Below are 286,399 nucleotides of genomic sequence, written 5' to 3' on the forward strand. Positions count from 1 at the left end.
AAGCTCTATGTGCTTCAAAAGACTCATATGCATGGCACTTCTGGAGCCACATGGGAAAAGCAGTGACCTTCACAATAGAAATTACACCTTTTGTAAGTGTAATACATTATAGTTTGTGAGGAACTTTCATATACATTACTCCATTGGTCCTGAAAACAGCCCAGGAAGTGAGTAATAGATAGGCAATCAACATGTCTAGATTTAGTCAGTGGTGACTAGGTAGTCACAAGCAGCATTGAAAATATATCACATAGATTAAGTTTGAATTTTCAGTTATATATTTGAACTGTTTGTGCTATGGCAATCTAATGTGGCCAAGAAGTTCTTAAAAACTGAGTGAATTTAGGGGCAGCTGGGTGGCTTAGTCGGTTGAGCATCCAACTTGAGCTCAGGTCATGATCTCGTGGTTCGTGAGTTCAAGCCCCACATCAGTCTAGCTGCTGTCAGCCTGTCAGCGCAGACCCCACTTCAGGATCCTCTTTCCCCTCCCTCTGCCCCTCCCCTGCTTGCATTCTCTCAAAAATAAATAAACATTATAAAAAAACCCGAGTGAACAAGGCCAATTGCTCAACATCCATATCCTCATACAACTTGTCTACTTGATGCCCAAATGGGCTATTTTGATTTGAAAGGTAACTTAAATGTAATGATATGTGGGTGGAGTGGAGGATGGGGGCCAAAATTGGGAGAAAGAGATTATGAAGAGGTTTAAGAAAACTTTGTGGTAGGGGGCACCTGGGTGGCTTAGTCGGTTAAGCATCCAACTCTTGATTTCAGCTCAGGTCATGATCTAATGGTTCGTGGAACTGAGCCCCACTTCAGGGGCTTGAGAATCCCTGTTTGAGATTCTCTCTCTCCCTCCCCTTCTTGCTCTCCCTCTCTCTCAAAATAAATAAATACACATTTAAAAAAAAAGAAAACTTTGGGGGTAATAGATATGTTTATTATCTTGGCTGTAGTGCTATCAATGACTTCACAGGTATATACATATATCAAAACTTATCAAGTTATATTGTATGTTAATTAAATATTAGAAATATGTCTGTCAAACATTTTAGTGTTCCAATTTATTAAAATTTAAGAGGTAAAGATATGATAGAAAAATATTTCCAAATGAGATCATTTAAAAAGGCTCATGAGGTATCCTGCTCCAATGTCAAGGACTTGTACTCTTTTTTTTTTTCTCAAGTTTTTATTTAAATTCAAGTTAGTCAACATACAGTGTAATACTGGTTTCAGGAGTAGAATTTAGTGATTCCTCACTTACATATAACACCCAGTGTTCATCATAAGTGCCCTTTTAACACTCATCACCTATTTAGCCCATACTAAATCTACCTCCCTCCATCAACTTTCAGTTTGTTTTCTATAGTTAATAGCCTTTTATGGTTTTCCTCCCTTTCTTTTTTATTATTCCTTCCCCTATATTCATCTGTTTTGTTTCTTAAATTCCACATATGAGTGAAATCATATGGTATTTGTCTTTCTCTGACTTATTTCGCTTAGCATAATACACTCTAGTTGCAAAGGGCAAGATATCATATATATATATATATATATATATATATACATACATATATATACACACACACACACACATATACATATGTATATATATGCCACATTTTCTTTATCCATTCATCAGTTAATAGCCATAATTTGGCTATTGTTGGTAATGCCGCTATAAACCTCAGGGTGCAAGTGCCCCTTCGCATCAGTATTTTTGTATCCTTTGGGTAAATACCTAGTGATACTATTGCTGGGTTGTAGGCTAGTTCTACTTTTAACTTTTTGAGGAGCCTCCATACTATTTTCAGAATGGCTGCATCAATTTGCATTAGCAACAACAGTGTAATCCTCCCATCCTCTCCAACATCTGTTGTTTCCTGTCTTACTAAATTTTAGCCATTCTGACAGGTGTGAGGTGGTATCTCATTGTGGTTTTCATTTGTATTTCCTTGATGATGAGTGATGTTGAGTATCCTTTCATGTGTCTGTTAGCCATCTGTATGCCTTCTTTGGAAAAAATGTCTATTCGTGTACTATTTCTTTATGTAGGTGAGACCTGAGGATCCATGAGGTTAATGATTTGCCTGAAGGTGGGCATTAAGTAGTAAAGACAAAGCTTAATCTTGACTGATTTCTAAGGTCCTAGGTCACTGTTCTTTACACCACAGTAAACTACGTGTTGGACGTTGCTCTGACAATCCCAAAAGTCTGTTAGGAAGAACTAGACTGATTTGAAGCAAGGAGTAGCCCTAGGGAAAATTGTTGAGTAATTAAAAGTTGATTGTTAGGGCATGTAAAGTCTGTCCACACAACTCCTCATTGCTTTCACAGTGGTCTCTCTCTGACCTAAACAACCTCAGTGCAGCCAGGTGACTTCCCCAACCCTTCTGCTATGAGGCTATCCCTTGGTCAGCCCATGGTATCCTGCAAAAAGATTGTCAGGTTGTAGTGTTCTATTCCTTCATGATCTGTCTCTTCACTTTCCAGAACAATAATAAGAAATTGTCTGAGAAACTCATCTATCACCAAAGTCTAAATGGTGAAAATAGAGTTATCTGTTCTTCTAAAGACATTTACACTTGTAGAAAGATTCATGAGTAGTTCAGGACACTAGCTCGAGTATGTGGATTTTTTTTTACTAGTGGAAATTTTAGACCCTGGGTAAGTAATTATGGAAGAGTTGTGGCTTTTTCTGTCACCACCTATTCAATTTATGGGTAGATAATGCTAATCAATGTATAAATGTCCATCTTTTTCCAGTCCTGGGAAGCAATCCTCTAAGCCATTTTAAACCTACTAATGGTCCTCTCACTAACCATTGTCTAAAAGCCAGATCAAACTAAGGAAACAATACTTGATGGGTGCTCAATACATACCAGTTGAATTGAAAGATGGATTCTTTGGTGGGAGGGGGATAGGAAACCTGCCTTCCTGATGTCTCTTTCTCTCTATTTTGAGTTCTTGATCAATCTCAGCAGTATAATGCATGCTCAAGGAATAGAATGTCCTTCTGGTCTATCCTTTGTTTCACTGAGGCTTTGATAGGCACAGTATGCTGGAGAGGTCAAATCTGAGGTCACGAACACATTTTTGACTGGTAAATATTCTATTCTGTTGATTAGCTGACAGTTTCCATGCTTTTGATTTATTTAGAACAAATAAATAACAAAGGTGCAGACTCTACTTTATATATGTTGGCCTGCACCGTTGCTCTGGAAGAAGGAAATTCAGATGGTTTTCTAAGCAGTACAGAGCAGAATACAACCAGCAGCTCCACACTTTGTGAGCCAGACTGTTGAGACCCAGGTGACGGGTCTTACAGCCCAGAAGGGGTTCATGGTTCCCCAGTTCTTCGTCTAAGCACAAGATTATAGGAGCAGGAGTAAAGAGATTAAAGAATTTGCTCCCCAAAATATCCATTTTCATTCATTTTAACAAAAGAGTTTAAAAAATCTAAAGACTGAGGTGTGAGATATATAATGATACATTCAGCTTCAGAATTTTGCTAAAGACATTGCATCACAGAAGCCCACTAATATGACTTTACTAAGTCCCAAAAGTAAATGGAACTTGATAATCACATCTATTTTCTCTAGAGAGAATTAGAGTGGGTTTTTCTGATAACATCCAGTCCTCTGATATTACTAATATTCATAGTGTATGAATGTGTGTCTTATATTCATAGTTAAGCCCTCTGGAACACATCGTGGAGAGGTTCTGGTTTATCAGGTTTCCCTCCAAGATGGGTAGACAGCCAACACCCCATCCTCATCATGCTGTCCTCATCACTTTTCACCCTGGCTCTGTTTTCTTCTTAATTTTTTTCCTCTCTTATTTAGAGGCTATGGAGATTCCAAACTTGGAAATAAAGTTTAATGTGACAGACCTACAGGCAGAACATTTGGAGAGCTTTTTCATTTCACACTGTGATAAGTTAGGGAACTGTTCATCTATTTCAATAATCCACCGGGTCACAGCCAGGATGTTCGGTCCTGAAGAATGACATTTTTCCTGGTCTCCAAATTCTGACATGGTTGTATGTCATCTCTTCTCTCTCTCTCTCTCTCTCTCTCTCTCTCTCTCTCTCTCTCTCTCAGAGCTAGTTAAGAGTTTACCAGACATTTAGGGCACCTCGGTGGCTCAGTCAGTTAAGCATCTGATCTGCTCAGGTCATGATCTCGCAGTTTATGGGTTTGAGCCCCACGTCAGGCTCTGTGCTGACAGCTCAGAGCCTGGAGCCTGCTTCAGATTCTGTGTCTCCCTCTCTCTCTCTGCCCCTCCCCTGCTTGCGCTCTGTCTCTCAAAAATAAATTTTAAAAAAAAATTTAAGAAATAATTTACCAGACACATAATAAAGGAGATGAATTACTTGCTCATTTTAATCACTGATGCCCAGCTCTGGCTCAGCTTTTGAAAAACTATCTCCTTTCTTCCCCTTTGCCAAGAGCCACACCTGGCCAGCATTTGACTCATTTCAAACAAGTAGATGGTAAATTTCACTCCATAAACAAAAAACAAAAAACAAAAAACAAAAAAACAGAGGTGCCTGGGTAGCTCAGCCAATTAAGCATCTGACTGTGGCTCAGGTCCTGATCTCACGGTTCAGGAGTTCAAGCCCATTATTAGGTTCTGTGCTGACAGCTGGGAGCCTGGAGCCTGCTTTGGATTCTGTGTCTCCCTCTCTTTCTCTCTCTCTCTCTCAACAACAGATAAACACTAAAAAATATTTACAATAAACAAATAAATAACACACACACACAAAAAAAAAACAGTCACTTATTGTCCTTAGAGGTCTGGCTTTGCTATCTAAGAAATCCCATCACTATCTAGAATCCATTCACTTTCCCATTTTCCTAGATTATTCCAAACCTTTTCTTATCTACCAAAACCCACAACTCCACCATCCTACTCTCAACTCTTGACATTACCTTCCACTTCTTACACTCCACTCAGAAGTGACCTTCCACAGGCTCCCCCAGCTTATCTCCCACCATGCCAGCTGTTATTGGATAAGCTTCTCATGTTGCTATCTAAAATCACCCCCTCCACGTGGGTTCCAGATCCCACCCCTGCCATCAGTTCCAGGACTTCACTCCTGAATTCCTTCCCTTCTCTAGTCTCCATTTTTCACTCTCTGCCAAACCATTCCCATTAGCATGCTAACATGTAAGCCCCTCTCTCATTTTAAAAAAGGAAAGGCCAAGTAAAACCTCTTGACTCCACTTCCCCCACCAAGTCACACTTGATTCCTTTGCTCCCCCTCTGTAGTAGATATCCTTAGAAGATATCTGTGCTCTCCGTCTCTCATTCCTCTCTCCTCATTATCTCTGCAAGTCCCTCCAGCCAGCATCCACCACTACCCTGCTCCACAGAAACTGCTCTTACCAAAGGCACCAGTGACCTCCACGTGTTCATCCGGTGGTTCGTTCGTTCTCTATGCTTTTCTTGCTTCACCTATTGCGGTTTCTCACTGTTTCCTTCTTAAACCATTCTCTTCATTTGGCTGCCAGGATACTACACTTTCCATTTTTCTTCTAGGTCACCAGTGACTTCTCTGTGTCCTTTGCTGGACTTTGTTCTCCTAAACAAGCCCTTGATGTTGGAATACCCCAGGGTTCAGTCTTTGGCCCTTTTCTGTGTTCTATGTACCTTGACTAATTGGATGAGCTCATCGAGTCTCACAGCTATAAATATGGTCTACATTCTGATAGTTGTCAAATGCATATTATAAACTCAAAACTCCCTTGTAAACACCAGCCTCATATATCCAACTGCTTACTCAGCATGCACACTTGAATGCCTGCATTCGTATCAAACTCAGTGTGGCCAGACTGAACTTGATCTTTCCGATACCCCAATATCTGTTGTACCTACAACCTTCCTCATCTTTGTCCATGGTAACTCCATCCTACCAATTGCTCAGGTCCAAAACCTTGGAGTTATCTTTGCCTTTACACTTTCTTTCATGCCACACATCCAAGCTATGAGCAAATCCTTTGGTTCTAGCTTAACATATACCCAGAATTAGCCACTTTTCACCACCTCTATTCCTATCACGCAGGCACAAGTAATCATCATTTCTTGTCTGGAACATTGCAATAGTCTGCTAACCAGAGCCCTGCTTTCATGCTTTCATGCTTTCCTGACACTCTGCTTGTAACCCAGCATCCAGTGTATGCTTAGAGGTGAGTCAGTTCATGGCACTGTTCTGTTAAAACCCATGATGATGACTCCTGTTCCTTTGGAGTAAAAGGCATAATCCGTGCAAAGGGATACAAACTGCAACCTGATCTGACCACTCTGATTGCATCCCCTACTTCCTTCCTCTTCCTCATTCTGCTCCAGCCATTCTAGCCTCCTTGTTCTTCAAACATGCCAGGCTTCAGGCCTTTGCTTTAACTGCTCCATCTGCCCGAATGCTCTGCCCCCAGTTCCTTCTTAGCTAACTTCCTCTCTTCCTTCATGGCTTTGTGCATAGCTCACCTTCTTGTTGAGGCCCACCCTAATCACATGATGCAAACTGCTTCCCTTCAGCAACACTCTTAATCCCTTTACCCTCTACTATTTCCTTCTCCATTTCTTCCTTCCTTCCTTACCATAGTCTAACAAATGTTGTACTTATTATGCTTCTTAGTTAATGTCTACCTCTCTCAGCTAGAATGTAACCTCCATGAGAGCAGGGATCTTTGCCTTTTTTCCCCCACTGATGAATTCCAAAAGTCAAGAACAGTACCTGCACATAGGAGACATTCAGTGAATATTTGGTAAATGAATGAATGGAGGTAACGTAACCAAAAACCTTGTTATCACGTCATTACATGGGTCTTGTAACGCTGTCTATAGCCAATCAGTGATGGCTGCAGTCCCAAATAGAGCTAAACATAACGAAGGCCAGTAACCTAAGGGAGTCTGGCAGAAAATTATGCTTGCTAGAACCATTCTGGATTAGGAAGTGTCCAATCCAGCCAGTCTGGTTGTCTGAGTTCTGACTGGAACTCAGAATTCAAATCTTAGAGACAACAAAGAGGTATAGAAGAAAATGATAAGTATGTTGAGAAAAGGCAGTTAGTAGTCTTAAGTAAATAGAAGCCATGAGGCAGCAAGTCAATAATAGATTCAGACAAAGGCAGAGAGAAGGCACGACCCAAGAATGGCTGTCTAGAAATTGTTTCTTACACCGGAATTATTATGGTATCCTGAATAACTTTCCAGTTCTCCATGACACCTGATGTTGTCATTGGCAGAACTCTTTGCTTACTTCTCTATCCTTATAATAAGTCCCCATCAACTCAGGCAATATGAGTGTGTCTTTGTTTCTTATAGTCTAGAATTGCTAATCAGTACAAAAAAAGCATCAAGTCATTGTTGACCTTGTTATAACTGCCCCGCTCCATATAAGTTTCTGAAGCAACTCTCACCTCAGCACCAAGAAGAAGGGTAATAGGATGAATGAATGTGAGCTCTGGAGCTAGCTTGGCTGGGTTTGAGTCCCAGCTCTGCCACTATCTACTCATAGGAGCTTAGAAAATTTACTTAATCTAGCTATGCCTTCTTTTCTTTATTTGTAGAAATGGAGCTATGTTAGTATGTACCTTTAAATTTTGCTGTGAGGATAAAAATTAGAAATTACATGTGACATGCTTAGAACAGTGTCTGGAACACATTGGTGCCAATAAGTATTAGTTACTATTATTATCTAGAGCAGCGCTATCCAATGGAAATATGAGAGCTACATAGATAAAGTTTTTAGTAGTCATATTTTAAAACAGTAAATGGGATAGGTGAAGTTAACTTTAATAATATATTTTCCTTATCCCAATTTCTAGAATATTTCAACATACAACCAATATAAAAATTATTGAACAAGAGATTTTATATTCTTATCTTTGTACTTAGTCATCAAAATACAGTGAGTATTTTATACTTACAGTACATTTCAATACAGACTAGACATAGTATTAAATGCTCAAGAGCCCCTAGCGGCTATAACAGAGAAAATCTATGAGAAAATGCCCCTTTTTTGTCTTTCCAGAACCTAGATTCTAGGTTACAATGGCTTCTTAAAATGCATGCTATTTTCTTTAAATTTAAGGTAGAGGCCCCAAGATTCAATCCTCCCTCAGTGTCAGGACCAAGAAGTTGATGGGGAACTTGAGTTTATAAAATCCTATACCTAATCTCTTCAAGTGAACCAGGTTAACCATCCTTTCCCTAAGACATGATCCATTCTTCTTACAGTGGGCACATTGATGCTGGCACTCTGCCATCATTCATTCTCCCCAAACATTTCCTTCCGTTCATTTGATTCATGTTCTAATTCATATATTGATTTTGTACTTTCAGGCTGTTTCTCTTGCTTTTCTCATCATCATCATTTTCTGGAAATGAGACATGGAGTCAGATGACAGTGGGGTAGGGGAGAGGTCAGGCAGGAGAGCTAAAGGAATGGTTTTCCATGATACCTGAGTCGGGAGCTAGGTGAAATATTGGCATTGCCAGCTGATGTGTGGGGTGAAAGGAGGGATGTAAAACTCTTCTGCTTCTGTCCGTCTTCGCTGCCACTCCTTCAACTGGTCCTCACTCCTCTACACTGGACTACAGCCTCCTGAATAGAATGTTTGAAACACCAAGGCTAAATTTCTATCTCTTTGTTTAGCTCAGTATCTCCAGTAACTAGAATAATACTGACACATAGTAAGCACTTGTCAAATATTTAGAAAAGGAAGGGAAGGGAAGGGAAGGGAAGGGAAGGGAAGGGAAGGGAAGGGAAGGGAAGGGAGAGGGAGAGAGAAGTTTTTTCTTTGACTTTCCTTTAATCCATTCTCCATTTCCTTTTTGGAAATGTTCACACTAGATACTGCAGTCCACAAGACCATGCTTGATCTTGCCCTGTGTTTATATTGTCCATCTTATTGACTCACTCTTCCCACCTCACTACACTCTACCCAAACTGCCTCCTTTTTAATTCCTTGGGCCAGCTGAAATTACACTGCCTTGGAGCCATTGTTTTTGCTATTTTCTCTCTCTGTAATGCTCTTTGATGAAATCTCCTTATCCTCAAAATTTTGGTTAAATATTGCTGATTAAAACAGGCTTTCTCTGATCCCTACCCCATTATTCCTTATGACAGCTAGCTGTTTGTTTCCTTTTGTTAGATGTGCTCACTTTATAATTACCTATTTATGCATTTGTTTCCCTCCTTGTTAGCTTACACACCTGATTCCCACACCCACCCAATAGTGAGCTCCACAAGGGGCAGGCATCATGCCTACTTCATTCACCTCTTTATGCCCAACCCCACTATGGTGCCTGGTACATATTAAATTCTCAATTCATAAATGCTGAATATATTAAATAGCTCCTTGACATATGAATTGCTTCTCTGGACTAACTGACTTCATCGTTTCCTTTAACTTTCTACCTGAGCCATTCTGAAAACGGGAGGCATATGCTAAAAAGGTGGCACCTGGAATGTCCTATGTGCCTGGGAAAAACACCATCGTTGGAACACCTTTGCCAAGAGTGATGGTTCAGCAAAGCATAGTCCGACTCTGGTGTGATGTTTAGCTGGCTGTGGAGAAAATTTCCAGTGGCATGATTCAATCCCCAAAACAGGGCACCTTGAAGACCAAAGAGACATTGTTCTGAAATAATCGCATCTTTAAAGATAACAATGAATCTGCTTAAATGAGAAACCACCAAATATGAGAAAAAAGGCACCACACGGGTACTCTAACCAGGAAGTAATGAAGATAAGGGATAATACCACCCTCTTGTTCAGTTACTAAATATTTGTCTCTTAGGAACATGACAACAGTAGCACAATAATCCTCACTTTTCAAGAGGATTTATAATGTGCCAGTCACTCTGCTAAATCCTTTACATGCATAATCTCATTCAATGCTCATAACAACCCTACAGAGTTGGGATTATAATTGTATTCCTTTTACAGACAAAGAAAAAGGATGCATATTTGGTTTGATATCTTGTCCATGAATACTTAGCCTTTAAGTTGCAAGCTAATATTTGAATGCAAGTCTGATGATTCCAGCGTTGATGGCTCTGTGCCTTCTGCCAAGCACCCTGAAGTCTGTAATGACAGATGGAAGATGGCAGCTAGCTTTCTTACAGATGGTGAGAAAGCCTCCTTCAGCCACAGGACTCATGCTGATCTTGAGAGCAGTGATGTAACCACTCAGGTGGTACTTAATGGATGTTGAGAGCATGTAGTGGTCCCCCCTTAGAATGGGACAGATTTTCTACCAAAGAGCAACAGGATTTGGAGCAGCAGGAGCATGAGAAGCTAGAGAAGCACAGCTGAACAGCTCACAGGGGAACCCATGATCAAAAGGCCTAAGCTGTCGTTTCTGGCAGACCTCAGTCTCACAATTCTGACCCATGTTCTCCTCAGATTCTACAGCCGTTTTCAGAATGCCCTCTTTCTGTTAAGCTGTCTCTCTTTTCCACCCTAGTGATATTTCTACAGAGGACCTACTGGAAAGTCGAAATGTTACCAGAAAAGATCAGAAATCAGTCCTCTACAGTAAAGCATCAGAGAGCCCTTAAAATTGTCCAAGCATGGAAGCAAGAGACTCTGGCTTCTGGCCTGAATTAGTCTTCAATCTCATTTTTCTCTATTTTTTACTATAATGATGTTGTTGTTGATGATGATGATGATAATGATGAAGTAGTATTTTCTCATTATGTATAATTAAATAAATTGAATAATAAAATTGAAAGTGATCTCCCCTCATATACACACAATTCTACTCTTCAGAAGCAACCATGTTAACAGTTTGAGGAAAATCTCTTTATAACCATCATTTCTGTCTGTAACACTCATGAAAGGGCAGCTATAATTGTCCTTTTTTCAAGTGGAAGAATGGAGTCCTCAAGAAGGAACAAAATTCTCTCAAGAGGTCTCGTTATAGCTGAGAGGGGGAAACACTCCACATCTAATTCCAGGGTTGCCCTGAATAGCCGGGTGGGTGTGTGCAATATATATATATATATATATATATATATATATATACACATTTAACATCTGACTCTGGGCTAGACTATTGCATGGAGACATAGGGCCAAGCTTCCTTCTAGTAGATGTGGGGAGGACATCTATCTCCAACAGCTGAAATATTTAGTACTGGGCACTGGTTACACAGGGCGCCCTGCTAAGGCAAAGGATTTGATATATAAGCCAAATAGGGGTGAGTTCTTAAGAGAAAACGTTGCTTTAATTGGTGTGTGCCATGTGGGAAAGAGTGAGAGAAGTGTGACTACCATAGTGTTCAGTAAATAGAGCTCTAGCCTAGGAGATCCGAGGATAAGACTCAGAGGTATCTAGATGTGTGGGCATATGATTAACCTGGGAGAAGACTGTCTGAAGCTGGAAAGTCCCATTCTCCCTGCCAGCCATCCTATGACCCAGTTTTGGGAGAACAGTAATTCTAGATCTGTTGTTGAGAGGTGCTTGATCAGCACCAGAACTGGGGCAGAGTCGGTCTGTGTCTCAGAAGCACCTCAAAAGCCTAGGTGGTGAGCTTGGAGCACAAGGTCACGGGCAACCCAGGAGCCACTTGGAAATTCACCTAACAGGGTGGGCGTAAGAATCTTAAGTTCCCCCTATTTTGAGGTCAGAAGTAGTCCTAGAGACCAGCATAGGGCTGTTTTGGGGTCCTGTGCCCATAGCTTTAGAAAAGGAGAATTGGGGCACCTGACTGGTGCAGTTGGTTAAGTGTCCAACTCTTGATCTCGGCTCAGGTCATGATCTCACAGTTCATGAGTTTGAGCCCCACATTGGGCTCTGCATTGATAATGCAGAGCCTGCTTGGGATTCTCTCTCTCCTTCTCTCTGCCCCTCCCCTGTTTGTGCTCTCTCTCCCTCTCTAAATAAATAAATAAATAAATAAATAAATAAACTTTTTAAAACATTTAAAGAAAAAGAAAAGGAGGACTCGGGGGGTTGGAAAGCAGGCGATGTTAAATACCTCGAAGTTCCACAGTTATAAAATTAAGCATCTTAGGTCTTTTAAAAATGTTTACTGGTTAAAATTATGTATAGAAACTGAGTATTGAGGATACATCAATAATGTATCAGGGTTAATTTGAATGGATGTGACAGGGAAGGCTACAGTCTAAGAAGAGAAAACATTTTTATTCAGGATGCTAAAAATAACAGCTTTGTGTGCCATGTTGAACATTACTATTGAATACAGCCAAGCAATTATATATCCCAAATCTAGCATACATTTACCATACAAATATAGTAATACTAAAAAAGATTAAAGAAGTTAAGGCCCTGTTTAGCACACCCTTCCTTAAAAAATACTTTTAAATCACTACAAGTGGAATATGTTCAAAAAGCAAATTTCCCAGTAAAATGAAGAGCCCTTCTTATTTCTTTGATATAATTGCTTTGGAAACGTGATTTTTTATCATGGCATTTCCCCTTTTCCTACCTCCTCTCTTCAGGCAAACAATCCATTTTCTCTACATTGTCTATGGAGAAGCATGTGACAGGCAGAAATCACAAATGGCCTGACAGGCTGTGTCCTGTGTTCCCCAAGCCCCAAGCCCTTGAGGAATTTGGACTTGCTTATAGACGAGGCCTCAATGTCCACTCCCATTCCAGATAAGAAAAAGATTTCTCCAAAGCTAAGGAGGGGATAAGGCGGGGGCGGGGCGGGGGGTTGGTGGAGAGAAAGAGAGAGAGGGAAAGAAAGAGATGAAAAAAGACAGATGACAAGAGCCAAGAAATCAGTGTGCTCTTGGGAGAAGAATGTGCACATCTTTCCCCGGAAAAGGTCTGGGGAGGTGCACAGATGACAGAAAGAGAGAAAAAGGCTACATGATACTGGGTCTAAGGGTAACAGGGCCAGACAGATTCACAAAGACTCCTGGTTGTCCAGGGTAGCCCTGAGGCAGCATAAGACCTACCGGAGCTGTAGGGTCATGGAAACAAAAGATGTCTCAGCGGCCACCCACACAGAGCAGTGGTTACGGACCAGATGGGCTCCTAGGGGTCCATGTCTCAGTACTACATGAGGTGCCCTGTCCCAGTTGTAAATGGAGCCAATCTCTACTTGGCAGGAGGAAACTGAAGTCATCGAAGGCAATGCTTCCTTCTTTACATCATCATGGCTACTCACAAACAATGCTGATTATTGAGAGTAGCCTTCAAGGCCCAACTCTCCTGCTTAATTATTCTGCGTGATATAAGCATATGATTAATGCTTTCACTATACCTAAGTGGATTAAAAATAAGAAGGAATGAGGGAGGTTTTACCCCCAGACTGTAACTCTGTGACCACCTGAGAAACACTACTTTAACGTGGATGTGTTCACCAAATTCAAGACTTGATCTGAGTTCCATCTCTGACAAAAACAAACAGAATTTGTGAGTTTGATGGTCCTGAAGAGATCCCTGATGTATTGCTGACATGTAAAGAAGAAATCACAATATTCATCAGTATTTGGGCCCCCATAGAAGACTGGTCGTATGACCAATCATACGATGTCTGTTGTGGGTTGAATTGTGCCCCCTCAAAAGATGTAGTTATCCTAACCCACAATACCTGAGAATGTGACCTTATTTGGAAATCGGGTCTTTGCATATGATCAAGTTAAGGTGCAGTCATTAAGGTGGGCCCTAATCCAATATAATTGATGTCCTTATTTAAAAAATAAGCGGGAACTTTAGACACAGGCATGTGCACAGGGAGAACACCATGTGAAGATGACAGCAGAGATTGGGGCCACGGATCTACAAGACAAAGAATACCAGGACTGCCAGAAGCACTGGTAGAAACAAGAGAGGGACATGAAACAGATTTCTCCCCATGCCATGAAGGAACCAACACCGCCAACCCTTCGATCTTGGACTTCTCGCCTCCAGAGCTGTGAAACAATAAATTTCTGTTGTTTTATCCAGTCAGTTTATGGTAGTTTGTTACAGCACTCCTGACAAACCAATGCAACACCCAAATGTTTTGAGAAAGTGGTAATAAGAGACATAGAGCAAAATCTGGAAGAACAACAATAAAATCTGAAACAAGAAAAAGAAGCAAGAAAGCACCGGAGAGAAGGAAAACAATAAAGATGTGAACAAGAATAACCAAACAAACAAATAAAAGCCCACTCTATCTCTTTCTTCATTACAATAATCCCTCTCCAACAACAGATTCTCCTAGTGGGAAATTCTAGCGTGTGGGTATTTGCTTCTAAGTGTATTACTTAAAGTGTATATCGTTCTTATTAGGGATGAATAGAAAAATGAGGAATGAAGAGATGGGAATGAAAAAGAAAGGGAGAAAAAGCAGATGGCAGAAGAGCGAAAACATTGAAATTAAAACTTGACAAAATAAAGAAGATAGGAGAAAGCACATCCCAGATCTGGAAGCACATGCTGGTGACAACTGGGGGAAGGGATCTGAAATGGTCTTAAAAGGGGGCAGATGGAGGATGGGGAAGGAGGCAGGAATCAGCTTCTCAAAATATCAGTTCCTAAAGGCTTTGAATATTTGTTGATAACACTCAATACACAAAGCGGTACATATTTGCACGCAATCTAAGTACATGGCTCAAACAGGAGAGCCTGACAACTGCCCAGAGAACAAAGGGTGATCACAGCAAATTAACAGGGACATTGGCCTGTTAATAATTTAAGATGTGTGAAATATAATTATTTTTTTTAATTTAAACTCTCGGTAAATACCATGCAAATGGCAGCAATTCTCTCACCCTCAAAGGTGAGCTCTCTCTCGTGAATTTTGGGAAAGGTGGGCTTGTTTCATTTGTTCTCTAAGTTAGTTCTATGCTGCGGCTGCCTTTCCACAGTTCTCTGCTCTTTTATGGGTCTCCATGACGGAACGAGTGTTGACTTCTATTCACCGTCAGCGTCTGCTCACTGATGAGAGTTCCCAGCGTGCCGTCTCCTCGCGTGCACTGGCCGGTGATGAACGTGAACAGGCTATACTTCTTACAGCCTCCTTCTCCCACTCCCCACGATTCCACCGCACGGCTCACGGCTGTTGAGATTTTACGAAATTGACCGTGAACTGAAAAGGATTACAGCAGCCTCCCTTTATCCTTATCGGTTTTGCTTTCCACGGTTTCAGTCATCCTCGGTCAACCGAAGTCTAAGCAGATGACTCTCCTTCTGACAGATGGTCAGAAGGTCAATGGTAGCCCAAAGCCTGTCATTCACCTCACTTCATCTCATTGCATAGGCATTTCTATCACCTCACATCATCACAAGAAGAAGGGTGAGTGAAGGACCATAAAGTATTCTGAGAGAGAGAGAGACCACATTCACATACGTTTTATTATAGTATATTGTTGTAATCATTCGCTACTGTTGTTAATCTCTTACTGTGAGTAGTTTATAAATTAAATTTTGCCATATGTCTATATGTGTAGGAAAAAACAGTATACTAGTACTGGGACTATCCATAGTACTCTCCATGGTTTCAGGCATCCACTGGGGGTCTTGGAACATATTCCCCATGGATAAGAAGGGCCTACCATACTATACAAAAAGGAAGATGTTTCTAAACTGTGTGCTTTACAGAAAGAGCTTAAAAAAAGGAAAAAAAGGTAAAGCATTTGAGATGCAGTCTGCTTGAAGACACAATTCCTGGCTTCCCTGCCTATAAATGCACTCTCTTCTCACCAACTGTTTCCATTTTCAAAACATAACAACTAAAATCTCCTACAACAACACATAGTAAAGACAGAATATTGGTAAGCAGAGAGGTGCCATTCTCCTTTATTCTCCTGTGGCCTTCAGACTGTGTGGAATTTAAGAAAGACAAAGGCTGCCCATGTCAGTGTTATCTTTAGCATGCAAAAAATCAAAACTCAGTCCAAACCCACCTCTTTTTGAAAAATTTTATTTAAATCCAAGTTAGTTAACATGTTAGCGTAATAATGGTTTCAGGAGTAGAATTTAGTGATTTATCACTTACATATGACACCCAGTGCTCATCCCAACAAGTGCCCACCACCCATGTAGCCCATGCCCCCACCCAAAAACCCCTCCAGCAACCCTCAGTTTATTCTCTGTATTTAAGAGTCTCTTATGGCTTGCCTCCCCCTCTCTGTTTTTATCTTGTTTAACCTTCCTTTCCCCTATGTTCATCTGTTTCATTTCCTAAATTCCACATGAGTGAAATCCTATGATATTTATCTTTCTCTGTCTGACTTATTTCTCTTAACATAATACATTCTAGTTCCATCCACGTTGTTGCAAATGAGAAGATCTCATTCTTTTTGATTGCTGAGCGTTATTCCAATATATATATATATATATATATATCTCACATCTTCTTTATCCATTCGTCAGTCGATGGGCATTTGGGCTCTTTCCATAATTTGGCTATTATTGATAGTGCTGCTATAAACATCAGGGTGCATGTGCCCCTTCAGCATTTTTGTATCTTTTGGATAAATACCTACTAGTGCAATTGCTAGATCATAGGGTAGCACTTTTTAATTTTTTGAGGAACCTCCATACTGTTTTCCAGAGTGGCTGCACCAGTTTTCTTTCCCACCAGCAGTGCAAAAGTCAAACCTAATTCAATGTTTATTTTCAGAATTTATTTTCTCATAACACAGAATGCCCTAATATAAGGTTTGGGTAGGTCAGTTACTCAACAATGTCATCAGAGATTCGAGCTCTTTCCCTCTCTCTGCTCTGTTGAACAAAGCATTGGCTTTACCTTAGGGCTCATACCCTCAGAGTCAGCAACTATGACAGCAGTATACCCTTGTTCACACCCAATGGGAGAGGGACCCTGGCTTTTCTCTGCAGAAACCTCAAACAAGCCTCTTGTCCATCTTGCCTTATCTGCTCCTGTATTCTCAGCATTTTTAGAGTAGCCACGAAGACCTTCTACATGCCAGTTGAAAGGCATAGTACCATTTTCTGGACAAAGTGCTATTTTTCTCCATGTTCTTTTAGACAGCTTTTTAACAGTGAAGAGATTTAAAAACCAGTAACAGAGGTCACATCTAATGCGTAGAGCATTTGTAGCCACATTTTAGAAGTATTTGGCATGTAATGGAAACTCAGTAGATATTTGTTGAATGAATGAAGAATAAATAAATCATATTGGCCCAAATGTCTTGAAATCTGAACAACCACTGGTGAAGGAAAGGGAACACCATCATTAGTTTCTTATCCAAAGGGAAGCAACAATATTAACTACAATCTCATTATAGAGAAATCTGCCCTTCGAAAGCCATACCTTAGCTCCTCAAAGACCCTAGCCAAAGCTTTGAAGTTAAATTGTTTTTATTTTCTTTTATGTTCGCTTTCCTCAAAGGTCAGAGTTTAGGAGAGTGTACTCTCCTGTAATTTCTGAATATGGAAGGGAGACTGTAGGAGGATCCCTATTCCTTTTACACACACTATCCCCAAAGGGCAGGGTAGGAGGCAAGGCTTGACCATCCAGGAAAAGTTGGTTCATTCAGGCCTCAGATGCCCAACTTGGTGTTTTTGATATGTTCTTATGAGTAGAATTGTGTCCCTCCCCCCAAAGGTATGTTTATGCCCTAAGTCCCAGAACCTGTGAATGTGACCTTATTTGGAGGCAGGGTCTTTGTAGGTATCATCTGGTTAAGATGGGCCCTGATCCAGAGACAGGTGTCCTTATAAGAAGTGGAAAATTTGGGTGTTCCCGGGTGGCCCAATTGGTTGGGCATCCGACTTCAGCTCAGGTCACGATCTCACAGTTAGTGAGTTTGAGCCCCACATCGGGCTCACCGCTGTCAGTGCAGAGCTCGCTTTGTATCCTCTGTCCCCCTCTCTCTCTGCCCCTCGTCGCTTGTGCTCTCTCTCTCTCTCAAAAATAAAGAAACATCCCCCCAAAAAAGTGGGAAATCTGGGCACAGAAACACAGGCAAATGCCCTGTGACAACAGAGGCAGAGATTAAGTGAGGCATCTACAAGGCCAAAGAATGCCAAAGATTGCTGGTAACCTCGCTGGGAAGGAAAGAAGGATTCTCTCCCACAGCCTTCAGAGACACGAGCCTCATCTTCTTCTATACCACCTGCTTTTCTCTATCTTTAGCCTTCAGCTGTGAGGGTTCGTTCTACTAACATCTACATGGGTTTTTATATTCCAAATAAAGGTTTTCAAAATCTCTCCTGGCACCACAGACCGCCAAAACTAAGAAAGTTTGTAACAGTCTAGAGAGCTCATTTTCACCCAGATTGGTAGTTCCTTCACAGGTGAAAAACTTTAAGTTTCATTTTAGAATTTTTTTTCTGTCCAGAAAGCTGTTTTCACCCTTCCCCTTCATATTCCTGAAGTTTCATAAAGTTAGTAGTGTAGGAATGGTCATCTAACTCAACCTCCACCTGACAGGACGTTCATAATCTCCCATGGTCAGAGTCATCTGTGCTTCCAGCACCCGGGCAGTGAGACACGTGTGCCACCCTGTCTTCTTCGTATCTCACTATTTCTGTTGCTGCTACCTCATTCATTTATTCATTCATTCATTCGATTAGTATTTCCCGAGCACTTACTTTGTCAGGCACAATTGTGGACAGTGGGAATACAGCAGGAGGCAACGGACAATGAATGTCGTTGTGAGTGTAATTTCTAATAGATGGAGATCATAAATAAGCATTGATAAAGACCATAGAGGAAAACTAAGTAGGGATGTGGGCTAGAGAAAGAGGTCACGTGGGAGTGCAATGTAAAAGGGTAGTCAGGGAAAACTAGTTTCTGGTTATTATAGAAAAATGCAACTGACAAGAGTACTTTCTTGCAGAAAGTGTTCGCTGCTCTGAATGGTGATAGGTTTTTCTTCTTGATTTTCTAGGAAGTGTCATCTGCCAGTTGCCCACGATCCACACCTTTTCTCTCATATCTCTGGGACAGCTTCTGCTCCAACCTCAGCCCTTCCCCGGTCAGAATTTTCCCTTCTCTTTGGGCCTAACGGTTGCATGCGTTCTACTGGCTCTGCCCCAGCTGTACTCTCTCTCAACATGATGTCCAGACCTGATACCCTATGCCAGGTGGGCTCTGACAGACACAGAATAAAATGGAACCATCACGTCTCACACCCTCTGTTCTGTGTACTTTTTATCTGATGGGGCCAAGACAGCTGTGCCCACTTTTCTCTTTTTGTAACCATGTTGGACTGTTGATTCATACAGAACCTAATGTCAATAAGGTTGCTAAGAAATTGTTCCATCTTCAGCCCCAGGCTCTTTCCACTCTGTGGAGATTCCTCCCTCTTGATTTCATTACCTTTGGGAAAATTTTAACGAGTTAGAGCAGTAGCTGCGGCAGTCAAGATACACAGCATGTAATGACCTCCAGGTATCCTCCTTTGCTCCGTCTAACTCTGCCTACTTTATCCTAGCAATTTGACTAACACCGTCCCAATCTGCAAAGCTTTAAAGTGCTGAGTTATCATCTGCCTATTTTTCCCCCTCTAATGTTTAAAAAGAAATCAATTGATGGCAGCTTATGTTTCTGTCCTTTGCTTCCCTTGCCAGAGGTGAATCCCACTGTTTCAGAGCAAGAGCAGGCTGGGTACCTGCCCTGTAGCCTCTCCAGCTGAGGCTGGGATCACAGAGAAAACTCATATTCTCTTTTCACTGGCCTGTTCCCCCTTGTGAAAATTAAACCACGTGGTATGGAGGTTAAACCTCCCTTGGTCTTACAGCCAATCCCAAGGTGTTCTTTTTTATTCTTTACCTTCCAAAATCAACAGGGACAGATCATCATGAGGCTTTAAAACTACCAGTTGCTGGCTGTGGAGTCTTGGATTAGTTACTCAACTGCTACGTGACTCCCTTTCACTAGGTGAATAAAGTTAATAGTAACCATGTCCAAGGCACATAGTAGGCATTAAACCAGTTCATTTATGGAAAGCACTGAAAAAGTAGCTGGTGCACAGTGAACACCATTTAAGCGTTAGCTTCCACTTGGGGTTAAAATTAAATACATCAATTCATCGTTCACTCCTAATTATTTGGAGGCAGATTATCTGCTCTATGTTTCCCCCTGGAGAAACAGTATGGTATGTTCTGGAATCAGGCAAGGAATAGTGTCTGAGCTCAGCTGCATGACCTTGGGAACATTATTTATCCCAGGTAAGCCTCAATTTTCTCGCTGATAGATGGCGATAACAACCTCCTTCACAGAGCTACTGTGGGCTTCAGGTGAGTTAAGTGTTCATAGTGTTCTATAAAATACCTATCGATTTATGGCTTTGGATGCCCCAAATGCATTCTTGGTTGGAAAATATTGTTCTTTGAAGATAATTTCATCATCCTAATGCCACAAAGAAACTTTAGCTCCTGACTTGCCTTTTCCAACAAGAGGCTGTTTTTCTTGTCCTGGCTGTCCATTGTAACCTAAGCATGAAGGTACCATTGCCACAACTTTCCCTTCCAGCCCTGTGAGCTTCACCCAGGGCAATTCCCTTTGTCAACAGCCCACCCCATCATTCAAAACCCTTTTTCAAATCTGGCAGCCATGAACTATAAATTTCCCAGTAATGGTGGGCTTATGGCTTACCCTTTCTGATTTGTTAACATTATGGGCATTCTATGAACAAGACCAGATGAAGAGTACCAAGAGGGTGGGCACATCGGGTTCTGAGACAGGAATGGCAAGAGTGGAAGCATAGTATTTCACAGGCATCTCACTCAGTCACCAAAATAAGTTGTTGAGTATCCCATGTGACCAGCATATGCAGAATCTTTGACTGCATTAGAAAAAAAATAGCATTCGACAAGTACAAAATCATATTGCTGACTGCATCACATTTTCTCCAGGTAACTTGATGATCATAGTCCACAGCTATACTTACAAAATGACAGAGCTAGGAGTACCTTTGAGATCACTTGCTTTATTTGGGACACAAATAAACTTAGAAGTGAGATGACTTCTTCATGATCACAAAGGTAAGGAATGACAGTCAGGTCTAGAATTCTGGCCCCAACTTTTGGTCTATTATTCTTTCCACTGCATCACATAACCTCATATTTGTGCTGAATTTTGGGATTAAATATCTACACAACGGTGATGCAGATATTTTTCTCATTTCATGATTTCAGTTCTCTATGGTCCACTAAAAGAAAAGAATGTTTACAGAGAGGACCTCTGTGTCTAAAACCAAGGGCAAAATGCTTCAAATGGCTAACCAAGAAGCTAGTCTTGTCCAAGGAAAGCTTTCACTGTATTGTCATCCTTGAGTCACTCAAAGTGAGTATGTGCTCTTGTTCATCTAATTTTCCAACTAAATGTCATCAGTCACCTTGAAGCAGGTCATTTCCCGCTGATAAACAGCCCTTGACAAGGCTGTAAGCAGTCAGTTTTTACCACCTGGTCATTAATCCCTACAAATGCCCTAGACCCAAATTCCTAATTGCTTAAACAAATGGTTTCCATGGATGATGAAACATCCCCGCAAATCTACAGCACTTGCTGGTAGCAAAAGTAGTTCTCTGTGCCACCTACTCCTACACTTCTCCCCTCAGTCCCAGGAAATGCTAAATGAAAAATCAAGAGAGCTCTGATGGCTGCAAAGGGGAAGTCTGAAGGTAAGGGGGGCAGTATTGTCATTCATTGCCATTCCCTCCCCAGAGGTCATTCTGGGAGCAGGTGAGACTATGATGTATGGGATGTAAGAGAGAAAGGTCTAATGGGAGGAATACTTCAGTGTTGTCAGTGAGGATTTAGGTGAAGTCTCGTCACGATTAAACAAGGGTCTCTGTTGCTCCAAGTAGAGGGATATTCAAGCAGGACTGGGGGGCAGCCAGTTCTCAGAGAAATGGTCTCACAGTGGCCACGTCATGCCCAAACCTGCATTTAGGTCTGATGTGCTGCATTAAGGTTTCTGTGTTGGCCACATTGTTGGCCTGCCTGGTTCTTTGGTTTTTCTGGAGGCTGTGACCCCTGTTCCCTCACTCCCACCCACATGGTCATCATGCATACAGTTACCTCGGGAGCATCCCCTCTGTACTGTGTGACTCTAGCCCCATGACCCTAGCTGTGACCCTTGACCTGAGGTAAGCCAATAGGAACCCCTTCTACCGTTGTTGGCCTTGAAGCCAGAGCTTCAAGCTGGTACTTTTCCATCGCCTATGGCATATACTTTAAAGCTGTGTACTCCATGATTATGTTTCCACATGGTATTCAGGAGAAATGGAGGCAGCCAATTTGAAGAAAGAAAAAAATGAGAAAGAAATTGAGAGGAATAAGTGAAAAATGAAGACAGAGATGGTTGTGATGAGTTTTATTGTTAGTTCCAGTTGTTCCTGGAACCCACGTGCAATTCTGTTCTTGGATTCCACGAGACCGCTGGCATTTGAAGAAAAGTTCCCTATTTTCATTAAGCTAATTAGGAATCTGTCATGGCAACCAAAAAAATTCTAAGAACTATATTCCCTTCTTTCCTTTGACACTGACTTTATGGTGGATCATTTAAGTCCAGGTACATCTCCCATTTTTTCTTTAATGTATATGGTATTTATAGTGAGATAGAAATGAGGTCCCTGGTTTTCATGTAACCTTGGGTTTTCCTGATACCGTCTAATTGTTGGAGGTGGATTACTATCTTCGCTGCCAAATGTCAAGAACACTTGGATCTACTTGGAAGCAGAGCCAGTGCTGATAGGGCAGTGCCCTCTGCTCGGAGGGCAGGCTTGTTCATCCTGTATCTCCTGTCACCAGTCTACTACTTGTTGTGAGAAATGGGCCATTATGGGGATCAGAGAGGCTCTGTATAAATGAGTAACCCTTTGACCTGAGCTTAAAACATTGCTTTGCTACTCTATGAAGCTGGTGGCAATGGTGGGGTGAGGAGAGTATCCTAAGATTCTCTTTGCAAGACTAGTTTCTGTCTTTTCTACCTTGGTAGGCACAGACAGACCATAGCTACAAAGGGGAAGCAACTCCTCCCTGAGGTTACAGCTATGGTCAGCAAACGAAAATAATATAAAAAGTTCTAGCATATTTTAAAAACCCTCTTATTAAAGCAAAAGTTAGGCTTGTTTGTGAATGTGGGAGATGGGGACACAGATTGAAGTAGAACTTTCTCGCCCTGTGTCTGCTTCTCCCTGTGTCTTCCACCACTCCGTCCCCCTGTCTTGTGTTCCTGTCTTGAGGGACTCACTATAATCATTCGGTCTGATTCTCCAGCTGAGAGCAACTTTGGAGCAAATGTGCACAAGATGCACAAGTTGCACGAGATGTTCTCCCTCCTCCCATCATGCTGCCCCAGCACCCACGGCCCCAGACTGGAGTTCCTAGGTAGCGCCTTCATTTTCTCCCACAGGCCCCCGATGCTTGCAGCCTCACCTCTCCATTCTTGATCCTCACCTCAGTCACCTCCCTTGTATCCACGATGTCACTCTCTGTTGATTTCCCAGCGGTTACTTTACTCTCTTTGGGCAACGTATTTGTGAACAAATGTCTGATGAATAAAATGCTCATCCCAAAGAAATGCTTCTAATGATGGAATTCCTGCAAAGTGTCAGACGAGTTGGAGAGTTGGGACTTCCGATCCTCTGGGCATACATTACTCACTTGCCCATGCTTGGGAGCAGTCCCTGTGTCTCTGTGTCTTAGTATCCACATAAGAATTCCATAGCGCAGTAAAGTGCTTAGGCTTATTTTATTTCATGCTACTTTGTATCTATTGAAGATCCTTCCTCCTGAACTTTAAACTATGCCACAGTATACTTTTCATCTCAACCTTTTAAAAAAGGGAGGATTGAGTAAATTAGAGTCTTGGGCACTTTGAAGACCTCAAGCTAGAAACAGACGTTTATATAAACCCTATAATGTCTAACACATTACCTTGCACAAAATGAAAGGAGAACAAGAGGGAAGCAAGATTTTATACAGACATACATATATATACATATTGATATATACACACACATATACATTCATACATAGATTTATAATTATATAAAATATGTATTTCAGATAATGTATACACGCAGGTAACACTCAATTCTGACCTCCCTGACCCTGACACTGATTGAAGAATTTTCAGACTTACAGGCAGGCCCCTGAGGCATATATCATCCTTTAGAGCTTTAGAAGGTAAAGCCGCACCTGGCCTTGAGTTGGTGACCAGCATTGGGCACTGATTTCCCACATGATTTATCCAACAGAATTAGTAAGGAACTAATGCTCCAGACACTGTGATAGGCTGTACAGTTTCTTCCTGCTCAAGGCTTTGTGTTTTCCCACCCACTGCCTACAAAGACCTTATTAGGAAATGTTTTGGGAACCTGAAAACAGGGACTATGTCATATATATGTCATATATAGGGGTCATTAAACTTTTATTTGTTGGTGGATTGACTGATGCTTTGAGTACTAACACATGCGGAAGAGAGGCATTTCATGTACATTTCTGTGTCTTGTGGTAGAATTATACCCCTCCTTATACTAGAACTTCAGTATCTTCCCTTCTCAAAATGACTTAAGGGGAGGATATCATCCAAAGTTGAAATAAGATCACGATCAATGATAGATAATTCACAAATGATTTCCTAATAGCCTAAGAGAATTCATTTGCCTTTCAGTACTTGGCATGCTACATTTTATTTTATTTATTTATTATTTTTGTAATGTTTATTTTTGAGACAGAGACAGAGTGTGAGTAAGGAAGGGGCAGAGAGAGGGAGACACGGAATCTGAAGTGGGCTCCATGCTCTGAGCTGTCAGCACAGACCTGACGCGGAGCTCAAACTCATGAACCGTGAGATCATGGCCTGAGCTGAAGTTGGACGCTCAACTGACTGAGCCACCCACGCACCCCTTGGCATGCTACATTTTAATTTTTCAAATGTTTTTCTTCTGATACATTAGGTTCTACACTGCGTTTTTCCAAGTTAAACACTAGTTGCAATGGTTTATCTTCCAGTTATCTATTGCTGCAAATACAAAGCCCCAAAATGTGGTGGTTTAAAACAACAATTAATTATTACCTTTTGAACTTCTGGTGCTAACTGGACCAAGCTAAGCAATTCTCAGTTGAGATCTTTCATATCAGATGGGTATGTAGCCATCCGAAACTTGACTGGGCTAAAGACCAACACCGACCCACTCATGTGGCTGGCAGTTGATGCTGGCTATCTGCTGGAAGCTTACCTGGAACTTTAAGCCAGAGTGCCTACGCATGGCCTCCATAGGGCTTGGGCTTCCCATATCATGGCAGCTGGACTTCAAGAGGCAGAGGAAGACAACTAAGCATGACAAGAGGCTCAGGCAAAAGCTTCAAGGCTTCTAGCCTCAGAAAGTATACAGTATCACTTCTGCCACATTTTATTGACCAAGAATGAGTTACAGATCAACCTAGAGTCAAGGGTAGGGGGCTATATAAAGATGTAAACAAGATGCTTTTGTGTGTTAGGCATCAGCTGGAGCAGCTGGGCCTGGTGAACCACTTCCAAGGTGGCTTCTTCACTCACACACCTGGAGCCATGGTGCTACCTGGTCTCTCCCTGTCTCTCTCTCTCTCTCTCTCCCTACCTTTTGTTTCTATCTCCATCTCCATGGCATCTCAACCTCACCTTTAAGATATCTTCACAACACTATGGCATCTCACAACAGGGTAGCCGCAGGATTGCTGGACTTCTTCCCTGGTCACTGGATTTCTCCAAAGATGCTATTGAAAGTTCCAGAACATCTCTTTTGCAATATAACAGTATCAATCCAAGTCACTAAGATCATTCCAGATTAAAGGAGAGAGAAATAGACTCCACTTCTCAATGAGGAAATGCCATGCCTGTAAAGGAAGAAAGGAATTGATGATGGCCATTTAGGAGACAAGCTACAAGTCCCCCTTATTATCTACCAAAGACATGGGGATCTCCTAGGGAAATACATAGTTCTTCTTCTCTGCCATATCTTGCCCAAATGCCAATTTATAAAGGCAGCTTTCCTTGATTCCCCTATGTGATATTATAGTTCATAATGTAGGAATGACATCACCAAGACAATAGCATAGGTCATTCCTGACTTTGGCCCCCCTCACAGAGAACAGTTGACATCTATTCGAGAACAAGACAGCACTGGGAGAATTCTGTAACACAGAGGTGAGACCGAAGCACCCCCTTGCACCTGACAGACCAAGATACACTGCACAGAAGGGTAAGAAAAGCCACTACAGGTCGACCGTATTGCCCCTCCCCCAGGCCAGTACAGCATCATGGACAGGTCTGTCCTGAGCCTCTGGTTCTGCCAGTGGGAAAAGGGAACCCAGGAAGGACATCCAGCACCAGCCCAGCATTGTGGGTCACTTTGTGGAATCCCCTACTTGGATCTCTCATCATAGGATCACAGGGGAATCTGTGGGTTTGACCATTCAGAATCTGACTGTGACAAGAAGCAGGGAGGTGCTCACAACAACTAGCACAAGGATCTTGGTGGACCAAATTCTTACCTGCAGCACCCAAGTGGTAATCCCGTTGATAGGAAACTGTCAAGGGATGACATTAAAAAATTTTTTTTTAATATTGCAATACCATCTCACCACAATGAGGTATCGCTTCACACCTGTTAGAATCGCCATCGTCAAAAAGATAAGAGATAACAAATGCTGCCATGGATAGGATCTTGAAGGCTTTATCCTAGGTGAAATAAGTCAGATAGAGAAAGACAAATACTGTACGGTCTCATTTATATGTGAATCTAAAAAACAAAAGAAGACAAAACAAAAGAAACAAAAAACAAACCCATAGAAAAAAAGATCAGACTTGTGGTTACCAGAGCAGGAGGTGGTGGGGAGGGGAAATTGGAGGAACGCGGTCAAAAGGTCCAACCTCCAGTTGAAAGATAAATAAGTACTAGAGATGTAATGTACAACGTGGTGACCACAGCTAACACTGCTATAAGATATACAGGGAAGTTGTCATGAGAGTAAATCCTAACAGTTCACATCCAAGAAAAAAAGTTGTTTTCCTTGATTCTTTTCTTCTTCCTTTTCTTTTTTATTGTATCTATACGAGAAGATGAATGTTAGCTGAATCTATGTGGTGATGATTTCACAATACATATAAATCAAGGCATCATGCTAAACACCTTAAACATACACAGTGATGTATGTCCATATTTCTCAATAACACTGGGGAAAAAAAGAAATATATGTTTGGTCTTTGACCTGTTTCTGGCACAGAAATTCTTGGAATTTCCTGATGAGAGGGATAAAGTTGTCTTTTGTCACATTGATGACGTGACTTTTGGACCGTACCTAAAGATGGGTCTGGTTGCCACAGTAGCCAACTGTGTAATTAGAAGGTTGGGACTTTCAGTCCTGGCCCCTGAACTCTGGAGACAGGAGAGGAGCTGAAGGTTGAATCCATCACCAATGGCCAGTGATTTAGTCAATCATTCCTACATAATGAAGCCTCTGTAAAAACCCCAAAAGGACAGGTTTCAGAGGGCTTCCAGGTTGGTGAACACATAGAGGTGCTGGGAGAGTGGCAGCACCCAGGGAGGGCATGGGACCCCAGGCCCTTTGCCCATACTTTACCCTATGCATCTCTTCTATCTGACTGTTCCTAAATTATACCCTTTTATAATAAACCAGTAATCAAGTGAAATGATTGTCTGAGTCCCTTGAGCCACTCGAGCACATTTATCAAACCTGAGGAGGAGGTTTGGAACCCCCAATCTATAGCCAATCAGTCAGAAGCACAGGTGATAACCTGGGCCTGTGACTGGCATCTGAAAAAAAGGGGGACACTCTTACAGGACTGATGCTGCAGGATCTCCAGGTAGATAGTGTCAGAATTGAGTTGAGTTGTAGGACACCTAACTGGTGTCCAAGAATTGTTTGGTAGTGTGTGAGAAACCCCCCCCCCCCACCACCACCACATTGGAACTGGGCCCAGAACCCCCTTTAAACTTAGAACACATTAGGATCCCCTTCTGAATGCTCATTTTAAGTACACATATCACAGCAATTGCTGCTATATTTTACTAAGATTGCTTGTTTAACTATGTGTCTCCTTGAACCAGCTCCTGCTGAGAGCACCTGTCTTGTTCAGAGCTGCGTTCCCAATACCCAGCAGAGTAATATCACATATGGTGGACCCTCAATATTTAGCTGATCATGGAGGTTAATTGTATCTACAGCAAACTTTGCTAGAGGTATCCTTTTGCTTCAAGAGTCAGGACCAAATCCTTGCTCTTTGTCTCCCTCTTTTATTTTTCCCCCTCTAACTTTTTCCCAAATGTACGAGAGCATCATTTTCATGGTAATAACACCATCAGGACTTGTCCTGAGCCTTTTTTTTTTTTCTGCTGCAGCTCCTATGGGCTTGTGATTATCATGCATGAGACAGAGACGGAGCAGGGCGGCGGGGGGGGGGGGGTGGCACATAAGCTGCTCCTGAAAACGAATCTACCATGATGCACCAGCCAGGAGCCTAATAGGGAGCATGATCCGCAATTTGCTGAGTGTAGCTCTACAAGGAGCCCTGGGCTGGGCTTGTGACATTCCATTTCTCAGAGGATTTTAGCTCCTGCTGCTGCTACAGGGAAGGATTGATGACTGTGATAAGAGATTTGAACACAGTCCTCTTAAAAACAGAAGGGCTGGGGTCGTCAGGCTAATTGGGACTGCAGACACGTGTATGTGCATGTCATACATAATAATGTGTGTATGTTATGTACGTAGTATAAAAGGGTAGAATATTTGAGGATAAAGCAAAAGCCAAAAGGACAAAGGCAACAGGCAATCTAATCCACTTAATGGGTCAAGAAGCTCAGAGCTGAGCCGCAAATGCATCATTTGATAACGGTAATGAAAAAGACAGCAATCTATATCTACAAATAGCATTAAGGCAGATTTGGTTTAGAGGCCAAACTAAGTTGATGTGAAATTTACGAGACCGGCTGTCTCTCAGATGATGAGGGTGCATTCAGTTGCTTCTTTTCTCCTTTGGAGCTCGCTTAGGTCTTATTTCCAAGGTATGTTTTCCTGATATGTGAGGCTCAATTTTGTTTAAATGAGAATTAAGCATTTTGCCACCCAATCTTATCTTAATGCTGAGGATGCTGATTTTACAAGTGGGCGAAGCCTATTTAGCGGCCCTTTGGGTGTTACATTTCCTTGTCCAGTGTCTGCGGGCTTCCTGCTCACAAGGGAGTTCACACGCCCGTGCACACGCACACACACGCAGAGCGAAAAGTTGCTGGTGCCTTGAGATGGAATTTACAGTAAGGCATGTGTCTGAATCATGACTTAGCAGCTGGTCCTAGAAAATGCCTGAAATGTGTGTCCCGATGATTTGTTCAGTGTGCTTTGTGTCTGCAAATCCCGTTATAATATTCCTGTGCAAAATGCACAGGGGCTTCATTTTTTTTTTTTTTTTTTAGGGACTTCACTTTCAACCAAAGTTCTAATACATACTCCACAGTAATCACAGTACATTGCACTGCAAAATATGCAGGATCCATTAATTTTTTTCTCCTTATGATGCCTCAGTCAATATCAGGTAGCATTCACGAAGAGTAATGAAGTCTGCTTTCAACACAGCAATGTTCCTACAATTATGTGCTGATTGACCTTCACTTTGTGCTGTGCCTGCAAAGAAAGGGAATCCCCTGATATACTGTACTGAGCAGAGCACGTGCAAGTCAGATGCCTTGAAGTAAGAAAGGAACTCGTCCCTGCAGCATGTGATGTGAACTTTCACTCCAGATTTGCTCCTGCTTCAAAAGTTAAAGCAGACCAGATCAGAAGTTTGGGGGCAGATTGGGAGAAAACTGTTTGGTTTTTTTTTTTTTTAATGTTTTTTAGTGTTTATTTATCTTTGAGAGAGAGAGAGAGAGAGAGAGAGAGCACAAGTAGGGGAGGGGCAGAGAGAGAGGGAGACACAGAATCCCAAGCAGGCTCCAGGCTCTGAGCTGTCAGCACAGAGCCCAATGCAGGGCTCAAATTCACAAACCACGAGATCATGACCTAAGCCCAAGTCAGGCCCTTAACCGACTGAGCCACCCAGGTGCCCCCAAATTTTTTTTAAGTCACTCTGGGATTTAGGTCTTCACTTATTTTGTGGGAAATTTTATAATAAGTGAAGTCACATTATTGACTTATTCTACAAACCTAACCTAAGCGTATGCTCCCTTTGAAGGAAGTGTGAATTCCACATAAGACGCTACAGCATAAAGAAGTGCTCACCCCTCTTTAGTGCTTCATCGTGGCTTCCATGGGCCTCTGTGCTTTGGTCACGGTAGTAACTACTGTAAAAAGGAAACTCCAGAATATGTAATGACTCAAGTGCAAAGAGACATGTATTTCTTGCTCACCTGGCAGCCCGGGACAATTTCACGTCATCAGGGTTGGTGATGATAGGGAGGAATGTTCTTCCCTACATAGTCACTCAGAGAACCAGGCTGATAGAGGCTTTGTCAAATACATATGACGTCCCCAGTCTCCCTGGACGTCTTATCTGGGAGCGGAAAGGAGAATGAGAAAACCCACGTGAAATTTTGCATGGGTGATGGCCACAAGGATTCTGCTCGCATATACCTCTGGCTAGAAATCAGCCGCACCCAGCTGCAAGGGAGGCTGGGAGACGCCACCTAACGGGGCCCCCAGGAAGAAGAGGACATGGATTATGTGAGCAACCTCTGTCACACTCCTCTCCTTTATGTTCTTTGAGGGGTTGGCTTCCCAGTTTCACAGGGTCTGTGGCAGTGTGAATACGACATGCTCCCCCAGACGCTTTCCAGAGGCAAGGATCACCATCTGTGGGATTCTTTCGTGTCCAGCCACAACTCAACTCCTACATTCAAGAGAGGTATTCCAAAACCCTACCAAACATCTATCTGATTGTCAAATAAGCACCTCAAATGTGACAGCATGAAACCAAATGTAGCTTACCTCCTCCATAGAAATAGTATCTATTCGTAAGGTTATGACAAGGCTGAAATGTGTAAGCCACTCAGAAAAGTGTCGGTACACAGCAGATGCTTAATAAATGTTGGTTATTATTCTTTTCCCTCCCACCCTCCTCCCACACAAATCTGTTTCCCGTCCCATGATTCATAGCAGGATCACCTACCTTAACAGGTCGAGCTAGAAGTCACATGTGACTGCTCCTTCTCACACACCTCTTACTACTGTCCAGTGACCTTCAGATAACTCTGGGCTAGTGCTGATTTCCTCCTCATTGTCACGCTCTGTCTCAGACATTCATTGCTTCTGAACGGAGCTATTGCAAATCCTGCAAAATGCCTTCCTGTTTTCTCTGATCTCCTCGTCCTCTGCCTCTGCCTCTGTAACATTGCCAGAGTTCCATCATTAAAGCATCCTAACATGTGTTATCAAACACTCAGATGGCTTTTTATTGTCTGCAAGTATGAAGTGCATAATCCTTGATGTTGAAAAGGAGGGTGGAGCATGTTTGGAAGGCTTACTGGGGTATAAATATGGAACTGTTTTATTTTTACTCTAGTAACTACCTTCAACTAGGCCACCTTGATTCCTTCTTCCCCTCTGGGCAGTACCTCCCTTAACAACATGGAGCAGACTCTGAATTTTTAGTACCTGTGAGATACCAGAAAATCTCTCGATTTGGATCTAAAACACCCGTTCCTTTTTCTAGCCTGATGTTCCTCTAGTGTTGAGAAAAGGGAAGAGGGTTGGTGGAGGCAGTTGCCTGGTAAGGGACCCTCCCCAGACTCGGTCTGGTTCGGTCTGGTTGCACCCAGTGCTGGTGGCTTCTAAGTCAGCAGTGTGATGGTATTCTTAGAAAGAGATTGGCTTTAACCCAGCCCCTCCATTACTGAGGACTTCTCCACAGTATCTCCACCATCTGACCACCATCTCCAAGCACCAGAGCTGCGCCTCCGCGTACAACAGTGTATCGTGGGGTACAGCGGCTCCCTAGGCCAGCCTACAGCTGCCGCTTCTCAGTTAAACCTGGCGCTCTTCACATAGAGCCACCAGGACTCTGAAGTCTCCGGGATGTTGGAGTCCCCTCCTGTACCCTCTAAGGACTATGAAGGGCTGGGATGAGGCATAGCTTGTCCCGCCTTTCCCCCCAAACATTGGATACTACAATCTGTTCAAGCCTATGAGAGTAGCCCATTCTGGTGGGTCTTTCCTCCTCAGAAATCTCTAGATGTGAACCCTATTGGCTCAAGTATGTCTGCAAACCTCAGGGCACACGTGAGATTCTGGGACAGAAAAGGACAATGTAGGCCCGACCCTAGGACTTCGGCATACTCCTCCGATAACTCTTAAGACATTCTCTGTGTGCAGGAGCATCAGGGCGCTTCCAGAAGGTTGACAATTCAGCATTTACAGAGCCAAGGAATGAAATGTCAATCTCTATGTCTTGAAGTTACTTCCAGCCTTTACAAGAAATCCCCTTAGAACCCCACTCAGTTGGCTTCGGGGATGAAAGGCACTAGTCTCTCACCTGGAATCATGTGCCATTCACTCAGACTTCTCTACCTTCCCGTTCTCCTCTCCTGACAGGGGTAGGTGGAGGTAGGGCCAGCATAGCTCTGGCCCCTCCAAATAAACCCCAGGGAGACCAGAGCTGGCCTCTTTAGCTCAAGAGTTTCTTTGGAATGTGATGCACGTAGGGTCTTCATCCACATTTGGTCCTTGGCTCCAATTCTGGGGCAGAGAAAAACCCATTTGACACACGATGAAGTACTTCATATATATGTACACTTCTGTCAGCCTTATTACCGTTTTTATAGCACCTTTTGCTAAACGTACCTCTCCCTGCAGGCACCGGAAATCCTCTAAAGGCTGAATCTTCTTCCTTTTTGTTTCACCATTTCTCAGCACAGCGCTGAACACTTCGTGGATGCATAACAAGTGTCCAGGACGTTATTTCCTAATTCCCCCCACATTGAGGTCCCAGATCCATGAGATGCCAACCTCGTTTTTTGTTTGTTGTTTGTTGTTTTTGTTCTTCAGAAGACAAAACTCAGGTGCAGAGAGATGAGATCACTTATCTCGGGGCACACAGCTAGTTTGGGATTCCGTTTCATATACAAATTCATACACTTAATGGTGCAGCAGAAGCATAAGTAAGCCAAGCATTATTTGATGACTGGCCTTTGGAGAAAAGAGAGTGGGTAATGGAAAACACTGTACAAATTCCAAAAGTTGATTTTTGCAGATGAAGCACATTTTTCATTCTCGGTCTGGTAGGGTTTGCCTGTGTGTGCCGTGACTAATTCTTACTGGCCCAGCCTAGACTTCCTGTTTTCAGGGCAGCATGACAGATTTGTTGGTATAGTTTGGCTTTAATTCATTTCAAGCCGATCCTGGAAACCGGAGGCCCTGTCATGTCTTTATTGCAACATTAACTCCATTTTTTCTTTCCCTACTCCTTCTATTAGTAAGCAGAGGCCACTCACTAGGGCAATCTTAACTGCCCACTGAAAGTGACAGCCGAAAGTATAAATAACTCTTCTCACTTACCCTTTAATACTTTTCTGGGAAAAGTAGCAGTTTTGTTCTCTTATCTCTTACGTGGATGCAGAGCTGATAAACTCATTCAAGACAGCTTAACTCTTTCTTGGTGAATCGGAATTTCCAGGGCAGCCTGCCCCAGAAGGGCCAGCTCCTCCCGTGCCATCTTGCACACTCACAGTGATTTGGAATTGATACAAGATTTCCTCTGGGCCCCTAGTTGTGCCCACACTTAACTCCACCTATCAAAGTGTGGAGTGGATGGAACCTGAGAAATTATCCAGGGAGGTTTTTTTCCCTTGCTTTGTCTGTAGGCACAACAAAGCGGCTCACTTATTCAGGAATCTCAGAAGAGGGTGCAACGGGAGAGAGGTGGAAAGAAGCCTCCAGCCGTGGCCGTGGTCAGCCACACGTGGGTGGTTCCACAGGCGAATTCCGGACAGTTTGAGATGAGAGTGGTCTCTGGGCATGGATCCTTTGGAGGGGGCAATTCATGAGCCAACAGCCCCTCAGCACATGTACCTGTCTTGTTCCCTTACACACATCGGGTAAGGCCTGATCTAAAAATCTGCCCCCTTCCAAAGCCTTCCTTGGCAAAGAAAAGAAACCACAACCTTTTGTCTCTGGTGAGTCCTTTGTCCGAGCATGAACCAATTATCTTGGCCAGGGAGATTCGAGCACTGGCTGGCCATTCTGTATTGTGTATCCACATTCCAATCTGGGAAGAGAAAGAAAGTACCAGCTGGTAAGTGGCAGAGGGGCATCCAAGAAGACCTGGGGAGCAAAGCAGAGGGTCACCGCCCACCCCCACGCCGCCCCCGAAGAAAGGATGCTGTGCAGACATCTATATATCAATAAAAACCCTTTTACACTTTTTAAATTATACTCTTAAATTAGCTCATTAACATATTACTAAGATAATTTTGATATTATCTTAGCATAATATTAAAATATATTATGCTTCCCCGAAGACCATTAGGCTGTGCTCACAACACCCAGGAATTGTAGATGCTGACTGCCTTTTGTGCTTTTCAAGCAATGTACCGCATGTTAAATTTCTGTGTCAAGTGTCCCATTTTTCCTAGTCAATTCCTTTCCTTTCCCATCTCTAGGAATCACATTTAAAAAAATTAGAAATTACGAAGTATTTCACAATGGAAAAGATGGGGAAGAGGTATAGATGTGTTGCTATCACTCAGTCATATATATCTACGGGAAATTTTGAAACACAGGACATTTACAGGGCCTAAGAGTAGTTTGGGGGAGTAGGTTTTCAGAACGCAAAACAACAGTAGAACTTTCTTAAACAACATCTAATTCTCAGAAGATTTATTAAAAGAGAGGTGGTTATCTTCATGTAGGATCTGGAAGGCCAGAAATGTCTTCCCCTTAATATTTCTTGTTCTCATTCTGCTACTGGAACCATAACCATTACATCTATAACACAACTCCTTGACACAGCTAATTGTCCTGTTTGTCCTGTTCATCGCATGATGATTGTCCTGTTCATCGCATGATGTGACTTGGGGTCCCCAGGCTACAAGCCAACCTCCTCGTTTTCCCTTAACTCTTAAGTAAATGTGGGCGGCCAAGAAGTACGAGCGTTCATAATGAAGTGTTCTTATAAGATTTAATGTTTCTAGTCTGCCATCACTATAACACTAGGACTTTGGTATTTCTTATAAATGGGTCTTTCCTCTTCAAAGAACATTTTGTTGCTTTCTGTCCAAAGATTCACTTAAGCAAAAGCATGACCTAAGGGAGTATGAAAGAATAACAAACATTTCTACCTTATAAATCGCCTCACCAGCAAATACTTACCACTAAAGGGAAGAGAGGAAGAGGGCCTGGGGTTTAGTGATTGTAGGGAGCTCCTAGCCTAGAGAGAAGGGCATTGCTTTAAAGAAGGTGAGGAGGGAAGGGGACAATGAACTACAATTCTTTTATGGCTGCTTCATTCCAGGCTCTCTCCAATGCAAGGGATTGACAAGGATAAATATAAAAATTTCCATCCCTTGGAGTAATCACAAACCAGTAGGGAAGATAGACACGCACATTAACTAGAAGAGTGTCTCGTGCATCAAAGGTATCTATTAAATGCTCGTTGGACTGACGATTTACCTACAATGAAATTCAAGTTCGCACACTGTACATCAGATTCTGGCTCTACCACTAACAAGCTGTGTGGCGTTGTACAGGTTACTTAACATCTCTGTGTTACTGTGAACTGCTTGGCTTAGTTCCTGGCAAATAAAATGCTTGTAGCTAATATATTTTTTTAATTTTTTAATGTTTATTTTTGAGAGAGAAAGAGAGACAGAGAGACAGAGCATGAGTGGGGAAGGGGTATAGAGAAAGGGAGACACAGAATATGAAGCAGGCTCCAGACTCTGAGCTGTCAGCACAGAGCCTGACGCAGGGCTTGAAGCCACCAACTGTGAGATCATGACCTGAGCTGAAGTCAGATGCTTAACTAATGCTTGAGCCACCCAGGTGTCCCTGTAGTTAATATTAATATTACTGTTACCTATTCTCCCTCCATCTCCTACCATGCTCCCTCTTCCTCCTTTCCTTAAAACCTATGCTCCATTCATTCCACACCAGGGAATGCTTCCCAGACATGTTATGATATGCACATCTCTCAGTCTGTGATTTTCATTCTCTCTTGCCCATCTACAGTGGACTTCCCAGGCCAGTTATAAACCCTTTTGGAGAAGGCACTGTGGTTTTTCACATTTATAATTCCAGCAACTAGCATATTTCCAGGAACAGTTCAGACACTTCACAAATATTTGTTCAATTGAATTAACTGTATTAAACTAAATAGTGTGAATAAAACTGTACACATCCACATAGGGAGAGTGAGGAATTCTTCATAGGGAATGAATCACGGAAGGTTTCCCGTAGGAACAGACAGTTTAACTTGAAAGCTTTGAAGGATGGATTCATCAGGGGATCAAGGTTCGGTGTGTTTAAGCGTTGTAGTTGGGTTAAGAAAAATGAGTGTGGGCCCAAATGCAAGACATTGCATACAGCAAGAGCTCTGTAAGCAGGGAGCTGAATGAAGGAAAGAATGGAAGCACACATTTGTTCTCTAAGCAACAATTCTGTTGTCACACTAAGAGAAAGCACAACTTGAATTGCTTGCCTTCATTTTAGTTTCTCCCTTAATATTATTTTTGTAAACTTGTGAGTAATGAAGAAGGAAGGGGCCTTAACCACTTCTCAGACTTTCATAGGTAGGCCAAAAAATCACAAACAACTCTCACTACCATTATATCTCGTTTCCCAAGTCTTCTTGGCTCTTTATCTCCCAAAGGTAATGGTGGCCTCTTCTCCATTCTTTTCCACTTCAATCTTCAGGTCTGAGCTGGTGGAGAAGTGAACCTAGCAACCTGGTGTTCCAGAAGAAGGGACTTTTGCCCAGAGTCATACCTTTGTCAAATATACACAAGACAGGTCAGCTCTCTTCTGTTTACCAGTGGACCACAAAATAATCCATCAAAAGACAGATGTAGTATAAGATGGAAACCAAAGCTTATCACCACACCTCCAATCCAGTCTGCCTCCAGAAGTATAACTAGGACTTAAAGACCTTAGGAAAACAGTGGAGAAAGGGCCAGGACAGAAAGGTCAGCTAGTACGAAAACCTATGGCAAGAGATGTTTGGTGTATTTGGGAGACAGGAGAACAAGGGAAAGGCAAGAGACAGGAATGGCAGAAGATGGTGAAAGCAGAAAGATGAAGGACTGGTGGGGGAGATGGGGACCAGATTGTTCAGGATGTCGAAGGCCATGGCAGAGTGTTTGGATGAACGAGGCAGACATACTCCCTCCTTTATAGAGAAAAGTCTGCCGGAGAAAAGAGTCCTCTGAAAGAGTCGTCACAAACATGATAAGCATACAAAATGAAAATGCAAGTCTTAGAGGATCATATAATGAAGGACTTCGATGCATCTAGGAGGGGGGTTAGAATAGACTTCCTAAGTTCTTTAAAGAAAGTATCAGTTTGGCAATAGATGAGTTGGGGCAGGGGGTGCAGCATTTGGGGAAAGCAAGCAGAATGGGCCAATGCCCAAAATTGTGAGGGAGGAGAGGCCAAAAGGCCAATGGAGCTGAGGAGAGGCCAAAAGGCCAGTGGAGCTGAGTGTTGGGTCTAAGGAGAGGAGAAGGACTGAAGAGGGAGGGCAAAGTGAGTCAGGGCTGGATCCTAGGAGCCCTTACAAAACATGACAGAGACTCTGGTCTGTGTTCTAGGAGCAGGAGGAAGCCACTTTAAGGAGTGGAGTGATAGATACAGTCTGGCTGGAGCTTTAAGAAGGTCACACTGGCAGGTAAGTTAGTACGGCTGAAACACAGAGCGTGGAAGCGACGTAGCAACAGATAAACACCGACGAAGTTAGCTCGATCGGTTTATGTGGGAAAAGACCCAGAGAAGTTCCTTCCAGAATGAAAAAGAAAAACATTAGGCAATCCAACATGCACTAAGGCAAATATCAGACATCTCCCTCGGGAAGTGTCCCTCTCTTTCCCACTACCTGCATTCTCGTGACCGATGAGGCTGGATAGTATTTTTCCATCTTGTTCCTAGCCTCGTGGTAACCGTCAATATATGGGCCACTTATAAGCTGCTTCCATACTCCCCTGAATGTGCACAGAGATCCCCTGGCGACCTTATTAAAATGAATATTCTTATTCAAAAGGTCTTGGGCAGGCCTGAGAGTTTGTATTTCTAACATGCTCCCAGGTGATGCCTGTGATGCTGGTCCATGAACCAGACTTTGAATAGCAAGGCCATAGAGTTTCAGGCCTTCTGAACATACACGTAGCAGCAGACTTAAAAATATAAAACAAGCCAACAAACAGAACTAGAAGATTATACCTCTGTGACTGTGTTGCCTGTTTGCAGAGATTTTGGATGCGACTTTGTCTTTCCATAAAGAGACTTTAGGAGATACTGTGTAACTTCATTGGAGCTCAACCCTGGAGCCCTTCAGACTGTGACCCTACACCACAGTGACACCTGCTGGCAAATTCATGGATTACAATGGGGGCTTTGAGAATAATCCAGTCAAGTAGCAAACTTTTTTCATACACAGAAGTTTTCCTAAAGTACATCTTCTGGTTGTGAAAAGAATTTTAAAATAAGGTGTTTGAAGTCCCTTGGTGAAGAATTAGGGTCTGAACAGTGGCATAAGGATAAATGTTTAACAGCTGGCTCCCCAGGATAAAAAATAGATATGCATATATATATATGTGTGTGTGTGTGTATATGTGTGTACATGTGTGTACATATATATATGTGTGTGTATATATATGTGTGTGTGTGTGTGTATATATACATACATATATACACACACACACACACATATATATACACATATATATATATATTTTAGTGATATAAGGGATGTGCAGCACATGATTTATAAATAATAATAAAATTTATGATACTTTTATTGTAAATTCTACATGTAAGTTGATTCTCACAGAATCCTTTTGCTTATTTTTTTACCAAACTTGTATCAGTTGCTAACCTATAATTGCCATCCAACCATGTTTTGACAGAAACAGCCTATGAAAAAATGCTCGTTGAGTATGCAATTTACCAAAAAGCCACTCACATCATTGATGGCACGGATGTAGTTCTGATGTGAATGCCAGTGGATACTTTTGTTTACATTAATGAATAAAACAGCGAAACAACAGAAACATATGTTAGCACATGACTCACTCATCAGTGACATGAGGATCACTTCCTGGTGGATGATAGTTTTGAATACTAGAAGGTTTTTCTTCAATTTTTGGAATATTTATAATATAACCACTATAGACGTGAGTTTAATCTGCATTAATGACATTTCTCCATCATTTTCCTTTCTTTTAAGTGTATTTATTTTGAGAGAGAGAGACAGAAAGAATGCATGCACGGCCCTCGAGTGGGGGAGGGGCAGGAGAGGGAGAGAGAGAACCTCAAGCAGGCTCCACACTGTCAGCACAGAGCCCGATGAGGGGCTCGAACCCACAAACCAGGAGATCATGACCTGAGACAAAATCAAGAGTCGGATGCTTAACAGACTGAGCCACTAAGGCACCCCTCCATCAGTTTCTTAAGTTTACGTAGTCAACAAAACAATAAATCCAGCTCTGATTGTGGCATTTTCCAACTTCCATACTCTAAGTACTCCCACTATGGCCAGTTTCAAACCACCAGTGTGATATCACTGCCTGTGAGGTTGGGAGCACACCCTTCTATAGTATTTCTTCCATACAGGCAAAATAGATGTAAATAACATCACAAGTATAGGCAATGGAAAACTATAGTAAAACAATTAGGAAGTGACACATTCTGAGTGTTTGGGAATTTTTTTTAAGTTTATTTATTTATTTCAGAGGGAGTGGAGAGAGAGAGAGTCCCAAGCAGGCTCTGTCCGCATTGTCAGTGCAGAGCCCAACGTGGGGCTCGAACTCATAAACTATGAGATCATGACCTGAGCAGAAATCAAGAGTCAGACACTTAACCAACTGAGCCACCCAGGGCCCTTTGAAATTTATTTTTAAATAATTTCTTTAATCCTAAGTTAACATGGGGCACCAAGGTGGCTCAGTTGGTTAAGCTTCTGACTAGATTCTGGAATATACCTGAACAACCTCTGATGTGGGACAAGAACTAACAACGAGCTGTCCTACTCAACGGTGGACATTAGCAGGGACATCAAAGGGTCAAGGCAGGGGGCTGAGGCAATGACAAGGTTGCCTATGGGGAAAGGAGGGTGGAGAAGACAAATTCCTGGGTGCGGAGCTCTCTCCAGACCCTGGGTGCCGATAGGCCCCCATTTGACAATAGGGTAAGCAGAGTTTAGAAGGCCAGCGAAAATATTCAGCCCCCAGAGCAAGTTTACTAGCAGTGTGAGAGAGAAAGAAAACAGGAAAATTTAACCTTTGAACTCCACTCCAAAAGAAAAAGAAAACGAAAAAGAAAAGAAAAGCTTTTCCCATGAAAAACTTTTGGGGAAACCTAAAGTTTCTCTAAACACAGTAGAATGATGACGCCTCTGCCTTTGTTTTGATGCTAGCAGTGAGCCCTAATCTATTTACTCTCCACCTAAAGGGAACAGTGGCTCTGTTTGCTTACTTAGGATTTAGTTATTTCAAAATCAGAAAAGCCTATCCGAAAATCCACAGACTAGGGAGGGATTTTAGAGATCATCTAGTCCAGTCTTCACATTGCCTTCTGAAAAGTACAACTAAAAACCCTCTCACTATTTAAAAAAAAAAAATTTTTTTAAAGAATCTGCAAAACGGAGAGACGGTGATCTGCTAGGGAACTTGGTACCCAAGGAACAACACTGTGGAAAGTACCCTGGAGCACCTTTTTCTTTTCATATACCCCAGACATGGAGCTGAAAAAACAGGCAACTAGAAAATATCAAAGGGGCAGAAAAGGGATAGCCTAGCAAGACAGAATACTGTTAGACAATAACACTTCTACTCTAGCCAAAACCCACAGAAACTAAAATCAGAAATGGAAGAGGGGATATTATTATCAACTGTACAGAAATAAAAGGAGTAAAAGAGAGTACTATGAACAATTATATACCAACAAAGTGGGTAACCTAGATGAAATGGATGACTTCCCAGAAATATACAACCTACCAACATTGAATCACGATGAAATAGAAAATCTGAACAGACCCGCAGTTTGGTTCGCTAGGGCCTGCCATAACAAAATGCCATAGACCAGGTGGCTTAAACAGCAGACGTTTAGTTTCTCACAGTGTGGGTTTCATACGTGCTCTTTCCTTTGTGCATGAACGTATGTGACGTCTCTGTGTGTGTCCTAATCTCTTATTATATAGACAACAGTCGTATTGCTTACCCACAACCCCATTTTAACGACTACATTAAAACCTTGTCTCCGAATACAGTCACATTCTCAGGTCTTGGGTGTTAGGGCTTCAACATATGACTTCTGTAGGGATACAATTCAGCCTAGAGTAGTTTATAATTAATAAGATTGAATTAATAACCAAAACCTCTCAAGAAGAAAAGAAAAGCCCTAGACTAGATGGCTTCATTGGCTAATTCTACGAAATATTTAAAGAAAAATTAACACCAACCTTTCTCAAACTTTTCCAAAAATTGAAGAGAAGAGAACATTTCCAGATTCATTCTATAAGGCTAGCCTTACCCTGTTACCAAGCCAGACAAAGATACAACAAGAAAAAAAAAAAAAAAAACTAGGGGTGCCTGGGTGGCTCAGTCGGTTGAGCATCCGGCTTCGGCCCAGGTCATGATCTCGGGGTTCGTGAGTTTGAGCCCCGCATCAGGCTCTGTTCCGACAGCTCAGAGCCTGGAGCCTGCTTCAGATTTGGTGTCTCTCTCTCTCTCTACCCCTCCCCTGCTAAATCTCTCTCTCTCTCTCTCTCTAATAAATAAACATTAAAAAAAATTTTAATAAATAAAAAAGGAAAGAAAACTAAAAGCCAATAGCTCTGATGACTATTGATAAAAAATTCCCAAGAAAATACTAGCAAAAGGATTATATACCATGACCAAGTGTGATTTTTTCCTGGAATACAAAGATGGCTTATCATATGAATATCAATCAATATAATACACTACATTACCAGAATTATGGAGAGAAAAAAAACCTCACTTGATGCAGAAAAAGCATTTGACAAAATTCAACATCCTTTCATTATTAAAAACAACAACACTCAATAAGCTAGGAATGGGAGGAAATCACCTCAACATAATAAAAGCCACATATGAAAAACCCACAGCTAACATCAAACTCAAAGGTGAAGAGCTGAAAGAGTTTTCTCTAAGACCAGAAATGAGACAAGGGTGCCCATTTTTGTCACTTCTATTCAACATAACATTGGAAATTCTAGTTGTTGTTTTTTTTTTTTATTTATTTATTTTTTTTTTTTTTTAACGTTTTTATTTTTGGGACAGAGAGAGACAGAGCATGAACGGGGGAGGGGCAGAGAGAGAGGGAGACACAGAATCGGAAACAGGCTCCAGGCTCTGAGCCATCAGCCCAGAGCCCGACGCGGGGCTCGAACTCACGGACCGCGAGATCGTGACCTGGCTGAAGTCGGACGCTTAACCGACTGCGCCACCCAGGCGCCCCTAGTTGTTGTTTTTTTAGAGCAATTAGGCAAGACAAAGAAACAGGCATCCAAATGGAAAAGGGAAGAAGTAAAATTATCTCTGTTCAAAATAAGATGATCTTATTGTAGAAAACCCTAAATGTTTCACAAATAGAAAAACTGTTAGAATTCAGTAATAAACACATCTAGTAAAGTCACAAGATAAAAAATCAACATGCAAAAATCAGTTACATTTATAAACACTAATAATGAACACTGTAAGGAAGAAATTAAGAAAACAACTCCATTTGTAATAATATCAAAAATAATAAAATACTTAGGAAAAACTTAACCAAGGAGATAAAAGACTTATACACTGAAAGCCACAAAATAGTGCTGAAGGAAAGTAAAAACACAAATAAATAGAAATATATCCCCTGTTCATGGATTGGAAAACTTGATAATATTAAGATGTTAGTACTACCCAAAGCAAGCTACAGATTCTATACAATCCCTATAGGAAAAAAAAAAAAAAAAAAACCTAGGGAAATCTCAGTGATATTTTTTCAGAAATGGAAAAATCCATCCTAAAATTCATATGGAATCTCAAAGGACCCAAATAGCCTGAACAATCTTCAGAAAGAACAAAGTTGGAGTTCTCACACTACCTGCCTTCAAAACTTACTACAAAGCTGCAATAATCAAAACAACATTGTACTTGCATGAAAACAGACACATAGACCCATGGAACAGAAGTGAGAGCCTAGAAATAAGCCCATGCATATACTGTCAAATAATTTTCAACTAGGATGCCAAGATTATTCAAAATGGAGAAAGGATGGTCTTTTCAACAAATGGTGCTGGGAAAACTGGATGTCCACATGCAAAAGGATGAAGATGGATACTTACATTATATTTAACAATTAAAAACTCCAGGGGCACCTGGGTGCCTCAGTTAGTTAAGTTTCTGACTTTGGCTCAGGTTATGATCTCACGGTTTTGAGTTCAAACCCCACGTCGGGCTCTATGCTGACAGCTCAGAGCCTGGAGCCTGTTTTGGATTCTGTGACTCCTGCTCTCTCTGCCCCTCCCCCCCTCATGCTCTGTCTGTCTCTTTCTCTCTCTCAAAAATAAATAAACTTTAAATTAAAAAAAATTAACTCCAAATGGATTAAAGACTGAAATGTAAGAGCCAAACCTATAAAACTCCTAGAATAAAACATAGGTGGGAAAGCTTCATGACATTGGACTTGGCAACAACGTCTTCATTATGACACCAAGCACAAGCAAGAGGGACAACAAAATAGTTAAAGTGGACATCATCAAAGGACACTATTGACAGAGTGAAAGGGCAACCCACAGAATCAGAGAAGACACTTGCAAATCATATGTCTGATAAGGGATTAATATCCAGAATTAATTTAAAAGCTCCAACAACTTGACAATCAAAAATGAGCAACCCAGGGCGCCTGGGTGGCGCAGTCGGTTAAGCGTCCGGCTTCAGCCAGGTCACGATCTCACGGTCCGTGAGTTCGAGCCCCGCGTCAGGCTCTGGGCTGATGGCTCAGAGCCTGGAGCCTGTTTCCGATTCTGTGTCTCCCTCTCTCTCTGCCCCTACCCTGTTCATGCTCTGTCTCTCTCTCTGTCCCAAAAATAAATAAAAACGTTGAAAAAAAAATTAAAAAAAAAAAAATGAGCAACCCAACCTTAAGATTGGTAAAGGACTTAAATAGATATTTCTTCAAAGAAGATGTATAGATGACTGATAAGCACATGAAAAGCTGCTGAACATTACTAATCAATAGGGACATGTAAATCAAAACCACAATGAGATATAATTCCAAATTATATTTGGAAATTCTATTCTCCAGAACAAACAAGTGTCATTTAAGGGTGTGGAGAAATTGGGGTCCTCGAGCATTGCTGATAGGAATGTAAAATAGTACAGCTATTACCAAATGATATGATGGTTGCTCAAAAAATTAAACACAAAGTTACCATATGATCCAGCAATTCCACTTCTAGGTATATATCCAACATCCATTCTGTGGCCCATAGATCAAGGAGTAATTTCAACTTTCAAGTCTCACCATTTAAGAAATACTTTTTATAAGACGATAAGCTGCCATAGATAGCGATTCCTGTGATGAATCTGAGCAACATAAATGGAATACGTCTAGAAAGTGCTCCTCATTCTAGATGTCAATTAAGAACACGCATGATTCATGGGAAGAGGTCAAAACATCAGCATGAACAGGAGCTTGGGAGAAGTGGATTCCAACTCTGACAGATGACCTGGAGGAATCCAAGACTCCAGTGGAGGAAGTACCTGCAGATATGGTGGAAATAGCAAGGGAACTAGAGTTAGAGGTGGAGCCTGAGATAGGACTGAATTGCTGCAATCTCATGATAAAATGTTGACGGATGAGGAGTTGCATCTTATAGATGAGCAAAGAAAGTGGTTTCTTGAGATGGAACCTATTCCTGGTGAAGGTGCTGTGAAGATTATTGAACTGACAACAAAGGTTTCAGAATATGACATAAACTTAGTTGATACAGCAGTGGCAGGGTTTGAGAGGATTGCATCTAATTCTGAAAGTACTTTGGGTAAAATGTCATCAAACAACATCGCATGCTACAGAGAAATTGTTCATGAAGTGAACAGTTAATCAATGCAGCAAACTTCCTTGTTGTCCTACTTTAAGAAATTACCGTGGCCCCTCCAGTCTTCCGGAACCACCACCCCGATCAATCAACAGCCATCAACATCGAGGCAAAAAGGTTTTGACTCACTGCAAGCTCAGATGATGGTTGGCATTTTTTAACGGTAAAGTATTTCTTTACTTAGTTACTTATATTTTTTAATTTTTTAATGTTTATTTTTGAGAGAGAGAGACAGAGAGGCAGAGTGCGAGTGGGGGAGGGGCGGAGACAGAAGGTGACACAGAATCTGAAGCAGGCTCCAGGCTCCGAGCTGTCAGCACGGAGCCCTACGTGGGGCTTGAACTCGTGAACCACAAGATCATGACCTGAGCCGAAGTCAGATGCTTAAACAACTGAGCCACCCAGGCGCCCCAAGTATTTTTTTATTTTTTAATATTTATTTATTTTTGAGAGAACAAAGAGAGAGATTGTAATATTTATTTATTTTTGAGAGAGCAAGTATGAGCGTGGGAGGAGCAGAGAGAGGAGAAAAAGGATCTGAAGTAGGCTCTGTGCTTGACAGCAACAAGCCCGATGTGGGGCTCAAACTCATGAACCATGAGATCACGACCTGAGCTGAAGCAATAAAATATTTTTTTTAATGTTTGTGTATTTATTTTGAGAGAGACAAGTGGGGGAGGGGCAGAGAGACAGAGAGAAAGAGAGAGAGCGAATCCTGAGCAGACTCCATGCGGTCAGCCCAGAGCCTGACGTGGGGCTCAAACCCACGAACCATGAGATCATGACCTAAACTGAAACCAAGAGTCGACTGCTTAACCGACTGAGCCACTTAGGTATCCCAAGTATTTTTTAATTAAGGTATGTACATTGGGGTTTTTTTTAGACACAATGCTATGGCACACTTAATAGACTATAGTTTGGTGTAAATAAAACTTTCATATGCACTGGGAAACCAAAAAATTCATTTGACTCACCTTATTGTGATATTCACTTTATGGCAGTAGTCTGGAACCAAACCCACAATGTCTCTGGGGTTTGTCTATATGATAGCCAAGATATGGAAGCAACGTAAGTGTCTACTGATAGATGAATAGGTAAGAAATATATGGGAATATGGCTCAGCCATAAAAAATGAAATCTTGCCACTTGTGACAACAAGCATGGACCTACAGGGTATTATCTAAGTGAAATGAGTAAGACAGAAGTGAGAGAGAGAAAGACAATTCACTTATATGGGGAATCTAAAAAACCAAACGAACCAACAAAACAAAACAAAAACAGACTCACGAAGACAAAGAACAAACTGGTGGTTGCCCGAGGGGAGGGGTGGGGAAATGGGTGAAATAGGTGAAGGGGAGTAAGAGGTACAAACTTCCAGTTATTAAACAAATAAGTCACAAGGATGCAAAGTACCGCATAGGGAATACAACCAATAAAATTGTAATAGCTGTGCATTGTGACACATGGTAACTGGATTTACTGTGGTGCTTATTTTGTAACGTATATAAATGTAGAATCGCTGTATTGTACCCCTGAAATGAATATAAAATCGTCTGTCAACTATTCTTCAGTTTAAAAAGTTTAAATATTTTCCAAATAAATAAATAATTAAAGTCATAAAATGTTAAATTCAAAATCAAAAACTTTTGCTTTGGGGAAGTCCCTGTTAAAAGGATGAAAACAGGGGTGCCTGGGTGGCTCAGTTTGTTAAGCGTCTGACTCTTGGTTTCGGCTTAAGTCATGATCTCACAGTCTGTGCAGGAGCCTGCTTGGGATTCTCTCTCTTTCCCACTCTCTGCCCATCCTCCATGAGCACATATGCTCTTTCATTCTCTCTCTCTCTCTCTCTCTCTCTCTCTAAAATTAAAGAAAAAACCCCGCATGCTACAGAGTAGGAGAAAATGTTAGTAAACTACTTATCCAACAAAGAACTAGTATCTAGAATATGTAAAAAACAAAACAAAACAAAAAAACTCTTAAAACTCAGAAGTAAAAAAGGGAAAAATTCCAATTAGAATTTGGGCTAAAGACAGGCAGAGACATTTCATAGAAGATGTTATAAAGAAGGTAAAAAAGACCATGAAAATATCTTCACCATTATTAGCCATTAGGGAAATGAAAAATAAAATCACCATGAGTGGGGCGCCTGGGTGGCTCAGTCGATCAAGCGTCTGACTTCAGCTCCGGTCATAATCTCATGCTCCATGAGTTCTAGCCCCACGTCAGGCTCTGTGCTGACAGCTCAGAGCCTGGAGACTGTTTCAGATTCTGGGTCTCCCTCTCTCTCTGCCCCTCCTCCACTCGCACTCTCTCTCTCAAAAATAAATAAATAAATAAATAAACATTAAAAAATTTTTTAAAAGAACCACCATGAGATATCAGGATGGCTAAAATGTAAAATAGTGAGAACACTAAATGCTGGTGAAGACGCAGGAAAACTGGATCCCTCAAATGTATTTGGTGGGAATATTATAGCCACTCCAAAAATTCCTTGGAAAATGAAATCCGCAACTATCACAGGACCAGCAGTTGCACTTCTGGCACTTACGCCGAGAAATGAGAACTTATTTTCATGCAAAAGCTGTATCAAATTTAACTTTAAAATATTTAATTGACCTCTCAAGGGGTTACACAGAAGCATCAAATCAGACCCAAGATCAGATTCCTGTCCAGTCCTTTGTCTTGTCATTACATCGCTGTTCATTACATCCGGAATGGCACTTAAGTTTTTCATACGATGGATAGTGGTTGCTTGAAATTCTGTGCTGAGAAGGATTTTAAGGCCTTGGAATTCCAAGGTCAGCAGGAATAGTTTTCACAATTAATTAGAGGTGTATGCCGTTAATATAGCTGGCAAGAATGGCGATATACAAGCTCAATATTTGCCAATCCCAAACTGAGATACACCACCTCACCAATCATAGAACACTGAAACCAAAAGACGTGTTAGTAATTTCCCAGTATACAATTTCCCTTTCATTTTACAGATGAGGATACTGCAGAAGTAAAATAAGAGAGATCCAGACCCCAAGTGTGTTATCTGACTTCTCCATTTCGCCAAGCCCATCCTTGCCCTCAGAAGCAATTGACTAGATATTCCGAGTCCACGAGTTTTCTCTTTGTGGAAAGAATCTTCCTTGCATAGTTACTTCTCACAAACAGTTTTTCGGTGCTGGAGTTTTCCCAGGAAAAATGGGAGATCATTCTAGAAAAGAAAATACCCAACGCCTAAATTTAGAGCAGAATCCCTTTCATGTTCATCACCTTTATAGTCAGGCTAAACTTGTCAGAGAATATCTGGCCTTATTTTTAGAAGTACGTGTGTTCTCCGCTCATATTGCAAGAAGTGACAGAGAGACATAAAAATGGGGTGTTGGGACTTTTCAGGCCCTTTTGCCTGTGCAAATCATTGCCTCATTGTGCTGGGAATTTACAAGAGTCTCCTCAGACTTTCAGAAATAACAAGTTCCATTGTCTTGTTAGTTCCTTTGCCCTGTTCATTATCAAAGAGATCAGTAAAAATGAATGAAAGGAGTCTGATTAAAAGTTCCAGGATACCATTATGTTTACAAGAGGGAGGGCCACCTGGGTGGCTCAGTGGGTTGAGCATCAGACTCTTGATTTCGGCTCAGGTCATGATCTCACCCTACGTGGGTTTGAACCTCACATTGGGCTCTGCACTGACAGCGTGGAGCCCACTTGGGATATTCTCTCTCTCTCTCTTTCTCTCTCTCTCTCTCTCTTTCTCTCCCTCTGCCCCTCCCTGACTTGTACACTCACAATCTCTCTCCCAAAAATAAACAAATGAACTTTAAAATATATAAATACCTAATGAGGGGATGAAGATAGCTGCTTAAACCCTTTGCCCCTGAGAACAAGCTGTGCTAGAAATTTGATCCAATCGCTGGCTGCTTTGGTTCCGTTTGCCTTCAGCCCTTACAGTACCTGTGTGTGAAGGCTCGTGTAACCTTGCTGAGTAACCACATATCGATGGTTAATGAATATATATGAGGATTGGCGGATCAGGCTGGGGTGAGCAGGCCTGATACTTGATCTTTCCAGTGAAACTCATGATAACAACTCACTGTGTGCCCTCGGAAAGCTTTCTGCGGGCCTTGCTTCTGCCAGCCTCCCACCTTATCAGCAGGCCCCCAAAGCTTCAAATTACAGCAGCTAATTGGATGAAAGTGGAAATGCATCCTTCTAATGGAGTGAGAGATTCATGCCCTGATCTTTTTCCTTCACTTGCTGAGGCAAAACAAAAACACAGATGAAGGTTGTGAAGCAGAAAAGCAGATTAGCTCTGCTTTGGAGCCACGAGAGTGGATGTTCCAGCTAAAATCGAAAGAGTTTTAGAGAATATAGACACACATCCAAAGGACAGAAAACAACCCAAGATAGCAGTTACCAAATTATCCCAGAGACAATCTGCAAATCCCTTGCTCAGTAAAAGCTAATACAATCTACCTTCATCTATGAATAAGTTATTTCATACCTAAAGATAATTTCATTCGTGGCCTTATTTTATGACATTTTTATAACTGTGACACCCTATATGGGTCCGAGGCATGAATAAGCTGAATAAAAACCATCAAAATAAAGATTTAATGTGAAATTGTTTAATGCAATTGGGACTCATGAGTTGGCCGACAGGGACTATTTTTCATGAGCTTCCTGTTAGAGCTTTTCTGTTAGCTTTCTTATAGACTGATACAGTTTGTATTAAAAACACATCTGCAGTTAGTTCAGGAAAGAAGACTCTTCTGACATCAACCTATTTTATCCAAAGAGATGCAATTAAAAATGCATATGGGGTGATTCCATCTTTTTATTAAATTACCCTGAAGAAGGGAGCAGTGTTACCATATGGTGATGGAGACACTAAAATTCAAAGAAGCTTCAGAGTGAGATAAGTTGGATTTACATCATTCAAAGCACAGGTCTGAGATCAAGGTTCTGGGTGACTTTCTTCTGGCAATTAATTGCCATGTGTGGCATAGTTTAATGGGCTTTTACATTCCATTTTCGAGGGATGAAATTTGTGAGTGCCTGAAGGAAGTGTCATCAAGATGGCAGGAGGAACAGTGAAGAATGAAAAGAGAAAATATGATAGAATGAGCAATTACAGAACGCGGTATTTGTTGCATTTTAAAATAATAGCCCACCCCTCAGCGCAGGGGAAAGGAAAAGAGAAAACTCTGTGAGAGGCATTCACATTGCTTAATTGTGAGCTACATTTCCTTTCTGGTGAACTTACCTTACTGTTTTGACTAAACCTCCAGATCAACAGACGAGCATCATGGTCTCTCATATGAGCGTTGGGTTCACACTGTCAGCCCATGAACCCATCTCTATCAAGTACCAGTTCAAAGCAGAACCTTGGATTACACATTCCATGAATGACCAACATAGAATGGACATAATATTCAGATGATATGAAAAACACACTAATTCCATGAAAAAAAAAAAAGCTGTCTCTTTATTTTATTTTGTCGGCTAAAGGACATCTCAGTACTCTTTTCAGAATAATTCTGTGTCTTTAGGAAAGTATACTGAGGAATGATCATGAACTTTAATCTAAATCTGGACTCTGCCACTTGCTTGCTGTGTAAATTTGTATAAGTTACTTGACACTCTACATCTGTGTTTCCATCTGCAAAAATCAGAATGACAATATTTTCAGTTTACAAAATTGTTCTAAGACCCAAATCACATCATAGCCATATGTAAAAATGTTTAGAACATAGTAGATATATACTGAGCTAGAGAGAATGCAAAAAAAGGACGTGACCCCCTAGGACAAGATAATCTAGTAGGTGAAATACAATTTGGGAATATCCTACAGTATCATATAGTCATACGTCATATAAACATAGAGAATATTAGACAGCCCACATGAATGTTATAGTTACACAAAGCAAGCAAAGAGCCATCATGAGACAGGCTAGTCAGAGAAAATTTCCAAGAGATCTTAGCCTTTGGCTAGGGAGCATTCTCTCTCCAAATGATCACAAATTACCGTACGCTGTAGGCATTTTGAAGTATCCATATCTCCAAAAGACTTCTTGACTATTTTACCCAACTTTCTGACACTTAACCACACAACCTATTCTTCAACAGACATATATCAAAAGCCGCTGATTTCCAGATGTTTCTTCTCCTGGGCCTGTCACCTTCTGCACAGAAGAAACAAGAGAACCCATCCAGGCTCTTATACTCCCTGAGGAAAACAAACAACCCCACCTTGATCTCTGCAATCAGCACTCTGAGCTGACACTTAGCTTCCTCTCGAACATGCTAAAGAAAAAAGTGTATATTATTCAGTTGCATTTTCTCAGTTTATTTTCTTATCTTTTAACATACCGTAAGTTCTTCAAATACTGCTTGATCTTATATATCTACAAGTCTACCAACAGCAATAAGACTTGGCAAATTAAGTATCCAAACTAATTATGCAAGCTTGGCTTTAATTTCTACTTTAAAATATAATGCACTGAATTAGAGGTATCAGTATCAAAATATTGCCTATGCTTGTTGCTAATTTTAAATGGAAAGGTTTCCAATTCAAACAGTTCTAGGTATTCAAACACATTTTCATTTGCTCGTGAGAATTTTTTAAGGCAAAACATGCTACTTAACATAAAATCATTAGTCTTATAACAGAAATATAGGCGGGATCCAAGTTCATCATAAGATTCATTCATTCATTCATTATGCTGGTCACTAGAGGGGAAAAAAAAACCCCACTATCTGATCTCCAAGAAACTCAGTCTATAAGAGGCAAACATGTAAATAGATCATAAAAATTACAATATAGTAAGTCCTTTTATAAACATTACAGGAGAGGTGTTTCCTATCTAAATTTTCTCCTCATGATGTAGGAGCATACCAGACTAGGATAAAAGAAGATAATAGGAGACATGATATTTTAGCAAGACAATCTACAGAACATGCCTACGATATTGCAGATGCTAGATAGCCTAGAACATTGGGAAGGTCTCTTTCCCTCCACCTGGGGTGGCATTCAGCAGAGGACTTGATGGTGCTCAAGGATGTACACCTGCAGAGGAAGCAGGACCCCGAGTAGGGAATGGAAGACAATAAACATAGTGAGTTGCAGACCAGTGAACGAAACCGGAGAACCTATGAAATGTGGAGAAGAGTCACTCATAAAGCTACAACCCTTCATTAAAACTCTTACTGAGCTAGAAGGTAGAACTTGAACCAAAAGTCAAAGACTATCAAAGTATTCTTCCTCATTCTCTATCAGTGTGTGTGTATGTGCACACATGTGAGTATGTACACATGAGCTCAACCTAGCAACCTGTTAAGTCGACTCTGGGGAATGAGTTGTATTGCCCCCTCCTTTTCCACGTTGGAGTGTAATCTTGGTGATTATAAAGGAGAAATGTACATTGTGTAATGAAAGAAGAGAGAATAACTAACAGCCTTTGAGAGTATTCAAGAAAGCGTCACTGAGGAAATCATTTGAGCTGAGACTCGAACGATAAATAGGGATTCATCAAGCTGATATTCCAGGCAGAGGAAATAAAACACTCTATTCAAGATGTATAGGTATGAAGAAAACATGGAGTGTTCAGGCAACATATAGTTAGTGTGGTTTAGCAGAGCACAGGGCATGCTAATGAGGAAGTAAGAGGTGAACCTGAAAAGTCCGGTAAGGGTTATACCAGAGTCTATATCCCAAAGGGGATGAGTGGCTATTAAAGGATATTAAGCTAGGGAGTATTTGATTTACCAGAGAAAGATTTTATTGAAAGGCCCTGAAGTGAGTGGACTATAAAGTTTACACCATATAAATATATTGGAGAAAGGTTACACAAAGGTAATCTGAGCTAGGTGGTAGAGGGATGTGGGGCATGACCTTAGAAGAGATCCGTGGAGCTTCGGAACAAGACTAGACTGTGGTTAGTGATGGCTTAACCTGAAACAGTGACAGAAGGAAGGGATAGATGAGAATACACTAAGGGAGTGGATTCCTAAGTGGGAGGGATGAATACAGAGAGAGAAGGCAAGGAAGGAACATAGCTGATTCTCAGATGTACACTTTTGGTGATTAGATTTATGGGGAAAGATCTTGATTTCCATTTTATAAAGGTCAAGGGCCCTGTGATGCATCTAAATCATATTTCCCAGTGGGTAGCTGAACATGCATATCTGATCGCAATTAGAAGCATGGCTTTAAAGATGAAAACAAAACGTTTGGTGTCAGAAAGCAGATTAGCGATGTTGTAGGGCCAGGAATGGGGGAGGGTTGAATGCAAAAGAGAACTAGGGGATTCATTAGGCTGCCATCAATGTTCTATATCTTGATTGTGGTGGTGGATACATGGCTGTATATATATTCCAAATAACTCACTGAACTTGAAATGGGTGCATTGTATTTTATGTAACTATAATGGAGCATAAAAATGTTTAATGGTTTAAGTCACAAGTATATGAACGATAGTTGAAAACGTGAAGTGGACAGGATAGACGAGAGAGGCTATAGAATGTGACACGAAAAAGTCTGAGGCTAGAATTATACACGAGGGGTATGAGAAGAAAACTAGCAAAATCATTAGCCCCTGTTACCGTTTAGCCATGAAACAGAACAGGATCATTTAAAGGCTCTTTGGAGGCTTATATGTCACCTAATACTACTTCACCTTACGTATGAAGGAAGTGGAGGCCATAATGAGGTACTATGGTTTGTTCGAGATCACAAAGGTAGTTAATAGCAAAAGCAAAGTTAGACACAGCCAGGAGTCCTGAGCCTGGGGTACTTCTGTCTGGGGCTACTCAGTTGTAACAGGGGAACTTTCACTACTGTGAAAGGTCACCCTACACCACCAAAAGAAGTCTCTTTGGTGTCCCATTCAAGCCGGGCCCCATATTTCTTCCTCTTAGTTACCGCTTTCTTTGTTCCACACCCGTCGAAGAGCCACATGACCGTACAAACTCATAAAAAGCCTTAACAAGAAGACAAAACCACCTTCTGAGGAAGGACAGAGCTGTTCCTCGCTGCCACTGCCTGAGATTTTGTTAGTAGAGAGGAATAAAGTTAGACGTCGATATGAATATAGAGGAGGCATTTTTCATCACACAAACATATACCTACAGAGCAGGGGGGGTTATTTTGTTTTGTTTTCCTGGGATGGCCCGTCTCTGCACATTGCACCCACACCTTCTGGCAAGTCAAATAAATGAGCATGTCACACGCCAGTGGAAATTAAGAAGGAGGAAGTGTAGAGAAGGTGTTTAACAATACATCCAGTCAAGCATCACCTTTAAATTTTTTTCTTTTACTTTAAAAAAAAGGAACTCACCTAAGTACACTTCCACATATAATGAAAAAAGAGATGAAAAGTTGACTTCATTGGTGAATATCGAACAGATGGAGCCAAAAGCATCTAGGGGAGAGGAAATAGAGACAAATATGGTTGTCATGGTTTCTTTGAGATGCAGTAAACAAAGGACCCAAATGGACAATGAAATCCCCCGTTGGGAAAAAACCACATGTCGCTCCTTTCTTTCTTAGATAATTGCCAAGCTCACTTTGAATGTCTGGAGTCAGTGGGAGATGAGAGAACGGTGATGCTGTCACTCACCCCTGGCTATTCTCAAATTATATTTGCCCTGAGACCATCTCCAATCCTTCTATAGAACAGACATCAAACAATTAATGGCTGCCTTAGATTAATCAATTACCCCACTGGGCAGTGCCCCGAAGAAATATGTGACACATGTAAACACAGGAGAAGCCGTGCACAGCCTGACACCAAGTTCTCTGCCTAATTGGGAAGCCGCAAGCACACATGAGAACATTTTAAAAGATTTGTAAATCCTGGTGGACACATTCAGGTTCCCAGTCTCTAGTGTCACTCTAGTCAGGTCCAAATTAATCTAAATCCAATGCTACCATGTTCTAGGTGAGACGTGAGTCAGACAATAGCTCGATATATCTGCCATGTCCAATGTTCCCGCATAATTTGCAGGGTGTTGGAAAAGGAGGGAAGGGGGTGGGGAGGGATCCCTTCAGAACAGCCTTCCTGAGAGTCACACTGAATCCCAGTGCAGTGAAGACCATCCCCTGTATGATGGCAAACAGGCAAACGTCGGAAACATTCAAACGTTTGGCTGAACTCACGTATTTTGTCTGGAGGTTCTGATGGAGTTGACGCAAGGTCTTTTCCAAGGTCATTTCAGAGGCTGCCAGTGCTGAGATCAGACTGTTTAAACCCCAAATTCCACACCAGTCCCCCTCCTGTTCCCACCAAAACAGATTCTTTCTATGCCACACTGATCGGGAGTTGTTTTCTCCTTGTTTTCCAGGGCCTTCATGAATGACCCTTAGTTTGCTGAGGGATTGTGTGACTTGAGGGGAGGTCCGGTGTAGAGCTGAAGAATGCAGTTGTGTTTATGAAGACTGAGGGCACTTGAGCCAGCTGCACATGAGGGGTGGGAGGGGAGGAAGGGTGGCTTCACCTTGGCTCGGCTACATGTCCTCAGAAGCCAAGAAGTCACCGAGCAATTTTTAGGTTGTTGAAATTTATCACTCTCATGAGTCTGTCCCCAAAGCCTAAAGCTTGCAACATCTTATTTCCTGTTTCGGGATTTCCTGAAACTGAAGCTGAGACATTGGCCTCTGTAAAGAAACCCATAGCAAAAGCCTTTTCTCCAGAACAATGACTGTGTGCCATCAGCCTCACCATACAACTTGGCCTCCCCAACTTAGCGCCATTTTCACCTCCCCAACCTAGCGCCATTTTCACATCTCCTCAGAAAGTGCATTTGTCACTTCTTCTCTATCACCCATATCTCCCTGTCCCTTGTCATTGCCACCCTCTCCAACATTTTACTTCTTTTTTGAAAAATTATTTTGAGAGACAGAGAGAGAGAGCGAGTGAGCAGGGGGCAGGCAGAGAGAGAGGAAGAGAGAGAGAGAGAATCCCAAGCACGTTTCTCGCTATCAATTCAGAGCCCAATGCAGGGCTTGAACTCATGAACCACAAGATCATGACTTGAGCTGAAATCAAGAGTCGGATGCTGAACTGACTGAACCACCCAGTCACCCCTGCAAACCTCTTATTATAAAGTTTATTTGGAGTGTTGCTTCTTCACAAGACAGGGTTCTATATGAATTTTGGGAAGCTACACTATCTTCTATAGTTGCAAAACAAATGGAGGAAATTTTGCACAAGTATCAAGTTAGAAAGAATCCCAGACTATGAATAGGTAGGGTGGGGGTGGGGTAGGCATAATAGACAGGGCATAAGAAATGACACCATATGCTTTCTTCGTTGAAGGTTAACTCTGGTTTTCCATGACTGTGATCATGGTTTACTGCAGCATCACTGCCAGAATTCCAACATCATTCATTTCTGAGTTTTTGTTGTTTGCACAGATACATCATCTTTACTTCACAGTCCTTCCCGAGCTTTCATCTGCCAGCTCTCACAATGGGGAAGTCGAAGTACTTGTTGTGTGTACAGAATTACAAAGCACCTGCAAACAAATCTGGTGAGAGGCCAAACCTAGGCCTTCCCAAAGACGGGAGTATCCCTTAAGGCTAACACAGCTGCCGTGGGCTTTCCCAAGTGTTTAATACATTCCAACCAAATGTTATGTATATATGTATGTATGTATGTATGTATCTATTCATCCATCCATCCATCCATCCATCCATCTGTCTACCTATCTCAAGCGGGCTCCATGCTCAGAGCAAAGCCCAATATGTGGTTATACCATGGCCCTGGGATCACGACCTGAGCCAAAATCAAGAGTCAGACGCTCATGCAACTGAGCCACCCAGGCACCCCAAACCAAATTCTTCATAATTCCAATATCACATGAAAGTTTTCTGAAAGAAGAAATAGATTGACTTAGAAGCGTGGACACAGGCTCCATTTCACTCATACGGAATTTCATATTTATGAAAGGCTATAAGGGTAGAACTGGAGTTTTCCATACCAGTGGGAAAGACATTTTATTTTTCCACGGTACTGCAAAGAATCACAACAACCTATCAATCCCATGAGAGATTCTTTTGAGAGAAATGAACTATGGCAGAAAGAACAGGAGCAAACAAGACAATCCTGGGTCTGAAATTTGGTTCTGCCATTTACTAGTTATATGGCAACGGATAAGCTATGTATATAATGACATGTCCTGCTTCATTATCTTAGGTAATAAAAAAAAATCACGTTTTCAAAAATGTGAGCTTCCAACTTCCTATCTCCCTTTCTAATTATTCTAATAAATCATAGAACGTTAGGGGTCTATTAGCCCAAAGAGCTGTTCTGCTTTATAATTGCCTTAAAGAGAAAAAAGCTGGAAAAATTAATTTGTACACCATATGTCTCCATTCTCTACCACCATGACTGCTCTTTCTACTACATATTTTTCTCTTTAGAGACAACATGCCTCCCGGCTCCACCACTGCCACCGCCACCACCACCTCTGATGCGAGAGAAGAAATGTCTCTGGAAGTACCCCTCTCCAGCGCCGTCATTTTGAGCACCTTCCTGCAAAAGCATAGCCCAGAAATTCTCTTCCTGGCATGACCGATCTCATGGAGTTCCTATGTCCTGGGCCCTCCCCTAACAGCAACAAACCCGACGACGTGGCCATGTGGCAGCCTTCATCGGGGACAAGATGGAAGTCAGGTGGATGCTGTCCCACATCGGCGAGCTGCCCGGGCTGGCCAGGTACAGCCTGGCCTTCACCCACAAGCAGACAGGCCTGACAGATGCTTTTTTTTTTTTTTTTTTTTTTTTTTTTTTTTTTTTTTTATATGAAGTTTATTGACAAATTGGTTTCCATACAACACCCAGTGCTCATCCCAAAAGGTGCCCTCCTCAATACCCATCACCCACCCGCCCCTCCCTCCCACCCCCCATCAACCCTCAGTTTGTTCTCAGTTTTTAACAGTCTCTTATGCTTTGGCTCTCTCCCACTCTAACGTCCTTTTTTTTTTTTTTTTTTTCCTTCCCCTCCCCCATGGGTACCATATGGTTTCACTCTTATGTGGATCCTGAGAAACTTGACAGATGCTCTTAGAAGTTTCTCGGATGGTCTCACTAATCTCAGGGAGAACATAAGGATCTGGAGATTCCTGCCCCTATCAGGGACAGGGTAAAGAAGCCTTGTGATTTCATGACCTTGACTTACCCTCCTGCATGGGGTGATACTCCCTAGGGCATATCCTCTCTGAGTGCCACAGGCTCCACTACTCCCTATTGTCTTGTCATGCTTGCTTCCCCACTTTTCTGCTTGTGCCTGATCCCAGAGGCCTTTGGCTTTGAGACGCCTGGTTTACTGACTCCATGCTTGAATTCTTGAGCGTGTTTGCCTGCTTCGCCACCTGTGCTCATGCCTCTCCTTCTGCCAGGAGCGCCTTCGTCTGGCAGACATGGGTGCTTCCTCCCTCATCTACCCAGCAGGTGCCTCCTCCCCTGAGCACCTCTCCTGACCACTCTTCATTCCTCCCTCCGAGTCCCCAGGAGACGAGTCACAGCCTGGGTGGGCTGACTTCTCCTCCTCTGCCCTGTCCTCGGGGCCATTGCCCCGCCCCACCTGTGCCCCTCTTTCTGGTCAACTTGTTCCAGACCTCTTCAGTTAGGAGTGGGTGCTCCTGTGTTCTCCACCTTCCCTGACTCGTTCGGCCCACCCCACTCCCAGCCACTCAGGGCTCACCCCTGCGTCCACAGAGCGAGCATAGGAGGCATTGCAGAATGAGCACACCTGTTCAAGGCTGAAGTCCTCACCTCTCGCCACCTACCCCATCCCCTTGATCCCACAATTGTCCCCCAACCCAGGTCACCGGCTGGCGCTGTCCCTGCTGCTGCTGTTGCTGCTGCTAGGTTTGGGGCTCCACCTTCTCCAGTGACACCTGCTGCTGCTCAGTGTGGGGTGAGGGTGGGAGGGTGCAGGGCTGGCCTCTGCACCGCCCCCCCCCCCCCCCACCGGGAGGTGGCCTCATTGGTTTTGTTGTCTTTTTTAACTGTTTTCTGATGATCCCTTTTTAATATTTAAACTCTGAGTGCTGGAACACTACTGAGGTTTCATACTAGGTTTTTTTTTCTTTTTGTAGGAGAAATGAATTCATCATACCTCTGGTTGTTACTGGTTAACTGCCGGCACCAAGGCCTCGCTGGGCCTGCTCTCCTGGCCCCGCATCGTACATGCGGTGGCCCGTCCCGGGAAGGAGCCTTCCCCTCCCAGATGGGCCATAGGTGGGCATCGGGGGAGTGCTGGCCACACCCCCATGTCTGTGATGCCCATGGCAAAGAGAAAATCCGCTGGGATAGATTTCTGAGAGGTAGGAGAGCTCAATAAAATGTTGGTTTCAAAAACAAAAACAACAATACCAAAACACCTTGTTAGTTTTCTTTTCTTTCCCCTTCTCCACTTCCTCCTCTTTATTCTCTCAATCTGATATTCATCACACCCCCACCCCCTCCACACACACACACTACAAAAATAACTAACCATCCTCTAAACCTGGTTGTTAAGCCTGAGTCATTGCCTCAGATTCCCTTTTCTCATCTAGTGAATCTCTATGTGGAGAGGGAAGTGTTGGAGTCTTCTCTGGCAGGGGACTTGGCTAAAGTCTCCAGTACATCAGAGGTGATGTTGAACTTCAAAACAGAAGGGGTCCATGAATCTAATCATGAGAAAGCATTCAGATAAATCCAGATTATGGAATATTCTACAAGACAGATGGTCTTGACTCTTCAAAAATATCCGTGTCAACAAAAGACCAAAAGCAAACAAAACAAAGTAAAATAAGACAACTCTGCTAAATTAAAAGAGATTAAAGATATATAAGAAATAAAGGAAATATGAGATTCTCAGTTGGATTGAAAAAAAGAAACAGCTGTAATAACTCATCATTTGTAAAGCTGAGAAACTGTGAATATGGTGTGTGTATTAGATAATATTATTGTGTCAGCGTTTGATTCCTTGAGTGTGATCATGGATTTGTGGTTATTTAGAAGAATGTTCTTCATAGAAGATGGTGGGGAGGTGACATTTGCAACTTTTTTTAAATTCCAGTATAGTTAACATATAGTGTTATATTAGTTTCAGGCGTACAATAGTGATTCAACAATTCCATACATTACAAGTACACTCCTTAATCCCCATCACCTGTTTTACTCCCATGCCCCCCACCTCCCCTCTGGTAACCATAATTTGTTCTCAGTAGTTAAGAGTCTGTTTCTTGGCTTGTCTCTCTCTCTCTCTCACACACACTCTCTCTCTCTCTCTTTTTCCTTTGCTCATTTGTTTTGTTTCTTAAATTCCACATATGAGTGAAATCATATGGTACTTGTCTTTCTCTGACTTATTTCACTCTCAAGCTCCATTCATGTCATTATAAATGGCAAGACTTCATTTTTTATGGCTGAATAATATCCCATTGTGTATATAAACCAATTCTTTATCCATTCATCTGTTGATGGACATGGGCTGCTTCCATAGTTTGGCTATTGTAAATAATGTGGCTATAAACATAGGGGTGCATGTATCCCTCTGAATTAGTTTTTGTGTTTTGGGGGTAAATACCGTGTAGTGCAATTACTGGATTGTAGGGCACTTCAATTTTTAACTTTTAAAGAAAACTCCATACTGTTTTCCACAGTGGCTGCATCAGGTTTCATTCCCATCAATCAGGCAAGAAAGTCCTTTTTCTCTACATCCTCGCCAGCACCTGTTGTTTCCTGTATTTTGATTTTAGCCCTTTCTGACAGTGTGAGGTGATATCTCATCGTAGTTTTGATTCACATTTCCCTGATGATGAGTGATGCTGAGCATCTTTTCATGTGTCTGTTGGCCATCTGGGTGTCTTCTTGGAAGAAATGTCTGTTCGTGTCTTCTGCCCATTTTTTAAAAGTTTTTATTTATTTATTTTGAGAGAGAGAGAGAGAACAATCTGGAGAGGGGCAGAAAGAGGAGGAGACACAGGATCTGAAGCAGACTCTGTGCTGACAGCAGAAAGCCCGACATGGGACTTGAACTCATGAGCTGTGAGATAATGACCTGAGCCAAAGTTGGACACTTAGCCGACTGAGCCACCCAGGCACCCCTCTTCTGCCCATTTTTAATTGGATTACTTGTTTTTTGGGTGTAGAGTTTTACAAGTTTTTTTATATATTTTGGATACAAAGCCTTTGTCAGAAATATCTTCTCCCATTCTGTTGGGAAAATAGGTTTTAGTTTTGTTGATTTTTAGCTTTGTTGGTTGTTTCCTTCACTGTGCAGAAGCGTTTTATTTTGATGTAGTCCCTATATTTTATTTTTGCTTTTATTTCCCTTGCCTCAGGAGACTAATCTAGAAAAATGTTGTTATGGCCTATATCAGAGACCTTACTGACTGTGCTCTCTTCAAGAATTTGTATGGTTTCAGGTCTCACAGTTAGGTCTTGAATCGATTTCGAATTTACTTTTACATATGGTGTAAGAACATGGTCATTTCATTCTTTTGCATGTAGCTGTCCAGTTTTCCCAACACCTCTTGTTGAAGAGACTGACTTTTTACCATTGGATAGTCTTCCCTGCTTTATCAAAGATTAATTGGCCATATGTTTATGGGCTTATTTCTGGGTATTCTATTCTATTCCATTGATCTATGTGTCTATTTTTGTGCCAGTACCATACTGTTTTGTGCCTGTAGCATACTGTTTTGATTACTACACTTTGTAATGTAACTTGAAGTCTGGAATTGTGTTACCTCCAGCTTTGTTTTTCTTTTTCAAAATTGCTTTGGCTATTTTGTGGTCTTTTGTGGTTCCATATAAACTTTAGGATTTTTGGTGCTAGCTCTGTGAAAAATGCTATTGACATTTATCAAAATGGATAATTTTAACGCAAAAAGGATTGCATTAAATCTGTAGATTGCTTTGGGTAGGATAGACATTTTTACAATATTTGTTCTTCCAATCTATGAGCATGGAATGTCTTTCTATTTCTTTGTGTCGTCTTCAATTTCTTTCATTAATGCTTTGTAGTTTTCAGAGTACAGGTCTTTCACCTCTTTGGTTACAAGCTGCATTCCTAAGTATCTTATAATTTTTGGTGCAATTGTAAATGGGATTTTCTTAATTTCTCTTTCTGCTGCTTCATTATTAATGTATAGAAATGCAACAGATTTCTGCACATTGATTTTGTATCCTGTGACTTTACTCAATTATCAGTTCTAGTAGTATTTTGGTGGAGTCGTTAGGGTTTTTCTATATAGAATATCATGTCATCTGCAAATAGTGAAAGTTTTACTTCTTCCTTACCAACTTGGATGTCTTCTATTTCACAACTTACTTTTAAATGGCAAAATAAATAAATAAACAAACAAACAAATAAATAAATAAATAAATAAATAAATAAGATGTAAAGCAAATGTGGCAAAATGTTACAAACTGGTGAATCTAATTGAAGAGATATTGAGTGTTGCCACTTTTCTGCAGTTCTAAAACGTTGTCAAAAGATGCAGGGAAATAGGTTCTGGAAGGTGGGGAGAATAGATGCTCTGAGTCAGTGATTTTTGAGAGTCCACAACACGTATTCTACTCAAATTTCCACTTCTTCCCCTATAATTGGTTTTTGATTCATCCATAACTAAGGTATTTGAGAGAACCACCTTTTCTAAGCACAAAAAATTCCTCCCTTCCTCCAGAACAAAGGGGACCCAATCACCTGACCTTGCCACATGTAAACCAATTGATCAAAAGGTTCTTGCTGGAGTACAGATCACCTCTACCCAGGAGATGTAGAGATCTCTACCACTAAAAAAGCTATTGGCAAAGCTCAAACAATTGCTTCTGTCACTTCAAACTGTTTAAAACGTCACCCCGCCATGATTAAACTGAGTTTTATTGTGTTCTTTTATTTTTTTTAATTTTTAAAGTTTATTTATTTTGAGAGAAAGAGAGCAACCGAGAGGGGCAAAGAGTGTGAGAGAGAATCCCAAGCAAGTTCTGTGCTGTCAGCATAGAGCCCGCTGCGGGGCTCAAACTCATGAACCACGAGGTCATGACCTGAGCCGAAACCAAGATTCAGAAGCTTAACTGATTGAGCCACCGAGGTGCACCTACTGTGTTTTGTGTTATAAGCAGGGGAGAAAACTATCTACCTCAAATGGTTATTGCAACAACTAAGTGCCATTACACAGGACAGCATCCAATATGTATTAATCAATACTATAAACCTTTTCCTCATCTGAGCACCCCATGCTCAGAGACTGTTCTGGAACACAGTGGTGCCAAAACGTGACATTGCCTCCTACATTCCCTATGGCAAGGATGACCACGCATCCTAGTTTATGTCTATCGTCCTGGCTTAATTAATGGCTCCCCTTTCACTCAAGAGTGTCCCCGTTCGGAAAATAAATCATAAGGCCATCAACCTATTGTCACAGTCTTTCCGGAAAATACGTGCTGCTAAAAGGCACAGAGGGCGGCACCATCTTTCTGAATAAACATTACCAAAATGTATTTTTAATGGCATCCCCAGAGCTATAGCGAAAATCAAGAAACAAACATATAAGGAGGGGACATCACAGATTTCCTTTTTATTGTTCCTGCTCCATCACCTCCAGGCGGGAGCATTCGGAGGCTGGGATTTTAGGCCATGAAAACAGGAAATAGAAGACATCTGTGATCCTACTTCACTACTGGAAGATGCTCATCTAAGTGACCTGTGTTCTCTCAGACTCACAGATAATATTATTTCAGTGGTGAAATGAGTCTTCTTATTAATGGTGTGTGAACTATACACCGATGACTGAATACAGCTTGTAAGATAAAACTTTTCCAGGCACCATGACAAAGCAAATGCTGACCGGCCCCAGCCTCTATACTTACGGTGAACAGATGCAGTTTCGGCAGAGTGGACCTGCTTGCCCAGTGGGCCCGCCGTCTTCATTGCTAATCCCTAAGTCAGAGTTCTTATTCTTGCCAGAAATCACCCAAGGTTGACAGATGAAATGTCTCCTCTTCCGAGAAACAGGAATAAAACAACGGAGTAAACAGTGAAAAGATTAGAGACAGGATTTGCTTCTAGACTTGCCAACTCACTTCAAATTTGAATGCTTAGTAGTTTTCTTTTTAATTTTTTTTAAAAAATTTTATTTATTTATTTTGAGAGAGAGAGTAGGGGAAGGACAGAGGGCAAAGGAGAGAGAGGGAGAGAGACAGACGGAGACACAGAGAGAGGATCCCAGGCAGGCTTCAAGTTCAGTGTGGAGCCCAACACAGGGCTCGATCTCGTGAACTGTGAGATCATGACCTGAACTGAAATCAAGAGTCGGACGTTTAACTGTGCCCTCAGGCACCCCTGAACCCTTAGTAGTTTTAACATATCTTGTCAATATAGCATGTTTAATACACCCTATCAGTATAACCCATTTATATCACATCTCATGTTTCAAATGTGGTGGTAAGGAGTCAGGAGGTAAATTCCATCCCATGGGGCTCTGATAAAATAAAGCTTCCAGGCAGTGATTTCTATTTCGCTAAAGCATTTCCATTCTCATTCCCCTAAACAAATCAGAATGTCAGCTCTATAGTGGCAGGGGCTTGGTGGGTTCCATTCGCTGCTGGGTGCCCATGGCCCAGAATAATCCCTGGCACGTAGTAAGAGCTCAATAAAAATGTATTCAAGGGCGCCTGGGGGCTCAGCTGGGTAAGCGTCCAACTTCAGCTCAGGTCATGATCTCGTGGTTTGTGGGTTCGAGCCCCACTGTGCTGACAGCTCAGAGCCTGGAGCCTGCTTGGGATTCTGTGTCTCCCTCTCTCTCTGCCCCTCCCCTGCTCGTGCTCTGTCTCTGTCTCTGTCTCTCTCTCTCTCTCAGAAATAAATATTAAAAAAATGTATTCAATACATTAATAAATTCCAGGCAGACTGACACTGAGTCACCCAAGTAACGATATTTTTTTAAATTTATTTTTAAACTATTTTTCCTGTTCCTTAATACATTTTTTGTTGTCTCTGACTTAAATAACAAAGGCTTCTTTTCCCTCAATGAAACCTCTCATACTTTTTATCTTACCCCAATTTTCTTTCTTTCTTTTTTTAAGTTTATTTATTTATTTTGAGGGAGACAAAGCACAGACAGAGGAGGGGCGAAGAGATGGAGAGAGAGAGAGAATCCCAGGGAGGATCTGTGCTGTCAGCACAGAGCCTGATGCAGGGCTCGGTCCCACAAACAATGGGATCATGACCTGAGCTGAAATCAAGAGTAGGACCCTTAGCCAACTGAGCCACCCAGGCACCCCTATTTACCCCAATTTGCAAGTAAGTAATCAATAATTTAAAAACTCTCCCACTGGAAGTTCCATTTTCACTTACGGAAGTCTTGAACTAAAAAAAATTTTTTTAATTTTTAAAAAATTGTTCTCTCTCCAGTACCTGACACCATCTTTTCCTTTCTTAGAATTATAAAAACAAACTAATAAACTAAAAACACTCTGACACATCATCATCTCTGTTTTCAGGCAATGTCAAACGCAGCGTTTGTTAATATCACCACCAATCAAGCACATCCTAACTTGCGCTCAAAAGCTGAAATGTTATCATGGGCAACAACATCCATCAGCTTTCTTAAAGTGACAGGCTCACTTTGTGTTCATGCAGCTGACGCACAAAAACCCAAGCCCGGATAGCCGTAGGTTGCCAGATGCTCTTTTGAGTAGAGATGGAATTACAGGCAAAAGCTGTTAAATCAGTTCACACCTCGAACAAGCACACAAGTGCTTTCCCTTGCGATTCCCATTGCGCTCTGAGGTGCAGAAGTGATTTACGGATACCTCCCCATTTTGTCACACGGAATCTTAAAAAGACATGTACTCAAAGATCAAGGTTTAATAAAATTAATCATTTTTACTGCTTCATCAAGGACATTCTTAAATAAAACTGCCTTTTTCTGGGTGCGACTCACCAGATACGTGCCCACGGTCATGTTGAGCTGTATATAGAAGCAACTTACATTAGGCTGACTTCAAAGGCTCCTGGGATAAGATAATGGCCCTGCCTCGAAACCATTCATATCACCCCCTACCCACCCTGATGGTCTCTAAGTTTCTTCAATTACCCACTCGGCCCGTTTTTTGAAAATGAAGTTGTGTATGAAAGTAAAATTCCAAGTGTCCATAGTGGCCTATTCAGGCTGATCGTGTGACCTCCTCTGGTGAACGAGGTTGGATGATGTGGCCGTGGTTTGCATGAGAAATAAAATAGGGAATCAAGTTTTCACCTAATGTTCAAAACACCCTTGGAGGCATTTAGCAGTGTGTAGTTCTTGTTTACTTTATTTTTTATTCTAGGGAAAGGGAGAGAGTGAGCAGAGGAAAGGGGCAGAGGGAGAGAGAGAATCTCAAGCAGCCTCCATGCTCAGTGCAGAGCCCGACCACAGGGCACGACCCTGGGATCAAGACCTGAGCCGAAATCGAGAGTGGGATGCTCAGCCGACTGAGCCACCCAGGCGCCCCAATCGGTGTCCCCTTCTGATTCACTTCAGAGGTTTCAGAGACAACAGCTGAACTTCTCATGTCCGTGGTTCCAAGGGGACACAAAGGAGCAAGGGTAGCTATCTGGGAAGAAGCCTCAGGAAGATGAAAGGAGGTCCCCGTCCATCACGGCTGGTCACACCCCTTAGGGATGCAGCCACATCCCCAAATGACCACAGGCTTGGCTGTTAAGCCCAATGAGTTGAGATGACAAAAATCATGGAGAGGCGCTTCTGCTCCTCCCCACACCTCTCCCCCTTGCCCGTCTCCTTAATAATCCCACCACCACCATCAATGGGGTCATTAATTTAACGGGTTAGACCCAGGAGATTGATGGGCCAAATCTATTAGCAAGAGAGGTTCCTGTGACTAAACAGTGAGCTCCCGTGCTTTGCACTCATATTCTCGCATCAGTAACATACGACAAACAAAACAGGGCTTGTCTCTCAGAAGTCCTGAGCAGGTTCCTCCTCTTTCTTGTTTTTTGTTTTGTTTTTGTTTGTTTGTTTGTTTTTCAGTTAATAAGTAAGAGAGGCAGAACTTCCAGACCTGGTCACCTTTCCCTCCTCTCTTGGTATGGGCACATTGAACAGGCTCCCCTCAAGACTGAGAACTGCAAAATTGAAAGGCTTTTGCCAGACATCATTGCACTGGGTTTAAATATATTTTTTAATGTTTGTTTATTTTTGAGAGAGAGAGAGAGGGAGAGCACGAGCCGGAAGGGTCACAGACAAGGGAGACAGAGGATCTGAAGTAGGCTCTGCGTTGACAGCAGAGAGCCTGATGCAGGGCTCGAACTCACGAACCCGTGAGGTCATGACCTGAGCCGAAGTCAGACACTCAACCGACTGAGCCACCCAGGCGCCCCTGCACTGGGTTTCGTTGGGTTTGCACAGCTACCCTAAAGAGGTTGTTCGATTCCCATTATGCTATTAGGAGCGTTGTATAAAACTCCATCAGAAATCCCATGGAGGGGAGAGACAGTACAATTTGAGCATTCCTCTCGGTCCCTACCCAGACCCCTTCACACCGCTCTCCCGTGCCTAATTCACATCCGCTGAGGTGCCGAACACAATGCCTGTCTCCTAACAATCCATGTGTACCAAATAACTAAATGACAAACAGAAGGGTACCACTGCTGACACTATCATTACCAATGCCTTTGTTCTGCACGAATCTCAGTCAAGGTCTTCGCAAAGGCTGATGGCCACACATAGCTGTAACAACGACAGCGAGCATTTGTGCAGTGAAGATGAATTCTGGCTCACTTACCCTTCACAACAAGCTCACAGAGAAGCTGACCTGTAATAAGCTTTCCCAGTGAGCAAACTGAAGCTTAGAAGGCCAAATAACTTGGCCAAGGTAATACAGATGGGGTACTGGAGAGTGGGGACTAAAACCGGTTTTCTTATTCTAGAGTCACAGCTCGTAATTCTATATCCCAAGTTTTTCAGGCATTTTAATTTCTGTAATCAGAAGAAAATAAAGATATATGTTGATGTTAGAATTATGCAGTAAAGGCAGTATCACTAATGACAACAACAAAAGGGAAAACAAAAAAGGAAATTCCCTAAAGAAGGGTAAGAAAATTCTTCCTAGGATATTCAGGATTGCAAAGCCACTTGAAACATAAAGTAACCACCATTATTCTCAGCCTGTGAACTTCCACAACCTATATCTTGATGATTCCAAGAAAGACATATGTCATTTATGCAGAACTGTACCCATGTTGCTTTAGATAATCAACATCATTCACTGAAAATTAACTCTACATCAGATTCCCCTAATGCCTTGTCCTCTTTAGCAGGAATTATGAGCACACTAATGACTTTCTTAGATGCACAGTATTACACTGGGCATCTCAAGTTCAGGCCGGCACTGTGCTTGGATTCATGTAGTGTTCTGTAGATACTAGATTGTTCTACATGCAATATACAATGTGTGACTCAGAAGGAATGATGCTCATTTTTGCTTGTCTTTCACTTCTGAGTAGTGCCTAGAACACTGTGTGCGTTCAATCTGTTACTGATAACGGTAATAATCTCAACTGATGTTCTAGTCACCAGAATCTAGTCCTTAACAGCAACAAATAAGCCAGTCGGCGTTCGGGTTCTGAAATTTTATATTTGCTACATGATCAAAGATCAAAGATACCTTTCCACACGAAGATTCTGAAGACTACTGACTTGCATTGGTAAGCCTTCTTTTCAACGTTTCTGAAAAGGCTTCTATCCATCTTGTCATATCACTTTGAAAAACAGTCTTTGAGAACAAACCAAGCAAAACGTATTGATGCATTGAACAGAATGTTGCACTGCACAGAGTCCTTCACAGCAGCCCTGTGAGACAGGACTCTTTCTTAATCGTAGTTCAAAATGGAGACACTGAGGTAAAGAGAAGGGTGTGGTCTGATAGGATCAACAGATAGAATGGTACTGAGGGGGCCTGCATGGACCTCAAAAATGCACAGCTCCCCATTTGCAGATGAGAATCCTGCTACAGCGGGGACACGCCTCTCACTCCATGACAGCAATTATCACACACGACACATATGCTAAACAAACAACAACAATAAAGTCTCAAATCTATGGGTATTCAAAAAGTCCCAAAGAACTCCTAATTTAGTTTCTTCGAAACACACCTCACTTTCAATCCCATGGAGTTCCCTCTCCTTAGACCCCTTCCTCCGCAAAATGTTTAGACCATGCTAAATGGTCAATTATTCATTTCACTAAATTTGTTGAGGGCTACGTATTTCTGAAAAGTTTAGGGAGACTTTTATCTATGGAGTCTTGATGAAGAAACAAGATAGAACAAAACTACACGCAACGTTGAGCTTTAAAACATACGTGCAGCATATGAACACTGGGCATTAGTTGAAGGCATTTATGGAGAACTGAAGCTCTCTGGTAATAACTCCCCAGAGGCACCAATCACATCCTGGGCTTTCTTTGAAGAGTACAGCAACAACAAAACTCATTTAATATACAATTTAAAATCTGGTCCTTTAACAAACAATTGCCCTTTCCAAGACTTTCCCTTTGGATATTATCAGAAAAGATGGCAGAGATAAACTACTTTCTATCCCTAACACTACCCACAGAGGATGCTTCTTCCTCCAAAGAGCGTTCTTCCCTTTAAAACTATGCAGAGGCTCCAAATGGTTTGTTACTGCCTTAGTGAAAACATCTTCAAATCTAAATGCCTTCATTTTGATAAACAAAGAACGTGACACAGAAAAGAACTTCAGTGACCAGCCCAATCGCTTCTTTTCAGGGACAAAAACTAAGGCCCAAGGAGGGAAGAGATTTGTACCAAATCATATTCAGCTCATGGCCGCGCTGGGATGGAGAGGGACCCAGTCATAGACACCTTCTCCCAAATAGCAATGTGACCTTTCTTAGAATGTATTGGTTCAGGCCGCACTTAGAGCACTACATACGAAGAGCCTGGCTTGGGATAAAGGGGAGCTGGTACCACAGGAGCCACCCTAAGTTTTGCCCGTGTGCCACACTGGGGACATGAGTGTCAGGGACTCTTACTGTCCTCTGTGGCTTGGGCCTTTCCACAATAAAGAGCACCAAAGCCATGACACGTTGGGTGGCAACGGGCTATAGTATCCTCTAAAAGCCTCCCCACCATCACACGGGAAGAAAATGTGAGCCAGTGTTTTCTCCTGGTCTTTCACGGAGCTCTAGTGGATGATGCCGCCAGGAGAGCTGAACCTTCTCTGTGACGGGATCAGAAATGATAAGGGACATTTACAAACCAGTGGGGCTGCCCACTATTGTATCATCCTAAGAAAAAACAAATCACCTTCAACACAACTGGGGTTCCTGGGGGCATTCACTTCCACTCTCACGCTGATGGAAACGAACAGGGTGTACCGCCTGGATCATATGATTATTATTCTGCTCTGCAGAGTGAGAGACAATTGAGAACATCTCACCGTTCAAAATACACGAGGAGAAGGCAGGTCTTCCTAAGACATTCCAGTTAGGGAGGCGAGTGGGGAAGGACACAGGGCAAGGTGGAAAGAAGAAAAGAGAGGTAGTGAGAGTAAGGAGAAGGCAGGCATGCGTATGTTCTTCTGACTTGAGAGTAAACAGCCGATAAAATTCACACAGCTTTTATTACTCACTTACATCCCTGGAAACCAACAGATGGAATCTCTCATTGCCAAGTTCTAATGCATTTCATGTTCATGCTTAGCATCAGGACACCGGGCTTGCCAAATACTAATAAACCGCAGACAGTGAGGTGAGTGTCAAGAATCCACAGCTCCACCCTCCGCCTCGCTTGCGGCGAGGAAAGCACTCACTCCGCATTAGCTGGACGTCCACAAAAGGCAGCAGGTACATCCGTCCAGACGTGGAAACTGAAGGTGACCAGTGTCCATACGACATATTCACTTTTTTAGTATAAAAAATACAGAGGTGACCCCTAAGGGTAATTCATATCCGTTAGCTGAGAGGGCTCATTATGAGAACTACAGCAATTAATCCTTATCCTGAAGGACAGTCAACAAAGTAGCGACTGTATTCGAGTGTTAAGGCAACCTAGAAAATAAAGCTCAAGAGAACCCCCTAGTCCATAGCGCTGTGATACTGGTAGAAATTAGTCCTTGAACACGAGGGCCCAAAACTCTTGAGCTGAAAAATTTTTATTCCTATCAACCAGCCACCTTAGTGCCTGGGCTTCTTTCTTGGACTGTTCAAAGCTTGGTATCCACATCTCCCTCAGAGAGCTCCAACGTGGAGCCAGAGGTGAGAAAGCAAACACTGTGGGCTCCGGGCAGCTCAGGTGGGTAACTTCTGCCTTCCATCTTTTGGGTGGTAAGCCCTGCATTGGGAGAAAGAAAAAAAGAATTCAAAATAGATGATAAGGAAAAACAAGTCCGTTGTTCCTGCCTCACGACAACAGCACCTGACACGTACTTTTCCTTTGAAGGCAAATATCGTCACTCCCCAGCAAAACAAATAGTCTCTTGGCAAATATTTTTATGAAACCTCAGAACACAGAAAAGAAGGGAGAGATTCTGCCACCTCCCTGACTGGAAAAGTCTAATTCTGAGGATCAGGAGTTAGGATGGTTATAGATTTCTTGACAGGGACACTGGAGGTTAAAAAGCGATGGGGAGACTAACCGTTGAATGTTAACATTAGTGCGTAAACCTTTAGGGAAGAAAAAGAATACTTGCGTAGCCTCAAAATATCTCCCCTGAAATATTTATTCATTATTGTGGTGGTTTTAACTCATGCCTGCAAATGGTGTGATATTCCTCTCTCGAGGAGGTGAAGATCAATCCCCCTCCCTTCGAGCATGACCTGGACTTAGCAACCTGCTTAATGGAAAGGGAAAAACAGTAAGCTCACGGAGGAAACCTAGCAGGTATCGCCTTAAACCAACTGATCAAAGTTAACATCACTAGTAATAGGTCAGGTTGATGTCACACACCCCTCTGACAAGGTGCGATGAGAAGGGCCCTTTCACCGCTGCGATATTATTCCCCCAAATCCATAATCCAAGTTTTAACAGGAGAAAACATCAGACAAACCCATGGAGGGACAGTCTACAAAAATATTGGCCAGTACTCTTTAAAAGCATCAAAGTTATTAAAAATAAGGAACCTGAATGACTGTCACAGTTTGGAGAAGACCAAGGACACACGAGAGCTCATTTCAATCTGGTATCTTGGATTTAATCCTGGAACAAAGGATGTTGGTGGAAAAATGGGTGAAATACGACTAAAGTCTGCAGGTGAGTTAATCGCAGTGTGCCAACGTTAATTTCTTAAGCGCTGACACGTTATCATGTCATGATGTGCAATGTTAACAACAGGAGAGGCCAGGTGAAGGGCGTTCAGGACCTCTGTACCATCTTTGTAACTCTTCTGCCAATTTAAAATCATTTCAAAAGTAAAAGTTTTTTTTTTTTAAAGGCGATGCAAAATGCCTTCCACATTCTAAGGAAAACTGATAGTTTACACTCAGCGAAACTATGGCTTACATGTTGGAGTGAAATGAAGACATTTCAGACATCCTCACGTACCCCTTCTCGAGAAGCTGTCCAAGGGCAGGATCAATCAGAAGCGCAAACTCAGGAAAAGGGAGAAAGCATGCAAGAAATAGAGGTGTCCCCACAATAGAAAAAGATAAGAAAGGAAAATCCTCAAATGCTGGGCAGGAGAGCTCTCAGGGTCCCTTTTTTTAAACATCAAAAAATTAGTGTATCGGCATGTTAGTTAGAAACATTGGGCAAATACCAAATTAGCTAAGTGTGGTGGTAAGAGATTGCTCCTGGGGAGGGAGAAAAGGGGTAACTTAAAGGCTGCTCTTTTTTTTTTTTTAAACTAACTTTGCAGAACTATTTAATACTTTGAGCTATGTGCATGTGTATCTTTTTCCAAAAAAATTTTTTAATGTGAAGATAACAGGGTTTATAATGTATTGAGTTTGTAATAATTAGAATTCTCATCCAACACAAATTTAGAAAGCAGAGTAGAAAAACCAATTTGGAAATATAACAATTTGGGTGCCTACCTGTGGTTGAATCAACATATTCCCTTTTTTGTTAAACTTCCCATAGGAAGCACAGGAGAAGATACTAGGGTGTAGCCCGAAAAAAAAGATGACCTAGAATGCATATAAAGCTTCCTTTAAGCATCTGAAGGGACTCTAAGTTGAAGAATGCATTAACATGTTTGGAAGAGAGTGAAGGATATACCTCTCTACTCTTGAGGACCACTGACAAATGACCATGCAGTTTGGCTTAAAAGGGTCTGGAACTAGGGCAAGATTTCTTTACCAAGACAACACAGCACAGAGACCCAGAACACAAATCCAAACAGCAAACCATTAGGAAATGCTAAGACTTAAAAGCTGGGAAGTCTGAATAGCAATACATTTTTTTCCCCCAGAAAACTAGAGGTGGGCTCAAAATTGGGGTTACTTTAGTGAGGGATCATGGTTGGTCAGAGACTGTATTTGAAGCAAGAGCAGAACAGAATCAAGAAAGGAGGATGCAAACTTTTGAAAGGTCACCGCTCATATTTATTGACTAACATGTGGAGATGCGAGGCTACATCCCATTGAACTAAAGAGTCAGAAGCAGGTAACTAAGAATGGACTAGAGAAAGCAAAGTCCGGGTTCAAAGGAAAGAACCATATAACTGTCAAAACTAACAAAAGATAAAATGGGCTACCCTGAAAAATGATGCAATCGCCAGCACTGGAAATGTTCCAAGATAACCAGCAGACGGCTTGTTCGTGATGCTAGAACCAGTCAGCTGGTAGCCATACTGACCACATACCATTGGATGGCCTTCCCAACCCTGGTGCTGCGTCACTGTTTATATGAGAAAGCCAGTACTGATATCTGTTTGCGTGCCTGCCCACTCAAAAGTCCTTTCAGCAGTGTAGGATAAAGTTCCATCTGAGGGGATATCACAAAGAAAATAATCTTATGAAATGGACTCTTAACTCTAGTGTTCTTGTAGAAATAGTTCATAGTATGACCTGAAGGAAGTGTGTCTGATGAAATAGTTATGACATTTTGGAAGCGACTAAGTTTCAGCATCCCAAATTGCCTTTCCAGCTGGGGTCCTGGGCAGAAAAACAAGCTGTTTCTAAAGTATGATTAACAAATATTTTGCTTCCAAAGAGAACATGGTTCCTATTCTAACAATAAGGACAAAGTCAGGTAATCTAAATTCACAACTTTCCTTGAGGCCATCAGGGAACCGAAATCACACAGGAACCAGGTAAACCAAATTCCAGAGTGACAAGCCCCTCCAGGGAGAGATGGATACATGATTTGTTTAACCTTTGACAGAACACAGGAGAAAGTGGTGGTCGTCATACCAACAGGTAATAAGAAATCAGTTAACATTTTTTAAAAATGCTTACTTATTTATTTTGAGAGAGAGAGACAGAGAGAGAGAGAGAGAGAGAGAGAGGCAGAGAGAGAGGCAGAGAGAGAGGAGAGAGTGAATCCCAAGCAGGCTCTGTGCTGACAGGGATGCAGGGCTCGATCTCACCATCCGCGAGATCATGACCTGAGCCAAAATCAAGAGTTGGACACTTAACCGACTGAGCCACCCAAGTGCCCCGAGTTACATTTTTAAACAAATTCTTAAAGGTGAAGTATGGGTTTTCATGCCAGTTTGGAATACCTAGGAGTCCCAGACACAAAGGAAGAGTTCAAATCCACTCAAAAGCTCTTTTCCATGGACCTCCATCAGATGCTCAGGAAGGAGACTGGTAGCAGGGCAGAAGACTGAAAATATTTTAAGCTGAATTAACATTAACACAATAACCTAAATTTGTAGGAGGTAGCTCAGGCGGTGATTAGAGGAATTTTATAGCAGTAAACACGTATATTATGAAAGCATAAAGGTTTAAAATCAATGACCCAAGTTTCTACCTTAAATTTGAAAATGAGCAAATTAAGTCCAATTTAAGAAAAATTAACTTAACTGAAGACCATGGGGGAAGGGAAGAGGAAAAAAAGAGTTACAAACAGAGAGGGAGGCAAACCATAAGAGACTCTTAAATACAGAGAACAAATTGAGGGTTGATGGTGGGAGAGGGTGAATTGAGGAGAGCACTTGTTGGGATGAGCCCTGGGTGTTGTATGTAAGCGATGAACCACAGGAATCTACCCTCAAAACCAAAAGCACACTGTATACAGTGTATGTTAGCCAACATGGCAATAAATTATATTAAATAAATAAATAAAATTAAAAAAGAAAAATTAAAATAAGGAACAGAAATAATTAAGATATAAAACAAAAGAAAAAATAATGAAATCAAAAGCTAATTATTTGAATAGCTCAATAAAATGGATAAATCTCTGTGTAGATTAATCATGAAAAATAGACACAAATTAATATCAGACATGACAGAGGTGACATACAAATAGTACAGATATTGAAAGAATAAAGGAATGCTGACAATGGTATGCTAGTCAATTTGACAACTTGGAGAATATGAAAAAAAAATCCCTTAGAAGACACAATCTACCAAGGCTCACTCAAAAGGAGATGAATAACAGGAACAGCTTTATGTCTATTAAAACAATTCAATTTATACTTAAAAACCTTCCTACAAGGAAAAAACTTTGATGGCCTACTGGTAAATTCAACAAACAGTTAAGGAAAAAATAATACTAAATCTCCACAAACTCAGGAAACACGAGCAGAGGGAACATGAGAGCAGCATTACCACATATGAAAACTAGCCAAGGCACTGGGAGAAAAACATGGACCAGTCTACCTCATGAACATAGATGCAAAAATTCCTAACAAAAATTTTAACAATTCAAATCCAACAATAACTAAGAAGGATAATATAACCAAGTGAAGTTTATCTCAGGAAAGCAAGGTCATTTAGCCTTGAAAATTATCACTGTAATTCATCATTAAATAAAGAAGGAAAACCATGATTGTCTCAATGGAGACAGAAAATCATTTGACAAATTCTATATCCACTCATGATAAAAAATTCTCATCAAAGTAAGAACAGAAGGAAACTTTCTCAATTTGATAAAGGGCATCAACCAAAATCCTACAGCTAATATCATAAACGATGATGAAAAACAATGATGAGACAATGATGAAGAACAAGTCTCTCTATGATGGGGAACTATGGTCCCAACAGTACTCTTCAAAGTTATAATGAAGGTCTTAGTACAGTAAAGGAGAAAAGGGGAAGAAATAAAAAGCAAATAGATTGGAGATGGGGATAAAATCATCTTCTTTTATAAATGACATGATCATTTATGTAGAAAAATCCTAAGAAATCTTTTAAAAAGATACCAGAACTAATCAGTGTAATGAACACGGTTGCAGTCTATGAAGTCAACGTACAAAATCAATTTTTTTCTATATACCAGCAACAAATGATCAGAATATATAGTTTAAAAAAATATATCATTTATTATGGTATCAAAAAATGTGAACTACTTAGTGATAAATTTGAGTAAAGAGTTATAAAAAAACCTGTACACAAGAAATTACAAAATAATGTCTAGAGAAATTAAAGAAGACTTAAATGGATAGATATATCATTCTTATGGGTTAAATGTCTCAATATTGTTGTCAATTCTCCCAAAATTGATACTTACATTCAACACAATCACAATGAAAATGCTATCAAGCATTCTCATATAAATTGGCAAACTGACTCTAAAATTTATATATTAAAGCAAAATACCTAAAATGGTGAAAATAATTTTGAAAAAGAACAAGGTTGGAAGATTGACACTATCTCATTTTAACACTTATTATGAAGCTACAGTACTTAAATACAGACATATTGATCAGCCCAGAAATTAACATATATATATATATATATATATATATATATATATGGCCAATTGAGTTTAGAAAAAAACAACAAGGTAATTCAATCATGAAAAAATAATCTTTCCAGTAATGGTGCCGATCCTATTGGACATCCAAATATACAAACCTCAACTCTTACACCACGCTGCATTACAAAAATTAACTCTAAGTGGAAAACAGACCCAAGTGTAAAAGCTAAAACCACAACATTTCTAGAATAAAACAGAAGCACATCTTAGTGACCTTGGGTTACACAAATATTTTTATATAGGACACAAAACACACAAATATAAAAGAAAAAAATGTGCTGGACTTCATCAAAATTAAAACCTTTTACACCTTAAAAGACACTGTTATGAAAATGGAAAAACAACCCAAAGACTGGAAGAAAACATCTGTTATTTGTTCAAAATATATGAAGAACTGTCACCACTCAAGAGTAACAAGAATAACTCAATCTTTTTTAAATGAGCAAAGATTTGAAGAGACGTATCGCCGAAGATATTGATGGCAAATAAGCCATTTAAAAGATACTCAAAATCATTAGTTGCTGAGAAATGTAAATTAAATCACAGTGAGATACCACTACGCACCCAGCAAAATGGCAAAAACTATGACTGACCACACCGACTGTTAATGAATGCAACTCCCATGCAATGCTGCCACACCGACTGTTAATGAATGCAACTTCCATGCAATGCTGGTGGGGATGTACGACAGAGTAACTTTGGAAAACAATCTGGTAATTTCTCAAAATGTTTAACAGACATCTACCATATGACCTAGCCATTCCTCGCCTAGGTATTTATAGAAGACAAATGAAAACATACGTCCACGCAAAGACTTGTACGTGAATGTTCAAGGCAGCTTTATTTTGTAATAGCCAGAAACTGAAAACAACTCAAATGTCCATCAACAGCTGAATGGATAAGGCCATTTTGGCATGTGCGAACTTCAACAATGAAGAGAAAGGAACTGTTGATACGCAGTGTTGTGGATGACTGTCAACATTATCATGTGGATAGAAAGAAGCCAGACACAAAAGAGAATCATTACAGGATTCCATTTACATAAAATTCTAGAAAAGTGCCTTAGCTTCTTTGTCAGAAGTGGCAAAAAGCAGATGTGTGGCTGCCTGAGAAAGGGGGTGGAGAGAGGATAGATTAAAGAGGGACATGAGGAAACTCATGTCCTGGGGAGGAAAGAAATGTTTGTCATCTTGATTGGGGTGATGGTTTCACAGGTATAGGTCATAACTAATCAAACCACGCATTTTAAATATGTGCAGTTTATGGTATATCAATTATACCTCAAAGCTAATTTTTTAAAAGCTTATCCCCTGTGAAGTTAGATCTCTGACGATTATATGCTGTCTCCCCTATTATGGCCTTTTTGAGGACAGGATGGTGTATCGGTAAATGTTCTTTTACAGACTAAAGTCAAGTCAATACCGAAAGACTTCCCCCTACATGGGGTAAATAAAGCAAACGCCATAGAGAACAAGCCTACTCAGATTCAACAGGTGTGGTGGACAGACTCCAGATGGCCCCCGTGATTTCTGCCTCCTGGTATTCATGCCCTTGTATTCCTTTCCTCTTGAGCGTGCAAGGTATCTTCACTTGTTTCTAACCAATACAATATGGCAAAGGTGAGAGAATGTATGTGATTGTGTGTACATGATCATATATGCTGGTTGCAGCACTGATCTTGCTGAACTCTCTCACTCCCTTGCTGGCTTTGAGGAAGTAAGCAGCCATGCTGGGGAAGCCCGCATGGACGAGGAATGTAGTGGCCTCTCAGAGCCAAGGGCAGTCTCCGGCCTCCAGCCAACGAGCAACTTGAAGCCCTCAGTCCTATAGCCTCTAGGAACTGAATCTGCCAACAAGCATGCGAGTTTAGAAGCAGACTTGTCCCCAGTTGAGCCTCCGGGTGAACACCCGGCCCTGACTGATACTTTGATTGCAGGCTTCCGGGGGACCCACTTAAGCCATGAGCTAACCCACAAGAAACCGTGAGATGATAAATATGTGTGGTTTTTAAGCCACTAAGTCTGTGACATTATTATTCACACAGCAATAGATAACTCACTAGGTCTGTGTGGAGGGAGAGCAGGGGAGAAGCAGAGTAGAGAAAGGGGAGATACGTTTGATATTCTTACGGTAGTTTCTACATCCAAATACAATGATTAAATTATTGCCAGCCACAAGATGAAAAATAATCAGTCAGAGGAAATCAAATTATTTCTTTTGCTTTTCTTTGGCTGAAAGAGAAAAAGTGAAGAAACATATATAAGCAGCTTACTTTAAGGCATGGCATATGGAAGCTGTAACAAATCTTATAAAACAAATGAATAAATGCCAGTGTAAAGAACTAGTCTTAATACCCTTTTAATTTACTTTCACGGTACATTTTGTTCTGCTTTTCAATAATGAGCACATTAGCATTTGAGAACTGTAGCTCATCCATTGAAATGCAAGCAAAGCCTTTTAATCATCCTCACTGACCACTTCTCGGGGAGGAATAAGAACACGCCAAAGGACAGCCTACTCCATCTACTTTTCTTCAAAGACTCCAAAGAGAAGGACATGTAATTACATCACCTTCAGGCACTCGGAAATACCACAGTTAGCTGTTTTTTTTGGAAATGCAGGAATATACACATTCTCCTATAATTTTTACAAAGCTATCCACCAACGTCGTCATGCGCTCTCTTCCAGTCCCCAGCAATCATTCCAAAAGGGCGTCTGTGAGGTACGGACACAGTTAGGGCTTGTGGGGTTCTTTGCTTTTCTGTGACTGTCATGTCCAAGCCTGGCAAGGATCTTGATCGGCAGCCCCGGGCAAATCACCACCCTCAGAAGTTCTGTTTTCTGCTTTAACAGACTTTCAGAATAAATAATTAGGATGGCATGGGTAATTAATGTGGTCTCTACTTTTTCATGTTTTCTGCAGTATGCAGATTTTGGGTTTTGCTGTAACTTGGCCCTGTAACTTAGGTCAAAGAGGAAGTCGTTGCCAGTCAGGATGCATTCTCTGAGAAGGATGATGTAATACTGTTCGTGCAGCAACCAAGTCACTTGGCTTAACAGAAATGATTTTATGAATAAATCTTTGTTATATAAAACCAGACAAAACAATTTAAATTTTTATACTAGTTAAAATGAGGAAAATAATCTTTCAAATATTTTAAAATTTGTCTAAAAATACACACATTTCGCATATGAGAGCCTTATCTATACAATACACAAAAATAATTCAACAAACTGTTCAGGTTTATGTCTGACCTGAAATTAATACGCTGTCCAAAATAAACATTTCAGTATTTAACAAAAATTGTTTGCCTCCAGAGAACTTAGATGAAACATTACGTGTATATGGGAGTAGGACAAGGGACTGATGAGTGATGGCCAAGTAGTATAGTATAAGTGGGCCATCTCATTTCTTCTTTAATTTCCTTTTTTTTTTCAATTTTTTTAAACATTTATTTATTTGAGAGAGAGAGAGACAGACAGAGTGTGAGCAGGGGAGGAGCAGAGAGAGAGAGGGAGACACAGAATCCGAAGCAGGCTTCAGGCTCTGAGCTGTCAGCACAGAGCCCGACACGGGGCTCGAAACCATGAATCGCAAGGTCATGACCTGAGCCAAAGTTGGCTGACTTTTAGGGGTTGACTGAGCCACCTGGGCACCACTCTCTTTTAATTTCAAAGGTAAATTAAACTAATCTTTCTCTTTCTTTCAATAAGGTACCTTCTAACAAATTTAGTTATATATAAAGTGAGACCATTCCCAGTATAAATAAGTAAAGCAAGCAAATGTTAAGAGCATCAAGAAATCTGAAGACATTACTAAGAAATTTCTTTATAATAGTTTAAGAAAAAGAAATATTTTAAGGGTTATTCCATCATTATTTGAATATTTTCTCTATATTAATAAGCATGTGCCAGAAAGAGAAAGAGCAAGAATGAGAAAGAGAGAGAGAGAGAGAGAGAGGTGTTAGATTACACATGTGAAATGAAAATAAGTTTCCAAGCAGTAGCCTGTGAGGCAAACGTGTAAGGAGTCTGACAGAAATCAGACCACTGATGGAAAAGTTAAAGACCTGACAATGTGGATGAGATTTAGAACTTTCCCATATTTTATTTTCTTCCCTCTCCTGCAGCCTGCTTCTATCACTGCCCAGCACCTGCAGCATGGTGTCCTTCAGAAGAAACAATAAAGGGGAGTTTAAGGCCTTCGGGAAGAAGGACAGGACTAGTAAACTTCATGAGGAATGAAGTCCTGAAAGGAGAAGAATGAAATATTCACCTTCCTGCAGAGCCTGGTCTCTCTAATGGGAATGAAGAGGAGTACGAAGGGGCCGCTACAGAAGGATACAAAATGGCGGAGCGCCTGGGTGGCTCAGTCTGTTAAGCATCTGACTCTTGGGTTTGGCTCAGGTCACCATCTTGTGGTTTGTTGAGTTTGAGTGCCGTGTCGGGCTCTGTGCTGACAGTACAGAGCCTGCTTGGGATTCTCTTCTCTTTCCCTCTCTCTCTGCCCCTCCTGCTCTCTCTCAAAATAAATAAACTTTAAAACATAATAATAATAATAATAACTTTTTTTAAAAAAAGGATGCAAAATGTCAGAAGCCATCAAGATGGCTCTCCTAGAGCCTCTTCGCCAAACCTTGATTCTCTCACCTTCTCCTGAAGCCGGATATTATCCCACACCTTGCTGCACACCATGCACTCAAATGCATCGATGTAGTTGTCCTGGTGGACGTCTTGTACTCCCCACTTCCGTTCCTTGAGTGCTGTGAGAAGTCGCTGATTCGAGACCTCACCCTTCAGCTTCCATTCTATGTAGGCCTCGTACAGTCTGTCGTCGTGATCCAGTTGTCTGATGTAACTTGCCAGTTCTCTAGGGTGAGCAAATTCAGACACGAGAATAGCACTTCTATTACTTGGGAGCCAGTCAGCAATGCTGGGGGACCCATAATACACAGGGACCACCCCCAGTTTCAGAGGTCTCCAGAACTTCTCAGTGATGTAGTCGTCACACACCGCATTCTCGAAGGCAAGGATAAACTTATACTGTGCAATGATCCTATAAAAGCCATCAGCATCCATGGAAGCTGGATTTTTTAGCTGTGGAGGGAGATCCTTGTTTCGTAAACACTCACCGTAGGAATCCACCTCAACGTGAGTCATCAGTTCTCGAACATAGCTGTCCCTGTCTGATGGCGGGTCACAGTCTGACTGGACATACACCAGTGGAGCAAGTCTTCTTCGAAGGATGTTCTTGGACCGCAAAGGGACCAGGTATCTGAGTGACGTCAGGACTTCTACGCCCTCCAAGTACTGGGTGGTCAGTGGCAAGTGGGAATGTCGGCTGAACGTGGCAGTGTAGTTGAACAAGGTGATGACTGGCTTGTGAAAGAGCTTGTAATTATTTTTCGGAGACTCTTCGTGAAAAAGGGCCCAGTCGTGATGGGCCTTCCGAGGCAGAGGTAAGCTATCTATGTTAAAGTCAGTGCCTGGAAGAAGAAAAGAAAACGTTAGTATGTGCGCAAGAATTTTTTTTTCAACTTTTTTTTTTTTTTTTTTTTTTTTTTTTTTTTTTTTGGGACAGAGAGAGACAGAGCATGAACGGGGGAGGGGCAGAGAGAGAGGGAGACACAGAATGGGAAACAGGCTCCAGGCCCTGAGCCATCAGCCCAGAGCCCGACGCAGGGCTCGAACTCACGGACCGCGAGATCGTGACCTGGCTGAAGTCGGATGCTTAACCGACTGCGCCACCCAGGCGCCCCTGTGCGCAAGAATTTTAGTGCTCGTCTGGAGTCTACCTGGTGAGATTAGAATACAGAGGAGTTTGAGGCTATAACGAAGGACACTACAGCGCTTGCAAAGTGCCTCGCAGTCCGTCATGACGCTGTCACCCTAGAGACTGTTCAGGGGGAGGATCACCAAGCAGAGGGACCCTCTTCCTGATTTTATAAAAAGAGAAATGGGACTAGTGTGTAGCCTGGTTCTGAAGTCAGAATTTATTCTGCTGCCTCCGCCAATTGGCTTTTCTCCCCAGGGGTGTTGTCTCAGAGAGGGCGGGAGAAAGAAAGAGATAGACAGTTCTTAAAAAAGAAAAGAGCAAGAGAAAGGAAGCCAAAAAGGGGTAAGCAACCAGCTTGGCATTGATGGACTGAAAAAAAAGTGAAATCATGCAAAAGTAGCCAGAATGAATATATGGTATAGATTTTTTTTTTTATCTAAAATGATCGATTTCAACAAAGTACAGTGAATCAATCTTAGTCCAAATGGTAGAAAAGAGGCTTTTAAAGACAAAACAGCCAATAATAGCACCATGCTACAGACCGCTGCAGGATGGACGTTAATTAACAGGCACATCAAGAAATAAAGAAGGCATAACAGGATTATAATTATGAGTGATTCTAACTTCCACAGGATTAATTGGGAAACCTTTGAAACACGATCCTGTGCAGACAGAAGTGATGGATGTGGTAAGCAGTTGTTTCCTGACATTGTGGATGGAGACTCAATCAGGAAGAAGTTATTTCTATAACCGAGAAAGGATTTTTTAAAAAAAAAATTTTTTTTCAACGTTTATTTATTTGTGCGACAGAGAGAGACAGAGCATGAACGGGGGAGGGGCAGAGGGAGAGGGAGACACAGAATCGGAAACAGGCTCCAGGCTCCGAGCCGTCAGCCCAGAGCCTGACGCGGGGCTCGAACTCAGGACCGCAAGATCGTGACCTGGCTGAAGTCGGACGCTCAACCGACTGCGCCACACAGCCGCTCCTAACCGAGAAAGGATTAAGACAATACCACAATATGTAACAGAATTTCTAAAGTGTTGCTGACACTGATGATTTTGTGGCCCCTGATTTGAGTTTTTAAATGTAAGGAAATGGCACACACACACAAAAAAAATCTATCTGCAGGGAAAAAAAAAAAGCCCAAATAAATGCTTCCAGAGGAACAAAACATATTCTCTAGTAGAATTCATAAAAATTAATTGTTTAATGCTGGTACACACTCTCTCAAATAAGTATATACTCTTTGGTGCCAACACTACAGAAAGGAGAAGTCATTTAATCACGAAAGGCTTGTAAACAATTAAAGATCAAGTAAGATTGGGGCGCCTGGGTGGCTCAGTCGGTTAAGCGTCTGACTTCGGCTCAGGTCATGATCTCACAGTTAATGAGATCAAGACCCATGATGGGCTCTGTGCTGACAGCCGGAGAGCCTGCTTGAGACATTCTCACTTCCTCTCTCTCTCTGCCCCACCCCCACTTGTTCTCTCTCTCTCTCTCTCTCTCTCTCTCTCTCTCCCCCTCTCTCTCAAAATAAATAAATTAAAAAAAAAATGATTATGTATTTGTTTACTTGGCATTTGCCATATTTGACCTTTAGCATCAAAAACAATAGGGGCGCCTAGGTGGCTCAGCTGTTTAAACGTTTGACTCCTGATTTTGGCTCAGGTCATGAACTCAAAGTTGGTGCATTTGAGCTCCATGTCAGGCACAGACAGTGCACAGCCTGTTTGGAACTCTCTCTATCTCTCTCTCTGATCCTCCCCTACTTGTGCTCTCTCAAAATAAATAAATAAATAAACATAAAAAAAAAAAAAAAAGAATGAAGGAGTGCCTGGGTGGCTCAGTTGGTTAAGCGTCCCACTTAGGCTTAGGTCATGATCTCACGGTTTGTGGGTTCGAGCCCCACATCAGGCTCTGTGCTGACAGCTCAGAGCCTGGAGCCTGCTTCGGATTCTGTGTCTCCCTCTCTCTCTCTCTCTCTCTCTCTCTCTGCCCCTCCCCTCCCCTGTCACGCTCTGTCTCTCTGTCTCTCAAAATTAATAAATAAACATTAAAAAAACAAAAAAGAATGCTCACCTACATACACACCGGGAATTTAATGACACATAGAGTTAGGTGGTCAGCAAAAGTTAACAGATAAACTTGAAGATGTGAAAGAGTAGAAAAATTTGAGAAGAAAGGCCATTCGCACATGAAGTGGTTGCTGGTCAACAGGACCAGGAACCCAGGAACTTGCGTTAGAGCATTAAGTTTCCGCTGAAGGCATAACAGGAATCAAGGCTGTTTAACTGGGAGAGAAGAATTGGAGTCCAATCCACAGGAGTCAGAGACAGTGATCAAGATACAAGATTAAGATTGGTGGCGTACGATTAGAACAGAAGTGGGTCCACACTTAACTCAGGAGGGGGGCAGGCACAGGTGTCTTGAGTGAGTGGCTGGTGCCAGCAGTGGCTGGAGGCTGCTGCTATATGGCACGCAGGTGACCCTTTATTTGCCTCGCCCTGGCTGTGCCACGGCAAAGATCCAAAGGACAGGACAGCAGCAGGACACAACGCCTGCCTCCTGTGCTCCAGAGAATGGAGATGGCCTGAGCATCATCTCTGCTCGTTCACATCAGTTAAGGGTAACAGGCACCAAAAACAGCTCTGTCTAGATCTTTCTGTGGCCAGTTTCTAGGTCCACTCAGATTGTACTCGTAACATGAATGGGACTTGAGACTGGTAGCAATTATGAACCCTTCATTCACTGTAACTGGGAGGGCTTGCCATTCGTTCACTGCAACGAGGGCTTGCCGGCTCGGTAGCCAAGTTCTACTGGAACCCTGATAAAGGAAGGAAGGGGAGAAGAGCACGGGGTTCCGTGCATATGCAATCTTTAGTAGTAAAACAAGCCTGAGGAATCTAAGCAAGATACATCCATGTATGTTCATGCTCTAAAAAAGAACACGGCTTTTGAAAAACGAGAGTGTGAGGTTCTAGGACATCCATCTGAATTGTTTAGTTTGTAGGAGTGACGCCATCTTTAAAAGTGCGGGAATACCTTTTTAACAGAGAGGAAAGTTAAAGGGACCTAACTTTCCAGAAACATTTCCCATTATTTTTTTACCTTAAAAAGTATTTCCTAGCTACTTCCCTAAAACACATACACAACAGACACACACAAAATCATATTAAAGTAGGCTTTTAATCAGATTCTTCCACACTAAAATTCTCTGGGGAAGATTTTTAAAAAGATGGCATTTTGCCCAGTGAGCTCCTTCCCTAAACCTACAGCTTCAGATGGTCAACACTCAAGAAGACTGAAATAAGAACCATAAAAGCCCTAAACTACAGCTGATCCTGGAACAACACAGACCTGAACTTTGTGGGTCCACTTACCTGTGGATTTGTTTTCAACAAACACAGTATAATAGTGTGAATGTATTTTCTTTTATGTGTTTCTTAATACCATTTTCTTTTTTTCTGGCTAACTTTATTGTAAGAATACAGTATATGATACGTATAATATACAAAATATGTGTTAACTGACTGTTCATATTATCCTTCAGGCTTCCAGCGAACAGCAGACTATTAGTAGTAGTTAAGTTTTGGGGGTTCCAAAGTTAGACGCAGATTTTTCGACTGTGTGGGGTGTGGTGCCCCTAACACCTGCATTGTTCAAGGGTCCACCGTATTTCACTGAGGATATCATGGTCTAGAATATGAATGATGGGGCGCCTGGGTGGCTCAGTCGGTTGAGCATCCAACTTCGGCTCAGGTCATGATCTCACGGTTTGTGAGTTCAAGCCCTGCGTCGGGCTCTGTGCTGACAGCTCAAGAGCCTGGAGCCTGCTTCTGGTTCTGTGTCTCCCTCTCCCTCTGCCCCTCCCCCACTCATGCTCAGTCTCTGTCTCAGAAATAAATAAACATAAAAAAATATATAGAATATGAATGATGATACTGAACAATTTCTATAGGTGGCTCAGGAAACAACTGAGTTCCTTACTTCTCTCCAACTCTAGGGCAATACCCACTATAACAAGAGTTGGAACATTCCTTATTTTTTTAAGTTTATTTATTTATTTTGAGAGAGAGAGAGAGAGAGACAGAGTGTGTGAACAGAAGAGGGGCAGAGAGAGAGAGAGAGAGAGAGAGAGAGAGAATCCCAAGCAGGATCCACACTGTCAACACAGAGCCCTACTCAGGGCTTAAACCCACGAACTGTGAGATAGTGACCTGAGCAGAAATCAAGAGTCAGATGCTTAACCAACTGAGCCACCCAGGCGCCCCAAGAGTTGGAACGTTTAAAGAAATCAAAGTCAATTAAACTATGGCAAATCCATAAAAACATGACTAACTTGCCTGCCATTAGCTCACTAGTTTTACACAGTCCTCTTCACTGGCTCTCCCATTTAACAACTTCGGCTTCAAACTTTCATTTCTCTGGGTTATTTTGCGTTTACTGCATACTGAAAAATTTATTCGCTCCCTTAAATAACAGCTGACAAATAGATCTTAAGCACTAAAGTGCACTGTAAAGGGAATTGCAACTTGGAATACAAATGGAATCAAATTAATGCTGGCAAATGGTGCCAGATTGCTAACTGCAGAGGCTGAATTTGGAGTGGCAGACAAGCAGAAGACTGACTATACTTTATGATATGTTTATGTGCTCCTTTCCTTCTGCAAGCACACAAACTCTTTTTTTGTCATTCCTACCCAGACTGGTGAAAACAGAAGGCAACACGTATTATTAGCCGCACTCTACTAACGAAGTTTGAATCATTTATCTGGAGCTGAAACCTCTAGTGGGGAGCAGAATTTTCCGACTGGCTAATGCTAAAGGACCGGAAAGATCAGTGGCCCCACTACAACGCTTGATTCTTTTGAACGATTTGCTCGTGGTGCTCCCAGGTACCCCCACCAAAACATTACCTGGCTTAAACCTAGCCTGCTTGGGGAGAACACATACCTTATTTAGGAAAAGAAAAGTGCCCCCTCAAAATGTCCTCCAGAAGTAATCCCTGATTTTATTTTCTTTTAAAGTTTTTTTTATGTTTATTCATTTTTGAGAGACAGAGTGTGTGGAGGGGAGGGGCAGAGAGAGAGGGAGGGAGACACAGAATTCGAAGCAGACTCCAGACTCAGAGCTGTCAGCACAGAGCCTGAAGCGGGGCTCGAATTCACCAACCGTGAGATCATGACCTGAGCCAAAGTCGGACATTTAACCGACTGAGCCACCCAGGCACCCTAGTAATCCCTGTTTTTAAAGAGAACTCTAACATAAAACTGTGTGCCCCACAAAGAATACCTCAATATAGGAAAGCTCTTGGGGAAAAACAATTTAGGCCACATATTACCACCCAGAATTTGCGTAGTTTGTTGCTATTTTTAAAGCCGTTTCACGTGAACTTTCTTGACTTACCCACACAACCCCATCAGGTCATGTATTTTCTCTAAGGTTCTGAGGGCTAACTCCAAATGTGAAAGCGGGGCACCTGGGTGGCTCAGTTGGCTGAGCATCTAACTTGGGCTCAGGTCACGATCTCATGGCTCATGGGTTCCAGCCCCACGTCAGGCTCTGTGCTGACAGCTCAGAGCCTGGAGCCTGCTTCGGATTCTGTGTCTTCCTCTCTCTCTGCGCTACCCCCACCTTCCACCCGTGTTCGTGCTCTGTCTCTCTCTCAAAAATAAATAAACGGTAAAAAAAAAATTTTTAATGTGAAAGAATGGTGCTGGCACCTGGGAAAGACCCCGATCACCCCAGGCTAAATTCTAACTAAAGGCAGGAGGGGTGCCATACATGCACCTCTGCAGATGGCCTGGTTCCAGCCCAGTCGGGGTGTGTGGGCAGGCCACTGGACTCCAAGCACTCCCGCACTAGCTTCTAGACCCATCTTCTCCCCCTCTTCTCCACCACCTCTCTTCATGAGTCCTACCTGCCCCTTATCGATCCTATATCGTGTAGCCCTCTCTCAATCGCACATGTTCAATCAGGCATCTGTCCATCTGCCCCTGGGCCTGGAAACTTCTCACGCCCCCTAACTGGGCCTGTGCTCTAGGCCAGTCAGCAACTTTGCAGCCCCTTCCTGGCAGTGCAGAGCCTGAGGCAAGAGTAAAAACGGGGTCCGGAGTACCATATGCCTAAACATTCAGCACCTGTAAATCATTCTGAGTGTTGGATCTTTTATCCTTCCACCTTAACATATATACATTCCTGGATTTTCTTTTAAGATTTAAAAAGAAATTGTAATGTTTATTTTGGAGGAAGAGACAGAAAGAGAGTTGAGTGGAGGAGGGGCAGAGAGAGGGAGACACAAAATCCGAAGCAGGCTCCAGACTCAGAGCTGTCAGCACAGAGCCCGATGTGGGGCGCGAACCCATGAGCCATCAGATCGTGACCTGAGCCAAAGTCGGACGCTCAACCGACTGAGCCATCCAGGCGCCCCCATTCATGGATATATATATTTTTTAATGTGCAAAGTCACAGTTCACACCAAATGTGGAGAACATGTATTCAAAATCGACACCGTTTTCTACCATAGGCCGTGATTCTCACTGGGGCCTGGCACAGGGTGAAAAGAGAAGGGAAAGGTTCTCCCTGGCTCGCAGACAGCCTCACCTAACCCCTCAGGCTTTCCCTTCCACTCAGTCAGCACCACCCCAGGCGAGACGCCATTTTCCCTGCCTCTTTGGTGGGAGGTGGGGGGCTCCCTCGTGGCCTGTCCTGGGTCTTGCCCCTCCCCACCCCCACTGTCCAGGTGCCTCCAGAAGCTCCTGAGTTGCTCAGCTGAGAGTCCCCATCAGACAGTCTCTGCCCCATCCCTTCAGGCATCAGCCTTTTAGACTCTTGCAAAAGAATCATTGGCTGGGCAGTCAGGTTCAAACTGAGACCTCTCAGATTCCTCAGGGTTCCAAGCCGGAACGCCAGGGTGCCTGGCCCCTTTTCCTTCTGCCCCTGGCTCTGAGCCACACCATGAGGGACCCTGTGACACAGACATGGACACCTGAACCTGTAAGTCCAAGCTCTGTCCTGACAAAAACTCCCTCTCTGACCAAATTTAATCAGGCTCTTCTGAGCCCTCTTCTCACTATGTCACAACCTTGGCCGGCTGCCCTGCCCTCGGCCTCCAGAGCCCAGATTCGGCAAAGAATCCTGCCGTGTTGGTTTGGTGATAATCCCCTCCTCACCCTTGATGTTTAACCAAGTCCCTCATCCCCCACAACTGATGTCTAAGTCCTTGACCTGCCTCCAACATGAATCCTGAAGCCAGTTTAGCAAACATCTTCCTACCCCTGCTGTCCTCTTAGTAACCTTCCGCACACTGACTGCCTCACCCTGCTTGTTGGCTAGACATCCCCAACAGTCTTTGTTGTATTTAGAGTTGAGCTCAGTTCTTTTTTTTTTTTAATGTTTTTAAATTTTTTTGGGACAGAGAGAGACAGAGCATGAGCAGAGCAGGGGCAGAGAGAGAGGGAGACACAGAATCTGAAGCAGGCTCCAGGCCCTGAGCTGATAACACAGAGTCCAACACAGGGTGCAAACTCATGAACCATGAGATCATGACCTGAGTCACAGTCGGACATTTAATGGACTGAGCCACCCAGACGCCCCAGAATTGAGCTCAGTTCTATACTGAAGTCTCTCTCCTCTACTAGAGCAGTTCGGATAAAATCTAGCTTAACAAGTATCCAGTGTAAAACTTTTCTTTTACATTCCACACCTTTGTAGTCACCCCTTCACCAATCTTGAAGCCCAGGGGTGCATACCTGCAACAGAGAAGTGGCCACTGAGGGCTTTGGAAGTGAGCTCCACTTTGGCCATTGGGGCAGGGAATTCTGGGATCCTGGTACTTGGAGTGTGACCTCTAAGGGGGAGGCACGGGCTCTATGGCCACAGGTGAGAACGTGACCTTAGCCTATGGACTCCTCGTCCTGTATGAAGGGGCACAGCTGGAGAAAGCCAGAGTTGACCCCTCTGGGCCGAGTCCAAAAGCTCCATTGTCCAGATTTAAGTTGTCAATCATCGTCCCCCAGCACAGTTGCTTCCAGGTTAGAATTCATGCTCTGGTATAACAGGGGCCTGACGTACTGTGTGTGATTACTTAAACCAAGGACACAAATTCAGATTTTAAACCTCTGGACAATGACATCCAATATGGTTGGGCAGGAGGAGGAACGGGGGGATGACTATTTCCTTCTAGCACATTCTCCTATAATGAATCCTCTTCAATGATTTAGTCTAAACTATGCCAACATGTCTGTTTCCCAACCCTACTCAGGTTTTAACTAAACCTATTTACTGATAGATCCTACGTTTATACTCTATCCAGACTGCTCCCCTGAGCTCCAACCAGATTATCTAATAGCATGCTAGAAATATCCACTTGGAAAGCCCAGAGAAAATCACCAATGACCATGCCCTGACTAAACTAGCCATCTTCCCCTAAAGCCCAGTCCCTTTTCGTGTCTTGTCTCCATTACATCACCACCAAGGTTGGTTTGAGCCTCTTAGAGTAAGCTAGGTGCTCTACCTTTGAGTATAACCCTTCCTTTGCCTTTTCCCTTTTATTTATTTTTTTATTTGTTTATTTACTTGAGGAGGGGAGGCAGGGAGAGAGGGAGAGAGAATCCCAAGCAAGCTCTGTGCCGTCAGCGCACAGCCCAACTCGGGGCTCGATCTCATGAACTGCGAAACCATGACCTGAACTGAAATCAAGAGGTGGACACTTAACTGACTGAGCCACCGAGGCACCCCAGCTTTTTTCCTTTTAAAGTACATCTCAGGTGCACAGAATTGGGTGAATCGTAACCTTTGGTACATGGCACACTCACTCCAATGAGCCAAGCATAAACCTACAGAAAACTCCGAGTCACGGGCATTTGAAATCTTAACGCCAACACACAGCTCCAGCCTGTACAGAAGGGTTGTCAGCCCGAGCTTGCGGCCGAGAGATCCGCTCAATCCTCCGGCTTTCTCATGCCAGGCCGACGCTATATGTGACCAGATAAAGTTGCTTTTTATGTGCGCTTTTTTTTTTTTTTTTCCCGGAGTGACTTGAAATAATACCGATTACAAATTCCTATGGAGAACAGAACACGCACATGGAAGATTTTGCCCTTTTCTTTTATTTTGTAGACAATTTCCACCAAAATGGATCCAGGAGTCAATGCTTTATATAAATCCATCACGAAAGCAGAGAACCTAAAGTAGAGACCTTCTCTCTCCTGGAGACTACTTTCTTCCAGACACACCAATGTCCCCCAACAGAACACACATTCCTTCGAGAATTCAAATACTGGGCTTAGTATTACCATGGGTTTGGCCCAAGATTACAGCACTCTCGGCTGCAAGTGGGTTCACGGAGGGCACAGAGGGCCCGGAGCTCTTTTTTCTAAAAGGAGGTCGTGTTAGTCACCGGCTTGCTGGCTTCTCAGCTCCATTCCGATCTTTGTGTGTTGTGCTCCGCACTGAAGGGAGAGACCCTGCAGACTTCATTTCTCAGGACCCCCTGCCTACATTTAGGTCCCGCCAATGGGAGCGCTGTAGGGAGGCTGGGAAGTGGAAGGGCAAGAAGGAGCCTCTTCTACAGGCTTCTCCCCTAGCAGAGAGAGCAGCAGCACCTGGGATTGTGATCGTATCAGCTGCAGTGGAGACACCAGCCACCAAGACTGTGGTGACAGCCCCAGCGGCAGTGGCAATGACCTTTCAGTGCCAGCGCACAGGTTCCTGCTCACCTCCAACAGCAGAACCTTGGAGGCCAGCTGTCCTGCATTCTGGGTCAACCAATCTCCTCGCCGTGCTTCTCCAGCCCACGGATGGTAGCTGTTTCCCATTACTTGTTCCGCGTAACTTCCCTCACGTTCTTTTGCTCCACCAACCCTTCCAAGCCTTTGTAACCAACCAATTCCCATAATAAATCCCATTGTTTGAAACACCTAGAACACCTATCAGACAACGATTAATACAGAAGCCCATTTCAAAACCCTGAGACTTCCAAGGCACCTGGGTGGCTCAGTCGGTTGGGCGTCCGACTTTGGCTCAGGTCACGATCTCATGGTCGGTGAGTTCAAGCCCCGCGTCGGGCCCTGTGCTGACAGCTCAGAGCCTGGAGCCTGCTTCAGAGTCCATGTCTCCCTCTCTCTCTCTGCCCCTCATCTGCTCACGCTCTGTCCCTCTCTCTCTTTCACAAACAAATAAGTATTAAAAAATAAAAAACCTTGAGACCTCCATCTGACTGCAATTTATTATTCCAACTTCTGTTGCAGATTTTTTCTTACTCGCTTACTCCTTGATTTTCCTAAAAATACTATTTCTTCACAATTCTTATCCCCTTGTTATCACCATCCCAGGGTTTTATGTCCCCCTTTGTGTTTATGTCCCTCTTAGTCCATCTGGTGAGAGTGGGGAAGGAGAAAAAACACAAGCCTCCTATTTAAGGAGGGAAAACATAAAATCAGAGAATGAGGCCCCCCCCCCCCCCCCCCCGTACAAAAGGAACCATCCAACTGCTTGACACGGGGAAGCCCAGTCCTGGTGCAGGTACTGTGTTGTAAATGCCTCTCTGAGCTGCGAACACAAATACACAGAATGCTGATGACCCAGGTAGCTACGGAGAACAGAAGTTTTATCACAAACTACAAATCCTCTCCACTGTGTTTGGCTGTTCGTTTTTCCCCTTCAACTGTGTTTCTTGACATTTAACGTAAGAAAAAGATGAAGACTTTCTTGCCGCGAAAAATTTTACTATGGAACCTTTTACCCGTCGAAAGTGAACACCTCTGTGGCTACAAGATGTTAAGGCTTGTGAAACGACGGGCGAAACACAACCGCGGCAGACAGCCGTGGCTCATAAATCACCCTATTGCTAAACGACTCAGCGGCAGCGAAAGTCACAATGGCATCACTGAGTGTGTCGTCGTTTCCTGCCTGGGATTAAATCATTTGCTTCATGAAACTCAAACAACTTCCAGTGTTTGAGATAACTATTGCAGTTGCTACCTCCCTGCTACCGCTGTCTGCAATAAGCTTCACAAGCACATTAAGGTACCTCTGACAGCGTCTGAGCCTAATCTCGAAAGGGATTCCATTTCTTCCATGGTAACAATTAGAACGAATGAGAAGATGAAGAAGAAACCAGAGCAGGACTGACAGTTTGCAGGGCAGCTTAAGGCACTATCCACCCCCCTGCCCCCCAGGAGACAGGAGCTGAAATGTCGCCCAGGGCTTATTGGCAAAGCCACTTCAGAGAGTTCTAGAATGTTCTGCTAAACCCCTGCTTGCCACTTTCATGGCAAGGCTACATGACCCTGCATTAGGGTTTGCGATATCTCTCAAGGCACGCAAAGAATTTATTCTTCGTTATTAAAAAGCCACATGTGGAGGTTTCTACGTCTCACGTTCTGATTCTATTGCAGCCAACACACCTGGAGACAGGAGGCAGCGCCACTGACTCAGAGCAGCACCCCTAAAAAGCAAGGTTTTACTGAGTTCTACTATTTGGAAAGCATTAAACTGGGAACTCTGGGGCTTCACAGATGAACAAAATAAGCTCCAGGGATCTTATGATTATGAATGTAAATGTTAAGCCATTAGCTAAAGTTCAAACTAGAAGAACAGAAATGCAAACAGCCCTGGCAGGAGAAAGAATGGAATGATTATTTCTGACTGGTCAAAGAGTTTGGGGCTTAACTGCTTATAAGTACAGGAAAAAAAAAAAACAAAAAAACCAAAGCAATTTAAAAAAATAAATAAGACTCCATTATCAACTCAGGGCAAATAAGTAAACAGTGAACCAGCTGGTTCATCTATGAGTATCATTTGCATAGCCATAAAAATGTAGAGTGAATATTAATCTATCAAATACGATAATATAAGTGGAAGGTGTGGATACAAGAAGGGTGAGTTTTTGAGTAGGAAAGGATAAAAGAATCAACCCAAGATATAGCCAGTAGTTTCCAAGATACAGCCAGTAGATAAGGCCTAATACTGAAAAACCATTAAGTAACCTGAGAAGCTAACACAAACTTGCTATTTAAACTTGGAGTATGTATAGCTTTGATAAGGACTAAAATAAAATATTATATAGGAAAAGTGTCTCCCTCTCCCGTGTACCAGAAACCCAGGTCCCTTTCCTCTATTAACAGTTTCTTTTTATGTTCTGCATTTTTTAAAAAAATACATAGATGGAAGGAAAGAAGAAGGAAGGAAGGAAAGGAGGGAGGAAGGGAAAATAGCACATTTAACTGAATCTAGGAAAAATAAATTATAAGATGGACCATTAAGTTTTTATGTCACTGAGAAAAGTATTTGCAATTAAACTATGATCTAATGATTTCTTAGAATTTTTATTTATACTTAGTAGAAGAGCTCTTTTAGATTTGCTTACAGATTTTTGTCATTTATCACTCTTGTGAATACTTAGAAAAATAAAGTTGAATTGGTTAAAGCATCTAAAATGTCTTCAGATTCAGAGTCCAACTCTTTGAATCATTTTTGAATATGTGATGTCCTATGTTTTCTACCATGTTTTGCTCTGTGCCATTAAGGCTGTTAGTGATACAGCATTGCTTAAAAGCACACAGCACCATCATCTCTGGGGTTTCCTTCCAAACCACTGACTGACACAATCCCCAAGTTTTGGTGTCCATGCTTGCTTGGCATTACCAGGTGTCAGAGAACGTTTTCAGGCATTAACTTGACCTATATTCTTTCCTCAAATGGTCCTTGAATGGTTTGCTGAAACATCAAAGGGCTGCAGTTCCCTTCGTGCAGACTGGAAGGACGGGCCCATTCGTGGCCATGAGGGCCATCACAACTACCTCCCTGCTGTTGCCGACGGTGACTGGAGGGAGGCTAGCAACTATAAAATACATGGTGATATCGGGGATGCTAAAATTTGAACGGGAAAAATGCTTTTTAGAATTAAGTAAATTTTGGGGCGCCTTGGTGGCTCAGTCAGTTGAGCGTCCGACTTCAGCTCAGGTCGTGATCTCACAGCTCATGAGTTCGATCCCCACGGGTTCTGGGCTGACAGCTCGGAGCCTGGAGCCTGCTTCCGATTCTGTGTGTGTGTCTCTCTCTGCCCTTCCTCCGCTTGTGCTCTTTCTCAAAAATAAATAAACATTCAACAAAACTACAATGAAGTAAATTTTTTCACAGAAATGAAAACACGTGAGACACAGCACATGCACCTGCAGTTTCCACGAAACTACCATGTGGTTATTTCCAGGTCAGTGAAGGCGGAGTTGTTCCATTTAGCGCCCGATTCTTTTTGACGATCACGTAGGACTATTCCATTTAGTGTATGTATGTAGTCACTTCAGTGTTCTCCCGACTGTTCCACGTCGTGGGACAAAAACTAAACTCTGTAAAGTGGGTCGTGAAACAGCTATCTTCCCAAGTTGGCCGCACCGCTTCCTACAGAACTTGTTACCGCTGACGTCTTCACTAGCAACTAAAACTTCAGTGCGCGCTGCCCAGGAGTCTGTGCTTAGACTTTCTGCTGGAGGGACATTTTACAGAAGTCAATCCTCAAGACAGCAATCAATCTCCAAGCTAATTACATCCTCTGAAACCAACGATCCGGACAACTGAGTACTTTGACCAAACCACCTGGTAGATATGGGACTGCCAAATCATTTTATTCCACTTAGCCCTTGGGCCACATTTGACCTTAGTGGGAAGCTATGACCTAGAGAAATAAACTCTCCTTATTCTCAAAGTCTCCAGTGCCCCAGTCCATTTAATCATCTTAGAGTCTCTCTCTCTCTCTCTCTCTCCCCAAAGAGAGAAACAGTGAAGAAAGCTCTGCCCTCCAAAGTTCATCATGCATACGGGGCACCCAGCTTGATTTCCTAACGCACGTGTGTCATTGCAGAAACAACAAAACAGCCACAAACTCGGTCAAGAATTTTAGGTCCACGTGAGGAACCCTCATTAATACGATGTATAAATTATAGTTTATAGGCGCACGCTTAATACTTTGAACAGGTAAGATCCACCTCTCCTACGGCAGTCAACAAGAGTAAGACTGTAAGTGCACAAAGGACATAAACGTTTTCCTATCATTTTAATTTTAGTTGAATTTTTTATCAAAATTCTAGAAAACACTAGAAAACACATGCTCAATACAAGAAGTTCTACTGTGCAAAAATAAATAAATAAATAGATGGAGGGGAGATCAAAATAAATACATACATACATACATACATACAGATGAAGAAACATCAGCCATATTCCCAAAGAAAAGCAATGTTTAACATTAGGGGTCTTTGAGTTTATTAATGTGTATGAGTCTTAGTGCACGAACAATTCAAATAAGAACATACTTATTACAACACTTGAGTATAATCACTACTGATATAGTGGGAAAAATAAAAGAATTTATGGTGATATTAGGTTGTTGCTGTTGTCGTTGTTAAGTAGGCTTCACACCCTGCACAGAGCCCAATGTGGGGTTTGAACTCACAACCCTGAGGTCAAGACCTGAGCTGAGATCAAGAGTCAGACACAACCAACTGACCCTCCCAGGAGCTCCTACGTTGATATTACTTTATACTTGATTGTTCGTACTCAAAGAGAGATGAAATTGGTCCCTAAACACCCTATCCTGTAGAAACAATGGCTCAGAGAACAGAACGGGCCTCAAAATTGGAAATGAAAACTCCCTCAGAAACTCGGGCCCTGACAAGGGAAGCCCCGTAGACATGGCGCCTCGCTTCAGGGCTCAGTTACCGCTGCCCTCCAAGGCGGCAGTGCGTGTGAGCAGCCAGCCAGCCAGCGAGCAGGCCCAGGGGAACAAAGTACAAGATGAGGAGCGGCTCAGAGAGGGCTATCATCAAAGTCTGGGGGTTGCTGGACGTGCTCAGGTAGGTGAGGTCACAGAGCTTTAAGCTCCCACAGCCGTCCAATGACCATGTGGGAAAATGACGGCGTGGAAGCATGTCATCTGTGACACGCTGAACTACTGAACAAAACAGGCCTACCTACCCCGGATTCCCAGCTGATTTAGCAAATTAATGCCTTGACTGCTAAACCACTTTTGGCCAGGTTTTTTGATATTTACAGCCTAATGCATTTGAATAGCGTTGACATTAGTCTGTGACCCGACATTTGGGAAGTCTGTCTGCTATTGTATGGAGAAGCAGTTTTAGGAGACCTTTCCCCGTGGACTTCTAGGAGGTGAACTCTGTTGCAGGAAGGGCTTCCCAAGTTGCCTACCTCCTCGTGTTGGTTGTTCCCTATTCAGGTATCTTGTGGCTTTCGGTATGGACCTGAACCACAGCATTCAGTGTCCTCAACTGTGATTACGTGTGCACCCATCTAGCCTCTCAACAGGCAGGGACCCATGTCTTGTTAATCTTTGCCTGGAGAACCTAACACAATGCCTGTGACGTACTACGTACTCAAAGATATCTGGACAATAAATAAATGCATTTTCCGATCTTATTTTGCAGAAGTCAGGCCTTGGCTTACTTTGGCAATAAGAGGTAGAGAAAGAGCAGGAAGTAAACGTAGAAACTGGGTGCTAACAGCAAGTATGGTCAAAGGGATAGAGCTCAACTGTGGAACCACTGAGAATTCTAAAAAAGCGTTACAATTACATCAAAGCATCAAAAGCCCTTCATTTCGCACAAGTGTCGTCTGCAAATGTTATCAGTCCTATCGCAAAATAGGAATTGCCATTCACATTCCTAGCTGTTTGATTTCATGACTTGATCTGCACCCAATGAGGTCAATGGGTTTCTGTAAACATAAAAGGACACATCGAGTGGGGGAGAAGTGGGTAAAATGAAGTGATGGGAAAACCCCTACATTATCTTAGCAACACTCACCTGCCTCATGTGCTCTGACAAGTGCAGCAGTTTTATTTTAGAGACTTATGATAATACATCATGGTGGACCAGGGATACTATCACCTCATAAAAAAATAATGTGAAGTCTTAGCAACATTTTGCCATCGCGTTACTAATTCTTGTCAAAAAAAAAAAATTTCTTGACAGAGTCAATGATTTGAGAAGGGATTAGTGAGTTATAAAAATGGAAACGGAGATATTAAGGAAATGCTAAAGAACTAGGCTCTTAACCTAAGCTTCGGTATGGGTGAAGGTCATGTCTTGACCATCCCACGCCGGTCACGTCTTCCTTAGAGTTTGTGATGGAAACATCTTATCAGTCAGTCATGGAAAAACGTTAAAATTGATTCTAATCCTGAGCTCATGTAAAGTCCACAAGATTATAACTGGTCAATAAATCAATACCCAAGTGGCAAGTTTTTCTGAGAACTTTTATACAAGTCAAATGTGTAAGTAAGCAATAAATCAGATTTTATTAAAAGCAGAGTAAATTCCCAATTTGTTGTTTGAGCTTGCAAAATTTAACTATCCATTTCTACTTTGTTTCAAATTTTCACATGTAAAAAGAATTCAAACTTTGAGGAGTAATGGTACAGCTTTTTTGAGGCCAATCTGGCAGCATGTAGCAAAATTTTAATTTATCCATTGACACAGCAACTCCATTCTCAGATATTTAGAGAAATAATAGCACATATGAACAGAGGCATACAAGTAAGTTTATAGTAACATGACCAAAAAAACAGCAATAATTTAAATAGCCATGGACAGGGGGATGATTAAATACATTTAGGTGCCTTCATACTACTGAATCAACGTAGCTTTAAAAATAATGAAGTAAACTTGATATATTCTAACCCCCCCAAAATTTAAAACATATGTTTAAATGGAAAAACCAAAACCAATATATATCTATGGTATGCTTCGCTTTAAGAGAAAAAAAAAAACAAAAACATTCAAAACTACAGGCTGAATTCAATTATACATAAAAATTCTGGAAGGAAGGCCATTAATGTGACTGGGACAGGGATTGAGAAAGTAAAGGTGAGATTTCATTTTTTGCTTCTTTATTGTTTACAATTTGCCATTGTGAACATATTTATGCATTCCTTGTGTAATTTGTAAACATCAAAAAATTAAAGGAAAAAAACAACACACCTCTCTGAAAAGAAGCATAAAAAAAATCTTACAAACCTTGTATAATACGCAAAGGCTCACAAACATACTCCAAAATTGCCATGACATCTCCAGTGCTACTTAGAAAATACTGCCCTTAGGGGTGCCTGAATGGCTCAGTAGGTTAAGCATCCAATTTTAGCTCAGGTCATGATCTCATGGTTCGTGAGTTTGAGTCCCACATCGGGCACTCTGCTGTCAGCGCAGAGCCTGCTTTGATCCTCTGTACCCCTCTCTCTCTGCCCCTCTCCCCACCCCCCCCAACTTTCAAAAATAAATAACGTTTTTTTAAAAAAAGGGCAATACTGCCCTTGGAATCCTGCATGCTTATAAGAGTATCGTATTTCAGAATTCATGTGGAAAACTCTATGGCACAGTTAAATGCCAGGCATTTCATCCACCCCCAAAAAAGAAAGCTGGCAGATTGCAGTTTACTTGAACATCAACAGGTGAAGACATTTGCTCACATCCAGCTAATGAATTATTTCATATGTAAATGAGACATTAGCTCACGTCCTCAGAGAAGCCATGTTAGAGCAATGCCTTGCAATTCAGCTGGAAACTTGGTTGGATTTTTAAAATTAAGCACATCAAAATCATCAAGCTGGAGCCCATCACACCAGGCACCTTGAAACAATAATAATTACTAGTTAATCTTAGTGCTTTCAGATACATACTTGGTAATCTTGGTTACATTTAAACTTTTAAATGTCAGAGCTCTTAAAATAGTATACTGGAAAGCAGAATAGTAATAAAACATAATATGCCCTTAATAAAATACGAATCCGAAGTATTAAAAAAACAACAACAACAGGAGTTGACATCAACACAAGCCTCAGCCACCCCCGCAGCTGGACAGCTTCCAGAGGGACTCTCCCCAAGGTGGGTCCCATGTCACCGACAGCCTCAAGGTGAACAAACATGAAATGTCCATTTTCCTTGCCCTTCCTTTATTATTTAGAAGCTCATATCTCTGGTGCTTTAGAGTACCTACCAGAGGGAGCTGGGGTGACCAACTTGTCCCAATTTGCCTGGGACCTGTCCAGTTTTACCACTGAAATTCCTGTTATTTGAGGAACTCCCTGAATCCAGGGCAAATGCAGGACAGTCACCCCCGGGGCCAAACTCCTAACAAAGAAAACAAAGCCCAGGCCCTCAGTAGCCTCCACCTGGACAGAAAAGGCATGAATTAGGCTCAACCAAGTCTTATTCCTTGTCAAGTACAATGGGGGTTAAAATTCAGTTTCGTCCCTTCCTGATTGGGAAATAGAGGAATCTCAAAAATATGCTGTGTGACAGAAACCAGACAAAAGAGAGAGTGCTTGGTGTACAATTCAACATATAAAGTCTCTGAGCCAGCAAAACTAACCTACCGACAAAAATCCCATCAGTGGTATCCTGGGGGGGGTGGGGGTGGGAGTGGGGAGGTGGGGAGTAAGGGCAGGCTAACAGGGGCACCAGGGAACCTTCCGGAGTAAGTAAATGCTCTATATCTTGATTCTGACTTTTGTCAAAATTCACCAACTGCTGACTTAAAATGTGTGCACTTACTATATGTAAACCTCACCTTTCAAGAGCTGATTTTAAAAATAAGAGTGGGATCTTCCCTCACCCAAAAGATTCAGGACAGACTGAAACGTTTTTTTTTAGGGATGTGGTCAGAAGGGTTTCTGAGGCGTGGAGCAGATCAAAGGGCTGTGGTCACTTTCAGCTCTGCACTTGGAGGGTTCCAAGGGGACAGCACAGGACCTCGCTCCCTTATGTAAAATACATGCAAAATTCACAGAGAATTTGTGCAGTCATCCATCACAGGAAATTGCACGGATTCCTTCTCTGGAAATATTGAAAGAAAAGCATAGCTAACGTTCTCGCATTTTACGAGGTTTTTGTTGTTACAACTATAAACTCATCAAGTGACTAGAAGAACAGAGGCGCAGTAGGTGGGGGAGGAAGGTGGTGCAGATTTCAGCGCCTCTAAATAATGCAGCAGACCGGCCCAACACAAACAGCTTCTAGTACAGAGATAACCCCAGCAGTGGGAACCTAATCTAATAAAAACGTGTGACGTGCCTTTGGTTCAGGAGGTAGTCTCCGTTCTGACCTTGGTGTCTTATTTACTTACTTCAAGGAAATGCCTGAGAGCTGGCTAGCTACTAGGGAACAGAGGCACAGGCTTCCAGGACCAAAGTACCCGGGAGGGGATCAGAGGTCCCAGACAGATGTCCTTCAATGCATCATTCAGTGATCCTTCTAGAGGGAAATAGCCCTCGAATATTTTATTTTTGCAGTGTCATCTTGTCCTGATCCAAGGAAACGATCACTTTACAGTTCCCCGCCTCTTCTGCGATACCAGTACTGCCCAGAGGAGTGGTATGCCCTGCAAACAGTTGGCATCTGAGGCTGGAAGTGAAGGCATCGGCTTGGTAGCTAAGCAGGCCTGAGCCAGGCAGGTGGCACCCACAGGAGGGGAGGTGCTGCCCACTAGTGGTGACTGTCAGAGAAGAGAGCGGCCCAATCTTCAAAAGGCCTTGTAGGGAAGTGACCATGAACTTAACACTGGAAGCCTCTCACGTGAAAATCCAGAGTCTCCCACTGGGTGCATGTTTGGCAAGGGCTAAGACTCGTGAGCCTTGGGTGTATGTGGGCCTGTGCGTTTCCATTTGCCAAATGTCTGCCGGTTCCTGTTAGCCCAGTAAAGCAGCTGTTGCACTAGAGCCAAACGTCTTCCCAGAATTATTCCCCAACTGGGAACTGGAAAGTTATTGGGTTGACTCTCCCATCTGAGGGTATGTAATGAAGTCCAGTACGTAGCTGAGAACAGAGCCCCGAGAAACATCACAGCCAACCCTTTCTCCCGCAACTCGAAAGCTGAGCTGGCATGCAGGGGCGCCGACGCAGCGCCGTCTGCCCAAACCAGCCCGAACCAGATCCTGCGGGCAGCCGCCTGTTACTGATGACCACCCCTCACGGCCATTTCACTCTGGCTTCCTAGCCTACCGTCAAGCCCCCTGTCTCATAATGAGCGGGGGCTAGCCGCTGGGTGTTATGGGCCAGGCCATTCAGATGCCAAGGCTTGAAAATAAATCCTCCCACAGTAACTTGGAGCTAGCACTCAGGAAAAATAATGGCACCACAGAGATATCCTGGAGCTTGCATGAAAGGAATCAGATTAGAGACGGTGGATGACGTCATGAGAAAAATAGCACATTCACTGATCCAAGGTACGTAAGAAAATTAAGATAGAATAACACAGAATCAGGATGAAGGAGCGAGAGAGGGAAATGCCGAAGCAGTTTTCATCTACAGCACAGCTGGAATCGGGCCAAAATGAACCATGGGGGAATATTTTTATTTTCTATTCATCTGTTCCCTAGTAGACACGCGGACGACCGCGCGCTGGTTTCAGCTTTACTGAATGGCTCTCTCTCACAACGAAAGACTGCGGAGTACCATTAGTCAATACGAAAAGGAACCTCATTTTGGATTGAAAACAATCCGCCATGCAAAGAGAGAGTGATCTGGAACAACATTTTGGGACCGGCTCTGAGTCAAGCACGTGTGAACTTCCCTGGGCAGCAACCAGAGAGCTCGGAATCTCAAACACGCTTCATTGTACTCGCCAGGGCTTTCAACGTCTGAGCTCAGGACGGGTATTTGATGATTCCTGAGTCCTCACTCACTGGATGGACAACAACAGCCACGTCTGCCTTGTGCAGGCCACACCAGCCACACAAACCGCTTCCGTGGAGTTAACATTTGCGTGTCGGCTACATCACGATGCATCAGCTTTAAAGCCATCTTTACTTAATGTACATTTTCAAGATCTTTAGTCTAAAGAAGTGGGACAATACGATCCTCAATAATAGTGAAGCTTACAACCTCCGAAATCAAGGTTACCACATTACTGTTTTGAATAAGGTCTCAAAATGTCTTCAGAGGCATCCAGTGCAGGGCCAAAGCAAACAGAAAGTGAAGCGCTGGGAATAAACGGTAAGCCGGTACGAAAATTTTGAAAAGGCCTCAAAAACTGACCGTCAGCAATGATTAGACAAGCAGAGCTGCACTTTGATTCAGTCAACTCACTGTAACTACAGAGCCATGCAAGGCCAAGACTGAAAATCCCGTGCCCGATTCACAGGCATCAGCCCGGCCGCAGCGGCAGGTTTTGCTGAGCCGTTCGCACCTGGGCCACGATTTTTGCTCCCGAAGCCTGTCAGGCTAACCACTAGGAAGTACTCTGTATTTGCCCATATCACGCATCATGCCTCTACTCTGCCGTCCTAGGAAACCCTGGGCACAAAGGCACTGGAGTGAACGGTCCATGCACAAGGGAAAGCAGAAGCACAAAACGAGAGACGTTCCACTTCCTGGGTACACAAATCCCTGATAGCTTTGCTTATTCTATTTACTCATGTGTTCATTCATTTATATATATATATTTTTTTAAGTGCTGGCACTCATGCCTTGGAAAAGTATCAAACGTCTCTCTTCACCACCACGTCTATCCTTCTCTGCCCACTCGAACAAATGTACTACTTGCATCAAATAAGGCAGGGAGAATTGCAGTGAAGGAGGCCACGGTGATGCTGTACAAAGACGTAAGCACAGTCTGCCAGAACAGTGCCTCAGATAACGCGGGGTCTTGGGGCACGTGGGTGGCTCAGTCAGTGAAGCACCAGACTCCTGATTTGGGCCCAGGTCCTGATCACACGGTTTGTGGATTCAAGCCCACCAGCTGGACTCTGTCTGAGCAGACAGCATGGAGCCTGCTTAGGATTCTGTCTCTCCCTCTCTCTCTGCCCCTCCCCTGCTCCCATTCATGCATGTGCACTCTCTAAATAAATAAATAAATAAATAAACATTTAAAAATAAATAAAGCAGCTCCTTATACGTATATTTAATGTAATCAATCTAATACATGCCATCAATGTATATAACTAGATCACACCCTCCAGAATGAGCTAAATGGAATAACTTGACATATTTAGTAAGTATCTTTCCTTCAAGGGGCATAAGCTCTTTAGCTATTAACCCAAATCGAATAAAACAAGTCTTCCTTATTTTCGCTGTGTTCTCCCTTCTTTATTCCCAAATAATACCTTACCTTATTTCTTTCTCTGTTTACTTAAAAAACAATTCCCCCCAAGTTGACTTGGACACTGACCCAGTACTTCTTGACCAGACGCTAACCATCCTCGGCTGAGCTCTTTTTAAACTAGGCCCTGACCTCTGAGCTTCTGGGTGTGTCCCTGAGTTGCTCAGGGTCAGCAAGAATCTCATGTCAGTTCAGCCAGGGTCGTCCCTATCTATCACCCTTGAGGTCTGACCCTGTGTCTCATCCTCCACCCCCCCCCAGGGGGTCTGATCCTTTCCCCACCCCACCCCCGGCCAGCCCTCAGCAAAAATCCTGTTAGGTCAGCTGAACGAGAACCTCCCTCACCCTGCTGTTTCCTCCTGGCAATTTTCCAACCACTGACACCCCCACGTGCTGCCCAGCTGCAAATCCCCACCTGCCCACGCTGTATCTGGGGCTGAGGCCAGTCTCTCTCACCGCCAGACCCCAATGCCGCGGTCCCCACACCCTGAATAAAGTGCGTCCTCCCTCGAATCAAGTCCTCCTTACCACCTTTGGCAAAAGTGTCATGAATAATCTTTTTTTTAGCAACGCCTAAACGCCCGGGGTTAGCAAAGAAGAGCTGAGGACCTGGCTCATCATGATAAGCACTGACCTCCTGGCCAAACACAAGGCCACCTCTTCCCCATCCTCAAATCCCACTAAAATGACCAGACAAGGACAGAGAGACCAAAGACACAAACCTACAAGGACAAAGAACTGGAGAAGAGGCTGAGTCCGGGGAGGGATTTCAGTGTGGAGCAGGTGGGTCCTGGAGGAACGTACTGGGGCAGGCGGGGGAAGGGTAGGAGGAAGGGACGGGGACTGTGGAAGGTGAGGTGAGGGATGAGAAGACTGGAATTACTGAAAAATGTAATGATAGGGCAGCAGGAGCCCAGGCTCCCTCTCTCTCACACATGAGCTGGGACATGTGACGCATGTTGGCCTGTGACCAACACACCCCCAGTCAGGTCACTGCAAGACTCATTCTCTCTAGATTTCTGAAATGAGAGTATTCATACTTGGTCACACCGGGCACAGTACAGAGCAGAATGGCATCGGGAGCTAGAAATAGGAAGACTGGAGGAAAACGTGGGGTGAGGAGGGGAAACCCCAGGACCTCTCTCCACTAGCTCCCAGAACATGGACAGCCAGGTTATGTTACTCAAACACTTCCCTTCGGAAACCGAGCAGCTCCGGAGAAATGGCCCACGCTTACTGCACTAACAGTAGTTAGTTATGTTACGTTAGTGCCTCCGTAAAACAAAAACAGTACAAGAAAACTATTAAATTAAAAGCAACATAACAAAAGTTTTAAGTGCTATGGGACCGTTGGAAAATAAAACCGAAATCTCCTGAAAGCAGAACAGAATGACAAAGCGATCGAAAAGAGAAAAAAAATTAAAACGTACAAAATCTAGGAGACCCAATATCCACTGAACAGTGGTTTCACAAACAGAGATCAGGGAAGACGACTTGACTAACAGTATGAGATGCATCTTCAGAACTGAATGACATGAGCCGCCATGAGACACAAAGTCCCAAACCAAGTCACGTCATCAAAATTTACAGAAAACAGGTTATTTGCCAAGGAATGGGAAGCACAATGCTACCAGACACAAAGAGTAATAACCTGATAGAAAAATGAAGCCAACTCCAGACTCCACTGTTCTTCGGTTAGTATTGACGGAGGCTTTCCCTCAAAGACATAAAGCTCTGTGGTCACTAGCCCAAGTCAGCGATCCAATGTCCCTAAGTCAAACTGGCCTGTGTGACTGGTCACAGAATTCACTTACAAAGGAGAAGGAATCAGTATGACATCAGATTTGGGGCGTCTGGGTGGCTCAGTCGGTTAAGCGTCCGACTTCGGCTCAGGTCACGATCTCACGGTTCGTGAGTTCGAGCCCCACATCGCGCTCCCTGCTGTCAGCGTGGAACCCACCTCAGATCCTCTGTCTCCCTCTGTCTCTGCCCCTCCCCCACCCAAAAATAAATAAATATTAGAAAAAAAAAAAAAAGAATGACATCAGACTTCTAGAAGACAATGGAGCAAACCCTTCAAGATTCTGAGGGAAGAAAATGTTGGGCTTCAAACTCCAAAGCACCCTTGCACTCTCCTTAGGTAACAGAAAATGGTCTGCAGCCACTCAAGGGAGTACATCAAGAATGCTAAAAACAGACCTATGAAACAGGGAGTCCATCAGAAAACAGGAAAAAAAAAATTCCTGAGGATATTTGAAGCCGTAGGATGAGAACATTCACCAGGACTAGCAACCTACAAGTCCAGTTTAAATTTTTTTTTTAATGTTTATTTATTTTTGAGACAGAGCATGAGTGGGGGAGGGGCAGAGAGAGAGGGAGACACAGAACCTGAGGCAGGCTCCAGGCTCTGAGCTGTCGGAACAGAGCCTGAGGTGGGGCTCAAACTCACGAACCCCGAGATCGTGACCTGGGCCGAAGCCGGATGCTCAACCGACTGAGCCGCCCAGGCACCCCCCAACAAGTCCGGTTTAAAGCAGGAGGGGACAGCAGAACAAGGGTTCCCTGGGGGAGAAATAAAACCGGCAGATTACCTGACATGTTGGACCACTTATTTCAACTTTATTTATGTACCTAAAATGTATCTTATGCACATACGTGTAAAAATTCCACATCCATATACAGGATTGGATACAGCTGATGAAATACTGCTAAGATAAAATTAATGGCAAATAATTAATAAAAACTAGGCAATTTGGGGGGCACCTGGGTGGCTCAGTTGGTTAAGCATCTGACTCTTGATTCCAGCTCAGGTCATGATCCCACAGTTCATGAGTTCAAGTCCCACATCAGGCTCTGTGCTGACAGGGTGAAGCCTTGCTTGGGATTCTATCTCCCTCTCTCTCTCTCTCCCTCCCCTACTTGCTCTCCATCTCTCTCTCAAAATAAATAAAAATAAACTTAAAAATATATATATATATATATAAATACTAGGCAATTTTTTAAGATGGCTATTGGGGGCGCCTGGGTGGCGCAGTCGGTTGGGCGTCCGACTTCAGCCAGGTCACGATCTCGCGGTCCGTGAGTTCGAGCCCCGCGTCGGGCTCTGGGCTGATGGCTCAGAGCCTGGAGCCTGTTTCCGATTCTGTGTCTCCCTCTCTCTCTGCCCCTCCCCCGTTCATGCTCTGTCTCTCTCTGTCCCAAAAATAAATAAACGTTGAAAAAAAAAATTAAAAAAAAAAAAGATGGCTATTAGCTTGGGTAAATAAAGTATCAGAAAAGGAAATGTAATCACTGGCCCTATGTTGAGCAATATTTCATAGTCATGATAATGTAAACAATGCTGGGGAGATGATTGGATGTTTAAGAATCATTTCAAATAATTAGGTGAGGGAGGAGGAATGCAGAGATAATAAAACACAAATGAGACAAGACTGATGGTTGTGGAAGCTGGAGGAATGATAAAAAACCTGAAATTATAACAATCACATAATAAACAATGACTTCTGATGAAATAAAATTTTACTATGTTAGATAAATTGGGGGGTGGGGGGTGGAGAGTAAATATGAGTGTCTGAGGAAATTCATTAAAAATAAACCTCAGGGCGCCTGGGAGGCTCAGTCAGTTGAGCGTCCGACTCCTGATTTCGGCTCAGGTCATGATCCCAGGGTCCTGGGATCAAGCTTCAAGTCAGGCCAGTGCTGAGTGTGGAGCCTGCCTAGGATTTTCTCTCTCTCTCTCTCTCTCTCTCTCTCTCTCTCTCTCTCTCTCTGCCCCTCCCTTGCTCATGCTCTCTCTAAAATAAAAAAAATAACAGCATGGTATTGGCACAAAAACAGACACACAGACCAATGGAATAGAATAGAAACCCCAGAACTAGACCCACAAACGTATGGCCAACTCATCTTTGACAAAGCAGGAAAGAACATCCAATGGAAAAAAGACAGCCTCTTTAACAAATGGTGCTGGGAGAACTGGACAGCAACATCCAGAAGGTTGAAACTAGACCACTTTCTCACACCATTTACAAAAATAAACTCAAAATGGATAAAGGACCTAAATGTGAGACAGGAAACCATCAGAACCTTAGAGGAGAAAGCAGGAAAAGACCTCTCTGACCTCAGCCGTAGCAATCTCTTACTCGACACATCCCCAAAGGCAAGGGAATTAAAAGCAAAAGTGAATTACTGGGACCTTATGAAGATAAAAAGCTTCTGCACAGCAAAGGAAACAACCAACAAAACTAAAAGGCAACCAACGTAATGGGAAAAGATATTTGCAAATGACATATCGGACAAAGGGCTAGTATCTAAAATCTATAAAGAGCTCACCAAACTCCACACCCGAAAAACAAATAACCCAGTGAAGAAATGGGCAGAAAACATGAATAGACACTTCTCTAAAGAAGACATCCAGATGGCCAACAGGCACATGAAAAGATGTTCAGCTTCGCTCCTTATCAGGGAAATACAAATCAAAACCACACTCAGGTATCACCTCACGCCAGTCAGAGTGGCCAAAATGAACAAATCAGGAGACTATAGATGCTGGAGAGGATGTGGAGAAACGGGAACCCTCTTGCACTGTTGGTGGGAATGCAAATTGGTGCAGCCGCTCTGGAAAGCAGTGTGGAGGTTCCTCAGAAAATTAAAAATAGACCTACCCTATGACCCAGCAATAGCACTGCTAGGAATTTATCCAAGGGATACAGGAGTACTGATGCATAGGGGCACTTGTACCCCAATGTTCATAGTAGCACTCTCAACAATAGCCAAATTATGGAAAGAGCCTAAATGTCCATCAACTGATGAATGGATAAAGAAATTGTGGTATATATACACAATGGAATACTATGTGGCAATGAGAAAAAATGAAATATGGCCTTCTGTAGCAACGTGGATGGAACTGGAGAGTGTAATGCTAAGTGAAATAAGCCATACAGAGAAAGACAGATACCATATGGTTTCACTCTTATGTGGATCCTGAGAAACTTAACAGGAACCCATGGGGGAGGGGAAGGGAAAAAAAAAAAAAAGAGGTTAGAGTGGGAGAGAGCCAAAGCATAAGAGACTCTTAAAAACTGAGAACAAACTGAGGGTTGATGGGGGGTGGGAGGGAGGGAAGGGTGGGTGATGGGTATTGAGGAGGGCACCTTTTGGGATGAGCACTGGGTGTTGTATGGAAACCAATTTATCAATAAATTTCATATATATAAAAAAAATAATAATAAAATAAAATAAAATAAAATAAATAAAACAGAGGCTCAGTTAAGCATCTAACTCTTAATTTCGGCTGAAGTCAAGGGGATCAAGCCCCACATCAGGCTCTGTGCTGATAGCACAGAGCCTGCCTGAGATCCTCTCTCTCCCTCTCTCTCAGCTCCTCCCCTCACTGTTCATGTTCTCTCTCTCTCCTCAAATAAATAAAACTTTTTCAAAAATAAAATAATAAAATAAAGTAAAATAAAGTAAAATAAAATAAAATAAAATAAAATAAAATAAATCTCACAACGGTTTTTCTCCAGAAATACAAGTAAGCAAATATTATTTAGAAGCATGAACATAAATTCCAGAAGCAACAGGAAATAAAGGTACAGAAGACAGGGGAAGAGGAGTGGTTTTTTTTTTTTTTAATCCAAAGTAAAACAAAACAAAAGAAAACAAACAAACAAAAAACCCCTTTTAATACTACTTGATTTTTTAAGCTAAGTTTAACTATTACTTTGATTAAAAACTACATTCACAAAATTCTTCATTCTCTTAAGATTATTCTGTTATTATGGCATAGAATTTCATTGTCTTTTCCCTTTGTTGATGTAATGAAATGGACAGGATTAAGGAGTGATATTTGAACATTAAAAAAAAAAGCTGGAAATGGTAAGAGCCCAGTAGTAGGCTGTTCCATTACGAGATTTTACTGTACATACTGCCCTCTAGTGTCACCTCACGGGAAAGCATCTTAAATTTTGTAAACTAGAAATTCACTGAAGTCTGCAAATGTCACATTCTCTCTTCATCCCGAATCCTCTAGCCTCTCCAGGTGGTCAGCCTCCCAGTTCGAGGTCCAAGAATTCACACTTGGATTATTAATTGGATAGTATAGCTTCGTTTTTAATATTTTTTTTTAATGTTTATTTATTTTTGACAGAGACAGAGCATGAGTGGGCAAGGGGCAGAGAGAGGGAGATACAGAATCTGAAGCAGGCTCCAGGCTCTGAGCTGTCAGCACAGAGCCCAATGAGGGGCTCGAACTCACCGTGAGATCATGACCTGAACTGAAGTGGGACGCCCAACTGACTGAGCCACCCAGGCACCCCTGATAGTATGGCTTCATTATAGATTCAAAGGTTTTGATGGAAGGACTTTGGGACCTGGTCATGATTAAGGGGGGGGAGGAGGGGTGTGTGTTCTGAGTTGTAAACAACAGTTTATTCAGTTGGGAATAAGAACCCACTTGTGTGCCCTCTCCATGATTCCCTGAGAGAGGGTAAATGCCTACAGAATCTAACATCATGCTGGACAGAAGGTGGACACACAGACACTCGAAAAACATGGAGTCTGGCAAGTGACTGGTTTCAGAACTCATCTTGCTATTTGTGGGCAATCTGAGGTGAGAAAGCAGCACACAGGAAAGTGATCGTTGTTACTAATAACTATTCGAACCAAACTAACAAATACGGACATGGCAACACAGATGATAGAATCTAAGACGAAAGGTCCACCTTGATGTCTTCCATCCCCACCTGAAAGGAAACAAAAACAAAACCAAAAAACCCCAAAACACCCACTTTTCACCACACTCCTTTCTTTGCAATGAGAAGAATGCATGTTCTTCCTCAGCATTAGTTACTATTTGATAAAAATCACACATTCCTCTCTGCCAAAATGTTGACAAACATTCAGTTCCAAGATTTTCTTCCTCTGCTATGAGATAACAGGGAGAGAACCCTGGGGATCCCCTGACTTCAACCATTTCCACAGTCACTGCCCCCCTCCCACCCTGGGGCACACTTGCTTTGCTAATCACAAAGAGACAGGCTTGGATGGGGGTGCTTAAGTCATTCTAGCATCAATATCTACAAGAGTGCGGTCTGTGTTCCACTGAGAAGTGCGCTCTTAGAAGTTTCCACGTGAATTTTCCTCTTCTGGCAGTTATATTGAAGGTGAGAAAACAAATTTTTTGATGCCAGTTAATCAGTCTCGCCATAAACTGCTTTCTAAAAAAAATTTTTAAGTGTGTTTATTTATTTTTGAGAGAGAGGAGAAAGAGAATCCCAAGCAGACCCTGTGCTATTGGCACATAGCAGCCCCTGACGCAGGGCTCGATCTCATGAACCATGAGACCACGACAGGAGCTGAAACCGAATTGTCGAATGCTTAACCAACTGAGCCACCCAAACGCCCCCTAGGTGAGAAATTCTTTAACTAGCTCTAAGGGCATTTTAATTTGGGCTCATGGTGTGTGAGCAGGGTTCCTATTTCCCACATTAGTATTAGTCCCTTGTTTAATACTGTGACTAAGAAAACCTCACCATTAGTTTGTATCCTTCAATACAAAATCAGGATGTAATTTTTGATCCTTACAAATATGCCGTATGAAACCTGGACATTTCAAATTCTGAGTCTTTGCTTAGAAATTAGAGATTACAAATTGCCAACTGAAGATGCAATATTTTACACTTATGGTACATTTCATTTCCCCAGAGCCAACAAATCCATAAACAGGGGTAACAGTTTCTAGTGTTTTTTGGTTTTTTTGTTTTTAATGTTTATTTTTGAAAGGGAGAGAAACAGAGTGCGAGCAGGGGAGGAGCAGAGATAGAGGGAGACACAGAACCCGAAGCAGGCTCCAGGCTCTGAGCTGTCAGCACACAGCCCGACGCAGGGCTTGAACTCACAAACCATGAGATCATGACCTGAGTCGAAGTTGGATGCTTAACCGACGGAGCCACCCAGGCGCCCCTCTAGTGTAACTTTTGAATCTAACCAATAGGGCACATAATCGGAAAGGGTATTTTTCTGTTCAGAAACAGCAAGTAAAAACCAACCATTACCAAAATCTTTAATAAGGCACCAGAGTGTCTGAGAAAGAACATGGGTTTCTGAGGCAAGGGAGTTGGGACTAAAAACTTAGTTTAGCCTCACGATTATGACTTGGACCATGTTGTTGTAACTCTTCGAGCCACAGCACCCTCATCTCTCCAACGAGGAAAATACTCACCTGACAGGACCACTTTGTGCCTGTAGCACAGAGGATACTTGGGAAGTGTTAGTTTCCTCCCCTTCCCCCCAGTGCCCACGGCCCCACCTGCCGGTCCCACAGCCCATGCAAGGGATAGGACTGCCACCACCTGCAGAGCCACAAGCTGTGTCCCCAACAAGAAACTGACTCTTCCCTTCCTTTACTCCGGGTCTGCATCATTACAGCTTTCCGGTGTATTCGGGAGGGATTCTTTCCAGCCCTAGACAGGTCTCGGGAGAAGCAATCTGCCAAGCCACAGACTGCTGCCCGCGTCACATCAGAGATCCCTTTCCTGCCCCCTCCGCCTAAATCCAAGTTCCTCACTCTGGCTCCCTTTTTCTTCTGCAAAATCTGTTCTTTTGTTTCTCTGTTTCCACTTGGACGTGTTTCCCTCCCTGTCCCCACTCTTGATTAAACAACCTGACAACTGGATTTTCTAACCTCTCCTCTGGCGGCTCTCTGCTGCCCCCTCTTGTTACAAAACAGAACAGGTCATGTTCTGGCCACAAAAATCTCTCAAGTTTCATGATGGTCGGGCGTTTATTGAGGGCCTACTGTGTGGGGGCACTGTGGTAAGTATTGGTGATACAGTAGTGGGCAAAATCAGAAAATGGCCCTGCTCTCAGGGAGCTTACAGTTCAGTGGAAAAGGCAGGCATTAATCAATTAATCATAGAAGTAAATAAAGGTAATGTCGGGGCGCCTGGGTGGCTCAGGTGGTTGAGCGTCCGACTTCGGCTCAGGTCATGATCTCACGGTTTGTGAGTTCGAGCCCCGTGTCGGGCTCTGTGCTGACAGCTCGGAGCCTGAAGCCTGCTTCAGATTCTGTGTCTCCCTCTCTCTAACCCTCCCCAGCATGCGCTCCTCTGTCATTCACTCTGTCAAAAAAATAAAATAAAAACATTAAAAAAAATTGTTTTAAGAAAAATAAAATTAAAAAAAAAGAAGTGAAGGTAATGCCAGAACTCAAACATGTGTTATGAAATGCCTATAATAAGGGACTTGATCTTATCAGAGAGGTCAGGGAAGGCTTCTTGGAGGTAGTGACATGGCTGGGATTAAAGGCTGGCTGGAATAAACAGAATGAAGAAGGAGGAAGAACATTCCAGAAGGGAAGCAGCATGTGTTATAGTAGGAGGGTGCCCACTAACTACGAGCAACCACAGGAAATCAGTGTAGCCAGGGGAAGCAGCGAAGAAGTTGAGTGGGAGCGGCTGGGTGAGCCAGAGGCCACTGTGATGGTCCAAGTAAGAGGTTACGGCAGCTTAGAGTAAAGATGGTAAGTTAGAGCCTGGGAGAGTGGAGAGATCCCAAAACAACAGAAAATATTTCCAATATTTAGGAAATACAATCAAAAGAATTTTACGATGAGGGGTGCCTGGGGTGGCTCAGTTGGTTAAACGTCTGACTCTTGATTTCAGCTCAGGTCACGATCTCACGGTTCATGTGTTCGAGCCCTGCATCTGGCTCAACACTGACAGCACAGAGCCTGCTTCAGATTCTCTCTCTCCCTCTCTCTCTCTGCCCCTCCCCTGTTTGTGCACTCTCACTTTCTACACATAAATAAACTTAACAACAACAACAACAACAACAAAGAATTTTGTGAGTTGGATATCCATGGAGGGCACAGGGGAGGAAGTCTCCAAGCGTGACATCTAGTTTCCTGACCTGCTTAAACAGATGGACACTGCAACCATTACCTAAGTCCGGGGTGACTTTGGGATCCATAAAACGGATACCAAGCAGACAACGGGATGTTTCGATATGAAAACCAGGAGAGAGGTCCACAATAAAGATATAAGTGCAGGTATTACCTGCAAATGGGCTGCAGTGAAGGTCAAGGACGACCTTGCCTTCGGGCAGTGGTTCTCAACTACTGAGGAGGACCCCCAGCCGGATGTTTGGAATTTTCCGGGGTGGGGAGATGAGGACAGGTGTCTCACAGTGCCACTGCCACTCAATGGGAGGGGACCCCAAACGCTAGACACCTTGAAATGCACGGCAGAGTTCACAGAGAAGAAATGTCCCATGCCCCACATGTCATGAAAGTTAAAAACCTGTTTTTAATTATCTGAGCCTAGAATCTAACCTCATCTTCCACATAAACACCAAGGCTTGTATTTCTTGCCTAGTTTCAATTTACATCAAATTTTCCAGGAATGTAAGAACCATGTAAATTAAAGGAAAAGTGGACTGCTCTTTAGTATTTCTCCAGAGCTATTCACCATTGTGGAAAATCACATCCCTGCTTGTGGTCACTGAGTGCCAGGTCAACATTCCTCTGTCGGTCTATAATGTAGACTTTACATAAAGAATAACCACATTCACAGTCACTGATTCAACACAGAGGCACAAGCATTTGGTTACTTCATTATGCCTTCCGTATGACCAAGCACACACATAATGAAATGCCCGCCAAACAGAAATTATTTTCCCTTGTATTACAGATAGAGCAGTATACGATTTTTTTAAATGTTTATTTATTTTGAGAGAGAGAGAGAGAAATAGAGTGCGAGCAGGGGAGGGGCAGAGAGAGGGGGAGAGAGGATCTCAAGCAGGTGCCATGCTGTTAGCACAGAGTCCGAAATGGGGCTCAAACTCACACCGTGAGATCATGACCTGGACTGAAATCAAGAGTCAGACACTTAACCGACTGAGCCACCCAGGTGCCCCTATGTTGTCTTTTTTGTTTTGTTTTTGTTTTTTTGTTTTTTGTTTTTTTATCACATGTTGTTATAAAAAGGAGGCATTTAGACTGATGAGATTATAAACTGGCCCGGGGTAGAATGTAGAGTGAGAAACAGAGAAGGCATCAGATCCAGCTGAATTCCAACATTTAACGGACAGCTAGAGAAGGGTGTCCTTGCAAGGGTAGACAGAGGAGAAACCCAGCAGTGTTGACCTGGAGAAGCACCGACAAGAGGGCATATGGGGAAGGAAGACTTAGCAAAGTCAAATGTTGCTGAGAAGTCAAACAGAATGAGGGCTTGAATATGCCTTCATCTTACTTAGCAACAAGAAGGATTTGGCAGCTGGGATGTCGCTGATAATTTAGCAAGAGCTGTTTCAGGGGAGTGAGGGGGCCAGTGGGGAGCTGAGAAGCGAGGGAGCGGTGGAGTGAGAAGACAAAGATGGCCATGACATGGCTCTCGGAGGGTTTAGGTCGTAAGAGAGAATGACAGAAGGTGGAGAGAAGGTAAGTAAGGGGACTGTTTTCTGTTCACACAGATTCGCCAATATGACCGTTGTCTCTCCAGTGGAAAATGATGACGTGGGCCCCCCCACTCAGGGGCGCTTATGTTGACTGAAGTTGGTAAGAGTGAAAGGGGAGGAAAGTAGGACCGTGAGCAGCACCTGGATGTGGAGCCTGAGTTCAGACAGTTGTCCCCCTCTCACTGTATGAAACATTTCAGACACCCCATCAAATTCACCTTACTGGGGGCGCCTGGGTGGCTCAGTCGGCTAAGTGTCCAACGCTGGGTTTAGGCTCAGGTCATGATCTCACAGTTCGTGGGTTCGAGCCCCACATCAGGCTCTGAGCTGATCATGTGGAGCCTGCTTGGGATTCTTTCTCTCCCTCTCTCTTTACCCTTTCCCGGCTCAAGCTCGTGCTCTCTCTCTCAAAACAAAGAAATAAACTGAAAAAAAAAAATTTTTTTTTTAATTCACCTTACTGGATTTTATGAAATTAAATGCAACTCTGTGAGTTCTGAATTAATCCTAGTCACATTCTGGTTTCCTATAAGCAGATGAACAGGTCAGGGAGTGGCAGAGACTGCCCTAACCCACCTTGCTGTCCAAGGCAGAAGGAAGTCGTTAAGAAAAACCCTTCATAGAAATGTACTGATTCAGGGGAGCCTGGGTGGCTCAGTTGGTTAAGCATCTGACTCTTGATTTCAGCTCAGGTCATGATCTCAGTTTCATGAGTTCAAGCCCTGCATCAGGCTCTGTGCTGACCCTGCAAAGCTGGCTTAGGATTCTCTCTCTGCCTCTCTCTCTCTGTGCCTCCCCTGCTTGTGATCTCTCTCAAAATAGATAAACTTTAAAAAAATGTTAAAAAAAAGGAATTTATTGACCCATAAAACTAATCAATAGCCTTAAAACTATGGCTTAAAATTAGTGAAATTCACGAATATCATACCTCAATTTAAAAGTTTAAAGGGTGGGGCGCCTGGGTGGCGCAGTCGGTTAAGCGTCCGACTTCAGCCAGGTCACGATCTCGCGGTCCGTGAGTTCGAGCCCCGCGTCGGGCTCTGGGCTGATGGCTCGGAGCCTGGAGCCTGTTTCCGATTCTGTGTCTCCCTCTCTCTCTGCCCCTCCCCCGTTCATGCTCTGTCTCTCTCTGTCCCAAAAATAAATAAACGTTGAAAAAATTAAAAAAAAAAAAAAAAGTTTAAAGGAAACATGAATAGACAGTTCTCTAAAGAAGACATCCGGATGGCCAACAGGCACATGAAAAGATGCTCAACGTCGCTCCTCATCAGGGAAATACAAATCAAAACCACACTCAGATATCACCTCACGCCAGTCAGAGTGGCCAAAATGAACAAATCAGAAGACTATAGATGCTGGAGAGGATGTGGAGAAACGGGAACCCTCTTGCACTGTTGGTGGGAATGCAAATTGGTGCAGCCACTCTGGAAAACAGTGTGGAGGTTCCTCAAAAAACTAAAAATAGACCTACCCTATGACCCAGCAGTAGCACTGCTAGGAATTTACCCAAGGGATACAGGAATACTGATGCATAGGGGCACTTGTACCCCAATGTTTATAGCAGCACTCTCAACAATACACAAATTATGGAAAGAGCCTAAATGTCCATCCACTGATGAATGGATAAAGAAATTGTGGTTTATATACACAATGGAGTACTACATGGCAATGAGAAAGAATGAAATATGGCCCTTTGTAGCAACGTGGATGGAACTGGAGAGTGTTAACGCTAAGTGAAATAAGCCATACAGAGAAAGACAGATACCATATGGTTTCACTCTTATGTGGATCCTGAGAAACTTAACAGAAACCCATGGGGGAGGGGAAAGAAAAAAAACAAGAGGTTAGAGTGGAAGAGAGCCAAAGCGTAAGAGACTCTTAAAAACTGAGAACAAACTGAGGGTTGATGGGGGGTGGGGGGGGGTGATGTGTATTGAGGAGGGCACCTTTTGGGATGAGCACTGGGTGTTGTATGGAAACCAATTTGACAATAAACTTCATATATTGAAGAAAAAAAAAGTTTAAAGGAAAAAACACACGACCTCTAAGCATTTCCCAATTATAAACACTACAGTGTGTCCCTGAAGGTCACTTACAGGGACTGCAGATGTAAGGTGAACCCCAACCACACAGGAAGGACTGCCTACTTCTGTGGCCAGTACTGAATGAGCAGGAAAATGCGACACCATGAAAAAGGGGGGCTGTGTCTATTCCATTTTGGCGCTAATTACCTTTAGAAAAGTTTGGACCCCTAACTGTGAGGCTTACAGTGATCTTGTCTCAGCAGCTTGAGAGACCTTAGAAAAGAAAGCCCCACAAAGATGCAAAAAGCTGCAGAACAAGGCAATTAATTGTTCAATGACAGGGATGCAAAATTTGCTCACATAAGTGCAATTCAGACCTTTCATGGGAAATGAAATGTATCTTCTGTGTAACTAACTGATCCAGTATTTCTCATCAGTCTCCATCAACGGGGCACAAAGGGAAAACAATAGATTCAACCCAATCTGATGCAAAACCTCCAAACAGTCCTCCTAGATGCTATTCATTCTCTCTAGGTAAAAATGTCTGTGCAGTTTCCCTAAGCCTACCTCCCTCTCTACCTCTCTTCCATGACCATGTGTGACAGTGGGAAAGAGGTTCTGGAACTGTGCGGTGCCCTCTGACTTCTCTGATCTCGGGGGGGATATCCTGCGGCTTTTGCAGCTGAGGCTGACACCTGATGTCATGTGTGATCTGGTCCTCAAGGGGCCCTGCCAGGGCTGGGGGTGCTCTGTTGAAGGATCAGCCCCACTCACTGCTCACGGGAGTCCGCACACCTCTCTGAGGATGATCACATCACTCCCGGTACAACCAGGACACTTGTAAGAGTGGCAGAGGGCATTAACTGGAGAGGACACTGGCGCTGTGGGGCTGTCCTGGGCAAAGCAGAGTGCTCTGTTCACACCCTCTGCCAGAACCTGGACAGGGGCTCTCCTCTCCCCTTGGCCAGCAAATATTCCGCACCCTCTCACTAAGCAGACATCCAACACGAGAGCACACAGGCTTTGGAGAACAAACCAGAAGCCCCGTGCTGGGCCACACCAGTCTGACCACTTAACTATGCTGGACCCCACGTTTTTAGCTCAGGACACACCTGTCTTTGTATTTTCCTCAACTTATGGAGATATTTCTAAAGTCACCACTTCAAAATGTGACCCGAAGGCAGGATTTGGGATTGACAAGGGCAAATACAAAACACTGGCACCTACCTTCCTTTTCTTCTTCCTCCTTGTTCCTGCCCCACAACACCGAGGGCTAGAAAGTGCAAGGCTTCTTCCCCTTCCTTCTACCATCTGGAGAAGCAAGGCCTTTGACCATGCTGTCACAACTGGAAGGAGTCGCTTCTGGAGAGGAAGAAGAAGTCTACAAGCTAAGTATTCTAGTCTTAGTTTCCCTTACGTTAAAGTGGAAACCAAAGAAATGTAGAAAATCCCCTCCAGAGAACCATCTGACTTTAGAAAGCTGTTATTATCTTACAGGAAATATCCTATTATGAATGTCTTAAATACAAAGGTCAAGCTTTTCTTCTATAACAGTCCTACTCTCCCCCAAAGTAGATGGAGCCCTTGGACCAGTGAGGAAGACAGTAGCCTACTCAAAAAGGAAAGAAATCTCCTCTACCCAAAAACCATCTCTGTTAGTCTACTTTTAAGTCTATTTTAATCCTATTATCATTGCTCCTTAACTTTACATTAGCTCATTTGAATATAAACATAATAGCAATCCTGGGGCACCTGGGTGGCTCAGTCGGTTAAGCGTCCAACTGAAGCTCAGGTCATGATTTCACGGTTTGTGAGTTCGAGGCCTGCATCAGACTCTGTGCTGACAGCTCAGAGCCTGGAGCCTGCTTCGGATTCTGTGTCTCCCTCTATCTCTGGCCCTTGCTAGCCCATGCTCTATCTCTCTGTCTCTCAAAAATAAATAGACATTAAAAAAATTTTTTTAACTAAAAGCCAAAAAACAAAACAAAAACATGATAGCAATCCTAAACATGTAGGCACTTATCAAAAGACTGTCAAACTACACAAAGCAACAACTGACAGACCTGCTTGGAGGAGAGGATGAGTCCACTATTGTAGTTGGAGACTTCAACACACTTCTATTGGAAATGGACATATCTGGCCGGCAGAAAATGAGCAGACATACTTGAACTGAAAAAACACCATCTACCAACTGGATATCATTGACATCTGTGCCCTACTGCATCCAACACCAGCAGAATACACACTCTTCTTAAGCTCACAGGGAACATTCATCAAGATAGACCACACTCTGGCCATAAAACACACCCTAGCAAAAGATTAAAAAATAGAAATCATACAATACCTGCTCTAAGACCACAATGAAATTAAACTAGGAATCAAAAACAGAGAAAATCTCCAAATATGTGGAGGTTAACATCACACTTCTAAGTAACACATCAGTCAAAGAAAAACTTCAAGAGAAATTTTAAGTTTTCAACTGCATAAAAATGAAAACACAATGTATCAAAATTTGTGGGATACAGACAAAGCAGTGGTTAGAGGTAAATTTATAGCATTAAATGCATATATTCAAAAAGAAGAAAAATCTAAAATCATAACATTAGTCTCCACTTTAGGAAACTACAAAAAGACAAATTAAATCCATAATAAGCAGAAGCAAAGAAATAATAAAAACTAGAGCAGAAATCAATGAACTTGAAAACAGGAAGTTAATACAGAAAAATCAATGGAACAGAAGCTGGTTCTTTGAAAAGATCAGTAAAATCAATAAGCCTCTAGGTAGACTAAGAAAAAGAGAGAAGATACAAATTATTTGTCAGAAATGAAAAAGGGGACGTCACCACAGATCCTATGGACATTAAAAGGATAATAAAAGAATGTTAGAACATAATCATTATACTCTCAGGTTATATTAATAAGTGTCATTATTATTAAGCATTGACTATGCCTCAGGCTATGTTTTGCACTTTACATGAATTATCTTAAAACTTCATAAACACTCTACAGAAATTGGAATTATCCTCATACTACGAATGAGGAAAGAAACTTAATGAGGTTCAGAAACAGTGCTAATGTCACACATCTAACGAGTCAGCTCTGCTCTCACTGACCGCCTGCCTCCAGGGTTTTCCATTACACCATAGTTTCTCAAGCAATTTGGGAGTAGACAGTTTGGTTACGGTTGTGGCTCTCCCTGCCAAAATCAGGCCACAATTATTTCTGCAAAGCATGGAAATGTATAATATTAGACCTGCCTTTGTGCATGACAAGAGAAGTTCTTTCTGTCAGAGTATTTCAGAATAGTTTGCTAGTATACAACAACTTGCAGCTTCTTTCTTCCAAGAAATGACGTGATATAAAGTAGAGCATTATGGGTGTTACCAAGTAGATACATACTTTGTCCAACTCATAACAGAAATGCACAAAGCAGTTGAGGAGGAGGAGGGGATGACAACAACAAAAATGTTGGCTAGAAAATAAGGGGCAGGAGCTATGAGTACAGGGAACAAGGGTGGAAAACACTTGACCTTAATTAAAATTAAAAAAAAATAATAACCCAGTCCATATTTCCATATGTAAGCTGAACAAATCTTTCCCATGTCCCCAAACTCACCACACACTACCTCACCACCACAATTACCAGCCACCATTTCATATACTGACCGCGACCTGACAAAATCACCCGCTTGTGTGAGCAGCACGGTGTCCTGCTACCCTCTGTCAATATGAAGACACAGCATTCACTAAAAGGATCAAAGTTATATAGGATGAGCAAAAGCAGAGGTAAAGTGGTTGCCACGGAAAGCAAAAAGGCTCATTTCATCTCTATGCTTTCAATTCCTCTCCATATACTGGTGACCCAACCAGGGAATATTTGGAAAACTGAATCGAGAGGTTGAAAATAGGCTACCTGGGAAATGAGAGTGTGAACATGTTCCTTCCCTTCAAACTATGGCACGACGTAGCTAACAAGCCTACAGACGGCTCGATGGCATGGATGAAAATAAAAACTAGAGTTTAGTGGCCTTGAGAATAAAGAGAAATATGGGCCGCCCTAACTGATCATGGTTCAAAGACTCCAGTCCCTGAAAAACCAGGAGCTTTGCAGTCATTGGCCACAGGGGAATCTAATGGGACTGTTTTAAAGGAGTCTAGGAACGTGCGCACTGCAGCAGACAGCGGAATTAAGGAACCCTGAAACCCCCTTCAGCCTCAACACTTGTACAGTTTTATGACAACATGTACATCCCCCTCCCCTCCCAGGGAATGTGCATTCTGGGTACAAGTGCTGCTGGGTGGAGACAGTAGAGGAAGAATTTCTGTCTCACCCCTCTCAGATCCATGCTTTTGCTCGGCATCAGCTAAGTAATAAGAATCTTGCTCTAAGCGGAGGTCTCTGGTTCTGACACTTTCAGACATCACCAGATGCTGTATTAGTCCAACAACTAATGTCCCTGAAAGACCAAACTGTGCCCATGTGGCTGAAAAAATGCCCTAATTGCATAATTCCTGTGAAATAATCATCAAAATTCACATGTCCAATTACAAACAGTTTTCTAATTTCAACATGAGACATTCTTGGAAACTGTCACAAGGCAGATGTCTTAAAGAGGATTTTATTTTCCCAAAGGCATAACGTTATAATTGGATATTCTGTTACCAAAGACCAAGCATGAAATAAATCATAGGCATACACACAAGCAATAACAGGATATAAAACCGAAGATCTATCTATAAATTCCCATGATAGAACTTAGAGATTTTATATTAAGACATAAAACATTAGGGGCAGAAGCCACATAAGAGACCGTCTAGGAGCCATTCCCAATACCCCTCACTCCCAAGACTAGCCACACCATTATTTCTTGGGAAGTCTGATAAAGAACACAGATTCCTAGACCTCATTTCCAGAGATGTTGATTTGGTATGGAATAAGAAACAAAATTCTGTATTTTTCTTTTAATTTTTCCAGGTGATTCAAAAGACTCTAGGGGGCTGGGGGCGGGGGGTAGAGTGGGGAATGACCATATAAATGAGACTGGATGTTTTTCTCCTAGATTTTCTGACTAGATGCCAATGGCTTCAGCAGTAAACAAATGTTAATGTTTTGGCAGCGAATTATATGACTACTGGTTGCATACTTTTAATCACGGCTCTTCACATGCAACTAAAAAATATAGTTACCAATGCTACGGATATCAAGGTTAGATGTCTGCACTCAGGAAAGTAAAATATGCAGATGTCAATAACTTTAAGGATTAAATATTTATGTGCCCGTGGAAGCAAAATATTTAGTGATCAATAATTTATGACCGATTGTTTTTACCCACCAGAGGGGAAATGAATAGCTGCATTTGCGTTTTTTATGCATCACAGTCGTGGTAAGTAAGTGGATACCATGAGGTTGAACTAAGTGTCTGAAAGGCCAAGGAGTTCAATGAACAAGTACAGTTAATTTTTCTCTTTGGACGCGCGTATACGAAAATAGACACCACGAAGACACCAAGACATCCATTCTATCTTCAAATCACATGTCAAACCCACCCCTGTCTTTCTCCACTACCTCCTACCCTGATCCAAAGCAGCATCATTTCCATTTCTTTCATGGAAACTGTCTTGCTTTCACCTTCACGTTCTAATCCATTCTCCATGGAGAAGCCATCGGGTATCTTTGCAAAAACATAAATCAGAAAAAAGCAAAACAAAACTCAGATCACAGCAACCCTGTTTAAATACTTTCCCATCGCACTTAGAATACAACCAGACCTCTCACCCTGTCCTATGGAGCCCTTTACCACCAGGCCCCTGCCGGCCACTCAAATCTCATCTCCTACACTCTACCCTCACACCCCTGGTTTTCCTGCCGCAACAACCTTCTTCCTGACCCTCCTTCCCATCAAACTCCTTCCCACTGTCCTATGCATCAGCTGCTCCCTCGACATGGAATCAATCCCCTCTAAATCATACATAGGTCTGTCTCCTCCTATCTTTCAAGTCTCACGCTCATAGAGCCTCCCCAATTACTCCAAAGCCAAAATGCTCATGCCTAGCTGGTAGCACCTGACTTAGATATTTTGTAAGCTCTAGAGGGCAGAGCCTGCTGTATTTACCACTATAACCCCAGCACCCAGCACAGGGCAATGCATATAATAAATGTTTCTTAGACGCCAGTTGTATAAATGAATGAGGAGCAGACCCTGACATCAGCAAGCCATACATCCTGAGACATTTCCAAATTCTCCCAAGACACAAATACAGTAGCACACAGTGTCCCCAGAACATGGAGCTATGTGGACTATTTCACATAGATCCAGACTGTAAGGTTAGTCCCGTGTTCTACTCTTTGATCCTAAATAGCTATCTTCTGCCTAATAACCTCTGTTTCATAAAACGCTTCGCTTTGCCTTCGTTTTGTTTCATTGTCAGCCCTAGTAGTTTACCTCCTTCAGAGAGGTTACTTTGTCACTAATACAAAAGTTTTTAAGGTTTCTTTGTTGTTGTTGTTGCTGGGGGGGAGGAGGGGAGTCACATAACTAGTTAGCATGCCAGAGTCTTGTTACTATTTCCAGAGATTTCCAGCATATGCAACAAATACATAATACGAAGCCGGCTGAGAGATGGACCCTGGCTGTTCCTGTCCGGCCGGCATGTGACTCTCCCTACCGTCCCGTCTCTCAAAGTCCGGGACACTCAGTCTGCGCCCTAGAACTATCTAGATGGGGTAGATCAAAATGTGAATGCAAAACCAGTGAAAACAAAGGGTCTACCATACTCTCTTCAGTTTAAGTTGTTTTTGTTTGGCTTTGTCTTTTTTAAAGAGCAAAGAGAACACATCAGTGGAAGCAAAATGGTTTTACTTGGGTGCCTGTGAGCACTGCGGCTGTCTGCTCTGGAAGACAGGGAGCTGCCAGCTTGTCTGGGTGCCAACCAGCCCACTGGCCCAAATTTGCTCAAGCTGCGATAATAAAATCTGTCCCGCGCCTCATGCCAATAAGAAGGAAAGTGCTTGACTTCTGGCACTGGTTACTTCTGTGCTTCCTTCCAGATTTTTAAGGTTAACCTGAGACACGCTTTCAGATTTTTAGCCATTCGCTCTTCCTTTAATCTTTATATTACCACACGCTATCAAAGAACAGAGAGGGTTAAAAAAGAAGAGAGAGGCTAAGTCAGAAAGCAGGCAGAGAGGTTTCCCGCCCTGCCTGAACAGCCCTTAAAACCATTATGAGGCTCCCCAAAGCCTTTGTCGTTACACCAAATTAAATCTAGCAAAATTCAGTTGATTCATCATTTTATGTGGAGAGACTGAAAATCGAGTAATATTAATATGCAATTTTTTCATGGAAGGAAATGAGTATGTTAGCTAGAAGAAATATTAGTGTCTTTACATAATTAACACTCTTCCCAAAGGTATCCTGATAAAAGCAGAAAAGCCTAGGAATTGGATAATTTATTAATAACTGTTCTCACTGTCCTTGTGCTTAACTATCTCCCAAGACAAAATATCTTTGTTAATTAAATTTTATTTATACCAAATTAATACCCGCACATAGCTTTAAAAGTGAATCGTTTTATCAGGCCATTAATACCAGACTGCCCCATGCTCATTCCCCTTCCCATGTGCCAGAAGTCACCACTCCAATTCTTTCAGGTGTTTCTTCTGTATTCATGCTTCAAAAATATCTAATTAACACACTTAATAGGCTATTCCTTGATTTTGCAGTTTTGGATGATACCTACTGCCTTGCCGCTATGGAAGGTGTAGATTGAACTTGCCCAGGTCGCCCTTCCCCCACACATTCGTCTTCCCTCCTCATCCATTTTTTTCTTTTCTTCTTTTAAGTTTTTATTCAAATTCCAGGTAGTTAATACATGGTGTAGTATTAGTTTCAGGTGTACAATATAGTGATTCAACACTTCCATATACCAGCCAGTGCTCATCACAAGTGCCCTCCTCAATCCCCATCACCTATCCCACCCATCCCCCCACCCACCTCCCCTGTGACTCTTCATCCATTTTTGATTAAGTGTATAGCCAGTGCTTTCATTATTACAGGCACAAATATTATTTGCTGCTGAGCCAAACCAGTGTGTTATCACTACATTTTCTTTCTTGAAAATTTTTCTTTTGTCTTGTTTTCAAATCTCTGGCCAATTCCTCCCACACGTTCCAAAAGCCCTAAAAAACGCCTATTAAGTCAATCTCCCGCATGGACAAACTGACATATCCCTGGCAGATTTTGAGCCTCCCACACAAGAGATTCTGAGGATGTTGAAGGGGGGCCCAGGCCGTTAGGACTCTGTTTGAGGTCACCATAGGTCACCATGATCTCAGGGTGAGCTGGGTTTGGGAACCACTCATCTACAGCAAAATAAATAAGGTCATAAACTCTCAAGTTTCAGAAATTTAAGTGGCAGAGGATTTGGGCTTGGTTCTCCACCATTCCAGCATCACTTGAAGACCCCGTCTAGAGATGGAAACGAATTTGACACAAGTTTAAAGAATGACCCACACTTTACACTACATGAACGATCAACAAAACTGTCACAACTCGCACTGAAAGGGCCAAGAGTTTGGCTTTTTCACTTTCCGACAAATGACCTTGACACGTGCATGCTGGGCATTATGAAGACCGAATGCCTCTGTTCTCATGACAGCTATTCTCTTGTTACGCATCCTGGCCGCCAGATCTGCTCTAGTTAAAGCAAGAATCAATCACACCCAACTGATGTGATACAAGTCACAACACAACTGTCCCCCAGGTGACCATGCCGACTTGCTGCAGCATCCAGTATGTGGCATCTGTGCTGTGTGTCCACATCTGCAGGCAGCCAGGGTAATGTTCATCCTCTTAATCACAAAATTAGGAAGGAACGTGTTACTAAGAAAATAGCTAAAAGAGTCAAAAGTGATTGCTTCGAGGGACTAGAAAATGAGGGCAGATTCTACTGTTTTTTTTGAACTAAGCCTTGTACCAGAAAGTTTAATTCAATCACGCACAGGAAAAAATTTGATAAAACAGAATTTAAATAAAACAGGGTGTTAATCATAGGGTCAAACGAACTCATTCAAAAAGAATGCCAGGTACAACGTGGGTAGGTTATATAACATCTCAAGACCCAGTGAAGGTAAAAATACCAGTGTCCTCGTTTCCTCCCCATCTCTACGTGAGGATCAGGCTGGTTTCACTTATTCATTCAACAATGTTTCCTAAAGCCCACCAGGCACCAGGCGCTGTTCTACATCGTGGGATGACAGCAGTGAACAAACCAAAGTTCTTGGTCTTCCCATAGTTAGATTCTAACGTGGGGAGACCACAGACAACCGGCCCCAAGGGAATAGGAGAATTTTGGGGGTAATGGGTGCCACGAACAGAAAATAAAGCCAGGCAAGTCTTTATGCCATTGGAGAGTGGTGTCGGAGAGAGCACTACCTCAGAAACAAGGTGGGGAAAGAGGCGTCTCTGAGGAAGCATCGCTCACAGAGACCTGACTGGTGGGAAGGAATGAGCCAGGGGAGCACATCCCAGGGAGAGAAAGCGTAAGTGAGAGATTCAGAGGCTGGAAAGGCTTCCCTTGTGTGGGGGAAGCAGCTCAGGGTACAGAGGGGTGAGCACAGTGAGCCTCAAGAACCGAGCATGGCAGAGCCCGGCAGTCTCAGAGGCCACACGCTAAGGATCTGGAGACGTCCCTGGGGGGTCTGGGCAGAGCTCTGGGACTGGCTTTATCCTCTGTGAAGTATCTCACAAGTAATTATTGAAGTAAAAGTAAAATATCTATCTACAATAAGAGGTTTGGGACGCCTGGGTGGCTCAGTTGGTTAAGTGTCCGACTCTTGATTTCAGCTCGGGTCATGATCTCATGGTTCGTGAGTTCGAGCGCCACGTTGGGCTCCATGTGGACAGCATGGGGCCTGTTTGGGATTGTCTTCTCTCCCTCTCTCTCTGCTCCTCCCCCACTCATGTTTGGTCTCTCTTTCTCTCTCTCAAAATAAATAAACATTTAAAAAAATGAATCAAATAAAATAAGGTTTGATTATGGCAAATATATATATATATATATATATATATAGAGAGAGAGAGAGAGAGAGAGAGAGGCAGATAAATATAAACACATATACATATGTATACACATCTTGTACATAACACACAATCTATCACCTGGTTATTATGAGCTTCTTTTCATGTTCAACTTTGTTACTGCCCACTTCCAATTTCTTTGGAAAGAAATTAAGTCCATTTCTTTCCAATCTCCCAAATAAGTCTTAATCTGGCATGCTATTAGCAAAATTACCTACTGATTCAATGCATGGGGCCCAAGAGCAGGTCAAAATTTTTGTCTAGAGACAAAAATTACTAAGAACCAACACATAAGGGATGAGATGAGCAGAAATCTCTAGCCCTGAGCACGGTTCATGGATGCGTCACTCATGAAGTCAGAGAGAGCCACATAAGGGAATCTATGGAGGCTATCACAACAAATGTGATATAATCATGCTCAACTGAATTTGTTTTCTGGGCTTCTCCAGCACACAGCAAGGGGCCTGGAAAGGGGTTGTTCTCTACAGAAACCCTGTATAACTTGATGTTGGAATAGAAACCAATAGGACATATACCAAGATTCAAAGTAATTGTGAGACAGAACACATAGTTGTCCCCGCTCTCCGAATTTATGCACGGCACGAAGGAGAACTTGTTCTGTGATTCTTGGATTCCACAACAAGGTCAAGAATACTGAGAGGGATGAGAGAGCAGAGCCTGTGAGGACACTGTTGAAGAGTTTCTAAGGAAACTCTTCTATGAGCCCTGCTCTGAACCCCCTGCTTCCACAGGGCTACCTGGGGAACTCCTCTGAAATATGTAGTATGTTCTTGCAACTTAGAGCCCATGGAGGCACAGGAGGACTGTGGGCCAGGGCTGGGCTCCCCCAACCCATCTTGCTAGAAAAATCTAGAGGGTGAGGGGGAGTAACCTGCCTATATGACCGGAGGGCTGTGTGCCTGTGATCCCAGAGCTAGGAACTAGTCAAGACAGATGTGGGGAGCAGGTGGGGAGTCTTGAGTTTTCCTACTAGAGCCCTGTGGTGGACAAAGAGAGCTCAGCAAAGAGAAGCTGGATGTGTTCCACAGGGGCTGAAAAGCTGTCTGACTTCCCAGGGCAGAGATGCAGCTTCCTGAGAAAGGAAACTGTAGAAGTCCAGCGGGGAAATTCCAAATGCCATGAAAATGCCCCAGGATAGAAAAAGTATACTTTATCATCTACCCGGCCCGCTCAAGGACACCAGCTCTAACCACCTGCCAAGTTCAGGAGATGTGAAGCCACACAGCCAAGTAAGAAATGTCCCATCTCCTTAATTCTCTTCCGTCTCCTCACTGCCGCTCTACCAGGCTCCGGAAAGCAGCTGGTGATGGAGGCAGAGGGAACAAGCAGAGCGTAGAGAGCAGAAAGAACACAGGTGCCTTTAGCAGGGTGGCCGGCTTGCAGCATGAAAGAGGTCCAAGCTGGGGAAAGCAGCAAGATGCTACACGACGCTGGTTCAGAGTCGGGATGGGCTTCTTCACGGGACTGAACGAGCCACTTACTAAGCTTGAAACTGCACATACAATGACCATAAAACTGTCCACTTCCTGGGGCACCTGGGTGGCTCAGTCAGTTAAGCATTCGACTCTTGATCTTGGCTCAGATCATGGTCTCATAGTTCATGAGTTCGAGTCTCACATCAGGCTCTGCGCTGACGCTGTGAAGCCTGTTTGGGATTCTGTCTCTCCTCTCTGCCCTTCCCCTGCTTACGTGTGCTCTTTCAAAATAAATAAATAAACTTAAACAAAAATTGTCCATTTCCTAAGAGTGAGCACAAGAGCTGGAGATCTGCTAGACTCTCCAGTTAGGGGATGGGGAAAATTAACCCCCTGAATAAGGTTCTAAAGAGCTCAGAAAAACATAAAGAATGTGTGTTTATCTCATTCGATAACTCATGCTTGTTCACTGTACAGGCCATGAAAAAATGAATAAATGAATGAATGAATGAACAAATGAAACATTTACAAAAGAGTGAACATTTGAAGGAAGACGTGGAAAATGGAAATGAATGGTAACCAGATTCGCTGAGGATCTAGCGTTTCTGGAGAAGAAAGATGCTGTTTCTGGCATGTCTGCTTTTGTGTGGTAAAACATTAATAAACAGAGTCTGAGTTGTAGAATCAGGTTCGGGTACGTGATCAGTCACTTTCTACCTGTGTGACCTTGAGCAAGTCACTTATGTGCTCTGAGCCTGTTTTCTCATCTCTAAAATGGTAATAATAGCTAGGGTACTACACAGTGATATGATGATATTATTTTATTTTAAGTTTGCTTATTTGTTATTTTTGAGAGAGAGAGAGAGAGGGAGAGTGCAAGCAGGGAAGGAGTAGAGAGAGAAGGAGAGAGAATCCCAAGCGGGCTCCACGCTGTCAGCATGGAGCTCGATGCAGGGCATGATGATTTAAAATTTTTTTTTTAATGTTTATTTATTTGTGAGAGAGAGAGACAGACAGACAGAGCATGAACAGGTGAGGGTCAGAGAGAGAGGGAGACACAGAATCTGAAGCAGGCTCCAGGCTCTGAGCTGTCAGCACAGAGCCCGACGTGGGGCTTGAACTCAAGAACCATGAGATCGTGACCTGAGCTGAAGTCAGACGCTTAACCGACTGAGCCACCCAGGCACCCCAGGGCATGATGATTTCAAATAAGAGAATACACGGAGAGTATCTGGTGCCTGGCACAGAGTGGGCATTGATAATGGCAGCGATAGTTACTACTCTCTGTTAGGGAATTCTAAGCTCACCAAGCAACCTTACGATTCTCATTCCATTTTCTGGCAAACTTGATTACTGGGCAGAGATACCCTGAATAATGAACAGCAGTACTCCTGTAACTGTGAAGATAACACCCTAATAAATCACTTTTTTAGTATAAGCACAAGTCTCCATTTGGAACATTTGGATCGCCATTCATTAAAGTCTGACTAATGCTTGGTGACAGATGAGGACTGACTCAAAAGGCCCTTTCTCAAGAGCGGGCCCCCCACTCCTACACCCCTCTCTTTTAAATTATACGTGATCACACTAAGACACTGAAAAATCCCAAAGGGTCTTTTATAATTTTTTTTTTAATATTTATTTTTGAGAGAGGCAGAGCATGAGCAGAGAAGAGGGGCAGAAAGAGAGAGAGACACAGAATCTGAAGCAGGCTCCAGGCTCTGAGCTGACAGCACAGAGCCTGACACGGGGCTCGAACCCATGAACCACAGGATCATGACCTGAGCCGAAGTTGGATGCTTAACCGACTGAGCCACCCAGGTGCCCCACCAAAGTGTCTTTTAAAACAAAGAAAGCATCTACTGTATTTGCTATCATTTGTTCTAAATATATTTCATTACAACACTGTGAGAACTGGTAATGTGTAGATGGCTTACAATAGAAACACCTTCTCACTCAGGAGACCTTTTTAATACCAGAACCCCTTGTTCGTTACCATGTTGGGCACAGAGTGAACTAGAATGACGATTCCTGTTGCTTTGCTCATGATACTTCCCTGTGTGGGGCTCTCCACACTCTCCTCTGCTAAAAACCTCCCTTTTAACTCCAGGTCTTGAACAAGTCTTCCGGAATGATACTACCCACTTCTGATTATTCCTTTACTCCTAAGTCTTCGCTGAGGTTGAAAATATAATTTGGACTCTATCATCTCATGCTTTTCCATGAAGAGAAAGTTCTGGCTCCTACCACCCACATAAGTAACGGACAACAAGCCTTTCCACTCTGTACTTTACTTCCCTCTTCATCAAAATAGATAGGATTCCTACCTACCAGGCTGTTTTGAGAAGGAAATGAGATCACATTCAAGAAGGGCGGTGGGGGGCGGTGGGGGGGCGGGCCTGGGTGGCTCAGTCAGCTAAGCGTTTGACTCTAGATTTTGGCTCAAGTCATGATCAATCTCACAGTTTGTAAGTTGGAGCTTCGCATTGGGCTCTGTGCTGATGGTATGGAGCCTGCTTGGGATTCTCTCTCTTTCTCTCTCTCTCTCTCTCTCTCTCTCTCTCTCTCTCTCTCTCAAAATAAATAAATAAACTTTAAAAAAATAAAGAAGGTGGTCAGGGGAACAAGGAGCCTGCACCTAGGGTAGAGGTACTGGAACTCCCAGCAGGCACTTAGCACTCGGTCCTGGAGAGCTGTACTGTAGCTGTGCTTGGAGGAGAGCAAATCTGATGTCTTTCCTCTTCACAGCCTCCAGCCTTCATCAAGGGGTGCTGATACCCATATTCCTGAGGAAGGAAAATATTTCAGGAGCCTCCTTGTTTTCTTTCTCCCCACATATCTGTGTTTACTAAAACTTCTATTTAGAAGCCCACCTAAAACATAAGCAGTTCCCTGCTCTTAAGGACCCCCAATTCTCGTCAAGGGTCCTCTTCCTTCACGAGAGACACCTTTCAAGAGAACTGTCGAAAAACAGAGCTGTGTTTTGCGTTGTGTTTTGAAATCACTATGGTGACAGTTTCTAAGACTACCGTAACTCTTGGACTTTGGGGTTAAAAAATAATTTATTCCCTTGTGACCCCTTAATTTTTTGTTTCAGAGAATTGTTAATGTAGCTGAAACCTTACATTTCTCAAATGGCTCAAAACAGACACAGTATTCACTGTATTCATATGAAGTAAATGATTCATATCTAGGAAGAAGAAAAGAAAGTAGGCTACAGAGGAAACAAGCAAACTCAAAAATATCCTGGTTTACAATAGCTTCGAGGTTATATAATCCTCTGAGTTTCCATTTCGCTAAATTAGGTCAGCTTTTGGCACCTGAATCATCGTCCCTGCCTTTTCTTTTTCAATCCTGCCGCACCAGAGTCCCAGGTGCAGTTGTAAGTGACCTACTTAATTAGGATTTGGAGCCCTCAGACAGAAAAATGTGTTGTCTTCGTTTGATTTTGCTCAACAGACCTTCTTAATGAACTGAATTTCTAATTCAGTCCGTTAAAAACCGGACATCTTAAGCAATTCCAAAATCCAAATATCCAGGTTTAATTATACTCATGAGTGTGCATTCAAACACGGTGCAGGCCAAAGAGCCATGGATCAGGTATCAGGGCACCTTGGCTCTCCGCCCCACTCTGCTGCCAACCCCAGTGTAATCCTGGCACGTCCCTAACCTTCCTGAGCCTCGGTCTTCTCACCCTGATAAAGACAAGGTTAGACTCTCACGTCTTCTGTGCTCAAGGTCTCTATGACTATTTCCTGAGCACCTCCCACATGCAAGGTGGTAGACAGAAGGGGTGGAGGTGTACAAAGATGAGTCGATGTGGCCCTATCAACAAAGACTTTATACAGTATGAAGGAAGGGAAGATCACACAGAAGAAAACCAAATGCCATAGTTACTATACTTGTCTTTATTCCTCATGATTGGTATTGTGCCTGGCATATAGTAGAGGTTGCATCTGATGGAAGGGAATCAGGAATGGTTCACAACGGGTGTTATATTTGAGTTGGTTTTAAAAAGCCATTCAATTCTCGGTGGCTCCCTGATACCATTCTCCACTCTGATGCAAAATCTGAAGCCAACATTCAAGGTTCTTCACGTTCCAGTCCCTGTATATCATTCAGTCTCTATCTCTCTCTTACCCAGAACTAGGTGATAGCTTTGCTGTAGCTCAGATACTTCCCGTAACTTTCTACTTCCGTGCTCACATTCATGCCATTCTTCTACTAAAGGAGTACATACTAAATGTCCTCCAATCTCAACACAATCCAATTCCATTATCTCTCAACATATCAAATTCCTCCTGTTTTATACAGACGAATTTATAAAGCCTTTCCTGATCCCTCCAATCATATGTTCTGTCTCCCCTCTTTGAAATTCCGCAAGATTTACTGACATTTCTCTTCTGGTATATATGCCAATTAGCCCTGCGTTACAGCCGGGTAATGTCTTTGTCTCAAGATAATAATCTGTGACATTAGACACTACATTATTCATCCATATTGCCAAACAAATGGTAGGTTATCAGTAGCTTATGTGACAGGGCAAATATAGAAAGGACAGTCTATAACTCAGAAACGGAATAAACAATGGCACTAAGTTAAGAACATTTGTGGCTTATGCCTAAAATGGTGACTACTGCAGTATGTTTTGTTTTTTTTTTTTAAGTTTATTTATTGAGAGAGAGATAGAGCACAGGCAGGGGAAGGGGACAGAGAGAGAGGAAGACACAGAATCCGAAGCAGGCTCCAGGCTCCGAGTTGTCAGTACAAAGCCCGACATGGGGCTTGAACCCACAAACTGCGACATCATGACCTGAGCCGAAGCCGGACGCTTAACCAACTGAGCCACCCAGGCGCCCCTGCAGTTTGATTTCTGAACATAGTGTTTAGTTGACAGAATCACAGTGGTTACGTTTGGAAGACAGGTTGGATTCAGATTACAGAGCCTTGAATGCCAGGGTAATAAAAATGGCATATATTTAGCACTCAAGGAGAGTCACTGATGGTGTTAGGAGCTGAAGAGTAGCAAAACCTGAGATATGAAAATCAAACCAGAAGCACTCTGGTTGACATACCAGTCTTCTGGGAATTTGGTTGGAAGCAAGTCCATCCCTGAGAGAAGAACTGAGTCTTGGCATACTGATAAAATTAAGTGTATAAACCTGTAGATCTGTGAGTCCTGGGAAAGTCACTAAGCTAAATACTGCTGTGTAGGCTCCCGATAACCCGACATTTTAGTATCCACCTCAATAAAAGGAAACAGGCTCAAACCAAAGCATCATTACTAAATTTCCAAACTGGTGAAAAAGAGGACATTCTCTATTTTTTCCAGAGAAGGCAGAGGGGAAGAGAAAACATACTACATACAAAGGGTGGGGAATCAAAATAGCCGTGGATTCCTCAGCAACAGCACTTGAAGCTAGAAGACAGGGAAACTGTTTTTCAGATTCAGAAAGAAAAGAATTTCCACCCTAGAATTCTATGCTAAGCCAAACCATCAATGAAGGTGAGAGTAAAATGAACAAATTTTCACACACACAAAGTCTCTGAACGCTTATCTTCCATGCACCTTTCTCAGAACACACTGAAATAAAGATATTAACAAAGAAAAAGAAAAATGGGGCATAAAAGAAACAGGAAAGCCAACGCAAGAGTGAGGCACAAAGAATCCCCAGGATAACGGGGAGCCAGGACAGCACCTGTGTGCCCAGCACAAAGGGCAACCACTCTAGACTGCGGGAGGTCAGAGATCTCTGGGAGACATTTCCTTAAGAGTATCTGATGCTACTCCGGGGCAAACAGACTGTGCAGGAAACGTCATCTAAGCATGTGACATGGCTCGCTGTGACTACAGAATGATGTAAACACTGAATACTAATCTACCTAAAATAATACACCTTTTTGGAAGGGCTACAGGGATGAGAAATTGAGTAGAGGAGGGGAAAGCAGGGGTGAGGAAGGAAGGTTAAATACTCATCTTCCATGGTAAGAATCAATCTATCCTGTCTAAAACTGAAAAGTCAAGGGGCGCCTGGGTGGCTCAGTTGGTTGCATGTCCGACTTCGGCTCAGGTCATGATCTCACGGTTCGTGGGTTCAAGCCCCGCGTCGGGCTCTGTGCTGACAGCTCGGAGCCTGGAGCCTGCTTCCGATTCTGGGTCTCCCTGTCTCTCTGCCCCTCCCCCGCTCATGCTCACTCACTCGCTCTCTCTCTCAAAAATAAATAAACATTAAAAAAAAATTTTTTAAATAAAAAAAGTAAAATAAAACTGAAAAGTCAAGAGGTGACAATCTAAGCACATTATTTGGAAATACAGGAGGTCTATGTGCACGAACATGTTAAGAAGTTGTACATGTTTGGGGCACCTGGGTGGCTCAGTCAGTTGAGCGTCTGACTCTTGGTTCCTGCTCAGGTCATGAGCCTGTGGTTTGTGAGTTCAAGCCCCGCATTGGGCTCTGCACTATGGAACCTGCTTGGGATTGTCTCTCTCCCCTCTGTCTCTGCTCCTACCTTACTCGTGCTCTCTCAAAATAAATTTAAAAATAAAGAAAAGGAAAAAGAAGTTGTAAATGTTTAAAAGACAGCCACTGTGATACAACCACTTGGGATATTGGTCTGGCAGTATCTAATAAACACTGATTCACATCAAATCATTCCACTGCTAGGTGTAAACCCCATGAAATCTCACACATGTACATGGATGGTTTATTGTAGCACTGTTCATCATAAGTAAGGTTTTTAAAATAACCTAAAGGTCCAACAAGAGAAAAATGGCATGTAGTATGATATATATGTATATATTCATGAAGTGTGAATATATAAATTCAATGTAATAGTATACAACAGTGAAAAAATGGATGTCCTGGAGCTCTGAGTATCCAACATCAATAAACCTCAAAACCCATGTAAGAGGAAAAGCAAGTTAGAGAGAAAAGATAGAAAATTAACATATCACACTATTTGCGTAACGTTTAGAATAATACCATATATGTACATATGATATATACACACACATACACACACACAGCAACTTCAGGATCATAATTCCCTCTGGAGTAGGAAGTGGGCAATGAGGTCAGAGAAGGGTTCAGAGAGGGTTTTGATTTTCCTTGTAATGTTTTATTTCTTATGATATATAGTAATACATCAGTCTCCATTATATTATCTATAATTTTTGTGTATAACTGAAGTATTTCTAGGAGCTTCTGTTCAAATTTGGAAAATTAAACTCATACATTGAATTGTCCATCTCAAAGCACGATTAGAGGACCATAATCCCTTATGCAAACTCACAGCTTCAGGTTTCAGAATTCTGAATTCTTTGGATTTTAGAAGGGAGCATGATACAAGTGCATGTATTACATTGCACGTTCAGTGGGATCTGTAGTCAAATGATGTTCAAAGTGAGTATCTGACACTACCCAGGTGGTTGTTCTTCCTCAGGACAAAGGAGCCACCAGCCTGGCCCCAGGCAAACAGCCCTCACTCCTTAAACCTGCACCGATTCCCTTTGCCCCTTCGAGGAGCAGAGAGGGGAGGCAAGTGAATGGGGACAGCAGCAGTCGTCTGGGAAGAATGTGGACTCTGTTATGTCCAGATTTGTGAGTACCTAGAACTTCCCTGACTCCTGACTTACACCAGGTCACTACTGCCCACTGCTCTGCAGCCCTGACCTAATATGGGGCAAATATACCACCTGATTCCTGCTGAACCTATTTTCTGCTTTATCTCAGTTGCTGTTAGGCAGAACACTGAGAATGACCCAGCTCTACATCCCAGTCTGTGTCCTGCCTCTTCAAAGCCAGACCACACACACACACACACAAATACATATCCACATTCGCAGCACTCTAAAGCAGAATTCCTTTCACTGACTTCCTAACTGATCAACCTTTCCTATATTTGGCCGAATCTGCTCACCTGTGTTCCCCCAGGCCCCCACCACTCATCACCCAGGGGCTCTGTATTTCCTGCTACTACTGGCATCTTGCTAACTCCCCCTACCTGGGTTTGGTTGCCCTCAGTCGCAGCATGACATATAATCAGCCTCAGGAAGTGATAAATACCAGCTTGCTCTTAAAAGCCGATGCTGAAAAATATTTTTATTTTTATTGCTGATTAATCTGACTAATGAAAGAAAGAACACTGTGCTTAGCTCATGTCCCATTAAACATCTGTTATGGTCATCAAAACCTCTTGGCTATTATCACGGGTGACATTCTGAATTGATATCAGCAATAGAATCAATACCCAATTCCCTCAATACCAAATTCAGTAAGCACGGTATCCAACTGGGAAAAGGTGAGAGGAAATACCCTTCTCCTCCCTAATTACCAAGTGGCCAGTCAACCACTTTTACGTTGGTCAAGCTCATTGATTTACTGTGTTTGCTAAATGCTCGGGCCTTACACAGAGCAAATGCAAAGGATAGCAGGCATGTCACAGTGTTTTCAAAGGGAACTCCACATGTCTTCCTTGGGAGGGCAGCAGGAAGCGAGCTTTGGAGCAGGATGTCAGCAAGCAAAGGGAGAAAGGCAAAAGCCCCACTTACCATAGAAGAGGAATGCTTTGGTCATGTGATGATGTAGGTAGGTCCGGTTGATGGTGAAGAAACACGCATCCGCTCCGCACTGGCCTAGCCTTCCAGTTTCCCCGGTCAGTGGGGACCACCAGAGCATGATGGGGTAGTTATCAGTCTCTGATTTGTTTTTCCAGTTCAGGGCTTCTTTCCCAGGGAGTGGATAGAGGTGTGTAGGCTCCTCCTCCATCATTGCATGTCCATCTTGCCCGTTGGAATTTTTAAACTTCTTCCTTTCAAGTTTCCCCAGCTCAACCACTACCTGAAAGAGAAGACAATTATCACAGAGTCAGATTGTTTAATTTCTGTTCACACATCTCCCATTCATCTTGATGACCGAGGCTTGCATTAGTTTCCTTTTGCTGCTCTAACAAATTACCACAAACTCAGCAATTGAAAAGAACACATTTATGATTACATAGTTCTGGAGGTGAGGAGTCTGACCTGGGTCTCACTAGGCTAACAGCAAGGTGTCAGCAGGGCTACATTCTTCTCTGGAAGCTCTAGAGAATCCATTTTCTTACTTTCCTATCTTTTAGAGCTACCCACCATTCTTGACTCGTGGCCCCTTCTCCATCTTCAAAGCCAGCAATGTTGCCTCTCACTCTTAGTCTATTGTCACATCTATGTCTGACCAGGGAAGACTCTTAGCTTTTAAGGACTCATGAGATTGCACTGGGCTCACACTGATAATTCTGGATAATCTCATCTCAGTGTGTCACCTTAAACCATTTACATTTACATTTCCACAAGTTCCAGAGATTAGGGTATGGACAAAGCCTCCGAACTATCTACCAACAAGGATGTTTAACTCCACTGAGCACACGCCAGGCATATTTCTCTATTCCATAGGCATCTATAGAATCCAGAAATAGTTTTATCTCTCTTTTATTCAACGTTTATTTATTTTTGGGACAGAGAGAGACAGAGCATGAACGGGGGAGGGGCAGAGAGAGAGAGGGAGACACAGAATCGGAAACAGGCTCCAGGCTCTGAGCCATCAGCCCAGAACCTGACGCGGGGCTCGAACTCACGGACCGCGAGATCGTGACCTGGCTGAAGTCGGACGCTTAACCGACTGCGCCACCCAGGGGCCCCACTCTTTTTTTTTTTTTTTTAATAGTTTTATGTCTTAATGAAACCCATGAAAATCAGGGCTATTACTTGGCTATTGTTAGAGATAACATTCTAGGGAAAATTAGTTGTAAATTACCAATCAGTTTCTTTTTGGTACAATTAAAGGAGTAATAACACGGGTCTTACATTTCTAATAATTTCCACTGTGCTATCAGGTGAAGTATACAGTGAGTCCTGGGCTCCCTTCCATGTAAAACTATGTTTATTTATTGATTTCAGGACAGTGTGGGTCACTGGATAGCTAAGACATCAGTAACAGGAATCTGGAGGGCAGGGTGGACAGAGTGGAAACAGGAAGGCAGTTGTTTTCCAAAATTGCTGCCTCATCATCAAATTTTAAGGGTAGATATTGATACAGTGTTATAAAAAATGTGTTAGAGAAAGCAGTATAAAAGTACGAATTGGTCTGTGTCACATATAACCGAAACATTAGCAGTTGAACTATGCAACAAATCAATCAGTAAAAGGAAGGCACACTTTTATGTATTAACTCCTTCACCAAGCAACAGCGGACATCTGTGTGGCCCAGCCCCGACTCTCAGCAGCCCAGATGGTGCCTTCTTTCTTGCTTGCAGCCCTAGTGTCAGAAAAGGGCCACGGCCTGATGATAGAGTCTACAGCTCGCTGGTGAGGGTCTATAACATTCACTGGATTCCCTGAGGGAGGCCAAGGCCAAAAAAAAATGTCAAAAACCACTGAGTGACAGCCAAGTAGCACTCCAAAAAAAGTAAGAAATTATACTGGCTTGAAAAAATCATGGATCACTTGTGACACCAAAGTCAGCATTATGACACTAAGATGATCGCTAAAAACTAAAGAAAAGTCTAGCCCCTGACAATAACTTTGTCAGCATTTTCATGATAACTTAAGGTTGTGGCTATTCCCCAGCACCTTGATGGAGTGGAGTTGACTTGTAGCCACAAAATCTCTATCTCTTCACCAGACCTTCCCCCTGCAAATGTACAACCAACAACTTTAAAAAGAAGCTTTTAGAAAGCCGTGGATAAAACTTCAAAGACAAATTTTGTTCTACATTTCTGATCAATGTCTATTATGTGAGGTGTAAGTTCATTTCCAAAGAATAGGGATTGCTTTAGGGAGAGATTTTTCTGCCAAATAGTTTTTTTTGTTGTTGTTTGTTTTTTCTTTTTTAAGTTTATTTATTTATTTTGAGAGAGACAGAGACAGCACAAGTCGGGAAGGCACAGACAGAGAGGGGGACAGAGGATCCAAAGTGGGTTCTGTGCTGACAGCAGAGAGCCCAACGCAGGGCTCGAACTCGCCAACCGCGAGGTCATGACTTAAACCAAAGTGGGACACTTAACCGACTGAGCCACCTGGGCACCCCTTTCTGCCAAATAGCTTTTAAAAAAACATTAAGCCTCAGACATCACCACTAAGTGGTAAGACATATGAAGGACAGAGAAATATATTAAATAAAACTATGAGTAAAATCAGCCAAATCTAAAATCTGGGAAATTCCAAAGGATCAATGAGACAGTATTTTCAAAAGCCCATGACATAGAATAGAAGGTGGGACAGAGGAAACTTTCATAGCAGAAAAAACAAAACCCCACAATTGGAGACACACCAGCTAAATGTGATGTATGGGATTTGTGTATTCCAGATTCTAACCAACCCATTATAAAAGACTTCTTTGAGATAACTGGGAAAGTCTTAACACAGCCTAGGATATGGGTGGTGCTGATTAGTTACTGCTAACTTTGTTGGGTGTGGCAATAATTTGGTTATACTATACTTCTAAAAGTTCCCATCTGTTAGAGAATCATATTAAAGTAAATCCAGGTAAAATAATATGAAGTCCTGGATTTGTTTTAAAATACTCCAAACGTATTCATGAATTATTATACAACGAAAAAGTAAATAAAGTTCAAAAACTAAAGATACATATACACCCAAAGAATTTACATGTACTGTATACAAAATATAGTAAAGTATGAGTAGAAAACAATGTCTCAGATGAACGATTTCCTCTAGGGGACCACGGTACTTTAGCTTAACTGAAGATCAGCATAACATTTTCAGGGTTACGTTATTTATTAATTATGTCATAAGATCTGTCATGGGCTAAACTGTAACCTGCCCCCCAAATTCATACACTGCCATCCTAACTCCCATTACCTCAGAATATGACTGAGTTACAGGACAGGGTCTTTAAAGAGGTAATTAAGTTAACAGGAGGTCATCAAGGTGGACCCAACAGGTGGTCATCAAGTGTGACTCGTATCCTTATAAAAAGAGGACATTAGGACACATAAAGGTGAAGAAGGCAGACAACGTGAAGACACAGGGAAAAGACAGCCATCCACAAGTCCCGAGGAGAGAGACCTCAGAAGAAACAACCCTGCTTGCTGACACCTTGATCTTGGACTCTCGGCCTCCAGAATTGTAAGAAAATACATTTCTGTTGTTTAAGCCACTCAGTCTGTGGTACTTTATGATGGCAGCCCTGGCATGATTTTTTTTTTTTTAATTTATCCTACTTTTACCCTCCCTACATGGCAACAAACCACTAGAAATAAGAATGGTCCTAAATGTGTGGGCATTATATCTTCTCGTGCACAGTGTTTAAGAAAAAATAGCACCTCTGAAACTCTGAACACTAAAGCATTTATTTTATTAAAATTTTTTTAATGTTTATTTATTTTTGAGAGAGTGCAAGAGACAGCGGGGGAGGGGTAGAGAGAGAGGGAGACACAGAATCTGAAGCAGGCTCCAGGCTCCAAGCTGTTAGCACAGAGCCCAATGCGGGGCTCGAACTCACAAACTGCATGATTGTGGTCTGAAGTCCGACACTTAAGTGACTGAGCCACCCAGGCACCCCTAACACTGAAGCATTTAATATAACCATGTGGACAGGGAAACAGCCCAAACCACACTATTGGTGGCAAACTGAAATCAAGATCCAGACAAGGGTTCAGCTCCAGTAATCATACAACCTCTCATACTCTGGAAGCTTAGAAACGACAGCCATACCAGAAACATGGCTATTTCTTCTGACATCAAAACAAATGCTCTCAGCTTAGACGCAGCCGTCCCTCGTAACTGAAAAAAAGTGCCAAAATAATCGTCTACTAAGATCAAAGCTCTCATAACATCCACAGAAAGAAGTAGAGAACCCCAGTTCCTCCTGCACAGGGAGGTCCTGGACACCCACAGGACAGACAAGCAGGAAGGCAAGTATTTCTTCTGACCGGAGTCCCAATCTGGCAGTAGAAGGTGGTAGAATCTAGCACCAGACTGTCTGCCACAGTGCTTTTATACGCAAATCTCATTCAATCTTAATCAAGAAGGAAGATCACCGAGAGTGAAAAAGCCCAGAGAACACCTCTCTTTCCGTCAGCCCCACACCTGAACTGCTCACGTCCACAAATCATCTTTAAAAGTTCTTTGGATTTCTGGGGCGCCTGGGTGGTTCAGTCCATTAAGCATCCAAATTTGGCTCAGGTTATGATCTCACAGTCCGTGTGTTTGAGTCTGCATCGGGCTCTATGCTGACAACTCAGAGCCTGGAGCTTGCTTCGGATTCTGTGTCTCCTCTCTGCCCCTGCCCCACTCATGCTGTCTCTGAAAAATAAATAAATGCTAAAAAAATAAAAAAATAAATAAAAGTCCTTTGGATTTCAAAATGGATAGCTGGTGGTTGAATGGGTCCAAAATATATCTGAACTCCTATCTATATTCTTCCTATCATGGTCTAATTTTTATTCTAATTTGAAACCAGCAAATGAAGTTCAGAATCACCGACTAAATGAAATAAATCGGAAGACTAAAAACTGGTGTTCAGACACCCACATTCAGTGCTTGGTCTAGTAGCATATGTCAAGAATGACAAATGTATTGGGCAACTGGGCGGCTCAGCCGGTTAAGCGCCTGACTTTGGCTCAGGTCACATCTCACGGTTCGTGGGTTCGAGCCCCGCGTCGGGCTCTGTGCTGAGAGCTCAGAGCCTGGAGCCTGCTTTGGATTCTGTCTCCTTCTCTCTGCCCTTGCCCCACTTGTGCTCTGTGTCTCAACAATAAATTTTAAAAAAAAAATTAAAAAAAAAAAAAGAATGACAAATGTATTAATGTGGATGTTTGTGTTCTGCAGAATAGACCATCTTAATCTCAGAATAATCATGGCTTCTTCAAGAATGCCACCTTTCAGAATTCATCGTAATAGTGGACTTGGAGAGGCCCATCCAAATTTGACCCAGTAAGACAGACTGAGCTCTGCTTTCTGTTCTTCTAGCACCAGGACCCTCCAGGAGTCACAAATTGATCCCCCCATCTCACTGGTTTTGTTTCTACCTGATACACCCACTCACTAAAACTTCAGTTTCATCTACTAAAAAAAAAAAAAAAAAAAGTATTTTCCCTGCCTGAGACAGAAAACCCCTGATCCTGAGAAATTAAGCAAAAAGCAAAGTACTCGGAGAAAATGCAGTGGGTTGAAGGGGGAAAGGGTGGAAAGGCTCAGGGCTCAACACGAAGCAGCCCAAATTCTTGCTACCTGGAGTGTGACAAGCAGAAAGACAGAGGCTGTGATGCAGAGGCAAGATGCCAAAAGCTTCCTCCTCTGAATCCACACCATGCTGCCCGGCCCTGGGTGACTGACAGAGGGCCGGCCTGGCTACCAGGTGTTCTCGAGTCGGCCCACAGCCCAAGACAACTTCACGTGAAGGAACCATCTGGGTGCCGACGTCTTCCACTGCCATTCCTGCTGGGACCTGGTCTCCATGAAGGGCTGGGATCCGAGGTTCCCGCGGGCCTGGCTTGGCATCGAGAGGAAACAGCATGCAGTCTTCTTAAACTATCATCAGAGCAGCTGGAGATTTCTTCAAACCAGAAGGCATCCAAAAAGTCTGTAACAAACGAATAATCTTTTAGCCATGGTACAGAATATTTAATAAATGTAGTCTTTCAGGGCTGTCAGGTAGAAACCCAAGGCTTTAAAACGAAAAGGAACCTTTGAGATCATGTAGTCCTCACTCCTAGATAAGGAAACCAAGATCAGAGAGAGGAAGTGACCTGGTCAAGGTCACACAGCCCATCAGAGGAGAGTGGCAGATCTATATAGTTAGGTCCTGGGTCTAAAATTCTGATGCCACTTAATTTTCCCTGCCATCAGAAGATTGAATTCCACAAGTCACTTATATGGAGTCACTTCTTCCACCCAGGTTTCAAAGGACTAGAGAAATAGAATAGAAATTACCAGGATTATCCACCCACTCCCATATAAAGTAGGGAAAAAAATAAATAAAAGTTCAAAAATGGATAATGATCGGGGCGCCTGGGTGGCTCAGTCGGTTGAGCGTCCGACTTCGGCTCAGGTCACGATCTCGCGTTCCGTGGGTTCGAGCCCCGCGTCGGGCTCTGGGCTGATGGCTCAGAGCCTGGAGCCTGCTTCCGATTCTGTGTCTCCCTCTCTCTCTGCCCCTCCCCCGTTCATGTTCTGTCTGTCTCTGTCTCAAAAATAAATAAACTTAAAAAAAAAATTAAAAAAAAATTAAAAAAAAAAATGGATAATGATCAACAGACCCAAACTTCCTCTATGGAAAACAACTTCAGCCACAACATAAGGAACACAAGGAATTTTGATTATTGATTTAGTTGTTTAGTCTTTTATAGCAAGTGTAACAAAGCAGTGGGTTCTGTGAGCAGTATGATTCTCTGGAAGTTCTCAAATAAGATTTCCATCTATCTGAAATGGATGATCGTTTCAAAAAGTTTTATTTAGTTTTTTTAAATGTTTATTTATTTGTGTGAGAGACAGACAGAGCACAAGCAGGGGAGGGGCAGAGAGAGAGGGAGACACAGAATCCGAAGCAGTCTCCAGGCTCTCAGCTGTCAGCTATAGAGCCCGACACGGGGCTTGAACCCACCAACTGTGAGATCATGCTCTGAGCCAAAGTTGGACACTTAACCGACTGAGCCACCCAGGTGCCCGTCAAAAAGTTTTAAAAGTGAACTAAAAAGTTCCAAAGAATGTTTTTTTATTGATTTTTTAAATGTTTATTTATTTTTGAGAGAGAGAGTAAGAGAACATGAGTGGGGTAGGGGCAGAGAAAGAGGGAGACAGAGGATCCAAAGCTGGCTCTGCACTGACAGCAGAAGGCCTGACTTGGAGATCATGACCTGAGCCGAAGTCAGACGTTTAACCAACTGAGCCACGCAGGTGCCCCCAAAAGAATACCTTTTATTCCCATGGTTCTGTGAAGTCAAATGTCTTGGTCAAATGACATGGTGGAGTTCAGAATAGAGCAAGGATCAATATTCCTGAGGCTGCTCTACAGTACTCCAAAAATCTGGTTCTAAGATCTGATTGTACATCTCCCAGATAATAGCCTTAAGAATTAAAAATATAAAAATAATGTAGAATTCTGGTTAAAAACATTGGTCTTAAAGGTATACTCTCCTCTCATGCACCTACCTTCATTTACTTTTAAGTCCAGGCTAAGTCCCTCGGCAACAAAATGACTCTTGGTTTCAGAAATCACCAATGGTGTGTTTTTCCTCTTTTTCCCACAGAATTCCTGGAATCCACAGTGATTAAGGGAACAGGACCTAGAGTCAGCCGGCCAAGATTCAAATCTCAACTCTCCAGCTGGTTTAACCTAGCCTCTCAATATCTCAATTTCCAAAATGTAGATAATAAGCCTGCCTAATCACAAGGTTATTAAGAATTCCGTAAGATTGCTGAAACACTTATTTCAGAGCACGGTACCTACTCTGTACCAGTAACTATTTACTATCTTATTTGTAAATATAATTTTTATTATACTTTTAAGTGTAAAACGAAGCTGAATTCATATCAAGTATGTTGCTGCCCGACCAACTGGAACTTCAAAAGCAGAAATACTCGCTTTGCCAAAGAAAAGGAGATCACTAATGTTTGTTGAGTGACCTATTGTGAGAGAGGCCCTTCCTAAGTGCTCAGCATGCCTGAGACCATTCAAACCTCGTACAACTCCATGGAGGGAGCAAATTGCTGTCCTTATTTTTAAGGATGAGAAAACGAGATCCGAAGGAAGTCAAGTAACTTACCCAAGATCACAACTTTGATAAGTACAAGCAAAAACTGGTCCGGCTCTGCAGTTCATGTACGGTTTTACATTTTTTAACACTAAGATTATAAAATTCCCACCCAACAATACTAAAACAGATTATCTGCCTTAATCATAGAAAAAAACCTGTAGGGCGCCTGGGTGGCTCACTCGGTTAAGCGTCCAACTCTTGGTGTCGGCTCCAGTCATGATCTTGCGGTTTCAGGAGTTCAAGCCCCACGTCTGGCTCTGTGCTGGCAGCACAAAGCCTGCTTAAGGTTCTCCCTCTCTCTGCCCCTCCCCTGCTCGCACTGTCTCTGTCTCTCTCAAAATAAATAAACTTAAAAAAAATTTTTTTTAATTCATAGAAAAAAATGTGTTCTATACAGCTTCTATACAGCTATACAGAATAGCTTTCCGTCAGCTGGTATACCAGAGAAAAAAGTAACAAAAACCCATAAGAACCTGAGAAATGCCTTTCCTTCCACTCAGTCAATGCTAATAGCTATTAACTATATAAAACGTGGAGCAAGCACTTTGAGTTTCAATCCTGGCTCTGTCATTTATATGTAATATAAATTTGGACAAGTTACTAAATCTTTCTAAGCTTCAGTTTCTTCACAATAAAGAAGAAACATTGACTATCATTATTTCTTTCCCTTGCAGAACAGAAAGATGATCAAATTTCTGTGTTATACACAAAGGCAATTTATTATAGCTATAATTAATGTAAACCAGATTAGGTCATGAAATATTACCACCTTAAGTGGGTGTCAAACTGTATCATTTTCAGAAGACTTTACAGATATCACTCCACTTGATCTTATTGGTAACCACTCTGTAAAGTAAGCAAGGTAGGTTTTATTCTCAGTTCCCACAAATAAGGAAACTGAGCCTCGGCAAGTTGAAGCGATTTGCCCAAGATCATAGTTTTTAAAGGCTGGAGTGGGTCTAGAAATCAGGTCGCCGGTCTCCAGGATCACAGGAAAGGAAAGAGATGGGGCAAGTAGTGGCAGCTTGTTAGGAGGACAAGAGGGTCAGAAATAAAGGAAAATAAAAGACAGGGAGAGAATGGGAGACATAGTTTGGGATATTTTTACAGCGGCTGCAATGCTGTCCTACGGCCCGTCCTAGGTAGGGCCTTTTTAAGTCTTTACATGGCTGTGTGAACTATGACAGAAGAATTTAGCGTTACAAATTCCCTTTCATCCACAGAATCTCAATTTAGCTTATATTCTCAAAGCCAGAGGTATAGTGAGGTCTCAGGGACCAAGCTGTGATGACACACCAACCACCATATTAAAGAATAGAGCCAGTTAGTGGGGATGGGTTTATGATTTATCACAAGCAGCAATCAACCAGACCTTGGGGCACATCAATCTAATATATGGTATTAATGACCCAGGAGCTTGTCAACAAGGCAACAGTCCCCCACTGGAGGGACAGATGGGTTTGCAGAGAGCATGGTGAAAGCCAGTAAGCACCAGCGCAATGGGATTCCAGGGGGAAAGCTCCCTTCTGTTTCGTCATTGCCCACAAGGTGAATCTCAGAGTCCACCAAGAGGGTGGCCCCAGAACACTCCTTTCCCGGATGAAGCAATGGGTGTTTGTGCAGACAACCATGGTAGGTAACATCGGAAATGGATGCTCACTAACCAACCTTCTTGACCCCCGAGCCAAGCATCTGAAATGCATTGTTCGGCTTGCGTGCTCTGCCTGGGGCTGGCCATCTGCTGCCCAGAGTGGGATTTGAAGCTGAGCGTGACTACCTCACACTCCTGCAGGTGCTAGTGCATCAACACCAACGACACTTTCACTCTAAAATAATTTCCAATGTCTCCACTTTGTTTTGAATTAAAATAGAGGAGATATCTTAAAGCAAACTAGCAGTCTGAGGGTGCCAGCCTCAAGTTTCAGCCATGCAGCGCCGGTCCAAGGTACAGGGTCTTAGAAATGGAGCTCAGAAATGATTTCTGCCGTGTCTCTGAGGATAAAATGAGAAAGTGAGCATGGGAGATGCACGGGGTTTTCTGACCCCGACACTTTGTGTGTGTCTGTCTTTTCCTCCCTGTCCCCACTGGCAGGGCAAAGAAGTGAGGCAGAGGCAGGGAGTTGTGGGGAGGCTCCTTTGATCATCTCTTTTCTAGTAACTGGTGCGTCGATTGAGTTAATAAGCGACTGTCTAAACAGAGTTTAAGGTTATGCCAGGGAAAGTCTTTAAATGGAATGTGTCTAATTACCAGATTTAAATTATTCCCACAAAAGCATAATTTCTCAAGTAAGTTTGACTCTCCCAAGGTACATTTTCATTTTATAATGTATAAGCCCTCACAATATCCCTGAAATATGGCTGCCCTGGGAAAGACAGATGATGGTAGGCTGGTGGGGAAGACTAAGGGCTTTTGGACAACTCTCCAGGAACTTTTTAACCCCTCCATTCAACACTACTCTTGCATTCCTATCTGGTTACTGCATAAGCCTGACATCTGGTGTTCCTACCGGTCTGACCCCTTGCACTCTCTCCACTTGCCTGTAGTGTTGTTTCTATAATGTAAACTGGACATCTCTCCTCCGATGAAAATCCATCGATGGCTTCCCACAGATTTCAAGATAAAGATCAAATTGAGTAGCTTAGAAAAACAAGACTCCTCGGACCCTGCCCTGCTTCTCCAGCTTCTAACCGCACATACACTTCGTTCCGACTATTCCTTGAATGTAGCTTCCTGTTCTGTGCTCTAGTCTCTACCTAGCACATCCACACCTCTCTTCCACTAGCCTACCCATTCTCCTGGACTTTCCAAGCCACATGCTCTGGCAAGCTTTACCCCTCCCAATGCCAAGTGGGGAGATCTAGGTCCACATCATTGTGATTGTTCCTGTCACAGCGGTGGAAAGAATGCAGGAAGCTGGCATTTTTCAGGAAACTTTCTGAAGATGCTTTATGAGAAGGATATAAAGCAATTGTTGAACACTAAAAAGCTGACTTATTCTAACCTAGTGCCTGTGTCTGTTCCTTGGGCACCTGGTGAACGTGGAGTGATGGTTTCGGCCTCCACTGCCATCCAACTTACTTTATTAACATTTATTGGTGTTCATTTTCCTCTCTCTTTTTAAACAGACTTCATATGTTGCTGAGCACTTATTTTTATGTAGAGTGCTTGGCGTTGCAGACTCTATCCTGGAAGTTCATCCTCTTCCACCAACCACACATTTCAGGGGAGACATGTTGAGAATAATGAGAGACAAAGGAATACTGGCAGCCATGTGAATCAAGACGGGTGATTAATGGAGGAACAGAATTTGTAGCCTGAGACTTTCACATCTCTATTATAGAAACGAAGGTGATGCCATTGTTAAACTCTTAAATTCTGGATATGCTGAAGGACTCAAATGATGTGGTATTAATACAGTCTCAATCAGTGGGTCTACTTAAGCTAAATTAAAACACACCCAGACCAAAAAATGAAAACAAATCAAAAGATCATCTGCTTTGATCATTTATGTAATCATGAATGAGGTACTGGTTAAACAACACCAACACAATGTGGCTAATACTTCACATGCCCGAAGACAAAGGGCTGGACCAGGTGATCTGGGGTTTCATCCCAAAATGAAGCGCTCTCATCCCACGAAGAGTGTCCAGGAGGAAAAACTCTCCACAGAAGAAAGATTAATCAAGAGACAGGTGATCAAGATAATTTGAGCCATCATAAACTAAGAGTTCTGGAAATATGAAGAACTATTTCTGTATAACAAGTTTAGGATTAGTTTATTTTCATTCTATTTTTTAGCAACTCATCATTAACTTTTGAAAACTCAAATTTTATTCTCAAAGAAATATCTGAAAAACACTGTAAATAAAAACAAACTTTTTTTTTCCAATTTTTAACAACCCATGACGAGAAACACTATAAAGCTTATTGGGAAATGCTGGTAATTGAATTAGGTGTTGCATTCCCACTGAAATCGGCACTTTACGCTCCACATTTAGAAAGCATTTAAACTTGGGTTGGAAATGCCAGTATCCGAGCAATACTTGGACATATGTGGATAACATTATTGTCGGTCCAAACTATGTCCTTTTTCTTTATTTTCTAAAGATCCTGGCCTGAATTTTTTTAAACATACTGTTTGTAAGATAAACAGGGGTTTTTTTTAAGTGAACAATGAAAGAGGAGCCATATAACAGTAACAGTTAAGACTGCCTATTTAATTCAGTTACACACTGCCATCTAGCAGGAAGCCAGCATGGGAAGCCAGCAGTTTCAAAAATGGAGCCGACTTGAATGAGCCTCTGATGCTAGGACATTGCCTGTGGCTTTCAGGCCTAAGGAGAAAGTTCTGAGATTGAGGTTAGGGTGCTTCCTGACTGGTGGCTCTGCCACTTTAGTGTGCAAATACCTGGGTTGCTTATTCAACGGTTGACCAGACCCCACCTGAAAGCCCTCCCTTTGAGACCACGAGGTGGATCAGAAACAATGCCCTAGTTGCAGTGTGACATCACTACCAAGCCCAAGATTGGTCATGAGCTTCTGGGTTGTCTCATCTTGAGAGAAGGAAGGGCATACAAGGAGAATGACGTCCTGAAGACCCACTTGCCATACTGAAAATTGTACCCAGCCAGAGTGCATGCACGCCACACAATGAAATTAACAACCCAAGTCACCACATGCATTTTAGGGAACTGTGGCAGCGAGTAGGGGGCAGTCTGTTGGAGCTGTGAAGAGAAGGAAAACAGTCATTTTGCGCGACACTTGCAACGTATCATTAAAAGGTGCCCAGGAAGTGTCTTAAAATCACATCGATGTTATTTACACATCTTACACAAAACGAGTTCTACTCTGAGGGCGCTCACCGGGTGCAATAATACCTAAGAAATGGATTGCACGTTGATAGCCTTGCCATTCAGAGGGCTGCCCCCATGGCATTTTCTCCGTTAAAAAAGCAGTGCTCGCTAGAGCTGGGCAGTCAGAATCGCTACTACTTCAGCACATAATTCCAGCAACAAGTGATTCTCACTGAAGACGTGGGGAAGAAGGAAGCAAGTCGCAACACACAAGCGGCAGAGTGAGGTTTTCGAACCGGTGGGGCGGGGAAAGTCGCGGAAAACCCGCAGGGACGTGAAATCCCCCAGTCGCCCGCGGCGGAGACCCGCGCGCCTTCCCGGTGCTCCTGCGCGTCACCGGCCTCCCATCTGGGCTTTTTCGGCCCAAGATAGGTTTAAATCTCAGGCGGTGTCTCTGGAAAGCGCTGCCCAAGGTTTCCCAAAACGGACTTCGATTCTTTTTCAGCACGCAACTCTTTCTCTTACGCACACTCCCTTCTGGGCACAAAGAGGAGGTGTGCTCCGGATGCGTCCCGGCTTCCGTGCGCACCAGAAAAGTCTCCTTTTGTTTCTGAGCATCAAGACCCTGTCCCCACCAGGTATCATTGCAGCCCGAAAAGACCCAGTGCCTCCCACTCACCTCGTCCCGGGTAGGAGGCTCGCTGGCGGCTGGCAGCCCGGCCGCTTTCCACTTTCAGTTTGCGCTCAGCCGGGGCTCGGGCGAAGACTCGGAAAGGAGGTTTGGGAAAAGCGGCATCACTTTCCGCGCTCGCAGGCCCAGCGATCCTCCATCCAGGTTTTCGCCGTTGCCGGGCTTAAAGGCCAGTCCACAGAGGTTCCTGGGAGTTTCTGCTTCTCCCTCGCTCGTGAGCCACCTCATTCCCAAAAAGTTCCTGGAAGACTCCTGAGATTCTCTTTAGTAAGTCGCGGGACACTTGCTGCTTCTCAAACTCTGCTAGGACTGGAGCAAATTCAAAGTCACCTATTCAGGAAAACAGAACATGCCAGGCAAAGCAGAGACCTGGGGATACATTTAATCAGGTACCAGTGTTTGGTAGACTGAGCAGGATGATCTTTAGTTTTTAAAAGGTGGCGAAAGAAAACTAACTTCAGGCCACTGAATCCCAAATTTAGAGAACCCGTTTAAAATTATTTTCCCTAGTCTGCAGGGAAGGTGATAAACCTAGGGAGGTAATTGAAGATCTTGGGAGGGCCAGGGCTTGGTTGAGGCAAGTGAGGCATCTAGGGCTTAAAATAGGAGGAGACAGTGAGTTCTTTCTACAAGTGCCGGGCACATTGCAGGAACCTGAGAGTCATTGCTGCCCTGCGCCTGCCTCACTGTAGTCCTGGCCCTGAGATCTCCAGTGCCAGGAACCTCAATTAACTAGTCTGTAAAAACTGGTTGATAATAATGGTATCAACTTCAAGAAACACCAAACACACACACACACACACACACACACACACACACACACACACGAAACACCAAACTCAGAGGAAAAGATTGATAAATTGGATATCACTGAAAGCAAATTCTGTTCACCAAAAGACACTTAAGGAAAAACCAGAGTAGAAGATATTTACAGTAGATTTATCTAAGAAAGAATTCATACCCAGAATATAGCAAGAATGCCTAAAACACGATAAGAAAAAAAATCAAAAAAGCAACCTAATAAAAATCTCTGGGAAGGAAGGAACCGAAGACTTATACAGCACAAAGAGGAATATGAATGGCCAATAAGTATGTGAATGATGCTTAATTTCTTTAGTCATCAGGGAAAGGCAGATTAACACAATTATATACTACCACACATCCACCCATCCTAAAATGTGTTTGGAACCACAAAAGACCTCGAATAGCCAAAGTATTCTTGAGAAAGAAGAATAAAACTGGAGGTATCACAATCCCAGATTTCAATATATAAAAGCTATAGTAATTAAAACACTATGGTACTAGCTTAAAAACAGCCACAGAGATCAATGGAACAGGATAGAGAACCAAGATATAAGCCCACACCTATATGGTCAATCAATCTATGACCAAGAAGGCAAGAATATAAAATGGGGCAAAGAAAGTTGTTTCAATAAATGGTGTTGGGAAAAATGGACAGCTACGTAAAAACAAACTATACTGCTTTCTTACACCATACACAAAAATAAACTCAAAATGGATTAAAGACCTACATATGAGACCCCAAACCATAAAACTCCTAAAAGAAAACATAAGCAGCGATCTCCTGGACATTGCCCTTAGCAACATATTTATGCATATGTCTCCTGAGGCCAGTGAAACAAAAATGATTGGGAATACATCAAAATAAAAAGCTTTTGCACAGCAAAGGAAGCCATCAACAACAACAACAACAAAAAGGGCAATGTAATGAATGGGAGAAGATATTTGCAAATGATATATCCAATGAGGGGTTCATATCCAAAATACATAAAGAACTTTTACAACTCATCAAAAAAACAATCGGATCAAAAAAACAATCAGATTAAAAAAAATGGGCAGAGGACCTGAATATGCAGTTTTCCAAAGAAGACATCCAGATAGCCAACAGACATAGGAAAAAATATCCAACATCACTGATCATTGGGGAAATAACCAAAACCATAAGGAGATATCACCTCACACCAGTCAAAAAGGCCAGTATGAAAAAGACAAGAAATAGCAAGTGTTGGTTAGGAAGTGGAGAAGAAAGACCTCCTGGGCACTGCTGGTGGGGATGTAATTGGTACAGTCACTATGGAGACTCCTCAAAAAATTAAAAATAGAACCACCATATGAAGCAGTAATTCCACTTCTGGGTATCTGAAAAAAGTGAAACACTAACTCAAAAAAAGATATACAGTTGTCCCTTCAACAATGTGGGGGTTAGGGGCATGCCAACCCCCCCCACCACCACATATTTGGTGTATGTATGATACACTGTGTTCCTACCATAAACTAAGCTAGAAAAAAGAAAATGTTAAGAAAATCCTAAGGGGGAAAAATGTGTGTACAGTACTATACTTTATTGAAAAAAAAATTCACATATAAATGGACCCATGCAATTCAAACCCACGTGTTGGAAGTGTTAATGGTATGCACCCCTACATTCATTGCAGCATTATTTATAATACCTGAAGATACGGAAACAACCTACATGTCTATCAGTTGATGAATGGATAAGAAAATGCAGTATATATACACAATGGAATATTATTCAGCCATTAAAAATGAAATTTTGCCACTTGTGATGTGAATAGACCTAGAGGGCATTATGGTAAGTGAAATAAGTCAGAGGACAAATATCATATGATCTCACTTACACGTGGAATCTAAAAAACTAAAACAGAAAGGCAACAGAGCTCATAGAAACAGAACAGAATGTTTGGGGAAGGGGAGAGAAATGTGTGAAGGGGGTCAAAGGCAAACTTCTAGTTACAAAAATGACGGGATTTAATTTACAGATGGTGATTACAGTTAAAAATAAAAGTATATATTGCATATTTGAAAGTTGTGAAGAGAGTAGATCTTTGAAGTTCTCATCATTAGAAAAAAATTGTAATTATATAGTGACAAATGTTAACTAGGCTTATTGTGGTGATCCTCTTGTAATATATACATATATCGATCATTATTTTGTACTACTGAAATTAATATGTGTCAATTACAGCTCAGTTTAAAAAACTATTCACTGGGTTCACCTGTTGGTGGTGAGCAGGGAAGGAGTGTTATTCTAAATCAAACTGAAAAATATATCACTTCCCCTAATTAAAACAATTTGGGTAGTGGTGTGGTGTGGTGACCCTGGTGAGTATCGTCTACCTTTGGATTTCTTCCACATCACTATTATTTTTTAAGAAGCTTCATCTTTTTATTTATTTTTTCAATAATCTCTACACCCAAGGTAGGGCTGAACTCAAGAGCTGGAGATCAAGAGTTGCACAATCTACCAATTGAGCCAGGCAGGCACCCCTCTTCCACATTATTTTAAACTTGATTTTAGGGGTGCCTGGGTGGCGCAGTTGGTTAAGCGTCCGACTTCAGCCAGGTCTCCCGGTCCGGGAGTTGGAGCCCTGCCTCAGGCTCTGGGCTGATGGCTTGGAGCCTGTTTCCGATTCTGTGTCTCCCTCTCTCCCTGCCCCTCCCCCGCTCATGCTCTGTCTCTCTCTGTCCCAAAAATAAATAAACATTGAAAAAAAATTTTTAAACTTGATTTTACTAACATAAAAGGGTATGTGTGTGTGTGATATGACTGCCCTTTAGGTCTTTAAACCAGGGAAAGCAAGTAGGTGAATGAGAACAATCACAACTGTTTTTTGATGAAGCAATGTAGAACAATCACAACTGTTTTTTGATGAAGCAATGTAAACTATGCATTTAACATACCTTTAGACCTCACATACCCGCATTTTTCAAATGGGATAATTTGCTAAAGGCTACCTGACTTGCCCAAAGATATTTAGTAAATAGCAATTGTTTTTTATAACCTAAGTTTGGTTCCCCAAACCTCTGCTAAAACAATGTTTTCCAATGGTGTGGCTCTAATTCGTAGTTCTCACCAGCATGAAGCAAAATTACATTACTTATGATATACTTAATTATTTTATACCGTGATATGCAAATTAATCGCCCATCCTTATTCTGAGACTGTGCCTTTGTTTACTCTTTGGGTGTTAACTGAACATTCTTTTGAAAAATGGTGCGCGCTAATAAAGGTTTTCTTTTTCCCATTAAAATAAAAAGCGGGGGAAAGCTGTTAGTCCTCCGATTTTTTTTTAAAAATATTATCTAATCCATGAATTTCAAAGGTCAGGACCCAATTCCACACCAAACAAGAGAACAAGAGTGTCTGCGGGGTTAAGTGAGGGAGGAGTGAGCGCGGGAACCAGGGTGTCAGGTGAAGAAGGACAGAGTTTGAGCTCCCCAGCCTGGTGGAGAAGGAGTAAAGACAACGCAGCCCCGGCCTCCAGGCGCTAAGGCCCGGCGGGAGGCGGTCCGCGCTTTCCCGGGCGCACTCCGAGACCGAGGACGCCCGGGGGCCGGCGAGGGACAGCCAATCCTCAGGGGCAATCACAACCCGCACTTTGGACCACGGCGCGCCCATGGACCTCGGCCTCTGTGCTCCAGGACTCGACCGACTCCTGCGCGGGGTGGCAGGGGCCTCCTAGCCGGGTTTACTGTCCCAGGGTGAGACCGGGAACAAGACCTACAGGGCAGCGGGGGCGCACGGTGACGGTCCGGACGTGGCGCAGGACTTGGAGATGCGTGCGGAAGTTAGACCGCCAAGGGGCGCTGTGCAAGCCGTGGAAATCAGAATTCTCGCGATAGGTTTGACTAGGCTTTCCGGAAGTGATTCTCCGGAAGAAGCATGGTTGCCCCCGAGATCTGGCCGGGTTTGCACGCTGAGCTGCCGACGCTATGCAGTCAGATGATGTGAGTGTCCTGTTTCTCTGCCACCTGGGTTCTCCTGCTTTAGGGGGATCAGAAGCAACACTTAGCTGGCCCTTTAGCTTCGTGTCGTTCCGGAACCGAGGCTGCCGGAACCCCGGTTTCCGAGCGTGGGGCTCTCACGTGTCTACCCGGGATCTCCAGCGCTGCCTCAGCGGGGTGAAGGGGCCAGAACAGCGCCAGTCCACAGGGTTGGCTTATTCAGTCCCTGGTGCCCAGCAATGAAGGACTTTGCCCATGGTGTCTCTGGACGTGGGAGGCGCGGGTGGAGGTGAGATTGGGGATGGTATAGCCAAGTTTAGACCTCAGATTTCCAGATCCCATTTTTCCGTGTTCACGTTACTTTAAAATCCTTTTTTCCTGTGTTAGGATTTTCCTTACATTTGTTCATGGTCTGCCCACGCCATAATTTTTGGAAGCATCCTCGGCTCATTTAATTAGTCCTGGGAAATACAGAAGCGCTGTGTGCCAGGCAGTGTCGTAATTACTGGAGACTTAGTTTTTAATAAGCCAGACAAAAGACCTCTGCTTTTCTGGAGCACTCTGGTGGAGGAGACAGATGGTAAACAAGTGAACATATTTAAAACCATTGTACTGTGTAATAATACTGTGAAAAGAAGACCAAAGTTGATGAAGGAGAGAGTAATTAGGAGAGACCACTTCAGACAAAGCTGTTGTGGGAAGGTTTCTCTGAATAAAAGACATTTGAGCTGAGATCTAAAAGATGAGAATGAACCATCACTGAGGGGCTGAGGGAAAAGCAAAATATCTGGGCAGTAGGAACAGTACAATACAAAGGTCTGGATATAAGAGAGAAGGACTGTATTAAAGAATATTGATGTGACCTGTGCTATAGGAATCCAGGGAAGAGAGAGAGATAATGAAGTTAGATATGTTTGCAGGACAAGATCATGTAGTGTCTTTTAGGTCTTTTAATGGGAAATGACATCTGACTTTTGTGAAAAGTTGTCTAGTTTTGTGATAGTCTTTTCAAGGAGAGAAAGCATAAGAGCAAGGAAACTAGAGCATGATGAAAATAGTTTCATCCCTGGTTGTAATGGTGGAGATGAAAAGAAGTGGATGCATTTGAGATCTGTATTATCAGTATAACCAAAAAAGACTATGTGATGGATTCAATGATGAGGAAAAGGGAGAAATCAAAGGATTTCGAATAGTTCATTGGTGGTTTTATTTATGGAGATGGGGAAGGAACACAGTATTCTTTTAAGGGGTGTGGACATGTTAATGTGTATGAGGCCTTTCAGGCTTCTAAGTGGAGATGTCAAGTAGGCAGTTAAATGTGTATACAAGTCTGTAGCTCAGGTGAGAAGTCTGACCAGGAGATGACAACTTGGGAGTCATCAACTTACAGATGACATTTAAAGCCACAAGCCTGGTGCGTCTGGGTGGCTCAGTCGGTTAAGCGTCCGACTTCAGCTCAGGTCATGATCTCACAGTTTGTGAGTTCGAGCCCCTTGTCGGGCTCTATGCTGACAGCTCAGAGCCTGGAGCCTTCTTCGGATTCTGTGTCTCCCTCTCTCTCTGCCCCTCCCCCACTCACACTCTGTCTCTCTCTCCTTCAAAAATAAATAAACATTAAAAAAAATAATAATAAATAAAGCCACAAGCCAGAATGAACTCCTACTTTCCCAGTTTCATTTCCTCCTACCTGTTTCCTATCATCGCCTGCCAAACACACATCCTATAAAATTCCAAAAATGTTGTTGTTTGTTTACATTTCTTTATGTATTAGGCTTTAACTACTTTAGCTGCTTTAAAGCCTTTCCCAGTTCCTCAGGGCAGCCCACTTAAAGGCTCTTACAAACTTGTTTTGTGGCACTTAGACTAGTGCTTTGTGATGCTTTGTTTACATTTCTTTCTCCCTAAGTAGAGAGGTAAAACTGTTTAAGGACACTGCCTTGCTTCATTCAACAAATACTTGAGTGCCTCCTGTGTGTCAGGTTTTAGGATTGTCAGTGCCTTACATAAATTAAGTATACCATCAATGCTGAATGAATAAAGAACACATTAGTTAATAGAGGATAGCAGTAGATGATTTTCTTTGCCCAGATGAGATGAAATTATGGTACATATATCCAACAATCTAGTTCTGTGCAGCCTTTTACAATGGGTAATGAACATATTAAGAAAGTGACAAAATTAGTATCTCATTTTTGTTAAAAATATACATATAGGCATACTGTTGCTGGAATGCATATATAGAAAAAAATCGAAAATATTTACAAAATTCTAATGAAGTTTTATCTGTGGGTGAAGGGGTTGTGGTTACTGATAATTTGTATTTTTTTTCCCTACAAGAATCTGCATAAAAAGAAAACAAATCAGACATTTTTAAAATATTTATTTATTTTGAGAGAAAGAGCAGGAGTAGAGGAGGGTGACACTGAGAGAGAATCCCAAGCAAGCTCTGTGACGTCAGCACAGCCTGTCTCGAGGCTTGAACTCACAAACCGTGAGAACATGACCTGAGCAGGTGGAATCCAGAGTCCAGTGCTTAACCAACTGAACCACCCTGGTGCCCCCACAAATCAAACTGTTTTACAAAGCATGTCTTCCTCCTCTCATTCCTCAAAGACTCCTTTGAGACCTCCTAAGTAAACCAGGGCACTGTGTTTTCCTGGGTTAATACTCCCACCTGTTGGGTCAGAGCAATTGAAATGTGTTCTTACCTTGTCTTGCAGGTTATCTGGGACACACTTGGAAACAAGCAATTTTGTTCCTTCAAAATAAGGTGAGTCTAGATTTGCAACTTGGGCAAAGATTCCTTCAGCTGTCCTCTTGTTAACCCCTCTTAGAATTTTTGCTCTTTCCCTCTCATTCTAGAACCAAGACTCAGAGTTTTTGCAGAAATGAATACAGCCTGACTGGACTGTGTAATCGGTCGTCTTGTCCCCTGGCAAACAGTCAGTATGCCACTATCAAAGAAGAGAAAGGTAACTCTTTAGTTTGAACTTCCATGAGAACTAGCCAACAGCTTTTAAAAGGATATTCTTTCGTCTCTCTGTAATATTAACGGTATTTACTTTACCTTGCAGGACAGTGCTACTTGTATATGAAGGTTATAGAACGAGCAGCTTTTCCTAGGCGGCTCTGGGAACGGGTAAGACTTAGGACATAAAATGACAGTGACCCTTGATCAGTAACAAAACTGCCACATGCTTTTCTCTCTTCCTTGACCATAGCTACATTAAACTTTTGAAGCCAACCTCATTAGGCCCCTGGGTATCATAGCAGTGAAGGCCCACCTAATCATTTACCCTCACTCTTCAAGCTTTCTTTTTCTGTTTATAGGTCCGGCTTCATAAAAACTATGAGAGAGCACTGGAGCAAATCGATGAAAATCTAATTTACTGGCCCCGTTTCATTCGACACAAGTGTAAGCAGAGATTCACCAAGATCACCCAGTACCTAATTCGAATTAGAAAACTTACATTAAAGCGACAGTGAGTATTTAGATCATTCATCTATTATGTGTATTTTTTTTAAGTCTGTCTTTCCTTGGATCATTTTATGGAGAGACTCTTAAATGTCTAGTAATGGTTCTTACTAAATTCAATTTCAGGTAACCTTGTATGATATGCTACGAAGAAAGTTTACCTCTGATTAAAGTTGTGCCCTTTGATCTTTTTAAAAAACAGTGTGGGGGTCGGGGGGGCACCTGGGTAGTTCAGTTGGTTAAGCATCCGAATCTTGATTTCCGCTCTGGTCATGATCTCTCGGTTTGTGGGATGAAGCCCCATGTCGGGCTGCTGCTGACAGGGCAGAGTCTGCTTGGGATTCTCTCTTTCTCCCTCTCTGTCTTTCCCCTGCTCGCACATACGTGTTCACTTGCGCTCTCTCTCTCAAAATAAATAAAAATAAACTTAAAATAAACAAAAATAAAAAACAATATAGTAGAACTTGATGATCTCCTCCCTGTCTGAAAATCAGCTTCAGGAAATTGTATAACTCCTTGACACAATCATAAAATTAGGGATTTAACAATGACCTAAAAAATGGGGATAAATAAGAATGTCAGAACTTTACTCTGGGTTCACCGAAAATTAATTTTAAAAAGTGGTATGAAATCCATGGAATTAATTGGATATCTTACTAAGGAGTGCTAGGTCCTAATACTTTTTCGTTGTGACCTGCAGAGAAAGCTAAAGGCGACAGTCTTCTACAGACAGTTTTTTTATGTTTGTTTTTGAGAGAGAGCATGTGAGAGTTGGGGGTCGAGGGGGGGAGCAGAGAGAGGGGCGGGGGACAGAAGACCCGGAGCAGGCCCTGCACTGACAGTAGTGAGCCCCATGCAGGGCTTGAACTCACGGGAGATTGTGACCCGAGTCAAAGTGAGACACTTACCCGACTGAGCCACCCAAGCATCCCTACAGAAAATTATTTTAGTTAACTGAAGCATTAATCATGAAGCATGGTGAGTGCCCTCAGAAGTCTCAGAATGCTCAAAGAAAACAAAAAGTAAAATAAGCATAAAAATATGTGTAAAAATGTGTGACTTGTAGTATTAACTACTTAGGGAATTACAGGTATATAATGTTAGCTATATTGAGCTGAGCCCTACAAAATCAACTCCATTCCTATTTTCTCATTTTTTTAAAGGAACACACAAAACATGCCCTTGGGTTTTCTGATAATGTGTTTTATTTTCCATAGGAGGAAGCTTGTTCCCTTGAGTAAGAAGGTGGAGCGGAGGGAAAAAAGAAGAGAGGTAACTTACCCTTCTTGTATTCATAGCTTCTGTATCTCATTGAGGGTAGGACTCTATAGGTAGGGATCATGAGAAAGATTCAGTCACCATTTCCTGTGAACTGTTTGGGCCTTGGGTAATGGTTCGCTAATAGATAACAGTATTAGTTGCATAAGATATTGGATATTCGTATTTTAAGATTATGATTTTCAGGGCAGGTTAAAATAAGGGTTCTTGGAGATATATTTAATGGAGAACAGAGAAGTACCTTGTCTGAGATTCTTGAAGTTAAGTATTTTAGAAATCAGAATTTTGGGGGACACCTGGGTGGCTCAGTCAGGTAAGTGTCCAACTTTGGCTCTGGTCATAATCTTGAGGTCTGTGAGTTCGAGCCCTGCATCAGGCTCTGTGCTGACAGCTTGGAGCCTGGAGCCCACTTCAGGTTCTGTGTCTCCCTCTCTGCCCCTCCCCTGCTCACATTCTGTCTCTCTCTCTCTCAAAAGCAAACATTAAAAGAGAGAGAAATCAGAATTTTGGTATGTTGTTAATCTTACACATTGCATACTACTCAAAGCAGGGTTTGAGCATTCTTTTTTCTTTTTTTTCCCATGGTAAATGTACTCTAATTCCCATTCCCTCTTTCCCCCATTCTCCCCAACCCATCTCCCCTCTGGTAACCATCAGTTTTGTATAGTTAAGGATCTGTTTGTCTTTTTTTTTTTCCTTGTTTGTTTTGTTTCTTAAATACCACTTTCTCTTTATCCATTCATCAATTGACGTACACTTGGGCTGCTCCCATATTTTGGCTATTGTAAATAATGCTGGCATAAACAGAAGGGTGTGTGTAACCCTTTGAATTAGTGTTTTCGTTTTTTGGGGTAAATACCCAGTAGTGCATTGCCTGCATTGTAGTGTAGTTTCGTTTTTAACTTTTTGAGGGCTCTCCCATACTGTTTCCTACAACAGCTACACCAGTTTGCATTCCCACTGACAGTGCAAAAGGGTTTCTTTTTCTCCACATCCTCACCAACACTTGATGTTTCTTGTGTTTTTGATTTTAGCCATTCTGACAGGTGTGAGGTGATACCTCATTGTGGTTTTGATTTGCATTTCCCTGATGAGTGATGTTGAGCATCTTTTCACGTGTCTTTTGGCCAGCTGGTATCTTTGATGAAATGTCTGTTCATGTCTTCTGCCCATTTTTTTTTTTTTAAAGTTTATTTTGAGAGAGAGAGAGCGAGTGTGTGTGTGTGTGCTCGCATGCAAGTTGGGGGGAGGGGCAGAGGGAGAGAGAGAGAGAATCCCGAGGGGGCTCCGCACTGCCAGTGCAGAGCCCAATGCTGGGCTCAAACCCACGAACCATGAGATCATGACCTGAGCTGAAGTTGGACACGGAACCAACTGAGCCATCCAGGTGCCCCTGCCCATTTTTAAATTGGATTGTTTTTGGGTATTGAGTAGTATCAGTTCTTTATATACTAACCCTTTATCAGATATGTCATTTGCAGATATTTTCTGCCATTGAGTAGGTTGCATTTTAGTTTTATTGATTGTTTCCTTCGCTGTACAGAAATATTTTAATATCTCAATAATTTATTTTTGCATGTATTTGTCTTGCCTCAGGAGACATATCTAGAAAAATGTTGCTGTGGCCAATGTCAGAGATTACCACCTGTTCTCTCTTCAAGGATTTTTATGGTTTGGGTCTCATATTTAGGTCTTTAATCCATTTTGAGTTTATTTTTGTGTGTATGGTGAAAGGAAGGGGTCCAATTTCATTCTTTTGCCTGTGGCTCTCCGGTTTTCCCAACAGTGTTATTGAAGAGACTTTTTCCTGTTGAATATTTTAATTCTCCTTTGTCAAAGATTAATTGATGATATAATTGTAAACTTTTTTCTGGGTTTTCTGTTTTATTCCACTGATTTATGGGTTTATTTTTTTTTTAATTTTTTTTTAACGTTTATTTTTGAGACAGAGAGAGACAGAGCATGAACGGGGGAGGGGCAGAGAGAGAGGGAGACACAGAATCGGAAACAGGCTCCAGGCTCTGAGCCATCAGCCCAGAGCCCGACGCGGGGCTCGAACTCACGGACCGCGAGATCGTGACCTGAGTCGAAGTCGGACGCTTAACCGACTGAGCCACCCAGGCTCCCCTTATGTGTCTATTTTTATGCCAGTACCATACTGTTTTAATTACTACTGCTTGGTAATATAACTTGAAATCTGGAATTGTGATACCTTCAGTTTTTTCTTGTTCAACATTGCTTTGCCTGTTCAGGGTCTTCTGTGGTTTTACTATTTGTTCTAGTTCTGTGAAAAATGCTATTGGTATTTTGATAGAAATTGCATTACATGTGTAGATTGCTTTGGTGTATGGACATTTTAACAAGATTTGCTCTTCCAGCCCCATGAGTCTTTCTGTTTTTTTGCATCATCTTGAATTTCTTTTATCAGTGTTTTATAGTTTTCAGAATACAGGTCTTTCATCTCTTTGGTTAAGTTTATTCCTAGATATTTTATCATTTTTGATGTAATTGTAAATGAGATTGTTTTAATTTTACTTTCTGCCGCTTCATTGTTAGTGTATAGGAATGCAACAGATTTCTGTACATTGATTTTGTATCCTGTGACTTTACCGAATTCATTGATCAGTTCTAGTATTTTGGTGGAGCCTTCAGGGTTTTCTATATATACAGTGTCATGTCATTTGCATATAATGAGAATTTTACTTCTTCCTTACCAATTTGGTTGCCTTTTATTTCTTTCTGTTGTCTGATGGCTGTGGCTAGGACTTCTAGTACTATATTGAATAAAAGTGGTGAGAGTGGACATCCTTGCCTTGTTCTGACCTTACGGGGAAAACTGTTTTTCCCCATTGATGATGATGTTGCCTGTGTGTTTTTCAAATAAGGCCTTTATTATGTTGAGATATGTTTTCTCTAGACCTAGTTTGCAGAGGGTTTTTATCACGAATGGTTGCTGTACTTTGTCAAATGCTTTTTCTGCATCTATTGAAATGATAATATGGTTTTTATCGTTTTTCCTAATGATACGTATGTATCATGTTATTTGGTGAATGTGGAACCACTCTTGCATCCTGGGAATAAATCCCACTTGATCGTGGTATGTGATTTTTTTTTTAATGCAAGAGGGGAAAAAAATGATTTTTTTTTTTTGAAATAAAATTTTTTCTTTTTTTTTTTACTTCTACAGGCTGAAATATGAGTACTAAGGAAGTAAATGGGTTTACTCAAATTTTTCTGTTACAGGAAAAGGCATTAATAGCTGCTCAGCTGGACAATGCCATTGAAAAGGAATTGCTGGAGCGACTGAAACAAGATACGGTGAGAAAGCTAGGAAGTTTGGGATATAAATTTCACTTTTAGACAGTAACATCATGCTAGGAAATAGTGGGAAGTGTGTTTTACTTTCAAAGATGCTAGAAAGATATTCACCTTGATTTTGTTCCTGGAATAGAACAAATATACAGGCCTTGGCTTCCCCGTCTTAGTTTGTGAACATGAACACGAAAGGTGCCCTGGTTACCCTTGATGTTCCATCCAGCGAAGAGACCTTTCCCTTTGCACCATACTGTGAACTCCTGTTCCTGACGCAATGGTTTCAGAGCTCTAGATAAGAAAAGGCATGCAGTTCTGATCCTCCTGCATATTACCCTAGTCTAAGGTTCTTTAAAAGGAGTTAAATCTTCTTAAAAATTAGTGTCATTTATGAGACAAAATGGAAAGAACTTATTTTTCCCGTATTATTTCCTATCAGCAAATTTACATTTGTTCCAACCCACTGATTTTATAAACTACTAAGTTTATAGTGTTTGGTATTAACCACTGATTACTTAAATGTCAGAAATGGGCTTGTAAAGACACTGTTGGCTCTAGGCTTGAAATTAATATAGAAAAATTATTATCCATCACATTAAGTATTCTCATTTAATCACTGAGGAGAAAACAGTATGTCATCGGACAGTGGACTTCAAGTGTAAAATCCAGATGTTGTTAAAGCCAGTCTGTATTTATGTTCTTCAGTATGGCGACATCTACAACTTCCCCATTCATGCCTTCGACAAGGCCCTGGAACAGCAGGAGGCAGAGAGTGACTCTTCAGATGCTGAGGAAAAAGATGATGAAGAAGTAAGCCTTGTTTGTTCGTTTGTGCTTCCTAAAGCAGTAACCTGTAGACCTAGATCCCTTTATATGTACTTGAGTGACAGAACAGCATTTTCACTCCCCTACCCAAAAATAATTATTTGGTCCTTTTTTTTCTATCATGAGATTAATTTTAGTTCAGTCAACAAACTATTAACACGTTGGATTTTAATCTTATTTATTGGCATTCTGAGATTTTTCCTGCAGGGGGACAAATGAAGAATCCTCATCAGCTGACAGAATATACCATTCAGGAACCTGAAATTTATACAGGATTTAATTTCACTATTAATATAGGGGAGGTACTTGAGTGATAGTCTTTTAGAAAAAGGCCAGATTTAGCAGGTAATTGCTAATCACATGGTGCGCTCATACAGGCACATAGGTGTACTTTTCCTAGTAGTGACCCTTTTTTGTATTTGAAATTAATAGATTTAAGTGTTTGTAAAGCCTTTCTAATGTACTTTTTTTTTTTTTAGCAAATTAAAATGATCTAATGATTTGTATTAGGCATGAGAATTGATATCCCTAAAATGTTTTAATTCAGAAGTATTAAACTTGGAAATAATTAGATTTTGGTTGGGACTAAGTAAGTAGACTATGATTCTGTTTGTTACTGTTGCACTTATCAAAGAATAGAATTAGATGTGTGAGCTGAATTTTCATTCTGTATTTTCAACTTAACAGTTATGTTTTTGTTTTAGGATGTGGGAAAGAGAGAGTTTGTGGAAGATGATGAGGTGGATGAGAGTGACATAAGTGATTTTGAGGTGAGATTATGGGCAAAAAATTGACCTATGACCTTCAGAGAACAGAACGTTTCTGAACACACACAGAGGCAGATAAATTGCCTAGTTCTAAATTGAGAGGACGATGAAAGGAGTTTGGGAGATGCATCTAGCATTTTCTCTCTTTTTTTCCTTTCTCCATATCAGGATATGGATAAGCTGGATGCCAGTAGTGATGAAGATCAGGATGATAAATCTTCCAGTGAGGAAGAAGAAAAGGCCCTTGATGCCACACATAAAGGCAAAACACCCTTGAAAGGACCTTTGCGGAGGAAACGAGCCTACGTAGAGATAGAGTATGAGCAGGAGACAGAGCCTGTGGCCAAGGCCAAAACCACATGACTTCCCTTCAGACATCTGCAACAGGACTGAACATTTTCAGTATCCTCCTTTCTTTTACCTTAACCATGTATATACCTCCAGGTTTTGCTCTTTCATACAGTATTTCACACAATATTTGTGTCTTTAATATTTATGCTGCTTCTGTGGGGCAAGGAAATCTGGGAGTGGAGAAAGCCTTAAGTTGTGAACAGAGTATTTTTATAGTGTTGGCATATGTTTTGAAGTAACAGCTTGAGCCCAAGAAGCTTAACAGATGAATCTGTGGGTGTAAATATTTCTAAATTTCAAATGCTACCCACCTGTTTTCCTTGGTATCCTTCTCCCCCACCCCCCCTCAACTTTATTTAGAAATGTTCAGATTTCAGTTTTTTCTTGTTCTCCTTTCCCTACTTCTGTGGGAATAAAAGAAGGAAAAAGAACTAAGTTACACTGTTGAGTGTAAAAATACCTTTTTTCTTAAATGATTCCATGTATACAGTTGGAACAAGAAGAAAAGTCTTCCTGTTTTAGGAAAGTAAGACAAATCTTAAGTTCCATCGTAGGGCGTGCCTTCAGAAACCTGCTGGACTTTTCTGATACAGTTCACCACCTTGCTGTCTTCACAGCTTTGGAGGATTTTGACCAGGAGACCCTGAAATATGAAACCAAACAGGCTTTTTCTTTTTAATTGATACTTCTGTTCCTTTTACCTCGGTTCTTGTTTCTCGGTACCATGTTCAAAGAAAGAAAGAATGGATGAGACTAGGGAACAGTTCATGGAACAGGTGTAATTTTAAAAGCTGTGTTGGCATGTAGGCAGATGTCCTGCTGGCTCAGGAAGCAGCAGACTGATCCCAGCCGATGCAAATTAGATTGGATCCAGGACTTGAAAACTGCCAGAGATTAAAGAGCCAATACGAAGTAATTTGAATAAACTGATAACACAACAAACAATACTCTATAAATATTGTTAGGATATGAATTTTTTTCATGCTGCTTTATAACCTGAAGATTTCTAAGTGGGATAAGAAATGAGGCAATAGTTTATAAATATATGTAAATATACACACAGCCATTATATGCTTTGGCTATGACAAGTTAACTTTTGTGGCATGTGAAACTAAAGAATTCCCATGTGGAAAAGTAAGGATAAATAAAAATACAGGTGCCCTGGAAAAACTGGAAACATTTCTGGGATCTGAATTACTCTATATTATTACTTCTTGGTGGCTTATAGCTCATTATTTCATCTTTAAAAAAAAAATCAGATATAACAGAACTTAAATTTTAAGAACTCTTAGTCTTTTGCCCACTGTCTATCCTCACCCCAGAGACATCTCCTGAGCCTCTTGCCTTTTGGCCTAAATACCTCTGAATAGCTTTAAAAGCTGAATAAGTTAATCCGCCTTTATTGAAGGTTAGAGGGCTCCCAGGTGAAAACCTGAACCATGCATGTTCATTTACAGACTTGGTCAGGCATGTGAACAGTAAATTATAATCAATCATAGGAGCTTCCTAAGGACCAGGTTGCAGACTCTTACCTTCACTTGTCCTTGACAACAGTGGTCCAGGAGAATCAGGCAATCTGTGGCCTCTTCTAACAAGGCGCTCTTAACAGGCTCAGGTGTAAGGTTTGGATCCCTTGCTACATCACAGATCAGTTTCAAGAGAGCCTTCAATAAGACCACACGTCTACAGGAAACTCTGGAATCAGGAAGAAAAAAGTTACATTCATACTCTAAAATCAGGATATTAAAACTGAGATTTGGGGCGCCTGGGTGGCGCAGTCGGTTAAGCGTCCGACTTCAGCCAGGTCACGATCTCGCGGTCCGTGAGTTCGAGCCCCGCGTCGGGCTCTGGGCTGATGGCTCAGAGCCTGGAGCCTGTTTCCCATTCTGTGTCTCCCTCTCTCTCTGCCCCTCCCCCGTTCGTGCTCTGTCTCTCTCTGTCCCAAAAATAAATAAACGTTGAAAAAAAAAAAAAAAACAAAAAAACTGAGACTTCCAAGGCCATCTAAGTTGTAAAGCCCTTATTTCCTAAATGAAGGAACTGAAGTTAAATGACTTAGGAGACCAAGGAGCTGGAAGCAGAACTAGAGACCAGACGCCAGATTTCTGAACTCATTTTGAGCCCTTTTTTCTGCAGCATGGCTCCAATACACATACTCTGGCCTGCCAAGCCAGAAGCTTGGTTCTACTGTAAGGAAATCGCCCCACCTGGAAAGTGAGAAGTGGGATCTCCCCTTACCAGGGGCTTTTACTTTGGGCCAGAGAACAGGAGATGGCCCACAGTCCTTTAACTTACACAGTCATAGGCCTGGAAACTTGAAGTGAAATATGCTTGGCTTCTGGGACCTAACTGTAATTAGAATTTTCTGTTATTTAATTCCAGATCCTAGCTTTTACCCTCAGTTAAGCCCAGCCCATTTAACTTCAACTTAGCATTTTTGAAAGTTTTTATTTTAATGAAAAAAAGTTCTGGAAAAGGACAGTGGTGATGGTTGTACAAATTCGTGAAGGTACTTAATGCCACTGAATCCATTTTAAATGGCAAACTGTATGTAGTTTTTCTTACAATAAAAAAAAAAAAAAAAAAAAAAACCTTAAAAGCCTTAATGGAAGCTGAACAATAATGGAACTTGTAGTGCAAAAATATGCACAGTAAACCATATCTCTGGACAGAAATGTGGGAGAATAAAAGTTTACATCCTTTGATCTAGTAAGTACTTAATGATTTCCTATACTGTTTGCTGCTCAGTCCTCCACCTATCGTCAACATAAAACCTGCTGTTTCCCACTCCCCAGCCCCCCCTCGTGCCATACAGGGCACTGATTTTCTCACCTTCCTACTTGGGCTTGCCAATCCCGACTTGGAAGCTTAGTCTCTGCTCTTTAAAGGCCTACCAGTGTTAACTGGATTCAATTTCTTTCATCCATCTATTCAGTCTATTTTAGTCTATTCATTCTTCAAATATTTGTGTATTTAAGAACCAGGTACTGGTTAAACTTTCATATACTCAATATACCAAAGTAGTGGTGTTACAGTTCAGTGGAGGAGAAAGACTAAGTAAACCAAGGCAGTCCAGTTCCAGATGTAACTAAGGGAAAAGGTTGGGTACATCCTAAGGAAATGAGAGTACTGTGGTTCAGAACAGATACAGATGTTAGAGCACTGGACTCCAGCTGAATTAAACTTTGTTGATGCAAGAAAGTATTTTGCTGACTTAACATGTTTCCCTTCCATTTTATTGTTCCTGACACCACCTCAAGCCAGAGCTGGAATGCTTTCTAAGCAATGATATTCTCAGTATTCTCCTGGTCACTGCTCCACACATGTTCAGTAATGAGCTATGAAGTTCTCTGTTCTCAATTAGATTTCAAAAACCTTAGGGTGAACAAAGTTAAGCATGTCTATTACAGCACTTCTAAGTGGACTCTGAAATTCTAATATGCATTATAAATTGAGGGATATACACCTGAAGTAACGATGGGTGCATTTTATCTTTTCAATGCAACTTCAGTTCAAAATTCAATAGCAATGTAAAAACAGGCCTGTCCTTAATACTTTGTACTGAAAGTATACCTGGGCAAGTTCTGAAGTGAAAACTGGCTGAGTTTTGTCCCTCTTGGCCCACCTGCCTGCTTGGCTGTTTTACCTGGGCCAAGTGTACTGCATGAGAAGTTTTAAGGTTTCCAGTGTCTTCAGTCTAGCCTCCTCCTCTGGCCCATCGTAAACCTCCAGGTAGCCGATGATGACTCGCTCCAGCCTCTTCAAGTGCCGGACAGTTAGGATCCCCAACCTGAAAAGGGAAGAGAAGATGTGGCACCACAGAGATGAACTTGAGGGGTGCGGCCAGACCAGCAGCCGGGCACTCGCCTCTTCACAAACACTGGCAGGTTTCTTGCATAGGTCCTGCGTAAGAGAAGGCGGTGCTCTGGCTCCATGTGGGTCAGGATCAACTGCAGCACCTCGTCACAGTGTGTGGTGGGTCGAGCCCCACCTCCCTTCCAGTGCAGGCCTTTCTCCAGGACGGGGAATAAGTCCAGCAGACACGAGAGCACAGCCTAGGAGGAAGTAACAGAAAAGAAGCGTTCGTTCATTTGCATTCACTGACTCGTCTAGCACCCTTATTAATCTGTCCGTGGGGTCCACATTATAGAATTCTGAAAGATACTAGTAAAAACACTGGAAGTGTATATTATTTTTAATGTTTTTTTTTTGAGAGAGCGCATGAGTGGGGGAGGGCAGAGAGAGAGGGGCAGAATCCCAAGCAGGCTCTGTGCTATCAGTGCAGAGCCCAACATGGGCTTGGAACTCCCAAATCGTGAAATCATGACCTGAGCCAAAATCAAAAGTCAGATGTTTAACTGACTGAGCCACCCAGGCACCCCAAGTGTATGTTACTTTATATTCTTTTTTTTTTTTTTTAGTGTATATTTTTGAGAGAGTATAAGCAGGGGAGGCGCAGAGGGAAAGAGAATCTGAAGCAGGCTGCAGGCTCTGAGCTGTTGGCACAGAGCCTGATGTGGGGCTTGAACTCATGAACTAAGATCACGAGCTGAGCCAAGTTGGACACTTAACCAACTGAGCCACCCAGGCACCCCTTACTTTATATTTTCAAATTTGTTTTACGTTATCTCCAAACAAGTTAACATCTACTCAAGTTAGAGTTTCAACTGTGAGTTCATAGAGAGGAGCGAGAAGAACACTTAAGATTAGTAAAACAGAACTTTTCACACATAAAGCCACCCTCAAATAATGTGTAATTGACCCAGATGAAGATAAAACACTGGCTTTTCTGTGGAGACTCAGCAATGTGGATGCCTGCTCAGTATTGAGACATTTTCACGAGTCATTTGCTACCTCTTTATTTTCAAGTTGGCCCTGACTTAGTCATCATCCTCATTTTCCAAGAGAGGAAAAGGGCTCAACTATTCTTATTCGCACAATGCCACCTTCTACTCGAATTTGAGAACTGAGACTCACAGCCAATAAACAAATCGTACGGTTACCTGGATGAGGCAGTACTCCGGTGTGTACAGGTGGTTGAAAAGGGCGTGGTACAGGACCTGGGCTCTGTTATACTGGAGCAAATCAGCAGCTGGCTGCAAGCAAATTACCCCGTTAAAAGCTTCCCAACGGTGCCAAACCATGGATGATTTTCGAACTTGAATTACGGGTACGTAGGGTCTATTACACCAAAGGATTCATAATAGCACTCTCGGCAAACTGGTGCAGCGGAAGGGTGCTGGGCCCAGAACAGCACCCTCTACTTCTGTGTATACTTTTTTAAAAGCTCCACAACACATAGTTAAGAGGGGAAAAAAAAAAAAAAGTTTCCTTGAGTAACAGCTTGCGCATTTGGGTGTAATCCCTTTCAGTTTCCGATTCTTTTGCTCCTTGAAGGTCAACTGTTAATTACTCAAGGTCTGGTTATTCATTTTGACACGCGTGAGCATGGCCCAGGTGTCTTCCACATATTACCTACGAGACACAATCTACTAGGCTGGCAGAAGGAAAATATAAAGAAGTGATTTTTTTCACGTAACGGCATTAATGGAAAGTTAATAGGAAATATGAAAAGGCAAGAATAGTGATATCATGACTCAGTCTGTCCCATCAACACAGATGACAAAGTGCAGAGGTCGCTCACCACATTAAGCACGATGTGACGGAGGCAGTGGACACCCAGTATTTTGTTCTCTGTTTGATAGTCATCCGAGATGAGCAGCGATGGGGGAAGTATCCTCTCCAGATGTTGGTTCAGCCAGGGTCGAGAGACCTGCTGCAGCGTCCATGAGAAAACATGTTTTGTGGCAGGGTTATTCTTCCAGGATTCTCTATATGGAAATGTGAAACCACAGGAAGGAAGTAAAGTGATACAGTGTTAGCTAGCAAAAAAAAAAAAAAAAAAAAAAAAAAAAAAAAAATTAAACTCTTCAAGCTAAATAAAGCATTATCTTGCCCTTGAAAAAAATACATACCCCATAAGATATCTCTTGATGTTACGCATACTAAATCAAAAAAACTTACACTAAATACATTTAATAATCACCCAGGGCTCTGGGTCTAAAGCTAATCCCATGAGAAGGATCCATTTACAACCAACAGCTTGTAAAGAATCTGTGGGTGGTTACAGAGGAGTCGTGCTGACACGGGAGAGAAGTAAAGGAAATGTCTTCAAGCATCACTATAATTATTGTAAGGGAGTAAATGAGTCAATATTTGAACAGCAATTTACAACTTATAAAGTGGGTTTACACACTTAACTAACCTTCAAAATAACTCTGTAATAGATAATATTATCTTTATATTACAAAAAAATGAAACAGGTTCAGAGAAGCCCTCTGACCTGGTTCTACTCAGAAGCAATAAAAAGAAGTACCAGACTACCTCCAAACCAAGCCTTTGAACTCCAAGTTCCTGGTAAGTGAGAGTTATGTACACATTTTTTCTCTCATCACTCTGGTGTTACAAATACTAACAAAATAGCAGGCAGAACTGACAGAAAACACTTTAGCTAACAGCAATCTATAGGGTGTTTTTCATCCCAAACACTGCTTCCATATCTAATAACCATCCTTATCTATTAACTGTTGATGAGTTTCAAGATCCCCGAGTTTAAATTCAAACCACTTAAGTTTAAATCCTCTCCAAATCCCATTCTCACCTAACTGAAGAAAGTTCAGTATAAATAATTTGGACAGAACTTCCAATGCCAAGGGCAGTTGTCAGGAGGATGGCAAAGAGCACTAGAAAATGGGGAGTCTGAAGACCTGGGCTCTAATGTAGAATTTGCCAATGTCTAATGTCATTTATAGCAAATCACAACCTTTCTGGGCCTTAAGAAATCTCCTATTACAACACCTTTATCTTACTGATGAAGAAACTCAAGTTTATTTGAGCTCTATCTAACATTCTTAAACGTTAGGCTGAAGCTCAAGTAAGTAGCTCTCTCAACAAGAATACTCACTTATTCAAATCGGGTTTAAGAAGCTCCATTATTAAAATAAATCTCCCTTTCTCATCTTCATTTTCTCCGTGCAGAAATCCTGCCACAGAACCACACTCAGTAACTTGAAGGAGTAAGGCGAGCACCTCTCCAGCAACGTCATGGGATCTTGGGCTGGTCCATGGTTGCTCCAAGCTGTGTGTGACCGCAAAAATATAGATGGGTCCTGCCAAGTCACGTAGGCCTGTCTTCCACTTAGGGCAAACCAAGGAATTCTTGGCCGCCTCAAATTTCCCCAAGAGTTTAAGAAATACTAAGCCAACTGCTGCCGCTTTCTCGGCCACTTCAGAGTAACCATGACCTCTACCTTCCTGCTCCTTGGGTGGGGCTGCATACTTCTCCAGGGCTTTTGCCACCTGCCCCAGCACTTCGGGCATTCCGTGGAGCGATGTGCCACTCCCCTCAAAAAACTGATCGCGTTCTGTGGCTTCTATGAGAGCACCGAGGTCCTGAACTGCTGCACTTTTGCCCTTGCCCCGTCGGGACTCCTGGCTGGTAAGGCGGTGCAAAATCTGGGAGAAGGACTGTCCGAGGGCCGAGGAAGGCCACTCTCCCGGCAAGGAAGTGCCTTCCCGCGATGGGGATTCCCGAGAGCGGTCATGCTCCATTTCTCGGACTTTGGCAGTGATGAGCTGGTCTCCCCGCAGAGAACCAAGATGGAGGCAAGGTTGGGGGGGGGGGGGTCTGCTAGAGAAAGATCACTCGGATGCTGGAATTCTCCCGAAGAAAACAACTAAAGCCAAATAAGACGGCAAGACGTCCGGGGGACGGAGGACCAAGAGTCTAACCAGCATAATAAAAGTAAAGTCTGTAGAGGAAAAGGTGCAGGAAAGGGAAAGGAGCCTCTCTGGGAGTAAGAGAATCTCAGACTCCCAACGGATGATTAAAAACAAAAACAAAACCCTAAGAGTTTAAGAAACAATCCCCTAAGGTATGAGCAGAACACCTCCACGGGCACCTCCAGACCTTCCCGCATGCCCTGTGCCCATCAGGATCCGGACCTAGCTAACCTCGCTGCCGCAAAGCACAAAGCTAGCTTCCGCTGATATTGAGGCAACACTTCGTCATTTCACGACCTACTGTCGTAAAGCAACAGAGAAGCAGGTTCCAGAAAAGGTGGTGTTTGGGCGAAAAATTTGCATAGATAGATCCTCTTGCTAGTTTTGTTTCTGTTTTCATTTAGTAAAGTAGGAACAAAAGAAGAACATCGATAATGTCTGAAAAGTGTACAGGATTTTACGGTTGAGACTAAGTGTATAAGTACTATGTATGTCACCCTTTCTGAAAAGTCAGTGGGACATCCTCGGGACTCCTTAACAGGAAGCGCGCCCCGATCCTTTTGTAGTTCATAAGCGTGATGATTGGGTGTTCACGCCGTTGTGTGACATGTGCCACCCTTAAACCTTGTTACGACGCTGGCACATTACCCGTCTGACGTGAACTTGGGAGGATCCTTTTACTCTTCCAATGATACAAAAAGTTAGTGTTCTTTATATCCGTCGGTGTTCTGGTTGCAGGTTGTTAGGCTGATTTTCCAGTTGGATTCGAGCACTAGCTTTCTAGTTCCATACGAGGTGTTAGTAGCCGGGAGCCGGCGTTTTTAAATGGCTACCCGTGAGTTGCGGGGAGTCAGTTGCCAGTGTCCGGCGAGGATGGACTTCTGAAGTCTGACCACCCCCACCCCGGCGCGGGGGGCCTTCCAGCAAGACGAGTGGTTCGGACGGCGCGGTCGCGCCGGGGGCCGGCTCTCGAGTGTGAGCCCCCTGCGCTGCGGTGTGGCCACGCGCAGTACTGGGCTCTGGGCGGCAGGCGGCGCCTCTCGAGTGTGAGCGCCCTGTGCTGCGGTGTGGCCGCGCGCAGTACTGGGTCTGGGCGGCAGGCGGCGCCGGGAGCGAGCCACCGGGCCTCGACAATCTGCGGGTTCGAGCTGGGGGCCCACAACCACCTAGCCGTCATTGGTTCGGTTTAGACAGCCGGGGCGGGTTGGACAACCATGGCCCAGTGTGAGAACGTGTCCTGTCTCGCCGTGTCATGTTGCGTCGGCACTGCTTGTCCCCTAGCTGCGGGTTCCCAGAGGGTAGAATTGTGCCCAGGTGACCTGGGCTTCCCCAGCGGCGGTTAACGGTGCCTGGCTGTCCTCGGGAGTTTGTTCGTGACTTCCGGTAGTTTCCCCCGCATCGTAGGAGCCCGGGAAGCAGACTTGATTGGTGCCAAGGCGGGAGCGGCAGCGCGGAGAAATGGGCGTCGCACACCGGAAGGGGTCGGAGAGCAGGCTTGGCTGCTTCTCGGAGGGGGAGCCTCGGCTAGCAGCCCCGCGCCTCCGCCACGCACCCAGAAGGTCGCCGCCTGCCTTTGGGATTCCTGCTCCCTCACCCCCACCCCAGAGAATCCAGAGAAAACCCTGTGGGGTTTTCCGATCGTGGGGTGTATGTTTGCAGCGACGGAGGGAGGGAGGGAGGTTCTCCTCCCCTGGGAGTGGTTCGGATCCGGAGAGACTTAGAGGACTTTGGTCCCACCTGGGAGAGGGCACTATCTGCGGGTGTCCTATCTGCGATGTCTTCCTTGCTCCCTTCCTTGTTCGCTCGCTGTGTGACCTTGGAGAAAAAGTCCAGTAACCTCTCTGTGCCTTAATTTCTTTAACGGTAAAATGTGAGAAATGATAGCCCCTATTTGTTAGGATTGTTATGAAAAATAAAGAAGTTATATATATGTGTCATATAGGGTTAGGGTTAGTTAGGGTTAGAGCAAGCTCTGGGGAGTGTTACATTCTCTACAGGCAGTAGCTTTTAGTTGTTAAACCACAGCTTATGTATTAATTTACGTTTCCTCTTTTGAGGGAATTTTGTGGTTAGGAACCTTCCTCTTTGCGTCTTTCATTTGGCCTTGTCTTCTCCGACCAATTGGTGGCTCTCATGATTTTCTAAGTAATTTCAAACATTGACAAAAACTAGTTCATCCCAAGGGGATTCTCCCATATTAAGGCCCGTGTGGGAGCAAGATGCCAGTCAGTAGACTTACTGTGTCCCTCCTGTGAGTCAGCCTCTTTTCCCTGTTCTACCCACTGCTTGTGCTAAGTGGATCCAAGATCTCCCTCCCTTGTGAGCAAAGTACCTGTATTGCAGACACCTCCCCCTCTTCACTCTGAGTTTCCTGAGGCCAGAGACCATGTCTTTATCCCCAGTGCCTGGCACAATTTAGCCATGCAGGAAACGTTTGTTGAGCTCACCTGTCTATCCACAGAAGACTGGCTGAATAAACCACGGTATATCCACACAATGCAGTTCTGTGAAGCTTTACAAAAGAATGAAGACCATCTCTGTGGAAGGCCACCAAACTCCAGGATACCTTAAGTGAAAAAAGCAAGACTGGGACCCTGTATACGCTGCCTTCCTTCGAAGAAAGATGTGTGCTTTGCTTACATTTTAAAGAAGAAGCAATGAAAGTATAAATCACCAACTAATAAAAATGGTTGCATATAAGAAGAACAGGATGTAAGAGATGGAAATAAGGGCTAGACTTATTTTCATATATTGTGTTTTATAGTTTGACTTTGGAATCATGTAAATGGTTTACATGCTACATTTTTAAAAGAAAATAGCAAAGCATTTTGCAAAAGGACAAAAAAAGCCATTAATCAAAGTATATCAGGAGTTACTGACATAACTGCATGGAAATATAAGAAACTGACTTTAAAACTCATTATTTTGACTACATAATCTTAGTGTGACACATCTTAAGGATAAAAAAAAAATGGCCAAGAAATCAAGCTGCATTTAATAACACTATTTGTTAGTAATAATACTGGTATTGTTATTTACATGCTATTGCGTGTATTTGTATTATATATATGTATAAATAAAATAGTAAATAATTGAATTGATATTGTTGGAAATCAAGGTCTTCAGTGAGAGATGAAAAGATAAAGGTATCAAAATCAATGATGTGAGGGATAAGTTGTAGAATGGAAAATTTAAATTGGCAATGGTAGTATGAATTCATGATTAAATTTTCTCTTTCTACAAAATGCATGTATGCAGGCTGTGTCCACTGAAAAGGCCAAGAAGCAATGGCAATCTCTTGGCTATGAGCAGCCCTAGTGTCCAAATGGATCATCTAAATGCCATTGCCCCCTGAAGAGGAACAGAGACCCTTTTAGGAAATGACTGATTTCAGAACCAGGGCAGGGATTGTGTAAGATGAGCCTGTGACATTTTGTTAGGCCAGAAATCAAGGTAGCAATCAAATACTACTGAGGTTTTGTCAAAAGAACCCAAGAGCAAATAGAAAGGGGCACCCTTTGGCTAAAGATGGAATAGTTTGGGCTCAAGAAAGAATAATGACTGATTTGATCTTAACATATCTATAGAAATCCATGAATATGTAGTAATATTTTTTTAAAGCCCTCATTGCTTAGCCTTGTATCACCTAAGGAACTAACTCTTTATTTGGAAAACTGGTAAATAAGAGGAAAAAATCAAGTCTCTATTCTGCTGTTATTTCGGGGTACCCAAATAGTTTGAAAAGATAATAAATGCAACAGAAAGGTTAGAATTAGAGATTCACTCTTCACAACTCCTAATGAAGCACGGGGACAAGGCAACAATGGCTTAACAGCATGGCTATTAAAAGTATGAGGTGGAGGCCACCTGGCTGGCTCTGTGGGTGCAACATGTGGCTCCTGATCTCAGGGTTGTAAGTTCGAGCCCCATGCTGGGCATGGAGATTACTTACAAATAAAAAATTTAAAAAGTATGAGGTGGAATGTAAGTGGGAAACAAAATGGCTGGATGGAGCCAAAAAACCTGAACCCACTGATTTATCTTAACAGCATCGCGAAGAGTGAGACACACAGATACCATGTGCAATAGGAAGTACACAGCATCTATGAAATACTCTTGCACAAAAATTGAACCTTCATCTAATCAAACTCCTAGATCTAACTACCAGATAAATGGCAAGAAATATGGCAGACAAACAGATGAAAAGAGACTACGATGGTATCATCAGCCAAACGAGGATATGGGAAGTTCCACAACTTAGCGAAGTCTCTTCAAGAAATAACTCACATGGAAGAAATGGGGTGGAGGGAGAACTGATAGAAATTAAGAGCTTTTAAAGACATCTCAACCAACTGCAGTGTCAGATCCTGTTTTCTATAAATTGGGAAAATACCTAAAATTATAAAACCTTACCCTAAAAATTATAATCCTACCAAGCTTCCAGTGAGCCAAAAGACAGCCTTCATTTTTGAATATGAAATATTATATATAACATGAAATATATATAATATGAAATATTATATATAACATGAAATGTATATAATATGAAATATATAATATGAAATTTTTTTAAATGCAACATACAAACTTTAACAAAAATAACAGGCAAAATCAAACAGGCACTTATAGTAAGAGGAAAACTGACTAGAAGCAATTTATCTTGAATACCTTACAGTAACCTACTTGCAGTTGCATTTAACTGAGCTCTGTTGCTGTGAAGAATACAGCTGATGCACAGGTATGGAAGAACGATTTGCACATTTTTCAAGTATTCACTGAGTACAACCTTATATACACATGTACGTTACATTTGGAAAAGATCTAATCGACGATCCCCAGATATACCTCATTTTGGTTGCTCTTTTGGAAGACATCGTCTAAAAGAGAAGAATATTTGGTTCCGGCTCATGGATCATGTAGTGGGCCCAGCCTAGAGGCTGTTGGACACCAAGTCTCCTCTACTCCTCTTTAGAGATCAGATGAAATGTTATATACAATATGAAGTAGTGTTTTTTCTACCGTGAAGAAAAGTGTTGATGGTAGTCCTACAATCTTTGTCATCAAGAAATCATAATAATTAACCAAGAATGAAAATGATCCAAGCAGTAGTCATAACAGGATCGTTTATTTCATGAGGAGCCCACCTAACCTGAAAAGAATAAAGGACATAATGAGTGTTTAACCTGGATTTAAGGGTATTGAGTAAGGAAGTGGGCAGTCAGAAAAAAGTAGGCTTCCCCAGGAAGAACCTAACAAAGAATTTTCTTGTTGGAGTCAAAAACAGTATGTTTAAAATTTTTTAACATTTATTTATGTTTGAGAGAGAGAGCGAGAACAGGGGAGGGGGAGAGGCGGGGGGGGGGGCGGACAGAGGATGGGATCATTCGTGTCAGGAATGATCCCATCCTCAGGAGAAGCAGATTAAGGCCAGGCCAAGGTTGCCATACCATATTATTCTGAGCTGCTTGCAATAACCTGGCGTTATTGCAACTAGTTTGTGAAACTAACTAACGGATCCCAGAATCTACAGTTTTAAGAAAGTGCCAGGTAAAGGGGCACCTGGGTGGCTCAGTCAATTAAGCGTCTGACTTAGGCTCAGGTCATGATCTGATGGTTTGTGGGTTCGAGCCCCACATCAGGCTCTGTGCTGACTGCTCAGAGCCTGGAGCCTGCTTGAGTTTCTTTGTCTCCCTCCCTCTCTGCCCTTCCCCCACTCATTCTCTCTCTCTCTCTCTCTCTCTCTCTCTCTCTCTCTCTCTCTCTCAAAAATAAATAAACATTAAAATTTTTTTTTAAAAGTGCCAAGTAAAAATGAAGGCTGTCTTTTGGCTCACTGGAAGCTTGGTAGGATTATAATTTTTAGGGTAATGTTTTATACTTGTAGATGATTTAAATGTCAATCTTATAAATTGCTTTCTTTTGATTCTATTTGTAAGTATGCTTTTGTTTTAATGTTTTTGTTATTGTTAACAAACCCATTTGAATAATCCAGAACAACCAAAGAATTTTTTTTGTCTTTCTTCTTGGACTTGGTACAGTAATTTTGATTTCTTTTTCTCCCTTGGTTTTATTGCTATTTTCAAAGTGATTATACAATAGCTCTAGTGGTAGTCTGAAAGAATTCTAAATCTTAGGGTAGTGTTTTATAAATGTACATTTATATAAATGTGAATCCTGCTACTAAATTATATCCTCCTAATTTGATTTCTAGGGAGTCTAGATGTGTCATTGCTACTCACAAATCTCTTCTGTTGATTCAGAAACACTGCCAATTTTTTGTTTCTCCTCTAAAGTAATTTTGAATTTTCTTTCATGTGGTTTCACTGCTACGGTCAAGTGATCATACTCAGATGGAAATTGGATAGAAATATAATTCTTAAGATAGTGTTTTAGAAGTGTAGTTTACTTTATAGTAAATTTCATGAGTAAACTGTTTCCTTTTCTTTAATTTCTAGGTAGTATAAGATTTTTATTTCATTTGTTGCCATGGAAAAACACCCATAACATGAATTTGAGTAAGGGTTTTACTATGAAGTCCCACAATTGGAGATCATTGGAACTCAACATTTATCTCTGATACCAAGGGTTGAATTTACTCTGTGTATAAGACTAATGTGTTTGACTAAATAAATCTTGATTAAAAAATATTAAGCTAACCCCACATGCAGACACTTTTGGAGGGGAAAAAAAGAAAGCAGACTTATCTAGGTGGTCAATTTGCAGGGCTAGTCTCTATCCAAGGAAAAGAATGAAGATTGTAAAACCAGCTGCCAACAGAGAGAAAAGTTTGAGTGTCAAGGGCAGGAAACATCTAGAATAATTCCCAAACAGAGCAGAGCAGATGCTTTAGAAATATTTCATGGGGACCAGCAAGGGCTAGGAAGAGTCAGAAGAGGGGTCCCGTGAGGTTACTCCCTAACATAGGTAAGCCATTTAGGACTGGCCCAGCCCTTTCTTATTGCTAAGGACAACCATGGAATAGTTTAAAATGCTAACTAGCATTTGAAAACATGGCTTCAAACACCCCACTCTCTGTTCCTCTTGTTTTATTTCGCTTGGTATTAAATAATTCAGTTTCTGAATTCTTAACTATATGACTTCAATTTTAATACTTAGCTTTCATGTCACTGAACTTGGTACATTTGACTCTCCTACATCCTCTTCTGCTCTCTGTGATGTTAAGCTAAACATACTGTTTTGGGGGCACCTGGGTGTTTCTGTCGGTTGAGCATCCGACTTCGAGTCAGGTCATGATCTCGTGGTTTGGTTCGGGAGTTCAAGCCCTGCATCATGACCTCTATCAGCACAGTGGTGGCGACAGAAGAAATTGCTTCTCTAATTTCAAAGGGAAATCTCTTTTTCCAAGTTAGCTCTGTAACAATAAACCACTTTGATCCTAAAGCATTAGAACACACCAGAGACTCAATATTAGAACAAAGTTTAGCTGTTTTAGAAGGCCAATCAGTTTTTCCAGCTGCCATTGGCAGATAGAAGGGATAGTGATGTCCAGTCCTTGTGGTTCATTACTTGAAGATGGTCATATATTTAGTTTAGTGGGCAGATGAAAGATGTGCATGCTCCTTGGACTACCCTTAGGGCAGTGCAACAAAAAGCAAGGTCAAGAGATTATTGTGATTGTTTGCTGGTGCAGTCCACAGTGGGGCAAGGGTAAGGGAGTTCAGTGCCCCCATTGTGAAACAATCATTGTAAAACAAATGGGTATCCACACAAGGCCAGTCTGAACTGAACAGCACTCCTTTGACTATTTTCTCCAAGAAGTATTTCTGATAACTAGCCAACAATATTCTTCCCTTCCTCTCAACTCTAGTTACACAATAGCTGGACCCCTCTTTCTCTAACCAGAGAGGAGGCCAGGAGCCAGTCACATAGACAACGGAAAGGACTTTGCATTTTATGGAAATATTAGGGGAAGCCTTAAACGGGAGAATATAGCTCACAGGTTTGATGTCATCTATCTTGTTTGGCTATGTTGAGAATAGACAGTATAGGGTAAGACTAGAAATGGTGATCAACCAGAAGGTTCCGAAGTGAGGCTTGTGAGGATGGTAGCTTAGATTATGGTGTTAGCAGTGGGAGTGTAAAATTCCAGACTCAAAATCAATTAGAAGAGAAGGCCATTGGGATTTGCTGACAAATTGGCCGAGTAGACTGAAAGAAAGGAAAAAGTCAAGGATAAATGTCCCAGAAATAGTGCTACAAGACATAAATACTCTGGGTGTTGAGCCAGAAGAATTTAGAAATTACTTTTCCATGTGAGTATAAGTTTTTCTTCCGTTCGTTTTCTACAAAATGGAAAATGAAGCCTATATTTCTTGAAGTATCTTTCATCACCAGCATAGGTGTAAATGAAACACTTTTGATAGAGGCTTCAAATCTCATTTCCTAAGTATTCAACTAGGTTAAGCAACCTCAGCTATTGGGTCAAAATGTAATCTTAATAATAAGTTATCACTTCTATTTTCTAGTAATATGTATTATGGTAGATTAGAAAGCCCAAATATTTTCCCAGTATGAAATACCCCAAAATTGTACAGGATTTAACAAAAACAGTTTTCATTGCAAATCTGCAAGAAGAATAACAATTGAAATGAAGAAATACTGAAAACTAGAATAGTGAGTTTGAGCTATAAGTACAGAAGCTGTAAGGGTGCTTGGTAACTTTGTAAGCAAGAAGGTGACATCTTATAGACAGGAAGGGATAGGAAGTAAGTTCTTGGATCTTCATCAGGAAGTTGTAGCCTTTAACTGGTGTGTTAAAGAGGAAAAAAAAAAAAACAAAAATATATAAACATAAAGGCATCCTTCCTTGGCATAAAGGAAGGTATATCTGTCTGGCGTCTGGATGGGGAAAGAACAAAGACATTGAACTAGAGGTTTGTCCTGTCACAGGTTTCAGAGGGAATCAATGTAAAATTCCTGCTTAGTTCAGGAAGCTCCAAGCTGGTAATACCAAAATCCATCATTTTAAATACCCCCGGTGCTTCTAAATAGCAGATAAAAAATTCAATATATAGGAATACAACATCTTCCCAATTCAAACAACTCTGCAATAATGAATTAGCTAAAGATGAGCTCATAACCCAAAATTAGAAAACACTAATGAATAACCTAACATAAACAAAAGCAGAGATAACAATCCCCTTTGAAGATTGATCCTGAAAGAACTTGAAATCGTAGAATTGTCGAGACTTACAACTGTAATTTTGGCCTAAAATTTCCCAATAACCAGATTTTTAAGACTGGCAGGCATTGAGATCAATAGACCTTAAAGTAGATATGAGACAGGATTCACATTAAGAAATGTGTTTACTTGTACAGCATTTATTGAGCACATATTATGTTTTAGTCACTTTGCTAGGTGTTATGATAAAGAAGTACATGAGACTTGGTTCCTACAGTTTAGGAGGGAAGATGGTTATGTGAACAAAGCAGTGCAAGTAAAATGCTGTAGCCTTTTCCAGAGACTTACGTACATGGTACTGAGGGAATGCGCAGAGGGGAAAGAATTCTGGGCAGAAAAAGCATGTGAGCAAAGGCATTGAGGCCAGACACAAGGTGATTTGGGGATATCACAGGATATTGAATATGCTATTTATTCGCCATTGTTGCTGCAGGCTTAGCGACCCATATATCTTTTTCTATTAACTTATATACGTATAAGATGTTTATTTCCTATCAATAATGTCTGTTTTCTTTTTGTATGCTCTTAAAACAATTTAATTGTTCTCCTTTCAGGGCTTTAAGAGCTAATATAAAAATGTAGGAAACGTGGCATAAAAAAAGACAAAATTAAAAGCACCTACAATTACCTCACACAGAGATTATAAGCGTTTTAGTCTACATCCTCACTGCAATTTCGATGTGTCATCTACACATATCAGAGTATGGTATTATGCATAGCCAAGCTTTTGTTTACAATAAAGTATCCTGAACATTTTTCTGGACTATTAAGATTCATATATAGCTTCAGCTCTCTCTTCTTTTTATTGTAGAAGCAATACATGTTCATTGCTGAAAAATGAGAAAATATAGGTAACTAGAAATGAAGCAATAAAAATTGCCTTAGACTCTGTGACCCAGAATTAATCAACATTTTTGAGTTCGTTCTTCAATATATTTTTAATGCATATGTGCTTCTTATTAATTGCTTTAAACATGTTTTATACTAATACACCACAAGCGTATGCATTTTCTAGGAAGCGATTTTTTAATATCATTCCCCCACTAATTAAAAAAATAACCAATTGAGCATCTTTTATGTTCTATTAACTCTGCAAGGTTTTTGCATTTGTTATACTTTCTTCTCACAAAGTCAAGGGCTTTCTTTCACAGATGTGGCAACTGAAACCCAGCCAAGGGTTAGTGGTTTCTCCCGGGCCTCAGAGCCCACAAATAACAAGGCAGAATTCAAACCCAGGCCTTACTGTACCCAAAGGCCATGCTCTTTTTCAAGGAGATGGCAAAGGTAAAGGCAGAGGGGTTGGGGACACACAGAGGGCTCTCCCTCCCTGAGGACTCCTTCTCTCCCTCCCTACCAGACAGGAGAACAAATCTGGTCCTAGTTTTCCCTCTTATGGCTTCTTGGGAGGCTGGTGTCCTCCTCTAGTTCCTTTAGAGGCATGCAAATATGTGCTTTGGGCAATAGCATGTGTTAGCGTCTGCTTTGGAAATATTCCTGTAGCTAAAAGCAGGAAGGAACTCTGTTGTGAAAGGTAGCCACAGGTAGAGTTTTGCTGCAGCAGTCAACAAAATAAACACAAGAGAATAAGGACCTTCTCCTTTGTGTTTGGCCCTTTCAGCAGAGAGCTGCCTCTCCTGCTGAGGCAAGCACATGAAAGGCCCTCAAACATGGCTGCCGCAGCAGGGGACCTGCTCGCTGAGGAGGGGAGAGGGAAGCCCCGGTCAGCAGCCAGCTCAGAATGCTCTAGGCAGGACCCTTTGTTGAAAGCCTGCCCAAAAGGGCATGCCATAAACGCTTCCTTTCACTCAGCTCTTTCATCTGGGATCACCTCTCTCTCTGAAAGTCCCCTGCAGCTAACCCAGTTCGCACAGACTTTTTCTCCAGCACCCCCCCTTTTTTTTGTTTTTGTTTGTTTGTTTGGTTGGTTGTTTTTTTTTGGTTTTCCTAGAAATGTGCTTGCTGTTCCCTTAGACTCAGGCCAGAGCTTAGAAAAAAAGCAACATTTATTCTCATCTGAGAGTGTTCAACGTGAGACTTGCCTATGGAAATCATGCTGTGTAGAGAGTAAAGAAGGAAAGGAAAGGAACTAACGTTTATTAATCACTGAAGGAGTTGGATACTTGGACATGCATCATTTCATCTGTCTCCACAACATCCCGAAAGGGTAGGTATTGTTGGTCCCAGTTTACAGACAAAGAAACTGAGGTGCAGAGAGCAGCTGACTGGCAGAGCGGCCTGTGGCTCAGACCTCTTATGATTTCAAAGCCTCTCAGCATATATTTATGTTGGAGGACAGTCACTAATATTTAAGAAGCACATTTCTGTTAACCATTTATAGTCTTCAAGTAACAGGAGGCAGAAAGGACAGACAAGAAGAAAGCCAAGGGTTTATTGTTCCTTTGAGCAGCTCAGCAATGCATTTTAATGGTTTTTCTGGAATGTTCTTGCGGTGGCCACAGAGAGGTGCCCAAGAGCAGCAAGTCTGTTTTCCCAGGGACTTCTAATCTGAGGCACTTAAAAAAATAAAAATAAAAATAAATCATTGAGTGGCTGCTGTTTCCAGTTAGTAGTTGGGATTTTTGGGATTTTCCATGGGCCAGCAGACCTTAGATTCCTGGGGAATCAGTGTAACACTATGAGGCAAGGGCTGGGGCTGGGAGGTGGAGAATTTTAAGGCGATCCCTTACTTGTAAAGAGCCATGCACAATATCTGGGATGTAGCAGGAGCTCCATAAATGTGAGCTTTCCTTTTCTTCTTCTTTCTCTCTCCCTTCCTCCCCACCTCCACCTCCACCATCTCTCACTCCCTTGCCACCTATTGTATGTTTTCAGTGATTCAAGTGATTCCTCAGGAACCAAATTACAGCAGTTTCAGAGCAAGCAAAATCCCATCAACAAACCCAGGAACCAAATGGCCAAGCCCCTGGGGAGAAGAAAGCAGGGCCCACAAGAGAGCCCAGACAAGGCTGCCATGAGCCTGGGCAGCACCCCGAAGCAAAGAAAAGCGGATTTCTTGAGCTCTCAGTTCAGATCCCAGCTCAAACGGGAAGTGATGGGCTGTGTGACCAGAAGTAATTTTGCAGACCCTCCCTGGGCCGCCCTTACCTCTTCCAGAAGGCAAGAGTAGCACCTGCCTCTAGGATTGCTGCAAAGATGAAATGGGAAAACAAGGGAAAGCACCACCAACAGTTCTTCTCAATTTATACATGTTGATAAACTATTGAGGATGCAATTTTAAGGCAAAAGCCCTCCGTAGCCTTTGTAGGCGAGTCCCATGGGTGGGAAGCAAAACCCTACCTGCTTAGTGATGCTAAAGTCTGGTGGTTCTGCATTTCCTTGAGGGGTGGTACAGGATGAGTAAGCCTCCTCTGCTCATCTTTGGGGCCACAGACCAGCCACTGCCTCCCAGGAAAATCCACTTGTGAGACAAACTGGTTGGACAAACTGGATCAGATGTGAAGGGGTTAAGTTAATATGAATATGTAGAGCAGGCATGTGTGCATGTGTGGAAAAGGAAGGCAAGGACAGAGAGTTCCGGGGCTGCTTGGCCTCTCTACTGCTAAATTGTGCAGCATAAACAAAAAAGTAACAGAAATGTAGTCAGGATCCTCAAAGAAGATCATGCCCTTCTGAAACCGTGTGTGTGTGTGTGTGTGTGTGTGTGTGTGTGTGTGTGTGTGTGGTGTGTTTGTACAGAACACACATAGAAGTAAGGAAGATGGTTATTCCAGTCTTCAAGTTCCAGGAACAGAAAGATTGTGAAGGTTGTTGATGATCTGATGATCTCAGGGGGATAATAAGTTTGGTTTATGCCATTGCCTGCCTAAACGGAGATGTGCAATGTGGATTTGTTCGGTGGATTTTGTTACAGTGCCTTTGGTGAAGCCAAGGTCTCTTGAAAACCCAGAGCTAGCCCTGGCAGTCAGCTCCGTGTGGTTACTGTCCTAATCAGTACAGCAGATTAATCTGTCTAATCTGTTCTGGCCGAACACCATAGACTAGGTGGCTTGTAAACAGCAGACACTTATTTCTAAAGGCTGGAAAATCCAAAAGCAAGATGCTAGCAGGCTGTGACTGGGGAGGGCTTGTTTTCTGGTTCCTAAGACCGCCCATTTTCTGGTTGTGTCCTCACAGAGTGGAAGGGGCTAGAAGGCTCTCTGGAGTCTCTTTTATAACAGCACTCAATCCTCATAACCTGATCACCTCTCAAAGGCTCCACCTCCTGATATCTTCACATTGGGGGTTAGGATTTCCACATGTGAATTTTGACACAAACATTTGGTCTATGGCACTTACCTAGGAAGAGCCTGCAGGCCAGCAGAAGATGATCTCCTGTTCCTTGGAACATGCATGTTCCCACCTTGGGATCTCCTGTCAATTGTCTCTGCCCAGGGACAACCCTGGTTCAGGGGTTGACTCCTGTGGCTCTTTCAGGTCTCAGATTAAATGTCACCTTTCTAGATTGCCCTTCCCTGACCACCCATTCCAGAGTAGTTCTGTGCAAGCTTTGCACTTTGGACATACGTGTATTTTATTTTCTTTACAACACTGACTATTTCATGACATTTGCTTGTGTATTTGCTTATTGCTTATTTCCCCCTCACTAGAATTTAAGCTCAGTTAGAGCAGCAATTTTGTCCATCTTTCCATCTCTCTCATTAGCTCCTGGAACGGTGTCCTACAATAATAGGAACTCAACAAATACTTGCCAAAATGTTGAAGAAAGATATTTTGTATTCTTGTACCATAAAGCCCAAGGCGCTCTAGACTTGACTTTTAAAGAGGAAATAGCACCCATTAAACAAAATACAGCAAAACAAAACAGCACCTGAAGAAAAAAAGTGTGCTTAAAAACTATGGTTTTTGTTTTACATTTTTGCCAAAGAGACATAATTAAAGTGTTTTGCTCTCCTCCTGGACTTCTAGCAGCAAAATTAGCCGGAAGGAGAATAGCACACAATAGAAGGTAAAGGTAAGCATTAAGACGTGGTTTGTTTCATGCAGATTGCACAATCCAGTTTTGATTCATGGTGAAAACAACCTTCCCCCCACCCCCCTCAGGACTCTTCTAATTGATAGATATAAGTTTAAATGCTGCAGAAACACAAAGCTTTAACTTTGGGTATAAGACTTTGTTTATGGAATAGCTATTTACAGAACGCTTCCGAAATGATGTCTACTACACAAGGCACCGGGTGAAAATGATAAACAAGACTGAGTCCCCCCTCCCTGGCTGAAGGGTAGCCGAGCTGGGCAAAAGGCCGATACAGCATAGTGTGGTATATGGTGTAAATAAGACTATCATGAGGCACCAGAGATGGTGCCAGTGGCTCCGTGAGAAATTTGGCCATGAAATAATGAAGTTGAGGAAAATTTAATGGTCTCTGAAGAGATGCTTCAACAGTGATAAAAGCTGACAGATAAATAAGAAAGATGCAGAAATCGCATTTAACAACAGCAGATGTGATACTTCATCAGTCAAGCATTTACTGAGAGTCTCCTGTGTTCGAAGAACTCTGCCAGGAAGCTCAGTGTTAACCATCCTGCTGGGTCTCTGAAGCCTAAGAGGTGTCTCCTGCCTTCAGTAATCCACAAGAAGGGCTTTGGCACTTACAGAGACAACCGAATTGCTTTATTTACCCCACTAGGTTGTCCACATTGTGACTTGACCCTCCAAGGAGGTTGAAATGGGAAGGAAGAGTCTGTCAGATAACTCAGAGGCCATCTTTTGCCTCCAGCCACTTTCTCCAAATCCTTTGGAGAAAGCTGTACCCTCAGTCCTTCTTTCTACAGCGGGTATTCTCCCTTTTCAAAAGTTATTCATCTCTCTCTAGTTTGTGGGCAGCTCTTGGATAGGCCCCAAGTCCTACTGAGATGGGCGAGATGATTTTATTTATGACAGCAGAGAAGTGGGCTTTCAGTTAGTTTTTGAGTCAAAAACATTTTCTAACTCCAAAATAAATTGTGACAGGAAATGCAGCCCATGCCAAACGCTCTGTGTCGTGTCGAGTTAAAGCGTCGAATTTAAGGAGAATGTTAATAGCATTTGCTCGCTAAGAAATTTGCTACTTCCTTGTGTAGGAAGCCCTGATATTGAATTCTCCAAAATGTTGACCCTCTTCCTGGTTTCTTTGCTCAAATCTGGATTATTCTTGGATTTCCCCTTCCTGTCAGTGCGGTTTGGGTTGAAGTAATTTCAGGGAGGTTGATGTAGTCGTAATTAGATGCTGCAGTTGATATCCTGGCATGACCCTTCTGACCAAGATGGCGGTAGCCACTGCAACTCTTTCTAGGGTGGCTTAAGGGAGGGAGTGTGGGGCGCAAGGCCACCAGTGTCCCAGTAGGGATGGGGGAACCGAGCTACTGCTTGGAACATTCCAGGTGCTGTGAACACCCAACGGCAAGTATACCCCCTCCCTGCCTTAGTAGTTCTTAGAAACTTGTGATGGTAGTTCATCCACTTACTGAGGGACAGAACTTCACATTCTCGAGTTAGCAGTCCCAGAGCTGAAAACCAATGTTTCATATGTACTTACAGGCAGACAACATTAAGTAAGCCTTATTCCGACAAGCAGAAAACATCAATGGATTCAGTGAGGGTTTAAATATAGTGCCTAACCTTATTAAGAAGAGATTGGAGACATTTGGACCATGTCGCCAAAGCCTTTAAATCAACTTTATGGAAAAGCAACTGCCACAAATCTTGCCAAAGACAGATATATGGGTTGGCATTTTGACTTAAAGGGGCATTTGAGAATGCACTTATGTCTAAAGGGTCCCAGATTATTAATTCTTTTTTTTCTTTTTCTTTTTCTTTTTTTTAGTTTGAGTGAATTATTATACTTATTGAAATAGAGAGCTAAAGACAGCTGCAGTGGGAATAAATAGTAAAGAACCACCCCTTTCCCTACCACCATCACCACCACAACCAAGGATAGCTCGCGGTACTATAGATCCAGAACCAAGAGGTCTACGTATAGGCAAAATCTCATTTAATCATTACAAAACAAACCAACAAGCAAGTAAACACTTACGAAGGAGGTCCTATCGTTTCTATTTTACAGATGATAAAAATTAAGACTTTGAAAGCTTATATACCTGCCCCATGGTTACACAGCCAGTAAATTGTAAAGTGAGCCCTAATGTGGCATTTCCAACACCTTGCTTTATAACGTTATAGTGCCTCCCCTTAATGAAACGTGGCGGTGAGAAGTGGGACTCTCATTCCCTGCCCCCCTCCTTCCCTCCCCACCGACAAGTGTTTCCCAGGCCTTGGTTTGACCTCTGGTAAGGATAGTGCATTTCCCCTTTTACCATCCCACTAAGGGACTCCTCTTACATGTATCATGTGGCCTTTCTTAAACCATAAAGCCATGCACAAAACAAATGCCACTAAAGAAATACCAGACCAAAATAGAATCTTGAATTTTGCCCTTAAAAAATTCCTCCAGAAAATGATACATTACCCTGCTTAGTGTAATGCTAAATGTTCTCCCCTTCAGTTCTTTGCTTATGTGATCCATTTTCCTCTATTCTGGTCCTCTCCGTAAAACCTGATGAGATTTACTTGAAACCTAGCAATTTTGCTGCTTTCTTTTTCCTTATTCCTGAGGAATATCTGGCAGCTGTTTATTCCCTACCTGTGAGCTGTGGCAGCCTCAGGAGCCGGGAGTCAGTCTTGACTTGGACTAGACTTTTTTTTTTTCCTAATTTTTTCATGAACTCGGTTTTCTGCTGGTCTCTGTCTCTTTCTGCCAGCATTATCTGCATTGAGGTTTACCAGATGCTTCCATTGAGGTTTGCTTATTTAGGGTAAATTGTTAGTGACGTTGACCCTTCTGTTCTTCCTACCAGACCGTGATTCTGTGGAAGGGACTAGTTCTTTTCTCAGTTTTGTGGTTCTGGTACCTGGCATGGGCCTGGCATGGTGGGTGTAGGTGTTCCATGGAACTTAGGAAGGAAGGAAGAGAGGAAGAGAGGAAGGGAGGAAGATAGGATGTTATAATAATAATTATTATTATTACATTATTTATAATTAATAATTGTATTAATGATAATAATTCTATTATATATTAATATATTATATTGTATATTATATATTACATGATATAATATAATATAATTGATAATTATATTAATTATTATTATTATTATTATTATTATTTGTTTTCATAGGGTATGATTTCTGCCAAAGGAACCTGAAGCAGAGAGGGGATAGAGAGGAGGAAGATGGATTCCTCTACCTACCGGACTTTTTAAAAATAAAGTTTATTGGGGCGCCTGGGTGGCGCAGTCGGTTAAGCGTCCGACTTCAGCCAGGTCACGATCTCGCGGTCCGTGAGTTCGAGCCCCGCGTCGGGCTCTGGGCTGATGGCTCGGAGCCTGGAGCCTGTTTCCGATTCTGTGTCTCCCTCTCTCTCTGCCCCTCCCCCGTTCATGCTCTGTCTCTCTCTGTCCCAAAAATAAATAAACGTTGAAAAAAAAAAAAACATAAAAAAAAAAATAAAAATAAAGTTTATTTATTTTGGCGGGGGTGGTGGGGGAAAGAGCATGCACATGCACACAAGCGGGGGAGGGGCAGAGAGAGAGGCAGAGAGAGAATCCCAAGTAGGCTCCGAGCTGTTGGTGCAGAGCCAGATGTGGGGCTCTATCTCACAAACCTTGAGATCAGGACCTGAGCAGAAGTCAGATGCTTAACTGACTGAGCCACCCAGGCACCCCACCTCTTGGGATTTTTGGAAGAAGTGATTCAAGAGGAGTTGAGAGCTCTGACTCTCAAAGCAGACTATTGGTGTCAAATCAGACCCCATCTCTGCTGGCTCACTGCTTAGATGACCTTGGACAAGCATCTTAAATATATTTATATTTATATATATATTTATATTATAATATTTATTGGACATCTCATGTGTGCCAAGAATTGGCTAGGTGTTAGAAAAGATACTTGATCAAGACAGGAATGTGGGGTGTCTGGGTGGCTCAGTTGGTTAAGTGCCCAACTCTTGATTTTGGCTCAGGTCATGATCATGGTCATGGGATCCACCCCACATCAAGCTTGGCACTGAGAGTGGAGCATGCTTGGTATTCTGTCTGTCTCTCTCTCTCTCTCTCTCTCTCTCTCTCTCTCTCTCTGTCTCCCTCTGCCCCTCTCATGCTCTCTCAGAAAGAAAGAAAGAAAGAAAGAAAGAAAGAAAGAAAGAAAGAAGAAAGATAAGGACGATATGAAGGCTCTATCATGAATCCTACTTTGAATCATCAGAGGTACAAAGGACAAAATGATGCATCGTAATAGTGAATAAGGTGGGGGTGGGCAGGGGAGGTGGTACCCTGGGGCATCATTATCAGATTTTCCCAATGGCTGTTCCAAACAGTACAGCGCAGAGCTTCTCCAAGGCATCTCTGTAAATTCAGGACACGGGCCAGCGCGGGTGCGAAACAGGGCAATGTTGTCTACAGAATGAAGCCGATGGAATGAGCTGGGAGCACGAGTGAGGCACCCCCTGGGAAATGCCAGTCAGTGAGGTCCTGCCTTCTTGGCAAAGCCTCAGAGCCACTGTCATTTGGACATTCCTGTTAGCATGTCCTCATTTATACGCAGAGGTGATGGTGTCTGGGGATTTAGGTCACCCAAATAAATGAGAGTTCGGCAATCCTTTCTGTTGCTTGTGGTCCTTCTCAGAAGAGCTTCAATTTCTTCCCTGTAGGTTTAAGAACCACAGAGAGTTAAACTATAACCTGGTCTCCCAAATTCTTCTTCATCTTTTTATTTGGAATATGTAATATCTGATAATTATCCTTTTTCCCCCCCTCTTAGGATATGATTAAGAATTGATCTCTATGTTATTTTATTTTTAGCACACATTTTCTGTTTCTGAGCTAAAATTGCTATATTATTGTATATTACTTGGGTAGGATTCTTTTTTCAATCTTTTTAGCCTCTGGCAATATTGAGACCCCTATGGTATTTCTGAATCTTTATATGAACAAGATGTCAAATTCCTGATTCTGTTAAGTCATTTAAGGACTGGGAATGACTGTTTTTGTGAGTAATAATAGAGATCTGGTTTTCTTTGGGGCACCTGGGTGGCTCAGTCAGTTAAGCGTCAGACTTCAGCTCAGGTCATGATCTTGCAGTTTGTGAGTTTAGGCCCTGCGTCGGGCTCTGTGCTGACAGCTCGGAGTCTGGAGCCTGTTTCAGATTCTGTGTCTCCCTTTCTCTCTGACCCATCCCATGCTCATGCTCTGTGTGTGTGTGTGTGTGTGTGTGTCAAAAATAAGTAAACATTAAAAAAAATTTAAAAAAAGATCTGGTTTTCTTTAAAAGAGAGAGAGAGAGAGCAACAAGGCCCAGAAATTATTCATATGCACTTTTACATGAGACTCCTCTTTTCTTCTATATTTGAAATTTACCAGTTATTCTAAGAACAAACTCTATTTAAGAGAACTGGACTGATGAACTTGAGAGCTAATACTACATTGTTTATGTGAAGTTAGCTCTGTTTGCATCAATTTTATATTATATAAAATAATATCACATATAGTGATATATAATATATTATAGTGTAATATATGTATATTATGTCAAGAAACCCTCCCTTTTATTCACTATTCATGTTATAATACATAAAATATGATAGTGTATATTACAAGTACTAAATATCTTACTATATAATCTTACTATATATCTTACTGTATATAGTATATATACATTTACTATAAATAGTATATATGTAAGTTATTTACTATAAGCCATATAGTAAACATTATTAATATTATTGTTAACATTATATGTTATTATATAGTAAATATTATACTAGGTTAATCAGTGCTTTCCCACTTGCTTTTCAATACTTGGAAAGTTGACATGTGTGCCCATGGGAAAATGACCAAGTTATGGACTAAATCTAGGCAAACAATATGATTTTGAGAAGAGATGCATTTTAAAAATAGTGTTTCCAGAGCCGAACAAATTGATACAGCCACAGCCAGCATTCAGTGTCCTCCCAAAATACGACTCTACCCCATCGAGACCACCCTCCCTGTCCACTTTTCCCTCAGAATTGCCACCATCTTGTAACTTGCTCTCCTGATAACTCTTCTGTCTTTTGAAAGCGGCCAGTCCCCTCTGTTGTTCACTGCCACTGTTTGTTTCGGGATTCCCACCCTAAGGCAGACCTCTAGGAAGCCAACTTTTAAGAATGGAAAAAAAGACCGTCTCTTTAGCAAATGGTGCTTGGAGAACTGGACAGCAACATGCAGAAGAATGAACCTGGACCACTTTCTTACACCATACACAAGAATAAACTCAAAATAGATGAAAGACCTAAATGTGAGACAGGAAACCATCAAAACCCTAGAGGAGAACACAGGTAACAACGTCTTTGACCTCAGCCGCAGCAACATCTTACTCAACACATCTCCAAAGGCAAGGGAAATAAAAACAAACATGAACTATTGGGACCTCATGAAGATAAAAAGTTTTTGCACTGCAAAGGAAACAATGAACAACACTAAAAGGCAACCTACAGACTGGGAGAAAATATTTGCAAATGACATATCTGATAAAGGATTAGTATCCAAAATCTATAAAGAATTTACCAAACTCAACACCCGAAAAACAAATGATCTAGTGAACAAATGGGCAGAAAACATGAATAGACACTTTTCCAAAGAAGACATCCAGATGGCCAACAGCACCTGAAAAGATGCTCAACATCACTCATCATCAGGGAAATACAAATCAAAGCCACATTGAGATACCACATAGCACCTGTGAGAGTGACTAAAATTAACAATTCAGGAAACAACAGATGTTGGTGAGGATGTAGAGAAACAGGAACCATTTTGCACTTTTGTTGGGAATGTAAACTGGTGCAGCTGCTCTGGAAAACAGTGTGGAGGTTCCTCAAAAAATTAAAAATAGTATTACTCTACAACCTGGCAATGGCACTACTAGGAATTATCCAGAGGATACAGGAGTGCTGATGCACAGGGACACGTGTACCCCAATGTCTATAGCAGTGCTTTCAACAATAGCCAAGTTATGGAAAGAGCCCAAATGTCCATCAACTGATGAATGGATAAAGAAGTTGTGGTTTATATATACAATGCAATACTACTTGGCAATGAGAAAGGATGAAGCCTTGCCATTTGCAACAACGTGGATAGAACTGGAGGGTATTATGCTAAGTGAAATAAGTCAGTCAGAGAAAGATATCATATGTTTTCACTCATATGTGAAATTTTAGAAACTTAACCGAAGACAGTGGGGGAAGGGAAGGAGAAAAAATAGTTTCAAACAGAGAGGGAGGCAAACCTTAAGAACTCTTAAATACAAAGAACAAACTGAGGGGTGATGGGGGTGGGGGTGGGGGCAGGGAATGGGTAATGGGCATTGAGGAGGGCACTTGTTAGGATGAGCACTCAGTGTCATATGTGAACGATGAATCATGGGAATCTACTCCCAAAGCCAGGAGCATACTCTATACACTGTATGTTAACTAACTTGACAATAAATTATATTTAAAAAATAAAAAAGATCAGAAATGACCTAACAGGGCAATGGCTCGGATGTAGAACCCTCTTTCAAGGTAGATTTCCAGAGTGTCCTCTTCTCTAAAGAGTCCTATTTCTGCAGTTGGCAGGGAAGGTGTTGCCTCCTTCATGACCTACAACGAGTGGCTTGTATTTTTCTTCTGGAACTTAGGATGGGTGTGTTCTGGGGGAGCTGAGAATTAACCACATTTGGGTGGCCCTTTCCTTCCCCCAGCCCCAGGTAATAAAGACATGGTTTTGGGGCGCCTGGGTGGCTCAGTCGGTTAAGCGTCCAACTTTGGCTCAGGTCATGATCTCACAGTTGGTGGATTTGAGCCCCGTGTCGGGCTCTGTGCTGACAGCTCGGAGCCTGGAGCCTGCTTTGGATTCTGTGTCTCCTTCTCTCTCTGCCCCTCCCCTGCTTGTGTTCTGTCTCTCTCTCTCTCTCTCTCAAAAATAAACATTTAAAAAAAATTAGAAACATTTTTGAATGAATGAATGAATGAATGAAACAAAATGGAACAAAAGTGTTAAGAGTGATCAAATATGAGCTCCCCTTTGGTGAAAAAAAACAAAACAATTTCTCTTCTGGGTCTTGTCAAGTGCACAAGCCACAGTGCAAGGAACTGTTTTTGTGATTTGATACTTTTTTTTCTCTCCTTCTGGAGGATATTGTTACATTGAAGTTCACTCTCCTCTCCCTTCTCCTTCCCCTCCCGCTTCACCTCTGCCTCCTCTCCCTCCCTCTCTTCCTCTCCGTAGGATTGCTGGGTTAAATACAGGGCACTGAATTACATTTTAGTGTCAGATGACAAGTCAGTTTTCAACATGAGTGCATGCCAACTATTGCATGAAATATACTAATCCTAAAAATTATTCATGATTTAACCGAAATTAAATTTGACTAGCTGTCCTGTTCTCATTTGTTAAATCTAGCAAACCTAGACCTATTTAAACTTTTTTCACTATCTTTAAGAGTAGGAAAAAGTGAAATTCTGTGGTAATCCTGAAGCCCTTTATCAAAGCTCCAAATCTACCGTACTCTTAAGAGTTTCTGAGAAAAGAAAACACACGGTTTTAAATAAAATTGGGCGATAGTATCAGAGGTCATCTATTCCTAACATTAGGAAGCATTGCATATCTGCTGATTATGCTTTCGGATTTGAAAAAGGGGAAATGTCCTACAGCTGGAGGGAAACAAGACAGCATTAATTGTTCTAAAGGGAGCTCTGGAACGCTCAGTTTAGAGAAATGGTCAGTAAGAAAAAGTCAACAGGGACACATTTTCCTTGCAGTTTGTTTATTTCCCAGGCGTGCTGTGGATTGATGCCCTTGAGAATTCAGAAGATTCAGAATCACTGAACAAGGACCAGCTTGAGGATGGTATTTCATCTTTTTTTCTCTTTTCTTTCCCACTGAAATAATGGTCTCATCTTAATATGAGAAAACCAGAAACTGTCAACAGTACCTGGTTTTTATATTTTTCATTTAAATTTTTAAAAAGACGTGTGTTTCTAGAATGCTGTCTGTCTACCTTTGATTGGAGCGAGAATGGCACTGAAGTTTCTTATCGAGAGCAGAAAGGAGCCTCACTGGAGCTAGGAGTCCAAGGCCCCTGCTTCGTCCTGCTGCTCACTGAACGTATCAGTCAGCACCTCTGATCCCTAAGGCCCTTTCCTGGTCTCAGTCCTCTGATTCCGTAATGACCCAGGAAGATTAGCAGTAAGTCTCCTTTGTGAAGTTATCTCTTCCAAAATGCTAGATTTACAGGCCTTTTCCTATCTCATTGTGCACCTCTCCCCTTTGCTCTGGAGAGTCAACAGTAGGGAAAAGTTCTGTGGAAAGCCCTGAAATAGCAACAGCCAAAAAACCAACATGGAATCCACTGGGCTCCACTGGGCCCACATCCTGCCAAATACTTGTCATCAAGTCACCAGTAGGACATGGGAAGGACCCAATACTAGGGCAGCGGCGGCTTCGACTTGTGACTTGTGTCATTAACCTCCCCAGAGAACCCAGGCCAAGGAGGAAGTCACTGGAAGAGCCCGCAGAACGCCAAAATACCAACTAGAGCAAAAATGCCCTCTGGGACGGTAGCCAATTGACCGCCTGTGTCCTGGCCGGGCTGAGAGCTGAAACTGTATCTGGCACCAGCCCCTCAACCCTGCTCCCCCTAAACCCCTCAGTTACTATGGCAACTCAAGAAGGCTCGTTGAAAGAACTCTGAGGCTGGGAAATTTTATTAATTGTGTGCCCTGGAACCAGTTCTGGGCATCACCCCAAATCTACAGGAAATAGAATCCCAGACGTTGAAAAATGGCTCCTGGTGCCTACAGTCTCCAGACTTTAAAAAACCACTGTCATATGTTCCATCTTCTGGCCCTTGAGATCACGCACTAAATGTGGAATAAATGAACTCCTTGGTAGAGGACTAGCGCACGAAGAAAGCGGTTTCTAGTTACTGGTACCACAGAATAGAAATTCAGCGGTAAACATTCCCAGCTTTCTCAAGAGTTGGGCCTAAACCCCTGGAAATAATGGTGGCTTTAGCTCTACAGGATGGAGGCTTGGACCTTCTTCTGATCCAGTTGGTTATAGGTTCTCTGGAATAATTACCCTTTGAAATACAGATTTATATAGCGCCCTAAATTCATTTTACTGTGTATCTTAAAATTGACCTTACACATACAGCTTTCCCCTGGCACTGAACAGCGGAATGTGAAACGCTCTGAAATATGGATTGTAATTTCCATTAAGAGATAAAAAAAATTCATGTCTTCGAAGATAAGCCATCTGCAATATAAATCACAAGGTTACTGCATTCAGAATGCATTGCTACTATAATTTCAACGAACAGAGGAAAATAGTTCAGATTTCTTTCTCACGGAACTTGCAATTTATAGCGGACTTTCACTTACATTGGCAGTTCATTTTAAGTCTCCTAACCTGTACTAACTACCTAGGATTTGCTGAACTTCCTGCCAGGCACTGGAGAGATGCCCATAAACAGATAATTGAAATACAGTGCATTAAATGAAAGATATGTATGGTGTGTTGTGTGAACAGCAATAGAAACACTTAACCAGGATAATTTAATCATTTGGAGTAATGTTAATATTTCTATTTAACAGAGAAGAAAACTAAAGCCAAGGAGATCACGTGAGTGTGTCTTACAAAGAGCAGGATCTACACGGGAATCCATAGCCACGCTCCTTGCCATGACTCACTATCAAATCTTCCTCATTTTCACTTTCACTAAAAATTACCAATGCAACGAACTCGGTCCTGTCTTAACAGTGAGACTGTTTTTTTTTTTTTCCTACTAACCTTCTCTTCCATAAGCTTTCTTGCCGTGACCGTCCGCTCCAGATTGAAAAATCTCACTCATCAAGAAAACGTGATAGTCTGACCATCTAACAATGTTAGCTTTTCTCTGTATTCCATCAGCATAGGAAATCCTCTGAATGTGTGCCTCCGGAAATAGCAGGCTTGGGGCTGAACATCAGAAGTGGCTTTGTGTTAAACTCTGACTTGTGAGGACCCAGGCCCTTGACCGCGAGGGTCTCAGCTAAATTTTGAGGCATACGTTATGCCAGATGTTAGATTCTTTTAGAAGAAAATCCTTCACTTTGGAAAACGGGCCCAAATAAGGGGACTTTAGTCAGTTGGCATAATCAGAATTTTCTTGGCCATGAATTTGAGTGTGATAGGTGGGGAAAAGTAAAAGACATGACTCCCACACGTTGGTTACCTAGGACGTGTGTGAGCAGGATTCCAAATAAAGGTCCAGAAGATATAGGAGTCCCTTGGAGCTAGAATGTATCTCAAGCTACAGTACCAAGAATAGAATAGGGGCACCCGGGTGGTTCAGTCGATTAACCACCTGACTGACTTTGCCTGAGGTCATGATCCAGCAGTTCGTGAGATCGAGCCCCACGTCAGGCTCTGTGCTGACAGCTCGGAGCCTGGAGCCTGCTTCAGATTCTGTGTCCCTCTTCTCTGCCCCTCCCCCACTCATGCTCTGTCTCTGTCTCTGTCTCTCTCTCAAAAATAAATAAACATAAAAAAAAGAATAGAGTAAAGCTTGTAAGAGTCAGCCTGTCCTATATGCAGGCTATAGATTTTCAGATAGTAGCTTAAGAGTGTTGCTGCTCTAGGACACACAGGGAAGTAGGGCATAAACTATGAACAGTAGGCAGAATTTATAAGTGACTAGTGTTAGTGTTAGAAACCTGCCATCACCTTTGGGGAAATTCTTTTCTTTTCTTTTTTAGAGATAGAGCTAGGCAGACTCCATGCTCAGTGCAGAGACCAACTCGGGGCCCGATCCCACAACCCTGGGATCATGACCCGAGCTGAAATCAAGATTCGGACACTCAACCAACTAACCACTGAGGCATAAGGAGAGAAGATTTCTCCTGAAGGAGGGATTTTTAAATTATTATTATTTAATGGACTCCACACCCAGCTTGGAGCCCAACGTGGAGCTTGAACTCACAACCCCGAGATCAAGACCTGAGATGGAGAGTTGGATGTTTTACCGACTAAGCCACCCAGGTGCCCCTGGGGATTTCTAATTGGATATAGAGCAACTATGTCTAAAGACACTCTCGGGAACTCTAGGAACTACCCATATTTCAATTTTTGCCAATGTTGAAAAAAGAATTCGTATCAACTAGTTTTAACTAGCAAACTCTTGGATTACAAATGAGATTATTAACCTCTGGCAATCACTGATCTTTTCATTGCCTCTAGAGTTCTGGTTATCCAGAATGTCACATGGTTGGAATCATACACTCTGTAGTTCTTTCAGACTGGCTTCTTTCACTAAGAAATATGCACTTAGGGTCCCTTCATGTCTTTTTGTGGCTTGATAGCTCATTTATTTTCAGGGTCCAATAATATTCCATTGTATGAATATACCACAATATATTTATCCATTCCCTTATTAAAAGACATCTTGGTTGCTTCCAAGTTAGGGTGATTATGAACAAAGCAGCTAAAAAACATTTGTGCATAGCTTTTCATGTGGATATGTTTTCAACTCATTTGGGGACATGCCAAGAAGTACAATCGCTGGTTTGTATTGTAAGAATGTGTTTCGTTTCATAAAACACTGTCAAATTTTCTTCCAAAGGGGCTGTGCCATTTTGCATTCCCACCAGCAATGAATGAGCACTCCTGTCATTCAGCATCCTCACCACAGCATTTAGTGGCGTTCATGTTTTAGACCTGAGCCATTGTAATACACATGCAGGGGTATCTCACTTTTGTTCTCATTTGCAATTCTCTAATGACATATGATGTTGAGCACCTTTTCAAATGCTTATTTGCCATCTTGATATATTCTTTTTTTTTTCTTTTTCTTTTTTTTTTTCATCTTGATATATTCTTTAGTGATGTATCTGTTCAGATCGTTTGCCATTTTTTTCATTCTTTGTTGAGTTTTAAGGTTTTTTTTTAATTTTTTTTAATTAAAAAATTTTTTTCTTAAATATTAATTTATTTTTGAGACAGAGAGGGAGACAGAGCATGAGTGGGGAGGGGCAGAGAGAGAGAGGGAGACACAGAATCTGAAGCAGGCTCCAGGCTCTGAGCTGTCAGCACAGGGCCCAATGCGGGGCTTAAACCCATGAACCGTGAGATTGTGGCCTGAGCCAAAGTCGGATGTTTAACCAGCTGAGCCACCCAGGCGGTCCCAGAGGTTTCTTAAATATATTTTGGGAGGCACCAGGGTAGCTCAGTCGGTTGAGCGTCCAACTTCAAGATTCATGGGTTCAAGCCCTGTGTAGAGCTGTGTGCTCAGAGCCTGGAGCCTGCTTCAGATTCTGGGTCTCCCTCTGTCTCTGTCCCCCACCACCCACTCTCTCTCTCTCTCTCAAAAATAAAATAAACATTAAAATATATATATATTATATATTATATATTATATATTATATATTATATATTATATATTATATATTATATATTATATATATATATTGGGCACAAACCCTTTATCAGATAAATGTTTTGCAAATATTTTCTCCCAGTCTGTGGCTTGTCTTTTCATTCTCTTAAGAGTGACTTTTGTAAGGCAGCGGTTTCTAATTTTAATGAAGTCCAAATTATCATTTTTTTCTTTCTTAGATCATGCTGGTGGTGGTGTATAAATGAGCCCGAGATAGTCCCTGCTGGCTTAAAATGGCCCCAGGTTATTACTGTTTCGCATCGGGCTGAGACCCTAAGCCCAAAGCCCGTGGGCACAAAACATGGACTCTTACACATTCCACTGCTTTAAACACAATCCAAATAAACATTCTTAGCTATTCAGAGCTCACCTATCTTGCACACCCTATGAAACTGCATCTAACATCTGCTAACCATAAATAAGACAAACCCTGTAGCTCTAAAAGGCCAAACGCTCTGCTGCCCTTCAGAGATCTCTGACCCAGAGACTCCTCACCTTGCTGCTGACCAACATCACCCAGACGCGTTGTCCTCTCCCTAAAGTCCCTTTTCCCCCACCCGGGGAGATCCTCTGCCTCATTCCTTTTCTGGGTGATGGCCTGAGCCACTGGCTCTGGTAAGTCCCTTGTCAGGAAGCACTTCCTCTCACATGCAGGCCTGTCGGATAAATGGCTTGTTGTGTGTCACTGCTGCTTGTGGCTCTGTCTCTTTTTCATTATCCCCAAATCCTCACAAATTCACTACATTTGTCCAAAAACTCATTGCCAAACCCAAAGTCACCTAGACGGTCTCTTACATTATCTTGTAGAAGTTTACAGGTTTGCATTTTAAAGTTAGGCCTAGGATCCATTTCGGGTTAATTTTTATGGAAAGTATAGGTAGGCTCTATGCCTACACTAATGCTTTTGTATGTGGATGTCCAGTTGTTCCGGCACTCTCTGTTGGAGACGCTGCCCTTTCTCCATCAAATTGTGCTTACTCCTTTGTCAAAGATCAGTCGACTATCTTCACGTGGGTTTATTTCTGGGCTCTTTATTCTGCTCCGCTGGTCTACTTGTCTCTTCTTGCACAACACCACACTGTCCTGATTATTGTAGCTTTATAGTAAGTCTTGAAGTCAGGGAGCGTCAGTCCTGCAACTTTATTCGCCTTTAGGATTATGTCGGCTCTTCTGGGTCTTCCGTCCCTCCGTATAAACTTGACATTCAGTCATTCTATCATCTACAAAATACCTTGCTGGGATTGCAATATGCTTTACCGGCAACATCTCTTGTAACATGCTTGCCCAAGCAGTCAATACTCCAGTGAGGCGCCATCATTTTCCAGGACTTCTCTTGGGTTTCCCTGTTGTCTCCTCCTTTATAATAGTAACAGCTCTCTTTTCGATTCCTTTGTATTGGCTAGCTCTTTCAGAGCCATATTAAATACAAATTGCATTGTAGGCCTCCTTACCTTGTTTCTCTGTTTGATTATAACATGTTTATTATTTCACCTGTGAGTTTAGTGTTGCTGTTAGTTCTAGACCTCTCATCCTGTTTCATCAGTTTCTTTCCATGCTTTCTTGAAAGGGTCTCTTGTCGATCTCATCTAATAGATGTTGCTTTTTATCAAGTTCTGTTCTTGCATCTCTCAAAATGACAGTTTGATTTATGTTGTCATGTTAATATAAGCAGATTTGTCAACTTTCCTCTCAATCTTGAATTCTCCTTGAATTCCTAGTTTAAGCCTTTCTTGCATTAACCTGCAGAGTTCTTTATTTTAGCGTACCCAACATTTAACCTGGTAATGTTTAATTCCATATTTTTGCACTTGTACTCATAAGTGTGATTGAATGTAATTTGAAAAATAATCTTTGCCTTTCTGTATACTCTCAAGCATTTTAAATGAGATCAGAATGATCTCTTCCTCGGTCTGAAAAATGTAGGGAGTCATCCTTTGATAAAACTCTTCCAATTTCGTCTTTCATGGATGTTTATTCAAGATTTTAAAGCATGAGTCTGTATTAAATTTGGGGCATTTGTATTTTCTAAGAAGACTGCTCATTTCAATTTTATTTTCAAATATTTAAATAAAGAGTTTTATGGTGAGTTATCTCACAATCTAGAAAACATGTGCTTATATGTCCTTACTCTTGCTATCTTATTTTTAAATTTAAAAAATGTTTTAAATGTTTATTTATTTTGAGAGAGAGAGAGAGAGAGAGAGAGATAAAGAGTGTGTGCATACACATGCAAGTTGGGGAGGGACAGAGAGAGAGGGAGAGAGAGAATCCCAAGCAGGCTCCACGCTGTCAGCACAGAGCCTGACACGGGGCTTGATCTCATGAACCATGAGACCATGACCTGAGCTGAAATCCAGAGTCAGGTGCTTAATCAACTGAACCACCCAGGCACCCCACTATTTTATTTTTTAATATTTAACTTATTTTTTATTGAGGCATAGTTAACATAGAATGTTATATTAATTTCAGGTGTACCACATAGTGATTTGACAATTCTGTACATGACACAAAATCCCTCATCATAAGTGTAGTCACCATCTGTCACCATGCAAAGTTATTACAATATTTCCGTATATTCTTTATACTGTACTTTTTCATCCCCATGACTTCTTTATTCTCCTTACTCTTTCTATTGCTAGGTCTATTACTGTCTCTTTTCTTTTTTTTTTTTTTTTTTAATTTTTTTTTTCAACGTTTATTTATTTTTGGGACAGAGAGAGACAGAGCATGAACGGGGGAGGGGCAGAGAGAGAGGGAGACACAGAATCGGAAACAGCCTCCAGGCTCTGAGCCATCAGCCCAGAGCCTGACTCGGGGCTCGAACTCACGGACCGCGAGATCGTGACCTGGCTGAAGTCGGACGCTTAACCGACTGCGCCACCCAGGCGCCCCTACTGTCTCTTTTCTTGATGAAATTACTCAAGAACCAGATTTTATACCCATTTTATATAAAGTCAGTTTTACTGTATTTTCCCTTTAAATTCATTATCATTAGTCTCTCCTTCTGCTTAGCTAGGTTCTTATTTCATTTATTTTGATACCTTAAGTTGAATGTCCAGTTCACCCACATTCATGAGCTCATGTTTAATAAGAAAAGCATCAAAAGCTATAAAGTTTCTTCTGATACATTTTTAAAAAAATTTTTTAATGTTTATTTATTTTTGAGAGAGAGAGAGAGAGAGAGACAGAGTGCAAGTGGGGGAGGGGCAGAGAGAGAGAGACAGACAGAATCCAAAGCAGCCTCCAGGCTTCGAGCCATCGCACAGAGCCTGATGCGGGGCTGGAACTCACAACTGCAAGATCGTGACCTGAGCCAAAGTCAGACACTTAACTGACTGAGCCACCCAGGCACCCCTCTTCTGATGTGTTTATTAACAGCATTTAATTTTCTATGTATGTTTTCATTGTGACTGATTTCTTTTTCAAAATACATGAAGAAAGTGGATCCTTTGTAGAAAAACGAGAAGAGGAAAAAACAAATTACCCGTTGTTCCTCTAGATATGACATCCATTAGTTAGTTTTGACAACACGTTTTGTTAAAATGCCTGAATGTCAAAACCCATAATGAACAGGGTTAAAAGGGCAAAGTAGGAGAAAATGTCTGTAACATATATAAGGAAGTTGAATAGTTCTGGTATAAAAATCAGCTCTTTAAAAATCAGCTCTTGTAAAAAAAATTTTTTTTAATTTTTATTTATTTATTTATTGAGAGAGAGAGAGAGAGAGAGAGAGAGTGTGGTGTGAGCAAATGGGGGAGGGGCAGAGAGAGAGGGAGACACAGAAGCCAAAGAAGGCTCCACACTGTCAGTGCAGAGCTGATGCTGGGCTCTATCTCAGGAAACTGATCATGACCTGAGCCCAAATCAAGTGTCAGACGTTTAACTGACTGAGCCACCCAGGTGCCTCAGCTCTTGTAAAGCTTTAAGAAATGGAAGAATGGGCAGAGTGCCCAATCAAGCATTTCAAAAAAGAAAAGGTATGTTGGCCTAAAATACATTTAAAAAAATCAATTTTACCTGGTAAACAAAAGAGTGCAACTTAAAACCACAGTGACAAATTTTTTTTTTTTTGCTTATAGGTTAGCAAAGATTTTTTTTTAATTCTTTTTAATGTTTATTTATTTTTGAGACAGAGAGAGAGACACAGCATGAACGGGGGAGGGGCAGAGAGAGGGAGACACAGAATCTGAAGCAGGCTCCAGGCTCTGAGCTGTCAGCATAGAGCCCGACGCGGGGCTCAAACTCATGGACCGTGATATCATGACCTGAGCCGAAGTCGGACACTTAACCGACTAAATCACCCAGGCGCCCCACAAAGATTTTTTCCTTTAGTTACAATCTCCAAAGTTGGCAGAGTGGTGAAGAGGTTGACTCTTCATCAACTTTCAGTAAAAACTGAAAATCAATTTTAAAAGCTTTAAAAATTGATATATTCTAAGAAAATCACTGCCAATGTACCAAAGATTTAGCTACAAAGATGTTGATTATGGCTAAAAATCATAAACCAATTGCTAAACAAACAGGGTTGGCTGATTTCATGATGGTAGAGTAATCGAAAGGATTAGACAGTTACTACAAATGACACTGCAGAAAATACTCCTGGAAAGGGAAGGATTGTCATGATATGCCCAAACATACATTTGTTGCATGATTTCATTTTGGAAATATAAAGATACTGTGACTTATTTGCATTTGAAAATGCTTATGCACAAATATATTATGGATAATTTTTCTCCTTCTTCTTCTTCTTCTTCTTCTTCTGTATTCCCTCCTCTTCTTTTGCTTACTGTAAAATTTAGGCAAAAGCAAAAATTAGGATATATAAAAATTGCCCATGATATCTTCAGAAAAATATTTTCACAAATATTCCAGGCTTTTTGTTGCTGTTGTTATAAAAAGACTTTCTTTTTTTCTTTTTTGGTTCATAGCAAAATTAAAAGGAATGTACAGAGAGTTCCCATATATCCCCACCCCCCACACAGGCACGGTCTCCTCCATTACCAACATCTCCCACCAAAGTGGTACATTCGTTACAATCGATGAAATTTATTGTAGGCTTTTTCACATAACATCATCTGTTGTACTTTCATATTTGGCAATTAGAAAGTCACTGTGGTCATCTCTGCATTTCAGAAGGGTGAGAACAGAGTCTGTTGGAACAGAGCAGAGCCCTGGACGCACAAGGGTATACAGACTCAAGAGTGGACAACTATTTGAAAAAGTTTAGTAATAAAAGATAAGGAGTAAAGATAGAATCATTGGTGGAGAGGAGTCCCTGCAGGCAAAAGGAATACCCATTCATTGCCTAATGCAATTCTTGGCTCATTAAATGTTGAATTGGTTTAATGTATTTCATAAGACTTAACTGTCTTTCCAGAGACATAAGCTAGCTGAAGGCAAACATTTTCTTTATATCCTCCCAGAATACCTACCATGTTCATCTTTTTTAATGAGTATTTTAAATTTTATTTTTAATTGAATATTTTCTCATTTATTTTTAAAAAATTTTTTAGGGGCGCCTGGGTGGCGCAGTCGGTTAAGCGTCCGACTTCAGCCAGGTCACGATCTCGCGGTCCGTGAGTTCGAGCCCCGCGTCGGGCTCTGGGCTGATGGCTCAGAGCCTGGAGCCTGTTTCCGATTCTGTGTGTCTCTCTCTCTCTCTCTGCCCCTCCCCCGTTCATGCTCTGTCTCTCTCTGTCCCAAAAATAAATAAACTTTGAAAAAAAAATTTTTTTTTTAATTTTTAAATTCAAATTTAAGTTAGTTAACCTACAGTGTAGTCTTGACTTCAGGAATAGAACCCATGGTTCATCGCTTACATATAACAGCCAGTGCTCATCCCAATAGGTGCCCTCCTTAATTCCCATCACCCATTTAGCCTGTCTTCCCACTCATCTGCCCTCCAGCAACCCTCAGTTTGTTCTCTATTTAAAAGTCTCTTCCGGTTTGCCTCTCTCTCTGTTTTTATCATATTTTTCCTCCCTTTCCTCTCTGTGTTCATCTGCGGAGTTTCTCAAACTCCACATATGAATGAAATCATATGATATCTGTCTTTCTCTGTCTGACTTATTCTTAATATAATTGGAGACTCACTCGAAGTTTAAGAAATAATACAGAGATCCCACACTTTACTGAATTCCCCCCGATGGTAACATTAGCAAAACAATAGTATAATATCACAACCGGGATACTGACTTCTACATAATTTTCTGGTCTTACTCAGACTTTCCCAGTTTTACTTGTATTCATTTGTGCCTGTGTGTGTTCTATACAATTTTATCATTCGTGTAGGTTTGTGTATCCATAACCACAGTTGAAATACTAAACCATCACCATGAAGATCCCTCATGTTGCTTTTATAGCAAAGCCATTTCCCTCCTGACGTCTCTCAATGCTCAGAGTTCCACGTACCTGAAAACCACTAACCAGTTTTTCCATTTCCAAAACTCTGTCGTTTAAAAAATGTTATATAAGTGGAACCATACAATACGTAACCTTTTTTCGATTGGCTTTCCCTGCCCTTCAGCATAATTCACTGCAGATTTTCTAAATTGTTGTCGCGTGAGTATCAATAGTTCATCCTTTTAATTGCTGAGTAGTATTCCTTGACATGGATGTATCACAGTTTACTGTTTACTTGTAAAAGGACATCTGGGTTGATTCTGGTTCAGGCCATTATGAATAAATGCCCAAGACTGTCATCGCTGGGTCATATGGTAATTGCATGTTTAGTCTTGTATGAAACTGCCAAACTGTTTTCCAGAGTGGCTGTACAATTTTACATTTCCAGCAACAATATGTGAGTGATCGAGCTTCTTCATTTTCTTGCCACCATTTGGTGTTGTCACTATTTCCTATTTTAGCCGTTCTGATAGGTATGTGATATTTTATTGCAGTCTTAATTTGCATTTCCCTGATGCCTTGTGATGCTGGATATCTTTTCATTTGTATATCCTCTTTAGTGTTCATGACTTTTGCCATTTTCTAACTGGACTTTTTATTAATGCTGACTTTGAGAATTCTTTATATATTCTAGATACTAGTCCTTTTTTTGAATCTATAGTTTGCAAATATTTTCTCCCAAGATGTAGCTATGCTTTTCATCCTCTTCACAAAGCCTTTATCATGGCAAAAGTTTTTAATTTTGATGAAGTCAAATTTATCAATTTTTTCTCTAATGGATTGTGTCTTTTGTATAAAGTTTAGGGACTTTTTGCTTAGTCTTAGATCCTGGGAATTCTCTCTTTTTTTTTTTTCTTTTTAAGAGTTTAATAGTTTTACATTTGCTTTTTGTCCTTGATCTATTGTGATTTTTTTTGTATAAGGTGTAAAGTTTAAATTTTTTTAAATGTTTATTTACATTTTGAGAGAGAGAGAGAGACAGAGTGTAAGTGGGGGAGGGCAGAGAGAGAGGGAGACACAGAATCTGAAGCAGGCTCTGAGCTGTCAGCACAGAATCCAATGCGGGGCTCAATCTCACGAACCATGAGGTCATGACCTGAGCCCTGAAGTTGGACATTCAATTGACTGAGTCACCCAGGTGCCCCAAGGCATAAGGTTTAGGTTGAAATTCACATTGTTTGCCTTTAGATGTCCAATTGCTCCAGCACCATATGTTGAAAAAGCTATTTTTTTTCTCCATTAAATTGCATTGGATTGATGTCAAAAATTGGGTGAGCATATTTTTGTGATTCTGGATTTTGGATTCTCTATTCTGCTCCATTGATCTATGTATCTATTCCTTCACCAATACCACAAGGTCTTGATAACTATAGCTATACAATAAGTCTTAGTATTGGGGAGAGTAATTCCTATATTTTATATTTTTTTGTCGAGATAATTTTAGCTATTCTAGGGTTTGCACCTTTCTATATAAATTTTGTATTAATTTTATTTTTTTATTTTTTAACATTTGCATCCAAATTAGTTAGCATATAGTGCAACAATGATTTCAGGAGTAGATTCCTTAGTGCCCTTACCCATTTAGCCCATCCCCCCTCCCACACCCCCTCCCGTAACCCTCAGTTTGTTCTGCATATTTATGAGTCTCTTCTGTTTTGTCCCCCTCCCTGTTTTTATATTATTTTTGTTTCCCTTCTCTTATGTTCAGCTGTTTTGTCTCTTAAAGTCCTCATATGAGTGAAGTCATATGATTTTTGTCTTTCTCTGACTAATTTCACTTAGCATAATACCCTCCAGTTCCATCCACGTAGTTGCAAATGGCAAGATTTCATTCTTTTTGATTGCTGAGTAATACTCCATTGTGTGTGTGTGTGTGTGTGTGTGTGTATACACACATATATATATGTATGTATATATATACATATACATATACATATACATATATATGTATATGTATATGTATATATGTATATATGTATGTATATGTATATATGTATATATATGTATATACATATGTATACCTACAAATATATATATATTTGATTTGTATTTCCCTGATGATGAGTGATATTGAGCATTTTTTCATGTGTTGGTTGGCCATCTGGATGTCTTCTTTGGAGAAGTGTCTATTCATGTCTTTTGCCCATTTCTTCACTGGATTCTTTGTTTTTTGGGTGTTGACTTTGATAAGTTCTTTGTATATTTTGGATACTAACCCTTTATGTGACATGTCATTTGCAAATATCTTCTCCCATTCTGTTGGTTGCCTTTTAGTTTTGCTGATTGTTTCCTTCACTGTACAGAAGCTTTTTATTTTGATGAGGACCCAGTAGTTCATTTTTGCTTTTGTTTCCATTGCCTCCGGAGACGTGTTGAGTAAGAAGTTGCTGCAGCCAAGATCAAAGAATTTTTGCCTGCTTTTTCCTCGAGGATTTTGATGGCTTCCTGTCTTACATTTAGGTCTTTCATCTATTTTGACTATGGTGTCATCCATTTTTGTGTATGGTGTCAGAAAGTGGTCCAGGTTCATTCTTCTGCATGTTGCTGTCCAGTTTTCCCAGCATCACTTGCTGAAGAGACTGTCTTTATTCCATTGCATATTATTTCCTGCTTTGTCAAAGATTAGTTGGCCATACATTTGTGGGTCCATTTCTGAGTTCTCTATTCTGTTCCATTGATCTGAGTGTCTTTTCTTGTGCCAGTACCATACTGTCTTGATGATAACAGCTTTGTAGTATAGCTTGAATTCTGGGATTGTGATGTCTCCTGCTTTGGTTTTCTTTTTCAAGATCACTTTGGCTATTTGGGGTCTTTTCTGGTTCCATACAGATTTTAGGAATATTTGTTCTAGCTCTGTGAAGAATGCTGGTATTATTTGATAGGGATTGCATTGAATATGTAGATTGCTTTGGGTAGTATCGACATTTTAATGATATTTGTTCTTCCTATCCAGGAGCATGGAATCTTTTTCCATTTTTTTGTGTCTTCTTCAATTTCTTTCATCAGGTTTCTATAGTTTTCAGTGTATAGATTTTTCACCTCTTTGGTTAGATTTATTCCTAGGTATTTTATGAGTTTTTTTGTGCAACTGTAAATGGGATTGATTCCTTGATTTCTCTTTCTGCCTCTCCTTCTATTTTGAATGACAGCCTTGCTGGATAAAGAATTCTTGGCTGCATATTTTTCTGATTCAGCACACTGAATATATCCTGCCACTCCTTTCTGGCCTGTCAAGTTTCTGTGGATAGATCTGCTGCAAACCTGATCTGTCTTCCCTTGTAGGTTAGGGACTTTTTTTCCTTTGCTGCTTTCATGATTCTCTCCTTGCCTGAGTATTTTGTGAATTTGACTATGATATACCTTGTTGATGGTTGGTTTTTGTTGAATCTAATGGGGGGGTCCTCTGTGCTTCATGGATTTTGATGTCTGTGTCTTTCCCCAGGTTAGGAAAGTTTTCTGCTATGATTTGCTCACATAACACTTCTACCCCTGTTTCTTTCTCTTCCTCTTCTGGGACCCCTATGATTCTGATGTTGTTCCTTTTTAATGAGTCACTGATTTCTCTAATTTTTAAATCGTGCTCTTTTGCCTTAATCTCCCCCTTTTTTTCTGCTTCATTATTCTCTATAAGTTTGTTGTCTATATCGCTGATTCTCTGTTCTGCCTCATCCAATCTTGCCACCGCTGCATCCATCCGTGATTGCAGCTCAGTTATAGCATTTTTAATTTCATTCTGGCTATTTTTTACTTCTTTTATCTCTGCAGAAAGGGATTCTAATCTATTTTCAACTCCAGCTAGTATTCTTATTATTATGATTCTAAATTCTTGTTCAGACATCTTGCTTGTATCTGTGTTGATTACATCCCTGACTGTCATTTGTTCTTCCTGTCTCTTTTGAGGTGAATTCCTTTGTTTTGTCATTTTGAAGGGAGAAATGGAATTAATGAGGTAGAAAAAGTAAAATTAAAAAAAATTTAAAAAATATTAAAATTAAAAATTAAACACATGCACACACTCACACACACACATACACACAAATCGAATAGATGATGCTAGATCCTAGGTGTGTTTTTGTCTGGGTGTTGAAAGTGGTTTGACAGATTAGAAGAAAAAAAATGGGGGGAGGGAGAAAAAAAAGGAAATCATTTGAGAATTTAAAAAAGTAAATACACTGAAGTAGACTAAAATGAGATGATGGGGTAAAATAGAATTTGAAAAAATATACACAAAAGTAAAGAATATAGTAGAAAAAATTAAAGAAAAATATTTTTAATAAAAATTAAAAATAAATATGAATTTTTTCTTTTTCTGTATTCAAGAAAAAAGAAAAGAAACGAAAAAGAGAAAAAAGACTTAAATAAAGGAAATCGTTTGAAAATTTGAAAAAGTAAATACACTGTAGTAGACTAAAATAAAATGATGGAAGTAAAATAGAATTTGAAAAAATTTACATAAAAGCAAAAAATATAGTTAAAAAATTAAATAAAAATATTTTAATAGAAATTGAAAGTAAAAATAAAGTTTTTCTGCATTCAAGAAAAAGAAAAGAAGCAAAAAAGAGAAAAAAGAAAAAGAAAAATAGGAAATTGTTTGAAAATTTGAAAAAGTGAATACACTGAAGTAGACTAAAGTAAAATGATGGAAATAAAATAGAATTTGAGAAAATTTACACAAAAGTAAAAAATATAGTAATAAAAATTAAAGAAAAATATTTTTAATACAAATTGAAAATAAACATCATTTTTTTTTCTCTTTCTGTATTCAAGAAAAAGAAAATAAGTGTAAAAGAGACAAAGAAAGAAACAAAATTGAATAGGTGAACCTGCTAACAGATTCAAGTAGAACTGAAATTGCTTCGTTTTCCCTAAAAGTCAGTCTATGTAGCACTTTATAGTCCATAAACTATGCAGGCGGTGAGACTTGTGTTCTTGAAGAGCAAAGTTGGCCCAGTTGGGCGGGGCTCAGTGTAACAGCTCTGCTCTCCACCAGACGGCGCTGCTAGCCTACTGAGGTGGATTATCGCGGGGCTGGTAGGTGCATATGCGCATGCGCAGGAGTGGTGAAAATGGCGCCACCCAGCTACCCAGTCTGTTCTCCCAGATCAGCAATCACACACCCGTCCCCTGTCTTCAGTTCTCCTCCACTCCCCACTTTTTCACTCTCGTGACCAGGCCCCAGGCAGTACCTCCCTCAGATGTGGCTGTTTTTCCCGGCCCCTTACTTCCAAAGGACAGCAGCTTTCACCGGCTCTACCCCTCTGCAGGAGGGTCTCACCAAGCAATGCCCGAATGAGCAATGGCCGAATGTCAGCTGCACCCAGGAACGCCCGCTGGACCCTGCTGCTGCCGGTGCCCCGAGACTGCGGCCAGGTGCCAGCCTGCCCCAGAAAAAGTTCTCAAGATAGTGTGGCAGCAGCGTTTCAGGGATTATGGAAAATCACAACACACATCTGTCACAAGGCTTCCCCCTTAACGACCTTGTTCCAGCACCAGCGCATGTGGCCGTTTTCTGGGGTCTGCTGGGACCAGGTGGCTTCAACAGTCTCTACCAAATGTCCTTCCAGCAGTGGAACTGCTTTTCCTCATGTGGCCTGAGAACTTCTCGGACCCCACTTTGTTCCTGGGGATTCATCCTTCCCACCAGAGCACCGCCAGGTATCGAGCTGCGAAGTTGCAGCCTTTGCCCTCCCCTTGTTTATAGTCTCTCCTTTCTCCTTTCTCCCTTTTTAGTTTAGTCCCTGCAGCTGTTTCCAATTTTCCACTTTCTCTCCAGCTGCTTTTGGGGAGGGGTGCTTTTCCTGTATTCCCCCACCTCCCCCAGTCTCTGTCCTCTCTCTGCTTGCAAAAGCAACTCCCTTCCTGCTCCTTCTCGCTCCCCAAGTTCACCTCTCTGCGCTGCATACCTACTGAATTTTGTGGTTCAGGTTGTGCAGATTGTTGTGTTAATCTTCCAATCAGTTTTCTAGGTGTGTAGGATGGTTTAGTGTTGGTCTGGCTGTATTTCATGGACACGAGACACACAAAAAAACTTCCATGTTGTTCCGCCATCTTGGCTGCTCCTCTATATAAATTTTAGAAGAAGTTTGTCAATAGTCACAAAAAGCCTTGCTGGGACTTTGATAGAAATCACATTAAACAGATCTGTATCCAGATTCCTTTTTTTTACATGTGGATGTTCAGTTGTTCTAGCACCACTTGTTAAAGAGACTATCTTTGCTTCATTGTATTGAATTTCCTCCTTTGTTAAAGACCAGTTGACTCTATTTTTGTGGGTCTATTTCTGGGCCTTTTATTCTGTTCTGTTGATCTATTTGTCTCTTATTTTTCTGATGCCACACTGTCTTGATTATCCTAGCTTTATAGTAAATCTTGAGATTGGGTAGTATCAGTCCTCCAGCTTTGTTCTCCTTCAGTATGTTTTGGCCATCTTGGATCTTTCACCTCTCTATATAAACTTTAGAATCGGTTTGTCAACATCCATAAAACAACTGCTGAGATTTTGACTGGGATTGCATTGAATCTACAAATCAAGTTATAAAGAACTAATATCTTGATAATGGGTCTTGCTGTACACAAATATGGAACATCTCTCCACTTATTTAGTTCCCTGATTTCACAGAGTTTTGTAGTTTTCCTCACATAGTACTTGTCCATATTTTGTTAGTTTTATACTTAAGTATTTTATTTTGGAGGGGCTAATGTAAATGGTAATGTGTTTTTAATTTTAAATTCCACTTGTTCGTTGCTGGTATCTAGGAAAAAAGGCAATTGACTTTTGTACATTAATCTTATATTCTGTAAACTTGCTACAATCTCTTATTCTAGGAATTTTTTATTGATTCTTCTGGGTTTTCTACATAGACAATCATGTCATCTGTGAAAAAAGATAATTATATGTATTTCTTCATGATATTTATTTTAGTATTTTTTTTACTTATTGCATTAATAAGGACTCAGTACAATATTGAAAAAGAGTGTTAAGAGTGGAAACGCTTGTCTTATGCATAATGTTAGTAAAAATGTCAAGTTTCTCACCACTATGATGTTAGCTTTAGGGTTTTGTATATATATTTTTTTCTCCAACAGATTTGTTTTGTTGTTTTGTTTTGTTTTTTGAAAGGAATGGATTTTGAAGAGAAAAACATGGAGAGAGTTGTTTGGATTAGAAAATAAATACAAAAAGGGGTGCCTGGGTGGCTCAGTTGGTTAAGCAACCAACTTCAACTCAGGTCATGATCTCAGGGTTTGTGGGTTTGAGCCCCATGTCCAGCTCTGTGCTGACAGGTCAGAGCCTGCAGTCTGTTTCGTATTCTGTGTCTCTGCCCCTCCCCTGCTCATGCTCTCTCTCTTTCAAAAATAAATAAATGTTGAAAAATTTTAAAAGAAAGAAAATAAATACAAATGTAAGCTGTTTTGCTAATTGTTTTATAATCAAAAAAATTTGCACGGAAAATGCCCTATCCAAAACAACACAATAAATGTTTGAAGATCAAGGTGTCCTCTTAGGCAAAACTGAAGATTTCAGTATTTGGAAATTCCAAATACTGCAAGGCTGCAGTCTCTGTTTTGGGATGGATCACTGGGTGTGTGACACAGTTCAGGCTCTTAACCAGATTTAAACAGAAGAATGGCCACTTGGCCCAGGTAGTAGATGAAGTGTTTGGTTTCATGTGTCACATGACTATCAACGTTTCTCACCATGATGAGGTCCCAGGTGGTGTTGTACTTCTTGTCAAACTCTTTTAATATGGGCCACAAAGTCCTTCTCTATGTTCTATTTCTCCAAGACCTGAGTAGCACATTCCACTGAATCCTGTTACATCTCCTCCAACATGTTGGCATTTTTGATCATTTCATCTGAGCCTTTTGGTTGCACATGGTTACCGTGGAGCAGCCAATAGAAACACTCAGACCTAGCAGGAGCTGCCCTTACTTGGGTCTTTGTATATAATCTTTATTAAGTTGAGGAACTCCTCCTTATTCCTAGTTTAATGAGAGTTTTCACCATGAATGGGTGTTGAATTTTGTCAAATACTTTTCCTGCCATCTATTGATACGATCGTATAATTTTTCTTCTTTAGCTGATTGATAGGAAGGACTATGTTAGTTGATTTTTGAGTGTTTGGGCAGTCTTGCATACCTGGAATAATTACCACTTGGTCACGTGTATACTTCTTTTTTCTACATTGTTGCATTCTATTTGCAAATATTTTGTTGAGGATATTTTTATACATGTTCATGAGAAATATGGGTTAATAGTTTTCTATTTTTTTGCAGTGTCTTTGGTCTTGGTATTGGGGTAATGCTGGATTCATAGAATGAGTTAGGAAGTATTTCCTCCGTTTCTGTCTCTGAAAGAGGTTACAAAGAATTTGGCAAAATTTTTTCTTTAAGTGTTTGGTAGTTTCACCAGTGAACACAACTGGTCCTGGTACTTTATGTTTTGGAAGATTAGTAATTATTGATTAGATTTATTTACTAGATAGGAGCTATTCAGATTGTCTCTTTCTTCTTGTGTGAGTTGTGACAGACTGTGTCTTTCAAAGAATTGGTCCATTTCATTTATGTTATCAAATTTGTGGGCATAGAGTTATTCGTGGTATTTCTTTATTATTATTTCCATTTTCGTGGGAGGTGTAGTGATATCCTGTCTTTCATTTTTGAGATCAGTAATTAGTAGTGTGTTCTCTCTCTCTCTTCTTCTTAGTTAACCTGCCTAGTATTGATCTTTTCCAAGAATTGGCTTTGGGTTTCAATAATTTTCGTTATTGATTTCCTGTTTTACATTTCATTAATCTCTGCTCCAACTCCATTTTTGTTTGTTTGTTTACTTTGGACTTACTTTGCTCTTCTATTTCTAGTTTCTTAAGGTAGAAACTTAGCTTTTTAATGTTAGGTTTTTGTTGTTTTCTAACACATCCTTTCAGTGCTATAAATTTCCCTCAAAGCACTGTTTCTCTGCATCCCACAAATTTTGTTTTATTTTATGTTAGTGTAGTTCAAGATATTTTTAAATGTCTCTTGAGAGAAATGTGTTATTCTTTAAATAACACATTTAAATGTGTGTTATTGGCTCGGCCACCATAACGAATGACATAGTAACTATCTGGACCAGGAAGTTTATGACCAACCAACTACTTCAGTGGAAACGAATGGTCATTGATGTTCTTCACCCTGGAAAGGCAACAGTACCTAAGACAGAAATTTGGGGGAAAACTAGCCAAAGTGCACAAGGCCACACCAGATGCCATTGTTGTATTTGGACTCCGAATCCATTTTGATGGTAGGAAGACAACTGGCTTTGGCATGATTTATGATTCTTTGGATTATGCAAATAAAAATGATCCCAAACGTAGACTTGCAAGACATGGCCTGAATGAGAAGAAAAAGGTCTCAAGAATTCAGCAAAAGGAACTCAAGAACAGAATGGAGAAAGTCAGGGGAACTGCAAAAGCCAGTGGTGGTGCTGACAAAAAGTGAGCTGGAGATTGGACAATAGGAGTAAAGATTCTGTAGTGACTTTATCTGTGATGGTTGTGCAGATTTTTCATGAGAGGATTAATAAATTAAGAACTTTTAGGTGTCTAGTTGTTTGGAAAAAAGTGTATTGTTTAATCTTCACATATTTGGAAATTTTCTAGTTATTTTTCTGTTATTGATTTCTAGTTTACTTCCTTTGTGGTCTCAGAGCAGACATTGCATAATTGTTTTTCTTTTAAATTGGTAAGTTGTGTTTTGTGGCCTAGAATATGATCTATCCTGGTGAATGCTCCACGTGAGCCTGAGAAGGATGTGGATTCTGTTGTTTTGGGATGGAATAGTTTATAGATCTCAATTATGTACAGTTGATTGGTGGGGCTGGTGAGTTCAACTATTTCCTTAATTGATTTTTTGCCCGATGGATCTGTCCATTTCTGATAGAGGGATGTTATAGTTTCCAATTGTGATAATGAATTCACTTATTTCTCCTCGCGGTTCCCAGTTATTGCCTTATAGATTTTGACACTCTGTTGTTTGGTGCACACACATTAAAGATTATGTTTTCTTGGAGAATTGAACTTTATAAACATGTAATGCCATTCTGTACCCCTGATAATTTACCTTGCTATTCAGCTTTTCTCTTGTTAGGATGGAGTGATGAGTTCTAAGATCCTTATATGTAGGACAAGAAATGGGGAATAATTATACACAATATCTCTCTCTTTAGTTTTCATTGTTGTTACTTTGGGTACTACAATATATATGTGTATATTATACCAATATTTTACCACTTTGAATGAAGTATAGAAGCATTCTTTTCATTTCCCTTCTTCATTTTAAAATATCATTGTCTTGAGTATCCTATGAAGCTATAAATCAAATGTGATTTATACAACTCAAGAGGAAAAGGACAATCTGTTGTATACACCCATATTTCTGCTGTTTTTCTTCTTCCTTCTTAATGCTCCAGGATTCTTTTATTCTTTCCTTTGTGTCTGTTAAAATGTCTTTTATGGGGCGCCTGGGTGGCACAGTCGGTTAAGCGTCCGACTTCAGCCAGGTCACGATCTCACGGTCTGTGAGTTCGAGCCCCGCGTCTGGCTCTGGGCTGATGGTTCAGAGCCTGGAGCCTGTTTCCGATTCTGTGTCTCCCTCTTTCTCTGCCCCTCCCCCGTTCATGCTCTGTCTCTCTCTGTCCCAAAAATAAATAAACGTTGAAAAAAAAAATAAAAAAAAAAAATGTCTTTTAGCCATTCTCTTAGGATAGGTTTGCTATTCCATTATATGAGAATGTCTTTATTTCCCCTTCGTACTTGAAGGATAGTTTCGTGAAATGTAGAATTTTTGGCCGACAGTTCTTTTTCCCCCAGCATTTCCAAGATATTGCACTACTTCCTGCTGGACTCTGTGATTTCAGATAAGAAATCTGTTATTTGAATGGTGTTCCCCAATTCATTTCCTCTCTGTCTGCTTTCAAGATTTTTCTTTGTCCTTTATTTCTAAACGTTTAATTTGGATATGGATATCCAAATACAGATGGCATTTGGAGTTTGTTTGCTTGGATTCTTTGATCTATAGGTTTATATCTTTCACCAAGTTTGGGAAGTTTTTAGCCATTACTTTTTTAAATACTCTTTTAGTCTCACTCTCTTTCACCCTTTCCTTAGAATTCTTGACTATACCCATGCTGGATTATTTATTATTGTCCCACTGGTCTTTGAGGGTCTGTTGAATTTATTTTTCTTTAGTGTATGTCTTCCATGTTGTTCAGATAAGGGGAGTTCTATTGATCTGTCCTCAAGTTCGCTTATTTTATCTTCTGTCTTCTCCATTCTAAGACTGAGCTCATCTAGTGAGTTTTGAGCTTTTCTGCCTCTTGTATTTTTTTATTCTATAATTTGTATTTGGTTATTTTAATATTTGATTTCTTTGCTGAGCTTTCCTATTTTCCCATTTGTCTCAACAAATTTTAAAAGCATTTTAAGGGGCGCCTGGGTGGTTTGGTCAGTTAAGCATCCGACTTCGGCTCAGGTCATGATCTTACAGTCCGTGGGTTCGCGCCCCGCATCGGGCTCTGTGCTGACAGCTCAGAGCCTGGGGCCTGTTTCAGATTCTGTGTCTCGCTCTCTCTCTCTGCCCCTCCCCTGTTCATGCTCTGTCTCTCTCTGTCTCAAAAATAAATAAAAACGTTAAAAAAAAATTTTTTTAAAAAGCATTTTAAAATTGAAGCACTTAAATGTTGAAGCATTTTTATTCTGTAAGCTTTAAAATCCTTGGTGGTAATGTCAGAGAACTCCGACATCTAATTCATCCCCATTTTGGAGTCAATGGGTTGTCTTTTCTCATTCAAGGTGTTTTTCTTGACTCTTGACACAAAAGATCATTTTCTATTGTATCCTGGATATTTTGTCTAATACATTAGGAGTGTGGGTCCTGCTGTATCTTTTTAAAAAAACAATTTTTAACGTTTACTTATTATTGAGAGACAGAGAGACACAGAGCATGAGCAGGGGAGGGGTAGAGAGAAGGGGAGACACAGAATCCAAAGCAGGCTCCAGGCTCTGAGCTGTCAGCACAGAGCCTGACACAGGGCTCAGACTCACAAATTGCGAGATCGTGACCTGAGCGGCAGTCGGTTGCTTAACCATCTGAGCCACCCAGGCGCCCCTATATCTTTTATTTTAGTAGGAAGTCTCCCTGTTTAGGTTTAACAGTCAAACCTTGGGCTGCTTTTGTGGGCTGTGGTTCCAATGGCTGTGCATTTGAAGCATTACTTTGGCTCATTTGAGTCTTCTGAGGCTTCCTCAGGTCTCTGCTTGTGCTGTCTATGGGGACAGAAAGGATTTTCCCAGGCTGGGATTCTGAAGGAGCACTATGTAGAGATCCCCCAACTGGTGCTTTCTGTCTTCTCTGGTGTCCCTGAGCACGGAAGAGGATTCTTGCACCTGCATATCAAAAAGTCTTTTCAGGTTGCTGCTTATGTTGCTGCATCCCTATAGCTGGGTCCAAGCATCCACCTTGGTGCCTTTCGGAGAGTGGGATTGGCCATTTGTTATGGCTGAGTCCCTCCCACTGGTTCCACATGTTAACCCTGGTGGCTCCCGGTAGGAGAAGGGATATCAGGAGTATTAGCATTAGGTTTGTGGTGCCCAGGGGATAAAGGAGGCTTCCCAGACTAAGTCTGTTGTGGTAAGTTGGTCCCTCTTGCCAATTCTGGCCCCCTGCCTCAGTGAATCTCAACAGTGCAGGCGTATGGGGGCTGCTGGGGGAGAGTACACGCCCTTGTCTTTTTTCGTTGATGAGGCTCCTAATTATTTTGCCTTACTAGTGGTGTCAGGCTCACTAATGTTGTCGGAGCGTCTCCCATTCGATCCAGGAAAGGAATGAATTTACCTGGGCTGTATTTTGTTGCCAGGTTGAGGGTCAGGAAATGCTGGGTCTCAATGACCTTACTCTGTTGGTTGCGAGAAGACACAACATACCCTTGCACTGAAGTGTTCCTCCAGTCCTAAGGTTCCAAATCAGCTTGCCTTCTGCTTACCACCATTCAGACTTCTTGTTTATTTTCATTATTATTATTATTATTATTATTATTATTTTTGCATTATTTCCGGAGTTGACAGTTATGCTTGGGAAGAAGAAATGGGGAGAAACAAGCCTGTGTCATCTGTCAGGCTGGAAGTTCTGTCATAATATTTTTGCTAAAAACTAGAAAATGACTTCTGAAAAGATTTCACAAATGCAATACATTGGTTTCTGTGCATTATCACACTAAACAGTATGAAAAATGAGCATGGTGTAGATATATGTATCATTTTAATGTGATTAATCCTCCATAAGTTTAGACACATTTATGACTAGTACTTGTTTGAGAAGCAAACCTGAGAATTAAATAGAGAAAAAGTGATTTTTCTCTATAGTGTTGTTATATGAAGTTTTCCTACTGATGAACACAAGAAAAAATAAGCTAAATATTAATGCAAACATATGTCTGCCTTCTCGAGACTACATGTTTAAAACAACTTACAGAAATTGCACAAGGTTTAAGACTAAAGATCTTCACTATTAAAATCACATACACTTGGTAAAAATATGCAAACCAATGACATGATGCTGTATCAGGCACTCCGCACGTCTCTCGACTGAAATTTATAACTGGAATTAATTGCAGATGACTTTGGCTCATGACTGGGTAATTTATTCCAGGCTAGAGGTTTCAGAAACAAAGCATCTTTATCTGTCTCTGTCTTTAGCCCTCCTGAGAGGAGCCCATTTATCAGCCTTCTTTATTGATTTTTTATTTAGAGAAGTGATGCAAAATGTGCTAGACAGCCAGATAAATTAGTGATCATCGCCTCCTTTGCGTAGTTCTGAATTTCAAAAAACCATATGCATATATGGCATATATCATTCTGTTATATATGACTATAATACCTAACAAGGGTCTCATCACTTAAAACATAAAAACACACAGAGACCATCTTACTGGCTTTCGTCGGTTTAGAAATGAAAATTATATTGACAGGCTCTTTTTGATATCCCTTAAGCGATAATTTGGTTAACATTAATTATCATCGTGATATGTAATTGTATTTATGTATTTATGCATTTATGCATAGACCATTTGAATATTTTACATTTGCCTGTTAGCATTGTTTTCAGCACGCTTTTATATTCGTGATCTTTTATTCTTTTCACAACTCGGCTTTATGAAGTACCTTCATCTTGCAGGTATGCAAGCTGAAGAGAAGTGTAGGACTTATTTTTGTTAAGGTCAAACAGTTAACTTCCAGCAGCCTGGAGACCCGAATATAGATCTTCTGACTCCAGGCTCTTTGCGGTAAACATCAATCCCTCTGTGACTAAAGTCCAAACACAGGATGAAAGAAAACAGAGCAGAATACAAAAGGAGTTATTTCGTGCTGCATGGAGAGGTGCTGTTTGCAACCAGGAAGCATAGCTAATTACCAACCTGGTGTTAATTACTGATCTGCATCTAGTTTATGACTAAACATTATTCAGCCCGTGCTGATTAATTCTGCTGTGAATCAGATCATTATATCACTGGTTAAAATTCACAGTTTGGCCATACGTCTGGGAACAGTCTTCTAGTTCATACACCCCACATGCAGAGACTATTTGTAGTTAATGAAAAAAAAATTGTGATTCATAGAATTCTAATTTCTAAGTTGCCACAAATGCATCAAAGATTATTATATAGAAAATGATGTTTGGCTAATTAAATACCGATCAATCCAACTTCCATTCCAAAGCCTGTGCAGAACAAGAGACTACATTTAGGATCCATTCTTCGTACACTCAGATTTAAGTAGAGAATCCTTCTTCACTTCATATGAACAATATAATTCTCTTTGTTTATTCAACATGCTGCATTATTCATTTTATTATAAAAATTGTCTACTCACAAGGTTTTAAAATAATTGAGTCTATTTGTTTCGCTTTCCCTGATGTATTAATATTTTCTTTGCATGGTACTTTAGAAAATATATGACCTAGCAAGCAGCCTAATTCTTGTCGCAGCTGCAACCTTACTGAGGCAGAAAATTTGGCATTTATATAAAATGAAACCATCTCTAATGCTTTGTCCGCCCTTCTAGAATCCCCTTTGTTTAATCACCATATGTAGAGCTTATAAAAGGACTGCTTTCAGGAATAAGGAGATAGAAATGAGGGGATGCTGATGTGTGAATAAAATGGTGATATAAAAGAAAATGGATTTTGTTCCCCCTCCAGCTGAAGTCTGTGGATGTTGCCCTCTGCCTGTCACTGATAGCTGTATGTGTCAGTCTCCGGATTCCGAATTACATCCCTGACCCACCCCCTCCCAGACCAGGATGTCCCTGCTACACGTTTCCATGGTGCCGAGCTTCCCTATCATAGCGCATTGTTGTAATTGCTTATTGTGTCTTCTGAATCCTCTGATAGTCATAGAGTCAGGGACAGGGTCTGCCTTGCTTCGCATTCTTGCACCGTCATCTAGTACAATGCTGGCACACAGGGGCTCTTCATAAATGTTTGCTCAAGAAAAAAATGGACACAGTCTAAAATTTGAGCTCCTGGCCACTCTCACTCACACGATGAAGGCTCTGCCTCAATATTCGTGTGAATCTCGCCCTTCAGAAACAACACTCCTCTGTTCCTTTTGGTAGTACCAGCATCTAACTCAGCGTCTGCAATATATTAATTGCTTGGTGAATGTCCCTTAAGTAACTGAATTAATGAGTTGCAACCAGTTCTTATCTTGGGCATGAGCTAGTTATTTGTGGATCAGATCTGGAGACTCTCTGGTGATTACATCACCAAGAGTTGTCTTCAGGACTGCATAAGGGTAGGGAACAGGCCCATCTACTGTGAAAGGCATTTCCCTGTTGTGTAAGTTAAACAAAGTTCACATTCCTATGCAATTTTCAGCCTAGTATAAATTAGACACTCAAATAAACTCAAGAGTTGAATTTTGATTTTTCTGGTACCCTGACTGATTTTTGATGGTCTCAGTGAAGGATGCAGTCCCAAGTTTCTGAACATCCTTCATTTTGATTCTGAAACCTGTCACACAATGAGAAACACCAGCCCCTTGGGTATGGTGGGTTTTATGTCTCTGACCTGTCTTATCTCTTCATGGTAAAAGGAAGAATGCGTTCCATGTCAGAACAGGGGTTCTGAACACCAGCCTCCTTCAGATTCCTCCTGGTTCCAGATGGGCACAGAGGAGAGTGGATGTACTGGGACTGGGACGGGGAGGGGAGGGTTCGCCTGTACTGTGTCAACTGTGAAACCATCACAGCTTGAGGCTGTGCCGATCTGCTGGCGCCCACTGGGCGGGGATGGTGGCGCTGGCCAGGCAGCCTCCGTAGGTGTCAAAGCTGGAAGTTGGAGTGAAGGAGCAGTGACTCAACCTCAACGTAAGAAGAGACCCAGCTCGGGCACATCCTCAAGGAAGACAATGCTGGGGCCACGAGGGATGAATCGTGTTAACAGGGAGGGAGCCACAGAGATGACACCAGCTGGTTGATGCCTGGGTGAGTGGCAAGTTGTTAACAGTTGCTAGTGGGAAGGAAGATTCCTGAGACTCCACAGGTGCCTGCCAGAAGATGGAGTGATTTGGGGATTTTCTTGGTCTGTTCATGCTGCTATAACACAATACTGCAGACTGAGTGGCTTACTCAACAGACACTCACTTCTCAGGTCTGGAGGTTGGTATGTGTGAGATCAGGGTGACAGCATGCTCAGGTTCTGGTGAGGGCCCTCTTCTCGGTTTGCAGATGGCCGCCTACTTGCTGTGTCCTCACACGGTGGGGAAAGATCAGGTTCTCGTCTATTCCTGTTCATAGAGAAACACTAATCCCATTATGGGGGCCCTGCCCTCTTGACTTCATGGAAATCTAATTACTTTCCAAAGGCCTCTCTCCAAATACAATCATGTGACGATTAAGGCTTCAACATATGGTCTGGGGGGCCGGGGGGATACAACATTCAGTCTATAGCAGGAATTAAAGGAAGGAGTTAATGTACCTCTAGGTGAGGTACCTAGGTACCTCTAGGGTCCAGAGAGAAGTATTTCTATTTCCTGAGTTACATGACCCATACTTGCTCTTGATTTGTCCTGTGGAGACCTTCAGGTGTCAGTACCATATACCAGGTGACATGTGCTGTGGTGGCTTTGCATGTGCCCCTCTGACACTCATGTGCCTTTCAGCTTCAAGCAAGGCACTGCATCCATCAGAAGAGCTTGGGGCTGAAGAGGAGTGACCTTGGGGTAGACACCAACTCACACGTAATCCATATATCATGTGGTAGGCATCCTTGAAGTTTGTAGAGATACAAATGCACGCATGAGAGATCTACTTCCTGCTCTCGTGATGCTTACATTCTAGAAAGGAGACAGACAGCGTGCAGGGCAATCAACATATTAACCAGATACTGTTGAAAGCGACACATGGAGGCACCTGGGTGGCTCAGTCGATTGAGTCTCTGACTTCGGTTGATGATCTCACAGTTTGTGAGTTTGAGCCCCACATCAGGCTCCACACTGACAGTGCAGAGCCTGCTTCAGATCCTCTGTCCCCCCCTTCCCTCTGCCCTTCCCCTGCTCACTCTCACTCTCTCTCTCACACACACTCTCTCTCACAAATAAATAAACATTAAAAAAAAAGAAAAGTGGCACATGCCCTAAAGAAATTAAAATAGGAGAACTTGTGGAGTAACTGAGGAGTGGAGGGTTGTAGTTTACACTAGGGGTGATAAATGAATTTGGAGGGGGTGGTATTGGAACTGAACCCAAATGATGGAAAGATGTAGGCAGAGTGTTCCAGGCAGGGGTCACACACAATTTTGTGACAGGATGAGGTGAATGCATTTGAGAAACAGAAGGCCAGTATAACTGAAGACCATTCTGTCTCTCACCATCTGCTTGTGTCTCTACCAAATGCATATGCTGAAGCCTTTATCCCCAGTGTGATGGTATTTGAAGATGGGACCTTTGGGAGGTAATTAGGGTTAGATGAGGTCATGGGAGTGGGGCCCTCATAGTGAGATTAGTGCCCTAAAAGAAGACATACCAGACAGTTTGCCTTCTCTCCGAGGTGCCTTTCCACCGAGGAAAGGCCATGTAAGACGGATGCTACACCTTGAGGAGGAGGCCATCTACAAGCCAGGAAGAGGGCTCTCACCAGAGTGATTGGCGGTCACCTTGGTCTTGGACTTCCATTCTTCAGAACTGTGAGGAAGAAATTCCTGTTGTCTTAAGCTACCCTAGTCTAAAATACCCCAGTATTTTGCTATGTCAGTCCAAGCAAAGGAAGACACCATCAGAGACATAAGACATAAGACACTTGGGCAAATTAGAGCCAAACTAAGCCTTGTTTATCTCTCCTGTAAAATGGCAATATATAGACAACCACATCATAGTCTGTTGGGAGAATTAAATGAAATTATGCATTTAAAGTATTTAGCACTTTAACTGAGACATAGTAGATGCTCAGAAATTCTGTTACTATTAATAAATTCTGCAGGAATAAATGTGAGTGATGATAAAACCCACTAAAATTTCTTTAAAATTTTTTTCAACATTTATTTATTTTTGAGAGAGAGAATCGGAGAGACAGACAGAGCCCAAGCAGGGGAGGGGCAGAGAGAGAGAGAGGGAGACAGAATCCCAAGCCCGCTCCAGGCTCTGAGCTGTCAGCATAGAGCCTGACGTGGGGCTCAAACTCACAAACCACGAGATCATGACCTGAGCCAAAGTTGGACGTTCAACCAACCAAGCCACCCAGAGACCCCAAAACCACTAAAATTTTTTGAAGAGTTGTTTTATTTTGTGTTGTGCCATCAAAATCATTCTTGCAGGGGGCACACAAAGTGGAGGGGGAGATGTCGCTTGAGTCACAGGACCCTTGGTATGCGAACCACAGCTGTAGCTTTGGCAATGGTAAGCAAATGAAGCGCCAAGAATCTCTTTGGAAAAGGAGCAAATATAAGAAGGATTTACTGAAACGATTGGATTAGAAATTGTTCTGAAGAAGGAAAGAAGTTGAGAAAAAATGTATAGGGTTTTCACTGCCTTCTACTCATTTAGATGGGACGCACAGTCACACAAAGTGGTAATACGTGTTCATTTGTTTCTCTGAATCGGTTACTTGAGTTTTCAACTAATGGGAGAAAATTAGAAGCTCTTAGCATTATATGAGGAAAAGGAAGCCATTTAGAGCAAGGGGAAGACATCATTTACCAATAGTATTCCATAGATTCTCCTTTTTATAGTTTCTAAACCCATACATTAAGGGGAAACTATCACGACTATGTCTACCATAGTATGCTCTGCTGTGTAGACATTTATCCAAAGAAACTTTCATGAGCTCTACCATGTGCCCAGCACTCTGAGAGGCACTCACTGCTCAGAACGAGGTCCTTGTGCCCAGGAAAGCAGCTGCAACGGTGCTTCCAGCTGAGGAACAATGGGATGCTATGCCATCCCCACTCTGCAAACTCAAGGCTGGGCACTGGCCACTCAGGACAGAAAGGGAAGACTCTCCTTGCCAGTCAGATGGTGGCCAAGTTATCCAGACTGAAAAATCCTAGTTAGAAGAGCAGGAAAAATCTCATAGCATTGATACTCTAGCAGGACAGGAGCTTCAGGCCAAAATTTAAGTGAAGATGGCTATCTAGAGAAGCACATAGGGGACCAAGGCGACTTTGGCTCCAACTGTGCTCAACAAGATGACATTGAGATTTGGTTTTCATGAACACAGGGGTAAAGGGACTGGGGCAATGCCCAGAGCCTGTCTGAGGTGATGGGTCTAATAGAAATCCCTCATCCATAAAGTTGCGATCCCAGTGGCCATGTCCTTGATGTCAAGGTGAAACGGAAAAAAGAGCATCGATGTGGGTACATAGGTAGGTAACAGTCATTCACCAAGAGCCACACTTATCAGGATTCACAGTTTTAGAAATTCCATATCATTTCTTCTGTTCAGCAGCAATTTATTTCTGAGGCGATGAAGTATCTGCTCTGACAGAGAAAACGAGAGGGTATTTAAAGGAGATTAAAAGGCACATCAAGTCAACATACAAGCATTTGTTTGCTTTGGGTCCAGGGTGAGGTATTTTGGCAGCAAAATCCAGTCTTTTCTTTTTTGGGCACATCTTAAGCTCCCTGGATGGTCATGTGACGAAGTTCTCTCCAATGGAGTGTGACAAAGGTAACTTGGCTCCCTTCCAGATCAGGAAACACTCTGGCACATGCTTCTCCACTTCTGCCTTTGGACCAGACAATGACGGTGTTGTCCAGAGAGATCGAGTGTAAGGATGAAAGAGAGTCCATCAGCGCGAGTGCCCGAATGGCTGCCCGTCGAGATGACCCACAGACCTGAACAACTGTGGGAAAGTAATAAACTGCCTTGTGCTAAACCCCTGACACGTTGGGATCTGGTGGTGGCTTCCAGCTAGCCTAACCTGACCAACGCAAAATCCAAGCACCCGCCATCTGAAGAGTAAGGACTTGGAAGACCGGAGCAGAGGGGAGTAGTGAATCCTGAAGACAGTCAGGAGAGAATGAAAAACAGAACTTACATGTTTTCATTTGTTTTATTATGGAGGCCATTGCTGATTATAAAATCCATGTTGAGATGAAGAACAAAGCAAATCAAACTAATGTCCTGGTACTACAGTCCTAGGACCTTGGGAACTTCTCAGATGGCCCTTCCTGATGGCATGCCTTTCACGCCTAGAGAGGCGGCTCCTGTGTTGACTTTTACAATAATCTCTCACTTGCTTTTCTTCATAGTTTTACAGACATATTATTCACACCTAACATTTTCTTTTAAAATTTTAAATAAGTGGTATATGGTTTTACGTAAAAATCATTCTGTACATTGTGATGGTTAATTTTGTGTTAACTTGACTATACTAAGGGGTGCCAGATAACGCATTGTTTCTGGGTCTGTCTGTGAGGGTGTTTCCAGCTGAGATTAGCATCTGAATCACGGCAGATTGCTGTCCCTGGGGGCATCATCCAATCCTCCCGGGACCTGAACTGAACAACAAGGTTGAAGAAGGAAGAATTTGCCTCTTTTCCTTTCTAGCCTGTGTGAATGGGGACATTAGTCTTCTCTTGCCCCAGGACTGGAATTTGTACCATAAGCTGCCTGGTTCTTAGGACTTTTGGAGTCAGAGTGGAAATGTATCAAGAGCTCTCCTGGGTCTCCAGCTTGCAGACAGCAGAACCTGGGACTTCCCAGCCTCCGTAATCATGTGAGTCAATTCCATACAATGAATCTCTCTCTCTCTCTCTCTCTCTTTCTGTCTCTCTCTCTCTTTCTCTCTCTCTCTCTCTTTCTCTCTACAACTCTGAGAATGAGCCACCAGCGACCTTAGAAGCAAAAATTCACAAGGAAAGAACAAACAACAGCAAAAAGGGGAAAAAAGAAATTGATGAGATAAAAAGAGATACAAATGAAATATAAAAAGACTAGCACAAATCTAAAATTTTATTTTAAAGAATATATATATATATATAAAGTCAAGAAATTCTGGAAATTGGAGCATACAGAGGAGGGATTTACTTTACCAAATACTAATAAATTATTGTATTAAGTTGGATTCCATGGTTTTCATATATATATATATATTGTTTCTCTGGAGAACCCTGACTAATACATACATGATCTGTGATTGATTGTGTTACTCAATATTATGTTTGTGAAATTCATTCCTGTGGTTGCACGTAGTTGTCCATTTCACTTTTTGACTGTTAAATCACATTCTGTTTTGTGAACAAAATAGTTGCTGGGTCATAAAATATATGTATGTTCACATTATTTAATACAATTAAATTGTTTTCCACAATATTATACTAATTCCCAGATCCACAACAGTCTCTTTTGCTCTCTATTCCTGCCAGCACTTGGTCTTGTCACAATATTAATATTATTATCATTATCGCCAAACTAGTGCCAAAAGTAATCTTTTGTCCTGTTGCTACATCCTCTCCCAGATTATAGTTTGTGCTTTTACTCTCTAACTGCAGTGTTTTAGTGAAGAGGAGTTTTACATTTTAATGTGTTTGAATTGTGTTTCTTACTGAAGAAATTTTTCTTCACATCAAGGTCAGTGGTAATTTGAGCCTCAAACCACAGGAGAGCTGACTGATGGATATAAATCTTCAGGTGGACACTCCCTACCACAGCAAAAGCTGAGAAAGCCAAGTTTACTCCTATCTTTCTTTGTAAGGTGCACCCCTCTCCCCCATCATTTATTTTCTCATGGATCTAAGGTCCCTCAGGGGTCCTACTTCCATTAAAAGTTCTCTGCCTGCCCTCCGCCTTGTATGAACCCTTGCATTTATAGTAGGACTTAAAGCATTTATAGAGCTTCCATTTGAACTCAGGTTCTAGGTATATAAGGCCTGGAAGGCACTTCAAGACAGCCTTTGGCTTCAGCCTGGCCAACTCTCTGGATTGTACTTTAGCTTCGTTTTGCACTCTGAGGATTTTCCTTGGTTTCTTACCACTTCTGGCATATATTCAATAAGAGTTTTTAATGGTTTATCCAGACTTTAAAATTGTTTTCCAATGGGAGGATTTTCCGGGGTATTTTGGATGACTTATGGCCAGAAACAGAAGTCCAAACAATACATTTTAAGACAAGAAAAAAAAAACCACTTATTATTGGGTGAATGGGTTTAATAGATAAGGGAATATAAGGGATAACAGTGGATGACAGAGCCCAATTCTTGAACACAAAAGGAAAACCAGTAAAAGCCAAGGCAGATTTTACTCCAGTTTCTCTCTGAATAAGTGGGGGGCTCTGTAGATCTCCCCAAGTCCTTAGACTTAAGCTCCTTAAAACAATCTTCAGCCAGAGGATCACCAGTTATTTAAATTATAACAATTCCTAACATGTGATATTATTAATTATAATTATTTAAGTCAGTTCCATGCCCAGCGTAGAGCCCAACTAGGGGCTTGAACTCACCACTCTGAGATCAAGACCTGAGCTGAGATCAAGAGTAGGATAGGTAACCGACTGAGCCTCCCAGGTGCCTCGATTGTTTTTTTAATTTTTATTTATTTATTTTTAAGCTTGACTCCAATGTGGGGTTTGAACTCAGGACCCTGAGATCAAGAATTGCATGCTCTCCAGACTTAGCCAGCCAGGCACCTTAAGAAACTTTTTTTTTAAATGGAAATTGTAAAATATAAATATGATCCTGTCATCCTGTGCTTAACATACATCAATGTCAAAGGTTTTCCATTGTTTATAAATTTCCTAGCATGACGAATAAGGTCTTCCATTGTCTGCACCTTTGCATGGACTGTTGTCTCCACCTGGAGTTCCATTTTTCTTTTTTGTCCACCCAATTTGCTCCTACTCATCCTTTGAGAATGTGTGTCAAGTGCATCACTTCCGTAACAGTTTCCTCCTTCAACCCCAATTCCTACTCCTGCACCGACGGTCCCTTCCTTCTCCTCATTCTAGTGAATCATCTACACACAAAACTGTGTCACATCACACCATGTTGTTATTTGTTACGTTACCGCTTGACCACTGAGTACGCTAGAAGTTATTTGAGCACCAGGCAGTATCCTAGACAGTTCCCTATCCCAAACACTCAATTATTGTGCCTAGAAAAAAGACGTGCAAAAAATTGGTCAAATGACCAAATGGAGTGTTCCAATTTCCTAATCAGGTTGGGAGGCTGTACATTTTAAAAATAAAATCAGGAATCCCATTCAGTATGAAATCTGTGTAGCAACCTATTTCGGCCTTTTCTAAATCTGTTAAAATAACAGTGAAGCTATAGAAAAATGAAAAAAAAAAAAAAAAGCCTTGTATCTTTAAAAGCTAAGACTAACAGACAAGCCAATGACAGAATGTGATGGTGATCCCCACCAGCGATCTGATAGATAAAAGTGAACTAAAAATTAAGCATATCTAAGCCTCACATTGTTAGATTTTGTTTTGGGTCACACAGGATTTCTGGAAATAAAAAGCCGAAGCACTCCTGTCTGGAAGCCCACCCTCTTTACTCCCATACTGAGGAGACATAGGGGTTGCACTAGTAACAATAACATGCTAATTAATCTTCAACACTTTGGGCACTGACTTAAGATAGAAGATGAATTCTCCCATCCTCCTCTGCTTGAACATGTCTCAATGAGAGTCCCAGAAAACAAGCATGCAGGAAATAAAAGAAAGGTATGAGCTCCTCATAGGAGTGGGGGCTAACAGTAGCATGTTCTATTCATATAAATGCAATTTCCAGGAGTGAAATAAGCATAGTTTGTGTTCACGTGTGTATATATGTAGGGGCAGGGCAGGGGTGGGGGTACAGCAGGAGGGTAAGCAGAACAGACTTTCTAGTGCACACAAGTCCTTTTCTTCAGTGCAACCGAATAACAGAGGTCCAGGCAGTGAAAGAGGGTGAAGTTGCCTGTGTACTGAAGATTTCTCTTAGGAACCCATCCAGTCACGCTCCACATAGAGACCCAAAAAGCAGATGAAACCATCAAACAATGGGGTGTCCCCACTTATAATTTATATATTTTGTTTATTGGTAAGCAGCGTGGCAGATTTCCTCTCATGAGAATGGGTAAAGATAATGAGACCAAAATGAGGTATACAAATGTTGTTAATAAAAAGTAAAAGGAGACGGGATCGAGAGGACTCGAAGAAAATCACAGCTCTGAGAATGAGCCACCGGCAAGCTTAGAAGCAAAAAATCACAAAGAAAGGACAAATGACAGCAAAAAAGGGGGGGGGGGGGGAGAAATTGATGAGATAAAAAGAGATATAAATGAAATAGGAAAAGACTAGCACAAATCTAAAATTTTATTTTGAAGAATATATATATAATGTCAAGAAATTCTGGAAATTGGAGCGTATAGAGGGGGGATTTACTGTACCAAATACTAATAAATTATTGTATTAAGTTGGATTCCTTTGGAAGTTGGCTCTGAGGTGGAGAATCATATGTAGGAATTTTACCAGGATATATACTTAAGATCAACCCCTGTGAAAGAGTAAAAATGCAAGGAAAGAGGAGGAAAGAGGCACCGGCAGGTGCCTATAGCATCTCCTTTCCCTGAGGGGGTAGCCGGAACCAAGATGGCCCCTCAACGTTGCCCAAATGAAGACAAGGAGCCGGATCTTTATTCTCCTGCAATAGTTATGGAGTTCAACTTTTCACAGGAGGAGGCAGTTTAGCTTGGATGAGCAACTTTCTTTAATGGAGTGCTGTCCTAGGAAGTAAGTGGGGGAATTAATACCTCAGTCTCTCAGGGGGATCTTGGTGGTGTCTCACAGTATCCACTGAACTCCAGAAAGAAAATAAGTGAAACATAGTGATACCGGATCTGTATTCCTAGAACTGAAGAAGATCTACATACCTAGAATATGAATGCATATACAAATCCAGAATACAATAAAAGAATGTAGATAATTAGGAGAGGGGCACATGGGTAGCTCAGTCAGGTAAGTGTCCAACTCTTGATTTCAGCCCAGGTCATGAACTCATGGTTGATGAGATTGAGCTCTGAGTCAGGCTCTGCACTAACAGCGTGGGATTCTCTCTCTCCCTCTCTCTCAGCTCCTCCCCCCCTCAAAATAAATGAATAAACTGAAAAAAAAAAAGATTTGTAGGAGAAAGAATGGATTATTCAATAAATCTCAGGGTGTCAGGGGATTAACAATTTTGACAAAATTAAAGTTATGCCCTTAGTTTACCCTATATTGTTTAGGATATAGATTTGCTATATGAGATCTGAAAGAATCCAAGGACTTCAATATGACAGTTGTATATGATCATTTTGTAATCTGGGTGGAGGAAGCGCAGGGGTAGAATGGTGAATCTAATACATGAATCGCCTACTCTCTGCATGTTTGTAGACGTGGCACGAACACGTTGTGAGCAGCTAGATGGAGGACGAAGAGAGGATAAAGGCCCTCCTTTTGAGAAAAGACCCTGAAATTGCATGTCACTTACACCCCCATTTCATTGGCCAGGTCATACCCGCAAGAAGGCTGAGAAATGTATTTCATTCTGAGTAGCCACGCATCTCGCCCAAACGCAGGCCTTTTACTTCTACGTTGGAGAAAGTAAGCATCAATATTGGAGACTACCTCTGTCACAGACACCAATTCCAGATGAATTAAACTTTTATTCAGAAAAAATGAAATGACAACTATTGGCAAAAGCTTATGCCAGGATGTGGGAAATAAATCCCCTCAAATATAGATATTAAAAATATTATTATAACCAAGTCTGTTGGTCTAGGACTTGCATTTCTAGTTATTTATCCTGAGGCATGAAACAACGATGTGTGCAAACATTTAAGTGCAGTGGGTATCACAACATTATGATTATGAATAAAAAAATGAGAACAAGAGATTGTTCAATATTTGACAATATGAGATACATAAAATATTTTTATTTCTTTTGTCTTTATGTAGAGTTGATTCAGCCGACAATGGACTACTATAAAGTAATTAAATATTTTGGTGCAAAGAATATTTGATGTAATGGGAAATACTCAACACATGTTACTGAATGAAAATTTTTCAAAGGGGTATGTATAACGTGAAGCTGGATTTTTTAAAATGTTTATTTATGTATTTATTTTGGAAGAGAAACAGAGAGAGAGAGAGAGTGCACATAAACAGGGGAGGGGCAGAGAGAGAGCAGGAGAGAGAGAATCCCAAGCAGGTGCAGGGTCCCAGCTGTCAGTGCAAAGCCCGACTTGGGGCTTGATTCCATGAACCGTGAGATCATGACCTGAGCCAAAACCAAGAGTTGGATGCTTAACTGATTGGGCCACCCGGGCGCCCCAACATGATGCTGGTTTTTGAAAGAGCATGTACACATCTAGGAAAGCTAAAAAAGTGTAAGACAAAATGTTAATCACAATGTGCATCACTATTTACCTATATACTTTACCCAAACATGTATAAAGTATCACCTTGAAAGTAAAAAATAAAATTCTTTAAGGGAATCGAGAGTCTACAGTATTAGTAGGATGCATGAAGTGGAACACACAGCAGTCATGGGTGACTTCCGAGAGGATGGCACTCGACATGGCTCTGGAGGGCCCTTGAGGGACATATGGGATTTTTTTATGTTTGGAAAAGGGAGGAGCATTTGTCATGGCAAAGTGACATGGCAGAGTAAAGTTTGTTCAGGGAAGAGTGAGCAATTTAGTGTCTTGGAAGGATAAGCCTGGAAAGTCAGGCTGGAATGGGCTTACAAAGCAATATTAGGACTTGAGCTCTTTCTCTTGGGATAATAAAGAGCCATGGAAGATGTCAGTTGGAGGGAGTCGTATGATTAGGTTTGACTACCGAAATAGGCAAGGTGGATCGTTCCAGTCCCTCTCCTCCCCAACTGTGCCATCACTTCCTGGCAGATGGCCAGGAGAATCCTGGGGTTTTCAGCTTCCCTCTAGTTTCGGGAGCGCCTCACATTGAAATTCATCATTGTACCTTGTGTTTTCCTAAAATTCATCTGTTGGCGCCTCATCCCCAATGTGATGATATTAGTAGTGTTTATAAGTCAGCCCGTCTGTGGTAATTTATTATAGCAGCCTCCGTGGACCAAGGCACACTTTGCTTTTTGAATGTGTTTCTTTTCGCCAGGCGTATGCAGTGTACTTCACCTCCCCAGCCCTCGTAACGTTTATTTCATTTCTATTTCCACATATACTTTTGTATAAGTTCGTTAACATGATTATATCAAATAAGCTTTCTTCACGCATTTTGATAACAAATTTTGTTCGTTCCATAGTTTTTTTCCCCATGTATACATAAATATGTATGAAGTTTTCCAAAAAAAAATGGGATCATATCACACACGCTTTACTGAATGTGCATTCCTTTTCTCATCAATAACTGGAACTATCCTCCAATTAACTGATACAATTCTAACTCATTCTTTACAAAAGTGCACATCTTGTTTCTATGCAATATATTTTCAGTCACTTTATCATCTATAGCTTTACTTTACTTTGTGTCTAGTTTTTCATCACCACAATGCAATAAACATTCTTACATATGTTTGCTTCTGTAGCATACCCTAGAAGCAAAGTTGCTGGGTCAAGGGTAGGTGTCATTATAATTGTAAGAGGAAGCGGCCAGAAGGAGTTTCAAAGAGGTTTAACGCTACATTTCTAATGGCCTTGGGAAAGAACACTCTGTTGTAGAGATCTTCACCAGTGATAAATATAATAGCTTTTCGGCATTATTGTTGCCAGCCCGATGGATATAAAATGATATCTTATTATTTTTATTTGCATTTCTCTGGCCACTAGTGAATAGCTGGTGTGGTGCTCTTGTCTATTGGAGCTGTACTTCAAGAGTTATTATTTATATCCTGCTTTCCAAATCTTCGTCCCTTCATAATCTTTTTTGATATAGGGCCAGCTGACTGGTCAATTTAAATTCTTCCTGGCCTCTGTTGACACAGTGTCCCTGAGTACTGTTAGAATTCACATTTTAAAACATGAACTGACTCCTCTGTACGAGTGTCTCCCTCGAGAGACTTAGTATGCCTTACCCAAGCCAGATAAACTCTAGGCAGGAGGAATTGGGAAGTTCACTCACATCCCTCTTCTGGGGAAAAATGGGTGTGAACAGTACACAAATCCCTAACTCCTAAAACACCTAAATGAGTTCAGTGCCTTATCGAGAAATGCAGGTCTGCAGCTGTGGGATAAGGTCTCTGCGTGTCAAACACCACCTTTGAAAACATGAACTAGCTTGCAAATAAAGCATTCTCTGGGCATAACAGGATTTCAGAATGACAGATGTGACTCTGGGCGGTCTTGAAGGATACTCTGGGAGGGTGGTATGTTTCTCTCTCATTGATTGCTCAGTGTCTGTGCTCACCATTCTAATCTATTCCAGCCAGCTGCATGCGGCAGATTATTACCTAGTCAATGTGGAACACGGCCAACCGCTGGGGAGGCATCGGACGTTATGCCATCATGTCAAGCAGTCACCAAGACCAGCCCTTTCCCCTGGAGCCCGTTAACAATTAAAATGTTGTGGATTGCTCCGTCTTCTTGTCACTACAGTAAAAAAAATCGAGAGAACTCAGCCTTGCTGTTTATGACTAACATCATCTGGGTTGTGAGAGGACTAAAGCCCAGCAGGAATTCTCTGCTTCTAGATGCCCGCCCCCCCCCCCCCCCGGCAAATATCCCTCTGCCCACCACATCCTCATCCAGGGTTAACTGAGAGCACAGCCTGCTCCAACTGGTTCTAACCTGTTTGCTCCAAAATGATTTAAAAGAGAGAAAGAGAGAGAGACCTCTCTGCTTCCTTTTTAAGGTAGTAATCTCTTTGATACCAAAATAATTACATAACCATAGACATTAAAGAGGAAAAAACCATCCCTGTACATGTGACGGGTCCCCAAATCACATCAAGAAGGATTAAATGACTTGCCAATTACAGGTTAGCCAATGTCAGGACCCAGACCCTGACATGTGTGCCCTGACTGTAACATGAGTATTAGAATGTTCACGGATGATTTTCAGGGAACGTGCGGAACCCCTAGAATTGTGTGAAAACTTTGTGTCTTCTTTTTTGGTGGGCAGGAGTCCATGGTTTTTATCAGATTCTCAAATGGCTCCCAGGTCGAAAGTGACTTAATAAGAGTTACAATTCCAGGGGAAGCTCAAGTCCTCACTCCAGCGGCCAGGAGGGACTCTCATAAGGATCGGACCAAGTTAGAAACTTCGAAATATACAATAGGACCCAGGCAGCAGAATGAAGAGAGCTTTTGGTGGAGAAGCAAAGATGGTGATTCTCTTTCAACTTTAGGATCTATTCTCTATGTGCTCTGTTTTCTCATGAGGCAGATGCAATCACGTGGAGCTCTGAGTGTCCTCTGTTTGGGACTTTCCTTCATTCTTTGATGGCCGAGGGACTCTATGATCAGGCTTAGGGCATGGAACCCTGGACAAATGGACTCAACCGATTCTGCTCAAGGCTTCTCCGGCCCTTGCCAACTGTCATTATCTTTGGTGAGGAGGAGCCACAGGACCAGCTAGAACAGAGGGCAGAGCTGATTGGACACTTCTCCAGACCTTCCTTGACCCAAAAAGAGTAGCAGGACCTGAAGCTCCCATGCTGTTCAGCTCAATTTGCCAGAGTGAGAGACCAGACCTGAGGTTCACGTAGGAGCCTGATTAGTAATAAGCCTAATAAGCAATAAGACATTTACCTGGAGGGGCCACTCTGTGCAGCTGTCAGAGGCCCATCTCAGGAATAAGAGGCTCCATGGAGATACAGAACCTGGAGACCGGCCGCATCTGACATGACTAATGTCATTTACTATTGATTATCCATGCATCTAACTGCATTCAGGCTTCCAAAAGACATCACCAGTGGGTCGTGTCGGGGAAAGGCAAGCTCATTTTAGTAGCCATGCCAAGGAAACTAGATTTGCAAAGTAGGTCTGACGTACATTGACCAGCATACTTTTAAACACGTACATGTGTATGTGTATATACATAGGCACACGTTTGCCTATGTAGGTGTAAGACACTTGCCTGCGGTGAATGGAAATGATTTTGAACAACCACTTCTCTTAGATGATCCACACCACGGGTGCTCTTCAATAATGCAAATACGGAGGAAACAGAGACCATCTTTATACCCTCCTCTCCTATTATTTGTGGCTTAATGTTCAAACACCTGGCATGTCTGACAACAATGTGGTACCTCCTTCCAGTAACCAGCAAACTGTATCTACTGCTCATCCTGGACTAAATCTCAGGGATCTCATGCAGGGTATAGCTCCAGCTCCAGCTGGCTTTTGTTTCAAAGCTATTGCCTCAATGTCCTGAGCCCTAAAAGATTCATTTATTCCGTAAGTATTTATTAAGGGTTCGCTTTGTGACGGTCCCTGCTCTGAGAGCTGGAGACACAGAAAACTAAAACCACTGCCTTTTTCAGAGATTGCATCTTGGTCTTAGGAGACAAGCAAATAAAACATGCGAGATGGTGATCACACTATGGGAGAAAGAGAGGGATGGGGCTGCAGAAGTGGGGCGGGGAGGGTGTGTGCATGTCATTTAAGATAGAAAGCCTCAGGGGCGCCTGGGTGGCTCAGTTGTTTAAGCGTCCAATTTTGGCTCAGGTTATGATCTCACAGTTCATGGGTTCGAGCCCCGTGTCAGGCTCTGTGCTGACAGCTCAGAGCCTGGAGCATGCTAAAGATTCTGTGTCTCCCTCTCTCTCTGCCCCTCCCCTGCTCACGCTCTGTCTCTCTCTGTGTCTCAAAAATAAATAAATGTTAAAAAAAAAAAAAAAAAAAGAAACCCTCATTGAAAAGGAGACATTTGAGCAAAGAACCGTCGGAGGTGAGAGTGCACCGTGTGGCTGTCTAGGAGGAAAGAGCTCTAGGCCGAAGGAACTGCAAATGCAAAGGTCCTGGGGTAGGAACCTGCTTGGAGGCCAGTGTGGCTGGAGCACAGTGACTGGAAGGTCAAAGAAGTGGCAGTGAGCCATGACCTGACACCCAGGAGTGGAATCTGACTCTGATGTTTTATTTGATTAGTTGTTTCTTTTTTCTGAGTTGCTGAACAAATACCCACACTGTGTTTTTTTGGTTGTTGTTTTTTTTTTTTAAGAATTTAAACTTGACAAAGGTCATTTCTGGAAAAAAGGTTCTATGATGTTTCCTTCATAATCTCTCTCTGTTTTGTTTTGTTTTGTTTTTTCCCAATTCTTGTTTCTCTCAGACCTTCTTTAGCTCTCTAGCTGTCCATGCTTTTGTGGCATGGCTTCAAGTTTCTACCTTCCAAAAAAGAAAAAAAGACTTCCACCTTCAAACTCAAAAGCAGGTGAGACCCGGCAGCACCTGTATGTCAACGAACCAGACCCACGAAATACATGCGGCGAGAGAAAAGCACCCGTCTCTGGCCCACTGTCAGGTCACTGGGGAAGAAGCCCCGGGACCAAGGTGGTCATGGCTCCAGGCACAGCCCAGCCCGGGATCCCGTCTCTGGCATCATGAGGAGGACCTGTTGGCTTGTGTTTGTCAGGCGGCCACAAATAGGAGAGGACATCAGCCCTGCCACAATTTCCTGGCTTCGTTTCTAGCCTCGGTAGGATTCCAGTAGGCTCACTGCCCACCTGCCTCCAAATCCACTTGCCCCCCTTCCCCATGTCCTTGTAAACCTGGGTCACTGGCTGACTACCACCATCCCCTGTGTCAGTCACCTAGTGGCGACCCTGGGTGGTCATGACTGTGTTGCTCTTCCTCCTAATTACAATTTTGTTGTCTTTTTTAAGTTTTTATTTACATTCCAGTTAGTTAACGTGCAGTGTAATATTGGTTTCAGGTGTACAGTATAGTGATTCAAAATTTCCATATATCACCCAGTGCTCATCACAACAAGTGCACTCCTTCATCCCCATCACCTGTCAACCATCCTCCACCCACCTCCCCCATCAATTTGTTGTCTATAGTTAAGAGTCTATTTCTTGGTTTGCCTCCCTCTCTCTCCCCCACCCTTGCGTGCTTGTCTTATTTCTTAAATTCCATCTCTGAGTGAAGTCATATTTGTCTTTCTCTGACCAATTTATTTCAGCATAACATTCTCTAGCTCCGTCCACGGCATTGCAAATGGCAAGATTTGATTCTTTTTATGGCTGGGTAACACTTCATTGTGTTATACACACACACACACACACACACACACACACACTCACACACGCATATCTTTATTCATTCATCAGTTTCTACACTTGGGCTGTTTCCATATCTTGGCTATTGTAGATAAGGCTGCTATAAACATTGGGGTGCTTGAATTCCTGTGAATTAGTATTTCTGTAGTCTTTGGGTATATACCTAGTAGTGCAATTGCTGGATCGCAGGGTAGCTCTATTTTTCACTTTTTGAGAAACCTCGATAGTTTTCCACAGTGGCTGCACCAGTTTGCATTCCCATCAACAGTGCAAGGGAGTTCCCCTTTCTTCAAGTTCTTGCCAACACCGGTTTCTTGTGTTTTTCATTTTAGCCATCTGACAGGTGTGAGGTGGTACCTCAGTGTGGTTTTGATTTGTATTTCCCTGATGATGAGAGATGTGGAGCATCTTTTCATGTGTCTGTTGGCCATCCGGATGTCTTGTTTGGAAAAGTGTCTATTCATTCATGTCTTCTGCCAATTTTTTAATTGGATTACTCATTTTGTGGGTGTTGAGTTTTATATATTATTTATATATTTTGTATACTAACCCTACCAGATATGCCATTTGCAAATATCTGCTCCCATTCCACAGGTCGCCTTTTAGTTTTGTTGGTTATTTTCTTTGCTGTGCGGAAGCTTTTTATTTTGATGAAGTCCCAGTTGTTTACTTTTGCTTTTGTTTCCCTTGACTCAGGAGACATGTCTAGAAAGAAGTTGCTATGGCCAATGTCAAAGAGGTTACTGCTTGTGTTCTCCCCTAGGATTAAAAAAAAATTTTTTTTTAATGTGTATTTATTTTTGAGAGAGAGGGTGTGTGTGTGAGCAGGGGAGGGGCAGAGAGAGAGGGAGACACAGAATCCGAAGCGGGCTCCAGGCTCTGAGCTGTCAGCACAGAGCCCGACACGGGGCCTGGACCCATGAACTGTGAGATCATGACCTGAGCCAAAGTTAGGTGCTCAACCGATTGAGTCACCCAGGCACCCCTCCTCTAGGATTTTTATAACCTCAAACTATTTCAAAAAATAGAAAAGAAAGGAAAACTTCCAAATTCATTCTATGAGGCCAGCATTACCTGATACCAAAACCAGATAAAAACACCACTAAAAAAAAAACCCCACAGGCCAATATCCCTGACGAACATGATGTAGAAATTCTCAATAAAACACTAGCAAACTGAACCCAACAATACATTAAAAAAAAAAAAACAACATTCATCATAGTCAAGTGGGATTTATTTCTGGGTTGCAAGGGTGGTTCAGTGTTCATAAATCAATCAACATCATATGCCGCATTAATAGAAGAAAGGATAAGAACCATATGATCATTTCAATAGCTGCAAAAACAGTATTTGACAAAGTACACCATCTGTTCATGATAAAAATCCTCAACGAAGTAGGTTTAGAGGAACAAACCTCAATATAATAAAGACCATCTATGAAAAACCCACAGCTAATATCATCTCAGTGGGGAAAAACTGAAATTTTCCTCTACAGTCAGGTGCAAGTCAGGGATGTCCACTCACACCACTGTTATTTAACATAACTAGAAGTCCTAGCCACACGATCAGACCAGAAGAAGAAATAAAAGGCATCCAAATTGGCAAGGAAGAAGTAAAACTTTCACTATTTGCAGATGACATGATATTCTATATAGAAAACCTGAAAGACTCCACCAAAAAACTACTAGAACTGATCATCGAATTCAGCAAAATCTCAGGATGCAAAATCAATGTGCGGAAATCTGTTGCATTTCTACACAGCAATAATGAAGCAGCAGAAAGAGAAATTAAGGAATAGATCCCATTAACAATTGCACTGAAACCCATAAGATACCTAGAAACGAACGAACCAAAGAGGTGAAAGGCCTATACCCCAATCAAAATTTGAATCTATCCACTGATCTCACCCTCCTCTGCTGTGAGCCTTGTCTGGTCATTGCCATTCTAGCCAAGTGACTCACACGGCCTCCAGCTGTCCTGCCTGATCCATTCCCTGCAGCATAGTGAGATGATCTTTCTAAAGGGCAAATCTGATTGTATCACTCTTCTGGGTAACTTAGGATAGAACCCAAAATTCTTCATACGACCAGCAAGGGCCCTGTGTGATTTTTTTCCCTTACCTGCTTCTAGAGCTTAACATGGCTCACCTGTCTCCCTGTTTGCTAAGCTCGAGCCATTCTGCCTTTTTTTTTTTTTTAGTTCCCAAACATACCCAGTTACTTCCCAATGAGACTACATGTGTCGAATCTTCTACCTGAGGTACGCTTTCCTGTGCCTTTCTCTCCTCGGTAACTCCTACCCACCTGTGCATCTTAGCAAGTATAGTTCTTCCTCGGAACAGCCTTCCTCACACTCGACTAAGTTAGATGCCCCCTCCTATATGGCATTTCTGCACCCAGAACTTTTATTGTACGGCACTAGGCAAAATGATCATTGATTTCTTTTTTTTTTTTAATTAATTATTTAAATTCAAGTTAGTTAACATGCAGTGTAGTATTGGTTTCAGGAGTAGAACTTACATAAAACACCCAGTGCTCATCCCAACAAGTGCCCTCCTTAATGCCCGTTACCCATTTAGCCAATCTCCCCACCTACCTCCCCTCCAGCAACCTTCAGTTTGCTGTCTGTATTTAAAAGTCTCTTATGGTGGGAGAGAGCCAAAGCATAAGAGACTGTTAAAAACTGAGAACAAACTGAGGGTTGATGGGGGGTGGGAGGGAGGGAAGGGTGGGTGATGGGTATTGAGGAGGGCACCTTTTGGGATGAGCACTGGGTGTTGTATGGAAACCAATTTGTCAATAAATTTCATATATATAAAAAAAAATAAAAAAAAATAAATGAAAAGGGAAAGGAAAAAAAAATAAATAAATAAAATACCTGGAAAAAAAAATAAATAAAAAAATAAAAGTCTCTTATGGTTTGCCTCCCTCTCTTTTTTTGTCTTATTTTTCTTATGTTATTGTTTATTTATTGTTTGGACTATGAACCTCGCGACATCAAGGAATTGCTCTTTCCTTTTACCTTGTGTTCTCAGCTCCTGTTTTTTTAAAAAAATTGTATTGTATGGAAACCAATTTGACAATAAATTTCATATATTGGAAAAAAATTGTACTCATGAAACTTGTTGAAAATGGTAAGGCAGACATTTTTCACGGGGACTGGTACAATGGGGTTTTGTAGTAGAGGAAAGATTGGGCTCAACTCTGAAGATGAACACAGGCGGCGGGGAATTATGGCTAAGTAGCAAGGCAGGGGGCAGTGAATAGAGCATCACTGAGAAGCAATATCAGAGCCGGGGGATTATTGCTAGACCAAAGCAACAAGGTTCTTGCAAGAATACAGAGTTGAGGAATCTGATCAGATTTGTAGGAATCTGATCCTACATTGACCCTGTAGGATTCTTATCTGCCCAGGACAGAGCCCAAGTTTGGGTCTTGAGGATTTAGCAAGCCTGACTAGGGCTGGGTCACACCTAGCACAGTGCCTAGGGCATAGTAGGTGGTCTCTCTCTCTCTCTCTCTCTCTCTCTCTATAGTGAATTAAGTGCCTATCTGTTGGTGTAGAAGTGAGTGTGATTAACAAAGCTGTCAATTCTAATTTTACCCCTAACATGAGCTTACAGTCAAGCTCTTCTCAAAAACTGAAAAATGAATTTAATAATTTAAAATGCCCTTCACTGTATCTGAAGTTAAATTTTTTTGAGTTCATTTTGCTATGTAGCAGAATAAAGGGCCTTGAAAAATACAGCTTCCCACAATAGATACATAATTCTCCAAGTGATTTTAGAAAGCATAGCTATAGATTTAGCAAGCAGCATTTTGTTGCAGAATAATATTATTTATACCATGTACCAAACCAGACAGTTTCTTTCTTTAAAGCCAGTAGGAAAGGTTGCAAGCATCTAATGGAAAACCTGAAATATTAGCAACTGTTTCATTAGTCACTTGGACAGTCTAGTCAGCTTGGATGCTGGTTACTGTGCCCAATAAATAAGAAAGTAATTCCTCTTCCTACTTAAAATCATGGCTACAAATTTTAAAATCATTTCACGGTGTGTAGACAACCAAGTTTATGCAGCAAATGTATTACTATAAAGACACAGGGGGCCTTAAACTAATTCTCCAAACAAAGCACATTAGATCAGATAGATTCTGGATATTTTCTGTTTTGTTTTGCTTCTGGCCCCTATTTCAAGCCTTAAACAGCTCTGGGCCACACAGCGGGGGTAGGTACTCCTTGCGGCTACCAAAATCAATGGAAGGTCAACTGATTTACCTTGCACTCAAGTGGATAACCTGCCGAGTGACCTTTTGTGAATCAAAATGTGATTCCTTCAAAGACTCTGATCTCTTTCCAAAAATAAAAAGATTTTTTTTTTTGGCAAGATAACTATTTACGACTTTTATGTGTAGAAAGACAACAGTGTCCACTTAGCCCAGTCTTTGCATTTTCCTGATTGGCGATGCGAGCCACCGACTTTGGACCCGGGACACTGCCTGCTCCGTGATGGCAGATCTCATCATATCTGTCATTGTCATCGGTCCTGCTGGCTTCCGCCAGCTTCGCCAGAGCTCCTTTGTCTTTGGAGTTAACCTGTGTGAAGGACAGCAGTGGTGCAGGTCTTTCTGTGGACCAGACACCCCAGCCTGCACTTCCCCTTGATGTAGTAGGGAGTCCCCTTCTTAGGACACAGGGCAGGCAGGAAGACCACAGGCTCAACGGGATCCACACCATGTGCAATCACTACCGGCTGAGCTTTCTTGTCCACCAAGGTGGTGACCGTATTAACCCCAGCTCAAAGGACAGGTGACCCGTTACTGGTGTAAGAAGTGAGACGATTCATGTTCAGAAATACCAAATAAATGCAGTGCTGTCTAGTTAACAATAGGTTTACAACCTGTTGGAAATATGTAGGAGACTCCCCCACCAATGGAGTCCCAAACCCTTAGACACTTCACTTCCTGGTTCTTCTTCCCCGCCCCATTTTCCGGATTTACTTTCCCAGGCTTTGCAATGAGCATGCGCCAAAGAACTGAAGTCTCTGCATCACCTCCAGGAATGTACTTTTTTGTACCTTTGAACGTACTCAGCCAATGAGGAATCAGGGAAGGGACTTGCACACTAGGAAATAAATTGCCCGTTTTGTGGCTGCCGGGAGTGTGCCTGTCCATCAAACACTCACTCTTGGAAGAACATTGAGTTCTTTGAGTGCTCTGAGTCTCCACCTCCCTCCTTTGATTGGGTCAGTGGGCTTATGTTTCACAGTGGGGACATCTGCTTTGCAGGCAGCTTTTTTCTCTGCCCTGGGCCAACAATCTCTGCTGCTTCTCTTGCTTTGTCTCTGGTATTTGTGGGCCAGCTTAAGCTGAGTAGCTGTTTGGCGGTCCAAGGCCAAGGTCCTGGATGGACTGGTCAATAGAGGGAGGCACTTTTAGAAGTTTATGTGAAAGGGCCCTTTGCCGCTGTAGCTGGATATAGCGGGGCTATTTGACAAAGAAGGTGAGGTCCCTTGTGGGCTGGATGTCCTGGCCGATGCCAGATGTCTTGGGCCTTTTCTCAAACAAGGGACTGACTGCCTTCTTGGCCTCCTGCTTCTTCAGGACAGCAGGGACAGGGCCCCTTAGCCTTCTCTCCTTCCCCTTAGCCTTCTTTCCTTCCAGCATCTTGTATGGCTACAGGAGAGAGTCCAAAATTAGAAGATTTAATGACCTTCTAGGCCCAGCACTGCTTAATTCTCAAACACAGTAACTGTTCTCACCCTTACCATCGTGTGCCTGCATTTTCCTTTTTCTTTTGTTCTGATGTCATACTTTTTCTTTCATTGAGCTTTTTCTTTGGTTTAAAAATGCCTCAAATTTGTTTTTATTTTTGGAGACAGCTTCAATTTAAAAATACTCAATATGTAAAAAATGTTACATTTATTTTATAAGTGTACAGAATGACACTGTTTATGTAAAATTTTAAAAACACAAAATGATCCTAAGTAATGCTTGTAGAAAGAAGCATGCATAGGAAGTGAAGATACGAGACACACACGGAAGTGACACCCCACCTTAGGATAGCCGAGACCTCCCAGAAAAGAAAAACCAGGATGGACTGGTTTAGCATTAAACCAGCTAAGATTTCACATTAAAATCTGTCACATTCTAATGCAGTACACAAAACAGATTTGCAAGATGGCAAGCAAATGTGGTGAGTGGCTGGCTCCCAGAACCCAATCTGGAAATGCTCCAGAGTGAGAATGAAATTGATGGACCTGCCTAATTAACTTAAAGACTGTCAGAACCCCCTGGGGCATCTCAAGTGGGGTGATGTGGGTGGGAACTGCAGGTCAGACTGAAGGAGGATGGGAAGCCACAGCAAGCAAGAGACAGAAAGAGATCTCTTAACTCTGTTCTGCTCTCTCCCCAGATTAGCCCAAACGGATCAGCCCGGTCACCCCATGCAGGAAGAAAACCTCACAAGAGCCTAGTGCTGGAGGCAGGGGCGAGTGATATCTCGGTGGAGCCGGTGGAACGGCTCTGGAAGAACAGATCGCAACAAACCCTGGTTATCACCCGAGGGAGGTGACAACCCTCTGGAAACCTGAGCTCGTAGAGTAAATATAATGATTGTCTAAAATTCAGCTGAAGGATCAACATAAGGCAAGCACGATGAATTGATTTCACTTCTATGTGGAATCTAAAGAAACAAAGTGAACAAAGAAACAAATAGAAACAGACTCATAATTGTTGGGGAAGGTCATCAAAAGGACATGACAACCAGCTGATCTGTGAGATGGGACCCCGAGGCTCCTCACCCCCTCCCCTGTCCTTGAAATGTGGGTTCCGCTTTCCAGCTCCCGGAGGCTGCACCTAGGACCTAGGCTTGAGATAGCGATGTGGTGTGGAGAACATCCACATGAATCAGTGACTAAACCCAGTTAAGGCCTCTTTATAAACTTTTCGGAATTGGCAAAAGCAGGTCTGAGAATCCATTTGTCTTGCTGCTGCTCAAGACAAGCCTCGTATGTAACTTTCCTTTGCTTATTAAAACTACCACCTACCAACCTGGAGTGGCCTCTTTCTTCAGTCTCTTCCTGCCTTCCTAGTACTGATGGCCAGTTTCAGATATACACCAGGGAAGCTCCTCGTTAGATTGTGAATCAACACGGATACCGAGAACAAACACGGTTGCCAGAAGGAAGGGGTGGGGGATGGGCGAAATACGTGAAGGGGATTAAGAGGTACAACTGTAAGTTATAAAATCAAGAAACTGTGAAATTAATAAATCACAGGGATGAAAAGTAGAGCACAGGCCTACGGTCAATAATACTGTCATTTGGTGACAGTCGTATAGAAGTGCTGAATCACTGTCTTGTCCATCTGAAACTAACACGACATTGTATGTCAACGCTACTTCAGTTTTTTAAAAAGTAAACAAAAGCAATGTTTTTCAGGAGGATATTGGTAATTTGAAGCAGGAACGAAGGGTTATGAAGAAGAGCCAATTGCAAATTATCATTACAGTAAGAAAATCTGTAAATGGATTGAATATCAGGATGGATAAAGCCAAAGAATGAACTACTAAAGTGGAAAAAAGACATGGAAAGGAATTTTCCCAGAAGGCAAGTATGCCTAAAAAGAGCAAACTATAAGAGAAACGTCAAGAGAGGAGGATTGGAGAAGCTTCCGAAGAAGACAATGAAATAAATGGAAGGGAGAAAATATTTGAAGACATAATGACTGGGAATTTCCCACGATTAAAGAAACAAGGAAGACCACAGACTGAAGAGGTTTAGAAAACGTCAACCGAGGACATAAGAAAAGCCCACACTTTGTTATAATACAGTAAAGTTTAAGACCATGAAAGTCAAAGATTCCTGACACAAAGAAACAAAAGTCAAATTGATACCAGACTTTTCAGCAGTGATATTAGTGAGATCAGGCTGATATTTTCAAAATGGTGAAGGAGAAAATAAAATTAGAAGACTTAGAATCTGTGTAGAGTGTTTCCGTCTAGCTGGTTTCTTGTTTAAGTGCAATAAATGTAGTCTCCAGCATGTTATTGTCTCAGAGGGATTAACACAAAGACTCTCTTTGAAACCACTCTTGCAGGAAGTATTCTGGCAAAAGGAAAGGCATCCAAAAGATACAAAGAGATACAGACAGGAACTAATGGTGAGTAAACCTGTATTTGGATTTCACACACCTGATTCACATGTATTTTTGTGTGTCCGGGTTCTTTCGCTTTAGCATAACATCTTTGAGATTTGTCCACATTATTATATGTCATCTGTGATACTTTCAATTATTGCAATTTTGAGGGATCAGAGGGAAGAGAGTCAAAAGGGCAAACAGCCTAGATTTGAAATACCTGAGCTGAAATTCTGACTCTTTTTAGTTGTGTCACTTTGCACTAAAGGATATAATCTCAGGGCTGGCTGTTTGCACAGATCTCTCTAAACCTCAACTTCCTTAACTTCAAATGACTACAAAAATACTCAGCTCACAAAGGTGCTGTCAAGATTAAGATAAAATAAGTGAGAACTTGGTGCTAGACACAGAATAGTTGTTCCTGGAAGAGAAAAAAAAAAAAAAAAGATTTGTTCCATCTGAATATAGCTGGCTACTCACAGATATTGACTAATTACACTTCCTTAATGATCAACCACAGAGGGGATGAAAAGGAGAAACTGTTTTGTTTTGTTTTGTTTTTCCCCATCAAACCTGACAATAGGAACCTTATGTTCTCCCCTGGAATACAATTTCAAGGTTTCAAAGAGATTATATATAAGAATATATCATTTCAATTTGGAAACAAAAGAGCAAGCAATTAAACATAGAGCCAGCAGCAAGGCTTGGGGCAGGAGGGACCCTTGTGAGTCTTATCTTGAACTTCAGAGTGTGGATCCCAGCCATTTCCATTGTCTTTCCTCAGGGAGGATAAAATTAATTTGAGAGATTTAAAGATAGACATTCCTGCTATGTTAAAATATTGTGGTGTTCTTCAGCAAGATGCTATGACTCAAGCAAAAATCTTTTTCATGAGAATAAAGCAGAACCAATGTATTTGGTGGCATTAAAATGAAACGATAGACCCAAGGACCCCCATCATCTTCCTGCCTATGTTAACATCAGCTCAGAGAACTTCTTCCCATCCACATTAATGATTCCAAGATGTAGAGAATTAAAAATGTAGCAATCATTTCCAATTATCTGGGATGTTCTTTAAGAACTATAGGGCGTGAACCACTGAAAAGATCTCATTTAGGAAGGAAGGCCGTCTTTGAATATCTTGAACACAGACACCTTAGACTACACTGACATTCTGTTATCATGTGGTTTGATGTGACAGTTGAAATTACCATTTAGCTGAGGCATTTCTACATTGGCAATTCATGGACTGGGTAACTTACAATGAAAAAAAATACTAAAGCAATCATTTTTCTTGTGGTTAATTTTATATGAATAGAAAGAGATAATACAAGCCATTCCTTTTTCTAATACTTCTGAATAGGGTTGATCTCATAGAAATTTAATTATAAAACACATGTATGAACACTGATGAATCTATTAGGGGCCTGTGGCACAGACAAAAGGTTTGGAAGTAGCTTCTCTCCAATAAAAACTACAAGGTTAAGAAAAACAAATGTGTCATTGACTAAAAGAATACATCTTTATGCTGTTTTTTTAGATTTCATATATATTTATTCATTTATACATAAATAATCCTATAAAATAGGTAGGACAAGTGTCATGGTTTCCACTTTATAAGTAAAGAAACTTGGACTGAGATTTTTGAGCAGCGTACTATTAGAAGAGATGATGCTTTTCCCCAGATGTTATCACCGCCTCCAATTTTTATGGCCCCTTTTTCATCTATGAAGCATTTAGAGACAACTTGCTAAGGCAGACCACTCAAACCAGGTTAATCCAGAAAGAAGGGAATGAGTGGGTTCCCGTAACTAGGAAAACCAGGATGACTGAATGCAGACGGAATCAGACTCCACATTATTGACGTTTCTTGCTTTCTTTCTTGCCTCAGTCCTGTTCTCTGTGTGGCTGTCTTTCCCTCCCTCTGCAAATGGGCTTCCTCCATGTGGCTTGGTAGCCCCATGTACCACACTTCCTTTTAGCACCCACATTACAAAAATGCCAGCGTCGGGGCGCCTGGGCGGCTCAGTCGGTAAAGCGTCTAACTGGCTCAGGTCACGATCTCATGGTTGGTGGGTTTGAGACCCACGTCGGGCTCTGTGCTGACAGTTTAGAGCCTGAGCCTGCCTCGGATTCTGTGTCTCCCTCTCTCTCTGCCCTGCCCCCACCCCCATGCTCTGTCTCTGTCTCTCTCAAATATAAATAAACATTTAAAAAAAAATTTTAAATACCAGGGCCAATCTTCTTCATTTGCTCCCGTTGAAAAAAACCGGGATCTCAGTTTGGGTCCCTTGTCATTTTTTTTTAGCCATTTCCTGAGATCAGAGTTATAGGAGACTGTGACTGGCATGAGTAGGACCCTATCTCTCATGTACAAATTGGGGACAGAGCACATGACTGACCACATATAGGGGGAGAGGATGATGCCCCAAAGAAAAGGATACTGGCAAATACTCATTGTCTCCTGTATATTGGCATAGAAATAAATGACAGGAAGCTTATGGGTTAGACTAGAACATTTAGAAACAGATACATGTATATGTAAGGATTTGTTACAAATTTTTTTCTGGAAATTCAAATAGGTGGGGAAAAGATGAGCTGGATAATAAATGCTGCAAAAACTGAGTTGATGATGTGAAAACATCAGTAATTGTTGAATGTAATGAAAGGAACGAACGAACGAACGAACGAATGAATGAAGAGGTCTGAGTTAGAGTCTCCTTTCTGCCGCTTATAGCTCTGGGATTTGGGGATAGTTATTTCTCTCTCATAACTTCCATCTTCATTTTGACTCTTCATGGTTGGATTAAATGAGCTCTTAAAACTACAGAAGCTGCAATGGAAGTATTGGCAGAGGACACAAATACATAATAAAAATACACAATCCCATATAAAATAAACACAAGGAGTGCACTGGAAGATATTAATGCTTTTACTCCATTTTGGTGGAGGGAAGTCACATATCACTGATTTCAAACCTAAGTTGGTACAGCCTCTTTGGAAAGTGACTTGGCAATACTTTGTCAAAATGCTACAGAGTTTGTATGTTTTTCATCCTGACATTTCACCTCTGTGAATGCGATTTTGACTTAATTATAAAGATCCCTTTCGGGGCGCCTGGGTGGCTCAGTCGGTTAAGCGTCCGACTTCAGCTCAGGTCACGATCTCGCGGTCCGTGAGTTCGAGCACCGCGTCGGGCTCTGGGCTGCCGGCTCAGAGCCTGGAGCCTGCTTCCGATTCTGTGTCTCCCTCTCTCTCTGCCCCTCCCCCGTTCATGCTCTGTCTCTCTGTGTCTCACAAAAATAAATAAAGAACGTTAAAAAAAATTAAAAAAAAAAAGATCCCTTTCTAGCATTGTTTATTAGAACAACCGATTAGAACGGACCAACACTTCATAGCTGATGGTGTATCGATAAATAGAAACACTAGAGTCATTAAAATAAATTTGTAAAAGAACATGTAATGACACAGATGTTCACTGTATATTTTTATATTAAAATAGAGAATGTACAGATAGTAATGGAAGTAATTCCATTTCTATAAATAATATGTATTTAGATGATTTGTTTTTCAGAGTTGAAGGGTGCACAAGTGTAACATGGACAGCAGCTAAGGAGAAAGGCTTCATGATCTCACCATCCTTGTTCACTTCCAAGCCTGATCTGTTTACACCCCAATTTCCCCTTATCCAAAATGAATATAACCAGACATACCTTACTGCAAAGCTGTACTCTTTATTTTTTTATTTAAAAAAATGTTTATTTATTTATTTTGAGAGAGAGAGCGAGCGAGCGAGGGAGAACAGGGTAGGGGAAGAGAGAGAGGGAGAGAGAGAGAGAGAGAGAGAGAGAGAATCCCAAGCAGGCTCCATGCCCAACACAGAGCCCAGCACGGAGGCTCGATCCTACCATCCATGAGGTCATGGTTACAATATGTATGTGGAAAAGTGGATACATGCTCAGAGATCAACCCATAGGTGCTTCTGTGTGGTTGGACAATGGATCGTCTTCATTTCTCTGCCTTGTTTTCTGCAAATTCTTCGTAATTCACGTGTTAGTTTTTAGACAAACACAAAGGTCAAAGGGATTTTATAGACTCTATTGAGGATGTGAAGAACGTTACACAAAGACTGGTGGGAAAGAATCAGTGTGAAAATTGTAGCTGTCCTTGGAAGGCGAAGTTTTAGCAACTTTCTTCTTTGTATTTGTCTCCATGTTCAAAACTTTTTAAAACAAGCATGTATTTCTTTGTTGGTTTCCTAGTCTAGCTGCTTTTTGCCTTAACCTTCCCACCCTTTCCTCTTCCAAGGTAAAGGTGGCGAATACAATCATGAAATGATGGAAACCGCTTTCTTTGCCACTTCAGGCATCGCAAAGTCAGTGATTATTGTCAATTTGTTTTTAAGTCCCACGTTGGACATGCCATTTGGTATGTTGTCGGAAACATGGTGTCGCTGTGGGACTTACCATCTGAATTTAGGACTTGCCAGAAAATCAGAAATGAATTCTCTCTGGAGTCCAGACTCCTTTCTGCATGGAAGATCCACGCATGACGTTCAGAGCCCAGACATGTCACTTTGTCTTCATAGGAGACTGATTATTCTTTTGCCTTTTGGCCCGTTGCACTTACCATGTAGAAAGAACCCAGACACTTTGGCACGCTGTTGTTTCCACACCGAGGGAGGAAACATGTTGACTCTTACTGTCATTGTTACATGAAAGTGTGTGTCGATGTATTACTATTTCGTCAGGTAGATTTTCTTCTGTACGATGATGATCTGTGGTCACTTACCTCCAAAGCACTGATTTTTAATTTGATCTTCTTAGAGACATTATTCCTCCAAAAATACAAAGAAATATCCATGCCTATACAGTGCTAAGATTGCAACACAGGAATAAGGAAAAAAATTGATTGTGCCCTAGGTGCCCTAATGTTCTTGTTGCTAAAGAAAGTGAACGGGCTGGAGGCCAATGTAGCTCTATGTTACTAGTTTTAAATTGTCTTTTGGTTCTTAGTAGCTTAAGAGCCGCAAGTTTTCACCCACTTGTAATTTTATGTTGGATTTCTCCACACAAAAGTAGGAACACTGCCTAAAGAAAACCAAAATAGATCCAACGAAATCCGCTAGCAGTCCATGAACTCCTTGTTTCTTTCTGCTTGCCCTGCTTTCTTCCTCATAATCTGGAACTGGACTAAATGACTCCATAGGAAAAGCAGGCATTTCCCAGCAGTAGGGTATAAGAGTGATTTTGAATTATACGGGTGATCTGCTATCCCCAACAAATGGACTAAAGGTCTGGATTGAAGGGAATTTTCCTAGCTTGACTTGTTAAGATTGCTTCACAGCAGATGACTTTTGGCCCCAGTGCCTCTTATCAGCCCTCAGTTGTGCAGCATGAGGTTGTGTAGGAGCAGACACTTATTTTGATGTAGTTTGACTGTCTAAAGAAATATTTACGAGGCAGAACAGCTCAGGGTAAGAAACATAGAAGTCAGACATCAATTCAGTATTTATTAAATGTGATAAAATGAGTGACAAACAAGACGGATAAGGTCTAGAAATCTGCTGTGCAACATTGTACCTACTGTCAACGATAATTTATTGTACACTTAAAAGTGTGTTAAGAGGACAGATCTTGTGTTGTGTTCTTTTCAAATAGAAAGAAAGAAAAGAAAGAAGAAAGAAAGAAAGAAAGAAAGAGAAAAAGAAAGAAGAAGGAAGAAAGGGGAGAGGGAGAGAGAAAGAAAGAGGGAGAGAGGGAGAGAGGGAGGAAGAGAGAGGAAGAAGAAGGAGAGGAGAGGAAAGAGAGGAAGGAGAGGAGGGGAGGGGAGAGGAGGGAAGGGAAGGGAAGCGAGGGGAAGGGAGGAGAAGGGAAGGAAGAATGAAGAGGTCTGAGTTAGAGTCTCAGGTCTGCCACTTACAACTCGTCTTGGGATAATATTTATCTCCACATAACTTCCATCTTCACTAGATGGTTGGAGGAGTAAATGAGATAACAAGTGTATAAAGCACTTAGTAAGCAATGTATATAAGTGCTCAATAATTACCTCACTTTGACAGGATGGTCGTGTTACCCTCCGGCTCCATAAACACTGCAAGAAAAAGTAATGTCAGCCAAGATACAAAAATATCTTCTCCGGCTGGTGCCTTTTTCCCTTAGACTTTGGCAAATGTTCTCACGCTGGAGAGGTCGTGGCATCGAGAGTGCTGGAACAGCTACGTGACACCCGCGAAGGGAAAACTGTCCCCCCAGAACAAAAGACCAGCCTCACTACCGTTGGAACTGTACCTCCGCGACAAGTCAACTCAAACAAAGGAAGGTTATTCGTTGCTTGCCACTTGCCAAGAGTGAAAAAAGAAATCTAGGACTTGGAAAAGAAGGAAACATGTTCACAGTCTTTTTCACTTCAAAACTGTTGCCTACTGCATTTGCATGTACTAAACAAGCACATTCCTGTTACTCATCTGGAAGAGAGGGTTGATTTGCCTTCAGAACGGTTACTGTTCTTAGAACTTATGACTCTATTAGGCACAGTTCTACAGGAACCTGTTTTCTTCTCTATGTGTTCCCTCCCCGTATTGTGTGGCTTGAGAGCATCTGGGGTCACGGGTCAGCACCAAACGTACATCTGAAATGTAACCCACTGTTCGATCCTGTTTTGAATTCATAGCCTGTTGCGCTGAGGGAAGCAGCAAGCTCATGTTCAGGAAAGGAAACGAGCAAACGCCAATATTCCTGGCTTCCTTCGGAGCTGAAGAGTTGGACAGGGCAGCTAGCTCAGTCAGCTCAGCCTCAGTGCTCGGTAGCGTAAGAACTCGGCCTCTGTCACTGACTTACACGGCAGCATATACATGAGACTGGGAAACAGATTATTTGATGTCTGCAATGCATAAAAGCAGAACGTGTAGCAATCCATTTCCCAAACAGCAGCAATTCCACAGACCCAAAGAAATTTCTAGAAGCAGGTGGGGGCACAGACGGGGACAGGGGAGGGGAATTATGCATCCTCAGGATTTTGTTGCTAGTGTTTGAGGCTGGTGGCCATCTGTTGGTTTGTACTTATTATTTGCACTTTTGCATGGTATGTGGGGAAAGATAATGCGTCACATGCATTATTTGTACCTTTGCATGATATATGAGGAAAGATCATCTGTGGAGGTAGATATTTTAGGAGTCCAAACTGAACAGGGCTTGGATCTCAGATTTAAATGCCTGGAGGACTGAGCAGATGACCTGACTATGTAAAACAGACATAAACAGTGGTTTATTTCATGATGGTGCTTTGATAAGGTTACATTCAGTTTGCCTGTAAGCATGTAATGATGTTGTTTACCTCCACCAAAATATGGGTGAGCTTCCAATATGCTCATCCCTCTCAGTCTTTCTTGCATTTTCTTACTTTTGGAAGACACTTAGAACTTAATAACTATTTTATTTCCTCTTATTTATATTGTAAGAAATCCACGATTTCTTGCAACAATCCATGCACGCAACAATCCATGCATGTCTGATGACAAATGATAATTGATACTCCTCAGGGTGTGGGAGACAATAAGACCGTGGCCAACTGCAGAGGACATGCCTGGTGCTTCGGACTGAACTGTGTCCCCACCCAAATTCATACGGCGAATCCCTAACCCCCAGTGTGACTGCTTTTGGAAGATAAGGCCTTTAGGAGGTAACCAAATGTAAAGGTCATAAGGGTGGGGCCCTGACGCATTAGGCTTAGTACCCTTGAAAGCAGAGGTACCAAACGAAGCTCTTTCTCTCCCCTTCCCAAGTGCACAAAGCAAAGGTCAGGTGAGCACAGAGCGAGATGACCCAAAGCCAAGAGAAGAGGCCTAAGAATGAAGCCTTCCCTGCCTGCACCTTGACCTCAGACTTCTGGCCTCCAAAACTAGAGGGATACGTTTTGGTTGTTTAAGCCACTCAGTTTATCTTACTTTGTGATAACAGCCCCATCAGACAAATGCACCTTGTCAAAAGAAGGCAGCTGCTTTTTAGTTACAGATTATTATTAACAGGCAAGAGTGAGAGCCCAGGATAGCTAGATTTTCCATTTTTCCCCTAAGACAGAAACCTAGATTTTTACATGAGCAGTGTCCTGGATTTTTTAATGTTAAGTAACCAATAAAGACTCTGAACACTGTGAAGGTATGAAATGGCGTCTATAAAGTTCTCCACTGCAACATTCTTTATAAAACTAAAATGTTAGAGATAACCTAAGTGCCCATCAACAAGAGACTGTTTAAATAGCCGAACATTCATGAATGGGTTCAGAACAAGTGCACCCTTTCTGAACGATGTTTTACAATGCCCCTTGGCAATGCATTCACTAATAACATAATCTCCAGGCACAATTTTTTAAAAAAATTAATCAAGCGTCTTAACTCGAATATGAAAACTATGTAGCTTTTAGTTAATTATGAAATACAGATTTCCATGTAGAAATGTTCAGACTCAGCTACTCTAGATAATCAGCAGTAGGATCAGGCATGCTTGTCCACAGAACCACTGTGAATGCAACAGTTAGAGCTGCAGACCGGCACGGCATGTTGCATGGGAGGAAGCTGTGAAGAAAGAGAAGTATCTTGCATCTCAATTTCCACGGTCTGGCAATTTCAGTGTAAAACACATCTCATGCGTCTAGGTAAACTAGAATCAAGTTCTAGGCTTGCATAATTATAAACAATCTTACAAATGTCTGGCGGTGCACTTGAAAAAGTTGCAGAGCCTACGGGGAAAACCTTCATTGGGTCATGCATTGCAGCATGCCTGGCCTCCCCACTGAGTGCCAGTGGTACCCCTGACCTCTGTGACAAGCAGGAGCATCTCTACAAACTTCCAATACACTTTCCAAGGATGGGCAGTGTTGTCTTCATTGAATGCTGCAGACCGAATGTGCTCCTGCCCCCATTCATATGTTGAAGCCTTAATTCCCCCATGTAATGATATTTGGGAGGTAATCAGGTTGTGCAGGTGGAGGTCTTATGAAAGGCTCAGCGTCCTTATAAGAAGAGTCACGGGACTCTTGTCCTCTCTCCCCTCCATGTGAGGGCACAGCAAGACGGCAGCCACCTGCAAACCAGAACGAGGGCTCTCATCAGACTCCGAGTCTGCTCGCACTTTGGTTTTGGACTCCCTAGCCTCCAGAACTGTGAGAGAGAAGCGTGTGCTGGTTAAGCCACCCTGTCTATGGTATTTTGTGACAGCAGCCTGAGCTGACTGAGACCTTGAGAATAATGGGAGCAGATCATTTCCCATGTTTCTTCCTGCTCTTCATCGTGTAAGAAATCTACAGAAATGACTACAGTGGATAGGTAACTAGAGGTACAGGTTCGTAGTGAATTCAGGTCTAGATGCTTATAATAGCCTCTCTAGAGAAGCAAAGATTTTGTGAGATTCCAGGTCTCTGAAGAAAGACAGAACACATGTGGGAGGGAGAATAGAAAATCAATCATGGGGTTTTGGGTGGATGTATCGGGTGAGAGCCGAGAACATGCTGCTCATGAAGAAAAGCTGCCAGGTCCTAGGTGTCTGGAGAAGCTCTGGGTTTTCCTGAGGGAGACACTGTGTACCTTCTGAAGGTCAGCTGTAGGATTTTGAGTGCGAGTGAAATATGGATGATCTCGAAGGCCTGTGAACACACTGATGGTGTTAGACTGAGGTCACGGGCCAATACCCAAAGGTGACAAGAAAGGAACTGATTCGGGACGGAGTGAAAAGTACCACCGTCATCAACTTCTTTATAAAAATAGGTCCCTGATGAGGGGCGCCAGGGTCGTTCAAGCAGTTGGGCGTCTGACTTCGGCTCAGGTCACGATCTCACAGTTTGTGGGTTCGAGCCCCGCATCGGGCTCTGTGCTGTCAGCACAGATCCCCTGTCCCCCCACTCTCTGCCCCTCCCGTACTCTCCCTCTCTCTTCCTCTCAAAAATAAATAAATGTAAAAAAATACTATCAATAAACCTTAAAAATTAAGGGTTCAACAGTGGTTTCATTCCGCCTCTTTTTTTTGGCAAATAATGCTTTCATCAAGAGTCCTTAATTATTGGTTGCTTTAGAAACAAACAACAAAATGTTTCAGGTGCAATGACTGAGGCCACATCTGGATCAGCTCATCTCGAGATCGCTGCTTGTCCCCTCCCCCATCCCCGGCCATCCCCTCATGTGTGTGATGGCTAATGAGCTTTAAAAATACATTTACCCAAATTCTGCGTTCTCCACAGGGTGTGATTACAGGAATAATCTTGTCAGGACGAAGTAGATGTTCCTTCCAACACCCGCTCGCCCACCCCCTCTGCTTCCATGGCAGTCAGCCCTCCTCCTTCTCTAGAGTTTATCCCAAAGTTCCTCATCATCTGGAAATGGAGTCAGGGCCCCATGCAATCGTTGTGAGTGAAGGAGCATGTTTTAAAGATAGGAAGGATCCACTTCAGAAGGAGAGATTGCGTCCATACACGAGAGAGAAGTGGTAGTCTTTAGTGTAAGGTTTTTGAGAAGATGTGGGAGGACCATCGAGTGAAAGAAAGGATCACTAAAAGAAGTTAGAATATTTGGACCTACGTTGGCCATTGTCCATCTTATCTTTTTAGTTTTCAACAATTTCCAGAGTGTTCCTACTCTGTTTTGCAATGATCCTCGGCTAGATTGGAGTCATTAATAAAATCTTACAGCTCTCATTAGATAATTGGGAATGCCATATTCTCCTTAACTTGTGGGGGATAGAATCTATTACAATAGACTCAGTCTATTACAATTAGAGTCATAATGTCCAGGCTTTTAAAACAAAATATTAAGCAAGATCAAATAGAAAACACAAAGAAGCACCTTCCATCCTCCCCACCTCCCCAACCCTGCCCCCACCTGAATACAAAAGATTGGTGACTTCCCAGTGGATAGGACAGAATGGGTCTTTCATAGTTATCTCAACAGTCTGTCTCCAGCCATCTTGCACCCTGAGGTGAGCGTGAACAGCAAGGGTCGAGTCTCATCGGGTGTGAGATGACCAGACACGTTCTTTGCCTGCCTCTGTGTGGAGGCTCCATGCTCTGTTATACAAGTCTTCAGTCACCTAGGTTATTGTGTAAACCCCGACTCAAGTTTGTCTATCGAAAGCTTCTGTTACGCATTCATTTCACAAGAGACCTCTGGGTTTTTATTTTGTCTGATGGTGATGTCCGGGGCATTGGTGTGGTGTGTGAGCTACAGATATACTTGCCAAGGGGCGACCTGGGCTGGCTGTGGGTCCCCTCTCTTCCATTGCTACGCCCAGCTCACCCCACAGGAATAAATGTCTCCCGCCTCCGAGGCTAGTCCTGTTTTATAAAGCAATGTGTTCTCATTTGCATCCTCTTTAATTTTTCTTCTTTTGAGTAAGCCCATTTTCAATTAACTTCAACCAACCCGTATTGGATACTAATAAATGTAAGGTATTGTTGTATGTACTGCAAGGAATGTAAGTTACATTTACTAAGCTGGAAGTCCCTCAAGAGCAGAGACCATGTCTTATTATCCTTGCGTTCTGCATGGTGCCCAACACAAAGCAGGGGCTTCATAAATATAACGTGAACCAAACGAAATGAAGGTCTCAGCTGTCATCTGTAGGTACTCATTATCAGATAAAGGGGAATAATGCAAAACTTAATGAAGATCAAGGAAGAATGTCCTAAGCCCACAATACGGGGACAAAGTGTTGTGAAGAGTAACAAGAGAGCAATAACATATTTTAGGGGTTAATGAAAGGGAACTTCATGGACGAGATAACAATGTGATCCGTGAAGAATGCTGGTGTCGGGCGGAAAATACAGAGCTAAAACTCGGACAAAGGACATGCACGATGGAGGGGACGATATGAAAGAAGTTGCTGAGACTTTGGGAGATGCAGAATATCAAGCATGTCTGGGTGACGTTACACAGTGATTACCCATGTGGGCTCCGGGTTCAAATCCCTGTGCTGCCACTGACTAATTGAACAGCTATATCAAATTACTTAAGTTCCTCTGCGCTTCAGTGTCCTCGACTGCAAAATGGTGGTAATAATAGTATTCTGCTCCGTAAGGCCACTGAGAGGCTTAAATTTGTTCCTACAGAGTCTGGCACAAAGCAAGTAATCGATAAATATTATTTATTAACATGACTATAGTAGAAATTTGAACGCTGGATAAATGTTAGAAAGCTGCTTTCCCATTTCAACGATTCCACCACGTAGGCATATAATCTCGGGAAGTTTTACTCTCTTAACAAAAGGATACATGTCCGTCAGTTGCCCTCATTGGGACTTCACTTTTTCCTCTACTAAACAAGAGGTGTGAGGGGCGCCTGGGTGGCTCAGTTGGTGAAGTGTCCAACTTCGGCTCAAGTAATGAGCTCACAGTTTGTGGGTTTGAGCCCCTATAGGGCTCCGTGCTGACAGCTTGGAGCCTGGAACCTGTTTTGGAGTCTTTGTCTCCTTCTCTCTCTGCCCCTCCCCTGCTCACGCTCTCCCCCCCCCCCAAACATAAATAATAAACATTAAGAAAAATGTAAAGAGGTTTGATAAGATTGCCATTAAGTCCTTTTTAGCTCTACAATTCTGCAAGTGTGTTTGTCATGCTTGAATGAAATGCTAGATAACTGTGGGAGAACCAAAAGGAAACAAAGATGGGAAAAAAAATGTCACGTTGCAAGAGCTGTAAGGGCCACAGGCGAGAGAAGTCAGTATTACAGGGAATGGAGAACTTTTGTCAGTTCTGAATAGAGGAACAAGCTATTAGGTTTCTAGTTCGAGGAGAGGATTTCAGGAATTCAAACGCATTTATGAGAGCCATCTAGCTCCCCTTACTGAGGCAAAGCATCCCTGTGGAAATGATTTAACCCAGGGAGGACACGGTTTATGATTTGTTGTGTCAATAAATCACTGCTAAAGAAACAAGTTATTTAAAAGATCCAAATGTGTGTGCGTGTAAATACAGGCCTCAGCAAGCTGGAAGAAGGCGCCAGGGACTAAGGTCCATAAATCCAGGCCTCAACAAGGGAGAACATCGCAGGCACATGGAGGCACCTGCTGAGGGAAGGTCACAGAAGTGACCCTTGAGTTCTTCAGAGACAGCACCGCCCTGACTCTGGAAGTGAGCAGGAAGTAGAAGCCATCTCTGGACAGGATGCGGAGGCCACACAGAGCTGTGTCCTGGGCTGAGGGGTTGGTGGGCCCAGGTAGTTGGAGGGCATACTGAGGATTCTGGATTTTCTTCCATGCCCCATGAAAAGCCACTGAAGTTTTTTTGTTTGTTTGTTTGTTTGTTTGTTAACATTACTTATTTTGAGAGAGAGACAGAGAGAGACAGAGAATCTCAAGCAGCCTCGTGCTGTCAGTGCAGAGCCCATTGTGGGGCTAGATCTCTTCACCCGTGAGATCATGACCTAAGCTGAAATCAAGAATCAAGAGTAGGACGCTTAACCCACTGAGCCACCCAGGCGCCCCAAAGTTTTTAATGAGAGAATGTTATGGTGTCGTTTACGTTATGTAAGTATTGTTCTTACTGCTCTATGGAGGAGACGCAGGTATGGAATCAGGGAGGCAGCTGGACAGTACAGTTTGAGAGAAGTTTTACAGGCGGACTCTACTCGTTTGGAAAGGGAACAAGCAATCAGGGTCATTCTTACAGAGTAATGACAATTTAGAATCGAAGGGAACTTCGGTGAGAGCACGGATTTTCATACACTATTTAGAACTGAAACTCATTTTCAAATGAGTTTGAATCATTCCAAAGTTGCTTTGGGTGAAGCAGGGGAGGGGCAGGAAACGCAGAATCCACCCTAAAACTGGGCCACCAGCTTTCCCATAGTGCTGGCCCCTCCAGGATAGCCTCAGGAAGAAAGTGACATACAGCTCAAAAACCATGTTATAACCATTTATTGGAACCATCTCATTTAAAAAAATTTGTAACGTTTATTTTATTTTTGACAGAGAGAGAGAGAGAGAGAGAGAGACAGAGCATGAGCGGGGGAGGGGCAGAGAGGGAGACACAGTCTGAAACAGGCTCCAGCCTCTGAGCTGTCAGCACAGAGCCCGACACGGGGCTTGAACCCACGAGCTGTGAGATCATGACCGGAGCTAAAGTCAGGTGCTCAACCGACTGAGCCACCAAGGTGCCCCATAACCATCTTATTTTACAGTTATATTAATTCTACAAGTGTTTATAGAGCATTCCCCATCTGCCAGGTACTGTGCTAAGCTCTCATGTGCTAAGCTCTCTCTTATGTTTTAATTGGATGGCAGGTGAAAAAAGAGCAAATGAGTACATCAACAAGATAGAGAAAGGGATACATGCCTTAAACAAGTAAATATGTCACGGAGAGTAACCTGGAGGTGAGCCCACTTTAGACTGGGTGGTAGGAGACAGACTTTTGAGGAGGTGACATTCGAGCTGGGTCTTTGTGGTGGATATTGGTGCAAGTCTATGGCTGCCTAGTACCTTTTGGATGTCTGCCCAGATTTTGCAGAATTTCTCACCTGATCGCCCTTGTCCGAGGTAAAAATGAAATCTTGCTTCGCCAGCCTTCCTGTGACCGGAGAGCATTCTTGTGACATAAGCTTCTCCGAACAGATGTTCTCTGTAGTGTAAGCACCTGACAACTAGCTTTTTAAATCGTCACGTAAGTTCCTGACATTAACCTTTTGATCACCGAGGCATCCACGTCAAAGACATCCATCTTGAATAAACACATTGCCAGCTACCCAACTAGATAAAGAGCCAGGCCATTCTACTCAGGAGGTTCCCCCGTTTTGAAAGTTCTGGTTGGCCTTGGGGCACCTGGGTGGCTCAGTGGGTTGAGCATGGACTTCAGCTCAGGTCATGATCTCGCAGTTTGTGAGTTCGAGCCTTGTGTTGGGCTTGCTGCTGTCAGTGTGGAGTGGAACTCGCTTTGGCTCCTCTGTATCCCTCTCTTTGACCCTCCCCAGTTTGCACCCTCTCAAAAATAAATAAATATTAAAAAAAAAAAGAGGAAAGTTCTGGTTGACCTAAATTAGGGACGGTTTGACCACTCACTTTTCTTCCCATACTTTAATCCCCACCCTTCTATTTTATGTTCACCAATAAAGAATGAATCCACAAAACCCTACATGTCCCACAGTTGATTCGAATAAAGACAGAACACTGGGTCCGAGCTCCCTCTTTGTCTCCCTACCTGTGACCTCACAGTGTGGCCCCAGATGTGCCGTGTATCCTCTAGGATTTGTGAGTAATAAACCTTGTTTTTTCAAAGTCCGTTGATGGTTGTTGCTCAGCTGTATCTTGCAGTCATAAGAACCACAAGGGCCAGTGCAACCACAACATTGGCTCTGGTCAAGGAGGGGTCTCTGGGGGTTCTCCACAAGTAATGCAAGCTCAGGTGAGTGCCCCCAACCCCCTCTAGCCTATAGCATCACTATTGGCAGGCCAAGACAGACATGGAACACACCCACTAGAGATTGTGACTCAGAAAAATGTAATGTGAAAAGGGGTGGTACCTTTAAAGCATTCCAGGAAGGTGGCTAAAATTAACAACTCGGGCAACAACAGATATCGGCGAGGATGTGGAGAAAGGGAACCCTTCTGCACTGCTGGTGGGATGCAAACTGGTACAGCCACTCCACTCAGTATGGAGGTTCCTCAAGAAATTAAAAATAGAGCTACCCTATGATTCAGCAATTGTACCACTAGGTATTTATCCAAAGGATACAAAGATGCTGTACGAAGGGGCACATGCACCCCATGTTTATAGCAGCGTTATCAACAACAGCCAAAGTATGGAAAGAGCCCAAATGTCCACTGACTGATGAATGGATAAAAGATGTGGTATACGTATACAATGGAATATTCCTGAGTGATCAAAAAGGAATAAATCTTGCCACTTGCAGCAACATGGATGGAACTAGAGTGTATTATGCTCAGCGAAATAAGCCAGTCAGAGAAAGACAACTATCATAAGATCTCACTCAAAAGTGGCATTTAGGAAACAAAACAGATGAACATAGGGAAAGGGAAGCAAAAATAAGATGAAAACAGAGAGGGAGACAAACCGTAAGAGACTCTTAAATACAGAGAACAAACTGAGGGTTGCTGGTGGAGTACTGGGTGGGGGGATGGGCTAAATGGGTGATGGGCATTAAGAGGGCACTTGCTGGGATGAGCACTGAGTGTTAGATGTAAGAGATGAATCACTAAATGCTACTCCTAAAATCATTATTACACTATATGTGAACTAACTTGGATTTAAGAGAAGAAAGAAAGAAAGAAAGAAAGAAAGAAAGAAAGAAAAAAAAAAAGAAGAGAAAAGGAGGAAAAAGGAAGAGAGAGAGAGGGAGGGATGGAGGGGGGAGGGAGGAAGCATTTCCAGAAGGGTAATGGATCCTGCTTGAGAATCAACAGGAGAGGAAGGTGACATTCCCAGTAACAGCATCCCTAGCATTGTAGCATGGGCTGTGGCTCCGTGCTTCATGGTAGCACCAATCAGATTGCCACTGGAGTAGCTGCTCATGGTATTGTTCAAGCTGCTTCCTGATTCATCTGCAGATTATGGGAGCCCCTAACCTGACTCCATAAATCACTTTCCCATTTGAACCAGCGTCAGCGGGTTCCGTTCCCCGTGACTTAGGATCCCAATCGAAGCAGTAAGTGATCCTAGGAGCGTCTGCTCTCAACAGGTCTTCAAGGAAACGGGCTACAAAGATGACGGGGAAGTCTGGTTGCTTCTGAGCTGACGAGCTTATAGAAAGAAAACAAGTTCAAAGCTTTTATTTTCCCAGGCTAAGGCATAATCAGAAAGCCAGGGGATTTCTCCGATTTCTAAGGCAGTGCGGAAAGAATACCTGATCTTGGCTGCAGACACAGGGCTGAAGTAGTCAAAAGTCAAAGTCAAGGTTTGAGCCTGAGGGATGCCGAAATTCAGAGTGAGAGAGTGACATCTCCAAAATAGCAGTGCAGGAAACCCCAGTTTCCATTCTTCCCCAAAGATAAATAATTAGACAGTCATCCACGAACATAAACAGCTCTGAGAGAGCTATGGAGTCCACTGAAGAAACATCAGCAACTCGGTGGAACAAAAAATGTGAGAGTAATTGCACAAAAAGGGGAGGGAGAGTGGCTTCACTTTGCCTGCATCTTCCCACGCCCCGCCCCTCTTGGTGGCACTGCTCAGCACCAAGAAGGAACCCTCTAGCATTTGTCCTCATGAGAAAAAGAAGAGGGGTAAGCAACCAGCTTCCGCAGCCTTTTGGGGCTCCCCACACAGATCCTACCAGCCTCTTGTCTCCGTCCCTGCTTTCTTCTCCTTGTCTCATTCCCCCAGCTCTACCAGGTCATGGGTCCCAGCCTCTACGACTGTGAGTCAGGCTCCTGGAAGCAGCCCTAGAGTTGTGTGTGTGCGTACCATATACTCTGGCCACCATCACTGCCTGCTCTGGTCTCTACCCACTGGATGTGGAGGTACCACTAAGGACCCCGACAGCCCTCCTAGCCACTGCAGACGCCCTACAGCACTTACCAAGGACCACACAAGTTGTTCATGCAGTGGACCCCAACGACCTGAGCCAAAAAGACATCGTGCCTTCAGACCTGGTGCTGCCACATGCCCCCACATGTGGCACCCTGCACCAGTAGACCTGGGGTATCACCAGCATAAAAACTTCAGCACCCTTTCATGATATGAAAAAATATTCGGAGCAGAAGGCAACTTCCTCAACCAGATTAATAGCATCTTTGAAAAACCTATAGCTAACATCATACTCAGTCGTGAAATACTCAATGCTTTTCACCTAAGATTAGAAACAAGGTTGGGGCGCCTGGGTGGCTCAGTCGTTAAGTGTCCGACTTCGGCTCAGGTCATGATCTCGCGGTCCGTGAGTTCAAGCCCGGCATTGGGCTCTGTGCTGACTGCTCAGAGCCTGGAGCCTGTTTCAGATTCTGTGTCTTCCTCTCTCTCTGACCCTCCCCCGTTCATGCTCTGTCTCTCTCTGTCTCAAAAATAAATAAACGTTAAAAAAGAAACAAGGCAAAGACATCCACTTTCATCACTGGTGTTTATCATTAAAGTACTGGAGGTCCTAGCCAGAGCAAGAAGGTGATAAAAATCAAATAAAAGGCATGAAGATTGCAATAGAAGAATGAAAATTGTTCTTGTTTGAAATAATGATCAGGGAAGTAAAAACTCCCGAGAATTTCCAAGAAAACCACTAGAATGAATAAATATGTTTTATGGGATTGTAGGATGGAAGTTCAATATTTAAAAAAAATAATAATTGTGTATCTTTACACTAGCAACAAACATCAAACACTGCAATTTAAAAAGCATTTGCTCTTGCATAAAAAAAGAACAGCAAAATACTTACATAGATTTAATAAAGGGTATGTGAGTCCCTGTACCCTAGAAATTATAAAACAAGGTAAAGAGAAATTAAAAACATAAGTAAATGGAGATATATAAAATGCTTCTGGATCAGAAGACTTAATGTTGTTAAAATAGCAATCTTCCCTCTACAGATTTATGCAATCCAAAACCAAAATTCTAACAGAATTTAAAAAAATACAAACTGACAAGCTGAATTTAGAACCCTTATAAACAGGCAAAGAACCTGGAATAGTTAATACAATTTAGTAAAAGGAAAGAAAATTGAAAGGATTGTGCTGCTTTGCATATTTACTACAAAGCTACAGCAATTAAGACAGGGTGGTATTGGAGAAAGGCTACACTTACAAAGAATAAGGTAACAGAAAACGCAGTCCAGAAACAGACCCATATTTTAAGGTCAATGGATTGTCGACTTAATGCCATGGTGATTAGGAGAAAAGATAGCCTTTTCAAAGTGATGTTGCAACTGATGTTGTAAGTGTAACATCAGTTACAACTGACGTTGTAAGTGATGTTGGATATTTCTATAGAAGAAAAACGAACTTTGGGGCACCTGGGTGGCTCAGTTGGTTAAGCCTCCCACATCAGTTCAGGTCATGATCTCGCAGTTTGTGAGTTCGAGCCCCGCATCACGCTCTGTGCTGACAGCTCAGAGCCTGGAACCTGCTTCAGATTCTGTCTCCCTCTCTCTGCCTCTCCCTGCTCATGCTCTGTCTGTCTCTCTCTCTCTCAAAAATAAACCTTAAAAATTAAAAAAAAAAAAAAAAGAACTTTGACCTCTACCTCACACTATACATAAAAGTTAGCTCAAAATGAATTGTAGATCTAAATATAAAAGTGAAAACTATTGAATTTCTAGAAAAAAACGCAGGAGAAGATCTTAGTGAAATTGGATTAGTCATAGATTTCATAAACAGGACACCAAAATTACAGACTATAAATGGAAAAAAAAAAAAAGAAAGGTAAAGGTAAAATGTATTTCATCAAGGTTAAAACCTTTTTCCCTTTGAAAGGTATGGTTAGGGTAATAAAAAGCAAGCCACAGACTGAAAGATATTCTTGAAAAATGTGTATACAACAGAGGGCATGTGTCCATAATATATAAAGAACTCAATGGTAAAAGCCAAAAAAACTAAAAAAAAAAAAAAATAGACAAAAGAGTTTAGGATGCATTTCTCAAAAAGGATGAGAAAAGATATTCAACATCATTAGTCATCATAGAATCACTGGTTAAAACCACAATGAGATACCACTGCACGTTCATTGTAATAACTAAAGGTAAAAAGGTTGACAATACTGTGCTGGTGTCGATGTAGGCCAACGGGAACTCTCATACGTTGCTGGTAGAAATACAAAACAGTACACAGAAAACTGTAAGGCAGTACCTCATAAAACTAAATACATATTTGCAATATGACACATTTCCACTCATAAATATGAGAAATAAAAGCATATGCCTGTACAAAAATATAAACATAAATGTCCACAGAAGCATTATCCACGATACTCCCAGACTGGAGGCAACCCAGATGTCCATCAACTGGTGAATGGATAAAATTATTAAAATATTTAAACATAAATATGTATTACAGTAACACATTTTATTTATTAATACGTTGTAAAACAAAAGAAAATACATTTGAAATGTAAGCCAATTAGAGTTGTTTTTAACTCTTAAAAGATAAATTCGAAAGAAAACTGTAGTTGCTAAGTTTGAATAAGAACACCACTGTAAAGTGGCCTTTGATAAGAGAATATGCATGTCGTGTTGACATACATCTCATTTTGACTGTTTAGTAGTTATAAATGTTAAAAATCACAACTTGCAAAACGTATTGTCGCAAATGAATTAAAGTTTCAGAGCTCACTTTGTAGGGCTAGGATAAAATTCTTTCAGAAGACACCAGAATTCTCTCAAGCTTGAATTACTTTAATCGTAATGGGTTATTTTTGTCCTAAGGTCAATTAGTTCATTTTCAGATAGGCAAATGTCTTCAAAATAGTTTATATCAGAAATAAAAGAACTATGTATTTATGATTACATTCTATGCCATCAAGATGGTGGGCATTTGAAAGGGTCCTGAAGTGTTCTAGGGGTTTCACAGATTTCTTTATTCGAATCTAGTGGTGGGAAATTTTCTATTTCAACTCCATTTTGGAAATGTACTTCATTCAGTATTTGAAAGTTTGCAAGGATGTTCGACGATACTATACTGTTTCATAACAGCATGGCCAAGAAAATTTGTCATGCTTTTTTTCAGTTGTATTGGTGACTTTAAAACCTTGAATTCAAAAACTTACTCGTACAATTAAATATATCTGCCAGGTAAACTAACCTAGGTACAAAATTCTTTATTTCAAAGTGTTCCAAGAATGTGTTTCCCTTATCTTTTAGCAAACACAAAACTTCTACCCCTAGTTCAAACAAATACTTTAAGACTTGTCCTCTTGAAGGCCAGTGAATTTTGTCACCCATAGAAATCATAAATATTTTCATTTTATGTAATAGCTGTTGCACAGGTCTTGCAATACTGTTTAGACTCATCACTATTTCAAAATTATGTTAGTGATTAGACCTGCTGTTAGATCACACATGTTCACAGTTCTCCCCTCTACAGACACTTGTTTGACCAGTCTGCCAACCCTCAAGAGACTGGGTCTACTGGCCATTCAGGCCCAAATGTTGAGGTCACTTGTTTGGGTTGATTTTTACTTTTTCTTATTTATAGTTATTTGTGACTAGCTCCATTGGAGTGTAGATCAATCAAGTTTAAATATCTATGGTTGAAATAAATGTTTAAGTGATCATTTAAAATAATTTATAATTTCTTTATAATACAAAGGATCATAAGAGACTGCTATAAACAATTATACGGCAATAAATTAGACGACCTAGAAGAAATGGATAAATTCCTAGAAACATACAACTTACCAAGACTGAATCATGAAGAAATAGAAAATCTGAACAGATGAATAAGTAAGGAGATTCAATTAATCATCAAAAGTTTCCCAGCAAAAATGTCTAGAACCACATGATCACAAATGAATTCTACCAAACATTTAAAGTGCTAATGCTAACCCTTTCCAAACTCTTCCAAAAAAATAGAAAAGAGGGAATACTTCCAAACTCATTTTATGAAGACAACAGTACTTCAGTATAATAGTGAATTAAGGACACTGCAAGAAAAGAATATTATAGGCCAGTACGCCTGACAAATATAGATGTAAACATTCTCAAAAAATATTAGCAAACCAGATTCAATAATAATAATATACCATAATCAAGTGGGATTATTCTAGAGATGCAAGGATGGTTCAACATCTACAAAATAAAGAATAAAAATTATATGATCATCTCAATAGATGCAGAAAAAGCATTTTACAAAATTGGACCTCCATTAGTGAAAAAAACTCTCAACAGACTGAGTATCAAGGGAACATACCTCAACATAATAAAGGTCATATATTACAAATCCATAGCTAACATCATACTCAATGTTGAGAAGCTGAATGCTTTTCCTCTAAGACAAAAAAACACTCTTGTCAATTTCATTCACTGTAATACTGGAAGTCCTGGCAAGAGTGAATAGGTAAGAAAAAGAAATAAGAAGCCTCTAAATCAGAAAGGAAGAATTAAAATGATCTCTATTTGCAGATGACACAATATTATACACAGAAAACCCTAAAGGCTCCATCAAAAAAAAAAAATTCTTAGAACTAATAAATTCAGTAAAGTTGCAAGATTAATATACAAAGAACTGTTGCATTTCTATACACTAGTAATGAACTATCAGAAAGAAAAATTAAGGAAGCAATCCTATTTGCAACTGCATCAAAAAGAATAAAATATTTAAGATCAAATTTAACCAAAGAGGTAAAAGATCTGTGTGCTGCAAGCTCTTGACATTAATAAGACATTGATTAAGAGAAACTAAGACATTGATGAGAGAAATTGAAGAAGACACAAATATATGTTCGTGGTTTGGAAGAATTAATATTGTTAAAATGTCCATACTATCCAAAGCAATATGTAAATTTAATTCAACTTCTATCAAAATTTCAATGGTACTTTTCCACAGAAATAAAAAAAAAAAAAAACCAATCCTGAAGTTTGTTAAAGACCTTGAAGAGCCTAAGCAATTTCGAAAAAGAAGAACAAAGCTTGAGGCACCACATTTGCTGATTTTGAACTATATTACAAAGCTATAGTAATTAAAACAGTATGCTATTGGTATTAAAACAGACACACAGGTCAGTGGAACAGAAGAAAGACCAGAAATAACTCCACAAATATATAATCAATTAATTTACTACAAAGGAGTCAAGAGGGGCGCCTGGCTGTCTCAGTCAGTTAAGAGTCCAACTATTGATTTCGGCTGGGGTCCTGCTCTCACAGTTTGTGAGTTTGAGCCCCATATCAGGCTTTGCACTGATGGCGTGGAGCTTGCTTGGGATTTTCTGTCTCCCCCCCCTCTCTCTCCGCCCCTCTTCCAATCTCTCTCTCTCTTTCTCTTTCTCTCTCTCTCTCAAAATAAATGCACAAAAACAAAACAAAACAAAACACAAAAGAAGCCAAAAATATACAATGGGGAAAGGACAGTCTTTTCATTAAATGGTGCTGGAAAAACCAGACAGCCACAGGCAAAAGAATGAAACTGGATCTCTATCCTACACTGTACACAAAAATCAACTCAAAATGGATTAAAAACTTGTAAAGGACCTGAAATGATAAAATTCCTAAGAGAAAACATAGGCGGTAAGCTACTTGATATCAATCTTGACAATTTCTTGGATTTGACACCAAAAACAAAGACAACAAAAACACAAATAAACAATGGAAATACATCAAACTAAAATGTTTCTGCATACAAAGGAATCCATCAATTAAATGAAAAGGCAACCTATGGAATGGGACAAAATACTTGCAAATTGATATATCTGAAAAGGGATTAATATCCAAAGTCCATAAAGAACTCATACAACTCAAAAGCAAAAAACCAGACAATCTGATTAAAAAATGAGCAGAGGACCTGAAGAGCCATTTTTCCAAAGAAGACATGATGGCGAACAGGAAAATAGAAAAGGTGCTCGATGCCACTAATCATAAGGAAAATGCAAACCCAAATGGTGATGAGCTATTGCCTTACACTTGTTAAAATGTCTGTCATCAAAAGGACAAAAAATAATTATTGGTGAGGATGTAGGAGAAAAGACAGACTATCGGAGGGAATGCAAATTGGTGCAGCCACTATAGAAAACAATGTAGAGGTTTCTCAAAAAATTTAAAACAGGGGCGCCTGGGTGGCGCAGTCGGTTAAGCGTCCGACTTCAGCCAGGTCACGATCTCGCGGTCCGTGAGTTCGAGCCCCGCGTCAGGCTCCGGGCTGATGGCTCGGAGCCTGGAGCCTGCTTCCGATTCTGTGTCTCCCTCTCACTCTGCCCCTCCCCCGTTCATGCTCTGTCTCTCTCTGTCCCAAAAATAAATAAACATTGAAAAAAAAAAATTTAAAAAAAAAAAAATTTAAAACAAAAAAAATTAAAAATAGAATGACTATGTGATACAGTAATGTCACATATGGGTTATATCCAAAGGAAATGAAAACAGGATCTCGATGAGATATCTGTATCTCCATGTTTTTTTTTTTTTTTTGCAGCATTTTCACAATAGCCAAGATAAGGAAACAACCTGTGTGTCAAGGGATGAGTAGATAAAGAAGATATGAGATCTATGTCTATGTAAACATAGAGATATCACTGTTATTTAGCTATGACAAAGAAGGAAATCCTGCCATTTGTGACAACATGAATCGACCTTAAGGGCATTGTGCTAAATGGGATAAATCAGACAGAGAAAGACAAATACTGCATGGTATCACTTATGTGTAGATCATTACAAAAAAGTAAAACATATATCCCGAGAGCAGGAAAGTGGTAGCCAGAGGTTGTTGGGGGTTGGGGGGTGGGGCATAAGGTGAGGTTGGTAAAAAAAAAAATAAAAATTTGCAGCTCTAAGGTGAATAAGGTCTGAGAATCTCATGTAAAACTTGGTAAGTATAGTTGATAAAAGTGTATCGTATAATTGAAATTTGCTAAGAGAGAAAAACTTAAATGTTCTCACCAAATTAAAAGAGAAAGAGAGATAAATATATGAGATGATAGATGTTTTGGTTAACTAGAGGGGGAATTCTTCCACAGTGTAGACATATAGCAAATCATCATAAGGTACCCTTTAAATATGCTACAATTTTATATGTTAATTGTACCTTGATAAAGCGGAAAAAAATATTAGACTTGTGAACATTAAAATATGTGAAGTAAAAAAATTTTAAGATTGATAACAGATTGCTCCGTGGTATAGGCAGGTAGCATGCTGTAAGAATACTAAAAAGTCTTTTAAAATTGGCTTTTTCTTCGTATTTCTTTTTAGTTTACTCTCTGAGATATAAAGTACTGGCATATGTATTCAATGTATGACCAGTGATATTCATACACTATTATTCCATGAAAATACCATACATTAAAGAAATATGTCTGAGAAAAGTGTGAAATGTACTTTATGAAGGCAAAAAACAAAACACAAAAACAAGCAACTCCACTTGACAGGAGCTGAATTTCACCGACCCAGATTCTGAACTAGTGTTTTAATCTACATGTCAACATAAGGGTTAAGGTCATTAAATGAGGGGCGCCTGGGTGGCTTAGTCGGTTAAGTGACCGACTTTGGCTCAGGTCATGATCTCACGGTTTGTGAGTTCGAGCCCCGAATCGGGCTCTGTGCTGACAGCTCAGAGCCTGGAGCCTGCTTCAGATTCTGTGTCTCCCCCCTCTCTCTGACCCTCCCCTGCTCACGCTCTGTGTCTCTCTGTCTCTCAATAATAAATAAACATTAAAAAAAATAAAAAAATTAAAAGTCATTAAATGAATTAAACCTTTACATAAACTATAGTATCTACATCTTATTGACTTCTTATATAAATTTCTTGAATATCCTATATTCTACCTATTTAACATTAAAATTACCTGCTGCTAAACACATTAAACAAATTGGAAATACAAAAAATCAAGTTGCAAAATGTCAATTGAATCAATATTATTTTTGACGTATATATTTATTTTTACAGACTCAATTTAAGTTGAAACGTCAAAGAAAAGGAAAGATAATGATTCCTGTGAACATGTTTTCACCTGCATTGTCGATGTGATGTTAGGATGGAATGCAAAAGCTATTATGTTTTCTGGGCCAAAGGTCTTGTCAACGGAAGCGTATATCCAGCGAACCAAGAAAGGACTTCGCTTCTGCTCATGCCAAAAATGGACCTAAACAAGATATTTTGGGTGAAGAGGTTGCATGATGGAAGTTCAACTCAAACGAACTGGGAGCTCCCTAAACCTTGAATGTACTGTTTCCCAAAAACCTTTTCTTGAGGCATTCTATGAAAGTTGTCAAACACAAGAAGCCCTACTTTGTTGGAAAGGCTTAAGTAAAGCCATGCGTTCCAGTGAGCCAAGACTGGTTTGTAAAATAGAACAGGGGCAAAACTACAAGTGGTTTTCTTGTCTAATGATGTGTTCTGGAAGAGTTAATATTGCTGTTAACATTTTGAAGCAGATCATCAAGTAATTGACAGTCTCCTTATTCCCTTTCAGCACGCAACTGGAGAAAACTTCAGACATCTTTTTAAGCAATCACCTCCTTTTTCATACTCACTATTTACATGCTAATGCCATCAAAGAAAAAAAATCTGACTTCATGAACTGCTTTTGAAATGACGAAGATCACCAATGTTTGGAAATGGTAAAAAGTTTGTGGGTTTTTTTGTTTTTTTGTTATTTCTGCCACACCACTCTCTCCGAAAGTAATAGCTTCGTACGTAGCACAGATGGAGCTCTTGTCATGCTTTGTAAGACGTCTCGTTTTGCTACTTTAGGGAAAAAGGAAGCTCTCCACATCTTCATCATAAACAGGCAAAACAGGACTCTTCCAATATCCCCAAAAGAAGTTTGGTGGACAGCCGTAAAGTTATAAATTTCATCAGCACTGATCCCGATTCCTTGGTTACAAACAACTGAAACGGAAGCTGAAACTTTATTAACAAGGGAATTTCTTTAAAGGGACTGACCATAATAAAGGCTAGTAAACCAGGCTTGGACAAGTCAAGGGAGGGGACCAGCCAAATTCCTGTCACGGGAGTGGCCAGGGGCAGGGCCAATACCACTAGGCTCTTGACTCAGCTCTAGCCATCACAAACTTTTATTGACCCTCTGCTTTTGTGTTGTTCCCTCAGGAATATCTGTTTGTCACTTTTAGGTCATGTGGCTATGCTCGAGCTGCCAAGAGAGGGTGAGAGGAATAAATGCCTTCCTTCAGTCTCCCTAACGGAAGGAAAGGTATGATTTTTCTTTTTTCTTAGATGTACAGCTAACCAGTGGTGAGTGTGGTAAAACAAATTACTCTGAGCTTTTTTCTATCAAACTGTGACAGTGTTGTCATATTATAATGTTCATTTTTCAGATAACAGCTTCACATTGTGGATTCATATATATCTTGCCATCCTACACCCGTCTATAAAGAATGACTACAGCTGGGATGTGTTTGTGTGTGTTTTCATGACAGTTTCAAAAGAACCATCAGTCACACATCAATCCCTTTGGCCACGCCCATGAACAGAAGTAATAATTTATATCAGTCATATCATCATCTATCACAGTCAGTATAAGCATGTGTTTTCTTTTCAAGTGCAACATTTAATTTCTTTTTTCCAGGCTGGTGAAATCATGTATTTGGGGGAAAAAGAAAAACAAACTTCTTTTGGATGAGACCATAGAGTTGGTAATTGGCCGTGGAAAGAATCAAGAAAGATAAATTTCTACTTCAATCAATAAATTAGTTAAATTTAAAAAAAATTGGGGACCATGTGTACCTAAATCATGGTTGAATAACTTGTCTACAGTGCTTTATTCCAGGACAGTGAAGCAAGGTCCTCAGAGTTTTGAGAGAGAGAGAAAAAATTATGATCTGAGAATTAGCAATGTAAAACTGGATTACAAAATGAAGGACTTCTAATGATGTTGTCACTGATGAACAGATACTGGGCAGATGGGGTGGAAAAGGAGATCTGAGGAAGGAGAATGTGATAACGTGTGAAGGAAGGGTTAGGGTGAGAAGTTGGGAGGAATAGGCACTGAGGGTTATTCCTGTTAATTATTTTAAGTCATTAAAATGCTGCATCTTTTTTTAGCTACTGCACTCTCACTTCAAGAATGTGGTTTCGCTGAGCTAGAACAAATAACACTAAAATTTGTGTGGCACTACAAAAGGCCCTGAATAGCCAAAGCAATCTTAAGAAAGGTGAACAAAGTTGGACGTGTCGTAATCCCAGATTTCAAGATACACCACAGAGCTGCAGGAAACAAAACAATATGGTGCTGGCACAAACGCAGATGCGTATCAATGGAACAGAAATAAACTTAAGCTTATATGGTCAATTAATCTACAGTAAAGGAGGTAAGATTATAGAAGGGGGAAAAGATAGTCTCTTCAACAAATGGCGCTGGTGAAACCAGACAGCTACATGCAAAAGAATGAAAAAGTACTACTCCCTGACACCACACACAAAAATAAATTCAAAATGGATTAAAGACATAAATAGGAGACCGAAACCATAAAATTCGTAGAAGAGAACACAGAAAATAATTTCTTTGACATTGGCCATAGCAATATATTTCCAGGTATGTCTCCTTAGGCAAGGGAAAAGCAAAGCAAAACTAAACTATTGGGACTACATCCAAATAAAAAGCTTTTGCACAGTGAAGGAAACTATCAACAAAACAAAAAGGCAGACAACCACACAGAAGCAAATATTTGCGAATGCTAGAGCCAATAAGGGGTTAATATCCAAAATATATAAAGAACTTATGCAACTCAACACCAAAACAAACAAACAAACAACCCCAATAATCTGATTAAAAAACGGGAAGAGGACCTGAATACATATTTTTCCAAAGAAGACATCCAGATGGCTAACAGACATGTGAAAAGATGCTCAACAGCACTCATCATCAGGGTAATGCAAATCAAAACCACAAAGAGATATTACTTCGTACCTGTCAGAACACTTAGAATAGAAAAGAAAAGAAATAACAAGTGTTGATGAGGATGTGGAGAGAAAGGAACTCGCATGCAGTGTTGGTGGAAACATAAATTGGGACTGTAAATTGGAAAACAGTATGGCAGTTCCTCAAAACTTTAAAAATAGAAATACCATATGATCCAGTAATTCCACTACTGGGTATTTATCCCAAGAAAATGAAAACACTAACTTAAAAAGATATTTTCACCCCGTGTTTATTGCAGCACTGTTTACAATAGCCAAGGTACGCAAGCAACCTAAGTGTCTGTCAGCAGATGAATGGATAAAGAAGATATGGCATATATATACAATGAGACATTTCTCAGTCATGAAAAGAGAGTGAGATCTTGACATTGGCAACAACGTGGATGGACCTAGAAGGCATTATGCTAGGTAAAATAAGTCAGACTGAGAAAGACAAATAACATATAATTTCACGTATATGTAGGATCTGAAAAACAACACAAAGAGAGACGTAAGACTCTTAAATACAGAGAAAAAACCGGTGGTTGCTAGAGGGGAGGTGGGGAGGATGGGCAAAATAGGTGAAGGGGATGAAGAGGTACAAACTTCCAGTTATAAAATAAGTAAGTCCTGGAGATGAAAAGTACAGCATAGGGAATAGAGTCAAAACGATTGTAATAATGTTGGGTGACAAGATGGTGATTACACTTACGGTGGTGAGCACCAGGTAATGTATAGAATTGTTGAATGATTATGTTGTACACCTGAAACTAATATAGCACTGTGTGTTAATTATACTTAAAAAAAAATTTTTTTTAATGTTTATTCATTTTTTGACAGAGTGAGTGGGGGAGGGGCAGAGAGAAAGGAAGACACAGAATGTGAAGCGGGCTCCAGGCTCTGAACTGACAGCACAGAGCCCGATGCGGGGCTTGAACTCATGGACCACGAGATCATGACCTGAGCCAAAGTCGGACGCCCAACCGACCGAGCCACCCAGGTGCCCCTAATTATACTTTAATAAAGAAAGTTCAAAAATTTTTACATTTTTAAAAATAGAAAAAGGAATATGGTTTTAAAATTTGGACAAAATTAGAAATTGTTCCAACTCCTGGAATTGTAATGTCTCTCGATGATTTGGAAATGATACCAACTTCTCCCAATATAAACACTTCTTATATTGTAGAGTTTAGCTCGTCTGTGACTAAAGCACTAATAAAGCATGTAGTTCTGGAAAGTGAGGATGATATTGGAAACGGATCTGCGGTAGGATTTCTGTGTAAGGAAGACCTGTCCACTAATGGGACACCTTCCTACTTTAATGGACCAAAGGACATACAACCACAACTCACGGGAAGGAGCTGTATTTCTTTTCTCTAATATTTTCCGCCATGTTCCTGCAGATCTCTTTTATTCAATATTTAAAAGAAGACTAACGTGATAATGATGCAGTAGCTGGGTAGAACAAAAAGTACCTAACTTTCCACGGCATTGCTAAACCAGCACGGTTCATTAACTTTATTTTAGAGCTACTCATATTTTTATGGAGTACCACTTATCACATAAAAATTATATGATGAACAAAGATTTCCTAAGAGCCTCGGTATTGATAAATTCAAAGCACTTTTCAAGCCATGAAAACCCTTTGATCTAGTAGAAAGATAATTGTTCTTAGAATTGAAATGCATAACAATTACACGATGAAGGAAAATCTTGTGAGCTTTCCTGGCTGATGGAACAAGTTTCAGTCTGTCAAAGTCAGCTTCAATTCCATTATTTGAATTCAAAGGAATGGCAGAAATTACATCTCTTAATATCCACGGCATTAAAGTCTTTATCAGGGACACTTCCATTGTAAACACGCTCCAAGCATATAGCATTGAAGGATACTGGAAACAGAAAGTTAAAGGACAAACCCAAACACGGAGATGAACTGCTTATGGTTCTGGAATGGTCTAGTCAGTGAGGAATCCATGGGTCTCACAGCCTAGGAGTCCTGGGGAAACCAGACGTGGCCCAGAATTCCTCTCTTACAGTGCCCAGATCATAAATGCACTCCACAAGAGGCAGAAACGCATATCCAGCCTCTGAATGAAACCAGGGCCTCAATAGCCTCCTGTACTCATGAAAGATGGTCTCCGCCAGGAGTGTGAGGGAGACAACTTGCCCGGGGAAGCAAGAGGACACAGACGCAGCTCCCAATCAGGACTGGCTGGGGTTGGTGATGACATCTACAGCATCCTGTATACTACTCTGGGGAGGGGATCCAAACCACTCTCCAATTTAAGATCTGATAGTTTTGGATGGGGTTCCTGAGACGTTGGACAGAGAAGGCAAACACATGGAGAAGGAGAGAAAGAAAGAAAGAAAGAAAGAAAGAAAGAAAGAAAGAAAGAAGAAAGGAGGGAAGAAGGAAGGAAGGAAGAAGGAAGGAAGGAAGGAAGGAAGGAAGGAAGGAAGGAAGGAAGGAAGGAAGGAAGGAAGGAAGGAAGGAAAGACGGAAGGAAAGGAAAGAAGGAAAGAAAGAAAGAAAAGGAAGGAAGAAAGAAGGGAAGAAAGAAAGAGGAAAGAAAGAAAAGGAAGGAAAGAAGGAAGGAAGGAAGGAACATAGTGAGGGAGAGATACAAAATTTTACTCAAAATGAGCTTTCAAACTAGAAGAATAAATATAAAAATAAGAAAAATTGCCAATAAAATTTAAAATGCAGAAGATTAAATCATTTTAGATAAATATAAATAATGTAACAGGCTGAAGAATGGCTTGAACTAAGTACATTTAGCTTTAAAAAATGTAAGAATAACATCCATGAGAAAGAATAAGACAGTATAAAAACAAGAGAGGCAGAATGAAATAGGAGTCCATGGATATGAAACCGAACCAATTAGAAATCTTGAAACTAAAATATTGTCATTAAATTTTAAAAATTAGTGAATAGGGGTGCCTTGGTGGCTCAGTCAGTTGAGCCTGTGACTCTTGCCTTTGGTTCAGTTCACGGGAACAAGCCCTTGCATCGGGCTGCTCACTGAGTATGGACCCTGCTTAAGATTCTCTCTCTCTCTCTCTCTCTCTCTCTCCTCTGCTCCTCTCCCCTGCTCTTTCTCTCTCTCAAAAAAAAAAATAATAAAAATAAAAAAGAAATCAGTGAATGGGGTAAACTCTATGCTGGGTAAAATCAAAGATAGAATATAAGAAAGGAAACATATTACTAAAGAATTCATCCAGAAAGCAGAACAGAGAAGCAGATATTTAAAATGTGAAACAACAGATAAAAGACACGGAAGATAAACTTAAAGGCTCCAACATATGTCTGATGAATGCATCAGAAGAATGGAGAAAAATTAGCAGAAAAGCAATACATGAAGAGAAAATAGCTCATGATTTTGCTGAATTCAAGAAAGAATAGTGTCAAAGCAAAGCAGTATGCTCAATATTAAGAAGGATTTTTAAAAATCGATCCCTACCTGGACAATGAGTAGTGAAGCTAAAGGAGAAAATTCTAGAAATTACCAGAGAAAAAAGGCGATTTTGCAGGACAATAACAATGAACCTCATTGGGCAGGTTCAGCAACAATAGATGCCAGAATACAACAGACTACAATAGAACAATAGTTATCTTAAAAGTATTGAGGGAATGGGTGCCTGGGGGCTCAGTTGGTTGGGTGTCTGACTTCAGCTCAGGTCATGATCTCAAGGTTCATGGGGTTGAGCCCTGCGTTGGGCTCCTTGCTGACAGTTCAGAGCCTGGAGCCTGCTTCAGATTCTGTGTCTCCCTCTCTCTCCACCCCTCCCCCTCTAATGCTCTGTCTCTTTCTGTCTCTCAAAAAATGAATAAATGTTAAAAAAAATTTTTTTAAGTATTGAGGGAAAATACATGTCAACCTGGAAATAATTATTTTAACAATCTTTTATAATTTGGGTGCCATTAAAACTAAAGATATTGGTACAGGGACAGACAAATGGACATGTGAATAGAAAGCCAAGAAACAGAGATATACATTTATAAGCATTTTGTGTGCCTGAGAGAGAGAATTACAAGTCAGTGAAGAAAAAATGGATTTTACTTCGTACTTTGGGCTTTGTTCTTCATGTGGAAAAGAATGGGACTAGACCTTACTTCATTTCATGCCCTCGAATTGACTCCAAGTGGCTTAAAGACTTAAAATTTTAATTTTTTAAAGTTTTATTTATTTATTTTGAGATCGAGAGAGAGAGAGAGAGAGAGAGAGCATATAAGCAGGGGAGGAGCAGAGAGAGGGAGAGACTCCCAAGCAGGTTCCATGCTGTCAGTGCAGGAGTCTGACTTGGGGCTGGAACTCAGGGACTGTGAGATCATGACCTGAGCCGAAATGAAGAGTTGGACACTTAAGGGCACCTGGGTGGCACAGTCGGTTAAGCATCCCACATTGGTTCAGGTCATGATCTCACAGTTCGTGAGTTCGAGCTCCGTGTCAAGCTCTGTGCTGACAGCCCGGAGCCTGGAGCCTGCTTCGGATTCTGTGTCTCCCTCTCTCTCTGCCCCTCCCCGGCTCATGCTCTGTCTCTCTCTCACTCAAAATTAAATAAGCATAAAAAAATTAAAAAAAGAGTTGGACACTCAACCGACTAAGCCACCCAGGCGCCCTAGGACCTAAAATTTTAAAGCAAAACTTTAAAGCTCTTAGAAGAGTTTTCTTAGAAGGAAACTTCTACTGTTAAGGATTCCTTAAGCAAGGCATTAAAAGCAAATTATAACAGAAAAGATTAATAGATTTGATTACATGAAAATTAAAACCTGCTATACAAGAACACTGTGAGTATAACAAATAAGATTTAGTTTGCTTCCAATTTTTTTCTCCATTACACTGCTATAATGAACAGCTTATACATATTTTTATGCAGATATTTTATCAAATAAATTTTTTAAAGTGGAATTGCTGAGTTGAAAAATAGGTACAACTTAATAGCTCCTGCTTTCTAAATAGTTTATCAATTTATATTTGCATTAGCACTAATTGAGAGTGTTTTCTTGACACTTTTTTCAACATTGGTTATTATGACTTTAACTTTATATGGACAATATTAATTTTGTTTCTGGTCTTCTGTTGTTTAGAGTAATGCTGCAGTAAACATCCTTGCACATGAGTGGTCTTGCATTCATAAATGTTCCATGCAAAATATAGAACTATGTAAGGTTCTATATGAAATAGTCTTAGAGATGAAGTTGCTGAATCAAAAATGTGTATATTTTAATTGCTGTCAGAAGAGATAATTACTGTGCCACCACCAAGAGTTCATGAGAGGGGTCATTTCCCCATACTCTGGGCAGCATTGTATCTGTCAAACTTCTCAAAGTTCTCCTTTTTTGCCAATCTGACAAGTGAAGAATGGTATAGAAATGGTAAAGTCTGCATTTCTTTAGTTATGAGTTCGATTGAACATCTTTTCATATTTTCTAAAGCTACTTGGATTTCCCCTTTTTCTAAATGAATTGCGTGTTCATGTCCTTTGCCTGTATTTTGACCGCATTTATCGATTAACTCCACAGTCTTCATTGAGCACCTGTTGTAATGTACCAGGCTCTATTATGAACTCTGAGAAAACAGTGATGCAAATGGCAGATGAGGTCTTCTGGGTCCTGGAACTTACCATTTAGTGGAGGAAGTGAGGTAATAAACACATAAAGTGTAACTTCAATATAATGAAGAAGATAAAACCTGGCATTGGGACAGATAGCAACTGGCGGAGGGCACTGCTTTAGAAGAGGCAAGCAGAGGAGATGCCCTGTTAAATCTGCTCCTCCCACCTCCTCTTTACATTATCTGAACATATGTCTGAACATGTGATCTGTTTCCACGATACACACCATTTATGACTCTGTCTGGCAATCATAATTACCACAAGAAGTTCAGCTTTAATTCTACCTTTAACGGATAAAATTCACATAACCATCCCTTCTTCCCACAGTCTTCACATTTCTGGATTCATAGTTTTGACTCATTTATTGGTTTGTTTAGATTTTGTCTTAAAAGGGTTGATGTGTATTCTATTCCTTAAATTCTTGCATGCCTGAATAAGGCCAGTCTGTTGGACAGCTTAGCTCGGTATAAAATTCTTGAGTCCCAGTTTCTCTCCTTCCTAATTTTTTTTTTTGTTTTTTTAGAGAGAGATCATTAGCTAGGCAGAGAGTCCAAGAGAGAAGGGGAGAGATAATCCCAAGCAGGTTCCAGGCGCAGTGTGGAGCCCAACGGAGGCTTGATTTTACAACCAGGAGATCATGACCTGAGCCGAAATTGAGTCAGACAATTAACCAACTGAGCCACCCAGACGCCCCATAATGTTTTAGTTTTTGAAGTGTCTTCTAGTATTGAGTACATTCTGTGACATCATCTGAGGCCAATTTGATATTTCCACTTCTTCAACATAAATTACCCCTTAAACTGGCTATTTAGAAGATTCTCCCTTTACCCTTGAAGTTCAGAAATGAGACCAGGATATTGATCAGGTCTGTATCATTCTGTTACCATTTTTCCTAAGACATCATGCTCCCTTTCAGGATTGAGATTTGAGTAAATTTTAGTTGAGGCAATCTTCAATCTTTCCAACCTTACTGTTTTTTGAACTTCACATTCTTATTCTAATATCGCTTCTTAAAATGTGGTTTTAATTTACATAAGTTATTTTATTTTTCTCGTCCATTTCATTCCTGAACTCTGCCAGCTCACTCTTTTGTTGCCTTTTGTAGGGTTGTCATCTTGCTCTCTCTCTCTCTCCCTCTAACTCTTGTTTCAAAGAAGCCGTCTTTCTTTAATTCCTCTCAAGTCATGGATGCTTTAAAAAACCTTTCTCCTATTTTGAGGCCAAATTTGTTTTCTGCTTTGTGTTACTTATTTGCCTTCTGATTTTCTTTCATGCTTTCTTTTTAAATAATGGTTTATATGCATAGGAGCTGCCATAGATTTGCATGTTTGTGTTTCCTCAATATTCGTATGTTAAAACCTATGCCCAAGGTGATGGTATTAGGGGGTAGGGTCTCTGGGAGATGATTAGGTCATGGGGCAGGGCCTTCATACATGGAATTAGTGTCCTTATAAGAGAAGCCCCAGAGCACTCCGTGGCCTTTCTGCCATGTGAGGACACAGTGAAAAGACAGGTGTCTATGAACCAGAAGGTAGGCTCTCACCAGATGTCAAATCTACCAGCGCTTTGACCTTGACCTTTCCAGACTCCAGAACTATTAGAAATAAATTTCTGCTGTTTATAAGCCAGCCAGGCTATGGTGTTTTTATTACAGCAGGCTGAAAAGACTAAGAAAAGACTCATCACCCATTTCTTTCTCTTTTTTTCCTCATAATTTCTCATTTTAATGGAGGCTATTTTAGGGAGGAGGGAGATGTGAACTGCTGAGTGCCCACTTTTATTTCGATATGTTAATTTAGAACCCTTTCTCACTGGTTTTTATCCTTAGTGAAACAAGTCTCCCCACCCCCATTTTTAGTGGAATTTAAAACACTGAAATATATTTGATATATAACCCTGGATAAATTTAAAGTGTACAACATGTTGATTTGGTGCATTTATATATTGTAATATGATTGCCATTGTAATGATAATTAGCATCTCTGCCTGGCCACATAATTATCATTTCTTTCTAGTGGCTTGAAGAGTTAAGACCTAGTCTCTCAGCAGGTTTGGTGGTTGTAATTGAGGTGAGCAGAAATACGTGACTCATGGTGGAGGGCGTACGTTTTCCATATGGTTATTTAGACCAGTATTTCACCTGCTGTGATGGATGTGCAGACAAGGACCTGGGGCTTCCCGCTAAAATACACACCTGCCTTCATGGAGTCTGGGGTGGGACGGGAGAGTCTTCATATCTAACATACTCTAGATGTGTTTAATTCTGCTAGTCCGTGAGGACACTTTGAACTGCGGGGATTTGGGGTTTACTTCTTTCTTTTCAGCTGATTTAGAACAGCTGCTCTCAGATTGACCCACACCCCCCAGCCTGCCCTGCAGCTCTTCCCGCCTTCTGCTCATTCTGCCGGGGGGGGGGGGGGGGGGGGGCGGGCTCTGGAAGACAGTTTTTGTGCTTTGTAGGCCTTTATGGGATTTAAGTTAACATTTGATTGTTAAGTTCTAATTCTACGGCATTGTTTTTAAGAAGTTGTTGATGATACAATTTCAGTTTCTCTTTTAGGAAATTTGTTAAAATATTTTTGTGGCCTAAATGACAGTCTGGTTTTGTATGTAGTAACGAAAAATAAATGCATTTCTTGCTTATAGAGGCCAAGGT

The 286,399-nt window shown here is 41.7% G+C and overlaps 3 protein-coding genes, 1 non-coding gene and 3 pseudogenes across 10 annotated transcripts; 3 read left to right on the plus strand and 4 right to left on the minus strand.

The window, feature by feature from the left end:
• Positions 1 to 24,802: 24,802 nt before the first annotated feature.
• Positions 24,803 to 152,405, minus strand: FUT10 (fucosyltransferase 10). 5 transcript variants are annotated; one of them, XR_004343506.1, is made up of 14 exons: positions 152,181 to 152,405; positions 144,183 to 144,534; positions 138,504 to 138,792; positions 81,729 to 82,564; positions 71,026 to 71,546; positions 64,062 to 64,192; positions 54,531 to 54,614; positions 34,055 to 34,158; positions 32,736 to 33,080; positions 32,428 to 32,630; positions 31,066 to 31,279; positions 30,308 to 30,450; positions 26,436 to 26,471; positions 24,803 to 25,778 (listed from the first exon to the last, which is right to left on the minus strand). XR_004343506.1 is itself a non-coding variant. In XM_030312330.1 (5 exons), the coding sequence occupies exons 2-5, from the start codon at positions 144,261 to 144,263 to the stop codon at positions 71,322 to 71,324; spliced, it is 1,431 nt and encodes a 476-aa protein (XP_030168190.1). In that variant the 5' UTR covers positions 144,264 to 144,534; positions 152,181 to 152,405; the 3' UTR covers positions 70,818 to 71,321. The 5 variants fall into 5 exon arrangements, 1 of the variants encoding a protein (XP_030168190.1); XR_003968216.1 differs by having other exon boundaries at positions 26,436 to 26,622; XR_004343507.1 differs by lacking the exons at positions 32,428 to 32,630; positions 32,736 to 33,080 and having other exon boundaries at positions 26,436 to 26,622.
• Positions 152,406 to 156,865: 4,460 nt separating this feature from the next.
• On the plus strand, positions 156,866 to 168,144 carry MAK16 (MAK16 homolog). Its single transcript, XM_030312334.2, has 10 exons — positions 156,866 to 156,962; positions 159,680 to 159,729; positions 159,822 to 159,931; positions 160,034 to 160,098; positions 160,290 to 160,441; positions 161,652 to 161,706; positions 164,956 to 165,030; positions 165,730 to 165,834; positions 166,554 to 166,619; positions 166,785 to 168,144. The coding sequence occupies exons 1-10, from the start codon at positions 156,948 to 156,950 to the stop codon at positions 166,977 to 166,979; spliced, it is 888 nt and encodes a 295-aa protein (XP_030168194.1). The 5' UTR covers positions 156,866 to 156,947; the 3' UTR covers positions 166,980 to 168,144.
• Positions 165,615 to 175,008, minus strand: TTI2 (TELO2 interacting protein 2). Of its 3 annotated transcripts, XM_030312331.1 has the most exons (8): positions 173,932 to 175,008; positions 172,612 to 172,798; positions 171,971 to 172,063; positions 170,835 to 171,022; positions 170,614 to 170,757; positions 168,500 to 168,662; positions 167,428 to 167,610; positions 165,615 to 165,811 (listed from the first exon to the last, which is right to left on the minus strand). In XM_030312331.1, the coding sequence occupies exons 1-7, from the start codon at positions 174,576 to 174,578 to the stop codon at positions 167,506 to 167,508; spliced, it is 1,527 nt and encodes a 508-aa protein (XP_030168191.1). In that variant the 5' UTR covers positions 174,579 to 175,008; the 3' UTR covers positions 165,615 to 165,811; positions 167,428 to 167,505. The 3 variants fall into 3 exon arrangements, with proteins under 3 accessions (XP_030168191.1, XP_030168193.1, XP_030168192.1); XM_030312333.1 differs by lacking the exon at positions 171,971 to 172,063; XM_030312332.1 differs by lacking the exon at positions 165,615 to 165,811 and having other exon boundaries at positions 167,528 to 167,851.
• Positions 175,009 to 175,303: 295 nt separating this feature from the next.
• LOC115513236 lies at positions 175,304 to 175,407 on the plus strand. The gene has a single exon (XR_003968640.1). It is a non-coding gene; the product is annotated as a small nucleolar RNA U13 (small nucleolar RNA).
• A 41,035-nt stretch (positions 175,408 to 216,442) lies between these two features.
• Positions 216,443 to 216,715, minus strand: LOC115511460 (annotated as a pseudogene).
• Positions 216,716 to 217,896: 1,181 nt separating this feature from the next.
• On the plus strand, positions 217,897 to 218,332 carry LOC115512932 (annotated as a pseudogene).
• A 27,582-nt stretch (positions 218,333 to 245,914) lies between these two features.
• On the minus strand, positions 245,915 to 247,188 carry LOC115512933 (annotated as a pseudogene).
• Between the last annotated feature and the right edge of the window lie 39,211 nt (positions 247,189 to 286,399).

The sequence above is a fragment of the Lynx canadensis genome, chromosome B1, assembly GCF_007474595.2.
Source record: "Lynx canadensis isolate LIC74 chromosome B1, mLynCan4.pri.v2, whole genome shotgun sequence".
Classification (NCBI taxonomy): domain Eukaryota; kingdom Metazoa; phylum Chordata; class Mammalia; order Carnivora; family Felidae; genus Lynx; species Lynx canadensis.

What these genes read in the sequence shown, in the direction of transcription:
- FUT10 (XM_030312330.1), bottom strand. Translation starts at nt 144,263, where the DNA reads ATGGTGTGGATTCAGAGGAGGAAGCTTTTGGCATCTTGCCTCTGCATC. An exon ending in TTCTGCTTGTCACACTCCAG is followed by an intron (nt 138,793 to 144,182) that starts GTAGCAAGAATT and finishes CTTCTCTTTCAG; the next exon opens with GTAGTGGTTGAGCTGGGGAA. An exon ending in CAAAGCATTCCTCTTCTATG is followed by an intron (nt 82,565 to 138,503) that starts GTAAGTGGGGCT and finishes TTCTTCTTCCAG; the next exon opens with GCACTGACTTTAACATAGAT.
- MAK16 (XM_030312334.2), top strand. An exon ending in CTAGGCGGCTCTGGGAACGG is followed by an intron (nt 160,099 to 160,289) that starts GTAAGACTTAGG and finishes TTCTGTTTATAG; the next exon opens with GTCCGGCTTCATAAAAACTA. An exon ending in GGAGGGAAAAAAGAAGAGAG is followed by an intron (nt 161,707 to 164,955) that starts GTAACTTACCCT and finishes TTTCTGTTACAG; the next exon opens with GAAAAGGCATTAATAGCTGC.
- TTI2 (XM_030312331.1), bottom strand. Translation starts at nt 174,578, where the DNA reads ATGGAGCATGACCGCTCTCGGGAATCCCCATCGCGGGAAGGCACTTCC. An exon ending in CGGAGTACTGCCTCATCCAG is followed by an intron (nt 171,023 to 171,970) that starts GTAACCGTACGA and finishes ACTTCCTCCTAG; the next exon opens with GCTGTGCTCTCGTGTCTGCT. An exon ending in GTTGTCAAGGACAAGTGAAG is followed by an intron (nt 167,611 to 168,499) that starts GTAAGAGTCTGC and finishes TTCATATTTCAG; the next exon opens with GGTCTCCTGGTCAAAATCCT.